General features: G+C 45.1%; 4 protein-coding genes across 4 annotated transcripts; 2 read left to right on the forward strand and 2 right to left on the reverse strand.

Moving 5' to 3' along the window:
- Nucleotides 1-8,754: 8,754 nt before the first annotated feature.
- immp2l (inner mitochondrial membrane peptidase subunit 2) lies at nt 8,755-221,332 on the reverse strand. The gene is made up of 6 exons (XM_056282002.1): nt 221,308-221,332; nt 209,195-209,332; nt 192,606-192,709; nt 45,279-45,344; nt 32,738-32,840; nt 8,755-8,883 (listed from the first exon to the last, which is right to left on the reverse strand). Exons 2-6 carry the CDS (start codon nt 209,327-209,329, stop codon nt 8,755-8,757), a joined length of 537 nt encoding a protein of 178 aa, XP_056137977.1. The 5' UTR covers nt 209,330-209,332; nt 221,308-221,332.
- Nucleotides 57,639-59,744, forward strand: LOC130114192 (leucine-rich repeat neuronal protein 3-like). Its single transcript, XM_056282000.1, has one exon. The coding sequence runs from the start codon at nt 57,639-57,641 to the stop codon at nt 59,742-59,744; it is 2,106 nt and encodes a 701-aa protein (XP_056137975.1).
- Nucleotides 221,333-232,581: 11,249 nt separating the features above from the next.
- znf277 (zinc finger protein 277) lies at nt 232,582-245,743 on the forward strand. Its single transcript, XM_056282347.1, has 12 exons — nt 232,582-232,609; nt 233,075-233,285; nt 239,300-239,388; nt 239,784-239,866; nt 241,441-241,532; nt 242,095-242,205; nt 242,396-242,555; nt 242,951-243,018; nt 244,123-244,219; nt 244,496-244,538; nt 244,637-244,811; nt 245,080-245,743. Exons 1-12 carry the CDS (start codon nt 232,582-232,584, stop codon nt 245,264-245,266), a joined length of 1,344 nt encoding a protein of 447 aa, XP_056138322.1. The 3' UTR covers nt 245,267-245,743.
- Nucleotides 245,416-258,608, reverse strand: LOC130114468 (kinesin-like protein KIFC3). Its single transcript, XM_056282348.1, has 13 exons — nt 258,465-258,608; nt 257,026-257,145; nt 256,868-256,930; nt 256,513-256,644; nt 255,667-255,780; nt 253,538-253,704; nt 252,548-253,208; nt 251,713-251,855; nt 250,932-250,992; nt 249,010-249,218; nt 248,073-248,259; nt 246,209-246,304; nt 245,416-246,042 (listed from the first exon to the last, which is right to left on the reverse strand). Exons 1-13 carry the CDS (start codon nt 258,606-258,608, stop codon nt 245,890-245,892), a joined length of 2,250 nt encoding a protein of 749 aa, XP_056138323.1. The 3' UTR covers nt 245,416-245,889.
- Between the last annotated feature and the right edge of the window lie 29,750 nt (nt 258,609-288,358).

Consider the following 288,358-nt stretch of genomic DNA (forward strand, 5'->3'; position numbering starts at 1 on the left):
TGCACCAAGAACACACTAGGCAGGCTCAATTTCATCCTTAAAGGCATCAAGTATAGCATGAATGGTTTGACCTGGCAACCCGTATCTGTGAATGATTTCGGTCTCAGTTAAATCAATAAGTGATATTCACCTTCGAAATATCTGCTCACGAGCACAGCTGGCATGATGAGGCCTTAACCTGGCTGCAATCACTGCTGCCATGATCACTGGAAAGTCTGGGCATCGGTTACCACCAACTCTCTGAAGATGCCAATAATTTTCAGTCTAACTGTGTGTGGCTATTAATGCTGGTGTTTTCCAATGAGGCTCATTTGCATAGAAAGGGGTCAATTTTGTGCCAAAATGTATGCATATTACCCAACTGAAATACTTTCAATCAGCACCAGAGCACTGAGACACTATTTGCTTGGCAGCACAGTTAGGGGTGCATTTCACCCTTTGCAGGTGCTTTGCGAATTACACGGTTTCTTTTGTCTTTTTTTGTGCAGGTTTAGCAGCCGCAAAAGCCACGCAACCCTGTTATGAATTTGCCATAGTGTTTTGTCAGAGTGACTGTTAATTGGGGTGCTTTAACTGTGCGCGCTCCCTCATGCCGCTCAGCGCTTGGCCGACCAATCGTGTAGCTTCAGTGAGTGACGTTGTTAGTCACCTGATCCAGGGGCCCAATCATGTCAAAGATGACTCAGTCCGTCAATCAGTCAGTCACTCTAATAAAGTTTATTAAGTTTGCCACTTAGTCAATCAGGGACATTAGCGTTTGCAGCGCTGGCTAAAAAAACCCTCTATGTTCGCCATTGCCTTCAACTGAGATTTAGCTGCTGCTAAAAACTGCACTCTGACTCATTCTAAATCTTTATTTTTTACCTGTTTTACTTAAAGCACTTGGAATTGCTTCTGTATACGAAATGAGCTACATAAATAAATTTGCCTTCTTTCAAGGAAGTTTACACTGTTTTTTTATGAACTTGGGTTTAAAAGGAAACTTGTAATTGCTCTCATGATACGGTATTGCTGTTTTTAATCTGTTTTCTGGAAGTCCAGCACAGCTGTTGTATTTTGCTAACTTGCCCTTAATGAGCGCCGAGTCTTAAAGAGCTGCTGTTCTCAGTACCACAATCCCTCCCTTCATCACAGCTGAGGGTTTAGTTCCTTTAATTTTACAGAATTTAAGCGCTACACACCAATTGGTCTCATCATCAACGTGACACAGCAACTCAGCACCGCACTACTAGACAACGCATTAATTGAAAAACTATAGAACACGGAAAGATCTTGATGTCAGCACCGTGTCCGTTTGTATCCATGTAATAAAGCTATTTGACAATGCGCGGAGTCATCTTTACAAAGGCTTATGAGTCACTGTAAAATGGCATCCACCGCACAAGAGCCCGCTGATGGCCTGCTGCCTCTAAGCTACGCGTCTTAATAGGCTCACATGCCGAAGGGGTGATTTCAAGTCGAAGAGATGACCGGCCTGCCCGCTGCTCCAGGCGCGGCAGGTAACCTCGGACCAGGGAAGGTTAATTTCCGGCACTCTCCTGCTTCATAACTATTACAGCTGGGATGAAACGCCTTTTGATCATCACCTGGGCTCCAGGGCTCAGCTATTCACAGGCAAGGTAGAAAGCCAAAGTGCCAGAGTGACCCTGGTTTGTACTCTGATTAGCATAATTGCATTTCAAACTGGAAAAAGACCACAGCGAGAGAGAAGTAATCAAAGAGTCAAATGAGCCATGGAACGCTTAGCATAGGCTCCCAGATTCCATTAGAGATTTCAGAGGGACTGGGCAACAATGGGGCAAACTATCTCAATATGTTTGACCTCCTGACATTGATTGGAGGCGAGATCCCCCTCAAATGATGGGTTTCATTCCCGGGGCTCGTGCAAGGCTTTTGCACCCATCTCCTTGCATAATTGTCATGGTAGGAAGCACTTAAACGGAGGCCTGGCTCTACTGTAGCTTTCTAATGAATCCTCCCGCTACAGAGACACAACATCAGTGATAACTATCAGAGGGTGGAGGAGTGTCCTTGAGGAGAAGAAATGTCATATTGACGTATGGTTGAAATATTGCTCCTATTATCTCTGGATTCACCAGTGACATAATTCCTAAATCATTTCATGCATAAAATCTCCCTCCAAATGATTTAATATTGATTTAATATATGGGCTTGGCGAGATAACACATTCTGCACAGGCGATAAATTGTGCATTACATCCCTCGCCAGCAGGCCTCTAAGTCAAGTGATGGCGAAGGGCGGGGCTTGCATGTGACGTTTGTTTAGACACCTGACTGACATTTCCTCCCTGTCTGTGTCTAAAAAAGGCCATATCTCAACAAGAGGACCATGGTATCCGCAGTCACTCTTTGTTGGCATGGTAACGGAACAGAAACTCAGAGGGGGAGAGATAGGTAGAGAGAGAGAGAGAAAGAGCGAGTGAACAAGAGAGAGCGAGGGCGAGGGAGAGAGAGGGTGAGGGAGAGTGAGCGAGTGAGTGAGAGAGAGAGAGAATAGTCTTTTCAGTTCTTTGTAAATAAAGCGGATGCACAACATAAAGATCCTGCAAATCTCGGGTACAAGATTCATGCAGTGGTTGCTATAAAGGTATCACAACAGTGACTCTCACATTCTACAAACACACCATCATTCAAAAGTACCGACCTTTAGCATGTGATCGCTTTGTACAGAAGGAAACTTGTCTCCTGGTCTATGAAGTTAAAATGTGGGTTTAGTTTTCTGCCGTGTGTGTCGGGTCCATGGGAAGCCAACGTGCACCTGCATTCAGGCCCACTTGTGCTTTTTATTTAAAGGCCTCAGCTCAGCTGTTAGCGTTTCAGAACCAACATCCACATCTGAAGGCGCCATGTGACTACATTTAACACAAGTGCTCCCCCAGTTTGACTCGTGGAAACAATACCGCGCCTCTTGAAACACGAGGATGCTCTCAGCAGAGGTCAGCGGCTCACGTGTTGTCTTCCGAGTGAGTCACTCTCAGGACGACTTCAGAGAATTTCCTCAATGTGGCGTCCAAACGCTAATGTCTCTTCCTGGAACACTGAATATGGACAGGGACACAAATGAGACCGAAGGCAGCGGTCTGCTCCATGACAAGAACAGCAACGCAACAAACAACAGGCGGATCATGAAAAACAGCTTTTACTTAATACAGGCCTCGATTTGGATCAGTACACTTGAAATCTATACAGTTCACATTGCTATATTCCAGGGCACTTACAGCGTTGGGTTTGGAACATGTGTGTGTGCGATACAGGGTGCAGTATCTGGATACTGGACAAGCTTTAGCCAAAACTGTCCCCGAAACAGCAGGATAAACGCTCACTTTGATAAGTTTTATTCACAGATGCTGATACGACAGGTATATATAGACCCTTTTACAGTTGGTAAACAGTGATCACGTGATTTAGTATGCGCACGCATTTCGGCAGCAAATAAACGGCGGCAGTACAGTCGTGCCTACTATGCAGGTCCTTAATAGCGCACATATTAGGGCGTACCGTTACGGAGCGGATAAAAGCACCAAATTTTGCATGAGGCTTCTCTAGGACCAACTAAAGGATTTTAGGGTAGGAGCCCCACAAAAATATTGAAAATACCCATACAGAACACAAAAGTTGTTCTTGTATTCAAAAAAATATTTTTTCTGAGTCATAAAGAGGACATTGATGATAAATTGTTATTTATTGCACACAAAAGAAGTTGAAACTGATTTTTAATTGTCCCCTGATTATTAACCCCCCCCTAATGATGTGTAAAATGGAGTACAAAGACACCTGGTGCCTGTACATCTTCCATATAGCCCTGCACACAATAGGCGGAAATTCAAAAAAAGTGAGAAAAATGCCCTGTTCATCCTGGAGAGTGTTATCTCTTTAATTTTTGTGAGTGAGTGAACCAGGTGTGTGTAGGCCACCAATTAAAATCCCACCTTCAGAAAATACAAAGCATACCCTTCCTGAGAGTTACACCTGTGTCCCAGCTGTAACTTTGAAGAACACCTCTGTTTCTGTGCCAGAGTATAAGGTACATATAGTTACAGGCCTATTGGATAGTGCAAAAGCAGAAGAACACAGGTGGGTCAAACAAGCACTGCCACTTCTAGAGAAGACAGATCTAACTTGTGATGATGCAATCGCATGGGCTGCCTATCATGCTTCTCTGCAACCCTCAATGGAAGACCCCCCAGCAAGAACTGCACTACTCCCTCTTTTCTATGAGAAATCTGCCACACCAGCTATGATTAAGCATGGCATTGATGTTCAGAGACAGGCTGTTGATTATCTCAATCCGGGACAGATCCCTGTCACAGCATTTGACCAGCCTCTGTTTGGTCTGGCAAAGTTAGTACAGAGGAAATGGCCAGACACACATGGTGAAAGAGTTCATGTAGTCATGCTAGGTGGACTTCACACAGAAATGGCCCTCTGGAATACACTGCGTGATCTCCTGGAAGGCTCTGGTTGGACAACAGCACTAACAGAAGCAGATGTGGCATCAAGCGGCATGGCAGCATCATTTCTCAAAGCAGCACATCTAACTCGAGCCAGGCATGCCCACCAGGTCACTGTCTTGACACTGCACAATCTACAGCAGGAGGCTTTCAGGCTTAGTGCAGGCCCCAAAGATGAAGAGTCTCTCCTGGCTTGGAGAAATGAAATGCTGAAGAAGAGTCCTACTTTTATGTTCTGGGATCTGATACTGAAATATGAAACCCTCATCCTCATCTTCATCAGGGCACACAGAGAGAGGAATTTCCTACTGTATATAGAAGTGCTTGAAGCACTGGTCCCTCTATTCTTTGCCTTGGACCATGTGAACTATTCAAGATGGATGTCTGTCCATATCAGGGACATGAAGTCTTTGCCCAGCTCTATAAAGGATGAGTTTGAGAAGAATTCACACTGGGTTATTTCCGAGACATACAACAAGTTCTCTGCAATTCCCTTTGACCAAGCTCATGAACAGGAGAACAAGTATGTGAAAGGTTCAGGGGGTGCAGTGGGCCTTACGGAAAACCCAGATGCCTTCAGACGATGGATGCTCTCCGGCCCAGAGTTGGCAAGATTGCTAAGGGAATTTGAAGATGGATATCTCAAAGAAGATAATGAAGAGAACTTCCAGCACCACGAGCAGGGTCTTGCAACGCAGAAGACCTTTCAGAGACAAGTCAAAAGTCTATCTGAAACCATGAAAAGAATGGGAAATCCTTTCTTGGATGATTTCAAAGATCTTGTGACTCTTGACAGCCGGAACTGCACAGATAAATCCATCGTGAATACAGTACTCATCTTGGAAGAGACAGGAAAGAGACAATATCAGGAGTTTGTCAAGAAGGTGCTTGAAGAACGGACATGCTCCATCCATGATCCAATCAAGAGGAATGCCTTGGCACTCTTCAGGCAACCTCGACGCAAGACAATGGCGAAACATGGGAAAAAGATCAAAGTGCTTCAGAACAACGTGGCACTCTTTGGCCAGCTATATATAGCTATGCAAAGCTGTGAGAGTAACTTGGATGAATTATTCGCACATGAGGTACAGTCCTTCCCTCCGTCCCTCTCAGACTCTGGGAAACTTCATCTGACCGGCACCAAATCTGACCTGCTGCAATGTCTTGAGCACCCATGGCAACCAGAGCCACCCTCAACCTATGACTGCAAAGTCCTTGATGGAGCAGTCATTGTCCACTGCCTGCCCACTGTGAGAGTGACCACATTTGATACCTATGCAGATGAGGTTTTCATCCCTTACTTACAGAAGCAGCTACATAATACCAAGCGGCTGGATGTTGTATGGCACACATACATCCCAGACAGTTTGAAGGAGTCCACCCGCGAAAAGAGAGGACAAGGTGTTCGCAGAAAAGTGTCAGGCCCGACAAAGCTGCCCGGAAATTGGATGGATTTTCTCCGTGATCCAAGCAATAAGAAGGAGCTGTTTGACTTTTTGACATCCAAGATTGAACCTTTCAGCTGGCCACAAACCAAAGCTTTGCATGTCACATCAGGGCAAGCTGTGTCGTCTTTTGGTTCCAGTAGCACAATGAACTCTTGCAATCATGAGGAGGCTGACACTAGGATTGTGGTCCATGTACAACATGCACTGGAGCATGGAGCGAAAACTGTCCTTGTGCGCACTGTGGACACTGATGTCATTGTCATCCTTGCAGGCTTGTTTCATGATTTACTGGTAATTCAACCCCTGACTGACATCTGGGTGGCTTTTGGGATGGGCAAAAAGTACAGATTTTACCACATCAACAGCATGTGCAAAAGCATGGGGGAACCTAAATCCAGAGCTCTGCCTATGTTTCATGTGTATTCCAGCTGTGACACTACATCTGCTTTCAATGGAAAAGGTAAAAAGTCAGCTGGGCGGGCCTGGCAAGCCTATGATGCTGCCACAGAAACATTCATCGACCTAGCAAAGCATCCCTTCCAGCAGCTAAACGTAGATAGCCAGCAGTTCAGTGAGCTTGAAAGATTGACTGTCATCCTGTATGACAAATCCAGTCCTTCGAACTCAATTAACCAAAAAAGAAAAGAACTCTTCTGTGAAGAAAATAGAACAATGGAGAAACTACCTCCTACCCAGAATGCACTCCTCCAGCACGTGAAACGGGCAGTCTACCAAGCAGGCATCTGGACCACCAGTACACAAACCCACCAAGCCATTCCTTCTCCAGAGAGCTACGGATGGACCAAGGAATCGGGATCATGGGTGCCAGTCTGGCTAACAATTCCTGAGGTCTCCAGAGCTTGCAGAGAGCTCATCAGATGCTCATGTAAAGGGGATTGTAGCTCTTGCAAATGCAGCACTGGAAATTTGGACTGCTCACCTCTTTGCAAGTGCAACTGTAACAGATAGACACAATAAACAGTAACTCACTTCTTCTACCCCATTTTTTCACATTAAAATGCATGTTCATTTGTATTCATCATTGCATTAAATGTGTTGTTGATAATACTTAATGTTTGGGGACTTTATTTCTGTAAAAGTTGGCCAACTTTATCATATTTGGAAGTGATTTGATGATTTTATGATGCATATTGTCTGGAAAATACTAGGTGGATTTTCAGATACAATTTGATATTTTAAATTGAGATTTTCCAGGGGCTCCTACCCTAAAATCCAATAACTGACCATAAGGAACCAAAAATGGCGCTTTTATCCGCTCCGTAACGATCATTTCACTAAGCCACTGTACCATAAAGGGTCTATACTACGGTGGTATCAGTAGCGCAGGGAACATGAACACAAGTCCCGAACGGCCGAGTCAGACTGTGGTCCAGTGGTGTGATTTCAATAAGGTGACTGACAGTTGTTGCTCCGACGGTGTTTGAAAGACACACACCATCAGTGAACCATGGTCGGGCCGGGGTATTTGTGGTGGTAGAAACCACTGGCATTTGGGGCTGCTGGTGAAATCAAACACAGTGGAGTTGCACTACTTGATATCAAAAGTGAATTGTATTGAAAGAACTCCAGTTAACCGGAGTTTTGTTTGTTTTGGGGGTAATAAGGACATTTTCTTCTTATTTCTGACAACACAACTAGAGAATTAAGTTCATCTGTAAATAAAGACCGTATCACGTGGCAGTCGGAGTCCACTCGTTTGGTTTACACATTTTCACTTAGTTTATTTTATCTTTTTTTTCTTTGTGTGATTTTTTTCCTTTTTTTTTTCCCCAGTTGTACTTGGCCAATTACCCCATTCTTCTGAACCGCCCCGGTCGCTGCTCCACCCACTCTGCTGATCCAGGGAGGGCTGCAGACTACCACGTGCCTCCTCCGATACATGTGGAGTGGCCAGCCGCTTCTTATCACCTGACAGTGAGGAGTTTCACCAGGGGGACGTAGCGCGTGGGGACGATCACGCTATTCCCCCAGTTCCCCCTCCCCCCTGAACAGATGCTCCGACCGACCAGAGGAGGTGCTAGTGCAGCAACCAGGACACACACCCACATCTGGCTTCCCACCCGCAGACACGGCTGATTGTGTCTGTAGGGACGCCCGACCAAGCCAGAGGTAACACGGGGATTCGAACCCGAGATACCCGTGTTGGTAGGCAACGGAATAGACCGCCACACTACCCGGATGCCCCACAGTTTATTTTATCTGATGTAATGTCTGAATGAAAGAGAGGAAAGAAGGGCAGGAAAGAAGGGCAGAATGGTTAATTAACAGGAAAGGAATTTGTAAAGGGAGTGGAGTTCCTTAAAGGACCAATGTGTTGTGGCATGTTGTGACATCTTCCCAGACAACAGAAACACAGCGTGACACTACTGGGACACTCTGGGCTCAGAACTCTACCAACACATTACTGCCCACGCAACTGAACTGCACACAGTCACAGAGAACCTGTCCTCTGAAAGTAATGCAACTCCCCGCGATATTATTTTAGAGGACGTGACATTATCAGGTAGAGTATGTGTCGTCGTATGTATGCAATTCATCCTTTGCAGACACTACCCGTCAGGGATGTGCCATTTTATGGAAGATGGCATTACCAGAGAGAGAGAGAGAGAGAGAGAGAGAGAGAGAGAGAGAGAGAGAGAGAGAGAGAGAGAGAGAGAGAGAGAGAGAATGTGGCTTGTGATGGTGTATGTGTGTATGTATATATTTGCCTGTGTTTGTTATGCTTGTGTCTTTGAATTCATGTATGTATGTTTGTGCACTGCATGTGTGTTTGAGCCCTGGTAATCTCTCTCTCCCTCTCTCTCTCTCTTTCTCTCAGTCCTCATCTTCCTCTGGGTTGATCAGTGGTCCACGGTTTGGGGGGAGGGACGGTTTGATCCTCTGCCACCGATTGGGTGGCCAGATGATGTGGGAGGCGCGGCCATGGAGCAGCCCGATGGAGACCTGGAGAGGGAGAGCAAGATAATAAAAGGTCAGTTGGGATGACGGGATGATGAGGGATGATGATTTTGCATTGCTGGTGGTTTTGAAATTACCGGCAACTGGAAAAGCAGGGAAACTTTCATTGCATATACCTTCAGAGAAGATAACGCATCTTAGTTTTCATTGTATTACACTCAAGTCCAAAGACTTCTGCATTAGGATCCATCCATCCATTATCTGAACCGCTTATCCTGCTCTTAGGGTCGTGGGGAGGCTAGAGCCTATCCCAGCAGTCAATGGGTGGCAGGCGGGGAGACACCCTGGACAGGCCGCCAGGCCATCACAGGGCCGAGACTTGTGTATTAGGATACTGTAACTAATTAATACTGGCAACCCAATATGTCAAGTCAAGTTTATTTGTATAGCCCAAATTCACAAGGTAATCCCAAGGTCTTTACAGTCAGTACAATATACAACAGTATACCACATGCAACACCCTCTATCCTTGGACCCTAAACCCAAATGGGGAAAAACTCCACAAGAAAAACCAGGAAAAAAATACGGGCGACATCTTAGCAATAGAGGAGGAATCCCTCTTCCTGGATGGACAGACTTGCTATAGGTGTTAAATGCACAAAATACCCCCCCCCAGAAATATAGTGTAACATCATAGATAACACAGAGCAAGGTAATGTAGAATACATACAGTTAATGCATAAAATTTAGCAAATTTAAATGTGCTGGGTAATAAACTTGTAAAGAGAGTGCAAGGAAAATGTAGTGAACTGTGTCCATCTGAGACAACATCAGGAACCCCAAAAGAGCTGGCGGGACCCCCCCCCCTGCACCACAAAACCAGCTGTGTTCAGTGGGGCCCTGCAGAGAATAGACTTCACATACACACAAGAGGTGAGGCAGACTTTGACACAGCGAGAGAGAGAGAGAAAAGATAAGAGAAGTGATGAGAGTGATGCCGAAGTTGTCATAGCTAAAACAAATAGCATGAAAGCAAATTTAAATGAGAACAGCACAAACGATAGCATAAATCTCCAGGAGGGTGGGACTGTGACAAAGGGAAAACAGGACGCATCACAAACAGGCTCCGAAGTCATCAGGTGGTCGAAAGAGAGCGATAAAGGGAGAAAAATTTGGCCTGGACAGCGAGAAAGCAAGAGATAAAGCTAGAGAGAGAAAAAGAGAGGGGGGGGGAGAGCAGACGCATACCATGGGAACACATATGCTCTGGGATACAAACAGAAGGTCAGAATGGTGCGATGCATTCAGAAAGCTTAGGAACATTTTTGTCGGCAGGTCAAAGCTAAGAGATTACTGCTCAGACCTACATTTATACATACATCAAGCCTGAGACCCCCCAAAAAGGTTGTGACAAAGCTCAGAAGGAAGTCAAACTACCAAAGAAATTAGACAACTAGCGGGTGTCCGGGTAGTGTGGCGGTCTATTCCGTTGCCTACCAACATGGGGATCACTGGATCGAATCCTCGTGTTACATCCCGCTTGGTCAGGCGTCTCTACAGACACAATTGGGTATGTGTCCTTGTCACTGCACTAGCACCTCCTCTGGTTGGTCAGGGCGCCTGTTCGGGGGGGGAGGGGGAAAAGCGTGATTCTCCCACATGCTACGTCCCCCTGGAAAAACTCCTCACTGTCAGGTGAAAAGAAGCGGCTGGCGACTCAACATATGTCGGTGGAGGCATGTGGTAGTCTGCAGCCCTCCCTGGATCAGCAGAGGGGGTGGAGCAGCGACTGGGACGGCTCGGAAAATAGGGCAATTGGCCAAGTACAATTGGGGAGAAAAAGGGGGGGTGGGAGAAATAAGATGACTAGTTGAAAGTTAATGAGAACAGGTGGGTTTTCAGGTTAGATTTGAAAGAGTCAACAGAGTCAGATTCTCTGGTGGTCCCCGGGAGACCATTCCAAAGAAAGGGGGCATGGTAAGAGAAGGTTCTGCAGCCTGCAGACTACTTTTTAACTCTAGGGACAGAGAGGAGGCTTGCACTTTGAGAACGGAGGGCCCGAGAAGATCCATAAGGCTGTATAAGATCTGACAAATATGTTAGGGCAAGCCCATTCAGTATTTTATAGGTTAAAAGTAGCACTTTAAAGTCCGATCTAGCATGAACAGGGATCAAGTGAAAGGAGGCTAGAATCAGAAGGACATGATCAGATATTTGGTTTTAGTTAATATTCTAGCAGCACCATTTGGAACAAGCTGAAGTTTTTTAGTGCTAATGGATGGCAGGCCAGAAAAAAGGACCCTGCAACCCAAACCCTAACCCTTCTATAATCTGGATGAAACAAAATCATGGATAAGGATCTCAGCATCAACCCTGGACAGAAAATACCAGATTTTGCCAATGTTTTGTAGGTTGAAAAAGAAGGTCTTGGTAATTTCTCTAATGTAAAATTCAAAAGAGAGGGATTGATCAAAAATAAACCCAGATTTTTGGCTGTGGAACTGTGGGAGATAACGAAGTTGTCAACAGATACCCTTTCTTGGTCATAAAGGTGACTTTGTTTTGCAGGGCCGACAACTAGCAGCTCAGTTTTTTTTTTCAGAATTAAGCAGTAGGAAGTTAGATGACATCCAATTTTTCACTGCAGAGATACACTGTGCTCTATCAGATAAGTAAGACTTAAGCCAAGACAGAGCCGGACCTGAAACACCGAGGTAATTCTCAAGGTGGTCCGACAGTAGACCATGATCAATGGTGTCAAAAGCTGTGCTGAGATCAAGCAGCAGCCGCACTGACGTGGAACTGGAATCCATAGCAAGCAAAAGGTTGTTCACCACTTTTGTGAGTGCAGTTTCAGTGGAATGACGGGCTCTAAATGCAGATTGAAATGGGTCAAAGAGATTGTTGTTGTTGGAAAGGTAGGCTGAAAGTTGATCAGCTATAACTTTCTTAAAAATTTTGGAAGTGAAAGGTTGGAGATTGGTCTATAGTTATTGAGAAGCCCCAGATCAAGATCTGATTTTATTAAGAGAGGTTTAAATATGGCAGTTTTAAAACTAGTAGGGTAGCGTGGTAGTCTATTCTGTTGCCTACCAACACAGGGATCACCGGTTCAAATCCCAGTGTTACCTCTGGCTTGGTCGGGTGTCCCTACAGACACAATTGGCCGTGTCTGCGGGTGGGAAGCTGGATGTGGGTATGTGTCCTGGTCGCTGCACTAGCACCTCCTCTGGTCAGTTGGGGCACCTGTTCGGGGGGGATATAGTGTGATCCTCCCATGCATTATGTCTCCCTGGTGAAACTCCTCACTGTCAAGTGAAAAGAAGTGGCTGGCAACTCCACATGTATCGGAGGACACATGTGATAGTCTGCAGCCTTCCCCGGAACGGCAGAGGGGGTGGAGCAGCGACCGAGATGGCTCAGAAGAGTCGAGTGATTGGCTGGATACAACTGGGGAGAAAAAGGGAGAGAAAAAGCCAAAAAAAAAAAAAAATCAAAAAACAACAACAGTAGGAACACTGCCAGAAGTAAGAGATGAATTTAAAATATGTAGTATCAGAAGACCCAGTAACTGCCAAAGTTCTTTGAAAAGTTTAGCAGGGAGGGGGTCAAGAAGACAAGTTGTAGGTTTGGCTGCCAAAGCCAGCTTGGACAATATTTCCAGTGTGAGTCTCAAAACATGAAAAGTACAGGGACAGTCTGAGAGTCTTTGTAAGAAAGTGGAATCACAGGGTCTGTAGGTAGATTACTTATGTTGTGTTTAATATCATCAATTTTACTGCAGAACAAAAAAAAAATCCAAGAAATCATGGGCAGTAAAAGGGGAGCAGTTAATAGAAGGTTGTCATTGGGTAAGCTTAGCTACAGTGTCAAAGAGAGATCTAGGCTTGTGTTTATTGACAGGTGAGAAAATGTGCTGCTTTAGCTGCCGACAGTGCTTGCTTATAACTTAACAGACAGTTGTGCCAGGCAAGATGAAAGACAAAGTTTGCATTTATGCAATTTCTGCTCAAGTTTCCTACAGGCCAGTTTAAGAGGTGGGGTGGAATGGTGGCCCAGTGGTTAGCACTGTTGCCTCACAGCAGTGTTGTAGTCGAGTCACCAAACCTCGAGTCCGAGTCGAGTCTCGAGTCCCCAGTGTTCAAGTCCGAGTCCCCAAAGAAGAGTCCGAGTCGAGTCCGAGTCAAGTCCCCATTAGCTGAGTCTGAGTCGAGTTCCAAGATGGGCTCCAGTGCTCCACTCTGGCACCGTAAAAAAGCTGACATACAAATAAAAAAGGTCTACGTTAAACAAAAATGACACAACGGTCACCACTTCAAAGGGAGTTTATTTACTTCATGACACAATAGCCAAACAAATGCACTCGTAGGCATGTGCACACACACCAGTGTTGCAGTCGAGTCACTAAACCTCAAGTCCGAGTCGAGTCTCCAGTGTTCGAAACCAAGTCCAAGTCCGAGTCATCAGTGCTCAAGTCCAAGTCGAGTCATGAGTCCTGAAAATAAGGACTCGAGTCCGAGTCTTGGATTCGAGTACTACAACACTGCCTCACAGCAAGAAGGTCCTGGGTGCGAACCCCAGGCCATCCCGGGTCCTTTCTGTGTGGAGTTTGCATGTTCTCTCCGTGTCTGCATGGGTTTTCTCCAGGTGCTCTGGTTTCATCCCGCCATCAAAAAGACATGCATGTTAGGGTTAATGCTCCTGACCAAAGCAACGGAAAGAAGACCTGGAGTTGGTCGCCGGGCACTGCAGCTGCCCACTGCTTTTATACAAGAGGATGGGTTAAATGCAGAGAACAAATTTCATTGTAACTGAACTGTACAATGACAAACTAAAGTGGCTTTCTTGCTAAGAGCACATGTCTTGTCAGTGAACCAGGGTGCTGATTTTCTTTACTGTCTAATTTTGGTAGTTAGAGGTGCCACAGACTCAAGAGGATTAGAAAGCGTTGCATTTAGGTCACTAGTAAAGCAACTGACAGAGCCAGTCAACACAGTGAAGGGAGCCAGGGCCTCAGGCATCCTATAACTAAGTGCCATCAGGGTTGATGGGCTGATATGTCGGGTGCTGAGCACGCTGGTGCCACAGTTGCGAGGACAAGAAAGTGCTGCCTGAAGTTTGATAAGAAAGTGGTCTGACACAGCAGATGTAAGAGGAGAGACGGTCAGATCAGAAACAACGGCGCCACGTGTCAGAATCAGATCAAGAGTGTGAAGGACGGCTTCATGAGCATACTGAACAAGATCAAGAACTGCCGAAAAAGCCTTACTAAGAGGATCAGATATTTTATTTAGAAGGATATTGAAATAACCAAGGGTTAAGGTATTGTCAGCACGAGTAGAAAGGTCTGACAAAAAATTCCATGAAATCATCTAAGAATTGGGAGGACGGCCCGGGTGGCTGGTAGAGAACAACCAGGTAAAATGGCAGGAGTTCACGAACCTGGACCGAGCTGTTCATGGCTGTTGCAGAGGGAGACACGACTAACACCTCAAAAGATTCAAATTTAGTAGCAGATTCTGAGCCAAGATTAAAGGCAGAGTTATAAATTAGGGCAACACCCCCGGCCATGTTTGGTAGCTCAAGCAGCATAAGCACTAGTGTAGTCAGGCAGTGAGTTATCATTAATGGTAAAAAAAACTCATTTGGTTTCAGCCAAGTTTCATGTAAGCCAGGCATATCAAAACTATGCTGCAAGATCAAGTCATTTAGCAGCACTGCTTTGCTAGACAGTGATCTGATATTGATAAAGCCCATTTTCAGGGGTTGTGTACTACTAGGGTTTGCTGGAATAGGCCTTTGATTGGGGTTAGCAGTAGATGAGGTAATTTCAATTGGGGCAAGATGTCTAAGGGTAGCAAAAGGAATTGGGAGGCTTGCATACATGTCGAGGGAGAGATACAGTTGTGGTTTGGTGGGATGTTTTGTGATACACACTGCCACTGCCAGAAGTAGACATCGTAATTTCATTGTTGTGGTTAGCTTTTGGTGTGCAAGAAAACTTGTGCATGACATGGCGGAGGAAGGAGACAGTCTCAGTCTGAAAAACGACACTATCAATTTGATGACCTACACTATCAGAGTTGACCTGGCTCGACACATTGACTGATTTAGTACACTCCAGACCTGCACTAAAATTGTGCCTAACAGGTTCTCTGCCTGCAGCCCGCCATGCTTTTAAGTCCCTAGTGTCAAACCTGCTGTAAGCAACGATCTACATACCTGGATGGAATAGAGGCATCTTCCCCAGTAGGGTAGAGGCCATCTGCTTTCATCAGGCTGGGTTTGCCCCAGAAAGAAGGCCAATTACCTAAAAATACAAAACCCTGCTCTTTACAGAACCGAGCCAGCCAGCGGTTCTGTGGAGCTAGCCTACGATGGATCTCATCAGTACCCCTCGTGGGTAATGGACCAGATTGAATTAATTGATACTGACTCATCTTTCTGGCGAGGTCACAAGTCCTGGCTATGTTTTTCTTTGCCATCTCAGATTGCTTCATCCTACCATCATTGGTGCCGACATGAATAACAATGTTATGTGGTGGCTCATCTGTTATTCCACAATGCCCTCCTTGTGTCTATTAGGCTTGTTTGCATAAGGTCAAACTAAATACAGAGGAAAATGTCAAATGCTTTTAATGATGCCCGTTATCTGGGAAAAAAGGTGCCTGTATTTACAAATGAGCCCCACCAGTGAATTATTCTTCTCATCTTCAAAATAACCATCAGAGGAAAAAAAAAACAGCCTCGGTTAAGTTCAGGTCCCCGGGCTAGCAGAAGAGTGGGAAGACACAGGGGTGGAGGAGTGTGGTTCGACTCCCAATCTCTCCCGCCGCCCGAGGAGAAGCCCGAGTCTTTGGTGCCCTCGCCTTAACTCACATTCTGACGTCTCTGTGGGGATTTAGCAGGTCAAGATCCAGTTCAATGAAATGAGTTAATAAAGGAAGAGAGTTAAGTGGAATTCCAGGACAACGGCTAGCTCTCTGATGGCAAGCGACAAATGAGGACAAGAACATTTTGTACTCATCCACATATCCTCTTCCCTTCTCTCTTCATCATCGGTGCCAGCGATGATGAAAGATTTCCCATAGGAATTCCCACAAGGGAGCTGAGGAGTGTGGTCTGCATGCCAATGATTCCCGGGCTGTGTCCCATGGGATCCAGGCTATGATCCATCCCTCTCTGAATCAGCAGACCGGCTCTGACAGGTGGAGGTCAAAAAGCATAACACACGTGTAGATACAGGTACTTGCACAGGTGCACACTAAACAATCGAACACCATCGATGTATGTACAAAAATATAAAATGTACAAGAGCAAACATGCAATAACACACACTTGCACCAACCCCTGCCTCGACTTGGATGAGCGATGTGGACGCAGCACATATGCTGGGAGTTGGCGCTCACCCTCCAAGCATGGCTGTCTTCATCCAAGCTAGTAAATAAAGCTGTTTGAAGCAGCCTGTCTTACACCCAACCAGCTGACGGCCCAGGATCTCCTGGGCGGCGGGCTGTAGGGTTTAACTGGAGGGTGGTGTGTTCTCGGCTCCTCACACAGTGATCTGTGTTGTCTCATGTCCTTCAGTGGAAGATAATGTTGTGATTTACAGAAAAACTAGCATTCTTCAGAAGTACGATCTTAGCTGGACAAGATGTCAGGTGCTTTCCATCAACAGATGATTTGGAGAACATGCATTAAGGACGCACTTATGATGTGTGTTACGCTCGCACAGAGAACACTGACACATTCCCACAGGCAGGAGAGAGGGAGAAAGAGAGATCCAGATAGGGAGAGTGACTAAGGCATTGCATCTCCTCTCTGAATTCTGCCTGTAGATGGATGACTGGTCGCTTCGTGGCAATAGAAAGCTGGAGAGAGGCTGGTGACTGCCTTCTGTTACAAATGTGTTTTACCCGGCCCTGGTTGAGGCTTATAAATGATGGATTATTCATTGACTCACTCTCAAAAAATCGTGTTGCAGACAGAAAAATATTCCGGGGCGTCCAGGTAGCGTAGCAGTCTATCAACACAGGGATCGCTGGATTGAATCCCCATGTGTTACCTCCGGCTTGGTCGGGCGTCCCTACAGACACAATTGGCTGTGTCTGCAGGTGGGAAGCCGGATGTTGGTATGTGTCCTGGTTGCTTGCACTAGCACCTCCTCTGGTCGGTCGGGGTGCCTATTCAGGGGGGAGGGGGAACGGGGGGGGGGAATAGTGTGATCCTCCTAGGTGCTACGTCTCCCGGAAACTCCTCACTGTCAGGGGAAAAGAAGCGGCTGGCGACTCCACATGTATCAGAGGAGGCATGTGGTAATCTGCAGCTCTCCCTGGATCAGCAGAGGGGCTGGAGCAGCGACCGGGACAGCTCAGAAGAGTGGGGTAATTGGCCGGATATAATTGGGGAGAAAAAGGGAGAACCCCCCCCCCCAAAAAAAAGAAAAGAAAAATATTCCAGCTTCTGATCATCTGATCTTTGTTTAAGCTGTGAATGTTAACAGCAACACGTTCCCTTAGCATGACTGAACAAGCAGGCCAGACTGCCAGGACAGACTGGATCAAGTCAAGTATATTTTTATAGTCAAAATCATAAATAAGTCGCAAAGGGCTTTACGATCAGTGCAATACACAGCACCTCCTACTCTTACACCCTCAACTCAGATGAGGAAAAACTCAGAATAGAAAAAAAAACTTTTCAGGAAAAAAAAGGAGGTGAAGCCCTCAGTAGAGCACCAGAGGCAGGATCTCTCTTCCAGGAAGGACAGATATGCAATCGGTGTCAAATACACAGAGTAGTCGAGAGCAACAGAATTAAAAGGTACAACCATCATACACATGAGACACACAGCGGGTGGACCCTGTCCAGAAATGTGGCAGAGCCACCAGATTCCTAGTCAGACGTAACCTTTTACAACTGGTTTGGCCTTTACAATTTGATCTACTACCATGGAGGAGACCATGGGGGGCAGTAGTGTGTGCAATGAAAAATTGTTATGAAAGGATGATCTTGTTCTTTATGCTACACAGATACTAGATTACTCTGATAGATCTTGTGGTTGCACAGTGGCATAGTGAGTAACATGTTTGCCTTTGAGCAAGAGGACACCGGGTTTCATCTGGCCCTTCTGTGTAGAGTTTGCATGTTTATTCTGTATATGCTTGGGTTTCCTTCCATAGTCCAAACACGTGCATGGAGATCGCCGGTTCGAATCCCTGTGTTACCTCTGGCTTGGTCGGGTGTCCCTACAGACACAATTGGCCGTGTCTGTGGGTGGGAAGCCGGATGTGGGTGTGTGTCCTGGTCGCTGCACTAGTGCCTCCTCTGGTCGGTCGGGGCGCCTGTTCGGGGGGGGGGACAGGAGGGGGAACTGGGGGGAATAGCAGGATCCTCCCACGTGCTGCACCCCCCCCCCCCTCGGTGAAACTCCTCACTGTCAGGTGAAAAGAAGTGGCTGGCGACTCCACATCTATCGGAGGAGGCATGTGGTAGTCTGCAGCCCTTCCCGGATCAGCAGAGGGAGTGGAGCAGTGACCGGGACGGCTCAGGAGAGTGGGGAAATTGGCTGGATACAAGTGGGGAGAAAAAGGGGGGAAATTCCAAAAAAAAAAAAAAAGTTGGGAGCTTTTGGTCAACTTTCAGGTGGACTATAGTGTGGACCATTTCTTGTGTAAAAGCAATTTCAAGAAAGTATGTTTAAAATGACGGGAATGATGGCACAATGTAATGGACTGGTGGTTCATGTCGTGGGTGTTTTGATTGATTTAGAAACAAAACAACTCCAGAAACAGAGCAGGGCAACATCTCAAGCAGCTTATAGCAAAATATAGCAGCCACTTCATCTATTTAAACCTACAACCGATGACAATTAATCCCGTGTTCTGCTTGTCTGTCAAAGTCGTTCTCTTCTGCAACTCATCAGCAACATAAATTCAACAAAAACAGCTTTTTACCCATAATACACTGGGCTCATGTGCTAGTTCCTTCATTTTAGCGCTGATTTTAACCAAAGGGTGTGTCTGGAATTTGACAAAGTCAATGTTGTGAGCTCGGGTAGAGGATTTTAAAAGATAGTTTGTAAAGGCATCCCAAACTGTCAGTAGGTATGAATGCTGTGTGCATGGGTTGGTGTATGGGCCCAGGGATAGGCTGGCAACATGTCCAGGGTTTCTCACACTGAGGTTTTCATGACTGGAGGAAGGCACTGACATTGTAAGGGTTTAATTCCCATACAGGGCTCTAGGTAAAAAAAAAATTTAAAAAAAAAATCTACTAAACCCAAAATATTTAGGAGCCAAATCAAACTTTCAGGAGCCAAAATATAGTGATGTCATATGCTACATTGTTAAATCGCTGCCTCACACTGCCTTTTCTTTCCCCTCTGTACTGTCTGCCTTCCATAGTCTACACCATAGTCTACACCCAAACTCCCCCTGGAGGACCACATGTCGCTCCCTGCTCCAACACAGGAGTTACTATAAGTTTTGTTTGGGTTTAGCATGCAGTTGTGGGCAGAGATCCCCTTGTAGTCCTATTGTTGGAATTCCCTTGTGAGCTGCCATACCTTTACGCCATATATTTATATCTTATATCTAGCACATTAAACTATCACATACTAGAAGATCTATATGAATAACCTGATTTACACACTTCATGCTCATATAAATGTTCTCATGGTTCACAATAAAATATTCAATCTTATTTATTTTACTCGTCCATTATTTCTTTCACTGAAGAATAAGACGTTCCTCAAGAAAACAAGCAAATTGTTTCAATAAAAATATTCATCACATCAGTATGTAAAAATGCAACCCTTTGTGCAACAATCCTAAGCTTTAACTTCAACAATTAAGTGAACTGTAATGATATTATCATCCACTATTATCCTCAACGATCCCTATAATTTAACAATAAAACTTGAACTGTATGAAAAATGAAAATTTTAAATAAGAAAAAAAATTGTCGTAGGAAATATGCTTTAGGTTAAATCTTGGTATAACTTCACTATAATCCTTACCCTACTTTAAGCTTTGAACATCTACCTTATCACTTTTTTTGTTTTTTGGCTGTCCCCCCCCCCCCCCCTTTTCTTCCTAACTGCATCTGGCCGATTACCCCACTCTTCCGAGCCATCCTGGTCGCTGCTCCACCCCCTCTGTCGATCCAGGGAGGGCTGCAGACTACCACATGCCTCCTCCCATACACGTGGAGTCGCCAGCCGCTTCTTTTCACCTGACAGTGAGGATTTCACCGGGGGGAAGTAGAGCGTGGGAGGATCACGCTTTCCCCCCCAGATTCCCCTCACCCTGAACAGGCGTCCCGAGTGACCAGAGGAGGCGCTAGTGTAGCAACCAGGACACATACCCACATCCAGCTCCCCACCCGCAGACATGGCCAATTGTGTCTGTAGGGTCACCCGACCAAGCCGGAGGTAACATGGGGATTTGAACCAGCGACTGCCGTGTTGGTAGGCAATGGAATGAACCGCCACGCCACCCAGATGCCCTACCTTCAGAATCAGAATCAGAAATAGTTTATTTATCCCTGAGGGAAAACTGGGTAAATGGGTACCTTATCACGTTTTCCAATAATTGTGCAGTACTGCTAAAAGGCAACGTGCCTAAGCACCAACCAAGCTGTCATCCAGTCTTTGTTGTTTCCAAACAAGTCTTTTAGCTGTGGAGCGAGGCCACCGAAACAGCCTGCTGCCTTGTACAGTGCCATGGTGCATATGAAATGGTTGTATTTATGATATTTCTAAAGTTAAGAACAATTCAGGGCTCACTGTATGATCCTCAGAACAAAGGAACAGTTGACAGGAGCCGCCGCTTGTTGAGGGAGAAGATAATACACTCACTGGCCACTTTATTAGGTACACCTTGCTAGTACCGGGTTGGACCCCCTTTTGCCTTCAGAACTGCCTTAATCCTTCGTGGCATAGATTCAACAAGGTACTGGAAACATTCCTCAGAGAGTTTGGTCCATATTGACATGATAGCATCATGCAGTTGCTGCAGATTTGTCGGCTGCACATCCATGATGCGAATCTCCCGGTCCACCACATCCCAAAGGTGCTCTATTGGATTGAGATCTGGTGACTGTGGAGGCCATTTGAGTACAGTGAACTCATTGTCATGTTCAAGAAACCAGTCTGAGATGATTCGAGCTTTATGACATGGTGCGTTATCCTGCTGAAAGTAGCCATCAGAAGATGGGAACACTGTGGTCATAAAGGGATGGACATGGTCAGCAACAATACTCAGGTAGGCTGTGGCGTTGACACGATGCTCAATTGGTACTAAGGGGCCCAAAGTGTGCCAAGACAATATCCCCCACACTATTACACCACCACCACCAGCCTGAACCGTTGATACAAGGCAGGATGGATCCATGCTTTCATGTTGTTGACGCCAAATTCTGACCCTACCATCCGAATGTCGCAGCAGAAATCGAGACTCATCAGACCAGGCAACGTTTTTCCAATCTTCTATTGTCCAATTTTGGTGAGCCTGTGCGAATTGTAGCCTCAGTTTCCTGTTCTTAGCTGACAGGAATGGCACCCGGTGTGGTCTTCTGCTGTAGCCCATCTGCCTCAAGGTTCGACGTGTTGTGCATTCAAAGATGCTCTTCTGCATACCTCGGTTGTAATGAGTGGTTATTTGAGTTACTGTTGCCTTTCTATCAGCTCGAACCAGTCAGGCCTTTCTCCTCTGACCTCTGGCATCAACAAGGCATTTTCGCCCACGGAACTGCCGCTCACTGGATATTTTCTCTTTTTCGGACCATTCTCTGTAAACCCTAGAGATGGTTGTGCGTGAAAATCCCAGTAGATCAGCAGTTTCTGAAATACTCAGACCAGCCCGTCTGGCACCAACAACCATGCCACGTTCAAAGTCACTTAAATCACCTTTCTTCCCCATTCTGATGCTCGGTTTGAACTGCAGCAGATCGTCTTGACCATGTCTACATGCCTAAATGCATTGAGTTGCTTCCATGTGATTGGCTGATTAGAAATTTGCGTTAACAAGCAGTTGGACAGGTGTGCCTAATAAAGTGGCCGGTGAGTGTATATGACCTTCTGAATTTTCCGTGGGCAGGGGTTAATCGGGTCAAACGCTTACACAAGTCGCACAGTGTATTCCTGCCATCTAAGATGCAGAAAAAAGAAGTCTTCAACTCTGAGAAGCCGTTCATAGAGTGGACTATGCCACTGGTGAAAGTGAAACGGGCTCTGAAGCTGAAGCAGATGCTCATGAACATCATCCCATCTCAAATCCAGACCCGGGACCGAATAATGACACTGCCTCGTACCTACCTGCATAAATCTCAGAATCTGTCATCAAGTTCATCTATGGACATGGCTATAATCGATACATTTTAGTTTTTCATCTTTTCCGTGACCTAACAAGCCCATTCCCCCTCTTAATTTATATCAGACATCACTTTTCTGAATGCTTAAAGATTTAGGTTTTATGAAAAGGTTTTGTTTTTAATCTGCAATTTGGAAAAAGAATAATACACTGGGGTCATGGATATATTAGTAATGTGCATCTTTCATTCTGGCCTCATAAGGAAAACGCCTCCTGAAATTTCATTCTGTTAAAAACCGGGGCTTACCTTTCTTATGTCACCTCTGTGACATAAGCAAGGCTCAGCTATTTCGGTTTTTATTTTCCAAAGCCATCCAGCATGCCGAATTTCACTACAAGAGGACACTGTTACATAACCTCACATGAACAGGAACAACTTTTGGATCCGTGGAAACATAAAATCAGTTTAAAAATCGGGGTATTTTTCGGTGAAGTTCGGTAAAAACCAAAAACGCTGAACCTTGGACATAAGAAAGCCAACTGAATTTCGAATGGCTGAATTTTTGGGTGTAGTTATACTGCGAAGATGAATAGACAGTGATGCTGTAACATCACTTACTAGCTACTTCTAGAATAAATTACAGGCCATCCCAACCTGACACAATGCGAGCAAGTCATTTTTTAAATTGCTCTCGGTACTTTTAGTCTGTCCTAACTAGTGCCCGCTCCATGTGAGAGCAAACCGGGCAAGAGACACTTCCACTGTTTGAGTGAAGTTTTGCTGATTTGTTCCAGTGGAAATGACAGGGGAAGCAAGGTTAATGCCCACTGTGTAAGGTGACTTGTGCCCGTTTCTGTGAATCTGCGACACTATCAGCTCCTGTCTGGACACTTGGACAAGTGAAACCATCAGACTTCGCTTGCCTGTATTATGATTGGAACTGGTGTTAGCCGCAGCAGCTCATCATCATCATCATCATCATCGGTGGTCACTCAGGGTTGAGTATGACTTTCCTCCTCCTGGGTTCTCAGGTGGGCGTAGAGGCTGATACTGGAGCCGCATAATGAGAGGACACCTGTGCGTGACAGCTCTTTATGTGGAGTGGCTGATGCGCCTGTAGCCACAACACGGTCCTTGACAGGGGGCGGCCAGAGTCCAATGGCACGAAGAACCAAGACAATGGGCAGATGCACAACGACTGTGAGACTGAAGAGGTCACTTCTTAAAGATGGAGAGGGACTCAGCGGCTCGAACGGAGTTTGGTAACTCGTTCCAGCACCGGGGAACTACAGAAGAGAAGAGTCGGGCTAGAGACATAGGGCTCCGTTGTGGTGGAAGTGCCAGGCACCTGTCATTGGCAGAACGTAGTGAGTGGGACTGAGTGTAGACCTGAATGAGGGAGTTCAGGTAGGCGGGGGCCATTTTAGTTGTTGTTTTGTAAGCGAGCATCAAGGTTTTGAATTTGATGTGGGCAGCAACAGGGAGCCAGTGGAGGGATATGAACACCGGGGTGACATGCTGTTTTGGGTTTACATGTACACTACCGTTCAAAAGTTTGGGATCACCCAAACAATTTCGTGTTTTCCATGAAAAGTCACACTTATTCACCACCATATGTTGTGAAATGAATAGAAAATAGTCAAGACATTGACAAGGTTAGAAATAATGATTTGTATTTGAAATAAGATTTTTTTTACATCAAACTTTGCTTTCGTCAAAGAATCCTCCATTTGCAGCAATTACAGCATTGCAGACCTTTGGCATTCTAGCTGTTAATTTGTTGAGGTAATCTGGAGAAATTGCACCCCACGCTTCCAGAAGCAGCTCCCACAAGTTGGATTGGTTGGATGGGCACTTCTTTGAGCAGATTGAGTTTCTGGAGCATCACATTTGTGGGGTCAATTAAACGCTCAAAATGGCCAGAAAAAGAGAACTTTCATCTGAAACTCGACAGTCTATTCTTGTTCTTAGAAATGAAGGCTATTCCATGCGAGAAATTGCTAAGAAATTGAAGATTTCCTACACCGGTGTGTACTACTCCCTTCAGAGGACAGCACAAACAGGCTCTAACAGGTACTATTTAATGAAGATGCCAGTTGGGGACCTGTGAGGCGTCTGTTTCTCAAACTAGAGACTCTAATGTACTTATCTTCTTGCTCAGTTGTGCAACGCGGCCTCCCACTTCTTTTTCTACTCTGGTTAGAGCATGTTTGTGCTGTCCTCTGAAGGGAGTAGTACACACCGGTGTAGGAAATCTTCAATTTCTTAGCAATTTCTTGCATGGAAGCCTTCATTTCTAAGAACAAGAATAGACTGTCGAGTTTCAGATGAAAGTTCTCTTTTTCTGGCCATTTTGAGCGTTTAATTGACCCCACAAATGTGATGCTCCAGAAACTCAATCTGCTCAAAGAAGTGCCCATCCAACCAATCCAACTTGTGGGAGCTGCTTCTGGAAGCGTGGGGTGCAATTTCTCCAGATTACCTCAACAAATTAACAGCTAGAATGCCAAAGGTCTGCAATGCTGTAATTGCTGCAAATGGAGGATTCTTTGACGAAAGCAAAGTTTGATGTAAAAAAAATCTTATTTCAAATACAAATCATTATTTCTAACCTTGTCAATGTCTTGACTCTATTTTCTATTCATTTCACAACATATGGTGGTGAATAAGTGTGACTTTTCATGGAAAACACAAAATTGTTTGGGTGATCCCAAACTTTTGAACGGTAGTGTAGTTTACATGTAGATTGAAAAAAATGCATATTTTATTTGAAAACGTTCTTTTATGGAAGGTTTATTTTTAATTAAGTGCAGGTTTTACGGCTACATTTCAGGGATTGTTGAGAATTACAGTGTATGATATTATCATAGTTGTCATAAAAATGTCCTTGTTGATGCCATACTGGGTTGAACGTTGAGACAGTTCAGGTTATAGTTTGGGATTGTTGCATAAAGGGTTGCATTTTTACACATTGATTTGAAGAATACCTTTATGGAAATAAATTATTTGCTTGTTTTCTTGAGGAATGTCTTATTTTTTTCAAAAGGAAAAAAAAAAGGGTGAAAAGGATGAATAAAAACCCAGCCACTGAGGACTCACAAGCCAGTGCATTCTTAGTGCCGGTCCCAAGCCCGGATAAATGGGGAGGGTTGCATCAGGAAGGGCATCCGGCGTAAAATCTTTGCCAAATCAAATATGCAGATCATAAATAAGATTTCCATAACCGGATCAGTCGAGGTCCAGTTATGGACAGTACCGCCACTGGTACTGTTAACCAGCAGGGTGCCGGTGGAAACTATGCTACTTTTGGGCGAAGGAGAAGGAGAGGAGGAAGGAATATCCAGAGGCAGCTTGAGAGGAGGAAAGGTAGGCGTGTGGGGGTGAGAGTCGGAACTTTGAATGTTAGCACTATGACTTGTAAAGGGAAAGAGCTGGCTGATATGATGGAAAGAAGAAAGGTAGGCATACGGTGTGTGCAAGAGACCAGGTGGAAGGAGAGTAAGGCCAGGAGTATCGGAGGTGGGTTCAAACTCTTCTACCATGGTGTGAATGGGAGGAGAAATGGGGTAGGGGTAATTCCGAAGGAAGAGAATGTCAAGAGTGTGCTGGAGGTGAAGAGAGTGTCAGACAGAGCGATGAGTATGAAGCTGGAAATCAGAGCAAGTTGGGTGTGAGATGGACGAGAAAGAAGAATTCTGGAGTGAGTTGGATGATGTGGTGGAGAGGGTACCCAAGGAGGAGAGAGTGGTGACTGGAGCGGACTTCAACGGACATGTTGGTGAAGGGAACAGAGGTGATGAGGAGGTGATGGGAAGGTATGGTGTCAAGGAGAGAAATGTGGAAGGGCAGATGGTGGTGGATTCTGCGAAAAGGATGGAAATGGCTGTGGTGAATACATATTTCAAGAAGAGGGAGGAACACAGGGTGACGTACAAGATCGGAGGAAAGTGCACACAGGTGGACTATATCGAAGGCGCGATGTAAAAGGGATTGGAGACTGCAAGGTGGTGACAGGGGAGAACGTAGCTAGGCAGCATCGGATGGTCGTCTGTAGGATGACTTTGGAGACCAAGAAGAGGAAGATAGTGAAGACACAGCCGAAGATCAAATGGTGGAAGTTGAAGAAGGAAGACTGTTGTGTGGCGTTCAGGCAGGAGTTAAGACAGGCACTGGGTGGTAGTGAAGAGTTGTCAGATGGCTGGGCAACCACTGCAGAAATAGTGAGGGAGACAGCTAGGAAGGTACTTGGTGTGTCATCAGGACAGAGGAAGGAAGACAAGGAGACTTGGTGGTGGAAGGAGGAAGTACAGCAAATTATACAGAGGAAGAGGTTGGCAAAGAAGTAGTGGGATAGTCAGAGAGATGAAGAAAGTAGACAGGAGTACAAGGAGACGCAGCGTAAAGCAAAGAGAGAGGTGGCAAAGGAAAAGGCATATGGTGAGTTGTATGAGAGGTTAGACACTAAGGAAGGAGAAAAGGACTTGTACCGATTGACCGAGCTGGGAAGGATGTACAGCAGGTTAAGGCGACCAAGGATAGAGATGGAAATGTGCTGATAAGTGAGGAGAGTGTGTTGAGAAGGTGGAAGGAATACTTTGAGGGGCTGATGAATGAAGAATATGAGAGAGAAAGAAGGTTGGATGATGTGGGGATAGTGAATCAGGAAGTACAGTGGATTAGCTAGGAGGGAGTGAGGGCAGCTATGAAGAGGATGAAGAGTGAAAAGGCAGTTGGTCCTGATGACATACCTGTGGAAGCACGGAGATGTTTAGGAGAGATGGCAGTGCGGTTTTTAACTAGATTGTTTAACACAATCTTGGAAAGTGAGAGGATGCCTGAGGAGTGGAGAAGAAGCATACTGGTACCGATTTACAAGAATAAGGGCGATGTGCAGAACTGTAGCAACTACAGAGGTATAAAGTTGATCAGCCACAGCGTGAAGATATGGGAAAGAGTAATAGATGCTAGGTTAAGAGGAGAGGTGATGATCAGCGAGCAGCAGTATGGTTTCATGCCATGAAAGAGCACCACAGATGTGATGTTTGCTTTGAGAATGTTGATGGAGAAGTATAGAGAAGGCCAGAAAGAGTTGCATTGTGTCTTTGTACAAACCCCAATTCCAATGAAATTGGGACATTGTGTAAAACGTGAATAAAAACAGAATACAATGATTTGCAAATCCTTTTCGACCTATATTCAATTGAATACACTACAAAAACAAGATATTTAATGTTCAAACTGATCAACTTTATTGTTTTTTGTAAATATTCATTCATTTTGAATTTGATGCCTGCAACACGTTCCAAAAAAACTGGGACAGGGGCAACAAAAGACTGGGAAAGTTGAGGAATGCTCAAAAAACACCTGTTTGGAACATTCCACAGGTGAACAGGTTAATTGGAAACAAGTGAGTGTCATGATTGGGTATAAAAGGAGCATCCCCGAAAGGTTCAGCCGTTCACAAGCAAGGATGGGGCAAGTTTCACCATTTTGTGAACAACTGTGTGAGCAAATAGTCCAACAGTTTAAGAACAACGTTTCTCAACGTACAATTGCAAAGAATTTAGGGATTTCATCATCTGCAGTCCATAATATCATCAAAAGATTCAGAGAATCCGGAGAAATTTCTGCACGTAAGCAGCAAGGCCGAAAACCAACATCGAATGCCCGTGACCTTCGATCCCTCAGGCGGCACTGCATTAAAAACCAACATCATTCTGTAAAGGATATTACCACGTGGGCTCAGGAACACTTGGGAAAACCATTGTCAGTTAACACAGTTCGTCTCTGCATCTACAAGTGCAAGTTAAAACTCTACCATGCAGAGCGAAAGCCATATATCAACAACACCCAGAAACCCAGCCGGCTTCTCTGGGCCCGAGCTCATCTGAGATGGACTGAAGCAAATCCAAAGGAGTTGAATCAAGTGCAACTGGACTTGGTATATATCCATGAAGACGTTTCGCCTCTCATCCAAGAGGCTTCCTCAGTTCGTGCCTTTCTGACTAGACCAAGCTAGTCTGACTGGCTGGTGATGAGACTCAGTATTTATCCTCTAGGAGTCGTTGTCAGAGCTATTGATATGCATGGCTCTTTGTGATCAGATGTTTACCAACGCCCGTCGCTAACAGAGCCATGGATATGCGTGGCTCTTTTTGTACCAATGTTGAGAACATTCACAGACAGACTGAAGCAAAGTGGAAAAGTGTGCTGTGGTCTGACGAGTCCACATTTCAAGTTGTATTTGGAAATCATGGACGTCGTGTCCTCCGGGCTAAAGAGGAAAAGGACCATCCAGATTGTTATCAGCGCAAAGTTCAAAAGCCAGCATCTGTGATGGTATGGGGGTGTGTTAGTGCCCATGGCATCATGGGTAACTTGCACATCTGTGAAGGCACCATTAATGCTGAAAGGTACATACAGGTTTTGGAGCAACATATGCTGCCATCCAAGCGATGTCTTTTTCAGGGACGTCCCTGCTTATTTCAGCAAGACAATGCCAAGCCACATTCTGCACGTGTTGCAACAGCGTGGCTTCGTAGTAAAAGAGTGCGGGTACTAGACTGGCCTGCCTGCAGTCCAGACCTGTCTCCCATTGAAAATGTGTGGCGCATTATGAAGCGCAAAATACGACAATGGAGACCCCGAACTGTTGAGCAACTGAAGTCGTACATCAAGCAAGAATGGGAAAGAATTTCACCTACAAAGCTTCAACAATTAGTGGCCTCAGTTCCCAAATGCTTATTGAGTGTCGTTAAAAGGAAAGGTGATGTAACACAGTGATGAACATGCCCCTGTTCCAGCTTCTTTGGAATGTGTTGCAAGCATCAAATTCAAAATGAGTGAATATTTGCAAAAAAAACAAAGTTTATCAGTTTGAACATTAAATTTCTTGTCTTTGTAGTGTATTCAACTGAATATAGGCCAAAAAGGATTAGCAAATCATTGTATTCTTTTTTATTTACGTTTTACACAACATCCCAAATTAATTGGAATTGGGGTTTGTAGATTTAGAGAAAGCATACAACAGGGTGCCGAGAGATGAGGTTTAGTATTGTATGAGGAAGTCAGGAGTTGCAGAGAAGTATGTAGGAGTGGTGCAGGACATGTATGACGGAAGTGTGACAGTGGTGAGGTGTGCGGTTGGAATGACAGATGGGTTCAAGGTGGAGGTGGGATTACATCGAGGATCGGCTCTGAGCCCGTTCTTGTTTGCAATGGTGGTGGACAGGTTGACGGACAAGATCAGGCAGGAGTCTCCATGGACGACGATGTTTGCGGATGACATTGTGATCTGTAGCGAGAGTAGGGTGCAGGTTGAGGAGAGCCTGGAGAGTTGGAGGTATGCACTGGAGAGAAGAGGAATGAAAGTCAGTAAGAGCAAGAGGGAATACCTATGCGTGAATGAGAGGGAGGACAGTGGAATGGTGAGGATGCAAGGAGTGGAGGTGACAAAGGCATTTGAGTTTAAATACTTTGGGTCAACTGTCCAAAGTAACGGGAGTGCAGTAGAGAGGTGAAAAAGAGAGTGCAGGCAGGGTGGAGTGGGTGGAGAAGAGTGGCAGGAGTGATTTGTGACAGAAGGGTACCAGCAAGAGTTAAAGGGAAGGTTTACAAGATGGTTGTGAGACCAGCTATGTTATATGGTTTGGAGACAGTGGCACTGATGAAAAGACAAGAGGTGGAGGTGGCAGAGTTGAAGATGCTAAGATTTTCACTGGGAGTGATGGAGAAGGACAGGATTAGGAATGAGTATATTAGAGGGACCGCTCAAGTTGGACGGTTTGGAGACAAAGCAAGAGAGGCAAGATTGAGATGGCTTGGACATGTGTGGAGGAGAGATGCTGGGTATATTGGGAGAAGGATGCTGAATATGGAGCTGCCAGGAAAGAGGAAAAGAGGAAGGCCAAAGAGAAGGTTTATGGATGTGGTGAGGGAGGACATGCAGATGGCTGGTGTGACAGAGGAAGACGCAGAAGACAGGAAGAAATGGAAACGGATGAGCCGCTGTGGCAACCCCTAATGGGAGCAACCAAAAGTAGTAGTAGTAGAAAAGGATGAATAAAAGAAATAAGATTAAATGTTTTAGCCATGAAAACATCTAAATGAGCATCTGAAGTTTTTGAATTAAATTATTCATATAGCTCTTCTTGCTTTCAAATGTTAAATGGGCTAGTGGGAGATGTAAATGAAAAAGATATGGCATGAAGATATGATATAAATATATGACAGCCCATGCGGGGATTTCAACAATAAGAATGGATAGGAATCTCTTTCTATTAAACTCCATGCTATCAGCAAAAAGAAATTATAATGACTTTAGAAAAATTTGATTTATCAAGTTAAACAGCTTTTTTCACCTTGTGTTCTCCTTACTTTTTCAAATTTGCAGCGTTTCCCCATTCCACCTGATCATTATTGGAAGTTATTACATTACTGGCCATACGGCGGCGAGCCATACCAACATGTACCCTGGCTCTGCCAAGTGATGGAAGCTAAGCAGGTGTTGGCTTGGCTATTACTTGGATGGAAGACCTCCCCGGAAAACTGAGTTGCTGCTGGAAGTGGTGTTGGTGGGCCAGTAGGGGGCAGACTTCCCTCTGGTCCTCATAAAAACAACAAATCCCAATTCCCCAGTGCAGTGAGGGGGTCACTTTGCTGTAGGAGATGCTGTCTTTCGGATGAGACATTAAACCGAGGTCCTGATTCACTGTAGTCATTAAAGATCCCGTAGCACTTATCACAAAGAGTAGGGGGTTCCCCGGTGTCCTGGCAAAATTCCCAACCTGGCTCTTTCCATCTGGCCACCTAATCATCCCTCTGTGTAACTGGCTCAATGATTCCTCCCTCTCCACCTCTAGCTGATGTGTGGTGAGCGTTGTGGTGTGAAATGGCTGCCATGCATCACGAAGGTGGGTGCTACACATTGGTGGTGGTTGACGTGAGTTACCTCCTTCAATATGAAGCGCTTTGAGAGTCTAGAAAAGCGCTATATAAACATGTAATGATTATTATCATTACATGTTTGTCCTTTACACATCCATACAGGCCATGTACTCATGGTTGTGGTGTTGGTAAATGGTTTAAATATGTTGCATCTCCACCGGTTTCCTTAGATCCATGACCCGAACCCAAATCCCTGTAACTCTGACAGCCAAACCTTTTTTTTCCCCAATGAAATGACATTAGATTGAGATGCTGAAGCTCCTCGCTTCTGAGTAAAATTATGCGTAAAAAAAAAAAACCTCTGAAAGACAGTCAGAAATCATGATGAGGCTGAGAAAAAGTTTTCTGAGCCTTTCTGAATCCATTTCAGGTGAACGGCCAGGCTGATGCTACAGACGAGAGCTCATATGTAGCACAAGGGAATACGAGGACGTTATATTATCTCTACTCCAGCGAGCAGCATCTCCGAGAATCACCACCACACAATACGCTGGATACTGCTACCCTTTCTATGAGAAAATGAAAAATACATAAATAAATAGGTGAATAAATAATGCGACCTCTCTCTGTATGATGAAGGTGTAATGGGTGAACTGGGCCCCAGTGAAACCATCTCGCCAGCAGCTCAGTAAACATACACGGTATTGAGTTTGCTATCAGTTGAAATCAGTGGCTGAGATGAACTTGACTTGTTTTTAAGGCAAAAAAGCTGATTTTACATTCCAGTCGCACACACAACGCAATAACACACACTCACTCCCTCTTCCTCTAAAGAGCCTCTCCATCCTGCTACTGAAACCTTGAAGGCTAGTGTGTGCACACGCACACGCGAACATGTACATGCAAGCACACACACACCCACCCACACACACACACACACACACACACTAACGCATGCAAGGGCACATGTACACACAAGCACACATGCACATGTGCACATGTACTCACAGGCACGCGCACACAAGCATGCATACACACATGCACGCACGCACACACACACACATGCACATGTACACACAACCAAGTGTAGACACACACACATGCGCACATGTACACACATGCGCATACATGCACACATGTACACACAAGCACACACAAGTACATGCATGCGCACACACACACACACACACACACACACACACACACACACACACACACACACACACGTGCACACAAGCACGCACACACACATGCATGCATGCACGGGCACATGCGCACACACACACACACACACACACACACACACACACACACACACACACACACACACACACACACACACACACACAAGCAGCACTGTTAGAGACTGCACCCTCAGCAGACCGGTGAGGGTTTGGGTGAACCTGGATCAACAGTGAGAGGTGAGCTGCTTTCAGAGGACTGCACTAATAAAACGCTAAACTGCCACAGCAGCTAATGGACAGATGTACGGATGGGCAGAGGATGAAAGGAAAAAGACCTTTACACCTGTAGGCCTCCACCACACTCGCATACACAGTACATAGTACACAGGCCCAGTACTCTGGGTGCTGCAGACCTCACATAGAAACCTATGAAGGTCTCCTACTGTGGATGGGTTGGATGACAAAGAAGATGATTTTGGGTGTGTGTGGCTACATGTACGTGTGATGAAGTTACCTACCGGCCCAAAACTGTTGCTGTCCAGACTGTGGCCATGATGGTCGCCCTCAATCCAAAAGTGGCCATTAGGAACCCGGAGGTAGCGGTTCTTATAACCAAGCGTCCTGAGGACAGGAGGGAGAGATGTTGGATTTAATTGTGGTTTTTATTGCACGCTCTACTGTAAACCGAGCCTGGAAGCAAAATATAACATACGGAGCAAGTTTTGAATAGCGTTCAAACTGAACTGCACTCCATCCATCCATCCATCCATTATCCAAACTGCTTATCCTGCTCTCAGGGTCGCGGGGATGCTGGAGCCTATCCCAGCAGTCATTGGGCAGCAGGTGAGGAGACAACCTTGGACAGGCTGCCAGACCATCACAGGACCCCCCCCCCCCCCACACACACACACCTAGGGCCAATTTAGTACGGCCGAGTCACCTGACCTACATGTCTTTGGACTGTGGGAGGAAACCGGAACACCCGGAGGAAAGACACGGGGAGAACATGCAAACTCCACACAGAGAACGACCCGGGACGACCCCCAAGGTTGGACTACCCCGGGGCTTATCAGACCCAGGACCTTCTTGCTGTGAGGCGACTGCGCTAACCACTGCGCCACCATGAACTGCACTCATTGATAGAAAAACACAAGTTAACTTTTTGGAACAGATGAATGATGGCGTTGTTAACACCGACAGGAACCTGCAGCGGAGAGAAATTGATCCAGGCTGAAAAACAAAACAAAAAAAACAAAAAAAACCCCCTGATGATCTGGAGTCAACCAGGACGCCAGATTGGATATCCCAGATAATTATCAGCTTCATTTCTTTTCATTACTGTTCATCAGACTGCAAATCATCCCAGTGTTTTTCCGTCTACCTCCTCCTTACCTCTGAGACAGACAGGCGATCTGAAGACACCGCGCTCAGTAATGCTGGAGGCTCTCTCGCCTCATACCGGAGGCAAGAGAGCCGCTCTGTTTACTGCAGATCACACATCCTTCTGTAGCCACAGAAGTATCTCCGGCTCGCCACTGTCTATCTCTGCTTCAATCAGCCTGTGGCTGTCATCTTTACGAGGCGAAGGTCCCGTACCCTACATCATCCGTCTGGACTGTTATGGGACAGTTCCAGCCCTGATTTATCATTTAGTGGAGGAACATTGTGAAATATGACTGCAGTGACTTTTTAAATGGGAATTCTTGTGCTCGTCTGGGAGGCCCGCGGACCAGAGAGGAGGGGGAACGGGGCCTTGGATACATAAATATTGATTTGGCTGTGAGAGCTGAATTTATTGACTCGCAAAAAGAAGCTTTGCTTTTTTTGCAGTAAAAAAAAAAGAAGAAGGTGACATCATAAATGACCCCAATCTTCTGCTTCATTTGAGAATGAAAGACTGTAGAATCTTTACACAATGAAAGACGATTGATTTGCTTTTTCTAACGTCCATCTGATCAGGTTAGGTTTGTTGATATATCACACACACACGCACACCGCACACATGCACACACACACACTCTTAAAGCTCTGTTTGTTCTTGCTGCCGTCCCTGTCTTGTGGGACCTCTCCTCTCTGTCTTTTGCTTGTGGAGCACTTTGTAAAGTGCTGTTAGAGATGCAGGCTATGTGGTTCAACCAGTGAGGAGCACGCCTCATGGGCTCAGCTTTTAGCCCGATGGCCAACACCCTGAATTAAAATCCTGAATATCAATCCTCAAGCTCTCTCTTTCCTGTCACGCCCCACTTTCTTGTCAAATTAAGGCAAAAATGGCCCAAAAATAGCCCAGAAAAAGTAAAAAAGAAAGAAAGAAAAGATCTCATCTCACCACCAGCCGCTACTCCAGGGTCGGCTCGCAGTGGCAGCAAGCTAAGTAGGGCACTCCAGACATCCCTCACCCCAGCAACACCCTCCAGCTCTTCCTGGGGGATCCCAAGGCTTTCCCAGGCCAGATTGGACATGTAGTCCCTTCAGCGAATTCTGGGTCTACCCCCAGTTGAATGTGTCCAGAAAACCTCCAAAGGAAGGTGCCCAGGAGGCATCCTAATCAGATGCCTGAACCACCTCAACAGGCTCCTTTCAACGCGAAGGAGCAGTGGCTCTACTCCGAGCTCCCTCCGGATGTCTGAGCTCCTCACCCTATCTCTAAGGCTGAGCCCAGACACCCTACGGAGGAAACTCATATCAGCCGCTTGTATCCATGAGCTCAACCCTTTCGGCCACTACCCAAAGCTCATGATCATAGGTGAGGGTTGGAACGAAGATTGACTGGTAAATTGAGAGCTTTGCCTCCTGGATCAGCTCCTTCTTCACCACAATGGTCCGGTACAACGTCCCCATTACTGCTGATGCTGCACCAATCCGCCTGTCAATCTCCCGCTCCATCCCACCTTCACTCATGAACAAGACCCTGAGATACTTGAACTCCTTCACTTGAGGCAACAACTCATCCCCAACCGGAGGCAGCAATCCACCACTTTCCGGTAGAGAACCATGGCCTCAGACTTGGAGGTGCTGACTCTTATCCCAGCCATTTCACACTCAGCTGCAAACCGCCCTAGTGCGCATCAGAGGTCGCGTTCTGATGAAGCCAACAAAACCACATCATCTGTGAAGAGCAGAGATGCAATTTTGAGGTTCCCAAAACGGACACACTCCTCACCTTGGCTGCGCCTTGAGATCCTGTCTATGAATATCACAGAAAGAAGACAAGGGACCACCTTGGCGGAGTCCGACACCCACCAAAAACGTGTTTGCCTTTATGCCAAGAATATGGACACAGCTCTCACTTTGGTTATACAAGGACCGGATGGCTTGTAGCACCTGCCCCAGTACCCAATACTCCCACAGTGCCCCAAGGTACACGGTCCTACGCCTTCTCCAAGTCCACAAAACACACGTAGACTGGCTGGTCAAACTCCCATGCCTCCCTCAGCACTTCCGCAAGGGTAAAGAGTTGGTCCGGTGTTCCACGGCCAGGACGGAATCCGCATTGTTCCTCCTGGATCCGAGGTTCGACAATCGGTCGGAGCCTCCTTTCCAGCACCCTAGAGTAGACTTTCCCAGGGAGGCCGAGCAGCGTGAGTGCGAAAGAAGAGAAAGATGCTATAAAATTCAAGTTACTGTTATGATTAAAACGATACACACTCAAGTGCGACGTTAGCCGGCTTCACAGCGCACTGCGTTGGGTACACTCCTACCATTATAGCACGCCGCCCCAAAACAAACTGTCCTCTGAGGCTCAATGCTGATATACCAGAACACCGCGGGTGAGTTCAAAGGAAGTTACAGATGGTACAACAATGTCTAAATGCTGCGGCGCTTCCCGGTATCTAGGCCAGTACAGAACAAAGGGTTACAGCACGTCACAGACACGGCGAGCTTGCACACACTGTGCTAAGGCATGTTAAACATTCATGTCACTTTCCTCCTTCTCTCTCTCTCTCTCTCTCTCTCGCTCTCTCACTCTCTCTCTCTCTCTCTCTCTCTCTCTCTCTCTCGCTCTCTCACTCTCTCTCTCTCTCTCTCTCTCTCTCTCACTCTCTCTCTCTCTCTCTCTCGCTCTCTCTCGCACACGCACACTCCCCCGTTTCATCAATGTGGGTTTTAACTGCGGCTGATAAATGTTGCAGTAGAGGTTGAAAGGAGTTTAATGAAGCCGGGCTTCACAGTGCCCGACAGAGACAGAGCACAGAATATAGCAGCGCTCCAACCCCTGACGGTCCTCTCTGTCCTCGTGCAAGGGACAGGTCTTCCTGATCAAGCCAGGGCACACTCGTGGCTCTCTGACCCATGAGTTTGTGCATGTGTTTCTTTGTAAGAGCTTTGTTTTGATCAGTACAGTGTGCAGGTGTTGGGATGTCCAAGGGGGAAGTCGGGTTTCATTCCATCATCCCGCCCCATCCACCCCCATCTGTACTGTTTAGATGTTGTTATATCAGCCACTTTGTGTCTTGTCTAGAAGATGTGTTGGTTTGTTAAAACTCCAGGACTGCTTGTGTTGGATCGAGATGGCAACAACAATTTTTTTTTTTGTTGTTTTTGTTGGATATTTCCTCCCCCTTTTCTCCCAATTGTACTTGGCCAATTACCCCACTCTTCTGAGCCGTCCCGGTCTCTGCTCCACCCCCTCTGCCGATCCGGGGAGGGCTGCAGACTACCACATGCCTCCTCCCATACATGTGGAGTCACCGGCCGCTTCTTTTCACCTTACAGTGAGGAGATTCGCCAGGGGGGACATAATGCGTGGGAGGATCACACCATTCCCCCCAGCTCCCCCCCCCCCAAACAGGCGCCCCAACTGACCAGAGGAGGTGCCAGTGGAGCAACCGGGACACATACCCACATCCGACTTCCGACCCGCAGATACGGCCAAATGTGTCTCTAGGGATGCCCGACCAAGCTGGAGGTAACAAGGGGATTCAAACCGACAATCCCAGTGTTGGTAGATAACGGAATGGACCACTATGCTACCCGGACTCCCCACAACAACACATGTTGATGCGTAAATAAACTTCATGATTCGCTTCCATTTCCTTACCATTACCTCATGGCTGAGTACCTGCCCCCCTGCACAACTTTACCCTTAGCAGTCCCGATTTCCTCTTGTTGGATTTATAAAACTGTTACTGAGGAGATTCACATCCAGTCAGCCTCCGTTTGGAGATGAATCTCTGAAATGGCTGTCCAGATCCCACAGAGAGGGGGGGGGGGGAGAGCGAGAGAGGGGAGGGGTCCTCTCTCCCTGTCTAAGGGAAGAGGCTATAATTGGCTGAGTGGGGCTCTTCCTGTGACAGACAGGCAGACAGTCCTGGGTGGGGGGTGGCGGCGGGGGTGATTTAAGACTGTCTGGCTCCCAAAGGCAAACATGGGGCGACAGTCACCATTTCCAGCCCTGCTACCAGCGAAGCCGTTACAGGCCCGTAAATTATTCATCCCCTACCGAGCCAGCGACCTGTAATTTGCTCGGAGACACCTGTCACAAACAGTAGCCAGGACGAATTACATGACGGCAAAGTGTGATGATACACACAACATGCCTCTGCCGGCCCTGCTCTCCTCTTGCTTCAGCGGAAATGAGATCTGAGTCATCCATTTGTTCACCTGTTGGCATGTGCTGTCTGTCTGAGAGACTTGCACACTTAGTTTACTGCGTATTCGAATGATCCTTTCTCATGCCTGATGTTGCCGCGTGTGATGCTGAGAATCAGCGTAGCCACCACATTAGGAGCGCCTCAGTATCCCGACGGCCCACGTCGAAAAGCAGCCACAGTCCTGATGAGCACTAATCCTCAATCCAATCAGACATTTCCGAGTTATTAATTAACGTGGAATCTTTGTCGAAACCTTCGGGTCCACTGAAGTCGTGGGACTTCAGTCAAACTCATTAACAGGTGGGTTTAATGAAAAGACTGCAAACATCAGTGACCTTGGCAGTGACGGTACTGTCTGTCCTCTAACTAGAAGTAGATAAACACAAGACGTTCTCTGTGAGAGATGAGGCTGGCTATACGTATATATATATATAAAACAATGTCAAACCAAACCACACAAATGTAAATATGACACTGGGAGGACAAGTGTAGATTTCTGTTCTGTCAGACCGAGTGAAAAATATGAAGGTTGAATAACTAAATACACAGCCATGAATATAGACTAGCGGTTAGCTGAGCGACCTGATTAGCATGCAGGATTCACAGACACCAGATCCTGGTCTGTGAAGTAGCAATGCAGCGCTGCTGTGGTTGTCGTCCTGCCGTCTGCTTTTGAAAGAGGACCAGCTGCTTCTATCCTCTAGAGCATTGGTCTCCAGCTCATCAAATCTCTCCTGCTTTGGTCAGGCTGGAACTGGCTTCCACATCAACTTGAAAGGTATACCTAGGGATGATAGATGGCTATGACTCATCTGTGCCGCACATCTCCCCGCCTGTCCTCGCACATGGTACATGCAGGGATTCTCGTGGCGCTTCTGAACTTTTGACCCGGAACATTTAAAGGTACAGAAAATGACGCGGTATTCAGAAGAACTCTCGATAAGACGAAAAGAAAGGATATCCCCCTGAAAACTTCTTGGTGAAAAGCCAGTGTTCAGTCATCACGGCCGGTGAGAGGGATCCCCCGCCAAAAACTGCCTGGTTCTTAATCCAGTCCTTGGGGAGCCCCTGTACTGCTTGTTTTCTGTTCCACCAGGTACTTAATTTCATTCACCCGTTGTGTCCGGTATTCAAGCCATCTAATCAAAACAGGTAAATTTAATTAACTACCTGGTGGAACAGAAAACCGACAGGTCAGGGGGTCCCCGAGGACTGGATTGAGAACCGACGAGGCAGGCTTAGATAATTGGATGGTAGATTGGAGGTCAGGGACAAATAGACCTCAACCTACAACTGGCATGACATCTGCTGTTTTTTTGGGGGGGGATTCCCCCCCCCCTTTCTCCTCAATTGCACCCAGCCAATTACCCCACTTTCCCGAGCCGTGCCGGTCACTGCTCCACCTCCTCTGCCCCGATCCGGGTAGGGCTGCAGACAACTGCATGCTTCCTCCGATACATGTGGAGTCACCAGCTGCTTCTTTTCACCTGACAGTGAGGAGTTTTGCCAGGGGGGCGCAGCACGTGAGGGGATCACGCTATTCCCCCCCAGTTCCCCCTCCTCCTGAACAGGTGCGCCGACCGACCGGAGGAGGCGCTAGTGCAGCGACCAGGACACATACCCACACCCGGCTTCCCACCCGCATACACGGCCAATTGTGTCTGTAGGGATGCCTGACCAAGCCGGAGGTAACACGGGGATTCGAACCAGTGATCCCCACCTTGATAGACAACGGACTACATCGCTGTGCTACCCGGACACCCCATCTGCTGTTTTTGTATTTGTTAAGTTGGTTTACCCATTTTTTGTTTTTCATGTTTTCAGGTAATGCTGCTTATCACCTCCCATTCAGGTCTATAGTGAGTCTTTCAACCGTGCGATACAACTGCCTTCATGCAGGAAACCAATGAATTCTTCAGAAGAAGAAAGAAAATGACTTTTGTACACTTTCTTTGAAACAATGTCTTCACCAGGAGGTCTTGAGGGTATAGCCGAGTCCCCATAGGACCCTTCAGAGCCATCCATCTAAAACCTTCAACTTAGACTGGACAGGAGAGGATCTGCCATCCATCATCAGAACGTCTCCTTTTAGAGGCTGTGCATCTTCACCTCCAGGTCCTTCCAGGCCTTAACACTGAAGGAGAAGACAGCTCACTGTCCTCTTCTCCAAAGGATGACAAAGGATGATCTTATCATTAATCACATGGTCATAACAGTGGTCACCATTAAGGGGAGGAACTGGAGTGATTTGTGAAGATGTCCTTGGTGTCAAAGGCTTGTTAAACCTGATGAGGTTGAAGTTAACGTAGGGCTGGAGGACTCCAGATGAGGGTGAAATTGATAAATCCGTGCTATTTGTTGCTCAATGAGATGTTAGTGATCTTGGAACTGGTACTTATTCTAAGTTTTCTCTGTTGAGTTTAAAAAAAAATCCCTTTCCATTGTTAAAAACAGATCATAATGTGCCACCGACAGTGTACGTGTAAAAGCTAAGCGCCATCTCAAAAGCAAGCTTGCAAAAATAAGTTGTCTTGTAAGAAGTTGTTTAAAAGATTATTTTAATTCTGCTAGCCAAAGCACCTCAGGCAGGTTATTCCAGAGCCCAGAAATGCACCAACACAACTGATGTCGAAGCTGCTTTAAGATTATATTAGCCCGTATGGGACCGCCACCCTTTGAATCTGAGGGTGACTAAATCGATTAAAGCTTTTAAGCACTGACCAAAACCTTTCTTTTTTCAGCCCCACTTAAAGCTTTTAATTTGTTGTTTGTTTTCTCCATCTTCTTAATTTCAGGACAATTTTAGCTGATTTCAGTCTATCTTTATTCATTTATTATAAGCTGTAATTTCTCATGCATTTTATCTTGTATGCCATTTCAAATCTGACTTGAACCTCAGCTTCAAATGTGCTATGTAAAAAGCCTAATTGATTGGCTTTTGTCCAAAGCTCATTCAACTTTAGTTTTGAGTCAAGAATGGTCAGAGGAGGGGCGTCCGGGTAGTGTGGTGGTCTGTTCCATTGCCTACCAACACGGGGATCGCCAGTTCGAATCCCTGTGTTGTCTCCAGATTGGTCGGGTGTCCCTACAGACACAATTGGCCGTGTCTGCGAATGGGAAGCCAGATGTGGGTGTGTGTCCTGGTCACTGCACTAGCGCCTCCTCTGGTCAGTTGGAGCGCCTGTTCGGGGGGGGGGGGCGACTGGGGGGAATAGCGTGATCCTCCCACATGCTACGTGACCCTGGTGAAACTCCTCACTGTCAGGTGAAAAGAAGCGGCTGGTGACTCCATATGTATCGGAGGAGGCATGTGGTAGTCTGCAGCCCTCCCCGGATCGGCAGAGGGGGTGGAGCAGCAACCAGGACGGCTCGGAAGAGTGGGGTAATTGGCCAAATACAATTGGGAGAAAAAGGGGGAACAATCCCAAAAAAAAAAGAAGAATGGCCAGATGGACTTGTCTGATGATCTGAGGCCACACACTGGCTCATAGACGTTTCAGAGGTTTACAGAAAATTGGAAAATCTCAATTCTTCACCCATCAGGTAACTAGTGAGAGTTGCCAGAATTGGTGATTAAATCTTTTTTCAGTTGAAACCCTTGCTGCTGCATTTTAAACAGGCCGGAGGGGTGAAAGAGACTTTTGATTAATGGCAGAGTAAAGAGAGCTATGGTATTGTAAAGGTGATCTGATACCAGCATTATGCCTTTCTTAGAATTAATTTGGTTCAAATCTTAACTTATACCCATTCTCATATAAAAAGGGTAACTATATAACAACACACTATTGCCCTTAACAATTCAAGGGAACCATGGTATCTGAAGCAACAAAAGCAATGGAACAGTATTAGTAGACCCTAACAATCCCAGCGCTTAATTTATATACAGCTTCATATGCAGTAAATAATATGGCACATTAAGTTAACATTCTGCATGAGCCCAAAGCTTCCTGGCACCATGATGTCAGTTAAGGCTTCAGCCTGCCTGAGGCCTCTCATAAGTCAACCAACAGCAGGACACAGACAGGGGACCAATGGTTGGATCAAGTCCATCAGAAAACTATAGATAAGAATGGCACTTTATTTGATGCTTGAGCTCCATCTGTTTGGCTGCCCCATTCTCTATAGAGTATCCTAATGGTAGGAAACCTACAATCTATCAATGCATAGGAGGACTCGGCTGACATAATTATATTTTATTCCACAGAGCAAAATGCACAAAGCTTGGTGCAGCAAACACTTCGGTCATATCAACATCTTTAGTGCATAAATATGCACTCTGGAATAAAACAGACTGACATCTGACACGGAAAAACCTCTCATCTTCATTCGCTTTTACCCGGTTTTCTGACATATTTTATTGTTTTCTTGGTGAGGGTAAGTAAAATAGCCCCCCTCCTTTCCTCCCCAATTGCACCCGGCCAATTACTCCTCTCTTCCGAGCCGTACCGGTCACTGCTCCACCCCCTCTGCCGATCCGGGGAGGGCTGCAGACTACCACATGTCCCCTCCGTTAGATGTGGGGTCGCCAGCCGCTTCTTTTCACCTGACAGCGAGGAGTTTCGCCAAACTACCCAGTGCGCACCGGAGGTTGCGTTCTGATGAAGCCAACAAAACCACATCATCTGTGAAGAGCAGAGATGCAATTATGAGGTTTCCAAAATGGACACACTCCTCACCTTGGCTGGGCTTTGAGATCCTGTCTATGAATATCACAAAAAGAAGACAAGGGACCACCTTGGCGGAGTCCGACACCCACCAAAAATGTGTTTGACTTTATGCCAAGAGTATGGACACAGCTCTCACTTTGGTTATACAAGGACCGGATGGCTTGTAGCAACTGGAATAAAACAGTACCCCATACTCTCGCAGTAAGAGTGCCCTGGGGTACACGGTTGTAAGCCTCCTCTAAGTCTGCAAAACACATGTAGACTGGCTGGTCAAACTCCTCCCTCAGCACTTCTGCAAGGGTAAAGAGTTGGTCCGTTGTTCCATGGCCAGAATGCAATCCGCATTGTTCCTCCTGGATGCGAGGTTCGACAATCGGTCGGCGTCTCCTTTCCAGCACCCTAGAGTAGACTTTCCTCGGGAGGCTGAGTAATGTGATGCCCGAATAATTGGAGCACACCCAAACTAAACACAAAATCACTGTCCAAGGGAACGAACACCAGCCAGGATGACTGTCGGAACTGCCGGTCTTTGTGGGCTTAGCAGTTAGCTTAGCCTGCCCCGCTTCCTGTCCTGTTCACGTCTTTTTAAAAAAAACATTTCCCCCCCCTTTTTCTCCCCAGTGGTACTTGGCTAATTACTCCTCTCTTCCGAGTCGTCCCAGTTGCTGCTCCACCCCCTCTGCCGACCCGGAGAGGGCTGCAGACTACCACATGCCTCCTCCCATACATATGGAGTCATCAGCCGCTTCTTTTCACCTGACAGTGAGTTTCACCAGGGGGACGTCGCGCGTGGAAGGATTGCGCTATTTCTCCAAGTTTCCCCTCCCCCCTGAACAGGTGCCCCGATCAACCAGAGGAGGCGCTAGTGCAGCGACCAGGACACATACCCACATCCGACTTCCCACCAGCAGACATGGCCAATTGTGTCTGTAGGGAAGCCTGACCAAGCCGGAGGTAACACGGGGATTCAAACCGGTGATCCCCGTGTTGGTTGGCAACGGAATAGACCGCTATGCCACCCGGATGCCCTACCTGTTTATATCTAAAAACACAACTAGACAGCCCAGTCCGGCATCAGTAGTGCACGCTCATACTGACGCATCCTAAGATGTGAATGTTGCTAGGCAGTGTATGCTGCTGGATTACATTATTGGCAAGGCTCAGCGTTTTCGGTTTTTAATTTTCAAAGCCATCCAGCATGCCGAATTTCACCACAAGAGGGCACTTCTACATAACCTCACACGAACAGGAACAACTTTTGGATCTGTGGAAACATAAAATCCGGGTGGAAATCAGTTTAGAAATCTGGGTATTTTTCGGTGAAAATCGGTAAAAACCGAAAACGCCGAGCCTTGATTATTGGTAAGGAACGATTTGCGAACTCAAAACTTATTCACTGACGTATTCATTTATTTACTTAACATATGCAAATAACAGAATGTCCTCTGAGAAAAACAAAAGATTAGAAAACGAAATGAACCATTCAGACGAAGGAACAAACTCGAAGAAAGTAGACTATTGGAGATGTTCTTTAATTGAGGCGAGATGTTATCAACTAATTCACACAGTCCAACTCAGCCGAAAAAAAACATCCAATAAACTCACCGTCCCCATACACAGACAGGATCTGTCCAGTCTCTGGATATTCTCATCCATCTGGAAACACACTACTTATGAACTCTATGATGTCGACGCATCGTGGCTGATGCATTAGGACGCATGCAGAATTAAAGAGTGGTTCAGCTGGCAACAAGTAACACCTGTCTACAATCAACCACGCAGCATGTGTGTGTGTGTGTGTGTGTGTGTGTGTGTGTGTGTGTGTGTGTGTGTGTGTGTGTGTTTCAGCAGGGGATGAAGCCCTGGAGAATGCCGACATTGTATGTGATTGGTTTGTGGTGTCTGCTGAAGACCACTTTAAAAGGTTGTACCTGGACTATAATTTACCAGCCTAGTATTTGATAACTAAGTGCCAGGGTCCTCTAAGGACTGTGATATTTAATGTTTTAAGCAACAACCCCCCCCCCCACCCCTTATGTCTACAGGGGTGTATTCCCCCCCCCCCCCACCTGACCTCAGGTGCATTCTACGCTGGCTCAGCTGGTACAAGTCCGGGCGTATGCCCAGCTGGTGCAAGCCAACCCTGGCAAGTTCATGTCAGTTTTGGCCATGAAGAAGTGCCAGGCTTGTGTTATTTATTTATTTACCCCCACCCCCACCCTTTCTCTCCAATTGCATCCAGCCAATTACCCCACTCTTCTAAGCCGTGCTGGTCATTGCTTCACCACCTCTGCCGATCCGCGCAGGGCTGCAGACTACCACATGCCTCCTCCGATACATGTGGAGTCGCCAGCCGCTTCTTTTCACCTGACAGTGAGGAGTTTACCCAAGGGGATGTAGCGTGTGGGAGGATCACGCTATTCCCCCCCGTTCCCCCGCCGAATAGGTGCCCCGACTGACCAGAGGAGACGCTAGTGCAGCGACCAGGAGACATACCCACAGCCAGCTTCCCACCCGCAGACACGGCCAATTGTGTCTGTAGGGATGTCCGACCAAGATGGAGGTAACATGGGGATTCGAACTGGCGATCCCTGTGTTGGTAGGCAACGGAATAGACCGCTACGCTACCCGGACGGCCCAGGCTTGTGTTATGCTTGCAATTTTTGTTAGCCAGAACACCTCTCTTCGTGCGTGCATCTAATAGAGTGCCTGAACAGCGTGAGGCATCCAGTAGATAGGAGAGGGGTGCTCTTTCCACAGTGTATTTTAATTAGTCCATGAGGGAAGGTTCTGGTTCCTACCTGATGAAGTCTCCCTCCAGAGCGATGACTCGCTTGATGATCTTCTGCTTGGGGTTCCTTGGGGACCTGAGGGGGGGGGGCAATAAACATGAGTCCAAAAGGTTAAAGGCTGAGCACTACACAGCCAAATAACATGGAAATGATAGAGATGTGCTAACCCCCCCCCCCCCCAGAAAACAAGCCCACACCTATTTATGTATTCCGCTAGCAGTGTGAGCCTGCGATCGCTCTTTCTTCCATCTCATCTCGCTTCTCTGCAGGTCTCTCTATCCCTTCCACAACCTGATTTCATCATCTGGGATTTTTAACAGGTGCTCAAACACCACAGATACCCCGGCAGTTTGGATGTCCCATCCGCTTTGTGTGATGGAGCTGCGAGGGGAATCGATCTCGGAGCCTCCCACCAGTCTCCATCACCTCACTCAATCATGCGGCAACATCTGAGGGCCACACTGTCAAAACTCATTTCAAGCCAAACCAATACATTATTACCTTAACCGATACATTATTACGTAAACCGCAGCCCATAAGGCTTTGTTCTCCGGCGGGATATTGGTGAAATCCCAATTCACAACAGGTGAGGTTCAGTCAGAACGCACTCCTCCATACAGAATGCTCAACAGACTGGTGAAGAGTGAGTGAGAGAGAGCGAGAGAGCAAGAGAGAGAGCGAGAGAGCAAGAGAGAGAGAGATACTGCAGGGAGAGCAAAAGAGGTTGTTAGGAGAGAAAAATTTAGTCATCTTCATAAGGCTCCTCTCTGTCTCCCTCCCCCCCCCTCTCTCTCTGTCTCCCTCCCTCTCTCTCAGTAGGTGTAGCTCAGAGACCACAGGGGAATAGAAACACTGCAGTAGTTGACATCAACACCCCACAGTCAGAGGCTCCATTTCTCTCCCTCTGTGATAAACCACTTCACAAACCTTGTGCAGCTGCAGTATTCTTTCAATGAAGTCCTGAGTGGGAGAACACCGGCACGGCGTCCTCGATGATAAGAATAATTTACAATATCTGTGATGACACACAACACAGTACACGTGCAACAGCAGTCACTGAAAATAACCCAGGTGCTGCAAAAATGGGGTTATTGCCATCTTTTTCTGGGTGTGTGCATGTGTGTGTGTGTGTGTGTGTGTGTGTGTGTGTGTGTGTGTGTGTGTGTGTGTGTGTGTGTGTGTGTGTGTGCATGTGTGTGTGCATGCATGTGTGTAGGTGTGTGCACGTGCATGTGTGTGCATGAGTATGTGTGCGCGCTTGCATATGTGCGTGTATGTGTGATGTGTGCGCGCATGTGTGCACGTGCATGTGTGTGCATGCATGCATGCGTGTGTGTGTGTGTGTGTGTGTGTGTGTGTGTGTGTGTGCGCACGCATGTGCGTGTGGTGTGTTTTCCAAGGCTGTCTGTCAAATCAATACGTTGACCAGAGAGAGGGCTCTTTGTTTTTACCACTTTGTATGACATATGTCCCATCAGTGTGTGCGACATATGTCCCATCAGTGGGATTGTGGCTAGCATGGTGCCAAACACACAAAACGTGTGGTGCACTAAAAAAGAAAAACCAAAGAAACTTGCCAAGCAGAAGGGCGTAAACAAAAGCAGTGAGAAGGGAGAACGTGCAGCTTGTTGTTGCCTCCAAAACCGTGGGCGAGTCAAACGCAGATGTCAGTCTTCATGAAAACTCACATCCAGTCTTCATCCCTCCTCTTCCTTCATTCACTATGATAAACACACACAGTTCTTTCTTCCTACGCACTTAGCACCCCCCCTCTGCCTTAGCACCCCCCCTCTGCCTTAGCATCCCCCCTCTGCCTCAGCACCCCCCCTCTGCCTTAGCACCCCCCCCACCCCCGTGTGCCTCAGGGATACAGGGGATCATGACTGACTGACAGCCTGCTCAGCCAACCACCCTCCCCAGCAGCTCCAGCGATGCAGCCCTGAAGCTGAACAGAGATTGGTCTGTCTCCAGGGAGCTACACCAGTGTGTGTCCATGCATAGATGGCAGTGTGTGTGTGTGTTGATGTGTGTGTCTGTGTTTGTCTCTTGGTGTGTTAATGTATGCATCTGACCCTACGCGTTAAAAGCATGCCGCTGTGTTTACGTCAGGGTGTGTGTGTGTGTGTGTGTGTGAGTGCATTGATGGGTGTGTATGTTTACGTGCGTGTTTCTATATGTGCAGTGTCACCCGTGTGTTTATGTCCGTGTGTGTATTTAGAGTGTGTTGGTTTGTGTCAGAGTGTGTGTGTGCATGGTTATCAGTGTTGGTGAGCCTGGCAGCAGGATGGACGGAGTGATGGCTGATCTGCTGTCTAACGGCAGAAGGGAGGTATGGAAGGAGGACAGCCTGCTGCTCTGCATGAAACACAACTCCCTCTCTCACACATCCACACACACACAACACAACACAATACTCATTGACTCTCTCCTCTCTCTCTTTCCTCTATCATGCTCTCTCTCTCTCTCTCTCTCTCTCTCTCTCTCTCTCTCTCTCTCTCTCTCTCTCTCTCTCTCTCTCTCTCTCTCTCTCTCTCTCTCTCTCTCTCTCTCTCTCACACACACACACACACACAAACACACACACACAGATCCCTCAGTAACTCAACCCTCTCTCTCTCTCTCTCTCTCTCTCTCTCTCTCTCTCTCTCTCTCTCTCTCTCTCTCTCTCTCTCTCTCTCTCTCTCTCTCTCTCTCTCTCTCTCTCTCTAACTCAGCGGAGGAGGAGGCGGCCCATATTTCCCTCCCTCACACTCGTTGTCGCGGCGGAGGAGAAAGAGGACGCATGTTGGCGGAGATAAAGGGGGAGGAATAGCTGCGGGCTCTTCCCCACATGGTCGCACACCGCCGGAGTACTGACGCTCACGCAGCCACGTCGCCTCCCGCCGCCGTGGCGGTGCCAGCAGGACAACCCGCCGCTGTCGCCGCCGTGGCCGCGGATGTGAGTGAGCCCTCTCCGCACGGTGAGTGTTGCATCTCCGGATGACTCATGTGTATGTGTGTGTGTGTGTGTGTGTGTGTGTGTGTGTTTGTGTGTGTGTGTGTCGGGAGGCACAGACGGACTGCGGTATGGTGTCAGTGGATGAAGGTGGCAGAAGCCACCGCCTGCGGTTACGACAGCCGAGGTGAATGAAGAACAGTGTTGTGTGCTTGCGTCGCAGGTTTTGATGAATATAAGAACGCTGCGGCGCTCTTCCCCGGCAAGACCAGGCACCTCCCCCCCCCCCCCCCCATCCGCGTGCTTCCTTTCTGCTTTTCTATGTTTATTTACTCTTTTGTTTTTTATCTGGCTGGCTGCTTGGTTTGTTTTTCTCAAAACAGAAGATGAATGTGGCGATGTGACGCCGCGCAGACGGGTCGGTGTCACTCCACAGGTTCGGCCGGGGGGGATGGGGGAGACGGGGGGACGGGGGACACAGGGAAGCTGAAAGATAGCAAGCCTGGACGAGATGGAGGGGTTTTCAAATGATATACAAACACAAGTCCTGAGGTGAGGGATGAGTCGTTGACCTCAGTTTAGAGGTTACCAGATGCCATATGTGCCAGATGCCAATCTGCAGCCGTAAGGGACGGGGGGGTGGGGGGCGGGGGGTGTTTGGGGACGTGCAGAGAGAATGGCAGCTGTCGGTAGGAGTGCTGGCCTGCAGGGTGATCTCCTCTAATGGGGAAAAAAAAAAACCCCATTCCCACCACTGCGTGCCTAATTCACCGGAACCGCACACTTTCCTCTTTCTTTTTCCCTCCTCCTGCTTTCTCTCTCTCTCTCTCTCTCTCTCTCTCTCTCTCTCTCTCTCTCTCTCTCTCTCTCTCTCTCTCTCTCTCTCTCTCTCTCTCTCTCTCTCTCTCTCTCTCTCTCTCTCTCCACCCCTCACCCCCCTTCCCCATGCCTACATCACTCCTGCTGTATTTAAGACTTGCTCATAATTAACAGCGGCACAGCCGGGCATTCTTCAAGCGCGCAGACCTAATTCAGCACATTTCCGCCTGGGCTAAACGGGGTCAAGTAAGACGGGTAGGAACTCGGACGCTAATCGCGCTTAACTGCTCGGCTCCTTCCCTCGCACCAAAAAAAAAAAAAAAAAAAGAAAAAAAAAGAAAAAAGAAATGCAGCAGCGTCAGGCTTCTCCCCGAGCCGTAGCTTCTGGAGCAGGGAAAGACGGAGCCCTCTCTGGGGCTCCATTAGGAGCACAGCACCATCCAATTTTCAGCCTTCATTTTCATTAGAGCCTCCCTCAGAGGGAGAGGTGCATCTGCGGCGCTCACGTGGCACATGATTTAAAAGACAACCTGTTCCCGCTATAGGAGACAAATGTGCGAGGACTGTGAAATAAAACACAACCGGCAGCTGGTCAGTTAAACAGGAGATAAGTTTCCGGTCCCCAGGTGACGAGACAGATTGCTCAGCTGGCACAGGACGGTGTGGGGTGTTTTTGTGAAATCATGGGGGTCAAAAGCAGCTCATTACCTTTACCCCATGGACTGTAATTCTCTATCTCACGATCCCTGTCTTTATTTATTCCCCGCCAATTGTACTCGGCCAACTATCCCACTCTTCCGAGCCGTCCTGGTCGCTGCTCCACCCCCTCTGCCAATCCGGGGAGGGCTGCACACTAACACATGCCTCCTCCCATACATGTGGAGTCGCCAGCTGCTTCTTTTCACCTGACAGTGAGGAGTTTCGCCAGGGGGAAGTGGTGCATGGGAGGATCACACTATTCCCCCCAGTTCCCCCTGCCCCCAAACAGGCGCCCTGACCGACCAGAGGAGGCGCTAGTGCAGCGACCAGGACACATACCCACATCTGGCTTCCCACCTGCAGACACGGTCAATTGTGTCTGTAGAGATGCCCGACCAAGCCGGAGGTAACGCGGGGATTCGAACCGACGAGCCCCGTGTTGGTAAGCAATGGAATGGACCACTATGCTAGTCGGACACCCCTCTGTGTCTTTATATTTTTAACATCAGATAAAACAATAAAAACATTTAAAGAAAAAAACCAAACAGAACAAACATGAGGCACGTGAAACTCCGTAGTTCAGTGAAGCTGGACTGCTTACTGAGCAGAACTCATTTCCTTCGCATGGCAGGAAGTGAGCATCTACCTCGGAGAGCTGTACCTGAGGAGGGTGGAGAGGAGGGGACTGAACATCTACCACACCATTTGTCTCCAGTTAATGCAGTACATTAGCTATTTATGGAACCATCTGTCTTAGATGAAAGTGAGTCCCAGTGTAGGAAAAGGAAAAAAAATCACAAGTTGGCCCCATTCAGCACATATATGTGATTGTGCTTTGTACATGTAGTGTCATAAATCATTAGGCAGGGCCATGTTTACCTGTACGCAGTGTGTGTGTGTGTGTGTGTGTGCGTGTGTGGAGAGCATGTGAGGGATGTTGGGGATGAGAGCCAGAGGGAGCTGACAGCTTAACATCGATCCCTAATTAATTGTGGACTTAATGCTTATTCACCGGCGGCGAGCAGCAGATATGAGGGGGGGGGGAAGTGTCTCTCTCCACATCTCAATATGCAAGTGTGAGACACACTCTGGCCCTGCTAATGAATGTAACCACACAGCTAATGCTAATGTGAGCCACACAGCTAGCTTGGCTGAAGCAGCAGCCTGCAGCATCCAGTGGGTGGGTGGCACCTAGCATACTGAGCATGCCTGCCTGTGATAGGAGGTTTCAGCTCTTGACAGGTTTAATGGTGAATCAATGAGACTGGATGGAGAGAGGGAGGAGAGGGGTCACCAATCTAACACCACCTCTTCCCAACCCCCCCCCCCCCCTAAACACACACAGAGCTGTAGATCAGACCCGGGAGGAGAGAGAGAGGGCGGGGGGGGTGGGGAGGCAGAGAGAATGAGAGAAATCAATAATTTCAGTAGAACCACTCCATGTCCATCTTCACCTATCCGGGAAACACACAGGTCACTTCCTGTTAAGACAGGTTCAGCTTACTTTGGAGTGACCAGACTTCTACACAATCCCAAGTGCTTCTACCAACACAATCACAACCGGAGGTGCAAGGAAAAATGGGAACAGACACACCTCTAAAGTGAGAAAAGTTCATGTGTGTGTGTGCGTGTGTGTGTGTGTGTGTATGTGTGTGCATGCATTTGTATTTGTATTTGTATGTGTATGTTTGTGGGTGTACATGTGTATGTGTGCATCTATCAACAGTCAATTAGACCTTGAATTATATTAGGGTGTCTGTCTCAGCAATGGATCCCACGCTACGTACGGGCTTTCTCAGATCGCCCAAAGCCACCTCTCTCTTCTGTCTGTGTCTCCCTCCTCTATCAGTACAGGACAATGCTCTCTCTCACCATGGCTAGGCTTGTATCTTCAGTCTCATCCTTAGCCTAGTTCTGTCAAAGTGGGAAAGTCTTTGGAGGTTGGGTGTAATTTGCAGGATGTGGTCTGTTCCTTGAAAAGTGCCCGTTTGGGAACAAATGGCACCGAACTTGACGTCTGTTCCACAAGACGTTTTTCAGGCGTTAAATCACAAGATCTTTCTTATTCCTTGTGGTATTTTATTAATGCCTAAAGGGAAATTCTCTTTTTTGCCCCTTCTGAACACAGTGAGGTCAGAGGGTGGGCTCAGCTAAAGAATGCCACCCTAGGTTTTTTGGGCGACTTGCTCAAAGACACATCAGGCTAGCTCTCTTAGGGTTTCGAACCTTGGTGCTCTGATAGAGGGGTGGTGTCCTGATTCGCCCTGCTGCCCAGAGTATCAGTATGACCAACCAGCTGACAGCCCTGGTTAAAATGATTAATAACCAGGGATGGCTTGTATAAATGGGCTAACGGGTCTACGCCCTCCCCGTCTCTTACAGTAAAGATGAGAAAATTATTTTTAAAAAAACTGCAGAACAGATTGGTGCTGTTGCTGCTCTAGATTCCACCGAAAGTTAAAACAAACAGTCACAAGAAAAAAACTGGATATATCTAAATGGGCTTATTTCTTACAGCCCAAACACAGTGGCATCAGCTTCCATTCATCGTCGCAGTGAGTGAGTGACAGGCGTCGTGACACGCCCCTTTGATTTGCCGGGCATTCAGCCCGCAGGCCGCTAACTTTTGACCAATCACAGCGGACGTACAGCGTGACGGTACGTACAGTGAGGCGCTACTTGCGTGAGAGCGGGGAGGGGAAGGTTAGTGCGGACCTTAGCATAAACTACTACTACTATAAACTACTACTGCACAAACTACTACTACTATTAGCATAAACCACTGCTACTAAACGACTTTCGGTTAGCATAAACGAGGTGGATTATTTACTTTATCATCCATTTTTTTTCGAAGTCTTTGGAGGAAAAAAATGGAGTGGAGACTGGGGACACATCGTCCAAAACGATGTTCAAATAACACAACTGGACCAACGGCAAAATCGTGGACTGGCTAACAGCAAGTGTAGCTAAGAACTCCCTTTTGTTTCCCGTGCTTGTGTTTTGGAGGAGATGCGGCATGTACTCAAGGAACTGTGGATTTGAAATATTTATCCGACAAAATTGTGAAACTTGTGCGTGTGTTTGAGAGAGAGAGAGAGATCAAGTTTTTCTGCATCAGGCCATTCTTGTGGGTACTTCTCTATAGTGTTGTTGTAGAACACTTGCTATATACCAAAGTATATAGTGTCGTAGCTGTAACTTGGTATCTTGGATGTGATGCTGCTGTTGCTGCAGCATGAACTATTGATGGGAATAATTCATTTGTTTGCCCACCCACCCAATATCCCCACCCTGTTAATCACAGTCAGAAAGGCAAATATAATGGCCTGTGTGTGTAGGGAAGAGTTATAGGCTGACATAAGTTGAATTGTTACTACACGTTTACTCAATATTGTCATACCTCTGCTCCAGAGGAATTGTTTAAGACAAAATTAGCACTCCTCTCTATCTAGCCACCAGAACATAAAAGGAACGGTCAAGTAATTAGGTGGTTAAGAGACATTAGAGTTTTGCTGTATAGTATTTACTGTATTTTCCTTTGGTTCTACAGCGTACAGGAACATAAAGGAATTATCACAGTTCTAATGCAGCTTAGATGCAAAGTAAATACATGAGGACTGACTTCTACAGTGGCATCCAGTGTATACATTACTAATGCAGGAGTAATACACAGATGGAGGACTTGGACACTACACTGTACGGTGTCCTGAACTAATGCTGATAGATACAAGATAAATACATACAGATAAATACGAGAAGGATATCTACAGGGCGTCCGGGTGACGTGGTGGTCTATTCCGTTAACTACCAACACAGAGATCCTGGTTTGAATCCCTGTGTTGCCTCCGGCTTGGTTGGGCGTCCCTACAGACACAATTTGCCGTGTCTGCGCGTGGGAAGCCAGATGTGGGTATGCGTTCTGGTTGCTGCACTAATGCCTCCTCTGGTCAGTAGGGGTGCCTGTTCAGGGGGGAGGGGGAACTGGGGGGAACAGCTTGATCCTCCCATGCACTTCGTCCCCCTGGTGAAACTCCTCACTGTCAGGTGAAAAGAAGCGGCTGGCGACTCCACATGTATCAGAGGACACATGTGGTAGTCTGCAGCCCTCCCCGGATCGGCAGAGGGGGTGGAGCAGCAACCAGGACAGCTCGGAAGAGTGGGGTAATTGGCTGGATACAATTGGGGAGAAAAAGGGGGGAAAAATCCCCCCCCCCCCCTAAAAAAGGATATCCACAGTGGGCACCAATGTACACAGGCCTAAATCAGGATGGTTGAAGGGGAACTTCTACACCTGCTACTGCTGCAACTCTAAAACTGAACTGAGTAATAGGCCCCTGAATTCCTGAAACACAGGAACAATCCTACCAATATTGAGTGATGGGAGAGGCCCATTGCACCTGGTGGGCTGTTTGCAGCTCAGCCATATCAGTAGAGCTCTGGGCCTGCTGAATATAACATGGTGAAATGGGACCATTTTACGAGACGTCTGCCACATTAGGAATGGCAGCGCCGTAAGAGCTGTGGCCTGCAGACTCTGACTGCTGGATGAGAAAATACATAAATATTTCACATTTCAGCTCCTTTAATCCATTTAGAGAATGTCAATATTCAGCACTAAAAAAAAAAAGAAAAAAAAAAGCTTTTGCATGCAGTCTTGCCGGGTGGAAACAAAGCTGTTCTATCTAGATGGACAGCTTTTCGTGCAAGCATGCAGAGGCATTATAGTGCATTTCTAAATACTTATGAAAGTTAAAAAAAATTCTATTTCTTGGTCTTTTAGAAAGTGCTGCATGTGCAGTGTGTGATCAGAGGAGGCAATACTGCAGATGGCTCTAGACTGTTTCTTCAGCACATATCAGTTCTGAGCTGTCGATACTCAGACCTTTTCCAGACAATGAATTATGTGCCAGGATCACACCCCCCTCAGCCTCCAAGGTCAACACATCAGAGTAAAATGCAGGTTGTGTGGTCCAGTGAAGCTCAATGGGAATCAGCATAGCATGAACGCTGCAAAGGTTAGGGATGCGATACTGCATGTGTAGCTCATTGGGTAGAGCACTGATACTTTCAGGGTTAGGGGTTCCCTTCCCACTGGGCCATTTTAGTTTGCTTCGGATGAAATGTCCATTGATAGGGAAATGTTTTGCAAAACGAGGATGTTTTTCCAAAATAAATTTAAGTACACCAATTTTGGAATGAATCCTTAATTTTAAGACGGAAAACCCAGGACAAATGCTAAGATCATGCAGATGGCTTTTAACTATTTCCCAGAATATTTTCCAGGTATCAGCTCAAATAATGACACCTTAACAATCAGGTCTCTAGAGATTTCCTTTAGTTTGTCATTTTGAATCACTTGCTCTGATCATACACTCCTCATATTCATCCACAAAGAAAATAAAATAAAAAAAGATGAACAAATACTGACACATACATGCAGTCGAAGTTTAATAAGCCATTAATAAGCCACAACCGACAAAGGGAATTCTCATGGAAATGTGATTGCGCTATATTGTCAGTTTTCCATGGTCAATTCTTTTATACCATTCAATAACATTCTTTCACGAACAAAAGGATTGTAGGGGCGTCCGGGTAGCGTAGCGGTCTACTCCGTGGCCTACCAACACGGGGATCACCGGTTCGAATCCCCGTGTTACCGCCAGCTTGGTTGGGCAGCCCTACAGATACAATTGGCCATGTCTGCGGGTGGGAAGCCGGATGTGGGTATGTGTCCTGGTCGCTGCACTAGCGCCTCCTCTGGTCGGTCAAGGCACCTGTTCAGGGGGAAGGGGGAACTGGGGGGAATAGCATGATCCTCCCACGCACTACGTCCCCCTGGTGAAACTCCTCACTGTCAGGTGAAAAGAAGCAGCTGGCGACTCCACATGTATCAGAGGAGACGTGGTAGTCTGCGGCCCTCCCCGGATCGGCAGAGGGGTGGAGCAGCGACCAGGAGGGCTCGGAAGAGTCGGGTAATTGGCCAAGTACAATTGGGGAGAAAAATATGGGAAAAAAAACCCTAAAAAGAAAAAAAAAAACAACGGACTGTATTCGTCACACGTAGAGAAGCTCTGCTACCTCTTAGATTTCAATTCTATATAATTGTGCAAAGAGGGAATGAGTGTTAAGTCACTGCAGGCTCTTTCTCTTAAGTAATAAGAAGAAAACAAATGTGTAAGTACTGCAGATGTAAACAGGAAAAAAATAAAGGAGACCTCTAGAGACCTGATTGTTAAACTAAGGAAGAAGGATGTCCACTATTTAATAACCAATTCAACCTTCAAACTATTGTTGTTGCAACATTAGCATATAGCTAGTCTTTATTTTTACCCCAAAAATCTGGAAAAACAAAGAAATTTTTTTTACATAATACTATTTGTTGATACTGTCTTATTTATTGTGGACAGTGCTACTGATTTCTATGAAGGATTTTAATGAGATGCATAGAATAGAAACATAGAGAAGCAATGGATGATGGCAGATGACAGGCAACCATGTCAGGATGATTACACTAAAACACGAAAAAAAAACCCTGCCTAACTACATTGGCTAAGAGAGAAGAATTCTGCAAGGTGACTGCAGATTAATTCATACAGTTTGTGTCACAGAGCAGCTTGGATGTACTCGATGTGAGAACTCATGCAGATGGCTCAATGGAGGACTAACCGGGAGACAGAAAGAGAGAGCATAGGGAACGGTAAAAGTCTTTTAGTAACAGCCCCACCTGTGTGTGCACACTGAGTACCATAAGCAAGCTAATATATGCATGAAGTGCCATAGTGCATCCTCATCAGCGGCCTCCTATTCTAGCCATACCGACAGCTTCATCTACTGGTGTACACTCAGCCATGGCTTCTGCACTCAAGGTCACAAATTAATCAAAACATCAATATGTGCAGCCGACATAGGCAAGCCTGCCATAGACCTGTCACCTGTAGGAACAACCTTGATTCACTTCCTCATGAATAATGCAAAAAAACCAGGAGATACAGCGTGAGACCTGCGGCAAGCTTTGCTTCAGAGACATTTTTGGTGAAACTAGAAAACATGGAGGTTGTATATATCAGCTGAGACAACTGTCAGTAGCTTTGTGTGCGAGATTTAAAGAAGCACATGGAGGTACATTGTTCACGACAGAAAAAAGATTTAGGGGGGGCATAAAACTCTGTTAATTACAAGGCTTCTGGTAAAACAAGATTTCCTGTTTTTCTAGACAACATAGCTTATTTTTGAGTATCAATTTTGAGCCATTTTCTAGGACAGTTTTGTTTTCCTACTGTGTGCAAAGACGAGGTAATTTATCCTCTCTGTCGGAAGCTTTTTGCCCTTCAGGGACACTGAAAGACTTAAAAGAGCAATTATTAGTAACAAACCTGCCAAATAATGCACATAAGGTCAAGTCAATCATAACTTACAATTTGATGGCATGAGGAAAGCAATAAAACCAAATGAGGCTGAAGAGGCTCAATAGGTCTTGATATTCCTAAATGCCAATATGCCTCTGTCTCTCAATAACCCATATTACATTATGCTTTACTCTCTCTTCTCTCCAGATGGAAACTGACACTGGTGACAGCAGTCCAGGCTAATAATGATGGAAGACCAAGTGATTTGTCTCCAGTCGAAGCTCGAACATTCCTCATACATTCCTGCGCTTCACAGAGCTGCTCCCTGAAGGATACATTGACCTTGACATATCTAGCTTGCGTGACAACCTAGCACAGACCAACTTGAAAGGTTGCTCCTCTCGGCCAAGAGCTGGAAGACAACAGGGCCAAAGCTTTGGAGATAAGGCGTCAGCAGAGATCCACTCTGTCTCACTGCAGTAACAAATGAGGTTTTATTTGTAAAGTTAACAGTGCTAACAGCTGACTCCGTGAGGGCCAATTACTGGCTGAAGGGAATAAGGGGCCAAGATGAAGGAGACAGCAGTTGTGGCTTGTTTGTTAACAGAGCTAGTGCTGGCTGCCTTTGTTGTGGCCTCTGAGGGAGCTGCTCATTGCCCTGCATTGTGTCGATGTGAGATACGACCATGGTTCTCACCCAGCTCGATTTATACAGAGGCTGCCACAGTGGACTGTAATGACTTAGCCCTCTCAGCACTACCAGAGCAACTACCTCTAGAGACACAAGTGCTACTGCTACAGACCAACATTATCTTTAATGTGGATAGAGCTTTGGATTACTTGGCCAACATCACTGAGATTGACTTGTCTCAGAATAACATTTCCTCTGTGGGCAATGTTCGTCTGGGGTCCCTTCCCCAGCTGCTGTCTCTGCACCTGGAGGAGAACTTGGTTCAGGAGCTAATTGACAACTGCCTCCCCTCCTTACCTAACCTCCAGGAGTTCTACATCAACCACAATTTGATTTCTTCCATAAGCCCCAAAGCCTTTCAAGGGCTGGCCAGGCTTCTGCGACTGCATCTCAACTCCAACCAACTGACGAGCATCAACAATCGGTGGTTCCAGCACCTCCCAAACCTACAGATCTTGATGCTTGGAGAAAATCCCATCCTCGAGCTATCAGACATGAACTTTAAACCACTGACAAACCTTCGCAGCCTTGTCCTTGCCGGAATGAACTTGACAGAAATCCCTAACAATGCTCTGGTTGGTCTTGAGAACTTGGAGAGCATTTCATTTTTTGACAACCTATTTAATCGAGTCCCTCGAGCAGCACTGAAGCGAGTAGAAAATCTTAAGTTTCTGGATTTGAATAAGAACCCCATTGAAAGGATCCAGAGAGGTGACTTCATGGACATGATCCATCTCAAGGAGCTTGGTATAAACAGCATGCCCGAGCTGGTGTCTATCGACGGCTATGCCCTCAACAACCTCCCAGAGCTGACGAAGATTGAGGCCACCAACAATCCCAGGCTTTCCTACATCCACCCCCGGGCTTTCCACAAGCTGCCCCGGCTGGAGACGCTGATGCTAAACAGCAATGCCCTAAGCGCTCTCCATCGCAGCACTGTGGAGTCCCTGCCCAACCTTCGAGAGGTCAGCATGCACAGCAACCCCATTCGTTGTGACTGCGTCATCCGCTGGATCAACATGAACAGAACCGCTGTTCGCTTTATGGAGCCTGACTCCCTCTTCTGCATGGAACCTCCAGAGTACCAGGGCCAGCATGTCCGACAGGTTCACTTCCGGGAAATGACCGAGATCTGCCTTCCACTGATCTCACCTGGGAGCCTCCCCGAGCATGCACTGGTGGGTAAAGGGAGTTCAGTGGCATTGCACTGCCGGGCGTTCGGAGAGCCCGAGCCAGAGATCTACTGGGTCAAACCCTCAGGTGACAAGGTCCTGCCTGAAAGTGTGTCCGATAAGTACTACATGCACCCAGAGGGAACCTTTGAACTTTATGATACCACGGAGCAAGAGGCTGGCATGTATACCTGTGTTGCCCACAATCTTGTAGGGGCAGACCTCAAGTCTGTGATGGTGACTGTAGATGGCTACTTTCCGCAGCCTTCAAACCAGTCCTTACATGCATATATCAAATCTATCCAGTCTCATTCTGTTACAGTGTATTGGAAAAGCACAGGCAATCTGATGTCCCAGGTCAAATGGTCCACATTCGTGGATGGCAACTATTCCTCCACAGTATTCACAGCCAGGGTTCCTTCTAATATTAAAGAGTATCATGTCAACCAGCTGAAGCCCTCCAGTCAGTACCAGGTTTGTGTGGAGGTCATGGGCATGCAAATGGAACGAAACAGGGACTGCGTCAATGTCACCACAAAAGATCTTGCCCTCCACGTGAAGACATCGGAGAGGTGGGACACTCTCGTGATGGCTGCCTGTGCCGTATTTTTTGTTGTGGTTGCTGTGGCTTGCTCAGTCATTCATACTTCTCGGAACAGCCAAGTCTTTTACAAAAAATTGGTGGTCAACCAAGCCGAAACACTGCTGCGTCCCAGCTGTCAGTCCGCTTCTCCTTCATCTCTCATGGAACTGGGTGTACCAGGGGTCAAGGTGAGGGCAACAGTAATAGACTTACCAGACAACTGCGTGTAAGTGTCCTTGACAGAGGAAGTGAGCATTCTGGATTTAGATAAGGTGAAAGAGTGATGGACAACACTGAATAGTGTAATTTATGTGCCCTCTTTTTATGACATTGGATAGGACAGAAAGGTCCTGAAACTCAGCAGGGGCAGGTGTCAGGGAAGATTCATGCATATTTACGTCAGAGTTTAACAACAGAGGGACCATTTTGTATTTCTAACTTGTGTTATTGCAAAAAAAACGTTCACACATATCTCAATTGTGATCTACATGGCTACTGGTCATTCATGCAGTGCAATCAGAATAAAGCACAGCACACAGACTATACTGTCTCTCTTAGCAACTATGGGTTCAATTTATCCTGATGAACTTGGTATCCACAAGAACCACTTTCTGTGATGCCTAACATTAAAAAGAGTGCTGAGAAATGAAGGAACTTATAGAGTTTACAATGGGTGTATAAAGCTAGTCAAATGTACAATAAAACTGATTATAATGTAAACAATTTTATGAACAAATACATTTTTCATTAAACCTGTGTGGTGTCTTAACTACAATCTTTTTTTTCTGTATAAATTTCAACACTAAAGTACATTTTGAATATCAAAACGGTTACTTTAGAATTCTCCCTATGACAAAACATAAGGCTCAACAGCAAGCAGTTGTTCACAAAATGCAAATTACTGTCAGCCTCATTCATCTACCCCTGCCTAATCCACAAAGCAGTGAGGCTTTGAGATGTGCTGTGGACTTAACAAAATTACTAGGGCTACCCTTGAAAGTAGACAGCGTAACATTGTTAAAAAAAATAAAATGCAATCTTACACTCTGTGATGACTTGAGAGAGTGGGAGATAGTCTGTGTGTGTCTGTGTGTGTGTGTGTGTGTACACACTGTAAGTGTGAGGGCATCGGCAAACCCATTGACTTTGAATTGCATTATATTCCTTTTCATTAAAAATCCAATATGGATTCCTAACACAAACCTCAGCGAGGTGATGAATCGGCGTCACTCGCAGACTGATGGGGGGCATTTATCAGGGGGATTCAGCCATAGATCAAGCCAGTTTCAGCACCGTGGACAGGGCTTTTAGAGAGCGGCCATTTGTCACCGCCACTGGAGCTAAAATATGACCCATTAGACGCAGGTAGTGAATAGGTCAGCAGGAACGTGCTGCTGGAGTCATCTCCTTCCCCGCGTGACCCTGGCTAGACGCAGACTCCATCACAGGAACAGCTCAGCAACTATTCGACTCGTTTGTTAAGTGAGCCAGGGAAGAGGAAAGAGACAAATGGAGCAGAAAACCCAAGACCAAGCTCTCCCAAGTCCTTACCAGGACTGACTTCTGGAAAAAGACTGACGTGATGTAGTCTACTGTATAGAGCCATATCGCGAGGCCTGGATCCACTAGAGTGCCTCAGTACCCAAGTGAGCACAAGGTAATGAAGAGGCCTCAGCAGGTCCTCAAAGAGGGTCTCCGTTCTAGTTTTCTTGCTCACATCTGCTGAAATAAACTCCAGTTCACCCCCCCTCCAAGAGGAGTGCTGTGCAACAACATCCAGTGCTGTTTGCAAAAGTAGATCTCATTATGTTTTTTTCAAACATGGCAAAAATTAAATGCCAATACACATCCAAGGGCAGGAATTGCACACAAATGTACACACAATATTGCTCAATACTGTTTGCGAGTTTCAGGGGAAATCTGCTGTACTGAGATACCTCTACTTCACATCCATAACAAAAGACATATTACATCAACAATCCCCAGTGATTCTTGGACCATGACTCCTTTTTCCCCATCTTTGCTGGATTTTAAAATTTTGGCAAATGCTTAATATGTACTTGCTTTTTAGCAACATGGTTATATGACTGTCACCTACTATACCGCTCTACAACTGAACCTGACTCTTCACTACAACTTATAACACGACTCAACTACATGACTATATTGTTCCACAGCTGTATATGATTTTACACTAAAACTAATATGACTGTCAACTTGACTATAATAATCTTTCACTGAATGTTGTGCTACATTATAGCTAATATCTACACTACCGTTCAAAAGTTTGGGATCACCCAAACAATTTTGTGTTTTCCATGAAAAGTCACACTTATTCACCACCATATGTTGTGAAATGAATAGAAAATAGAGTCAAGACATTGACAAGGTTAGAAATAATGATTTGTATTTGAAATAAGATTTTTTTTACATCAAACTTTGCTTTCGTCAAAGAATCCTCCATTTGCAGCAATTACAGCATTGCAGACCTTTGGCATTCTAGCTGTTAATTTGTTGAGGTAATCTGGAGAAATTGCACCCCACGCTTCCAGAAGCAGCTCCCACAAGTTGGATTGGTTGGATGGGCACTTCTTTGAGCAGATTGAGTTTCTGGAGCATCACATTTGTGGGGTCAATTAAACGCTCAAAATGGCCAGAAAAAGAGAACTTTCATCTGAAACTCGACAGTCTATTCTTGTTCTTAGAAATGAAGGCTATTCCATGCGAGAAATTGCTAAGAAATTGAAGATTTCCTACACCGGTGTGTACTACTCCCTTCAGAGGACAGCACAAACAGGCTCTAACAGGTACTATTTAATGAAGATGCCAGTTGGGGACCTGTGAGGCGTCTGTTTCTCAAACTAGAGACTCTAATGTACTTATCTTCTTGCTCAGTTGTGCAACGCGGCCTCCCACTTCTTTTTCTACTCTGGTTAGAGCCTGTTTGTGCTGTCCTCTGAAGGGAGTAGTACACACCGGTGTAGGAAATCTTCAATTTCTTAGCAATTTCTCGCATGGAATAGCCTTCATTTCTAAGAACAAGAATAGACTGTCGAGTTTCAGATGAAAGTTCTCTTTTTCTGGCCATTTTGAGCGTTTAATTGACCCCACAAATGTGATGCTCCAGAAACTCAATCTGCTCAAAGAAGTGCCCATCCAACCAATCCAACTTGTGGGAGCTGCTTCTGGAAGCGTGGGGTGCAATTTCTCCAGATTACCTCAACAAATTAACAGCTAGAATGCCAAAGGTCTGCAATGCTGTAATTGCTGCAAATGGAGGATTCTTTAACGAAAGCAAAGTTTGATGTAAAAAAAATCTTATTTCAAATAAAAATCATTATTTCTAACCTTGTCAATGTCTTGACTCTATTTTCTATTCATTTCACAACATATGGTGGTGAATAAGTGTGACTTTTCATGGAAAACACGAAATTGTTTGGGTGATCCCAAACTTTTGAACGGTAGTGTATATGACTCATAAGGAAATGTATATTCCATATGAGTCGACTTGATGCAATACTCTCTGACCTTTTGTATAAATTCAATGTCTCCCAGCCGGAAAACTTAAAATATTTTTTTCCCGTAGTTTTCCAGAGCTGGATTGGAACCCTGGATCATTGCGAACACACAACTCCATTCATCACAATGTGAACAAAGCTAATACAGTTTGTAGAGTAGGGTGATGCTCCAACATAGATAGCATGAACCTAACAACAGTTCTCCCGGGAGAAACAGTTCCACTCATCAATGTTATACATGAAGAGTAAGAAACGATTATATAATCTGCCTGAGTTGTGACATCTACGGCCAGACTGGGAAAATTAGCAGCCCAATTTTGGACTCCGCGAATAATTACATATACCTTTTAATAACATCTCATGAGGCAGTGATTGGTTGAGTGAACATCTGCAATTAGGTTGGAACTAGGTTGGTCTAATTGAAATTAACAAATCTAAGCAGCGGGACCGTCGACCATTAAAAGTTATTCAGTAAGATATACTGATGAGAAGCTACACACACACACACACACACACACACACACACACACACACACACACACACACACACACACACACACACACAAGCGTTATTTCCTATTTTTCTGTCATCCCCATTAAGGCGAGGAGTTATGGAGCAGACTTCATAAACTGCTTGGAATATAAGGATTCACGAGTTTTTAATGGGGTCCACGCCTCTCCATCAGCTCTGCGTGTCAATCCAAACGCTCAGCAGTAATGGCAGTATAACCATTTCTAAAGGGAATTCAGACTCCTCCGCTGTTTGGAACAACGGTCTACTCTCATCTTGTGAAGCTGAATTTCCCGCCAGGATGAACCGTGGTTTGTTTAGGGCAGTATTTCCCAACCCAGTGCTCAAGGAACCACTATCCTGCAGATTTTCTTTGCAACTGTGAATAGGGAACCGTTTGTAGTTATTCAACAAATCAGCAACGAATTATGTCAGATGTTGCACACCTTGCATAATTAAATGCTGTGAGATGATTGGTTGAGTAGGTACAAGCAGGGCTACCTATGCAGGGTTACAATGAAAATCTGCAGGATAGGGGTTCCTTGAGGACTGGGTTGGGAAACGCTGGTTTAGGGAATACAAGCTGGCGGTGTAGGGCTGAGAAGATCTAACTCTGGGATTAGGGCGAGTGCTGTGCAGAGACTGTAAAGATGATTACAGGGTAACAAACTGTCAAAAGACCGATAAACAATAAGCAACACAGCAGGGTAAATTTACGGGGACATTATGGACACACCATAGCATTGAAAAGAACACTTGAGAACATAATGAGCTCTGACTGTGTGTTTCGTTGTAGCAGAAGAATATCTGCAGTCCATTCTTATGATCGGTAATTACCGTCCATTTCCTTCTCTGCTACGTCTACGAAAACAAGCTAATGAGGTCTCATGGCATTAACTAAGGCATCTTCTCACTACGTCACCACGTCTAGAACGTTCCGTTTCTCTGTAATGTGCCTCTAGAGCATCAAATAAACTCTGAAACTAAAACCGTTTGTTTTGGATTATTACCTCATTACCAATGTTTGGTATTTAAGCAAGGCCGGCTTTTCGATGCTTGGGGAAACTAAGGGGGTAGCTTTCCTCACGTAGATCCCCATGGGCTTTCAGTAATTATTCTCCCACTCACCAGCCTGTTAAGTTAAAACAACAATGCTGACTTTTAGTGATCTTGGAGCAAGGTTTTTGAGCTCCTGTTACTTCAAGGTAGGAAGATGCAGATGGTGAACGCTCACTTAACCTTTGCTGCTGAGCTGAAGCAGATAGCAGCCATTTACAACATGAGGTCGGGAGCAGAAATCTTGGGATCGATTAAAGACTTCCAGGACATAAGATTTTTTTTCCCCCTCCGAGGTTTATTGTATCACCCTGTTAGTTCTTTAAACGTTTATTTCTCAGGGGGAGAGTAACTGAGGAAACATGCTCTATTTTGGTCCGGCCCTAATTCATCTTCATGTTCACTAGGTTCTAGGGATTTACTGCTGGGTGCAGCCCTGTACAGCCACGGTCTTCTATTATATATTTTTTGCCAGTCAGAGATTTCCAGTACAACCAGTTTTCTATCACTGGTTACTAAGCACTTCTACTGGAGACATTCGTGCTTGCTCAGAGGCACTTTGACACTGCTTCCCGCCTTTCACATGAATTTTCCATACCTCGCCTGTTATTTTCCTAGTTGTTCTATGATTTGTTTTGTTTTTTTTCATTTTTTTGGGGGGGGGGGTTTGCCCCTTTTTCTCCCCAATTGTACTTGGCCAACTACCTCACTCTTCCGAGCCGTCCCAGTCGCTGCTCCACCCCCTCTGCCGATCCGGGGAGGGCTGCAGAATACCAAATGCCTCCTCCAATACATTCCCCAGCTGCTTCTTTTCACCTCACAGTGAGGAGTTTCACCAGGGGGATGTAGCATGTGGGAGGATCACGCTATTCCCCCCAGTTCCCCCTCCCCCCTGAACAGGCGCCCTGACCGACCAGAGGAGGCGCTAGTGCAGTGACCAGGACACATACCCACATCCGGCTTCCCACCTGCAGACAAGGCCAATTGTGTCTGTAGAGACGCCCGACCAAGCCGGAGGCAACACGGGGATTTGAACCGGCGATCCCTGTGTTGGCAGGCAAAGGAATAGACCACCACGCCACCCGGATGTACTAGAAAAATAGTTTTTAATCACTTGCTGTCCCTCACCCACCCAAGGGGATGGGGACCAGTGACCGGCCATGCCCAGAGAGAGAGAGCAGACCAACACTAATAAATGTTAGTCTGAAGATATGGCATACATGGCTGCTGGTAGGTGTGAAATACTCCCAACCAGTATGGAAATAGATAAAAGTAGAAGTTGTTCCAGTAATAGTAATTAATTTTGTAGGTAATACTATCATCACTGAAACACCACCAGGTATGCCATGCAGACATAGCCAATTATGTTTGTAGGGACCCCCGACCAAGCTGGAGGTAACACGGGGCTTCGAACCACTACGCTACCCGGATGCCCAAAAAATGGTCTGACTAATGACAGCAACGTTTGCCTCAAGAAACCCACAAAGAAGAGACAATATGAGCTTGAGGTCCAGTTATATCACAAGCCACTTCTAACGAAACAGTCTGCTAAAAGGCATTTTAGACAACCAGATGACTTAATGTGATTTCCAGACAGTGAAATAAACACAAACTGAGTAGGGTGATTCTTTTGTTGGAAAATAGCTACACGTTCTGTTAATCAAAATCACTTGGATGTCTTAATTTTCTACCAGGCTCCTATTGGTTGCTCATCAGCATGGTGTTGTAGCCACTGTATTTACCGTTGTATCCCAGCTACACAGCGTCATCACAGTCCACATTTTCTGACTCTGCTAGAACTTCATCGGCGCCTACGGCTTCTCTGATCAGCACTCATTCAGCTGTCCTCAACCCTGTCACAATGAACGAAACTCAGTCGACCATCGCTCATGACGAACTGCGTGTCCACGACTTGGAAAACTTGCCTGAGATTGTGCTTAGACAGCAAAACTTTACAGTGTTGGGAGGCCTTAACAGTGCTCTTCAGTGCAGAAAAACTACACGAGGAACCAGCGGATGTACTGGCCTGTGATCCCCATGCTCCAGTTCTTATTCACTGTGTGCTGAGCCAACATGACATCAGAGCATTTATGAAAGCGATCCGGAGGATTTCTCCGAGTGTTTCGATGGCAGCCTTCATGAACTCACTGACAAAGAGGAAATTCTGCTTTAAAAACTGCCCAGAGCCCTATTTGGACGGGATTAGTTTCTCAGTGGGAGGTCAAGTTTTTTTTTGGGTAATACAGATATACCCAGTGATATACAAACACAATCCAGATGGGCCATGGGTTTTTCAGGCAGCACCTTGGTAAAAATTACTGAGCAAATTACCTACTGGTTTTCATTACACTCAGGAGTACTCAAAAACTTTATACAGCCTGAATTGAAATGTCTGTGTTTTAAACATTTTCTCAAGTTTGTTTTGACAGTCATCAGATATCTTAGAGTGTATATCATTATATAATTATATATCGTACATATGTATATCTATTATATATAATTATATATTAATTATAAATTATATTATATACATATATGCTATACTATATTATATAATTATGTGGTGTCTAGAAAAGTACTATATAAATATATATGTTATTATTATTATTATAGGTCTCCCTTTTTTGTGTTTTCGCATTTCATGAACATTATAACTGCTCTGACCGGCAGGCTATTACAGACATTTAAAAATGTATTTCACCGATATGGGTAGACTGAGGACTTTAAAATTCAGTGATTATGATTTTCTAATCAACACTGCCACAATGTCACCACTATCCCATCACCGCTCCACATTGATTTTGGACATGGTCAATAATAAAAAGTAAATATACATGAGATGATAATAGACAATGTTGCCAGGTTTAGTCATTCGTTCACAAGACATCCATCCATCCATCCATCCACCCATCCATTATCCCAACCGCTTATCCTGCTATCAGGGTCGCGGGGATGCTGGAGTCTATCCAAGCAGTCATTGGGCGGCAGACAGGGAGACACCCTGGACAGGCTGCCAGGCCATCACAGAGCCCCCCCCCCCCCAACTCGCCCGACCCCACACACACACACATTCACACCTAGGGACAATTTACTATGGCCAAGTCACCTGACCTACATGTCTTTGGACTGTGGGAGGAAACTGGATCACCCGGAAGAAACCCACGCAGACACGGGGAGAACATGCAAACTCCACACAGCAGAAGGCCTGGGATGACCCCCAAGGTTGGACCACCCTGGGGCTCGAACCCAGGACCTTCTCGCTGTGAGGCGACCGCGCTAACCACTGTACCACTGTGCCACCCAACAAGACATGTAGGTGGAAAAACCTGGAGACAAATGTGTTTTCTGTGCATTTGTGGGCTTCATCACATCATCTGTCTGTAATGAAGGATCATACTTTTGTCAAAAATCTAAGAAACATCATTAAAATGACCCCGTGGCTGTATGACTACTGCAGCATAAAGAGACAGGAACATTATAATTCTACTGAGTTTTTGGACAATATGATCCTCCGTTATAAACAGACGATATGACGACTGGAGTCAGAAAGATCTATGATGTTTTCATGACAACTGAGTGGACAATGGGGTCAGAGGTCATTGAAATGTATGCTGCAATGACAGATCCCTCATCGTTGCATGACATACACATCCAGAGACTAACCACCTCCACCTCCGTCATATCGGGGAGAAACCACAGCGATTGTCATCCTGTCTGAATGGGTAGTTGAAGATGGATGTCCTCATATCTCAGATGCCATTCAAGAAACTAATCCTTTCCGAATTTGCTTTTTAAGTGGCAGATGTTTCAGTTTTTTTGAGCTCTTTATTTTCAAAAAATTTCCCCCCAATTGTACTTGGCCAATTACCCCACTCTTCCGAGCTGTCCCAATCTCTGCCCCACCCCCTCTGCCGATCCGGGAAGGGCTGCTGACTACCACATGCCTCCTCTGATACATGTGGAGTCGCTGGCCACTTCTTTTCACCTGACAGTGAGGAGTTTCGCCAGGGGAGACGTAGTGCGTGGGAGGATCACGCTATTCCCTCCAGTTCCCCTTACCCTCCGAACAGGCGCCCCGGCCGACCAGAGGAGGGGCTAGTGCAGCGGCCAGGACACATACCCACATCCGGCTTTCCACCCACAGACACGGCCAATTGTGTCTGTAGAGATGCCTGACCAAGCTGGGGGTAACATGGGGATTCGAACAGGCGATCCCTGTGTTGGTAGGCAACGGAATAGACCGCCACACCACCCAGATGCCATATTTTAAAATTTTCCGCATGGCTTGTTAGTGTATATCATAATCTATCTTCCTAAGTGTATTTTTACCATGTATTTACTCCTCCGTTAACGAGCAACGTTCTAACCTTCAGCCATAATCTCTCACCTCAAGGCGAGTTCTCACACCAATGTTCCCGCTCACTTAGTTTACATCTCTGCTGATGAGGTCATGCAGATGAACTAGGACACATCATGGACATAATACTTTTCAGTTCAGTAAGTTGATAAGTTGGTTGATGGGGGTTTTCTGCTCCACTTGCTCCTACAAAGCAAGAAGGAAGAAGAGCTCACAATGCAGTGTGGAGCAGGTATTTTCTTTTAGAAGGACTTTAGAAAATCAAGAAAATTGCATGATTTGAGTATTATCAGCACTAGAAGCTCTCTGGAGTTCCCACAATGCCCCGCCCTCATCAACATTCCAAAGATGGAGAATCCAAGCACATCTGAAGACCATGTCAGTAATAGGTGTAGAATCACAGTGGAAAAGAACTTCATTTTCCATATATTCATCAAAGATGATTACGATCTCTTCCGTTTCCATCATGGCTCAGATGCCTCTAATGAACGGAGACCAGAAAAAGCTCAAGAAGGAAAACAGTGAATGGGACAGCATGTGAAATGTCTCGTGTGGTGACTGTAGTGAAAGAGGCCGCATCACATTGGGAAATGTGAATAAATTTGGATCTGAATCATCTACTTGACTTCTCTCTAATTCATTTGGAACCACAGGAATAAATATTTGCACCTGCGTCCAACAAACAAGGAGGCGCAGGAAGGAAGGTTTCAACAACTTGACATTAAAAATAAAATAAAACAACGTTCAGGTAGTGTAGCGGTTTATTACGTTGGCTACCAACACCGGGATCACCGGTTCAAATCCCTGTGTTGCCTCCGGCTTGGTCGGGCGTCCCTACAGACACAATTGGCCGTGTCTGCAGGTGGGAAGCCGGATGTGGGTACGTGTCCTGGTTGCTACAATATCGCCTCCTCTGGTCGGTTGGGGCGCCTGTTCAGGGGGGAGGGGGAACTGGGGGGAATAGCGTGATCCTCCCATGCACTATGCCCCCCTGGCGAAACTCCTCCCTGTCAGCTGAAAAAAAGCGGCTGGCGACACCACATGTATGGGAGGAGGCTTGTGGTAGTCTGTAGCCCTCCCCGGATCAGCGGATAGGGTTAAGCAGCGACCCGGATGGCCTCGGAAGAGTGGGGTAATTGGCCGGGTACAGTTGGGGAGAAAAAATAGGGGAGGGGAGGGGAGGGGGGGTAAGCGAAATCCTGTTTTCTATGATGACAGGATCTTTTAAAAAAAATACAAATTCTACTGCATTTTCTTGTGTAGTATACCTGCTATTACTGCACCAGGCAGGTCTAATCACTACGTGAGAGCCAGTAATGAGTCACGCAGGATGAAAGGTGCGTCATTAATTCTGCAGTTATGGGAGTGGGAGCTGTATCAACAATAAACAAAGAGCAAATCCAGTGTGTGTGAACGCATAGTTCACAACCCCTGCTGATGAGCCGTTTGCCTCGCAGTTAATTCCCTGACTAACCTCTCTATGGCTCCTTTCATCCCCAGGTTCCCCATGGCTGCTGCCAGCAGGACCCGGCTGGGGCGTGGTCTGGCTCCGAGAGAGGGGCTGTGGGTTTCCTTATCCTCCTCCAAAGGCCTCTTCTGTGATTACACATTCTGTAATGAATAATTTACCTTTTCCTAATCACTCGGTAAAGCTGCTTCATTTTGAACGCCGGCTTCCTCGTAGCGCCGTGATTAGAGCTGGGAGCCAAGGTGAGGGAGGCAGATTAGGGGGAAATGAAGAGCAGGCTATCACGAGGGGCTGTCTGTCCTGTGCAGCGTCGCCGCTCCGCTAGTCCTGCTCATTAGTGCTGAGCTGGTGTTGGCCAAATGTCACCGCCGTGCAAAGCTGACGTCTGGCAACCGATCGGAAGCATTTAGCGGGACAAGCGACTTTCCACTTAAGGGTTTAATCTCTTTCTTTACCACAACCCGCATGGCGCTCTTAGGTTTGGGGGGGGGGGGTGAAATCAAACCAGAGACACTACGTGCAACCAAGTGAATGGTACTCTTGCAGAATAATGGCTGCTTTTATGGATGTACTTTGGTCTCAACAACGGCATTCGTTGATGGATGTTTCTGGAACATGCAGGACTGTGTAAACACGCCTCTGAACATGAAAGGCCTCTAAAAGCACTAATCTTTGAAAAATCAGATCAATTTTAGCAGCACGGCTTTTCTCAGAACCGGGCGCTGTGCTCTGTGGGTTCCCAACCACATGACACTTGCTCTCTAGTATCTGGTCTTAAAAGAGAAGTACTCCATGCTGAATAATTTCTCACTTGTCGCCGTGCAACCCCCCCCCCCCACACACACACACATTCCCGCTTCTGTTGTGGGAGCACCATGCAAGAAGAGTGTGTGCACTGTTTCTGTGTACTGTGTGTTTGTAATTATAGGTTAACGCTTACGCTAACTGGGGGCAACGGTGACTCACCGGGAAGGGGCTCAGCGTTTTGCTCGAGGGCACTTTGAGTCGCACAGGAAATCTGCGTTAATAAATGAACGAGTAGTGCTCTCTTATTCCTTGCCAACTACTGCCGGTATGCTCTGGAGCAAGGCACTTAACCAACTACTGCTCAGTGGACAACAGCAGAGGGGGTGTAGTTGTACTCAGTAGCTGCCAGTGGTCTACCGTAGAAGACTGAACTTACTGGACACCGGAGTACGCTCGTGTAGTCCCGTCTTCATAAGTAAAAGATATTACTGACTATTGCACATATTGTAGGAATTAAAACCGGTGACGTTTCAGTTATGGTACAGGATCTCTGCCCCTCCCGCCCCAGACAGGTGGTGGGCTGTCGCTGGACTGAACCGTCTGCTCAATTATGGCCGCTCATCAACATAAACCAAACCGCTACAGCCGCTGGCTGTTCCAGTTTTGATGTTGATCAACGTCATACACCCTTTCTTCCTCCTCCTCCTCCTCCTCTCCTCTCACCCAGCTGGCACTCCAAACCTTCAGAATGGAAAAATTCACCAAATTAGGACAGATCACCGCCAAAAAGCACACACGGCTCAATTGTAATGATGATAATTGGATTTAGTGCCAACCGGGCGTTTTAAGTATCTGAATTGTAAATGAGCACACGTGGGAGTTGCGCCGCAGGACACAATGCAAAGCTGACGTAGTGACGTAGCTGATGTAGTGCTGACGTAGCTGACGCAGTAATGATGTAGTGACGTAGCTGCAACAGCACCAACTGATTGATGCACATGACAAATCTAGTCTCCAGCAAACACAGACTCGGGACACACACTGTTCCTAGAATTTAAGAGCTACTGTACAGAATAAAGTCTTGTTGGGGCCTCCGGGTAGCGTGGCGGTCTATTCTGCTGCCTACCATCATGGGGATCGCCGGTTCGAATCCCCATGTTACCTCCGGCTTGGTCGGGCATCCCTACAGACACAACTGGCCACGTCTCCAGGTGGGAAGCCAGACGTGGGTATGTGTCCTGATCACTACAGTAGCGCCTCCTCTGGTCGGTCGGGGTGCCTGTTCGGGAGGGAGGGGGAACTGGGGGGAATAGCGTGATCCTCCCACGTGCTACGCCCCCTGGTGAAACGCCTCACTTTCAGGTGAGAAGAAGCGGCGGGTGACTCCACATGTACGGGAGGAGGCATGTGATAGTCTGCAGCCCTCCCCGGATCGGCAGAGGGGGTGGAGCAGTGACTAAGATGGCTTGAAAGAGCAGGGTAATCGGCCGGATACAATTGGGGAGAAAAAAAAATAGTTTTGTTACTACAACACAACACCTTCTAGAAGTTGTCTGCAGTACAGCAACTGGGACAGCGTTGGCGTAAACCCTCCTGTGTGTAATCCAGGGCGAAGGGTAGGCAAATTTCCACTCCGGCCAATGTCTACACTGTTTTCTTTGATTAATTACTCCCCGCTCTGGTTTAGCAGCTGCTAATGACTGCAACCATTTAGCTGGAGTAGAGATTTAGTGTAATAAAACCCTGCATGTAGTCAATTTTTACATACTCATGCTGGTTGTATAGTTTTATATTTATACCCTTTATGGTGTTTCCATACCGTTACAGCCGAACTGTACAGCATCTTTCTTCTTAGCGGTGTTCATAAAACTCGGAACGCAGTTGTAATATCCTGAAAATCCCGACATATTCAGTATTAAAATTGACTACCCCATCATTATCAACACACCGCTTATATAATTTTGTTGCATTTAACTTCTGTCAGAAAAATAAAACAGAGCTGATGAAGGCCAGTAGTAACAGAATCTGTGACTTGGTGGTGAGCGCTCATCATCACCATCCTCATCATCAGCATGAAGCCCTGTACTACAATGGTTCTCAATATCAGATCATAATACATCGGATATCAACCAAACTCTCTGGAGGGAAGAACATGGTCCGCAACCCACTTACGTCCTGTAAAACTGCAATGAGTCACCTCATTAACCAGAAAATACAAAACGTGATCCCAGAGTCAATCATTTAACCAGACAGGCAGCCAGCGGGAGTTGAGGTTAACATCCTCAAGTCTCTGCCAGATTGAAATCCCCAGCTACGGGACAACCTGGTGGCTCACCTGGTAGTGTGCGTACCACGTATCAAGGCTGAGTCCTGGGTTCGAATCCAGCCTGGGCTCTTTGCTGTACATCATCCCCTCTCTCTCTCCCCTGCCTTTCCTGTCCCTCTCTACCATCTCAAAAAAAAAAGAAAAAAAAGAAATCTCCAGCCATCCCTCTGCTGCATCTTTACACTCTAAAAGCCAGAAAAAGACTGTCCCTCAATTGTGAGTCACAGAAAGGGTTTCCAGGCAAACATTGCTTGCAAAGGCACACATGGATGCAGACATCCTCACATCTAATTTCCGAGCAGCATGTCAGACTAATGCTGATTGGTCAAGAGGGAAAAGATATTTGGTACGGTGATATCAACTCAAAACCACAACAGTATCAATTCTCTTTTGGCTATTCTTGCTTAACCTAGTTTTGTAATTGCAGCACTGCCCTATAGAGTTCATGAGTGCTGTGTAACACAGCACATCCCCATGCAAACATGCAGACATCCGAAAATAAATCAGGCATGATCAGTTATATATCTCTTGGGATAAATATATATACATGTTAGCTGAGGAACAGTGCAGCCATCCCATTGCCGAGACTTGACTCTGAAGTGAACAGGAAATGCTACTGCAAGCAATGGAGATCATTTCTGCATGAAGAAGTGTTTCTGTGGGGAGTATAATGTCCTTACAGCCTCACTGGGATGCAGCTGAAAGGGGCTTCTGCAGAGATGATGCAGCTGGGGAAAAGTGCCTCTTTGATACGGTTATCACACTAGAGGCAAAATCCATCCTTTATTGATAAAACTGTCCAGGAAACAAAGACTTACACGGTCAAAGTCAAGAAAACGTGTCTGTTTGACTGGCTCTCTGGGAGGGAGACTCTCTGGGTTTAACAGACCTACAACTACCTTGCCAGTTTGGTGTAAAAAGGAACAAGAATTGGACATAATACATGAGAATCTGTATACAGCCCTGTAAACAGCATGCCTCAGGCTGTTTAGAGCGATGAACTTCATTCACTCCTCATTCTACAGACTACCTGAAGTGTCACGGTTCACTTCCTGAAGCCCCAGGGCTAGTGGAGAATGGAGGGAGCGGATGAGCGCTGTATCAGCTATGTGGTAAGCTGGATATACTAGACAGCTGATAAAGTGCTACGAGTAAAGGAATAGAGAGACCTGGGGGTCTCGTGTGCTGTTCTAAACCAGAGGACGCCTCCGTGTTGTGTACGATTTGATTTGACACCTTACATAAGTGCAATCTGAGAGATCAATAGGAGGGTCTGCTCTGCAGAGAAGTCTGCCACTGGTTAAATGCCCAAGGGGATCAATGACATAATGACTGGCATGGATTCATCTGGACTAAGGTGCACTTTTGGGGGCTCAACAATTGTTTCTTTCCCCTATTGACTGTTTAAGAGGACAACACTTGGTGTGGACAGATACTCTCAGAGCCCTCTCTAGACAGACAATGCAAAGAGAAAATTGGTTCATCAATCTTCTTAAAGCTGAGAAGAACCTGGTGAAAAAGCATTCGGCAGACACTGAGGTTGAACATAACAGCTTGCTATGTACTTAGAGTGAGAATTACAGCATGCATCACCCTGCTTCCTCGGAGAACTCTGTGGCTTGCCAAGCCTGGTAAGAGTGCTATTGTCAATAAACATTTAAAGCTATGCTGGAAGGCTTCAGAAAAAAAAAACTAATTATCAAAGGGAGGAAAAGGGATGCTGAAAAGACCATGGAGCTAGAAAACAGCTGATTGGCTCCTGCTCTCATACCATTCCTTCCACACATCTTTCATTTATCATTAATTAATTTGAATTCAAATAGCCTTTTTGTTATGAGATGACAAATTAATTCTCAATAGCTGTGAACAGTCCTTGGGTGAGCTGAGCCCAACAGAGCTCCCAATGTTCCTGGGAGAGAAGACATTTCTGTGTTTTCCAATCCCTGGCGTGTGCCTGGATGCCAAGAGCTGGGCCTTGCCATTTGCTATCATTCAGTTTTCTACAACAGCTGGTGAGTGGCTGAAATCAAACATAAACCATGCTTCACTTCAACAGACAGTAAAAACCCAAAGTCAATCATACCAAACTGTTTCCTGTCATGTTTAATGGTTACAGCAGCACAAGGAGCCAGGCCGAATGGGGGGCTGGTAGCTGTTCTTTCATTTTAATGAGCAGTGGCTCTCACCTGCACAGCCTGGCTAGCTCTATCCGCAGCTTATGTTCCCTGCCATACTTAGTCATGTTGAGTCCACGCAAACATTCATCCTCTCCGTCGTATAGCGTAGACCCAACGCCCCCTTCCTTCTTTTTACACCTACAGCATCACGTGGAGGAGAGGAACTCAACATGAAAGACAGTGAGTCACAGTCAGCTCTTCATGGTTTTCATCTTCTCTTGAAGATGACGAGCATCTTCAGCTCTTCATCCCTGTACCTTTATCCCATGAAAACACACACTGAATCCTCCCCAATAACCCAGTGTACCAGGTCCAACACATACCTATCTCCCTCACGGGCCCCTCCTTGGGACAATCACAGGCTGAAAGATGAAGCAGCCATAACGAAATATGGAGTCAAACTCCGATGGGGGAGAGAGGAGGTGAGCAGGTGAAACATGAGAGGAGGTGTACCAATAAAGGCAGTGAAGGAAATAGAGGGCCTGGGTTCAGAGGTCAGCTCATCCTCACAGGAGAATAAAAACAAGGCATAGATAAATCACGCCTCGCTGGAGGTCTGACACCAGCAACCCCCCCCCCCCCTTCCAGATGGCCACAGCACCTGTTCCTCACACAGACTGCACAGCAAAGCATCATCCTGCCAGCCTCACCTCCAAACCACAAGGGTAACGTCCACAGTCAGCTAAGCTGGACAAGTCTTCATACAGAGTATATTCCTCATTTTAACAGCACAGGCTATGACAACATATTGTACATTCGCGCCACAACCTTGACAATTCAAGAGGGCTCTGAAAATTCTGGCATGTTATGGGTGAGGAGGGAATTGGAAAGGCATGATTCACAGAGAAGCCCTCAGGGTAGCCAGTATGTAGGGGAAAGAGAATGCAGCCAATTATGCCGATAGAATGTGTATATGTAGAATGTGGAGAAAGACATATTGGTAAGAATAACTCCCATGATGTTACCATGTGCTTCATGCATTATGCATGAAAACATGCATCTAATTAAAGCTTAACTTCTTCCCCAAGTCTGACCATAACTTCACCCACTAAAATAATCTTGAAATATACTAAAAAAGTGGGCAATGGGCTGAAAGAGGGGGTGGGGAGGGAGCGTGGATGTGTGAGACAGGAGTACAGAGTCGCCAACACACACTGCTGTGGTCCCTGCGGTACGCCATATTTAACATCAGAGAATTTCGATGTAATATTATTTTAGCAAACATACTGTGTTCTTCGAGATATGAAGGACTTAAGCTGAGAGAGAGAGAGAGAGAGATCTAAACCAGAGACACCAAAATTACAATTTAACCCGTCTAATAGTATACAGTGATCAATGGTGTCAAAGGCTACACTAAGATGTGGTAGTAGAAGCACAGAAGTGAAATCAGAGTCCAAAGTCCTGTACAGTGAAGATCATTCACCACTCTGGTCAGAGCAGTTTCAGTGGAGTGACAGGCCCTGAAAGCCAATTGAAAAGGTTCATATATAGATGGTTTTCTTCTATATGGGTTGAAAGTTGTTGATACACAAGTCTCTCTAGTACTTTGGAAAAGAATGAAAGTTTAGAGACTGGTCGATAGTTATTAAGAGACCCTGGATCGAGGTGTGGTATCATAAGAAGAGGCTTAACCACTGCTGTCTTAAAACTAGGGGTCGAGCAATATGTTTTTTTCAGGGCCGATACCGATATCGATTATCAGTAAGTTAGGGCGGCCGATAACCAATATTTGGGACCAATATTCAGTTGTAGTAAATGTAAAACATTTTGTGCCAAAATTTACAGCAACTAAAACCCCAACACAAGGCTGCCTTTAAATGAACATATGTTTGGTTGAATTTTGTGTAAAACAGAAAATATTTGAAAAAATAAAGTGCATGACATTCAAGGCACTAGATAACAATCGGAGTGGAATTCCTTAATTAAAAATAAATAACTTCCAAAACATCAAAATGGAATTAATCAAACAACATGGACAGCAGGATGTAAACTTTGATCAACTGAATAATTATAATATCAAAATAACTCCACATAAATTGGTTAAAGTCCTCCCAGCAGGCTTTAACTGAACTGAATGGAAAAATATACATTAGTGTCATTATGTTCCCTTTCTCTTATCTTTAAAGTGAGAGTTCGTGTTTTTTGAAGTAGGGTTGCACGAGGTACTTATCAATGACACATTCGGTTATCTGTGCTGTGAAATGAAAGCAAAGTGGTAAGAATTAATGACTCCATAATGCTAACAAGCTTAACAGAGACAAGCAGTATTGCTTATAGGTTGACTGTATCCAGTAATATAGATGACCATGTCAATTACACCACCTCAGTGCTAAAGGGAGCCAGTTTTTTGTTAACATGTAGAGCTGTCAGTTTGGGATTTACAAGAGGAGAAGGCCTGTTTTCTTTATATATGTAATTATTATTTCAGTTAAAATGGAGGCTAGATGGGGGCACAAAAGTGAGTGAAATACTATGAGTTTTTATTTTTAGTTATATAGGTTTTTTTTCCACAAACAAATAATTTCCACTTTCGAATGGCTGTTTTTATGAATTTGGAACATTCATTGACAGCCCTACCAGTTTACCAAAGACTTGGCCTTTGCTCTCTCCCTTTATGAAAGTTTATGACAGTTTTTAAAAGCAACTGTCAATAATGTATTTTGAAGGAATGATGTTGCCAATGCTGAGAAGGTTTAAAGTCTTTTGCAATATTTAGAAATGCATTGAAAAATGTTCAGGGGAGTTCCAGCAATATAAAAGTTGTAGCTTAAGTTTGAAGTTTTATTTTCATAACCATGCTCCTGTGCAGTGAAATTTGACTGCTGCATTTATTGGAGTGTCTAGTAGGTTTTACTCATGATAATGCTGTGCTTATGCTTTTGAACACACACCCTGACCATTCTTGCTTACTGTTTTTCTACAAGTTTCCCCTTTCTCCTCTTTTCACATCTCTCCTCTTCATGTGATTGTTTCAAAACCTTTATTCTGTAAGTAATGAAATAATAAACATTTCAATATGCGATTAAAAAAAATTGTCTGGCCGATAAAAATATGCCGATAACGATACTATGAAAAATGACAAAGCTCTAAGCCGAGAATCGGCCAGACCGATAACCGGTTGATCCCCACTTAAAACAGCTGGGAACAGTGCCAGTAGTAAGTGATAAAATAACAATGTCTAGCATTGTAGATCCCAGGAAAGGCCAGAGGTCTTTAAAAGGTTTCGCTGGTAAAGGGTCAAGTAGAAAAGTAGTTGGTTTAGAAGCTGACACGAGCTTAGTCAAAGTATTGAGAGATAGTCTCAAAAGCTGTAATAACTGGGAATATCAGTGACTCATTGTATAGATATGAATTTGGTAAGACAGGCTCTGCAGGAGCAGCTGGAGTTGAAGAACTACTTTTATTTATGATCTCATCAACCTTATTGCAGAAAAAGTCTAGAAACTCATGGGCCATGAATGGACAGCAGCTAATAGACTTTTAGTAAATTTTAGCTTTAGCTTAGCAATAGCTTTTTAGTAAGTTTAGACACAGTGTCAAAGATAAATCTAGGATGATGTTTATTAATACTGACTAAGCAAGAGACATGCGCTGCTTTTGCAGCAGATAAAACATGCTTGTATTTCAATAAACACTCATGCCAAAACAGGTGAAAAACTTCCAGTTTTGATTTTCACCATTTACGTTCCAGTCTCCTGCAGGCCTGTTTAAGAGCATGTGTCTCATTGTTAAACCAGGGTGTAGGCCTCTTTAGTCGCCTAGCTCTGGTAGTGAGAGATGCAACTGAATTGAGGAGACTAGAGAGGGTCACAATAAAGTCACTAGGGAGATTTTCAACAGTCAGTCACTACAGTGAAAGGAGCCATGATTTCAAAGACTTCAGGCAGCTGCTGGCTAAATGCAGCTGCAGTGGACAGACCAATATGGCGAGTGGCCATTACATCCATGCAGACATTAACTGGACAGGCCAATAATGCTTCAGATTTGATGAGAAAATGATCTGACACAACAGATGTAGTAGTTGGCAAGACAGTCAGATCAGAAATAGCTATCCCTTTAGATAAAACCATATCAGGGGTGTTAACACTGAAATGAGTCTACTCTTGAACAAACTAAGTGAACCCAAAATTATCAACAAGCACCAGAAAGGCTTTACTTCAGCAGCAGCCTTATTCAGATGAATATTGAAATCACCAAGAATTAGGCTCTCATCAGAATGAGTAACAAGACCTGAGACAAATTCTCAAAATTCTTCCAAGAAATAGCGAGTAACAGCCAGGAGGCTGATAGAGTATCACAATTTGGACTCAGCTGAGTCTATTCATGGCTGAGGGAGATGGACCAAGAACAAGAGCCTCAAAAGACTGGAATCTAGATTCAAGTTACTTATATACTTAAATATACTTATATATTAAATACTTATATATTAAGGTAACACACCACCTTGTTTATTTGCCCAAGCTACACGAGAAAATAACAGATGTACTCTGCACAATCTACACCCATCTACAGGCCAACAGCCTGTAGACTTTCAAGGATGAGGATGCGCACATCCTTGATAGGGAGGAACGATGGTTCGAATGGGGAGTCAAAGAGGCCATCTATGTTAAGAGGGAACGACCATCCCTGAACCGAGGGGGGGGGGGGGGGGCTAAGAGTACATCTGTCACCATCTTACAATGCTGTGGTTGCAAACGTTCCCAAATCCTCTGTGAATAGAACACATGACCTTTGAAACGCTAGTTAATGGTCACACCCATATTTGCATATGAAACTGGTCGTTGGTTTCGGTCATTATACATCTATCGCCATTTTACAATGCTGTGATGGCAATATTCTCTGGTCCTCTGTGAATAGTACATATTGCCTTTGAAGCACGAATTGACGGTCACACCTTGAGGCAAATTTGTAATTTGCTATACAAATAAAATTGACTTGACCCATATTTACATATGAAACTGGCCGTTGGTTTCAGTCGTTATGCATCTGTATTGTACTGTACTGTCTATAAGGGGTGGGGATAACTGCAGTCAGTTTAGACTGAAGATGTCAGTTGAGTGATGAAACCTATCTGTCAATAAACGTATCCAGATGAACTGCTTCATTCTTCTTTGACATCCCCAGTTGGGGGAATGCCATCCGCTTTCAGCAGGTAAGGGCAGCCCCAGAAAGAAGGCCAGTTTTCAACAAAGCCGAATCCCTGCTCATTACAGTAACGAAGCAGCCGGTGGTTCATTGAGGTGAATCTACTGTACATCTTATCATTACCCCTCATAGGTTAGGGACCAGAGACAATTAATTGATGTCGACACATCTTTCTGGCAAACTCAGCATTCTGACTCGGCTGGCTTTTGTGATCTCTGATTACTTCATCATCGCATTACTGGTGCCGACATGAATAACAATGTTGCCGAAAGTAGGGGTGCTGTGTGTTTGGGTTCCCTGATTCTCCCTCCGTGACGCCTGCATTTTAAGATTATCCTCTATATCGGAGACTCTGGCCCCGGGTAAACAGCGAGAAAGAAAACTAGCGAATCTAGTGATAAGTGAACTAAGCACAGAAAATAGCAAAATCAGAAGGACAAACGAAGAGGTTAGAGCAGAATATAGAAGAGAAGAGAGAGTAAGAGAATAAACAGCAATTATCAATCTCACAAAGCCCAATATCACAAAGGCGAAAGCCGGAAGCCAGAGGTCTGGACACACAGTAGCCTTCATTCATTTTATAGCATGCAAACCGTGATGGTTAAACACATTTGAAGTCTTTTAATAAGGGGTTTGATATTTTGATAGCCTGATCTCTGTCATTTCATGACAGAGTTGGTCACTTTCATGTGATGGCTAGCCGAGGAGGCTGCATATCCACAGACTAACAGGCAAAGCGTTTTTATTAGGTAGATTTTTAGCTTGAGTACTGCATATTAAAATCATTCCCCCCCCCCCATATTTCCCATTCAATCTGTTTGGGCGCTGCACAAAAGTCTTATAATGGCAGGAAAAACACTGGTTTTTCTGTTCTTGTGCATGCATAGAGAAGGGGAGATACGTACGCCTGGTGGAGATCGACTGAGTACACTCCTCTAGTTATGATTATTGTCCAGGGTACTTGAGTAAAGACTGCATGAGGAAATATCAAGGAACCAGGAGCCAGTTGTTGCTTTGGACAGTAACTGACATGTGACAGAGACATGAAATCAATGTTTTTCATGTTATCATGAAATGACTGATTTGCTGAGCCTTTAATGTCCTTGACATCCTTCTCAGTGGTGTGCAGTCAACACGATGCAGAACACTGCAGATGGTGTGGCTGTCTCTTTGTAGCTGAACCCAAAATGCTGCTTTCATCCTTGGCTTGTGAGTGGCTTGCGCAAGTTGTATGTGTGTGTGTATGTGTGTGTGCTTGTGAGGAGGGTTGGCAATGTGCCCTGATTTTGATCTCGGTCATTATCTCCAAGGGCATTTAACTGCCCTTAAGGTGCTCATTTAGGAACATCAGATAACCATGACAATTAACTCTGCTGATCAATAGCCCCTGGCATCACGGGGGCAGCAAGCAGCCCAGGACTGCACACAACTCAAACCCTCCATTTTCCAGCACTGGTCTGCAAACGTGTACAGTAACACAGCTGCATGCCAAATCAAACTTAGTTTTGATGTTCGCCAACTAAGTTTGCATACGAGGAATTTGACTCGGAGAGAAGCTTACATGGCAAACACAAAGGACAAAATAACACATTGTGAAAGTAGGGAGGCAAAGAGTACCTTCCAATGCCAAGTGTGAAAGGGACTAGAGGGGTACAAAGAACAAGAAGTACCTCTGAAAAAGGTGCAAGATAAGCAAACAAACTACAAATTCTGATAACTACAAATTCACTGACTAAAAAAAGGTCTGTAGAGTATTTAATGTGTTGTGAATGTATTTAATAAATAAATCATGAGGAATTCAATGTTGTAATCACACTACTGTTGGAAACATTGGTGACAATTTAGCATCAACATGTGAGACCAGCGTCCGGGTAGCCTAGCGGTCTATTCTGTTGCCTACCAACACGGGAATCACCAGATCGAATCCCCGTGTTACCTCCGGCTTGGTTGGGCATCCCTACAGACACAATTGGCCGTGTCTCCATTCAGGGGGGAGGGGGAACTGGGGGGAATAGCATGATCCTCCCACGCGCTACATCCCCCTGGTGAAACTCCTCACTGTCAGGTGAAAAGAAGCAGCTGGCGACTCCACATGTATCGGAGGAGGCATGTGGTAGTCTGCAGCCCTCCCCGGATTGGCAGAGGAGGTGGAGCGGCAACCGGGACGGCTAGGAAGAGTGGGGTAATTGGCCAGATACAATTGGGGAGAAAAAGGGGGAGGAAAAAAACAAACATGGGAGACCAGGTGCTCAGTGCTGCCCAATTAAGATAATGATAAGAGAACTAAACCAGACTTGTGATGGAAACAGTAGCCCAAGGTAGCTGAGTTTAACCATTTTGTAAAATATGGTAGGACAAAGAGGATGAATGCCCCACTCTCAAACACCTACAGCCTGGGGCCACTTTAGCAAGGTGGTGAAGACTCCAATTGTTCTGTTGGAGCTACTCACTATAGGACCTTAGTTAAACTGTACAGTTCCCTGAAACTATGATTATAACAGGCAGTAGGGATGCACTAATACTGATACTGGTATCAGATATTGGGCCGATACCAGGCTAAAACTGAGTATTGTCATCAGAGATTCAGCCCAAGACTAAAATCTGATACCAAGACAACAGCCACGAGCGACATGTCATAAATAAAAGAAAAATTGTTTTATTTACTGCATTTTTGGCACATGGAAGCCTGTAACCATTTAATGGTGGGATAAAATGGATTTTATCTCAATTATTTTGCCCTTTGGCGAAAAGATAAAAATCTAAGTCTGCACTGTTCGGTAAAAGTAATTGATCAATTTGGCACTCGTATAGGCCAATACAATACAATACAATACAATACAATACAATACAATACAATACAATACAATACAATACAATACAATACGAGATTTGTACTTGGAATGTGTCTTGGCAGTGAAAAAGTGCTACGGTGCAACAGCATCAGCAAACAGTAGAGGACTATGGTTGAGCTAAGCGGGCATGATGTTGGTGAAAAGAAGCATCATAAACCTTAACAGTGGTCTGATGGTAAAAAAAACCCACCAACTTTGACGTTGCGGGTGGAATAACACCTTGTTAGCTGCAACAGCGGGGTGTATATTTATCATTCCCTTTAAGGAAAAGCAGCTAGGTAATAGCTTCTTCTTGATAAACACCATTTCTTTTTAATCACACTGAAACAAAAGAGATCAAACTGAACACAGGTTGTGATTCCAGGGAAGCTTGTAGCCACCTCTCCTCCAGACAGCAGTGGAAAAACATCGATAAATTAATTTCCTTTCATGTCGTGTCACAAGTAAGAAAACTCTTTGGCCCATACAAACAGCTTTCTCTCTGTTCCTCTGATGGATGACAGCTTTATTTATTCAGAAAGGCTTTTACAGGCCAGCCCATACACAAAACATGGCAGGGCTGAAAACTCATAAGCGATAAAAAGGTTCTGCCTGTCAAGTAAGTGTTGGCCCGCTGGATACTCCTGTTCAGCTGACATTCAGATGTGTTCATGTCCTATACTCAGTTTGTAGAACTGTAACTGCCAATGGGTATCCTGACGAAAACAATCTACCAACAGTGTTTGAACCCACCATCTATTTCTGTAACGTTCCTAGCCTCCAAAGACAATACTGAATTTATTAGCAGACAGACTAATTGGCCCAAGTAATTAAATAGGTTCAAATCACCAAAACTTAGGTTGTTTATCTGGAAACATATTACTGATATTAATAGCAATAATCATTACATTTATATAGCGCTTTTCTAGACACCCAAAGCGCTTCACATTGAAGGGGGTAACTCACTTCAACCACCACCAATGTGTAGCACCACCTGGGGGATGCATGGCGCCATTTTGTGCCAGAACATTCACCACACATCAGCTTGAGGTGGAGAGGGAGGAATCATTGAGCCAATTACAATTAGTTAGGTGGCCAGATGGAGAGTTCCAGGTTGTGAATTTTGCCAGGACACTGGGAAACCCCCTACTCTTTGTGATAAATGTCATGGGATCTTTAATGACCACAGTGAGTCAGGACCTCAGTTAACATCTCATCCGAAGGACGGCATCTCCTACAGCACAGTGTCCCCGTCACTGCACTGGGGCATTGGGATTTGATATTTGTTGTTTTTATTAGGACCAGAGGGAAGACTTCCCCCTACTGGCCCACCAACATCACTTCTGGCAGCGACTCAGTTTTCCCAGGAGGTCTCCCATCCAAGTACTAGCCAAGCCCATACCAGCTCAGCTTCCATCATTTGACAGAGCCAGGGTACATATTGGTATGGCTGCCGGCATATTAAGTGACAGGATGGTCTTATGGTTAATGAGACCTTGCCTCCTATGCAGCGTATCTTTTCTAGGCATGCTATATTTGTTGGCTGCCCAAAGTAGAACTTGGCCCCCTCAGGAAATTAACACAGTATCTTAAAGGCTAAGGGCTGCTGTATGCTGCAAATAAAATATTATTGAGAACGATATTTCAAAACATCATGAGATAACATCAGAAAGCTCCTTCCAAATGTGAAAGCAGGCAAGGACTGGCCAGGTGTGCATCAGTGTGAAAATGGGCGGGGTTTCAATGGTCTGCAATTATATTTGTTCATTTTCACACAACTAATTCAGCCACTGTATTGGCTGTTCCCCGCTCACCATTAAAGTTTTTGAGGAAAAACTCAGTGTTCACCTTTATCAGCATTTGCTTGACATAATGCTGTGCAATGACAAAGACTTGCGATTTATAATCCTATTTCCTGTTCACAACCCCTGTCCTTTCAGCTCATCTCCCCACCTTTGAGTTTAGCTAGTTCAGAAAAGGTATGAATGACTTGGCTGAAGTGATCTGTCTAACGTGGTTGGAGGATGTGTTGGAAACTTTAAATAAGCACTTGTTTTAAACCTGTCTCTGCCTACTCACTTTTTGGAAAAAAATAAATGGTTGAAGAACAAAGGGAGAGTGACGGTGGTATGGGTTAGACTGAAGGCAAGGCGGCAGTGTTGTAGTTGAGCATTTTATCCTAGCTTCTCAAAAATCCACCCAGAGAGTTTGGCTTCGGGTATTAAGACTAGAACATCTTGCTTCTACAATAGCACTTACCCTGAAGCAATCTGCATCCTAAATGCTTCACTGATCGTATAAGTATAGACTCATTAAGCCCGTACACTTTAATTTGTCACTTTAAGGACATGGGCCATATGACCGCATTAATTGAATTATTGTAATATAGTTGTAACAGTATGTTTTTGTTGACATTCCTTCTATGTATTGTGCGGTTATATATGTGCTGTTGTCACCTTTGAGTGCACTGAAACAAATTCCAGATCAACAGTAAAGTTGATATGGCAATAAAGTACTGAATCTTGAATCTAGTGACGGTGGGTTCCCTTTCTACTTGCCTCATATTTTATTGGTCTGACAAGCTAGACCCTGTATGTGTCGCAGCATCTTTGATGCCCAACTATTAAGCAGGCAATTCAGAGGGGGCAGATCATAATGTAAATTTTCCCCTAGAAGAAAGAAAAAGCATAGATTGAAGTAATTATTTTTTTTGTTGAATTTATCACTAAGGCAATTAATTTTACCACCTTAAAAGGTTATAACCACATGTTTACACGTTCAAAAATGTGCAAAAAGGTTCATTACCACTTAAAAAAAGAAAAAGAAAATCATAATACTGTACCTTTTGTATTAAATTTAGGGGGTACCAGTTGACACCATTCTCAGTTTTGAAAAGCAGGGTAAGCCTCGTTTTCCCAAGCTGAGAGGTTTCTCTAAATTTCTTTTATTTACATCCCAAGTTGCGATGCCAATACACTACCATTTAACCAGATAACACAACTTATATAGTTTCTGGGGATCAGAAAAACTTTTTTCCAGAAGCCAAACAAGGTTTCAGCATGCCAGTTAGGGACGCTTACAAGATGTAAAAGCATAAAAATGGACCACTAACAACAAAACAACGAAGAGCAAAACTAAGGCTAAGTAAAGCAACAGGCTCCATCAGCTGTCAGCTGAGGCTGAAGGTGATCATATCTCCAATTAATACATTTTGTCCCGAGCCAGGAAGGACTCAAATGCAGAATCAGAGACCAAAGACAGGAGTAAGTAAAGAGTAGCAACGTTACTGAAGGAATTAGACAGTTCACAACAGAGTTCATTCCAGTTTTCAAAACCAAAGGTCAATCCAAACAGGCTGAGGTACAGAATCAAGAGACAGAATACAAGGTCACTTACAGGCACAAGTCAAAACCAGGCAGAACAGAGCAGAACAGATGGGTGGGATGTGAAAACTTGCAGGAGCATAATTGATGATCTGACAAACAGAGGTGAGCTAACTGGTATAAATACTCGATAAATACTAATGAGGAAACAGGCAACAGGTGTGTGGCAGAACTGGCGGGCTGACAGGGGATTGTCAGACAAGTGATGCAGAGGTATGCAGGTGAGTGTGGCAGGAGTGGTTCTTGTGCAGAGACACAGAGCCGGGAAGAGAGCTAGGAGGAACTGGAGGCTCCGGCTGAGTACATGACAGTACACCCCCCCCCCACACACACACACACCTCTACAGACACCCCCAGGCATCCTCCTGAGCTGATCAAGGTGAAGATGGTGAAAGTCCCTGATTGAGGGTTGGGTCCAAGATGTCCCTGGCTGGAACCCAACACCTCTCTTCTGGACCACAACTCCCCCAGTCCACCAGGTATTGAATCCCCCAGCCACCACACCGAGACTTGAGGCGCTTCTAGACCATGTAGATTTTGGCACCGTCAAAGAGCCAGGGAGGAGGAGGAGGAAGGTTGGTGGGAGGGGCGAATCTATTGGTGCACACAGGTTTCATGCAGGAGACATGGAAGGTAGGATGGATTCTCCAAAGAGTTGCAGTAGTTGCAGACGGAGGCCAGAGAGATTAACTTTTGACACGGGAAATGTGCCCACAAACCTAGATGCGAGTTTCTTGGAGATAATCTGAAGGGGCAGGTCCCTAGCAGAGAACCAGACTCTCTGTCTAACTCGATACTGAGGGGTAACAGAGCAGCGGCCACTTTCTTCTGCTGGGTTGAGGTTACCAGGAGCTGGGCGCAGGCATGTCACCATGTCCGGTGACAAATATGGACAAATGTCTGGGCAAAGGGCTCTAATATCTCCTCCTCTTGTAAGGGGAACAGGAAAAGTTGATAACCATGGGGGAGAGACCGGTGGAAGTGACTGGAAGGGCATTATGGGCATACTCAACCCAAAGGATTAGTTGACTTCAGGTAGAGGGGTTCTGACTGGTCATGCTGCAGAGGGTGGTTTCCAGGTGCTGGTTGAATCTTTCTGTTTGTCTATTGGTCTGTGGGTGGAGTCCCAATGACAGCTGGACTGTGGCATGTATGACGGTACAGAAAGCCTTCCAGAAGTGAGAGGTAAATTGTGGCCCCTGTTGGAGACCACAGAGGTGGGCAGACCATGAATCCTAAACACATGATTATTCATAATCTGAGCTGTCTCCTTGGTGGGCAGTTTGAGCAAAAGAATTTGGTGTACAGCCTCAGAAAATCGATCTACCAAAGTCAGGACTACAGTGTACCTTTGGAATCAGGGAGTCAGGTAGCGAAGTCTGAGGCAATGTGAGACCAAGGACGTCGAAGAATGGGCAGGGAGTGTAGTAGACGGACTGCGTCCCTTAGGCACAGTTGGTGCAGGGGGCCACAATCTCTTAATACATCCTTGTGCATGCTGGGCCAACAAAACCTCAGACAGAAGCTGGCCATGGTGTGTTGAACCCCAGGGTGGCAGGCAAGTTTGAAAGAGTGAGCCCAATGCAGAACCTGAGAACAGACAGGCACAGGCACGTACAATATTCGTACAGGATCATCATCTGGAGATGGGTGTTGATGGAGGGCCTCTTGAACAGTCTGTTCTATGTCAAGCAGGGTGGTAGCAATGAGGCACTCTCTGGGCAGGATGGTTTCTGGCTTTGTGGGGGCATCCTCTTTGAGAAACTGCCAAGAAAAGGAATCTGGCTTCACATTCCTTGATCCTGTATGGTAAGAGATGGTGAAACTGAACCGTGAGAAAACGAGAGTCCACCTTGCTTGCTTGGAGTTGAGACACTTGGCTGTTTTGACGTATTCCAGATTCTTTTGGTCGGTCCAGACCAGGAATGGTTTCTCCACCCCCTCCAACCAATATCCCCGTTCTTTCAGTGCCAACTTGACAGCTAGCAATTCCCAATTGCCAATGTCATATTTTCTCTGTATGGGAGACAGATGGTGAGGGAAAAATGCACATGGATGAAACTTGTTGTCCTTGGGGGACCTTTGGGAAAGGATGGCCCCCACTCCAATGTCGGAAGTGTCTACCTCAACCACGAACTGGAGCTGAGGATTGGAGGAGACCAGACTAGGAGCAGAAGTGAATGACTTCTTGAGCCTACAGAAAGCCTCTTCAGCAGTCAAAATGAAACAGTGTCTTAGTGAAATTCACATTTGTCTTGACATACAATCTGCTCTCCAACAGCTGCTGAAGAATATGTTGAACATGTTGCATATGTTCCTGGAGGGACCTTGAGAAACTCACGATGTCATCTGTTTAGTGTATATTGTGACAGTAGAATAGGAGAGACCTGAAATAACAGCAAACAGTGATTCTATTCAGTGAAAGTTGTAGAGAGCATAAACCAGAAGTTGGACAGCTGGAGGCTTTGTTTTGCTTTGGGATAAATGCCTCCCCTCTCTTTGCCCTCCACTGAATGCACAAGCTGTGCCAAGCTCAGCCAAAAAAACAAATTAAAAAAACAAAATCACAGAGCTCGAAAAAAGAATCTATACACTCGCCCAAATACAAGAGGACGAAAAACTTATTGACACCGTTTGCTGCTTCCCAAGCTGACGTCCCAGAAACAACTGACGATCAGAACCAGGGAAATGAAACGCGTTGTGGAGCAGATTTTGGACATAATGAGCCCCACACCGATGACTATGAGGATACTATTCCCTGGTCCAGCCCGAATGCGCTTGAGACCGAACCACAACCGAGTTAGATACTGGCTAAACCTGGGAGCTAGACAAAAGACCTGTTCTACCCTGCAATGTCAAACCTTGAGCTCTGGAAAGACGTCCAGGGTAAAAGAAGAATCAGACACAAAAAGCCCAGTTCGACTGTCTCACCAGAGGTTTGGTTGGACAATGGGTATATTGTTTTGGATGAGCTGCTTAACAGTGAGCACAATTGTAATGCCACAGCGAGCATTAGCACCACTATCTCAGAGGCTAATGCTGAGACCCATGCAGCTACAGCCCGTGATACAGCTAAGTCCACGAGGAGCATCTCTCGGTGGCACCTGGAGGTAAACAACAGATCAATAGCTGTTAAAGCTAATGTCACATCATCAAAAAAGACAGCGTCACAGTACAGCACGTACTGGCAGATAATACTCAACACACACACTAAATTGTGTGTTACTAAACATCAGATCTTTGGTAGAAAAACATTTTTAATCAATGATTTTATCATCAAGCACAATCTCAATTTTATTTTTTTAACTGATATTGGTTAGACCAAGACAACAGCACAACTGTTCTTATTGAGTCAACCCCTACCAACTTCAGTTTTGTGAGCAACACCAGAAAGCGTAAGAAAGGAGATGGAGTTACCATTTTGTTTAAGGATTCACTCCATGCAAGATGATATTTTATGGAAATTTTGCTTCTTCTGAATATGTGGCTCTTCAGTTGAAATCCTTTTCTCAAGTTATATTTCTTAATATCTATAGGCCACCTAAATACAATGCAAACTTTTTTGATGAATTAACTGAACTGCTGTCTATAATCTGTATTGACTTTAATTGACTATAATCTGTCTCGTCAATCTGTATTGACTGTGTAGTTATTGCTGGTGATTTAAACATCTCTGTTGACAAACCCCAGGACAGAGGGACTAAAGAACTGCTTTGTGCGCTTGATAACTATGGACTGACTCAGCATGTGATGGAGCCCACACACAAGGAACACACTCTGGACGTAATTATCTCCAAGGGTCTGAACACGTCTAAGATTGTGGTGACTGATGTTTCTCTCTCCGATCATTACTGTGTTTTCTTTGAGAGTACTATCTCATGCAGTTTTGTAATTACCTCTGTTTGAACATTTGTGTGCACAATTATTGAAAGCACCAGTGAAATATTTATTCAGGCTTTCTCTTCCACACCCACTCTCTCTTGGGTCTCAATCAATGAACTTGTAGATGAATTCAAATCTAAAATTACAAATGTTACTGATGCCATTGTACCCACTAAGGCAGCGTTTCTCAAAGTGTTTGCCCCCCCCCTCTCCTGGGGGGTACAGGATGACCGGGGGGGGGGGTGCGTGATCGGGGCTGAATGTAGTGTGGAACTATTGTTTTGACGTTGGAATCTTTTTCACGGTGGAACAATCAACACAACATGCTTTCATGAGACAGAGTCTGTAGGTTCACAGAATGGAGAGATATTTGACAGAGACGAAAAGACAGGCGATGATTCCGAGACAAACAGGGAAAAGTGCTTAGCTGAATATAATCAACCAAAAACCAAGTTAAGAAAATATGACGAAGCCTATCTTGCTCTTGGGTTCACAGTGAATGTGGTGGGAGATGAGGAGAGACCAGTGTGTATTTTATATCTGAAAACTCTGGCAGCTGGTAGTATGAGACCAAACACATTAAGAAAACAGAGACATTACACCCCCGTCACATCAACAAACCACTCGAGTTCTTTCAGAGAAAACTTGGTGCATACCGTCAACAGGTACATTGCTTTGTAAAAGCTGCATCAGTGAACAACAAAGCACTAATGGCATCATACGAAGTTGCATACAGAATTGCCCAGTGCAAGAAACCACACACAATAGAAGAGGAGCTCATACTTCCCGCGTCTTTAGATATGGTGTCAACTATGTTTGATGAGACAAGCGCTGTAAAATTGAAGGCTGTCCCTCTGTCCAATGACACAGTTGCAAGACTTATATGGGACATTTCAAATTACCTTGAAGAACAACTCATTGAAAAACAAAGACAAACGTTTCACCTTACAAGTGCACGAGGCTACTAACAACAATAAAGACTGCTTGTTTATTGCTTATGTTCGTTTTGTCACGTCAGAGTCACTGTGTAAGGACTCGCTGTTTTGCAAGTACATCCCAAGTAGAGCAACAGCTGATGAGCTCTTTAGGATGCTTGACTGTTACCTGACAGAACATGGGCTGAAATGGGAGAACTGTACGGGCGTTTGCACAGATGGTGCACAGACCATGGCAGGGAAAACGAAGGGATAATCAAGATTGTCTCGCCAAATGTGCAATGGATGCATTGTGTCATACACAGAGAAGCGCTAGCATCAAGACAGATTAGCCCTGACCTAAACAAGGTTTTGACCAATGTTGTTAGTGTGGGCAATTTCATCAAAACAAGACCCCTGAGAGCACGGCTCTTCTCTGCACTTTGTGAGGAGATGGGAGCTGAACATTCAGCTGCGTTGTTTCACAGTGAGGCTAGGTGGCTCTTGTGAGGCAAAGTGTTGTCGCAAGTCTTTGAGCTCAGAGAGGAAATTCAGGTGTTTCTGGAGGAGGAGCGTATGCATGAAGTTGCAAGTAAGTTTAGCGATGAACAATTTCTGATAAAACTGGCCTATGTCAGCAATATATTTGGAAAGCTGAATGAATTAAATCTTCAGCTTCAAGGCAGAGACATGCACCTTCCTCATCTGGCAGACAAGATCAGTGCATTCACTCCAAAGCTTGAGATGTGGGGCAGGTGACTTGATTAAGGAAATACTGATTTCTTTAAGAATCTGAGTGAATTTGTTGAAACCAGTGATTCTGGAGCCACCATGGTGATTTCATGTCTTAAGGAGCACATCTCTTCCCTGAGAGGATTCTTTGAAAAATACTTCCCAAACAACAGTGCTCAGTATGACTGGTGAAAGATCCATTCAATGCAGCAGCACCTGCTGATTTCAGCTCTGCTGAAGAGGACCAGTTCATTGAGATGACATCTGACTCCACTAATTCAGATTATGGAAAACAATAAAATATGTCACCATAATTATGCTGATGATGCACAGATTTACATAACCATATCATCAGGGGACTATAATCCCATACAAGTGCTGAGTAAGTGCATTGAACAAATCAACGATTGGATGTCTCACAATTTTCAATTAAACAAAGATAAAACTAAAGTAATTGTCTTTGGAGCCAAGGAAGAATTATTAAAAATCAGCACTCAGCTCCAACTGGCAATGATAAAAACCACAAACCAAGCCAGAAATCTTGGTGTAGTCATGGACTCAGACCTGACTTTCAATAGCCACATTAAGATAATTACAAAGTCAGCCTACAATCACCTGAAGAATATATCAAGAATTAAAGGATTTATGTCTCAGCAGATTTGAAAAAAAAAACCAAAACTTGTCCTCGCATTTATCATCCGTCTACTCTACTGTAATGGCGTCTTTACAGGTCTCTAAAACAAACACAAAAAAAAACACAAAAAAATCACTCAAACGGCTGCAGCTGATTTAGAACATTGCTGCTTAAGTCCTTATTATGACCAAAAAAGTGGATCACATCATTTCAGTTCTGAAGTCTTCACATTGGCTTCCTGTCCGTCAAAGAACTGATTTTAAAATACTCCTCCTGGATTATAAAGCACTGAATGGTTAAGTTCCAAAATACATTTCTGATCTTCCATCCAGATCTCTCAGATCGTGTGGGACAGATCCGCTTTCTGTCCACAAAGTCAAAACTAAACACAGAGGGGCAGCTTTCAGTTTTTATGCACCACATATCTGGCACAAACTCCCAGAAAACTGCAGGTCTGCTGCAAGTCTCAGTTCTTTTCAATCAAGGCTGAAGACACTCATAGTCATTAAGATGATGTTGCAGATGGTAGCCTCGGTTCTGCGCTCTCTTTTACTTTTTCTGTTTTTGTTTATTTGTTTAGTCTCCAATGTCCACTCATTGATCACATACAGCAGGGAAGAACGTTAAGCCTTCCAACTGTCCACTGGACAAACTGAACAGATTTTTTTTTACCGACTTTAACTGAACTTTTAACCAAAGTCTTGCTGAGATCTTGACTGGTAGAGCACTGTGCCAACAGACTACACTGTAGATGCCAAATGGGCAAGTGAGCTGGAGCACTAGCTAAACTGCAACAGTGGGGATTTAGAACCATGCTCCCGTCAATCCACCTGGTGAATGTCCACTCCCTGACCAACAAGATGGATGAACTCCTATTCATAAACTGAAAAAATTCGGACTTTTCCAGATCTGCCACCCTGTGTTTCACTGAAACCTGGCTTAGTGAGCATATATAATGGACAGTAGACTTCAGTTGCCGCAGATCCAACTCCTACGGGTGGACCGCAAAATGAGGCTATTGAGAAAAATACCAAGTGGCGGCATATGCTTCTACATAAATGAAGGTTGGTAAACAGATGTCACAGTGTTGAAGAAATCATGCAGCCCTCACTTAGAGACCTTTATCATTGACTGGAAGCCATTCTATTCACTGCGGGAATTTTCATCATTTATTCTGGTTGGTGTCTATATCCCACCCCAGGCGTGTGTTAAAGAGGCGTTAAAAACACCTGGCTGATCAAATTACAAACATGTAGCGCAAATATCCAGACTTCCTATGCATTATCCTTAGGGATTTTAACAGAGCAAACCTCAGCCATGAACTGCCAAAATACAGACAGCATGTTAAATGTCCCACCAGGGAGAAAAACACTGGATCATTGCAACACAATATTAAAGAACGCCTATCACGCTGTCCCCCGTGCAGCCCTGGGCCTCTCTGATCACTGTCTGATTCATCTTATCTCAACCCACAGGCAGAAACTAAAATCTGCTAAGACTGTGGTTAAAACTGTGAGGAACTGGACCAATGAGTAAAAACTGGAGCTCGAGATCTGCCTTGACTGCACTGACTGGAATTTTTTTTAGGCTGCATCTACAGACCTTGATGATCTTACTGACATTGACATCTTACATCAGCTTTTGTGAGGACATTTGTGTACCCACCTAAACTTTCTGTACTTTCAACAACAATAAGCCCTGGTTCACAGCAAAACTCAGGCAGCGTTGTCAGGCCAAAGAGGAAGCCTACAGGACTGGAGATGGGATCCGGTACAACAAAGCTAGAAATACACTCACAAAGAAGATCAAAGAGGCAAAAAGGTGCTACTCTGAAAAGTTGAAAAACGTGTTTTCTGCCAATGACCCAGCATCACTCTGGAGTGGTTTGAAAGACATTACCAACTACAGGAGACCATCCCCCCACACTGCAGGGAACCATCACCTGGCTGATGATCTAAATGGGTTTTACTGCAGTTTTGTAAAGCAAACTTTCACACCCCTCACCCTCTCTGACCACAACACACAACCAATTGTACTCCCTGCCTGCCAATCCCCCCCCCCACTGACCCCCCCCCCCACACACACATACACACTCAGGATTTATGATGAGGATGTGCGTCACCTCCTCCAAAGATGGAAGACCAGGAAGGTACTGGGCCCGGATGGCGTATCATCTTCCTGTCCAAAAGTCTGTGCTGACCAGCTGGCCCCCATTTTCACATTGATTTTCAACAGATCACTAGAGCTGTGTGAAGTCCCCTCCTGCTTTAAGAGCTCCACTATCATCCCGGTCCCCAGGATACCCTGTATCACATGATTAAGTGACTATGGGTCCACTGCCCTAATGTCTGTGGTCATGAAATCCTTTGAGAGACAGGTGTTGGCCCACCTGAAGGAAATCACAGGCCCCCTGCTTAACTCCCTGCAGTTTGCCTACTGAGCAAACAGATCAGTGGAGGATGCAGTCAACATGGGATTGCACTACATCGTCCAACACTTCGACTCCCCAGGGACATACGCAAGGGTCCTGTTTGTGGACTTCAGCTCAACATTCAACGCCATCATCCCAGATATGCTCCACTCCAAACTCACCTAGCTCACTGTACCAGCCCCCATCTGCCAGTGGATTAAAAACTTCCTGACAGACAGGAGGCAGCTGGTGAGACTGGGGGAAAATTACATCCATACAATTTTCAGTCTAAATTACTTTCACCCCCTTTGGAGATGTTTCAGCGGTCCTTCAGGAATGGTCTTCTCCCCACATACATGAGGGGTGCCCTAATCACATTACTTCCCAAACCAGGAAAACTAAACACAACATATGAAAATATGCACCCAGTTAGCCTCTTACATTACATTACACTAATTTAGCCAACGCTTTTATCCAAAGCGACTTACAGTAAGTGCATTTAACGTAAGAAATCAGGAGAACTACTAGTCATCAGCAGTCATAAGTGCATCTAAACAAGCATCTAAGAGCAAAACCAGTGCTAAAGTAAAAATGCAAGAAAGAGATTTTTTTTTTAATGAGTGAATACAATAAGTGCTAAGAACAAGTAACAGGGTAGTAGTTCTTAAAGAGGTGAGTTTTCAACCTGCGCTGCCCGCTGTCCTGACATCAGTAGGGAGTTCATTCCACCACTGTGGGGCCAGGACAGAAAAGAGCCGTGACCGGGTTGATCGGCAGCAGGGGCCTCTGAGCGATGGGGCAACCAGGCGTCCCGATGCAGCAGAGCGAAGTGGTCGGGCGGGGGTGTAGGGCTTGACCATGGCCTGGAGATAGGAAGGAGCTGTTCCTTTCACTGCCCTGTAGGCTAGCACCAGAGTCTTAAACTGGATGCAAGCAGCTACTGGGAGCCAGTGTAGGGACATGAGAAGGGGAGTTGTGTGGGAGAACTTAGGGCAGTTGAACACCAGACGAGCTGCAGCTTTCTGAACAAGCTCCAGAGGTCTGATGGCCGACGCCGGGGCACCAGCAAGGAGGGAGTTGCCATAGTCCAGCCGGGAGATGACCAGAGCCTGGATGAGCACCTGTGCCATCTCGTCACTGAGGAATGGGTGAAACCTCCTGATGTTATAGAGGAAAAATCTGCAGGAGTGAGCAACCGATTCAACATTTTCAGCAAACGACAGTTGGTTGTCTAGGATCACACCCAGATTCCTCACAGTCCGATTTGGCATCACCACGGTGTTGTCAATGGTGATGGCCAGGTATCGGTGCGGGCAACTTTTCCCCAGGAGGAACATCAGCTCTGTCTTGTCCAGATTGAGCTTCAGGTGGTGGGTTGCCATCCACTCCAAGATGTCAGTCAAGCACGCAGCAATGCGTGTCTCTACTTGTGTGTCAGAGGGAGGAAAGAACAAGATCAGCTGGGTGTCATCGGCATAACAATGGTAAAAGAAGTCATGCAAGCGAATAACAGAACCCAGGGATGTCATGTACAGGGAGAAAAGGAGAGGACCCAGAACCGAACCCTGTGGAACGCCTGTAGTCAGTCTGCGAGGCTCCGACACAGATTCCCTCTATGTCAACTGGTAAGAGCGACCCATCAGGTAGGTTGCAAACATTGAGAGTGTAGAGCCTGTGACACCCAGCCCCTCGAGGGTAGAGATGAGGATCTGGTGGTTCACTGTGTCGAATGCAGCTGACAGGTCCAGGAGTATCAGGACAGAGGAGAGAGAGTTTGCTCTCGCAGAGTGCAGTGATTCTGTCACTGCAAGGAGGGCTGTCTCTGTCGAGTGACCCACCCTGAACCCAGACTGGTTGGGGTCCAGGAGGTTGTTCTGGTGGAGGTAGAAAGAAATTTGGTTAAAGACAGCACATTCGAAAGTTCTGGATAGAAAGGGTAGAAGGGAAACTGGTCTGTAGTTTTTGACGTCAGAGGGGTTAAGTGATGGTTTATTGAGAAGGGGGGTGACTGTAGCAGTCTTGAAGGCAGGTGGAAAGCATCCTGCCTGGAGGGAGGTATTGATAAGGTGGGTTAGCTACGGAAGGAGTTCAGGTGCTATAGACTGAAGAAGAGGGGAGGGGACCGGGTTAAGGGAGCATGTGGTGGGGCGACTGGATGTGATGAGGTTTAGAACCTCGTCGGGGGAGAGGGGAACGAGTTGGGATAGGGTGGGACGTGGAGTGGTGAGGGAGGGTGCAGAGGGTGGGATAGTGCTAGCAGCACTAATCGGGTGGTGAGAAAAGGAGGATCTGATGTCGTTTACCTTCTTGTCAAAGAAGTTAGCGAAGTCATCAGGGAGAAGGGAGGAAGTAGGAGGAGGAGGTGGGGGTTGAAGAAGTGTAGAGGTTTCAAAGAGTTTCTTAGGATTAGAGGCAGAGGATAGGATTTTAGAGCGATAGAAGGCAGCCTTAGCAGCAGAAAGGGAGGAGGAGAAAGTGGAAAGAAGAGACTGGAAGTTGAGTGGGTCCTCTGGGAGTTTGCCTTTTCTCCATTTGCGCTCTGCCACTCTCAGCCTCCGTCTGTCAGTATGTACTGAGTCGGTCAGCCAAGGGGCAGGTGGATTTGGGCGTGGAGGCCTGGAGGTGAGGGGACAGAGATTGTCCAGAGAAGAGCAGAGGGTAGAGAGAAGAAGATCACTAGCAGTGTCAGGGGGTAGGAGAGAGAAAGATTCAGATGTAGGGAGGATAGAGGTAACAGAAGAAGAAAGCTCAGTGGAGGAGAGAGAGCGGAGGTGTCTACGGGTAGAAACCATGTGGGTAGGGGAAGGGGCTGAGAGGGGTGAAGAGAGGGAGAGAGAGTAGGACATGAAATAGTGGTCAGAGAGCTGGAGGGGAGTAACAGAGAGATTCGAAATAGGACAGTGTCTAGTAAAGATAAGGTCTATCTGGTTGCCGGCCTTGTGGGTAGGAGGAGAAGGTGAGAGGTCAAGGTCAAAGGAGGAGAGGAAAGAGAGAAGAGGATCTAGCTTGTTAGTGTGGATGTTGAAGTCACCGAGAGGATAAGTGCAGAGTCATCAACAGGGAAGTGCGAGACAAGTGTGTCAAGCTCCTCCAGAAACTCACCAAGGGGGCCTGGTGGGCGGTACACAACCATGATGGTGAGTTTGACTGGATAAGACACAGTAACAGCATGAAATTCAAAAGAGGGCGGAGAAAATTGTGGAATGGAAACAAGAGAGTATTTCCATTTCAGGGAGATTAGCAGGCCAGTACCACCACCCCGCCTCCCAGCTCTGGGAGTGTGAGAAAAAGAGTACACATCACACAGAGCTGTGGGTGTGGTAGTGTTTTCTGGCATGATCCAGGTCTCAGTTAGAGCAAGAAAGTTGAGGGAGAGCAAGGATGCATAGCCTGAGATAAACTCAGCTTTCGGCACCGCAGACTGGCAATTCCAGAGCCCTCCCATCACCACTTGCTCAACGTGAGTGGAAAGAGTGGGATAGATGAGATTAGAAGGGTCACAGCGCCTAGGAGTGACCTAACATCTATGCCGGCCCCGGGAAGAGGAAAGGACAGGAATGCAAAGGAAACACAGTCTATACTAGGTACACAAAATACAAATGACTGACCAGATCTAAAAAGAGCAGTCCGTGCTTGACGAAGCCTTGGCTTGAAAAAGTCACGCTTGCCTTTGTTCACTCTAGCCTTCATTCAACCTAGACCTGTTTACCCTCGGCTTGTTTGCCTGACACTTGGAAGCTGATGCTTCCAAGTAGCAGCAGTGATTTAAAGAACACCGATTGCTAATTGTCTGCCATGTGTGCAGGCCACACCCTGGCCACTTAACACCCAATTGGCCAAAGAGGTACACTGAAAATAGGCCTATTGCCCAGAAACTGGTCACTTATGTAAAACTCTATCAAACCTTACACAATACTATTAAAACTGCAAACAGCAAGTTATCAAGGAATATATTTATAAGCTAAAAGGATAGCTAAGTCAAAACAGCTAGGCAACAAGAAATATTTAAGGACACACTAGGTGAAAAATAGCTATGGCTAGAATAAGTAAATAAGACAAGTGAGTAAATAAAATAAGACAGCTATAGCTAGAATAAGATCCCACTAGGAACCAGCAGCAGATGTATAGACAAAAGGACTAATACTCAAGCAGCTGGAATAAGACTAGCAGCAACTTGTTAAGCAAGAAAGATGATACTTACTCTATTCTAGATGAACCAGCAATTCAGAATCACTCCAGAAGTTAAGATGCACACTCTTAAATTCAGATACAAAAATACTTTGCAAAATTCTTGCAAGGAGATTAGATGGCGTGCTTCCTTGGGTGGTGGGAGAGGACCAAAATGGATTTATTCAAGGTATACATGGCTTTCACAATGTCAGCCAAGTGCTCAATATTTTATAGAGTCAGAGAGGGGTGACAGACACGGCCTTCCTCTCACTTGATGTAGAGAAGGCCTTTGACTGTGCTTATCACCATTTCTATTTATTCTTGCAATAGAATCATTTGCTATAGTGGTGAGGATGCATAGTGACATTTATGGAATCCTAGGTCATTTAAGACATAGAATAGCACTCTTTGCCAATGATGTAATTTTGCTCTTAAAAAATCTAAGCACTCCTAGATCTTATTAAAACATTTGGAAAAATGTCTATCTTTATTCTATCTACCATATGACTGAAGAGGCCTTAAATGCCAAAACATCCAGTGGGATTACTGGGCAGCTCAGCTGTGGTCAATCACGTTTTTTACAAGGTTAAATCATTTAAAATCATCTGTAATGTTACTTAATGACTTAGAGAGAAAAAATAGCCATGTTTATGCTTCTATTTTCAACCCAATGAATAATTCACATATCTGGGTATAAAATTTGTTCCTGAGGTGAATAAGATCACTCAGACAATTTATGACCCAATTCTGGAAGCTACTACCTCATCAGTAGAATTTTGGACATCTTTACCTATCTCAATGATTGGCAGGGTAAATATTCCAAAAATGAACACGCTCCCTAAATTTCTCTCTTTGTTCCAGAATATCCTCCTGCCACCTCCCTTATCTTTATTAGAATTAAGAAATTACTTCCCAACCTTATTTGGCTAAATAAATGCTCCAGACTATGTCTATCTTTATTATATCTACCATATGACTGAAGAGGCCTTAAATGCCCAAGCATCCAGTGGGATTACTGGGCAGCTCAGCTGCGGTCAATCATGTTTTATTTTTCATTTGAAAACCTTCCTGCTTGGATGGATTTAGAATCTTGCTCTATTACTCCAAGCTTGCCAATGCGCTTATATTTGTATTCAGCATGTCACAAATACTTGAGAAAAAATACAGACAATCCTAATGTATTGAACATGATTAACATTTGGTTTGACGCTTGTAAATATTTGAATATAAAACTCCTCCTGGTCACGCTTCAGCCCTATTTGGGGTAATGTTAACTTTAAACGAGGGAGATGTGACTCAGGATTTTGGTTATGGGCTGCAAAGGGGTTAAAGACAGTGCAAGATATGTACAGTGGAGACAAAGTACTTATGTCCTTCGCAGAAATATCAACTAAATATGACATTCCAAAGAATCACTTTCAAATATCTTCAAATTAGGAACTTTATATCCTTATCTCAAAACCATTCCTCATTAGAGACAGCAATTATAGGACATTGCTATGATAAAATTTTAATTTAATCTTTCTATGGCTTGTTTGAATCTGGGTCTGATGAATCCTCAGAATCAAAACTTAGATCATTGAAGGAAGATATAGATGATGAAATATCTTTAGAAGACATGTACGAAGGCTCAGAAGCAGAAACTCAACAGTAGCTTGAAACTTAAACAGTATAAATGGCTGATGTGTACATACTTAACTCCTGTTAAATTGCACAAAGTTAATGATAATATTCCTGATACCTGTATCAAGTGCGATGAGGCAAGAGGGACACTGTATATGGGAATGTGTTAAAGTAAAATCCTTTTGGATACATGTTATGATTGTTCAAATTTTATATCAAAGAAATTATCATTGGATCCTAAGCTTTTTATTCTGGGTATATATATATATATATAAAAAATCCAGTGAGTCAAGTAAATTCTTTATGAGACAGTACAAGCCTGTTTCATGCCATAAGCAATTATCAGCTGTCAATAAAGCTACACGGGAAAGAACATACCGCTTACTGCCTCGTCATGCACATCATGTGCACAATGTCCAATTGGGAAGGGAGAGGTGTGACGTTCAAAAACATGTGATCGCTAACGGTCCAGTGGGGGCGGGGGTGGTGGTGGTATTTGTCTCTTGGCATGATTTATTGATTACAAAATAGGTGCTTATATCTATGTCTGCAAATGCTAGCCAATTCATTCCTGTTATTCAATGTGGACATTTTTGGTTTTCAAATGATAAAATATTTTTCAGTTAGACAGAGGTTGCACATTTCACTCTTGGTTGAATATGCTTTGTTTTTTGAGAGGATGTTCCAGGCGGTTGAATAATTAATGTTTCAGTCCGCCAATGACCAAATATAACGACTTAAAGATGTTACATTCTTTAAACGGTTGTTTCTAAAGCTACACACGTGTGCATTAAACCTCTTTTTGAATGTTCCCTCTGTTAGACCGACGTTATTTTGCCATTGTCATCTCTCGTCACCGTAGCTTGGTAGATAACTCCTTTCGTCTGGCATTTTCCCTCAAGGGGGCGTGAGTCGTTCACATGGCAGTTGCAGTTGGGGGAGTCCATTGTGAAGGTGCCATTGATTTGTTGATGATTCTTGTTTTGTGCGATGATATTATTTGTTGAATGTTAGGCATGCAGCTGTAACTAATTTTGATGGTGTTCCTATTGAATATCTTCCTCACTTGATGGTCCGGGGTAAAGCACTTATCCAAAAGTTAAAAAAACTGCTTACCGATGTTTGTGGCCATGGTATCACTGTAGGGTGGGTTGTACAAGGTGACGTTTCGTTTTCTGCTACGTTTGCTGATTTACTGGCAGTCAGTATTTAATGGTGGGTTGTACTTGAGCTTAAAATTGTAGCCGCTCTTTTGTAATGCATCTTGGTATGGGGGAGTAGCTTCATTGAAGATGGACTCATTAGATGATAATTTTGAGAGTCTTCTGTTAATGCTTTCTGGGATGTTCGTCAAGATGGAGGGTGGGTGGTTGCCTTCTCTTTTGGTCAATGTAACATTGACCATTTGGTGGTCAATGTTACATTGACCAAAGGCGGATGTTAGCAGGTTTTTGGCCAGTGTGAAAGGGGTACAGGTGACGCCAGTGCAGCGACCAGGACACATACCCACATCCGGCTTCTCACACGCACATATGGCCAATTGTGTCTGTAGGGACGCCTGACCAAGCCGGAGGTAATACGGGGATTGGAACCGGCAATGCCCATGTTGGTAGGAAACGGAATAGACTGCCACGCCACCCGGATGCCCGAGATCGGCATCTTAACCGTTATTGTTCATAAATCATCATCAGCCCCAGAATATTGCATAGTATGGCTAAATTATCAGAATAAATAATCACATACCAACCAAAAACAATAAGGACAACTATAGTTTGTAAAAGTTAAAATTTTAAATGTGGTCTATTCCATTGCCTACCAACACAGGGATCGCCGGTTCGAATCCCCGTGTTACCTCCGGCTTGGTCAGACGTCCCTACAGACAATTGGCTGTGTCTGCAGGTGGGAAGCCGGATCTGGGTATGTGTCCTGGTCGCTGTATTAGCGCCTCCTCTGGTCAATCGGGGCAGAGGGGGAAATATGACCTTCCCACACGCTCATCCCCCTGGTGAAACTCCTCACTGCCAGGGGAAAAGAAGCGGCTGGCGACTGGAGGAGGAGGAGACATGTGGTAGTCTGAAGCCCTACCCGGAGCAGGGGGGGAGCAGCGACCAGGACGGCTTGGAAGAGTTGGCTGGGTACAACTGCCGAGGGGGGGGGATGCAGAATAATATTTAAAAAGGGGGGCCGGAGGGTGTGCTCCAATTATCAGGGTGTAGAGCCGAAGTAACGGAGAAGACCGTAGGTTCACACTTTAGCCGTGTAGGCAACTTTCTTTAATCCACGGTAAATCAGCGAGACAAACAAAACCCCAGCTCGACTGAGCGGAGGTGGCAAGAATAACCAGAAAACTGGCTGGACAACCATAACTTAACCCTGCGTTAACCTGCCAGGGCAACCATGACTTAACCCTTAGTTCCTGGGTTGAATTCTGTCCCCAATACGTGTCCACCACATGAGCCCCCCCAGAATTCACCCTAGTAATCGAAGTCAGGCAGGCGCGGGTGGACGACAGGCCGTCCGCGGCGGCTCCGGATAACAGGGGCCGGAGTGTCTCTGGGAGGCATTGACACGGGCCTGTGGAGGTCGGCCTGAGGAGCAGACGAGGCAGCTCGGGCCTCCACGGGGGGAGGAGGCGGAGCCGGGGGACGACCGCGACGAGGAGGTTGGGCTAACTCCAACGGCTGCGTCAAGTCCAGGTGTGCGGGTTTCACTCGGTCCACTGAAACATGCTCGGCCGTGCCCCCAAAATCCACCACCAGGTGCTTAGTTCCCCGTTCCAGGACGCGGAAGGGGCCGTCATAAGGGGGTTGCAGAGGGGGGCGGTGTGCGTCGTGACGGATGAACACGTAGTCCGCTGACTGCAGACCTGGGGGCACCTGGGACACCGGAGCGCCGTGTTGGGCGGTAGGGACGGGTGTGAAAGCTCTGACCCCGTCCAGCAAGGAGGCTCGTTGGTCCACAGCTGACCAGGGACGCGTTGCATTGGGCATGAAATCGCCTGGGACTCGCAGCGGCGTGCCGTACACCAGCTCCGCAGAGGAGGCTTGTAGGTCTTCCTTCGGGGCGGTCCGCAGGCCCAGCATGACCCATGGCAGCTTGTCAACCCAGTTGCAGTCCTTGAGAGTAGCCCGAAGCGCAGCCTTCATGGACCGGTGGAAGCGCTCACATAGGCCGTTCGCCTGAGGGTGGTAGGCGGTAGTGCGATGAAGCTTGACGCCCAGAGCCTCACCCACAGCATTCCATAGCTCTGAGGTAAACTGTGGCCCACGGTCAGATGAAAGGTCGGAAGGCGTACCGAAACGTGAGACCCACGACCCAATAAAAGCCCGGGCCACATCAGCAGACGTCGTGGATGCCAGGGGAACAGCTTCAGGCCAGCGCGTAGTCCTGTCCACCACAGTGAAGAGGTAGGTGAACCCATGGGAGGGGGGTAGGGGACCAACCAGGTCGACGTGGACATGGTCAAATCGTCTCTCCGGCACTGCGAAGCGTTCCAGGGGCGCCTTAATGTGGCGGTGTATCTTAGCCCGCTGACAGGCAACACACGAGTCGGCCCACGCTTTCACGTCTCTCTTAAGTCCCTCCCACACAAACTTAGCAGAGGTCAGGCGCACGGATGGCTTACCGCCTGGATGAGAGAGGCCGTGCACAGCTTCAAATACGGGGCGTCTCCAGCTGTGCGGGACGATGGGCCTGGGCTGTCCTGTGGAGACGTCACACAGGAGGGTGACACCGGTGTCGCTGAAAGGAACGTCCTGCAGGCGGAGCCCCGTGTCGGAGGCCCGGAGACGGAGGATGCTCGGGTCCGTGGCCTGGTCAGCAGCCATCTGTGCATAGTCAAGGCCTAGGTGGACCGCTCCAATCACTGCCCTAGACAGGCAGTCAGCTACCTGGTTAGACTTACCAGCGACGTGCTGGATGTCGGTAGTGAATTCCGAAATGTAGGAGAGTTGTCGCTGCTGGCGAGCGGACCATGGCTCGGCCGTCTTGGACATGGCAAACGTGAGGGGCTTGTGGTCCACGTACGCAGTAAACTCGCGGCCCTCTAGCAGGAAACGGAAATGCCGGACGGCGAGCCAGAGACCGAGGAGTTCCCTGTCAAAAGTACTATACTTGCGCTCTCGGGGTGTAAGCTGGCGACTGAAAAAGGCCAAAGGCTGCCAAGCCCCCCCCACCCACTGTTCGTGAACCGCACCAACAGCATAGTCCGATGCATCCGTGGTTATGGAAATAGGCGCTGTAGGTGAAGGATGCGCTAGCAGGGTAGCCTGGGAGAGCGCAGCTTTAGTCTCGGTGAACGCACGGTCCCGCTCTGCTGTCCAGTCGACCGCCTGGTTGGGGGACATGCCTTTCAGCGCCTCGTACAGTGGCCGGATGATAAAGGCGGCTCGAGGAATGAAGCGGTGGTAGAATGTCACCATCCCGATGAACTCCCTGAGCGCACGAGCTGTTTGGGGGCGCGGAAAGGCCGCCACCGCTTCCACCTTTGAGGGCAGGGGGACTGCCCCGTCCCCAGTGATGCGGTGCCCGAGGAAATCCATGGCTGTCAGCCCGAACCGGCACTTCGCCGGGTTGACAATCAGCCCATGCTGGCTGAGGCGTGTGAAGAGGGCATGAAGATGGGACAGGTGTTCTTCCTCGGAGGCGCTGGCGATGAGTATGTCGTCCAAATAGACGAAGATGAAAGGAAGGCCACGGAGCACTGAATCCATCAGCCGCTGAAAGGACTGGGCCGCGTTTTTGAGTCCAAATGGCATTCGTAGGAATTCAAATAGGCCGAATGGGGTTGTCACCGCTGTCTTGGGGATGTCTGAGGGGTGCACGGGAACTTGATGATAACCACGGACCAGGTCGACTTTTGAGAAGACGCATTTGCCAGACAGGTTTGCAGAAAAGTCCTGGATATGCGGGACAGGATAGCGGTCGGGCGTGGTGGCGTCATTTAGTCGGCGGTAGTCCCCGCATGGGCGCCAACCTCCATCAGGCTTAGCGACGATGTGGAGTGGGGACGCCCACGGGCTGTCAGAGCGGCGGATGATCCCCATGCGTTCCAGGTGCTCGAACTCAGACTTGGCAATGGCGAGTTTGGCGGGGTCGAGACGCCTGGCTCTGGCGTAGACCGGGGGCCCCTTCGTAGCAATGTGATGCTCCACCCCATGCTTAGCGGTGGGTGCAGAGAAGGTAGGCTGGGTGAGGTCAGGGAACTCAGCGAGGAGGCGGGTGAACTTGTCTGCCTCTGAGAGAGAGTTGGCTAGACCTGCATAGGCCGCTTCCCTCCGCGTACATGCGAAGGAGGAGAAGGTTAAGGCATCGACCAGACGGCTGTTCTGAATGTCCACTAGTAAACCGTAAGCGCACAAAAAATCAGCTCCGAGGAGGGGAAGCGTTACATTGGCCATGACGAACTCCCACGTGAAACGTTGTCCACCAAAACACAGTTCTACAGACCGCACGCCGTAGGTGTGGATAGGGCTGCCGTCAGCCGTCGCCAACTGGGGGCCCCGCTCCCCGCCCATGATGTCGACGTCAGTAGCAGGGAGCACGCTTCTCTGTGCGCCCGTGTCACAAAGAAATCGCCGACCGGAGATGGTGTCGAGGATGAAGAGTAGCCTGCTCGTATCGCCAACACTCATGGCCACTACTGAGTGTTGGCCCTCTCGTTTCCCGTCGGCCTGTAGTTGCAGGGGGAACGGCACCGTTTAGCTTTCGCACCAAATCGAGCGTGGTACATACAGAGTCCAGAGGGCTTGTAGCGGTCTGATGCTGTGGCGCCACCGTCGGGCCACGCCCGCGATGTCGGCGGGGGGCCAGTGAAGGTAGGAGCCAGCACCCCGGCATGGGAGGAACGTTGTGTAGCGACGAAGAATCGGTCAGCCTCCTTTGCCAGCTCACGGGGATCAGTGATGGTGGAGTTAGCGAGCGCAGTCTGGACGTGGGGCGGCATGTTGCGCAGAAACAGCTCCATAAACAGGAAACATGGCTTTTCTTGACCCAGTAGGTTTAACATCCTGCTCATTAGCTCCGATGGTTTGCCATCTCCCAAGCCCTGAATTGCGAAGAGGCGACGTGCTCTCTCCGTTGCAGACAGTTCAAAAGTGTCAAGGAGGAGATGTTTAAGTGCGGCGTATTTACCATCGGCCGGTGGGTTGGTTATGAAACCGCTAATCCTGGAAGCCGTAGCGCACCCCAGCGCTGCCAATACGTAGTAGTACCTGGTCTCGTCTGCTGTTATGTCTCTGAGCGCGAACTGTGCCTCAGCCTGCGCGAACCATGTAGCCGCGGAAGACTCCCAAAACTCCGGCAGTTTAATTGCAACGGCGTTCGTAGCCATAATGTGTGTGGTTTCAGAAAACTTATCCGAAAACCGACGTCGGGGTCACCAGTGTAGAGCCGAAGTAACGGAGAAGACCGTAGGTTCACACTTTAGCCGTGTAGGCAACTTTCTTTAATCCACGGTAAATCAGCGAGACAAACAAAACCCCAGCTCGACTGAGCGGAGGTGGCAAGAATAACCAGAAAACTGGCTGGACAACCATAACTTAACCCTGCGTTAACCTGCCAGGGCAACCATGACTTAACCCTTAGTTCCTGGGTTGAATTCTGTCCCCAATACGTGTCCACCACAAGGGCATCAAATTGCTCAGCCTCCCTGGGAAAGTCTCCTCTAGGGTACTGGAAAGGAGGCTCCAACCAATTGCCGAACCTCGGACCCAGGAGGAACAATGCGGATTCCATCCTGGCCGTGGAACAACGGACCAAGTCTTTACCCTTGTGGAAGCGCTGAGGGGGCATGGGAGTTTGACCAGCCAGTCTACATGTGTTTTGTGGACTCAGAGAAGGCTTACAACCGTGTACCCCGGGGCAGTTGCTACAAGCCATCCGGTCCTTGTATAACCAAAGTGAGAGCTGTGTCCGCATTCTCGGCACAAAGTCAAAACACATTTTTGGTGGGTGTTGGACTCCATCAAGGTTGTCCCTTGTCTCCGATTCTGTTTGTGATATTCATGGACAGGATCTCAAGGTGCAGCCAAGGTGAGGAGTGTGTCCGTTTTGGGAACCTCAGAATTGCATCTCTGCCCTTTGCAGATGGTGTGCTTTTAATGGCTTTATCAGAACGCAACTTCCAGCACGCACTGGGGCGGTTTGCGGCCGAGTGTGAAATGGCCAGGATGAGAGTCAGCACCTCCAAGTATGAGGCCATGGTTCTCTACCGGAAAATGGTGGATTGCTCCCTCCTGGTTGGGATGAGTTGTTGCCTCAAGTGAAAGAGTTCAAGTATCTCGGGGTCTTGTTCACAAGTGAGGGTAGGATGGAGCAGGAGACTGAAAGGTGGATTGGTGCAGCATCAGCAGTAATGCGGACGTTGTACCTGACCGTTGTGAAGAGGGAGCTGAGCCGGAAGGCAAAGCTCTCAATTTACCAGTCAATCTTTGTTCCAACCCTCACCTATGGTCATGAGCTTTGGCTAGTGACCGAAAGGGTGCAATCACGGATACAAGCGGCTGAAAATAGTTTCCTCTGTAGGGTGTCTGGGCTCAGCCTAAGAGATAGGGTGAAGAGCTTGGACATTCGGAGGGCGCTCGGAGTAGAGCTGCAGCTCCTTCACGCCGGAGGGAGCCAGTTGAGGTGGTTCGGGCATCTGATTAGGATGCCGCCTAGGCTCCTTCCTTTGGAGGGTTTCCGGGCATGGCCAACTAGGAGGAGACCCCGGGATAGACCTAGAACTTGCTGGAGGGACTACATGTCAAATCTGGCCTGGGAATCCCCCAGGAGGAGCTGGAGGGCGTTGCTGGGGATAGGGACGTATGGAGCTCCATACTTAGCTTACTGCCACCGCAACCTGACCCTGGGGAAGCGGCTGAAGATGAATGCATTTGTGGAACACGCTGCCATTTTTTAAATCATCTCATTTTCAGAGAGCAGTTGCCTGCAAGTCAAGCCAAGTGTGTTCCCCACTCGTTTTCGGGTGTCTCAGTTTGAAATCCCCCAACATTCAGAAAGTTCCTACCTCCTCTGCATGCGAGACGCAAATTCAGCAAACCCAAAGAGCGCTACTAACTTCCAAAATACAGCAGGACTTCGATATTTTTTACATTCACGTCTTTCACCTTAGGTTTGACTATGACATTTTCTTTGCTTCCAAGGACAGCCATTCCATTGGCTAACTTCTGGAGGTTGTGCCGTTTTTATCAATATGAAATAATTTCAGTTAACTTGTTCTTTCAGTACAAAGCATGAATCTAATGTAGATGCAAAGCAGTTGGCAGTGTTCATATATTTTAACAAACAACCATCAGGGAGGTTTATCACCCAATGGTTTCATTCATAAACAGTTTTATATATATCACATTTCACGCACCAATGCTTTTTAATCCTGTCATTACCATGAATTCTTCATTACTGAAATACAAAGAACTTCAGTAAAGTCAGTGTGTATTGCTTAAAAAAAATTGTCCAGGGTGGTGCAGACAGGCCAGTTTGGCTCCCATCCGGACATTCCCCACTCCTTAGCTCGACCTTCCCGGCCAATGATGATATAGGCCACTCGGGAACGATCAGAAGGGAAGGTGGAAGACTGCTATTCAAAACACCAGAGAACATGGTGACGGCAAGGAACGACAAGAACTTGGATCACCGCTGTAGTGAACTGCGAGATAGGCGGGGCTCCCAGATCGGAGGCTGCACAGGCAGAGAGGGAGAGAGTGCCAGTGCAATGGGTGAGGCAGTTATCTGAAATCGCTGCATCTGCGTGGACAGGTTGTCGACAGTTTGCAGATGCCATGTGATGGTGGCCATATCCAGCTGGTGTGCATTCAGCGTAGATTCTTGCTTGTCCACAAAAACAGTGACACTGAAATTTTGCTGGGTCCATTTCTGGCCAGATCGTACCGTCATAGGACAGGAATGACTGAAATGCAGAATCCAAGACCGAAGGCAAGAGTAAGAGCAGCAGCTTTACTGAAGGGATTAGGCAGTTCACAACAGAGTTCATTCCAAATGTTCAAAACCAAAAGGTTAGTCCAAACAGACTGAGGTACAGAATCTACTAATACCAATTTTGGCTGCTCCTGTTAGGGGTCGCCACAGCGGATCATCCGTTTCTATCTCTTCCTGTCATCTGCATCTTCCTCTGTCATGCCAGCCATGTGCATGTCCTCCCTCACCACATCCATAAACCTCCTCTCTAGCCTTCCTCTTCCCTGGCAGCTCCATATTCAGCATCCTTCTCCCAATATACCCACCCAGCATCTCTCCTCCACACATGTCCAAACCATCTCAATCTTGCCTCTCTTGCTTTGTCTAAAACCGTCCAACCCTAGCTGTCCCTCTAATATACTCATTACTAATCCCGTCCTTCTTTGTCACTCCCAATGAAAATCTTAACATCGTCAACTGCCACCTCCAGCTCTGCCTCCTGTCTTTTCATCAGTGCCACCATCTCCAAACCATACAACATAGCTGGTCTCACAGCCATCTTCTAGACCTTCCCTTGAACCCTTCTGTCACAACTCACTCCTGACACTCTTCTCCATCCTGCCTGCACTCTCTTCCACATTCTCCACAACTTCATCCGACTCACTCCAGAATTCTTCTCTCTCTTCCATTTCAAACCCAACTTGTGGGCATATGCACGGATAACATTCATCAAAACCTTCGATTTCCAGCTTCGTACTCCTCACTCTGTCTCACACTCTTCACCTCCAACACACTCTTGACATACCCATTCGCACCGTGGGAGAAGAGTTTGAACTCAACTCCGATGCTCCTGGCCTTAATCGCTTTCCACACACAGTATACCTACCTTTCTTCTCTCGATCACATCTCCCAGCTGTATCCCTTTTACCAGTCATAGCGCCAAAACTCAAAGTTTCAACTCTCACTTCCACACTCTTACCCTTCCTCCTCCCCAACTGCCTCTGGACACGCCTTCCCCCTCTTCTTCTTTGCCCAATAGTAGCATAGTTTCTACCAGCATTCTGCTTACCAACAGTACTGGTGGCGTCATTGGTAACCCAGGCCTCAACCAATCTGGTATGGAAATCTGATTTATCACCCGCATATTTGATTTGGCAAAGATTTTATGCTGGATGCCCTTCCTAACACAACCCTCCCCATTTAGCCGGGCTTGGGACTGGCACTAAGGATGCACTAGCTTGTGCATCCTTAATGGCTGGGTTCGGCAAATGTACAGAATCAAGAGGCAGAATACAAGGTCACTTACAGGCACAAGTCAAAACCAGGCAGAACAGACCAGTACAAATGGATGGACTGCGAAAACTAGCAGGAGCACAACTGACGATCTGGCAAACAACAGAGGTGATCTAACTGGTATAAATACTTGCAAGAATTATGAGGAAACAGGCAACAGGTATGTGGCAGGACTGGCGGGTTGACAGGTGATTGGCAGACAAGTGGTGTAGAGGCGTGCAGGTGGGTGTGGCAGGAGGTTCATGTGCAGAGACACAGAGAGCCGGGGAGAGCACTAGTAGGAACTGGAGGCTCCGGTTGAGTCCATGATAACTTTTCTTGTACTGCTGCGTACATTTAGTAATTGCCCATCACTTATTAGATATTGAAAAGGCAATTTCAAATTCAGAGCATTAGTCTGTTATTTTTGGAAATGGTTTTAAGATTTTGCTGATAGAAGTAAACAACGTGAAGTTAACATGTGGTATACGTGTTGCATGTACAATTTTTGACCTGTAAAATTGTCTTGTCTGAGACTGTACAGTAATGTATGTTGCTGGTGAAAGTGTCTGTGGTTGAAAAAAAAATCCCTTCTGGAAAGAATAAAGTACTATTTTAGTGAAGATGGTGTCGGGTTTCTTCTCATATTGCAGACCTTTGATCCCAACTACTTAATGAGCCAACTGGGCATGAGCCCTCCTCCTAGACATGCAGTTAAGGGTGATTGGCCCTTAGCTGTTATGGCTTCTAGACTTTATAATGACATGCCAAGAGCAGCTGCGAATAACCAAATGTCTTTATTTAAATCACTCGACATTCCAATTTATCAGACTTTTATTTTAAATGTTTCTTTGATGATTGATTTTATTACATTTTTTTTCTTCAAATAATTAATTTGATCCCTTTTAAAATAACACTATTCTCGCTGACAACACTGGTATGTTTTACCCAAATTGCTCTTTAGTATACTCTTGATTTACGTTGCTAGAAAGCACCTTATATATATTGATTAAAAAGAAAGACAGAATATAAATAGTTATCGCTATTATTATTACAATTATTGATGTTACTGTGCTCAAAAGGGAATTTGGCAGCGTTGTACACATATTTGTGAAAAGAAAAAGGACCGGATCATGCTAATAAAGTCAGCTTGCTCTAAAATCTGTGGAAGTCTCACAGGAGGTTCATTAAGTGAACTGCAACCCAGTCTGAGACCTGGTTCAAAGCCACAAATGCTGACGCCAAGCAAATTCTGTTCCTCGAGCAAAATGTTTTTTTGTTTATTTATCTTTGTTCATTTGTTGCAAAAGCTGAGGTATTGAAATAAACACGGTGAGCCCTGAACTATAAGACAATAATTTCCTTGACGTTTACACAACAGAGAGATAGCTACCAAAGCGGTCCTTTTTACAGTAAAACACAATAAAGGAATGAAGTAAAGAAATTAAGTGCTCCAAATGAGCATAGGTTTGATGGAGAGGTAGTTTTTATGATGGAACCCTCTCCGTCTAATTTAGCAAAACCTCATCCCGAAAACATTTAGTGAGTGATTCTGCCGCTTATTCGGAGTCAGGGAACAAAATGCTCAGAACCGTGTTGTTTTTGTTCGGATTAATTTCTTCTAATTCTTCTACCGTGACCAAACATGGAAGATGGATTCAAAGTCTCAACTGCCAATCAGGCAGCAAAAATTACATCAAATGGCCAGATAGTGGCACTATAATGACCAATATACCTTTTGGACTGTAACTTCTAAATCGTAAATTGTAAAAACAAAATTATTTTTCCCCCGGATTCCTTAGTTCAAGACACATCTAGCTGATTAGCCCTGGTCCATTTCTGTCTGCACAGATTTTCCACTAAACAAATGGTATGAACCATCTAGGGTCCGACCTCCACAAAACTATTTCACAGACAACTGATGGGCTTAATGGTTTGGCTGTTATCAATTAATTAACTTTAAATGATGGGCAGCCTGACACAAAATTGTCCAGTTGATCACTAATTGACGATTCAGCTCATCAACCCAAGATTTGAAATACAAGTGGAGGAGTATACAAAGAGCACACTCTAAAAAGGGCATTGAGTTCTACCAATAGAACTCAATACCCCAGAAATTCAAAAAGGTTACATCATAATTGACTGTATGGATTTTGATATTTTGTTTAGATGCTCTGGGGTCACATCCAAACTGACTAATTAAATTAGCCAAAGACTGATGAAAGTGGGTGTGGTTTATAATAAAATAAATACAATTTTCATATTTTCATAAATTACACTCGACATCAGTGGAGGGAAGTGGAGGGACAATTAATAACAGAATCAGTTACCCTAAATCGAACTTTAGGATTGTGGTCATTTCTAGATATCAAATCAGAGAAGTACGCTGATCTCGCTTCCGTAACTGCCTTCTGGTAAATTAACATTTGGTTTTTAAGGGTGCTATGTGCTAATTCGGACTTGTTGAACTTCTAATGTCGTTCTGATTTTCTAGAGTCTTCTAAGGGCATGAGTGTGATCATTCAGCCAGGAGGGGTTATGTGATTTTTGTTTCCTAGTTTTAAACGGTGCAATTTGGTCGAGGATGGATAGGCACTGATCATTGAATGAATTTAACAGTGCATCTGGATTGAGGGGGTATAGAGGGATTAAAGGATGATGAATTAAAAGCATCACAGAATTAAACTGCAGAGCCAGCGTTGAGAATGTGAGAGCGTGTTTTAGGATAGTGACTAGGAATAGCGAGCTGTAGTGGAGTTTTGAAAATGACAGCTTTATGGTCAGTTACAAACATATCCACCAATTTAAGACCCTTGAGAGAGAAACCGGATTGGGTGACCCCCCTTGACATTTTGAATGAGGTTAAAAGAGTATAAGATCCCAAAAATATTAAGTCAGGGAATGGGAAGGACAAAACACATGAATATAAAAATCACCAAAAATAAGCATCCTGTCATATTTTGACATGACAATAGATAGTGTTATTTCCGAATTTTCTGACCTAACGGAATTAGGGGCCTAGAAATTAAGACGCAGAGAAAGGGGGAGGGCCAGTTATTAAAAACAAAACCTCAAAGGAGATAAAATTACCAAAAGTAACAGGATAGCACTTAAGACCTAACTTACAAAAAACAGCTAGGCCACCCCCTCTACAGCCACCCCCTCTACCAGAGGGCCTGGGAATATGAAAATATGCAATATCAGGGGGCCTTGCCTCAATCAGGGGAACAGTGTCCCCTGGGACAGCCAAGTCTTACTAATTATAAAAAGTTCAGGTTATTAGAAACAATCAAATCATTAACGACAAAGGACTTATTACCAAGAGATCTCACATTCAAGAGGCCAAAATTTTTTGGTGTCAAAGCAGAGTTACAATCAACGGGAGTACATCAAGGACTGAGGACATGTTAGCCGGATTTAGGAGCTTCTCAAAGTGTTCTTTCCAAAGCCTGACAATATCCCCAGTCCGGGTCAGCAGTTCCCCTCCCCGGCTAAACACAGCCTGAGTCAAGCCCTGCTTCCCCTTCCTGAGTCATCAGATGGTCTGCCAGAACTTCCTTGAGGCCAACCGAAAGTCCTCCTCCATAGCCTCACTGAACTCCTCCCACACCTGAGTTTTTACTTCTGTGACTACCGCAGCCACAGCCCTTCTGGCGTCCTGGTATCTGTATGCTGCTTCAAGAGACCCCTGGGCCAACCAAGCCCGAAAGGCCTCCTTCTTCAGCCTGACAGCTTCCCTCACCACTGCTGTCCACCAGTGGGTTCTTAGGATGCCACCTGGACAGGCACCAATGACCTTATGACCACAGCTCCTACCTGCGCATCTGTAGTAGAGACTCTGAACATGGCCCACTCAGACTCCATGTCCCCAGCCTCCCTCGGGATACACGAGAACTTCTTCTGGAGGTGGGAGTTGAAGACCTCACAAACAGTGGCCTCTGCCAGACATTCCCAGTTCACTCTCACTACACATTTGGGTTTGCCAGGGTTGTCCGGCAGCCTTCCCTGTCATCTGATCCAACTCACCACCAGCTGGTGATCAGTTGACAGCTCTGCTCCTCTCTTCAACCGAGTGTCCAAAACATATGGCTGCAGATCTGATGATACGACCACAAAGTCTATCATTCATCTTCGGCCTAAGGTGTTCTGGTACAAAGTACACTTGTGAACTACTTTATGTTCGAACATGATGTTTGTTATGGCCAATCCATGACCTGCACAAAAGTCCAATAACAAGGCACCGCTTGGGTTCCGCTCGGGGAGGCCATTCCCCCCAATCACACCCCTCCAGGTTTCTCCATTGTTGCCCATGTGAGTGTTGAAGTCCCCCAGCAGAACTATAGAGTCCCCAGGTGGAACCCTAGCCATGACACCACCCAGAGACTCAAATATGGCCAGATACTGCAAACTGCTATTTGGTGCATACATACATACAACAGCCAGAGCCTTCCTCCCAGCGACTTGCAGTCATATGGAGGTGACCCTCTCATTCCCCAGGGAGAACTCCCACACGGCAGCACTCAACCGGGGACTTGTTAGTATCCCCACACCTACCCGGCCCTTGTCATCTTGGCCAACGCTGGAAAAGTAAAGAGTCCAGCCCGTCTCCAGGGATTTGGTATTAGAGCCCATGCTGTGTGTGGAGGTGAGCCCAACTTTTTCTAGTTGGTACTGCTCCACCTCCCGCACCAGCTCAGGCTCCTTCCCTGCCAGAGAGATGACATTCCACATCCCAAGGACCAGTCTGCAAAGCCGGAAGTTGGCACGCCCCGGTCCCCGGCTTTGTCTGCCACCTGGCCTGCATTGCACCCTACCCCAATGCTTATCCCTGTGGGTGGTGGGTCCACAAGATGGTGGCTCCATGTTGTTTTTTCAGGCAAGGCCCAGCCATCAGTAGCTCGCCTGCAAGCTCCCTTCCCAAGTCTGGCTCCAGGAGGGGATTTTAAGAGTTCAGTGACTAAGAAGAAAAAAAAACTGACCTGGAGTTCATTATTTGATGTTTGTATTTTACTCTAATCTAATTGACAGGATCCAGTGTGTTCAGTATGTCCAGGATCCATTGTCATCCAATGATTTAAATTACCTATTATTTTCAAAACAGGTGCTATTATTTCATAATCATAATCTTTTGGCAACAGTGTCACTCTTTAAATGGTGGGGATCTCATTTTGGAAGCCAACTCTTCAATCATACTGACATGACCCTCTTTTCAAGGCTGATCTGCGAGCTGCACTACAGTGTCGCTATGGAAACAGGCATCTTATCAAACGAGTGAGACAAGCCAATGACAGTTAACGTTCAAAACAAATATGAGAAGGAGAGAAATTGAAGAAAATGGGTAACATTACATTAAGACTTTTTGCATGAGCCCAGAGCCCAATCCAGTAGCAAAACAAGGAATACCTAGATTATGTATCGAAACAGCTAAATAGGTGAAATGTAAACATCCACTCCTACTCACATGGATCCAATACCTGCTTCTCTTTATGTGCTGTGTGGATCTCAATAAGATGGTGAACAGAATCTCCATGAGACTTCGGGAATTTGTCATTCAAACCCCTTGATTTCACAGGCCGCCTTCTGTGGAAATATCTGCAGTGTGCCAAGGACATCTGTGATGTCCTGATCAAAGAGTTTGGTGCCGCTTCTGACCTCATAGATAATCAAAGTCCGTCAGGATTTGACACTGTTAAGCCCACATTCACTGTCTGAACATCAGAGTCAGTTCTGATGTCAACCACTATCTTTGTTTCTTTTTTTTCCTTTTAGACAGAGAGCAGCTCTATTCTGAAGTGTTAGAACGTGACTGACAAATGAAGCAGGGAGAATAGTGACATTGTGCGTCAAGCTTAAACTAAATGTCAATGAATGACTGTGAGCTATCAGCAGGCTCATCTCTAAACTGTGTCCTCCCCCGACACAATTTGCAGGGGTCAGCTGACCACTCGTAGCCTAGATCAATAACAGTGTCAGGTTAATGGCCGCTTATTGATGACCAGCCCCAATCAATCTCCGGCAGCCAAGACACTGATTGATTTATCGGCCATAAATGAATGATGAATACCCTCAAAGCTCAACAGAGCCCCTGTTCTCTCGTTGAAGATTAATTCATGTGAAGCTGGAAGGTGGATGACAGGTCGAGAGGTGGAGCGAGACAACAAGGCACACCTGCACCTAATTAACCATTATGCTATACCAGTGTATGATTTAGGAGATTTTTTGGGGGGGGGGGATTTCCCCCCCTTTTCCCCCAATCGTATCCGGCCAATTACCCCATTCTTCCGAGCTGTCCCGATCTCTTTTCACCTGACAGTGAGGAGATTCGCCAGGGTGACATAGCGTGTGGGAGGATCACGATAGTCCCCCCAGTTCCCCCTCCCCCCCCCCGAATAGGCACCCCGACTGACCAGAGGAGGCGCTAATGCAGTGACCAGGACACATACCAACATCCGGCTTCCCACCCGCAGACACAGCCAATTGTGTGTGTAGGTACGCCCGACCAAGCCGGAGGTAACGCGGGGATTCGAACTAGTAATCCCCGTGTTGGTAGGAAACGGAATGGACCGCCACGCCATAGGAGACGTTGTTATGGGAGTCGGTGAACTTGAGCATCAGCAAAGCCCAATCCAGCATCATCACAGTTTGGCCAAGTTTGATTTAACTTATTTCTGAAAAAAAGGAGCCTTCAACTGCTGAGGCTGTGCCCTCAGCCCTAAAGGAGAGAACTTTTGATGTCAGTACTGGTGGGACGTAGCCTACTTATTTTTTAAATTATATTGGTGCTGTGAAAATAAATCCCAAACCCAAACAAAACTGGGTTTCATAAGACTCATTTCAGTTTCCATAACAACCAGAACATTGAGAAAGATGCATATGTTCATGTTGCGAATCTAAGCACAGATTTTTCTGGCAATCCCCCCCCCCCAGCAACTTTTACGTTGCTTTTTTAGCAAACAATTCTATAACCACACCTCCACCAAGTGCGCCCCCAGTCTTGCTCTTCCACTGTTGCCCCCATTCAACTGCCCAGTACAACCACAGGAATCTACTTTCAGCCACAAAGTCATCCATATTTTTTGTATTTGCTATTCCCAGGATTTACCGAAACACAGGGAATTCGAACCAGAAGCCAACCTCTCTAACCTGCAGACCCTCTGATACGTAACCACGTCAGGGAGGGCGAGAGGTGGAGGACTGGGAGCCGTAGCTCTGGCAGGAACAGCAGCGGTTTTCCGCAGCAGAGAAGATTTCTCTTTAGGTTTAATTACTGCCACATGGTCCACCATTTACGCATTAGCCCTGCTCCAAGCTGGCTCCCTTCAGTGCACTGGATCTCAAAACTCCCTACGAAACCACACTGCATATGCACCGAACCACATGGGTACACACCAAGACATGTGCACACACACACACAAACACACGGGCACTGGCAAACACACACACTTAGCTTGCCCAAGTTTTCATAATTTTTTGCATCCACCTGTACTTTGGCAGCTAGAACTAACGATGCTGGTAATTACAATGCAAACATATTCAAAAACCACACAAGTACAAAAACCTGCATCTGCCCACACACACAGGTAACACACACACACACACAGCAGTTCCTCTCCGTTGTTACCGTGATGATGCCCCAAGTCATTATTTTAATGAACCTGAGGGCCAGCGCTTCGCCTCATGCTACAACCACACTTACATGACCAAACCCTTCGCCCCGCCTCCGTACGGCGGCCTAGGCTGAAGCTGCAGCTTGACCACAGCCCCTGATATATGACAGTTCCACCCTTCAATTACATATTCCCAGAATTCCTTGCTGACTAAATCTAATTCCTCTCTGGCAGGAAATTAAAGAGTTTGAGCTTGTCCCCGGAGAAAAGAAGACGGAGTTATGAAACCCATAAAGATGGTTTTGACGAGGACCATAAAACAGACATAATCTAATTGAGCGTCGATGGGGGAGGAGATTAAGAGCAATATCTGGAGGCCCGTTTCAACCTTGGGCCATCCAGCTCGAATGCTTTGACTTTGGCTGGATTTCCATCGGCATGGCGATGGTTTCAGCAGCAGCCCCAGACCCACGGCAGACAGGGATGAATCACTCCGCCGGCAGTGCAGGGAGCGGGAGAACGTACTGAGGGCGATAGCTAGCACCGTGTCCTCGCACACATCACCTTTAATTCAATTTGCGAATCCCCCTTCATATCCGTCCTCATTTTCGCCAACTCTAAACGCCCCTTTTCATATTTCTTGGTTAATTTTTTCCCTGATTGGAATTTTGGATTCTGTTTAAAATGAGATGTTCAACTCACAGGTAGCTGAGGTCATACCATATCCCTCGTAAAATCTAATGATACCGGCAGCTCTCTGTTTGCACAGCAATTTGCCTTGCAAATTTTTAAGGAATTAATCAAACTTTTCCTGTGAAACAAAAAAAAAAGGTGATGTGTCAAGCTGAGAATGAAGAGAAATTCTCCTCGTATCAGCACCAACGGCACAAACTCCCAGTCCTTGGTGACTAGACGCCGCTCTGATCTTCATGGCCGTATACACAGCACGGCACCATTGTCCTCCCTGTCTGTGTGCTCGGCTGCAGGGGCGTGAGCGCGGTGAGAGCTGTGCACACTCCCAAGGCCCGCCGTGGAACTACAGACAAAATGATAATAATCCAGCACAGGAGGTGTGCGGATGTGGCCCCGCACAATAGGCCTAGCCTTGGACACCGCCGTCACCCTGGCAACCGCTCCACTCAAGAGAACCCGCACACACGAGCGCAAGCAGAGAGAAGCGAACACACACAGGAACACGCATATGCTAACAAACAGGCACAGAAATGCACACATCAGCCAACACACACATGCAAACACACACACACACGCAGAAGTTTGGCATGGCTTGGCATGTTTTTCTGCGGCGTGTTGGGGAATCCGCTACACATCTCTGCTGACCGGTGTGACATGGCGCTCTAATCTCCACACCGCACTGGTCTATTAGATCTTTTTACCGACCACCACGTGCCACGAGCAGAGCGTGTGTGTGTGCGTGTGTGTGTGTGTGTGTGTACCGTGTCACAGATGTGACGGGGCGCGAGCACCATTAACAGTTGAATGAACAGTGATGGATGGGTGCTGCACAGTTCACCACATGGGCGCCGAGGGTCTGAACCTGCACGTTTCTGCTCCGCGTGTCAATAAGAGCGCACTCCTCGGACGAGAGGGGAAACCAAACAAGCGTGGCGAATCTCTGCCCAATTAGAACGGAATAATTAGCTTCCGCAGACACGGAGGATCGCAAACTGTTCCCTGCGTCCACAAACGGGTAATGAGAGCAAATGTGTGACTGGGCTGTTAGAACTGAGATTTATATCCAACAATTAGAGGATTTGTGATGCGGGTTAAGTCCAAATAAAAATGGGTCCTGCACAACTGGGCTGGATGCTGAGAGGTTGCCATGACAGCACAAGATAAATGGGAGGTATTATTGATGCACTATAAAGCCTTAAACCACAATAAATATAAGCATGAATTATGGGCCTTAAATGAGTGCAGGGATTTAACGAGGGTTATTGTACCAAGGCAAACAGCCCTCCCAGACAACCCCAGCAAAGCAGCTGGGCTGCTCGCCCCTGATTCTGTAATGAATATGTAAATGTCAACCAGTATCTGTGTTTAGTGTCAATCTCAAGTCACCTGCCCGTTGTTGAAGGTAATAACCAGTCAAGTATACTGCAAACAAACAACGGGAATATTCAACTGGGCCACCGTCGTAGCCCTGACAGTGACTATCCTATCTCTTTATAACTCTTTTTTGGACTTTTTTTTCATCCCCTTTTCTCCCCAATTGTATCTGACCAACTACCCCACTCTTTCGAGCCGTCCAGGTCGCTGCTCCACCCCCTCTGCCGATCCGGGGGAGGGCTGCAGACTACCACATGCCTCCTCCCATACATGTGGAGTCGCCAGCCGCTTCTTTTCACCTGACAGTGAGGAGTTTCGCCAGGGGGACGTAGCGCGTGGGAGGATCACGCTATTTCCCCCCAGTTCCTGTTGATTGATATTACATATAATCCGAATGTATTTGTATCACTATGTATGTAACCAAGGTATTATTTGTATCACTATGTATGTAACCAAGGTATTATTTGTATTACTCTGTATGTAACCAATGTGTGCAACCAGAACAGAGGGTGAAGAAAGACACATTTATGTCGATAAAATATATTGCATGCCTCGCACGGAATGGGTGGGGTTCCCCTCCTAACTGAGGCTTTGGGAGAGATACCGTCTCTGGTACAAGGAGGGCCCCCACTTAAGAGTTGTAGGTCCAGACAGGATGAGTACTCCCTAAATCTCAACCATGAAAGGGAGCATTGACCAAACATAGTGGACAGGAAAATCAAGGTCATGTGTGATGAATGAACAAAGAAGGTTTAGCATATAAAGAAACTGACACACAAAGAAAGTCAGACACACACGACGGATTGGCAGTGTGTCTCCAGATCTGTACTCAATAAATTTATTTTAATCTCCTAAGACGTGGTTGCTGTTTTCTTCACATCAACGGACCCGGGGACGAGGAACACGAAGGTGTTTCCCCTACATTCCTCCTCCCCCCTGGACAGACGCCCCGACCGACCAGAGGAGGCGCTAGTGCAGCGACCAGGACACATACCCACATCTGACTTCCCACCCTCGGACACGGCCAATTGTGTCAGTAGGGGCGCTCGACCAAGCCAGAGGTAACATGGGGATTCGAACAGGCGATCGCTGTGTTGGTTAGACCGCTACGCTATCTGGACGCCCCCCCCCCCCCATCTCTTTATAAATCTATCCACTGTTCCACACCAAAGGTAGATAAACAGAGGAGGACTCAGGCAAGCAGCCTGGAAGAGCAGCTCTTCAAATGGCAGCAGAATACCCGCTCGCTCTTCAAAATGTTGTGTACCTTCTAATTGTAGAGTTACACACACAGCAGCTGGAGCACGGCGGCCGGCCGTTCGTACAACACTGTTCCTAGCACGCGCTCACACAGGGCCCCGCTTCCGCTTTGACATTTTAAATCAATTTGAGAAATGGCACTATGCGGGACAAAACAGAACACGCGCTCGCAAGAGAAGAACCACACAGGGGCTTGACGGGCGGCTTTTGTTCCAGACCATTCATGGAGGACCTCGGTCCCACGTCCGCTTCCTCCGCCCAGGCGAAAAGAAGGGCAATTAACTGACTGCACGACACGTCAAATAGCCCCGTGAAGTGACGAGGTGAGCTCGCGGCACATTCTCTACAAATTCATGCATATTATTAACGCGTTTTCCAGACATGACGCAACGGCTGAGAGTCACGTGTCTCGCCACCGCGTTCAGATCGGCGCGCTTCCTCTCTGCGGTCAACACCGCCCTCATTGACACGCGCGCGATGTCATGTTGACTCGCGGAAGTAACACTCGTGACATCTTTCCTGTCACTCATAACGGTCTTTGTGTGTGTGTGTGTGTGTGTGTGTAAGAGCGCTTCACGCCGACACTACAGTCAAATCTGATGTTTTATGCAGGAGGTCACGTGTGCTGTACTCGTTCCCGTCGCGGGCTCTCTGTCAGCTCGTGTCAGCCGCGGGTAACGTTCCCTCTAAGGAGCCCAGTAACACGTTTAAAGGCATCCCCAAAAAAACGTTAAACAAGAAAGGATTTTTTTCTTTATAAAGTTTAACACATCACACAACCCCGAGTGCGGGACTCATTACCATAGAAACCAGCCCCTGGATGCGAGAGAAATAAAGCTAAAATGGTCGAATGAAAGAACGGCTCGCTGCGTTTCCCGCCAGATCACGTTAAGTGAACACACGCCTCATTCCAGGGACAGAGTAATGGGTGAAATAAGGAGGATTAAGGCCGCTCTAAAGGTAAAAATCTGCTGCTCACTCCAGTAAATATTTACCGTCGGTTTACTGGTGGCACGTCGAGCCTTCTCAGAGGGCGGAGAGCCTCGTCCCATCGTCCAGGAAAGGCTATGTGACCCTTCTCTCAGTGGACAGTAATGGCAGGGCGAGCAATTTCAATATACCAGGTTATTCCTTTTGCAAGATGCTTAGTAAAATAGTTCATAAACCTGGCGAGTTCCGACTTTATTTATTTATTTATGGATTTTGGGATTTTTCTCCCCAATTGTATCCTGCCAATTAACCCACTCCTCCGAGACGTCCCGATCTCTGCTCCACCCCCTCTGCTGATCCGGGGAGGGCTGCAGACTACCACATGCCTCCTCCTATACATGTGGAGTCGCCAGCCGCTTCTTTTCACCTGACAGTGAGGAGTTTCGTCAGTCGGACGTAGCGCGTGGGCGGATCACGCTACCCCCCCCAGTCCCTCCCTCCCTAAACAGGTGCCCCGACTGACCAGAGGACGCACTAGTGCAGCGACCAGGACTCATACCCACATCCGGCTTCCCACCCACAAACACGTCCAGTTGTGTCTGTAGGGACGCCCGATCAAGCCGGAGGTAACGCGGGGATTCAAGCCGACGATCCCCGTGTTGGCAGGCAACGGAATAGACCGCCACGCCACCCAGACGCCCATAGTTCTGCCTTTATTAACAATACAATTGATTAGTGACCATGCAGGTCGCAGCAACAAAGTCGATCTCAAGTACAGGAAATGACAGCCGGAGGAGGCACAGAGGATTTCTCAAGCCGCACATTTCCTGCTACGGAGGCTGCAAATGTGATTCGAACAAGCTCTGAATTGATACAGGCCCCCGTCGCAGGGAGCTGATGGAGTGGTGAAATACACAAAACTTAATAGCCATCATTAAACATGTCTTTTATGTAGTCAGGACGAGCAAAACGTTTGCCAGTTGATCCAGCAGCAGGAGAGCTGATAAGGTTCAGCTGGAGTAGTGTAGCTTAGGACTGCAGCCCAGAAGGTACATCGAACCTGTGACTGCCTGCCTGACATCAGTAACGGGTCTGTAGACCACGGCTGTGCCCTACTGTGCCGTGGTCAAAATAACAAACTCAAACTTCATCACCATATGTGCAAACTGCACACACACACACACACACACACACACACACACACACACACACACACACACACACACACACACACACACACACACACACACCTCACACACAGTATAAAAGTAATGGAGAACTGTGAAGAGACAATACCATGGCGGCAAGAGTGGGATACGGGATTTATAACTTGGCTGTCAAGCAATCAGACCCGCCTGTCTTACAAAAGCCCATCACTAACAGCAGACAAGAATAAGTGGGATGTGGTAGAACTAACTCACAGTGGGAGTTGAAGAATGGTGAAGTACGTATGGATGGGCTTGTTTCCACCCCAGTTCATGGGGAGAGATTAACTGATATTGTTCCCCGGAGGATGTGGGGGGAAAAAGGAGACGCAGAGAACAACTCAACACCTCAACAGCACAGCAATTTAATACCTGAGGAGCATATATATTGGACTGTTCACTATATTGTAGGAGTTGCAAAATACCACTGACAGGATGACATACAGTACATCAATGGCATGTGCGCGCAATTGATAGGAGTGTGTGCGCGTGCGTGTGAGTGAGTGTGTGTGTGTGTGCACGTGTGTGTCATTACTAGCTGTTACTTGGTCAAAATTTGTCAAATTTACTTCAAACTGTGATTTCACGCTAGACATTTCTATTTTTTTAAGATATAATTCTATTCATTGCTGTAGTAAATAATGCAGTATTTTTAAAGTGGTACAGTGTGAAGTTCAAAGGCATCAGTCAAAATTACATGCAGTGTATCCCAGTGTAACTCAGAAATGGTTACTTAGGGTATCCGGGTAGTGTAGCAGTCCATTCCATTGCCTACCAACACAGGGTTTGCCGGTTCGAATCCCCATATTACCTCCGGCTTGGTTGGGTGTCCCTACAGACACAATTGGCCGTGTCTGCGGGTGGGAAGCCGGATATGGGTATGTGTCCTGGTCGCTGCACTAGCGCCTCCTCTGGTCGGTCGGGGTGCCTGTTCAGGGTGGGAAGCGTTAACTGAGGGGGGGGGAAGCGTGAACTGGGGGGGGGAAGCGTGAACTGGGGGGGGGGGTAGCGTGATCCTCCCAAGCACTACGTCCCCCTGGCAAAACTCCTCACTGTCAGGTGAAAAGAAGCGGCTGGCGACTCCACATGTATTGGAGGAGGCATGTGGTAGTCTGCAGCCCTCCCTGGATCAGCAGAGGGGGTGGAGCAGCGACCGGGACAAGTGGGGTAATTGGCCGGATACAATTGGGGAGAAAAAGGGGGGGGGGAATCCAAAAAAAGAAGAAAAGAAATGCTTACTTAATCACTATTAATGACAGATGGGAAGTTCTACACGTGCTTTCATTTGGTACTCAGACATCTGACCTTGAAAGGTCAAACTCAGCAACATCAGTGATGGGATTTCTCATGCTGGGCACCACTTGTTTTTTTTCTTTTCGTGCTGGAATACCCATGCCCCTTTAAACATCTTTGTAATTAATGACTAAAAGCCTTCTGCAACATGGCATCAACTTCTGGTATGCAGATTTTTTTTAATAATTTAGCATTATAAACATTAGCTTGACATTCCTATCACCTGCTGGTATCTAAGATTTATAAAGCATCCACAAAGATAATGGTATCAGCCAATGGTATCTAACGCTCATAAATTTGCAGTTCCAGCACTAATTAGTTTCAGTACCCTCACCCTCTGAGCCAAGTAATCACTCTTTCGGCGTTTTGTGTCATGGCCTGGTATAAACACTCCAACATGGCTGACGGGATGTGTTATCTGCACGCAGGCTCGGATTTACTGGCTTTAATGAGGGAGAGACCCTGGCGGTAAATTAAGGGATAATTATATCATAGGACATGATAACTGAGTAATGCACAATCAGAGGACAGCACATCCTAGTCACAGCCTGGTCCTCCTTTGAAGTTAGAATTTCGGAAGATGGTTTTCTTTAGAAGGTCAACCTGATTTCCAGCATCTCCGTCCTGGCTCACAGAAAAGGAGACTTAACAAGGCCATAGAAAGGACAGGGGATGGACGGGCTATTAACTATGGGTGCCGTACAGATTTTATTTTTATCAATAGTGATTTTCTTTTTTTTTCTTTTCCCCTCTTTTTCTCCCCAGTTCTATCTGGCCAATTACCCCAGTCTTCTGAGCCATTCCAGTCGCTGCTCCACCCCCTCTGCCGATCCAGGGAGGGCTGTAGACCACCACATGTCTCCTCCGATACATATGGAGTCACCAGCCGCTTCTTTTCACCTGACAGTGAGGAGTTTTGCCTGTGCGTGAATGAGAGGGAGGACAGTGGAATGGTGAGGATGCAAGGAGTGGAGGTGACGAAGGCGTATGAGTTTAAATACTTGGGGTCAACTGTCGAAAGTAACGGGGAGTGCAGGAGAGAGGTGAAGAAGAGAGTGCAGGCATGGTGGAGTTGGTGGAGAAGAGTGTCAGGAGTAATTTGCGACAAAAGGGCACCAGCAAGAGTTAAAGGAAAGGTTTACAAGATGGTTGTGAGACCAGCTATGTTATATGGTTTGGAGACAGTGGCACTGATGAAAAGACAGGAGGCGGAGCTGGAGGTGGCAGAGTTGAAGATGCTAAGATTTTCACTGGGAGTGATGAAGAAGGACAGGATTAGGCATGATTATAGATTCAAAAAAAGGACTGGTTGTTAAAATCCCTAGTGTTTGCACTACAACAGTTTCGGTGGGAAATAAACTGGCGATGGCTGCCAAGGTGACATTGCCACCACCAGGACACATCATCAGTTGTGTACCTCAGCATCACAGGGTGTTTCGGCCTTTTATCACAAGACACCCTCTGCTTAGGCAGGCCCACCACAGGTTGATCGGTCCTGAGTGTGTGTCCTGTGGTTAGTTGTTCACACTGGCAGCCCAGATGGCATCTCTCCTTTTGATCCAGATCCAGTGGCTAGTCCTCTCAGCGGTGTCGGCTAGCTCTTTGATGGCTCTCCTGTGGGCCTGCCCCGATTCCTAGTTCTCTCAGTTTTGCTGTGGAGCTGGCAACAAAGCCCCTACAACCCACCTCCAACCCACCTCTGAAATTAGGCATGCTATTCCCCCGAGCCCCCCCCCCCCAAACAGGCACCCCGACTGACCAGAGGAGGCGTTAGTGTAGCAGCCAGGACACATACCCACATCCAGCTTGCCACCCACAGACACGGCCAATTGTGTCTGTAGGGACGCCTGAACAAGCCGGAAGTAACACAGGGATTCGAACCGGAGCTCCCCGTGTTGGTAGGAAACGGAATAGACCACTACACTACCCACACACCCCGAGTACTGTATTGTATTGTATTGTATTTATTTATTTACACTGCCCGGACACCCCAAGTGTTTTATTTATGTTTATTTATTTATTTGCCCCTTTTTCTCCACAATTGACCTTTCGCAAAGTCCCGCCCCCCTTAGTTACTGTTGCTATGCCCGTCAAGCATTTCAGAACTATCCAGGAAGTAGCCGGAAAACACCAAAACATGAAGGAAGAAATCAGCGCATTGTGTGGGTAAAAGTAACAGTAATAATACGTTAGCTGTATTAGCTATCAATAATAGCTAGTAGCAAGCTTAGCTTGGAGCAGACAGGTATTTTTGTTGGTTTTGGATGGATTAAGCTGGCCATGGGGTCTGCTATACTGCCAAACCTATTGCCGACATTGCGCTTCTTGCGTTCTGGGTTTCGGGAAGGGAAAGAAAATTACACCCCCTCCAAACTTTTCAGATATCTAGTATCTGATTTGCAGATCCCATAGGCACACCGTTTCAGCATTTTGCTGTGTGTTTGAAAGCTTGACGGACCGTTGCTTAGGTAGGATTGGACAAGCACCATTCTGGGGCGGTACTTAGCGAAAGGTCAGTTGTATCTGACCAATTACCCCACTCTTCCGAGCCATCCCGGTCACTGCTCCACCCCCTCTGCTGATCCGGTGAGGGCTGAAGACTACCATATACCTCCTCCGATTCATGTGGAGTCACCAGCCGCTTCTTTTCACCTGACAGTGAGGAGTTTCGTCAGGGGGACGTAACACGTGGGGGGATCATGCTATTCCCTCCAGCCCCCCCCCCCAGACCAGGCACCCCGACCGACCACAGGAGGCGCTAGTGCAGCAGCCAGGACACACACACATCCGGCTTCCCCCCACAGACACTGCCAATTGTGTCTGTAGGGATGCCTGACCAAGGTAACACAGGGATTCGAACCGGCGATCCCTGTGCTGGTAGGCAACAGAATAGACTGCTACACTACCTGGATGCCCTCGACAATGATTTTCAGGATAAAATAGTAAAAAAGTTAATAAAAAGCTGGAAATATGTTGGATTTTTACATTTAAACTTCAAAATTTACTCTGATATATAAGTACTTTCGATGAGGAAGTGGACTGAAAGTGATTCGATTCTATGAAGAGAAGAAGATGGCTTCTAAGTGCTGGATAGAAAATAATTCCCTTGAATTACATGAAGAGAGGTGTGATTCCCAAAGAGATTAATCTTAAATTCGAGAGCTGGTGTCCATGCTGAGATGACTCCAGCGGTTCTGACGCACCGTTCCCGCATCTCCCGCAATCAAATGTCGCCTGCTCCTTCCAGCAGTGGCACTATCTCTGGGGAGGAATACTGCGTCTCCTCCTCCCCCGACTCTCCTTCAGCTCTCCTGTCCTCAAATATCAAAACAGAGCATTTATCCCAGCGTGTGTCTGGCCGGGCGGCTGAAATAATGACATAAAATAGCGTGAGCCGTGCTTCAAATGGAGAGCGTGCCTAAAATGGCTGTACAGTAATGCACTTAATGCTCCGTCATCTCCTCATTAGCTCACCAATTAGATGGTCTAATTTCACACTGTCATCTGCAGACGGTTTGCTGTTAACGGAGAGACTTGAGACAGGCTCCTCGCCAGCCTGTCGAGCGGAGTGGATTTGATGGAGGACAGGTCAGACGAGGGTTTCATTACGTGAAGACGGCTTTCAAATCACTTAACGTCCTTCTGACTAGATAGAGGGGAAAAAAAGCTGTCTGGTCCTCGTACAGGCTAATGTACTCTCACAGTACTCACATACTGATGATACACATGGCACAGAGACAACAGCACCCCCAACAAGCTAACAAGAGTACCACAGTGCATACTGTGCAGACATACATGGCAGAAAGACACAAAGACCTCAGAAAGTCTAAAATAGCCCCAACATATATACTGAAAAACAGCTTAGTGCTACATAGAGTAAAAAAGATCTGGACCGCTTTTTCACAGAGGACATTGAAAAGAGCAACACAGTACATAATAATAATACACATGGTTGCTGCTCTAATGGCCGAGCAGAATAAACCGCCGTTCTTGCAATCCGCTCGTCATGTGGCTGGGAGGTTCATGTCCCAGACTCGCCGTAACCGGTCACGGCCAGAGCGTCCACGGGGTAAGGCATTCATTAGGCCACCCTTACCCGAGGGATAGTGGGTGTAGATAGGTGTAGTGTTTGGGGATTCCTCATTCTCCAGCGACCCCTCTGGCCCAATCCGGGCGCCTGCAGCCAAGCAACCAAAAGCATTCTCCCTACGTCTCCTTCGCGGCCTGAAGGTGATGCAATCCATGTGAGGCTTCAGCGTGTAAAATAGCGAGAGCAGCCGACACGAGTTTGAAGGAAGCTGGTGTTACGACTGTCCTTCCTGTGGAAACGTGAGCCAGGGGAGTTATTCGACAAGAGTTCCGGCCATATGTCATTGGGTTAATCGGGTGGGATAAGGGGAAAAACTAAAAATAAATTTATAAAAAAAAAAATACACATGGTACAGAGACATCATCGGCAGTCACTCGGGGTCGAGTATGACTGTACTTCCTCTGGGTCCCTCCGGGTCATCAGGTGGGTGTAATAATAATAATTACATTTATATAGCACTTTTGTAGACACCCAAAGCACTTCACATTGAAGGGGATAACTCACTTCAACCACCACCAATGTGTAGCACCACCTGAGTGATGCACGGCAGCCATTTTGCGTCAGAACACTCACCACACATCAGCTTGAGGTGGAGCCAATTACACAGGGGGATGATTAGGTGGCCAGATGGAGAGAGCCAGGTTGGGAATTTTGCCAGGACACCAGGGAACCCCCCTACTCTTTGTGATAGGTGCCATGGGCTCTTTAATGACCACAGTGAGTCAGGACCTCGGTTTAACGTCTCATCTGAAGGACGGCATCTCCTACAGCACAGCATCCCTGTCACTGCACTGGGGCACTGGGATTTGTTATTTGTTGTTTTTATTCGGACCAGAGGAAAGACTGCCCCCTACTGGCCCACCAACACCACTTCCGGCAGCAACTCGGTGTGGAGGCTGATTCTGGAGCCGCATAATGGGAGGACACCTGTGCGTGACAGCTTTTTACGTGGAGAGGCTGATGCGCCTGCAGCCATATTGGGCTATACAAATAAAATTGACTTGACTTGACCACACGGTCCTTGGCAGGGGGTGGGCAGAGTCCAATGGCATGGAGAACCAAGATGATTGGGGACCACTCTCTGTTGCAGCCTTCGTCCCCCTTCACTGCCGTTGTGACCTGGAGACATCTTCCGACAGTTCCACCATTGAGGTCTTTGTTGGAACCCGCTTCGTCTGGAACCTCTCCCTTGGGTGATCCTACCAGGAGCCAAGCTCTGAATGGCATAGCTCTTGGTATCACTGGTACATGCAAGCCTCTCCACCACAGCAAGGTGGCGATCCAGGAGAAGGACAAATAGACAACAGGATCCTCAACAAACTAACATAGTACTACAATACAAACACCGTACACACACACAGTACAGGGACAGAGACAACAAAAAGTCTAATACAGTACCAATATACAGCAAGACCTTGTAATACAGTTTCATGGACCAGTGCAAGACCAAAATCAGCAGCTCACACTCTCATTACAAATATAATTCAACATTTAATTACTCTACCCAACTACAAACCTCCATGTTTAAACCTCCTATGGTGTTCAGAACTCACAACTTGCCCCCTCAGCTGAAACTCACCAAACACAATCTAATGAGCTTTCATACCTGATGGTACCATCACACACACACACACACACACACACACACACACACACACACACACACACACACACACACACACACACACACACACGCCACAGCACGAATCACAAATATGCTGTTCCATCCTGCTAAGAAATAGAGAGATTAAGGAACCAACAGAGAGAGGAGGAAGAGAGAAGAGAGCCAGGAGTGAGGGAGACAAAGAGAGAAAGAGGGATACAGAGTGGGAGGGAGTGAATTAAAGCCTCGGGCTGCTCTGTTTGTCCTCCACCTGCCCCCATCCCTCATCTCCGGCGCAGGACCTGCCGACACACCTCACAGTCATTAACAAAGCAGCTTTTAAACAGGGAAAGATGGATTCAGGCTCAGTCACACACTGGCGGAAACACACTGTCCTCCCCCTCTTCCTCCCTCTTCCTCCCCACCTCCGTCACATGCATCTCCCCCACACTCTCTCTCTCTCTCTCTCTCTCTCTCTCTCTCTCTCTCTCTCTCTCTCTCTCTCTCTCTCTCTCTCTCTCTCTCTCTCTCTCTCTCTCTCTCTCTCTCTCTCTCTCTCTCTCTCTCTCTCTCTCTCTCACACACACACACACAACTTTCACACAGCACAAAATGTGAACGCAGCCTAATGCTCACACATGGCAAAATACACACAGTATACGCACAGTACAACACACCAATATAGCATAACACACATACACACACACAGTATAAAACACATAGATGGAGTACACCACGCATAAATGCATCTACACACAGCACAACACACAAGGAGAGCAATACACAAATAAACAAAGGCACACACAAAAACCACAACACACTGCCCACCAGTTAGTGGGAGCTGAAGATGTGGGGGGACGGAGGAAGATGAAGAGATCAGCTACAGGTACACAACAGAGGGGTGGGTGAGACAAAGATCCAAGATAGACAGACAGAATGAAAGAGAGACAACACAGAGTAACTGGCAGAGAGACACTGACAAAGAGAGAGAGACAGAGAGAGATAGAGAGAGAGAGAGAGAGAGAGAGAGAGAGAGAGAGAGAGAGAGAGAGAGAGAGAGAGAGAGAGAGAGAGAGAGAGAGAGAGAGAGAGAGAGAGAGAGAGAGAGAGAGAGAGAGAGAGAGACTGACAGAGAGAGACAGACAGAGAGACTGATGGACAAAGTGGGAGAACAAGAGACAGATGAGGAAGTGGAGAAACAAACTAAAAGCAACAGAGAGGCTGCATTACAGAGGAGCATTCAAGGAACGCTGTGAGACAAACTTGTGTAGTTTGTGTTTCGGTTTGCTAGGCAGAACCCGACCTCGGTTCTGACCTCATTTGTTGTGCGCTCTACCTGCCCAGGACAGGACATTTAGAAGAGACACCTGGCTCCAAGACAACAAACTACCCTTACATCTGGCTAAAGCCCAGACAAAACGTTAGGGCACTACAACAAAGGCAGAAAGGTTAAAGGTTAGCTGTGATGTGAGCTGAATGTAGGAAACTGGGGACCTTCAGGTGATGACATGGTGTTGTGACCTGGAGTCGGTCAGTTTGGATCCCCAGACTGACTGAGAAAATCTCATGCAAAGAAGAAAATGAGAAACAATTTCCGTTCAGCAGCGACCACCGCAGTGTGCTTTATCAAGGCATCCATCCATCTATCCATTATCCAAGCTACTGAACCCAACCTGGGGTCGTGGGATGCTGGAGCCTATCCTAGCAGTCATTGGGTGGCAGGCGGGGAGACACCCTGACAAGCTGCCAGTCCATCACAGGGCCGACATATTCACACCTAGGGACAATTTAGTACAGCCAATTCACCTGACCTACATGTCTTTGGACTGTGGGCGGAAACCGGAGCACCCGGAGGAAACCCGCGCAGACATGGGGAGAACATGCAAACTCCACACAGAGGACGACCTGGGATGACCCCCAAGGTTGGATTACCCCGGGGCTCGAACCCAGGACCTTCTTGCTGTGAGGCGACCGCACTAACCTCTGTGACATGATGCCGTTTATCAAGGCATTTAATCCCTAAATGGTCCAGTGGAGATGCTGACTGCCCAATAGTAAAACTACAACTACTACTACAACTACTACTTTCGGCTGCTCCCATTAGGGATTGCCACAGCGAATCATCCGTTTCCATCTCTTCCTGTCCTCTGCGTCTTCCTCTGTCACACCAGCCACCTGCATGTCCTCCCTCACCACATCCATAAACCTCCTCTTTGGCCTTCCTCTTTTCTTCTTCCCTGGCAGCTCCATATTCAGCATCCTTCTCCCAATATACCCAGCATCTCTCCTCCACACATGTCCAATCCATCTCAATCTTGTCTCTCTTGCTTTGTCTCCAAACCGTCCAACCTGAGCTGTCCCTCTAATATACTCGTTCCTAATCCGGTCCTTCTTCATCACTCCCAAATAAAATCTTAGCATCTTCATCTCTGCCACCTCCAGCTCCGCCTCCTGTCTTTTCATCAGTGCCACTGTCTCCAAACCATATAACATAGCTGGTCTCACAACCATCCTGTAAACCTTCCCTTTAAATCTTGCTGGTACCCTTCTGTTACAAATCACTCCTTACACTCTTCTCCACCCACTCCACCCTGCCTGCACTCTCTTCTTCACCTCTCTTCCACACTCCCGATTACTTTAGACAGTTGACCCCAAGTATTTAAATTCATACACCGTCGTCACCTCCACTCTTTGCATCCTCACCATTCCACTGTCCTCCCTCTCGTTCACGCATATGTATTCCGTCTTGCTCCTACTGACTTTCATTCCTCTTCTCTCCAGTGCATACCTCCACCTCTCCAGGCTCTCCTCCACCTGCCTCCTACTCTCGCTGCAGAGCACAATGTCATCCGCAAACACCATAGTCCGCGGAGTACCCAATAGTAAAACACCGAGGTTAAACTGTGCAGCTCCCAACTAACTCTTACATAGTCAGATGTAAGTCTAGTGGCAGAACAGCTTCATAATAAATGTTACACAGCAGGACATGAGTCAGAGAAGCTGCATGTTAAACGCTGTCTGTGCTGCCACAAATTACCTGTCCTTGCCATTATCAATAATGATTATATATTCGTATATATATATATTTATATATAAATAACTATATATAAAAAGCAGACAAATGTGGATGAAAGATTTTCAATACATCGTGTAAATGATATCGCAAAGTGCACAAAATTGATCTATACATGAGATAAAAAACAGTTTTTTTGTGTCCAGTTTTCATTTGCTACACTGTTACTTTAAAAATACTGTACTATACCACAGAAATCAAATAAATACTATAATTATACTATAATGTATTATAAACATACTATATTGTACTAAATATATCACTTTATATTTCTCTATTAGAGCCATGCTACTCTACACCATTACTACACCATTACTACACTAAAAGGCAACATAAGCAGAGTACTGTGTTTGTATGTGTGTGTGTGCGTGTGTGTGCATAGCCAGCTTAGGGTATGCTATTTTTTTCCCCCAAATGCGGGCCTTTTTTGTACTTTTTGCCATATATCAAATAAACGAGTAATGATTCCTTTAATTCTTTTCCAGCACTTAAAATAGCGTATTTTGGATATTAAGCACATTTTACCTACTATGGTAATTACTGAAGTCAAGCGCATCCATGGGGCTGCTTTTCCTAATGATGCGGCGAGATGGTTATCAAACTTTAAAGCCCAAGGCACTGCCTGTGTGAACTGATGCGATCTTGGATTTGATCAGTCACCTTTCAATGTGATGTCACAACTGGCTGGATTTCAAAATGACTTGTATGGCTCATTGCATGTGCTGTAACACCAGGTCTTTAATTTAGTGCAAAGATCACCAAGCATTAAACCATAGGCTTTAGAGCATCACACGGTAGCAACTATGAGCTTATTATGTTGTTGGCAGTTGAAATGTTTGTTGAACAACCCAGCTGATTGCTGCTTGCTAAATCAATGGCGTGTCTGTGTGTGTGTGTGTGGTAAACTGTGTGGGGCAAGTCAGCAAAATATCAGAAAATATCAGACAAGCTCACTTCTATTGTCACAAGACAAATAATAGATAAGGACTCAAATTAAGGTGACCCTCACAGAACAGAGGAAATGGATGTTCATATATTATTATCCATATCATTATCAATATTATTATCATCATTATTATTGATAATAACAATAATAGTAGTAATGGGCGTCCAGGTGGCTTGGCGGTCTATTCCGTTGCCTACCAACATGGGGATCGCCGGTTCGAATCCCCATGTTACCTCCGGCTTGGTTGGGCGTCCCTACAGACACAATTGGCTGTGTCAGCGGGTGGGAAGCCGGATGTGGGCATGTGTCCTGGCCGCTGCACTAGCGCTTCCTCTAGTCGGTCGGGGAGCCTGTTTGGGGGGAGGGGGAACTGGGAGGAATAGCGTGATCCTCCAAGGCGCTACGTCCCCCTGGCGAAACTCCTCACTGTCAGGTGAAAAGAAGCGGCTGGCGACTCCACATGTATCGGAGGAGGCATGTGGTAGTCTGCAGCCCTCCCCGGATCGGCAGAGGGGGTGGAGCAGAGACCGGGACAGCTCGGGAGAGTGGGGTAATTGGCCGGAAACAACTGGGGAGAAAAGGGGGGGGGGCTTAAGTTTTTTTTTATAATAATCGTAGTAGTAGCAGTAGCAGTAGTAGCAGTAGCAGTAGGAGTGATAGTGATGGTAGTAGCATCGATGGTAGTAGCAGTAGTATTACTGTAGTTTTTCCATAGAAGTGTACACTAAGTATCCTACAGGCCTTTGAATGTTGGCTACTACTGTCGAAGTGAAGGCTACACCAATATGAGGTACAGCCGCATTGTTCATGCAACTGGTCACCTGGTTATGATCAAAAAACCTACAATGCATCTCCCTGGCTTCCTTCTTCCCCTTCCATCATGCTCATTTAAAATAGTGACAGGCAGCAGAGGGAAAGACTTCGGTGCAATTTATAAAAGTGACTTATCTCTCTGACTGGGTCTTGATTCCCACAGGCCAGGCACTCTACATAATCAAAACGATGTGGGTGGGGGCCAGACCGACCACACTGCTCGGCTGCCTCAAAGATGGATGACCCCACATGACCACAGCCAGAGACAGGATGAGTTGTCTTCACCTCAGCTAACATATGGCTCACAGAAGTTTAAGCCCAATGCAACAGCCATACACATTTTCATCCCTTTTACATTTTAGACATTAAGATCATCTTATCCAGAGTCACTTAAGGTGAGTAACTGAAGGGGGGGATTCAGTGTCTTGCTAAGGGCACATGGCTATTTAATGGAGACTTAAAAGCTGTGTTTCCATCAAGCTGTTTTTATGCAAATTTTGAGGTGATGGCATCATGTGGGAGCAAATATCAGCTTGACTATGCACAAACTTGTGCTGAGCTTGTACAATAGCAACCTAAGCGAGAAGAAGGAATAAATACAAGGTATGTATAGGATGGCGGGTCATGTTTTGTAGTTAGACAACTGTTCAGATGACAGTATCTTTATGCAAATGCTAGAGTGCAGTCAGTATAGTGCCAGGCATATCTCCCCTTCTCCGGTGACAACCACCCCTTTTTTCGCCTACCACGAGAAAGGAAAATATGGAGGCACTGCCTGCGTATTTTCCCTTCTCTGGTGCTCAGATTTAGGTGAAAAACCAGTTAGCACTCAATTAGCAAGCAGAATTAGCAGTGGACAGGTACACGCACACAGGGGCAGAAAAACCAGTGATTTTCCTGCCATTGTCAGACTTTTGCACATGGACCAAGTCAACTGAATGGGAAAAAAAGTTTTTAATATGCAGCACTCAAGCTAAAATATCTGCTTAAAAATGTTTTGCCTGTCAGTCTGTGGATGCACAGCCTCCTAGGTGGACCCTCACACAAATGCAACCAAGTCCAATATGAACTTGCACTTTCCAAAAGGAAAAGGTTTGCTTATGTGACCATTTTGGTCTCACCCTAACCTTTTCTTTATTTTCATAGTATAATAGTGCTGAGGAAACCATTGACACTCGCGCATGTTTGATGCACATCTACGGTTGACTCAGATCGGGCAGGGACAAGAATATGCAACACTTCCTGTTTTGACTGCAACCTAGAGGAAGTTAGTCCTTTATTATGCATTTTTTGGGTTATCAAAATTCTTTTCATAAATTTTGATCATGTCGCTGCCTGATCTGAGCCAACCGGAGATGAGAGTCACGCATGCGCGAGCGTGAATGATTTGTCCATCTACATTATATTATGAAAATAAAGACAGAAGTTTAAAAAACATGCTATTAATAATAATAAGTTTCAAAATATGCTCATAAATTATGAGCACTCAACAGTTCTGTCCTTTGGATAGAATTTGCTTGTAAAAAATAACACTTGGGGGCAGCACGGTGGCGCGGTGGTTAGTGCGGTCGCCTCACAGCAAGGAGGTCTTGGGTTCGAGCCCCGGGGTAGTTCAACTTTGGGGGTCGTCCCAGGTCATCCTCTGTGTGGAGTTTGCCAGTTCTCCCCGTGTCTGCGTGGGTTTCCTCCGGATGCTCCGGTTTCCTCCCACAGTCCAAAGACATGTAGGTCAGGTGAATCGACCATACTAAATTGTCCCTAGGTGTGAATGTGTGTGTGTGTGGGTCCTGTGATGGACTGGCGGCCTGTCCAGGGTGTCTCCCCGCCTGCCGCCCAATGACTGCTGCGATAGGCTCCAGCATTCCCGCGACCCTGAGCGCAGGATAAGCAGTTTGGATAATGGATGGAAAACAGAAGTTATTACTGGTTCCTCCACTGTTCCTCCAGTTCTCCTGTGCTGAGATCATTAGTGAATGATTTCCTGACTTGCAAAATACGATCGACTTCTCGTTTCCTTCCATGAATAATACCCGAATACATAATGTTTTGAAACAGTCACTACCCGATCTAAGTCTACCATGCGCAAATATGTGCATGTGAGACTCACATCTACAGCTGACTCATCGGGCAGCAACAGCGAGCAACATTGGTCGAGCGACCTAGAGAGTGAATGAAGAGCAGCGGTAGTGAGAACAAACCTTTTTCAAGTTTTAATCACTGCAGCCATGAGTGGTTCTTGATCATACAGTCACAATTGCCTGAACAATATTAGTCGGATAGGTCCAGAAGTATGCAAGATTAGTTGCGGACACAGATAAGATAGATGTAATCGAACTATGTTGAGTAGTAATTGCTAAGCAATATATGAGTAAAATAGGGGCTATATACTTTTTATATCTCTAGTTATCATAATGTGCTGTTAAGTATAATCGACATTAAACACTGTATGGGATAAATTCACATATCACATTGTATCAAACACAAGTATTTCGTGTCACAGGGATATGAATAGTTATTATTTGTTAAACCTGGATATTGGGTGAATACTGGATGTGATGCTGTCTTTACTATGGTTATTTTACTCAGCAGAATGTTCAATATTCAACTTATACTCAAGTGTAACAGATAATTACCATGTATCCCTGTGACACAAAGGAAGAAAATACTTTGTTTCATACAATGTGATTTGTCTATTCATACCATACAGTGTTTGATGTAGATTATATTTAACAGCCCATTATAATGACAATAAAGCACACAAGTGATATGGAAGTATTTTACTCAGCAATTAGCATGCGCCATAGCTCAGTTACATCCATCTTACTTGGTTATTTCCGTGACGTGAACGGTAAGGAATTTAAAGTGCTACCCTAATTTGCCGTGAATACTATTGAATCTGTTCCAATATGTCCAAAAACTGCAGTCATGAAGGAAGAGTCCCTGCTAATTCTGTACATTTTATTCACAAGAGAATATGGTGCAAACTGAGTCTGGCACTACAACAGACATCAATCATTCAAGTGAGCTAGCTTGTGTTACTAGCTGCATATTGAAAACTAGCCTAGCATACCAGAGGCTAGCAAGTGGAACAAGCTTTAGAGAGTATGGAGGGTCCAAACTGGGCAGAACAATGAAAGGTGGAACAAAACAAATATATTCTACCCATTATCTGAACTGCTTATCCTGCTCTCAGGGTCGCAGGGATGCTGGAGCCTATCCCAGCAGTCACTGGGCGGCAGGCTGGGAGACACCCTGAACAGGCTGCCAGACTATCACATAGGGCCGACACACACACACATGCCCATACTCATTCACACCTAGGGACAAGTTAGTATGGCTGATTCACCTGACTTACAAGTCTTTGGACTGTGGGAGGAAACCGGAGCCCCTCGGAGGAAACCCACGCAGACACGGGGAGAACATGCAAACTCCACACAGAGGACGACCTGGGACCACCACGAAGGTTGGACTGCCCCGGGGCTCGAACCTAGGTTCTTCTTGCTGTGAGGCGACCGCGCTAACCACTACGCCACCCAAAACAATTCTCACCGATACATTTTTTTTTTTACATAAAGATGTTGTGAATTTACCCGTTTCAAGGGCATCGATCTGTGTCCGTTTGATGGAGATTGTGACTGTATAACATCAGAAAAAAATTCAACACCTCATGGTTTGATTTTATACTAATATAAACCCCAAATCTCCTCTGACCACTGGAAACATTGTATCTTTTATCATAATGGGCCCTTTAATATTGAAAAAAAGCATTTACATTTGCTCGAGGTGAAAATGTTGACGTGTAGATAGGAAATTGTGCGATAAAGAGCAATGGAAGCAAAATATAAAGAAAAAAAAGATTATGTTGGGCATGAACTCGTGGCGCTTCTGTCATCACCCTGGAAACATAAATAATTTGCATATTTATTATTTCTACATCGGCGGCACGGACACACAGTGGTTAGCACGACTGCCTCCAGGGGTTAAAGTGGGATTTGGTAAGTGGGGGATCTCTGTATTAGAGCGGTGGGCAAAAGTGCGGGAGTGATAGTCGGCCTCAATACTGTGTCTCAAATCAGGAAATTAACCCTACGAGCACATGCACACACACACACACTACATGCTCAATAAATCACTGGCTACATGTTCAATTTAAAAATTGACGTTAGTTGCTTGAATGAAAACCACAGCAGAGCTAGACAAAACTATTGGAAATACTATTGGAAATACACTGAAGATACTCACTCTTTATGCCCCCCAATCCAAGATAATAGTGCAGGTAGCAGGTTGACGCTCTCTCGAGTCTTGTCTGCTTGGTGCGGTGAACTGACCCTGTCCCATGAGTGTGAAGCCAGTCTCTTTTGATGTCAAGTCTGGTGAAGCCACACAGCAGGCAGGTGCGGGTCACGTGAGGACGCGATATCATTCAAACTTTTAGAAAAAGTAAAGTAGTATAAAAATAGAAGAACGACTTTATTTGCGATTTATTTTGTAATGCTTGTGAATTGGCTGCATCATGTTTTTTGTTTTAAATTTTACTGTGACAAAAAGGTTGAAATTACTCCTGTCTACAGAGTGCCGGATCTCAGCTCCGGTTGACTTGGGGGAGGAGGGGAAGTGCCGGTGTAGGGATCCGGGTAGCTCCGGCCCACTTTAATCACTGACTGCCTCACAGCAAGAAGGTCCTGGGTTCGAGCCCTGGGGTAGTCCAACCTTGGTGGATCACCCCGGGTCCTCCTCTGTGTGGAGTTTGCATGTTCTCCCCGTGTCTGCGTGGGTTTCCTTCGGGAGCTCCGGTTTCCTCCCACACTCCAAAGTCAGGTGAATTGGCCGTACTAAATTGTCCCTAGGTATGAATGTGTGTGTGTGTGTGTGTGTGTGTGTGTGTGTGTGTGTGTGTGTGTGTGTGTGTGTGTGTGTGTGTGTGTGTGTGTGTGTGTGTGTGTGTGTGTGGCCCTGTGATGGCCTGGCGGCCTGTCCAGGGTGTCTCCCCGCCTGCCGCCCAATGACTGCTGGAATAGGCTCCAGCACCCCCGCGACACTGAGAGCAGGATAAGCGGTTCAGATAATGGGTGGGTATTTACTACATGTCTACGCATGCCTACTGGCTGTTGTAATGGGCCTTTCAGCTACAAGACTGTTTCTAACCTTACAGCCTGCACACGGTAACTGAATCTGTTAGTCCACACTGGACTCTTCGTGAAGCGACAGACACACTGCTCTTTTAAAGTAAACTATCTGAAGCCTCATCAGTCACCAACACCCAGGAGAAGAATGCTCTGTAGCTAACCTCCATCCTTTTGGGAGAAAAATATTTCAAAATAAAATCTACAATGAGCTGTTGTGTTGTTTTTTTTGGTTTTTTTGTGTGTGTGGAGATTTCATTTTGGGATGTGACTCAGACAACCAATGCTTACATCTAATGACAACTAGGTACATTTACATTTCTCATTTACGCAATGCTTTTATCCAAATCAACTTGTAAAAGAGTTAGCGATTAGCAATGCTAGCAATGTCTGCCGTCAGACAGTCTTGAGTCTGTCGAGTCCTTTAAATCCAAACTTAAAACTAATCTTTTCGCCTTAACCTACAATTAGTTGCCTTCAAGTTGAGTGCCTCACGACCTGTACTGCATGGCGGGTCGGTTTCTGTCTCAATGAATTTACCAAGCACTGCTCTGCTAACGAGATTATAGATTATTGACTATTATAAACTGTCCTTTTCTCTCACATGTCTTTTCTCTCTCTCTGAATGACGTCTTCTCCTGTCTCTTCTCCCTTGTATGTGAATAGTGTGATGTGTGTCTCCCTCACGTGCACGTGTAGTCTGTCCTCCACCCAGGTCTCCATGGTGACGGTGGTCGCCACCTGGACACCGCTTGGCATCCTCCTCATCACTTTTTTTATATATCTTATAAATCCATATAATTTTGTTATCCTGTTCCAATGTTGTATCCCTCACTTGCTCCGATGTGTGACTAATGTTTTTTCTTGTCTCTTCTCCCGTGTGTGTGTGTGTGTGTGTGTGTGTGTGTGTGTGTGTGTGTGTGTGTGTGTGTGTGTGTGTGTGTGTGTGTGTGTGTGTGTGTGTGTGTGTGTGTGTGTGAATGGTGTGATGTGAGTCTCCCCTGTGTGCACGTGCAGTCTGTCCTCCTGTCAGGTCTATACATGGTGATGGTGGTCACATAGCTCAAGGTCCTGGGCTGTTCCGGTGGCATCTGGACACTGCTTGGCATCCTCCTCATCATACTCTTCATATATTTTATATTTCCATTATAATTGTGTTATCCTCTTTCAATGTTGTATTCTGTAAATTGTGGAAACACAACATCCACTGCCCGTCTGTCCGTCTAGGGAGAGAGAGATCCCTCCTCCTCCCTCCCTCTGCTCTCCCTGAGGTTTCTTCCTATTTATTCTCCCTGTTAAAGGGTTGTTTTTTTTTAGGGAGTTGTTCCTTATCCGATGCGAGGGCCCAAGGACAGGATGTTGTATTGCTGAAGAGAAAAGTCTTGACCCAGAGCTCAGCCCTGTTGAAGTGGGCAGTGACAGTACCACTCTGCTCACATTTTACAACCACTACAATGGTAGCATGCCAACCTCTCAACTCCAAAGCGGTGCACACAGCAGTACACAAGCAGGGCAGAATATATGCTAATTGCCTCATTCAGCTAAACTCTAGCTAAGTATCGGCGAAGGAAGATGTACGACACAGAGGAGGGTAGTTACACTGCCAACAGCACATTCTCATAACCATTTCCTCCCCAGAGACGCCATCCCTCGCCACTCAACTGCACGATGGTGGTCATGCAAATTCTGAGAGATCTTCTTCTGTTTAGTAGCAGTCGCAGTAGTAGAAAGAAGGAAAGCAGTTTTATTTTTGCCATGGTACAGGTTACAACGAAATTTGTTCTTTGCATTTAACCCATCCTACTGTATAGGAGCAGTGGGCAGCTGCAGCACCTGGGGACCAACTCGAGTTCTTCTTTCCACTGCCTTGCTCAGGGGCACAGACAGGAGTATTAACCCTAACATGAATGCCTTTTTGATGATGGGAGGAAATCAGTGCACCCGGAGGAAACCCACACAGACACGGGGAGAAGATGCAAACTCCACACACAAAGGACCTGAGACAGCCTGGGGTTCGAACCCATGCTGTGAGGCAACTGTGCTAACCACTGGGTCACCGTATTGCCGGCGGCCATACCAATATGTACCCTAGCTCTGCCAAATGACGGAAGCTAAACAGGTATGGGCTTGGCTAGTACTCGGATGGGAGACCTTCCGGGAAAACCAAGTTGCTACTGCCTGCCGGAAGTGGTGTTGGTGGGCCAGTAGGGGGTAGTCTTCCCTCTGGTCCTAATAAAAACAACAAATATCAAAACCCAATGCCCCGGTGCAGTGACAGGGACACTGTGATGTAGGAGATGCCGTCCTTCAGATTGAGACGTTAAACGGAGGTCCTGACTCACTGTGGCCATTAAAGATCCCATGGCACTTATCACAAAGGGTTCTCTGGTGTCCTGGCAAAATTTTCCCAACCTGGCTCTCTCCATCTGACCACCTAATCATCCCCCTGTGTAACTGGCTCAATGATTTCTCCCTCTCCACCTCAAGATGATGTGTGGTGAGCGTTCTGGTGCAAAACGGCTGCCGTGCATCACCCAGGTGGGTGCTACACATTGGTGGTGGATGAAGTGAGTTACTTCCTTCAATGTGAAGCACGTTGGGTGTCTAGAAAAACGCTATATAAATGTAATAATAATAATAACAATAATAACAATAATTATTATTATTATCATTATTATTATATTACTGGTAGTTTGTCAGTGGAAGTGACTAAGTGTACTACAGGCCTTGGCATGTTGGCTACTACCGTGGAAGTGAAGGGTACATCAATATGAGGTACAGCAGTGTTATTCATTCCTTCAGTTAACCAAGTCAGCCAGCTCAGCCTCATACCTGAAGGCCTCTGGGGGCCGCCTGGTTGTCTGGCTAGGCTCAAACACAAAACGAAAAAACAAACAACAGCTAAATTATAGAGCAAAACACAACTAAAGGCAGAAAGGAGAAAGAAATAAAAGTCAGATGCTCAGCTTCCAACAGAGACGGCTCAACAGCACTCTGCGGCTGCAACTTCCTCCATCAAGATTCAAAGACACCCTGCTGGCCAGCCCAGATGAGCTCTCTGTCAGAGCCCAAGTGAGAGCAGCAGAAATCAGTCGCCCGGGAATTCAAACATGCTTAAACATGAGCTTGTGTCCTGCTGGAGCAGAACGCCATAAAGCGCTGCTTACAGGGTGGTGTTTTTGCTCCCTGCACCACCACATCTCTATGACTACCGATCCGAGGAGCATTTATCATTGTGTTCGCCGCAAAAAGAGAAGCGAGGGGACTAGACATCATGCATCTTTTAATGGATTCCCATGTCTGTGTTGCCTCTCTAGTGGTTTCCGATTACCGGGAGTATGACTTGATTACTAATGAGTTACACGGCGCGCAGAAACCTCTCTTACAGTTACCGGGGCACAGTAACTGTGAACGCTGCTCAATCTCAACCCACCCACACAACTCCCCAACAGTAGCGACACTGATGTGAATCCCACTCAGTACTGCTGCTAATGAGGCCAACATGGATGCCATGAGTACAGCGGGTCTACAGCTGGTACCAGGCCATGAGCTACGCCTGTCACTGCAAGCGTGTGCAGACCGCAGACAGGCATATACACACACAGTGGGTTGCTGTACTTGACAAAGCTAGTAGGCAACCACATAATGACCTGCCAGCGGGCTCTGCGTCTGGGGAATATGACACAGACGACAATAAAAACAAACCAGCCAGTCCTCCTTGCCTTACTGGGGCCAGCGTTTCAACGTTGCACTCCGCCGCCTGCGTTTCCATGTCGCCCGTTTGAAAGACCCATTACTGTTAACGGAGAGGGGAGTTCATAAACGGTGTGCTAAAAAAAAAAGGTTTTCCAGGTAGGATCCGCGGCGCACCTTCGGCCCGCAAACAGCAGTCTCTTCAGCTGAGAACCCTCTTAATCCACTACCAAGTCATTACCTCCTGCTAACCGAGCCTGAAATTACACCAAGCGGGTGTGGGGGGGGGGGCAGAGAGGAGGGGGAGGCAGAGCAAAGTGAGACTTCTTTATTCCAGAACTGACAAAAGGTCACATCATCTAGCAGAGCACCCCATCCCCATGGACTGATGCCACCGAGAGCCCCAGCTCTCTCCAGGAAACTCGGGGGGCTGTCCCGGCGCATCTTGGTCGGGCTTCTTTTAAAGGCCAGCGCTATCGATCTACAACCGCATTCTTTCAACAGCCTTCACAGTGACGGCGTCCGACTCAGTGGCTGAGTTTGATGCTGGTACTTCCCATTGATTTGGGAAGGATTTCAAAAGATTTAATTACTGAACTAACACATAAACTGTCCCGTGTCAATAGTCCCGTGTCAATAGCCCCGTCGTGTTAAAGTAATGGCCGCCGTGGGTACGAGAGGCAATGGCTGCCTTCACCACTGGATAAACGTCAAGGTTGTTTTTTTCCTGTCTTCATGAATTAACTTTATCCAGAGAGCTGACAAAAAGTTAAATTTGGGTTATTGAATTAAACATGCAATCTGTCTGTTTCAGGAAAGGTCTTAATGTGATGACGGTAGCCCGGGTGTTGATTTTTGATGAAGAAATTAAGTTGAATTACATATTTTGTGGACATCATTCTGTGTTCCATTATTTCAAAAATTAAAAGAAAAATCTGCAGACAGTATATTTACATCATCACAGTACACTATCATAGGAACCAGGATAACCTCCTGCCTTGCTCATTGGCTGCAGTTAGTCAAAACTACAGCCAGGAATCTCCGCTGCAAGTCGCCTTTTTAAAACGCCATCCAAGGCAAACAACCTACTGCGCATATGATACTTTTTTCCTTTTTTACCCCATTTTTCTCCCCAACTGCACTTTGCCAATTACCCCACTCTTCCGAGCCGTCCCGGTCTCTGCTACACCCCCTCTGCCGATCTGGGGAGGGCTGCAGACTACCAAGTCTCCTCCGATACATGTGGAGTCGCCAGCTGCTTCTTTTCACCTGACAGTGAGGAGTTTCGCCAGGGGGACGTAACGTGTGGGAGGATCACGCTATTCCCCCCAGTCCCCCCCCAATAGGCGCCCTGACCGAGGAGGTAGCACAGCGACCAGGACACATACCCACGTCCGGCTTCCCACCCGCAAACACGGCCAATAGTGTCTGTAGGGACGCTCAACTAAGCCGGAGGTAACACGGGGATTCAAACTGGTGATCTACGTGTTGGTAGGCAACGGAGTAGATGCCACCCGGACACCTTCTCATATGACACTTTTTACTTTCTTCCCTTATTCATTCAAAATTTAGCATGTCCAATTCCTCAACCCAATGGCCTCCCCAGTTGCAGCAGATGGGGAGGGCACAGACTTCCACATGGTGCCAGCTGACCACTTCCTTTCTCTTGCTAGCTGCAGGTTCATTTGGGGGAAGTTAACGTGTTCACACTATTTCCCCCTCGATCCTCCCACAGTTGTACAGGCGTCCCACTACCTCTAGGAGTTACTGAATGCAATGGAAGGACAGAAAACCCCTTTCCGGCACCCTACCCAGGAGTGCTGCCAATTGTGCTCCCATGACAGCCAGCCAAGCCAGAGGCAACATCGCAATTCATGCATGTACCAAATCTGCATGTGAGGACCACAGAACAGGTGTTTGGTTTTGTTTGAATTATGGCTTGCAACTGTGGCACAGATACTAAGGTGAAAGGTTGAGTGCTAGAACTGAAATGGAAAGGCCTCTTAAACCAGGCAATCTATTAACGGACTCATTACATAAATTGAAAACGGGAAAAGGCAGGTGCTGACGGCTCTTAACGGCGACTATTCTCCTCTTCTCCAGCTTAAAACGATGCCTTTTAGGGAGCAGCCACTTAATTCTATTTGCATGAGCACTGTAAATACTGCATCGTGTGGGCTGGCTGTGCCTCTCATCATGTGTTCTGTCTTCCTGTCTGTCTGTCGACTTGACAGCTGTGGAGCGCCAAACAGCAGCACCAAGGAAGGAGGTGCCGGCACCTCCCCTGCAGAACTTGACGGCAGCATACGATCACCTGCAGGTGAGTGTAGGGTGGCCGACTTGCCAGTCAACCCTCCCTGGGGGAAATCACACCAATTGGCATTTGGACAATTAATTCAGTGACCTATGGTTATATTGAGATTCATTTGCTCTGTGCTTGCTGTGCTGGAACTAGAAATGAAGGCTCCTGTCTTCTCCGTTCATTCATACACAATTCATTTTGGATAATTATTACCAAACCAAAAAAAGAAGAAAAAAGAGAGTAAAAGGGCTTTGAAATCGTTAAATCTTCCACCTGGAATGTGATAATTAAGAACAAACATTTGATCAGGTTCTAAATGAGTTCCTGTGACTGACTGATGCAAATGTGTCCACAGCACCTGAGACTAAAAGCTTCGTAAGCACGCTCCATTAACGAAATGCCTCGACCCTTTTCCGTGCGGTTGCATTGCATTCTGGGCCAAATGTAAATACTGTCATAGACTAAACACACAAAAATGAACGTTAGCCAAAAAAAAAAAAATCATTTAAACTCCCTCCTCCACAGCACTTATCTCTTTCAACCAGTCATGCCGCAACCATCAATACTCATTCTCCCCCCCCCCCCATTCACTTCTCCATTATCCATGATCTTTCTGATGCCCTTTCATTTCCCTATCCTTGAGACTATTTCATCAGTCCCTGTCAGCACACTATCATTTAACACTCTATGGTCACTGAATTTTTTTTTTCTCCCTATGAGTGTTTACTATTGTCTGAGCGTTGTGGTTCTGGCCCTTGACTTCAACTATCTGCCCCCCCCCTTTTTCTCCCCAACTGTATCCGGCCAATTACCCCACTCTTCCGAGCCGTCCCAGTCGCTGCTCCACCCCTTCTGCCGATCGGGGGAGGGCTGCAGACTACCGCATGTCTCTTCCAATACATGTGGAGTCACCAGCCGCTTCTTTTCACCTGACAGTGAGGAGTTTCATCAGGGGGACGTAGCTAGTGGTAGGATCACGCTATTCCCCCCAGCCCCCCCCCCCGAACAGGTGCCACGACTGACCAGAGGAGGCGCTAGTGCAGTGACCAGGACACATACCCACATCCGGCTTCCCACCTGCAGACACGGCCAATTGTCTTTGTAGGGATAGCCGACCAACCCGGAGGTAACACAGGGATTCGAACCGGCGATCCCCGTGTTGGTGGGCAACGGAATAGACCGCCACGCCACCCGGACTACTACCTGTGTTTATGATGGTGAGTGACATGGGACAAAAGGATCTGCTAAGTTGCTGGATGCTAAAATGAATATGAAAATGTGGTTTTGATTTAACAACAGCATCAATGAATGTTCTTCCCACAACTTCTGCTTCAGCAGTCGACTGTCACACATCATTTCTACAGTACGGCTGCAGCATGTATGTCAGCTCTACAACAGCGACTGAGTCACACAAGGTCTCAAGCAGGTAAACAAGCCGCGTATTGACAGGAAAGCTGAGTAGAGAACGCATTTTTTTATTAAGTAGCAAAATCCTTGAGAGAAAAATAAATTAATCCTGACTATCTCTGGGAGCACAAGGCTTCCTGTCAAAACAACTGCTAAAAACTTTTTTTTTTTGCACCATAGACAGTTTTATCCTCTAAATTCAGAATAAGGATCTGTACAGGTTTCAGTTTTTTTTTTTTTTTTGGTGCAGTGGAAAATATCCTAAAGCTAATCACCATTGTGTCAAAACACTGTTTGCAACTAGATCACTGATGCGCTTCTTAGATCTGACTGGTTGACGCGCCGGCGCCTCCATCAAGCTCTCAGCACGTGCACACAGCCGACACGCCTTCATTACCGCTGACAAAGCCCAGACACAACACAGGAGACAACTAGCTTATGACTGAGGTCTGTCGGGGAGACCAGAGACATCGAGACACAAAACTATTTATTATATGTCGGCACTTCAAACACACACGTGCACAACACACACACACAAAGTCAGCAACGCAGGATGAGAGCTAGAGAAGTGTGGGAACGGGGGAAAGGGAAGAGGAGAACAAAGACTGATGGGAAATCTATAAAAGCGTAGATTAGTTTTGTCCCGGTGTTTGGCAGTGGAGAAGGTGAGACCTCTACGCTGTCATAGCAACACAGTCCGCAAAGCCAAGCAGAGACAGAGGCCACTGGTCACTCACTCTTCTCGGCCCGAGGATGAGCCGAGACCGTGATAAGTCCAACTCTGACACGAGTGATTTGCATAGTCCATAGTCTGTGTGCAGAGGGCTGTCTGTGCACACACTACTGTTAATGTCGAGCCAACCATTAGCATGCGGAGAGATATATTCTGTCTATATGTACAGCAATATGTTCTGTCTACATGTAGAGTGATCTATATCAGGGATAGGCAACCTGGTCCAGAAAGGTCCGGTGTGGGTGCAGGTCTTTGTTCCAACCAAGCAGTTACACACCTGATTCTATTAGCCAACCAATAGTCTTCTCTAAGGACCTTGATCTGTAGACTCAGGTGTGTAACTCCTTGGTTGGAACAAAGACCTGCACCCACACCGGACCTTTCTGGACCAGGTTGCCTATCCCTGATCTAGTATATGATTTACTGTCTATATGTATAGTGATTTGTAGTCTTCTACAGTGTGCTGTCAACTCATAGAGACATGTATAGTCTATTGTCTATATGTTGTCATAAGTACATTGTGCTCTGTTTACAATCCGTGTGGTCTACTGTCTACAGGTGGACTGTGACAGTGTACCGTCTACATGCAGACTGAGATGTCGCATTTTTTTCCCTGTCTGATTTATGCCTTGCAGTATGTATTTGAGTTCCCATTATCTGTGAAATACCGCTCTTGAGATATATTCCTATACATTTATCTTCTTTAGGGATTACTGTGATTCAGACTGAAAAGCCTTTAGATAAAAAAATAAATAAAAAAAACCCTCCAGCACAGTACTCGTGCGGATCCCTTGATTTTATTTTATTTTTCTTGTTATCCATTTGCTGCGGCAGACTGGGGGCTCTTTGATCAGCATAAGGTTGTGTCACAGAGTTTGTGAGGAGGAAAGCACAGGCGCACGTCCTGTTTACTTTCTTTTCCGTTGTAAGACAGAAGTTCACCGATATAAACCACCTTTTAAATCATCGTCTCCTAACTTAAACCTCTGCCTGCCTCTCCTCCATCAAGCCCTCCCCTCCATCTGAGGGGACGGCTGCCGAGAAGCCTCAAGTCTCCCCGTAAAAGATGGAAGACAAAGTTCCAAACACGTTTGGACTTGAAACGCATAGAATGGTTGTGTGCCATGGATGTGAAGTGGTAATCACTGACACCTCTAAACAAGAGGGTTCTGGACACTGGCGTAAATATAGGTGGTGCAGCCAGTGCAGTGGCACCAGGGCCCGTTGCTAGGGGGGGGGGCCCGTCAATATTTCTGCATGCATTATCCTAGTCCAATGTTACGTGTCTGTTTTGAGCATGTGATGATAGCTTGTTTAGCGCGCACAATATCATTTACCTATCTAGCCTACCTAAGTAACGTTAGAAAAATAAAATCAAGCAAGCAAGCATGAGTTACACACATAAAAGTGGATGTAAAAAGAGGAAGGAGAGCAAGGAAAAAAAGGAAAGAACAGCAAAACTCCAGAAATTGGATGGATTTTTCTTAAAGAGCAGTAATTATGTGTAAACTTTGTCTGTTACTGTTACGTTCCCCGTTAAAGGTCCAGGGGATGAGGGGAAGTAACAAAGAAAATAAAAGTATCCCGGGGGGGATAAGAAAGGTGGGAGGCGGAACCAGGTGTAAAAACAGATTTATTAATGAAAAGACCCTTTAGTCAAACTATAAGATAAACAGGCAACTAAAGATGCTGGCCCTTAACTAACCAGGCTTTAACAAAGACTCAGATCAAACCAAAACAAGGACACTAATTAGCTTCACCCTCCTTCTCAAGGAGTAAATACACAAGAGCTTGCTCTCTGGTTGGCAACAGTGGCCCACTGGCCATCCCTCTCCACACACTGCTACCAACAATGGCCCACTGGCACTGTTGGGTGTCCCTCTCCAAGTTATATACCCAGCTGATGAGGAATTGGGGTCACCTGGGCTCAATCAGCAGCTCCACAGGAGGCGGGGCATCACTTGGAGAGGGAAAATTACAGACACACGGCACTAGGGCCGTAACAGTTACTTTGATATTCCTATTTTATTTGTTATATTTTATGCTGTGAAGCACTCTGTGATTGTATATCTGTGAAAGGTGCTATACAAATAAATTACTAAAATTACTTACTAAACCCACCTATGGTGGTGGTGGTGTGTGTGTGTGTGTGTGAACGAGTGAGAGAGAGACGGGGGGGGGTCTACGAGGGTTGCTTGCACCAGGGCCCATAATAAATATGTTACGCCAGTGGTTCTGGATTTGATCAGACCCCTTTTCTGTAGACTGTGCACATTCTCAACGGGCTCATGTGGGTTTCCTCAATATCAGAATTAGAAACAGAAACACTTTGTTATTTCATTTCATGAAGTTGCGCACATGAAATGAAATGAAACCTTGTTTCCCCCAGTCCACAGCAGTGCAACACAAAGACAAAAACACATATCCAAAAAACTACAAGAACTACAAGAACACATATATCCAAACTAACACATATATCTAAACTAAACAAAAAAAATCCCTTTCCTGGAGAATGAATGCCAGCCAGGATGACTATCGGAACTGCTGGTCAGCAGGGGCTAGCAGTTAGCTTAGCCTGCCCTGCTTCCGCGTCCTGCCAGACTGCCCTCGGTGTTTCCTCTCGGGCGCAGCTCCAGTCAGGGCGGTGGTCCTTGGGCCAGACATCCTCGACACACCTCCCTGTACTTCACACGGACACTAAAAACACAGTCAAGGCTAGGCAAGGCTAGGCGCCGCCAGACCGCCCTCGGTGTTATCGGAACTGCCGGTCTGCATAGGCTAGCAGTTAGCTCAGCCTGCCCCGCTTCCGCATCCTGTCAGACCGACCTTGGCGTCACCTCTTCAGGCACAGCTCTGGTTAGGCTTATAAATCAACAGTATCATAACATTTAAAGTAACGTTTGGATACTAAACACACAGCGAATATTTTCCTCGCATTAACATAACATACATATAACAACATTGCAACTCACTGAATGAGTGGGACCCCTGGGCTTGTGTCCCTGCAGCAAGATGGTCCAATCGAGGGGTGATGGGAGACAGACACCTGAAGGGTGTGTCTTATGTCCAGTCTATTCCGCAGTTTTGTTTTCATCGCGTTCATTGCAGAAAACCCCGCTTCACAGAGATATGATGTTGGAAATGGAAGCAAAGTTCTCACAGAAACGGGCATTTCTTTGATCCTGTTGATGATCGTGTCTTTGTTTGGTAACCCATTAAATAGGACCTCCGAACTACTGAGGGAAGCCTCCTTTATATACTCTCCATCGGAGAATGGCTTCCCGTGTTAAGCAATGCACTGTAGGACTTCATAGCTGCCCTCTGTAGCTTGGTTTTGGGCGGCACATCGGGTTGTAAACCCGCTGCTTTGCTTCTTGTACTGACCGGGCCGCTGGCCTCTAGGTTGATTCAGCTTTATCAGCCTTGTCTTTGAAGCTTTTCTCGTGCAGTGGCGCCCCCAAGGGGTGGCCAGGGGTGGCCATGGCCACCCTGATACTATCCCTGGCCCCCCCGCTGGCCCCCCCAGCCACGAGTTGCATATGCAGAATATGCTTCTGAGTATGCATAATATGCTTCTATCTGATATCTTAATTTTTCATTTCTGGACATACACAATGTAACAAGGAATCATCTAACCTGTTACAATATGTACAGATACATGACACATTGAAACTCAAAATGTTAACTGTACCGTATAAGTCTATTCAGTAACATTAACTATGAAAAATAAGAAGCCAAAGTTTTTCAGTGTGCAATCCTTAACTTGACAGTTTTCAGCTAGCCTATACAGAATACTGCAACAGCATGATAGACTTCCTGAAAGGCAGTCACGGCTTTTGGTTTTGGTGGGCCACCCCAAGATTTGCAGTGGCCCCATTTGGCCACCCCTATGAAAAATTTCTGGAGGCGCCACTGTTCTCGTGCCTTCAAAATGACGTTTTACACTTGAAGTTGGACATTTTGGCAGCAGAGAGCGCACACAGCTCAGTCTTTTTGTGAAATAAACCCGAATTTGTTTGTCCATGAGGGCAAACAACCTACTTCTGCTCCTGCCATCGTCGGTTGTTCTTGCTACGCTGTTGCCACAGCTGTAATGCCGCGCTCGTGGGCAGATGGGGGGGGGGGGGTGATAGAGCACATCATTGTGTGCGCCCTCTTGCTGTCAAAGACAGTGGTGTGTTTTGAGACTAATTCTTTCAGTATCATTCAAAATCAAATTGTTCGTTTAGTTCGCCGTTACGCTATATTTTATATGACAATTTTTTTAATCAAAAAGTATATTCAAAATATCTATTGAATTGCTCCGCGTGTTCATGTTAATGGCCTCGTGTGCCACGGTGAGCACGGGTGCCATAGGCTGCCGAACCCTGGGGAAAAGACTGAAATTAGAGACTGGCTCTGGCAACAACAGCCTATAAGATTAAAGCTTTGGAACATAAACAGAACGGGTTGATGAATTGACATGCAGTAAATTTATCAACAATTAATTCTACTGGAACACGCAAGGAAAAGAAGCATTTAATGACAATGGCCAAGACAAAGGCTGGTGCAGCCGCCTTTCATCTTTATGCACGGTATACAATCTTTGCGGCGGCCGTCTCTCAAGCATGTTTTCCCCAATGAACGACGTCTTGACTTTTGTTGAGTTTGAAGCAGAGTGACAGCTCTACAAACTACTAGAAAGGAATTGTTCATGTTCTGCATTTGTTTATTTACTTATACTTTGACGACAAGCACTTTAACTTTGACTAGACTGATATTACTCTGCCGGTTGGTCTCGCTCTCTTCTTCAGCACTCTTGTTCTTCGACTTCTTTTTTGAGCCAACGTGTTTCTGCAAGATTACGAGTATCTGTCTGCAGCTTGCGAGACTACAATTTACGCCCACTTCATGTCACTCCTACTTCAAGTTACACCCACTTCTTTCTTAAAGGGAAAGGCCAAGATTCCTCGAAATTTGAGATGAGGCTCAAAGAATTGGGCTAAGGCTAGAATCAGGCTGAATCTATCAGCGTGAATACGATCAAGACAGCACACAAGATGGTAAATGGACTGCGATTATATAGCGATTTTCTAGTCTACTGACCACTCAAAGTGCTTTACAGTGTATGCCTCACATTAACCCATTCACATACACACATTCATACACTGGTGGTGGAGGCGCCTACCTGTGCATCAGGAGCACTTAGGGGTTTAGCGTCTTGCTCAAGGACACTTCGACATGCTCTCTGGAGGAGCCGGGGATCAAACCAGTAGTCTTCCGATTACTAGATGACCCACTCTACCTCATGAGCTATGCTGCCCCACGTGCCCCATGCCGCAAGACCAATCGTTGAGACTAAGTCTGAATGGCTTGAATCGGCACAGACTGCTTTAGTCGCCAAATGTAGAGCCGCCTTAATTCTTACCTTAAAAACAATTGTAATAGATTTGAAAAGATAAGGATTTCTGAATTTGGCGACTGACAAGTGTGTTTAACCATTCAAAGGCTATTGCTTTAGAGTGAAACTGGAATAAAATGATGAAATGTTGAGAGGCCTACACTCATCAGCAAATACCACCAGCGTTCTTAGGTTTACCAGCCTCACCTGCATTTTCAGAAAACCAGCGCAGAGCAGCAATGAAATGCCTCCAAAATGAAAGACAGAAGTTCTTTGATGGATGGGTAGCAGGAGGCCCGGAGGACAGTGTTCTAACAATACCCCGAGGGTGTCAAACAGCCTTGGCATATTTAGCAGTGCAACAGGTCAATTTAACGGAGAAGTTTAAAAGCTGCCTATTCAAAGGCAAAAACTGTATGCAACCTAAAGTAAAGAATTCCTGAAATTCATAACTTATTTTGACTCGATGGGAGGTAAAACGAGGTTCTCAGGTATGATAATATCTGATTAACATATTCCTAGAGTAGGCAATGTCATATCAGCCTCCAGAGATTTCATAGGAATAGCTGCCTCTTTAAAGATAGTAGGGCACTTGCTAGCCCTGTCTGTCTGTTATTCAAATGTGGGCCCTTAGAATTATCTGTTTCAGAAGCCTGTAATCTGTGATGTGTCAGACTGGGTGGTCTGTGCTTCAGCCACGTGACAGACAAAGTACCATCTGCAGATAAGTAGAGAAGGCATAAATGACTGATAGAGCAGCTTCCATCCGTTGCCTTGGCAACATACTGACATTGCAACAGGGAGCTGTGATAGGCAGCTGAGCAGGACTGTGTAAGGCATCTAAGAGGTGACTGACAGAACTAGAGCAGAACACAGTGAGAGGAAGTGGCAGTTTGCATCTAGTGCAAGAGAGAGTTGCATGGAAAAGAAAGGAGGCTTAGAGACGATGAGTGTGGGAGCGGATTCAACATGACATGCCCTGATCTCCTTCTCGTGGATCACTTCTGTTTACATGGCCTTTTCAGAGTGAGACAAAATATCTAATACGGGAGGTCTTAAAACCACGGGTTAGCCCAGTCAAACAATTTTAGAACAGTGTAGGCAGGATTTAAACACCCTGTTATCAGAGGTCTTCATTCGGCGAATTGCAGGATAATCTCTCCATTGATCCTTGGGTCCTTGTGTTATCACAGGGCTGCCCTTGGCATGCCTTTGTCATTTATCACCTTTAAAGCAGGCTCTAGAGGGAGGAGCATGGCGCAGACACCCAGCCCCGGGGCTACAGCTCATATTTCATGGTTTAAGCAGCGCATCGTCCCTTGCTCCCTGCTGTCCAGCTAAGATGACAGATAACGGCAGAACCCCCCACCCCACCCATCCCATCCCAGCAGCACTGTGGTCTGTTCATGGCACAATCCAACGAGTCCCACTCCCTGAGGGCAAATGAAGGGAGTTTGCGGTGTGCCTGGTCAAAGCGATGGGGTCTCCTAAATATTCATCTTTATTGACTGGAATATCTAAAGAAGCATAGTCCACTTCAAGAGGTGATCAGTACCGATAACCCCCAAAAAAATTCTGTCTGGCTGAACGCAGGGAAAAATGTCTTCTGTATTTATCAGGGATGTAATGTTACACACATTTGTCCCGAACCATGATGGTTCGGTGCATGCAGCTGTACGGAGAATACGCAGCAGCCCATGTGTGAGGATTGATGAGTGTAATGCAGAACCTGATTTCATAAGCTTAGTTCCATCCAGAAACCTTAAGCTGTAAGCTGTTAGCAAGTTAGCAACATGCCATGCTAAACTTAGCTCAAGCTGATTGGTGTCTGACTGAGTCAGTCACAATATCCATCCAACCATCCATCCATCCATCAATTATCCAAACCACTTATCCTGCTCTCAGTCACACTATGGCAAATGTAAACGACACAGGAGCTAGAAGACCCACCTGCTCCTTTCAAATCAGCTGTGTGGGAAAATGTCAGGTTCCCAGTGAACTACGACAGTAATGGAGAGGGAGTGGTGGATCGGTAGAGACGGTGTGTCGGCGTTGTCCGACAGTTGCAGAGTATGTGTGAGGAAACACATTGAATATGCTAATGCATACTTGTTGTACTGTACTTGCACTGAAACGTGATGTCCAAACCGTGATGTGAACCGAAGCGTGATTTCTGTGTACTGTTATAGCCGTATAGTACGTATATATGGAGCTACGTCATGCCCAGAGCTCAAAACACATGTGGCTGAGAAACAAGAGGTCTATTGAGGGTGCGGCAAGCAGAAATTTCCTATTCGGAGACGCATGACTGCCACAGATCAAATCTCTAGTCGATTTCCCCCCAAGCACAGGTGAAATGAGAAGCGGGTTAAGTCAGCCTGAAGGTGGGTGAGCTGCAGTGTCAGACTGCAACGGAGGCTGAACAAATGCTTATTGGCCCTCGCTGAGCGCTGAGCTGTCACCTACTGAGGCCCAGACACAAGTCGCTCGCCTGCGGCACTTGGTTTGCCCTCCCCCAACGCAGAGGTCTGCACAAAGTCATCACAGATACACAACAGGAGAGAAGACGGCGGAGGGAGAGGGCATGTGAGAAAGCAATGAAGGAGAGATAGAGGATAGAGGAAGAGAGAGGTATAGTGAGAGATTATTGGAAGGGGAGATGGGGCGAAAGAGAGTGAGTGAGAAAAAGAGGGAGATGGAGAGATAGGGAGAAAAAGAGGGAGAGATGGGGGGGCTGTTATTCAATCGTTCCTGCCCTGCCCTGGACCCCCATTCCCCCAAGACCCTACAGCAGATATGGCAGCATTAAGAGAGAAACAGAGAGACGGAGAAAAAGACAGACAGACAGTGAAAGACAAACACCTAAATCCAGGAGATTCATAGCAGAGGTAGACATAGAAACAAACAAAGACAGAGAGAGAGAGAGAGAGAGAGAGAGAGAGAGAGAGAGAGAGAGAGAGAGAGAGAGAGAGAGAGAGAGAGAGAAGACAGAAAGTACACCAAACTGAGATATTATTGTAACTTGTATAAGATGTACTTGTTTATAGTCAAGTCTGATTGCTCTCTCACATCACACACACACACACACACACACACACACACACAAGTGCACACGTACACACCTTATGAATATGTATGTGCATTATAAAATGAGAGAGAATTCCATGAATTGCTATTACTGTTGTAATCACTATTACTATGTTATTATTATCATATCTATGACTGCATTGTTTAATAATTACTTTGGCCAATAAATACAAAAACATGTTGTATTTCATGCCAGCAAAGCAAGATTGAATTGAATTTGAATTTAACTGATGTTAAGAGGAACATACAGAGAGACAAAGAAACCTAGACAGAGAGAGAAAGAAAGAGAGGAAGGAAGGCAGACGGTGGGGAAAAAAACAGACGGAGGGAGAGAGAGATAGTGACAGACAGACGGAAAGACAGCGTGACAGCCAGACAGACAAATGAGAGACGCTGCACACTATATCTGTTCTCTTAAAACAGCCAATCTCAGTCAGCTCCGGGAGAGTCATCCGTCTTACTCAGAGGTTTAACAATCCTCATGTCTGGATATGAGATGAGCAGTCCCACTGCCGCAAACAACCTCCTCACACTCGCCCAATAAAACACAAAACTCACATCCCAAGACATACAAAGCAGACGTGTCAACAGCACGCACCGAAATCACTTATCTAACTCTTTTCCCTGGAAAACCTGTCTTATAGTATGCCGAGTTAGGGTCAAATATCACGAAACACATTTTGTGTTGGGGTGAAGAATCCATCCCTCAGAGGAGACTGAGTGTTTGGGAACACTCAGTCTCCTCTGAGGACAAGAACATGTAAAGTCAAGCAAAACATGCGGCAGGGGGCGTCCGGGTAGCGTAGCGGGCTATCCGTTGCCTACCAACATGGGGATCACCGGTTTGAATCCCCGTGTTACCTCCGGCTTGGTCGGGTGTCCCTACAGACACAATTGGCCGTGACTGCGGGTGGGAAGCCGGATATGGGTATGTGTCCGGGTCGTTGCACTAGCGCCTCCTCTGGTCGGTTGGGGCACCTGTTCTGGGGGGGAATAGTATGATCCTCCCACGCGCAACGTCCCCCTGGTGAAACTCCTCACTGTCAGGTGAAAAGAAGCAGCTGGCGACTCCACATGTATCAGAGGAGGCATGTGGTAGTCTGCAGCCCTTCCTGGATCGGCAGAGGGGGTGCAGCAGCGACCGGAACATCTCAGAGAGCGGAGTGATTGGCCAGGTACAATTTGGAGGGGGAAAAAAAAGGGGGGACGTGTGGTAAGGATTTCCTCTCAGTCCAAGGTAGGTACAATACAAGCTACGTGGATTTCAACTGATATATACAGGAGGTCCAGATGTTTGCAAATGTGTTTTGTACTATGTGCTACCTCTCTATTTCAATTTTCTTGGCTTGTCGAATCAGACATGGAGTTTTCACTAACTCTGCTGAACTAGAGATGTCAGAACTCAATAGAAATTACAAACAGTGCCCTTATTATATTCAGTTATCAGCTTCGTAAACTAGAATCACAATACAGGTAGTCCCCGGGTTACGAACTCCCGACTTTTGAACTCCCGTACTTAGGAACTGACCTCCGTAAAGCCTATTATTTAAACAAAAATCGAGTTACAGACAATGGTTCGTACTCAAGAACGGACGGACTACTTTGCATGACGCTCAAATCACTGCGCGTTTTAGGCGGTTCGTTGGCCCGAGAACAACACCACGCCGTCGTCACCATTTTAAGTCGGGTCGTGTAAACGGTGTTGTGTGCGTTGTGTTTTGATGTAAAATGTTCGTGTGTTTACCCTCGTAGTCATGGTTTCAAAGCGTAAATCTGACGCAAGTGATGGTGATGCATCGGAGAAAAGGAAAACAATCACGATTGAAACGAAAGTGGAAATAATGAAGCGTTCAGAGAGAGGTGAAGTCTTATCCGGTGAGGCGGGCAGGCGGGCCCCGAGCGGGTTCTGGGTTCTGGCATCAAACGGCCAGCCTCCGCCGGTTGCGACCCGCTCCCGGGACAGTGGCAAGTGGGGAGTTTGAAATGTTTCTTTAAAGTTTTTTATACCTAAACACACATTCTCTCTCCCAATTATAAACACTGTACTGTAGTTACATTTATTATTGTTACTGCATCATTATATTTATTGTGTTTCAGGTCAAATCTATACTACATACTAAGACAAACATTTGACTAATTGACGCTAGATGTGAACTGTACATAACTGTTCCGACTTACATACAAATTCGGTTTTACAAACAGACTCAAAAACGGAACTCGTTCATAACCCGGGGACTTCCTGTACTCTATTAAGTGGTGAGTGACAGAGACGCATCAGCCCACATCACACTAATAATCCTTCCATTTACCGAGACAATGTGCTAGTATGCAAACAGAATGAAGAGTAAACATAAGTGTTTTTAATAAATAATTTATGATATAAAAATGGAGGCTGTACCATATCCATCCTACATGAAACCATTGGGGGGGGGGGGATTGGATTGCTGACCTTTTCCCTGAAGCTCAATGAAATCACCTGCCCAAGGGCTCATACGGAGGTTGGATAGAGAGAGAGAGAGAGAGAGAGAGAGAGAGAGAGAGAGAGAGAGAGAGAGAGAGAGAGAGAGAGAGAGAAACAGTGATAGACAGATTTTAGCCATTCCACACCACAACCTCTCACTTCTGTCTTCACACACACACACACACACACACTCACGCACACACACACACTCTCTCTCTCGCTCTCTCTTTCGCGCACGGTTCGTTTGTTGACAGTAACTGGCTGCCTCTTTATCTGCAGCTGTTGAGTCACTACACAGGCTGGTCATTGCCACCGCAGCAGCCCTCAAGCCAATCAGCAGAACTGTGCTAAAACACTAGTGACAGGAAACAATACACAAAGCCTGCTGGGAACAGATGTGTGACCAGTGGCTTATTCAAGCCACTAAATTAAACACTTATCAACAGCTGGGAAACCCATAGTACACAGGCCTTTATCTGTTTGAATCTCTGTTAGCCTCTGACACATCTTCTGGTATCAGCCAGTCCTACTACAGACAAATAAACAATTAGAGGTGAGGAGAAAAAAATCGACACAGCATAGTATCATGATATTTCAGATGGCATTATTATATTGATACACACACATCAAATATTAATATTTTATTATTTATTATCTATTTATTTTAGTGCATTCTTAATGCTGGTCCCAAGCCCGGATAAATGGGGAGGGTTGTGTCAGGTAGGGCATCTGGTGTAAAACGTTTGCCAAATAAAAGAGATGGATCATAAATCAGATTTCCATACCAGAGCCGATCGGTTGAGGCTCATGTTATCAACAACCGCCACAAGTGTTGTTGGCTCACAGGGTGCTGGTGGAAGCTATGCTACTGTTGGGCAAAGTAGAGGGGGAAGGCATGTCCAGAGGCAGCAGGAGAGGAGGAAGGGTAGGAGCATGGAGGTGAGAGTTGGAACTTTGAATGTTTGCACTATGACTGGTAAAGGGAGAGAGGTGGCTGATGTAATGGAGAAAAGGAAGGTAGATGTACTCTGTGTGCAAGAAACCAGGTGGAAGGGGAGTAATGCCAGGAGCATTGGAGGTGGGTTCAAACTGTTCTACCATGATGCGGATGGGAGGAGAAATGGGGTAGGGGTAATCCTGAAGGAAGAGTATGACAAGAGTGTGTTGGAGGTGAAAAGAGTTTCAGACAGAGTGATGAGTATGAAGCTGGAAATTGAAGGTGTGATGATGAATGTTGTCAGCATATATACTGTGCAAGCTGGGTGTGAGATGGAAGAGAAAGATGAATTCTGGAGTGAGTTAGTTGACGTGGTGGAGAGGGTACCCAAGGAGGAGAGAATGGTGACTGGAGCAGATTTCAAAGGGCATGTTGGTGAAGGGAATGAAGTTTATTGGTAGGTATGGTATCAAGGAGAGGAATGTGGAAGGATAGATGGTGGTGGATTTTGTGAAAAGGATGGAAATGGCTATGGTGAATATGTATTTCAAGAAGAGGGAGGAAAACAGTGTGACCTATAAGACTGGAGAAAAGTGCACACAGGATGAATATATCTTATGCAGAAGGTGCAATCTGAAAGAGATTGGAGACTGCAGGGTGGTGACAGGGGAGAACATAACTAGGCAGCATTAGATGGTGGTCTGTAGGATAACTTTGGCGATCAAGAAGAGGACGAGTGAAGGCAGAGCCAAGGATCAAATGATGGAAGTTGAAGAAGGAAGGCTGTTGTGTGGAGTTCAGGGAGGAGTTAAGACAGGCACTGGGTGGTAGTGAAGAGTTGCAGGATGGCTGGGCAACCACTGCAGAAATAGTGAGGGAGACAACTTGGAAGGTACTTGGTGTGTCATCTGGACAGAGGAAGGAAGACAAGGAGACTTGGTGGTGGAACGAGGAAGTATAGAAATGTATACCGAGGAAGAGACTGGCACAGAAGAAGTGGGATAGTCAGAGAGATGAAGAAAGTAGAGAAGAGTACAAGGAGATGCGGCATAAAGCAAAGCGAGCGGTGGTGAAGGCAAAGGAAATGGTGAGTTGTATGAGAGGTTAGACACTAAGGAAAGATTAAAAGGACTTGCACTGATTGGCTAGACTGAGGTAGTGAATTGGAAATGATGTACAGGTTAGAGATGGACATGTGCTGACAAACACAGAGAGATGATCCACTGTGGTGACCCCTAACAGGAGTAGCCAACAGACCAAGAAGATTTATTATTCACTTTACTATTATTTTATTTTCAATTTAACTAGAGGATGCAGTCAACATGGGATTGCACTACATCTTCCAACACATCGACTCCCCAGGGACATACGCAAGGGTCCTCTTTGTGGACTTCAATTCAGCGTTCAATACCATCATCCCAGATATCCTTCACTCCAAACTCACCTGGCTCACTGTACCAGCCTCCATCTGCCAGTGGATTAAAACTTCCTGATAGACAGGAAGCAGCTGGTGAGGCTGGGGAAAAATCACATCCAGCACCTGGACAATCAGCACTGGCGCCCCCCAGGGATGTGTGCTCTCCCCTCTGCTCTACTCCTTCTAAACAAATGACTGCCCCTCAGATGACCTGTCTGTTAAACTCTCGAAGATTGCGGACGACACAACCATCATTGGCCTTATTCGGGATGGTGACGAGTCTGCATATAATGAGAGATTGATCAGCTGGCCCTCTGGTGTGGCCATAACAACCTGGAGCTGAACACGCTCAAAACAGTGGAGAGATGACAGTGGACTTCAGAAGGAGCCCCCCCAACACTGTCCCCCTTCACCATACTCAACAGCACGGTGTCTGCGGTGAAAACCTACAGATTTCTGGGTTCCACAATTGCCCAGGACCTAAGGTGGGCATCCAACATAGACACAATCATCAAAAAGGCCCAGCAGAGGATGTACTTTCTCTGCCAGCTCAAGAAGTTCAACCTGCCTCAGGAACTGCTGATTCAGTTCTACACTGCAATAATCCAGTCTGTCCTCTGCACATCCATCACTGTCTGGTTTGGATCAGCCACCAGACAGGATAGGGATGGACTACAACAGACAGTTAAGTCTGCAGAGAAAATCACTGGTGCCAACCTGCCCTCCATTCAGGACTTATACACCTCCGACTCAGGAAACAAGCAAGCAACATCACTGCAGACCCATCACACCCTGGTCACCATCTGTTCCAACTCTTCCCCTCTGGTAGGTGTTACAGAGCACTGTGGCCCAAAACAACCAGATATAAAAGAGTTTCTTTCCACGGGCTGTCATTCAAATGAATGCTTGTCACTCATTTTGTATATACTGTACTGTACATTGTATTTATACTGGTACGCTCTGTCATGTCCATCTACCTCAGGCATGTATGTAAGTAATCTGCTATCATCTATTTCAGCATCTCTGATATATTCTCTGTACCACTGCACTTTATCACCTCTTACTTTATCACCTTGTTTATATATCTGAAGATGGTTGTGTTGTAGTGTCTGTGAATGTTCTCATTCATCCAGGTCATGGTTATCCAAAAGAGTGGAATCAAGTGCAACTGGACTTGGTTTTGTTGTAGTGTTGTTATTCTATGTTAAGTACACTGAGAGAGCCATGAAATCAGAGTCAAATTCCATGTATGTGCAAACCTACATGGCCAATAAATATGATTCTGATTAACAGTAATTTACTTTCAAATTACTCAGTTGCTTAAGGGGTTGCATAACTTTTTTGTACAAGTTGCATTGCTCATAAATACCCATAACAGTACAGTAGTCCACACATGTTTGCATTCAGTTAAGTTGGACTATAAAGACTGTAATACAAACAGTTCAGTTTGTCAGGTACATGTAACATCTATGACAGGTTTTTATGACAGTGCTGATCAGTCTGTCTGCTTGACAATCCCATTGTGTTACAATAAAAATTATTGAAGTGAGATAAACAGGCTGAACACTTGATCTTATTATATAAAACAGATGCTGAAAAAGTTTACCTCTGGGCACATAATTTGCAGTTGAAAAAGGGTTATAAATCGCAATATATCACAATATATGTATTGCAATATTCATCCACCCATCCATTATCCAAACAGCTTATCCTGCTCTCATGGTCACGGGGATGCTGGAGCCTATCCATATATCCAGCATATCGTGAAATGTTTAAAATAGCAAGACTATCATATCAGGACTTAAGTATCGTGATAATATTGTATCGTGGGGCCTCTGGTGATCCCCACCCCTATAAACAACAGTGCATGGCAACAAACTTGTAGGTCATTTTCACATTTCTGCCTGTCTTTTCTATGTGAATACAAATGTGGATCCACATGGTAGATGGGAAGCAGTGGCTTTAGAAAATGCTTTGCATCTGCTTCCCTTAACCAGGGCAAAGGACTCTATTTGACATTTTGAGAAAAGTTCGACTTAATTTATCAGAGGAGCTCACATGTCAGTCTTTTTTTTGTTTTTGTTTAGATGATCCATCAGAAAAAGACAATATTAGGGTTTCTTGCTAACCAAGCAGCTGACAGTTATGGCAACAACTATTACACAACTCATGGTCTGCTGTGCTGAGAAGAGACTCATGAATGCCCAAAATGAATATGGAGAAGGCACTGATAAAACATTCCAAACAAACTCGAATCATTAAGAGTTAGTATGGGAGGGCAGTTGCTTCACTGTGGGAGTTCCTGGCAAAAATTTAAGTGTTGTACTTAATTATTGTTTGCTGATGGTGGCAGTTACTTCAGGTCACCGTGGACACAACCCACTTGTTGCAATCAACACAGAATACAGTAAAAAAAAAAAAAAAACACTAAAAAAGTATACTGTGTACACCCAGCCAAGTAATCCATATGGGTCACGAGTTAAGAAAGTCTGAGTCTTTTAAGCATATTAAACCGCCTTGCCTACTTGGCATTAAGGCACACTCCCATCATCCCCCTCAATATGTCAGGTGACTAACCTGCAGGGGATGCCCATGCACCCTTGGAGGAAGGGGGGCTGAAGCACCAGATTAGGAAATATGAGAGAGCAAACCAATCTATAAACCAGATTATATGGCGTTTAGAGGATTGGAAGAATTCTACGACGACACGAAAAATCTTCTCCAAGCATGGCCTCTCACACAGCCAAATAGACGGAAGGACAAATGAGAGAGAGAGCTAGAGAGAGAGAGAGCTGACATTCATTCAAATTAGATGTCAGGATCGACCCTGCTGTAGTGTGGGAGAAAAGCAGGACAATCAGTGTTGTCTGTTTCCTCTGGCATAAGTCTACATTCATTAATTCACACACACACAACCACTGCCAGGGGAAATCATCGCCGGTCTTCTCTCAAATGTTTTCTCTCCACATTTTTACCCCAAATCCACTTGTCAGTGTGCACAGCATGGCATGTGTGGTTAAAAAAGTATAGGATACCAAATCTAAAAGGTAAAGTTTGTGTGGTGCAGTGTGCCTGTTCTAATGTGTGCGCTGCGGTGCAAGTGGTGCTCCTCATAGGTGTGGATATGGTGTACGTGATGTGGTGTGCATGCTGGATTGCACTGTGGTTCTGACCAGTATGATGGCACATTATTTTCCCTCAAGTTTTATTTCAGCTGTAGAGTTTCACTCCTATCTACTTAACTTGATGTTGTGTGTGTGTGTGTGTGTGTGTGTGTGCGTGCATGCGTGCATGTGTGTGCTGCACTGTGGCAGGCTGCAGTCCAGGACATCACATGTTAAGGACCTGGTCAAGGTCATGGTAAATTTATTTGTAAAGCATATGAAAAACGAGCTGTTCCAACAAGAGTGCTAAATGTTGTATTTGCATTAATTGATGTGTGTAATTTGGTACAGTATTCTGTGATGCTTTTAATTCATCATCCTTTAATCCTTCTACTATATCCCCTCTCAATCCAGATGCACTGTTAAATTCATTCACTTATCAGTGCCTATCCATCCTCGACCAAATTGCACCATTTAAAACTAGGAAACAAAAATCAAACGATGTCCCCTGGCTGAACCATCACACTCGTGCCCTTAGAAGACTCTGTAGAAAATCAGAATGACAATGGAAGGTCAACAAATCTGACTTAGCACATAACACCCTTAAAAACCATATGTTAATTTACCAGAAGGCAGTTAAGGATGCAAGATCAATGTACTTCTCTGAACTGATATCAAAAAATGACCACAATCTTAAAGTTCTCTTTAGGGTAATTGATTCTGTTATTAATGGTCCCGCCGCTTCTTTTTTTGAACCTGACATTGAGTTGTCTGAAAAATGTCTCACTCATTTTGTAAATAAGGTGGAGAATATCAGGTCCCAAATCCAACCTGGCCCTTCCATTCGTTCCATTTCCCATGTTAATTTTGCTTCTTCTACCCAGTTCCAACCGATTACAAGTTCAGTGTTAGAGAGTAGTTTCCATTATGAACTCCTCCTCCTGCATCATAGATATCATTCCCACTAAGCTGCTCAAGGAGGTATTTTCAACTGTTAGCCCCGTTAGTCTACACATTCTTAATAATTCTCAGGTCTCTGGTTCTTTTCCAGATAGTTTTAAGCATGCTCACGCATTGCTAAAGAAACCTTATTTAGATCCCCTGTCCTTAAGTAAGTACAGACCAATCTCCAAATTGTCCTTTTTAATCTCAAGTTTCTGGAGAGAGTAATTTCATCTCAATTGATTTCTTTTATGAACATTAATAGTGTTTTTAACAGTTTCCAGTCTGGTTTTAGAGCAGTTCATAGTACCGAGACAGCTCTAGTTATGGTTACTAATGACCTATTGCTGACCGCAGACAGAGGTGACTGCTCGATTTTAGTTCTTTTAGACTCAAGTGCTGCCTTTGACACAGTCAATCATAGCATCCTCTTGCATTGCTTAGAGACTTGGGTTGGCATCAACGGCTCGGTTCTTTGTTTATTACGCTCTTACCTCTCCGACAGAACTTTTTCTGTTGTTCTGGGTAACTCTACTTCCTGGATGGCTCAGATGAATTGTGGTGTCCTTCAAGGCTCAGTTTTTGGTCCCCTTCTGTTTTCTATATACGTGCTGCCCCTTGGCCAGGTCATTCAAAATCACAACGTGTTTTACCATTTTTATACTGAAGACACTCAATTATACATGCCACTAAAACCCACAGATTTTAGTGCCCTAGCAAATCTCACAACTTGCCTCTTTGACATTAAATCCTGGATGTCCGAAAATGTTCTTAAATTTAATGATGAGAAGTCTAAGGTTATTCTGTTCGGTCCCCCAAATTCCATCAACCCTTTTGGTATTAATCTTGGTGGTCTGTCAGGTAGTCTTAAGCAGGCTGCTAGGAATCTTGGGGTAATATTTGATGCTAACCTCGGTTTTGATAATCAAATCAAATGTGTTGTTCAGTCATGCTTTCTCCAGCATAAAGTAATCCCCAAAATTAGGTAATTTTATCAATTGCTGATCTGCAAAAAGTTATATATGCTTTTATTACATTACATTACAGTCATTTAGCTGATGCTTTTATCCAAAGCGACTTACAATAAGTGCATTTTACATAGGAAATCAGGAGAACTACTTGTCATCAGCGGTCATAAGTGCATCTAAACAAGCATCTAAGAGCAAAACTAGTGCTAAAGTAAAAGTGCAAGAAAGAGATTTTTTATTTTTTTTAATGAGTGAATACAATAAGTGCTAAGAACAAGTAACTGGGTAGTAGTTCTTAAAGAGGTGAGTTTTCAACCCGCGCTGAAAGATGGGCAGCGACTCCGCTGTCCTGACATCAGTGGGGAGTTCATTCCACCACTGTGGGGCCAGGACAGAAAAGAGCCATGACCGGGTCGATCGGCAGCAGGGGCCTCTGAGCGACGGGGCAACCAGGCGTCCCAAGGCAGCAGAGCGAAATGGTTGGGCAGGGGTGTAGGGGTTGACCATGGCCTGGAGATAGGAAGGAGCTGTTCCTTTCACTGCCCTGTAGGCTAGCACCAGAGTCTTAAACTGGATGCGAGCAGCTACTGGGAGCCAGTGTAGGGACATGAGAAGGGGAGTTGTGTGGGAGAACTTAGGGCAGTTGAACACCAGACGAGCTGCAGCTTTCTGAACAAGCTCCAGAGGTCTGATGGCCGACGCCGGGGCGCCAGCAAGGAGGGAGTTGCCGTAGTCCAGCCGGGAGATGACCAGAGCCTGGAAGAGCACCTGTGCCATCTCGTCGGTGAGGACTGAGGAATGGGCGAATCCTCCTGATGTTATAGAGGAAAAATCTGCAGGAGCAAGCAACCGATGCAACCTTTGCAGCAAACAACAGTTGGTCATCCAGGATCACACCCAGATTCCTCAAAGTCCGAGTTGGCGTCACCATGGCGTTGTCAATGGTGATGGCCAGGTCTCGGTGCAGGCAACCTTTCCCCAGGAGGAACATCAGCTCTGTCTTGTCCAGATTGAGCTTCAGGTGGTGTGTTGCCATCCACTCCGAGATGTCAGTCAAGCACGCAGCAATGCATGTCTCTACTTGTGTGTCAGAAGGAGGAAAGGACAAGATCAGCTGGGTGTCATCAGCATAACAATGGTAAGAGAAGTCATGTGAGTGAATAACTCAGGGATGTCGTGTACAGGGAGAAAAGGAGAGAACCCAGAACCAAACCCTGTGGAATGCCTGTAGACAGTCTGCGAGGCTCCGACACAGATCCCTTCTATGTCACCTGGTAGGAGCGACCTATCAGGTAGGATGCAAACATTGAGAGTGCAGAGCCTGTGATACCCAGCCCCTCGAGCGTAGGGAGGAGGATCTGGTGGTTCACTGTGTCGAACGCAGCTGACAGGTCCAGGAGTATCAGGACAGAGGAGAGAGAGTTTGCTCTCGCAGAGTGCAGTGATTCTGTCACTGCAAGGAGGGCCGTCTCTGTTGAGTGACCCACCCTGAACCCAGACTAGTTGGGTTCCAGGAGGTTGTTCTGGTGGAGGTACAAAGAAAGTTGGTTAAAGACAGCACGTTCGAAAGTTTTGGATAGAAAGGGTAGAAGGGAAACTGGTCTGTAGTTTCTGACGTCAGAGGGGTTAAGTGATGGTTTCTTGAGAAGGGGGGTGACTCTAGCAGTCTTGAAGGCAGATGGAAAGCATCCTGCCTGGAGAGAGGTGTTGATGAGGTGGGTTAGATAGGGAAGGAGTTCAGGTGCTATAGACTGAAGAAGAGGGGAGGGGACCGGGTTAAGGGAGCATGTGGTGGGGCGACTGGATGTGATGAGGTTTAGAACCTCGTTGGGGGAGAGGGGAGCAAAGTGGGATAGTGCAAGCAGCACTAACCGGGTGGTGAGAAAAGGAGGATCTGATGTTGTTTACCTTCTTGTCAAAGACGTTAGCGAAGTCATCAGGGAGAAGGGAGGAAGTAGGAGGAGGAGGTGGGGGTTGAAGAAGTGTAGAGAAGGTTTCAAAGAGTTTCTTAGGATTAGAGGCACAGGATAGGATTTTAGAGCAACAGAAGGCAGCCTTAGCAGCAGAAAGGGAGGAGGAGAAAGTGGAAAAAAGAGATTGGAAGTTGAGAAGGTCCTCTGGGAGTTTGCCTTTTCTCCATTTGCGCTCTGCCACTGACAGGCTCCATCTGTCAGTACGTACTGAGTCGGTCAGCCAAGGGGCAGGTGGAGTTGGGCGTGCAGGCCTGGAGGTGAGGGGGCAGAGATTGTCCAGAGAAGAGGAGAGGGTAGAGAGAAGAAGATCAGTAGCAGTGTCAGGGGGTAGGAGAGAGAAAGATTCAGGTGTAGGGAGGATAGAGGTAACCGAGGAAGAAAATCAGTGGCGGAGAGAGAGCGGAGGTGTCTACGGGTGGAAACCATGTGGGTAGGGGAAGGGGCTGAGGGGGGTGAAGAGAGGGAGAGAGAGTAGGACATGGAATAGTAGTCAGAGAGCTGGAGGGGAGTAACAGAGAGATTGGAAATAGGACAGTGTCTGGTAAAGATAATGTCCAGCTGGTTGCAAGCCTTGTGGGTAGGAGGAGAGGGTGAGAGGTGAATGTCAAAGGAGGAGAGGAAAGAGAGAAGAGGATCTAGCTTGTCAGTGTGGATTTCGAAGTCACCGAAAAGGATAAGTGCAGAGTCATCAACAGGGAAGTGCGAGACAAGTGTGTCAAGCTCCTCCAGAAACTCACCAAGGGGGCCTGGTGGGCGGTACACAACCACGATGGTGAGTTTGACTGGATAAGAGACAGTAACAGCATGAAATTCAAAAGAGGGCGGAGAAAATTGTGGAATGGAAACAAGAGAGTATTTCCATTTCAGGGAGATCAGCAGGCCAGTACCACCACCCCGCCTCCCAGCTCTAGGAGTGTGAGAAAAAGAGTACATATCAGACAGAGCTGCGGGTGTGGTAGTGTTTTCTGGCATGATCCAGGTCTCAGTTAGAGCAAGAAAGTTGAGGTAGAGCAAGGATGCATAGCCTGAGATAAACTCAGCTTTCAGCACCGCAGACTAGTAATTCCAGAGCCCTCCCGTCACCACTTGCTCAATGTGAGTGGAGAGAGTGGGATAGATGAGATTAGTAGGGTCACAGCGCCAAGGAGTGACCCAATGCCTATGCCAGCCCCGGGAAGAGGAAGGGACAGTAATGTGAAGGAAACACGTAGTCTATACTAGGTACACAAAATACAGATGACTGACCGGATCTAAAAAGAGCAGTCCGTGCTTGACGAATTCTTGGCTTGAAAAAGTCGCACTTGCCTTTGTTCACTCTAGCCTTCATTCAACCTAGACCTTTTTGCCCTTGGCTTGTTTGCCCTCGGCTTGGAAGATGATTGCTAATTATCTGCCAGGAGTGCAGGCCACACCCTGGCCACTTAACACCCAATTGGCCAAAGAGGTACACTGAAAATAGGCTTATTGCCCAGAAACTGGTCACTTATGTAAAACTCTATCAAACCTCACACAATATTATTAAAACTGCAAACAGCAAGTTACCAAGGAATATATTGATAAGCTAAAAGGATAGCTAAGTCAAAACAGCTAGGCAACAAGAACTATTTAAGGACACACTAGGTGAAAAATAGCTATGGCTAGAATAAGTAAATAAGACAAGTAAGTAAATAAAATAAGACAGCTACAGCTAGAATAAGATCCCACTAGGAACCAGCAGCAGATGTATAGAGAAAAGGACTAATACTCAAGCAGCTGGAATAAGACCAATACGCCCATTTCACGCTGCGGCCATCTTGGATTTTTAAAAAACCAAGTGGTGGGAATTTAGCCACGCCCCCTTCTTACTCAATCGGAAATCAATGCAGCCGGGGCCAGCAGCAAACATGGTTTGGACTACCAACCTCGAGCACCTACCGTCATTTACCACAATATGAAAACTAAGCTGGATCTTTTCTTTTTTGAGTACTTTCTGCCTCTCCTGTGCCAGTGAGGAGAGACACACACACACAGGGCTGTATTCAAAAAAGCTGTTTAATCACAATAAAATAAAAAATAAGATACATTTCATTTTTATACTGTACATTCAATATCTATACATTAGATTGTCCCATCTACAATATTTTCATTCTTTGTCCTTTAACTTTAACAAAACTGTTGGTTCATTTTAAACTAAAATATGTTCGGTCAACTGTCATTCTGTTGTAGCAATAAACTGGAACTCGCTACCAACTCAAATCATCAATTGCTTACTAAACTAAGATAGTGATTGCTCATCTCAAGGTGTGGGCTAAAAAATGGGACTGTACTGAAATGAAGTTAAATATGTTTCAATCTAGCTAAGGTTTGTGTGCACTATTTTCTTGTCAGCTGATTTTAACAAAGGTTTAAAACAGTGGTCCCTGAAAATTTGTTAGGAGAGCACACACAGTCCACAGTTGGTTGACTGTTCCACTTAGTGAAAGGGGTATGACTCCATCAAAAATGTGGTACTCCTTTATGCGTCTTATTGACCTTTTGACGTGTATTCTCAAGCCAGCAATACTCTGTGTGTCTGTGAGCTCATCACAGCTAAACTGTCCACTTGGGCCTAAAAAACCAGGGATGACAAGTTTTACATCTATTTCATCGAGCAGGTCTTTGATAAGGAAGCCCTTATCGGCCATGACCTCATCACCTGACTCTAAGAGGTCCAGAACACCTGACCTCTTAGTTATCTCCTTATCAGAAATACATCCTGTGTATAGATTACTTACCAGGCTAACTGACCCTGAGGGAGTGATCCCAATTAGGGATTTCAGTGTAGTGTTACTTTTATAATGGGAGTATGTCATGGTGTTCAAAACCTTCGAACTAGCTGTCTCGATGCGGATCTCTGTGCAGTCTAGTATCACTCTTGTGTTTGGGTAGAATTCCCTGAATACTGGTGGCATTAGCTCGTCTACTGCTGCTCTGCTAGGCCATATCGGGAGGGTCCCTAACATAAAGAGCAAATAGTTGGCCCACGTCGTACAGTTTCTGCTGACTGTGGCCGGCGACACATTGAATCGTACAGATAAATCCAGAGCAAAAAAGCCTTGCCTCACATGGCACAAGAACAGGAAAAACTGATCAATCAGCGATAAATGCTCTGCATGGAAGCCAGACACAGAAATGTGTTCTAGGTTATGGCTGTTCCTTTGCATTTGAGTCCATCACACCATGGACTCTGCAGTAGGCTGTAAAGCTAGGAAGAGTGCTCTGAGGGTGTGGCAATCCTTAAAACCAGTGTAAAACCTGATCAGATTGGGCGCACACTGGAAGTGTTCTAGACCAAAACGCTCACTTTTCAGCTTTTTATTTTCGTCCTCCAGGAAAGCGATGCGTTTCTTTACTGCGTCAAGCTAGTCTTCCACAGAAAGGGGCTTCACGTCGTAGTCATGATCAGGTAGAGTCGCCCAAACCTCACTGGACACATGAGGATATGTCATACATGTGGGAAGCAATATAAATCCACACATTTTCCTGTTATCGAGATGATGTGTCAGAACAGAGCTATCCACTATTGAAAGATTAGTGAATATATAGTATATATATATATATATATATATATATATATATATACACACAGATTTATCTCTTTCCCTTCTTTGATAGGAGTTGCAGAATGGTACACAGCAGTACGACATGTTGCTTCCAGCAGTGTTTTCAATGAAGTAAGAAGGGGGCGTGGTTAAGTTCCCACCGCTTGGTTTTTTTTTAATCCAAGATAGCCGCGGCGTGAAATGGGCATATAGCAACTTGTTAAGCAAGAAAGATGATACTTACTCTGTTCTAGATGAACCAGCAATTCAGAATCACTCCAAAAGTTGAAATGCACACTGGATTGAAACTGAATCAGGCCAGACTTATAAATCCCTGTGATGTTCTGGCCACACCCTGGCCACTAACTAAGTCAAAACAGCTAGGCAACAAGAAATATTTAAGGGCACACTAGGTGAAAAACAGCTATAGCTAGAATAAGTAAATAAGACAAGTAAGTAAATAGAATAAGACAGCTACAGCTACAATAAGATCCCACTAGGAACCAGCAGCAGATTTTATCTATTCTCGCTTGACTATATTGCAACGCACTTTACTTGGGGCTCCATCCATCATCTGCCACTGCTTGGCTCATTACCGGGACAAACAGGCATGACCGTATCACTCCTGTGCTTGCCTCCCTAAACTGGCTCCCAGTTATATTTCTTATTGATTTTAAAATTACTTTGCTCACTTTTAAGGCCTTGAATGGTCTTGCTCCTACATATATTTGTAATTTATTGACCTGGTATACACCCCCTCGACCATTGAGATCCACAGATAGAGCCCTGCTGGTTATTCCTAGGTCTCGGTTTGTCACAAATGGTGATTGGGTTTTTGCTGTTTGAGCCTCCACACTATGGACCTACTACTACTGTCTTCCTATTGAACGAAGACAAACCAAGTCTCTAGTTTCTTTTAAATCTCATCTTAAAACTTTTCTTTTTATAAAAGCTTTTACAAATGTTTGATGTTCATAATGTTTTTATTTTTATTTATTTGGTCTTGTTCTTATTTTTGCCTTGTCTGCTTTTATTTCTTTGTATTGTAAAATTATTTATATAGCTCTTTTCTAAAACAAAGTTATCATTATTATTATTACAGTATGTGGTGTGTGTGTGTGTGTGTGGGTGTGTGTGTAGCGTAACTACACATCACACAGATAGATCATCATCCCGTCTACATCATATTGGGGAGGTTAGAGTTTCTGTCCTGTATGGAGATGAGATTAAATCTTCTTCCTGTGATTAACAGTGATGATGACCTGGAAAGGTCGTTAAGTGGTCCATGTGACTCTGAATTGACATTAACTGGGTCTGGTTAATGTCAATTTGGCACCTTTATGTGAGGTGAATAGGAGGCCACTTGTGTGTGAGTTTGCCCTTGTGCACACACAAGTAGAACGTCAGATTAAAGCACATAATTAATGTTCCTGGAATTATCCAAACTTGTATGCCTGGGTTCGCCACAGGTGTAATGTGTGTCTCAAGGTAAGGTTTGCTATGAAGCAAACATACTCTTAAATGTCCTATGATCTGAAGGACAGAAGGGTGGGTAAAATCTCACCTGGAGGGTTTCCCTTGAAGGAACATGCTGAGACAGCAGGTTGTTGTAAATTACATACCATACAACTCATTCATACTACCAGCTGGGCTGAAATACCTTCTGAAATATTGGTCTTCACTCCCCATCAAATAAATCAATGCCTTGATGGACAGCGTTAATATCATGTTAATACTGATTTTGTGGAAATTACCCACATAGCCTTTTTTTGTGAAGAATGGTACAGCATAGTATCACATAGACCTCCTTAACATGAGCTACACTGTGCAGCTGGTAACTATCTGTTAGTGGCACAGTGTTTGGCCTCAGTTAGGGATCCACTTCAAGCACATACAGGTTTTGACTTCCATGCTGATTATAGCTAACCCCCTTTCCCCTCTTCTCTCGTAGACTCAATATTCAAATCACAGTTAAAAAGGGATGGTAAAGCGTAAAAGATTTGTTTAAAAATAAATACCATTGTTTCCTTTTAATTCCCTAAGAAAGCATGAGGTTTGCGACAGTCAAATATTTTTAGATATTTGCAAATTTGCAATTTTGTTATGAGTTTCCCTTGTTGTTTAGTGCTACCACACAACAATTGGGCTGATATGTATCTAAACTTGGACCTATTATCGAAAGGAAGTGTATCTCATTTATGTGAAATTATTCACGATATTGAAGAGGGGTTTCAGATGGCTAACGCTCTTTAAGTGGAAGGCACCTGGCTCTCCACCACATACAGGAGGTGTGGAGGAAGTAATGGTGCAACTAAAATGAGAGAAATTAAAATATTCCAAGTTTGAATTCTACTCCATTATTGAAGTAAAGGCATCCACGTTCCTAATTCAGTAGAGATGGTTCATAAAATATAATGTTTTGTTATGACTTTTTTTTGTTTGTTGCCTTTTTCCCCTCATGCGTATTTCGTATTTATTAATTGAGTTTATGGTCTATGTATATTTGGAACTAAACACAACATTGTCTCTTGGATGTGTCCTATTCTGAAAATCAACGAAAATACTTGAGTAATAAGAAATACGAGCACTGTCAAACAAGGATGATCTGAGTAGATGAGGGATTAGAGCCTGAAGACAGCTGTGAAATACCGTCCATTTAAAGGTAAATCTTAAAATAGGCTAAATGAAGCCCCATCCTGCCTAGCCTATCGGTCTACTTACTGTACAACAGGGGATTATTTACTAGATAATTACTAATCGCAGGGCAATAAATCTAAAAGCTAAGAAGATATGAATACTTCATTTCCTGCTCTGATGAACAGGAATCTATAAATAAATAAATATCTGTTGAGCGATGAGATTCCACAGCTCACTCTATTAATTTCCTAATTCACACTATTATCAACATATTGAATGAAGCGCTTTGCAACAGCCTGACAGCTGACAGACTGTTAGGCTGTCTAAAATGATATTACACATGTGCCCAGATGTGTGTGACTCATCATATAAGTGGGCGTGTCAAGTTCAGATCTACAGCCTTTAACAAACAGATTTGTTGTGACATTTGTATAAAGAAAAACCAAGGAGAAAAAAATATCACAGCTATCCATCCATCCATCTGTTATCCAAACCGCTGACCCTGCTCTCAGGGTTGCGGGGATGCTGGAGCCTATCCCAGCAGTCACTGGGCAGCAGGTGGGGAGACACCTTGGACAGGCCGCCAGGCCATCACAGGGCCGACACACACACACACACACACACACACACACACACACACACACACACACACACACACACACACACACACACACATTCACACCTGGAGACAATTTAGTACGGCCGATTCACCTGACCTACATGTCTTTGGACTGTGGGAGGAAACTGGAGCATCTGGAGGAAACCCATGCAGACACAGAGAGAACATGCAAACTCCACACAGAGGATGACCCGGGATGATCACCAAGGTTGGACTACCCCGGGGCTCGAACCCAGGACCTTCTTGCTGTGCGGCGACTGCCCTAACCACTGGGCCACCATGCCGCCCCCAAGTGTTAGCTTTAACAAGCAAATTCTATCCAAAGGACAGAACTGTTAAGTGCTCATGACTTAGAGCAAGTAAGATCTAAAACATCAAATATTTTTCGTGGTGACATAATGCAAATAACGCCACGATTTTGTTCCTTGTGATCAAGAAATAGCTAACAGCAGCGGCCAATCCGCTATTTGGCACTGGCTGTGTGAATTGGGTGTAATCCTTGGGAATGAGTCTGCTCTAGTTAAATGAGAGCTTAAAGAAATTACGGTAACACTCTCTATGAAACTTGCATCTATAACGCCCTATAAGCATTTATAACGCCCTATAAGCCTGTATTGCATCTATAAAGCCCATACTTTCCTATAATGTGTATTACAATGACTAACGGCTATGGCTGAAGACTGTGAAATAGCACTGAAGTCTCATTATGCATCTCTACAAAACTTCAGCATAACAAGTTGGCTATGATGCATTATGACATTTGACAGATAAACAGTCTAATGATGACATATTTATAATGCATAAATCCGTTTTACATAGTGTAACATAAAGGTGGTTATGAGGTGTTGTGAGGGCGTATACATGGTTATAATGAATCTTACAATGACATAGCTACACTTATAGGGCATTATAGATGCTTATAGGGCATTATAGATGCAAGGTTCATAGAAAGTTTTACCGAAATTACTTTCAAAATCACAACTAGAAAGGCTAAAATGAGACGGGGACGGAGCCTATATTCTAAGTGCTGTTTGTATAGTATGTCTATGCGTTGTGTGCATTTGTGTAGGTTTGCGTGTGTGTGTGTGAGTGGGGGATACAGAGAGAAAAAAAGCAGTCCGTACTGTATATGTAAGCTGTGTCTGTGATTATCCATACACTGTTTGCATGTATGGGTGTTTGTCAGGTCAAGGCAAATTTTATTGACCGGTCCCCAGAATTTGCACATGCAGTTTGACTCAGAGCAAGCTCAAACGAAAACACGGGTGTAATACAGGCCTCCAAAACCCGAATGACTACAGACGCATGGGAAAGAGCAGCAGTGCTGATTGGCTGAGCAGGGAAGGCTATCGGCTTGTGCGATACCACAGGAAACGAGATGGTCGTGAGGACACAGGAGCTGGCTTGAGTCACGCGTGGAGTTGAGATACACAATACAAAGACTTGAGGTCTTCTGAAACACAACAGGTGAGAGAGTGCTCTATTCAAGTGAGAATCTTTTTGATATCAAATCCTCACGTCTTTTTCCTCTGTGAAGCCGGAAAAAAAAACCCTGCCACGATTTGAAAAACAACAAACAAGAAACATTTAACATGCAGAACAGCACCATCCTCAGATTATTATGAGGAACTCCAGTGAAGCAGACATTTCTCTGCTTCACTAATGTATGCAAATTTACGGTTGAATTAATGGAGAACTCCATAAGCCTTTGATTGGATATGTATGGATTACGACACATTTCTAACACCTCCCATGAAGCGGATCTTGGTGTAGTCTGATGGCTCCGGCTCATGAAGATGACTGACACACATCTGATCATCCAGAGCATGACATCGGCCTTCCACCACAACATACGGTCCCTTGTTCCTCTAACACCACTTTGCTGCTCGCTATAATCGCCGGTGTGCATCGGGGAGGGAGAGATTTATTTTGAACAAGAATAGTACCCGGATTTCCTGATTAGTGTAGATTATAAAAGTCATTAAACATTTTTCTTCTATTGTGTCAAATACAAATGTCTGTGGCAAAGATCATCATGTTAAAGTCACATCTTTTGGATCAGAATCAGAATACTTTATTCATCCCTGAGGGGGAATTGGATAATAAAATAAAAGCTAATTTAACTGTACATATGCTGGCTTTATATGCTAAATGATAATGGATATAGTTTTCCACACACACACCTAAGGACAATTTAGTACGGCCGAATCACCTGACCTACATGTCTTTGGACTGTGGGGGGAAACCAGAGCACCCGGAGGAAACCCACGCAGACACGGGGAGAACATGCAAACTCCACACAGAGGACGACCCCCAAGGTTGGAGTACCCCAGGGCTCAAACCCAGGACCTTCTCGCTGTGAGGGGACCGTGCTAACCACTGTGCTACCGTGCCCAAAACGTTATATAGTAACTCTAATTGTTCTATTAAACTCAGAAATGGTACTTCTGCAAGGTTTGACCTCAAGCGAGATCTTAAACAAGGTTGTCCAATCTCACCTTATTTATTTCTTTTAGCTACTGAAATCCTTGCTGATCACATCACTATGAATAATTTAAAAGGAATTTCTGCTGCAGGAAGAGAGATCTTAATTAGCAGCTAGCAGATGACACTACTATTTTTCTAAAAGACAGCAATCAAATATATATATATATATATATATATATATATATATATATATATATATATATATATATATATATATATATATATATAAATCAAATCAAAATCAAATCAATTTTATTTGTATAGCCCAATATCACAAATTACAAATTTGCCTCAGTGGGCTTAACAGCAGCACAAACAGTAAACAGTCCCCCAAACCCACCTGGGGATTTTTGGAGGGTATATACCCTCCAAAAACTGTTTACTGTTTAGGTCAATAACCACTGATGACACATACACAACACAGGATGAAAGGTAACACAACAAAGAACAAACCAAAAGGTGCATTAATACTGATGGATTCATGCCCAATGTTGCTCTTGTTTACTTTCCTTGATTTTCATTTGACTCCAGATTTCTCCAGCCATTTCTATACGATTTGGTTTCGTTAACAATGTCCTTTAGGGAACACACAGGCAATCACCTTTGTGTGCATCAGATTGGATGCATCGCAAGAACTTACAAATGCGTTGACATTTAAGCATACATACAACTATACTAAGAATTTTGAATATCTAGAATATCAAGTATACTTGATATTTCTAGATATTGCTACTATTTTCTACTAGGAAAATAATAATATATATGTTTGTACAGCAAGCATTATCAATATGCTGTATAAGTGTGTGTGATATATATATATATATATAATAGATAGATAGATAGATAGATAGATAGATAGATAGATAGATAGATAGATAGATAGATAGATAGATAGATAGATAGATAGATATACGTATTTGATGTATGTCCTTGTGTGTGTGCTATGTATATAAACATAAATCTGCTGCATTTGTGTGTGTGTGCGTGTGTGTGTGTGTGTGTGTGTGTGTGTGTGTGTACGTACGTCCATGTAAGCTGTATGCGCTGGTGGCTGAGAGGACACTGCCTGCTGTTAACACAGACCATTATCCTGTCATCCCACTCACACCACTGACAGATAATGACACCATTACAGCCACCAACCCGGAGGTCAACCAAGCCCTCTCTCCTCAAGCACACCCTCTTAACCTCCGCCGTCTTTCCATCCATCATCACTTACACAACCAATCCTTCCCTCCCCCCTCGTTTCTCTCTCTGAATCAACCCCCCACAAACACACACCTATCTACGATACCTACAACTCATTCACACATAAGCTGGGTCTCCCACCAGGTCATTTTCAGTGAATTAAGATCTATCAAAGTAAACAAGCCGAATAAAAATGTCATGTTTGGAAGAAAAACCTCCTTGGTGTCACATGTTTTTGCACTTGCTCAACAAATGATGCAGAGCCATATGAATACGTTTTATAATATTGCTTGCTATGCACTGAATGGTGTATATTATGTGTGCTTACCATGCACCTGTGCAGAAAACTACTTGGCTGAACGCCACCACCTATAATGAATACTGGTGATACGCTCACGGTGTCTGACTTGACATGGAAAGGGAAGCGGGAGGAAGTACACTTTTTGACCGCACTACACAAGCTACCCCAGCTCTCACCTTTGTTGAGTTAAAATAAATACGGTCTTTTATTGCGAAAGAAAAACGACTTGAATGAATTCGTTATCGGACTGCACATCAGAGTCTGCTCCTCAGGTTACGGTGGCTCGAGCACAAGCTGCTGCTATAAATGAGGCTTTTTCTTTTGTCTTTAGAGGCATTCTTCCAGAAATTGGTGGAAATACACACACACACACACACACACACACACACACACACACACACACACACACACACACACACACACACACACACACACACACACACACACACACACACACACACACACACCTGTGTGTCTTGAATGTTCACGTTTCGCAGCCGTATGAAATTTCCCTTCTAATCTACTTGACAGGTGGATAGGATAATGAATGTGTTTAATGTCCAAGGGGAAATCAGAAGACAGTAATACACAGACAGTCACAAATACACACAACCGCCTACTCACTACATCCAGTCTTAGATGATTACCCTTCCCTGTTGCTCATTGTGCAGTTCTTCTAATCTCCGTGATGATTTTTGTTGTCACCTGTGTGTCAGTAAGCCTTTTTTTTTAGTACTTTCTAGAATTCATAAAAGCTTCTCTGTCACTCTGTACGGTAATGTAATGTACTGTACTGTACCGCACTGCAATGTAATGTATTGTAATGTAATATAATGTACTGTACTGTACTATAATGCATGGTGATGTAATGTATTGCACTGTACTGTAATGTACTGTACTGTAATGCAATGTATTGTACTGTAATGTAATTTACTGTACTGTGATGTAATGTAATGTATTGTACTGTAATGTAATGCACTGTCCTGTATTGTACTATACTGTAATGCATGGTGATGTAATGTATTGTACTGTACTGTACTGTACTGTAATGCACTGTAATGCACTGTACTGTAATGCACTGTAATGTAACGTATTGTACTGTAATGTAATGTACTGTCCTGTAATGTACTATACCATAATGCACTGTGATGTCATGTATTGTACTGTAATGTAATGTACTGTACTGCATTTCCTATTTTCCACAGTTTGTATTATTTGTGAGACTCATTTGTAAAGACAAGGATACAGAACTTCTTCCTCAACCCCTCCAATTTCTAGAGAGTCCTGGTCCTTCCTCCACTTTACCCCTAACAAAATGTGAGCTTCTGCAACTGAGGAAGAAAAAAAAAAGAACTCATACCTATTAAGTGAAGAAAATACATTTATATGTGCCAAGTGGCGATGGCTTTTTTTCTGAAACACTGTAATCTTTAACAATAACAGTGTGTGTTCAATGTCCTAAATGGGAATAGAGCCCCGAACCTTGCCAGAGTTGGTGTCATGCTCTATCTAATGAGCCCCCCCCCTTTTTTCTCCCCAATTGTATCTGGCCAATTACCCCACTCTTCCGAGCCATCCCGGTCGCTGCTCCACCTCCTCTGCTGATCCGGGGAGAACTGCAGACTACCACATGTCTCCTCCGACACATGTGGAGTCGCCACAGGCGCCCCGACCAACCAGAGGAGGCGCTAGTACAGCGTCCAGGACACGTACCCAAATCCGGCTTCCCACCCGCAGACCCGGCCAATTGTGTCTGCAGGGACGCCCTGCCAAGCCGGAGCTAACACGGGCATTCAAATTGGCGATCACCATGTTGGTAGGCAACAGAATAGACCACTACACTAGAGCCCTAGAGTTTCCCTTTTCACGAAACCCTTAACCCTGAACACGTTAACGCCTTGCTCAACCCACTGAGATGTAGGATTATTGTTGGTGAAGTTGTGAGTCAACTGGATTCTATCTAATCAGAAAGCAAATAAACTCGGCTCTAAAAAAAACCCCTGCTCTGCTCTTCCTATACGAGTCTTGTTTCAAAGAAAAGGCGACGCGACGTCAACAGCGCCGCGGATGCAGATGTAAAGCTTATAAAAGCTTTCCACGGCTGCAGAGTTGTCAACGAATATTCATATTTTGGTGGAACTTCTCAAGATAGACATCCCCTCCTGAGCCAAGATGGCGTCCCTAAAACCCCCGCCACAAACGACGACAAACCAATCCAGGAGGAGAGTCTATTCGTGTCTCATGATGCCAATTTGTTACCTAGGTGAAGCACTGCCTACCGTCCCCGGGAAAATGATGTTTCGCAGAAATCTGTTCTGAGGTTGCTCTGATGCAAATGGTCCTGTACACGGCAGAACATAAAATCAATCAGGTTTGTAATGGTCTGCCGTGAAAGCAAGAAAAATATCCATGGCAGCAAAGAGCTCTACACGCTCACTCAGAAACACAGTGAATCATTTCCCTCCGCCAGAAAACGAGGACTACTCTGTAAATAAGATATTACCCCACGGACTGAAATATTCCCTTGGACAATTTGCTTTTAAAATGAGTGCCAATTATAAGCAGGAGTCAGTCTCCCCTGCAGTGAAGCTGGATCACATTTGAAATTTAAATCAAGAGTGAGATTTTCGCCAGATGATAGGCCAAGCTTTTTTTGGGAGGGTTTAAACATAATCCCTCGTGATCAGGGCGGCCGATACTGCTCCATTTCACACGTATGTCTTAACCATCCACGGCTTTAAGAAAAATCTAGATTTTTAGTTTTTTGGGCAAACCCTTCCAAGGACAACCAGACCAAAATCCACTGAGTAAAATGAAGCTGGGAATTCCATAGGAATGGCAAGGACAATCTAAATAATCAGGTTCCCCTCAATAGAACGTCTTGGGGCCAAAGTCACAGAACATCTCTGATACCACCACATCGATTATTTCTATGTACTGTCCTTACGACTACTGTACAACACTGCAGCTCCAAATTATTTATTTATTTGTTTGTTTGTTTGTTTGTTTATTTTGGAATTTTCGCCCTTTTTCTCCCCAATTGTATCTGGCCAATTACCCCACTCTTCCAAGCCGTCCCGGTCGCTGCTCCACCCCCTCTGCTGATCCGGGGAGGGCTGCAGACTACCACATGCCTCCCCCGATACATGTGGAGTTGCCAGCCGCTTCTTTTCACCTGACAGTGAGGAGTTTCACCAGGGGGGCGTAGCACGTGGGAGGATCACGCTATTCCCCCAGTTCCCCCTCCCCCCCTGAACAGACATCCCAATCGTCCAGAGGAGGCGCTAGTGCAGCAACCAGGACACATACCTACAACCAGCTTCCCACCTGCCGACACAGTGTCCGTAGGGATTCCCGACCAAGCCGGAGACAACACGGGAATTTGAACCGGCGATCCCGGTGTTGGTAGGCAACGGAATAGACCACTACGCTATCTGGATGCCCCCAGCTCCAGATTATTAACCAGTACACAAAGTAGACATTTTTTTATTCTCACTTAACAAATTTAGGGTAAAATCACCATTCAGCACCAACTGAACAGTCAGTTATCAGACAGGCGCAGAAAATAGTGTGTGACCCCTGTCAAATCCTTTGCTCTGAATTTCAGCTCCTACCCTCTGGCAAAAGATCAGGGTCTCTCTGTATGGACTAATCCACCATAGACATTCATTGCTGCCTATGCTAAATAAGGTTCTTAACACAAATAGGTAACAGGAGTTGTTGGCTTCAGGGGTTGAACGGTATGGCTTCACTGCAACCACATATTAAATGAGCGAATAATGAAGCTGCGATAATGTGAATGTGTAGATGTAATGTGCGATCACCCGTTGATGCTTTCGTGATGTTGCTTGTGAAATGTCTATGGAACAGCAGTACTGAGAGTACAGGACAAGTTTGCCAGATAGCCTCTTAAAGTGACTCAAAATCAGCAGCATCACACCAGAACCAAAACATGGTCCTTGCAGGTGTTGCCATCTTGGGGTTAAATATGGAAGTGGGAGTTGTCCCCTGCTGTCTTAGCTCCCCACCACCGTCACACACTTAGTGACTGACGACCATCAACGGAGAACATTTGGGTCTAAGGTTGAATCAAGAACACTATAGACATGGTACATATGGGTATTATGTGGTACTGATACTGTAACACAGTCATTTCATGTTCAGTTTTCAGTTGAAGTCCAGTTTAGGTCCACCATGGGATCCATGGGGTTGAAAACCTCTCCATAGTGAGAAAAGTATGTTTCCATTAGCAGCTCATCAAAAAAACAGTAGCAGCCTAACATAGATGGGCCTGGAAATCTTTAAAGAGGATTCAGCTGAAGACCACTACCAGGAGAGGCAGAGACAGAGACATTTTGGAAAGGTTTTACACTGTCATCAACACAAAAAGGGAGACTAAGGGGTGAGGCAGAGGTGTAAGAATGGTGAGACTGGGGTGAGGCAGGGACTCTCCACAGTACAAGCAGATCAATAGGCTTTGCCACTCATATTCCAGAGCCCGGCAAAGTAGACGACAAGGGACAAAGCTGGCATGAAAGAGAGAGAGAGAGGCAGCAAGATAGATAGCGGGGGGGGGGGGGGGGACTTTGCCAAAGGTGAGTGGAGGATTGAGTGGAGGAGGTGAGAAGAGATGTGGATGAGGGCTGATTAGCTGGAGAGCTTGGAGGGGATGGATGGCACATGGCGCACAGCTGGAGGCTGGCAGAAAGTCTCTAATCACACCGGGCTTGTCAATGACTCACACAGGTCAGCCGGCTAAATCTGGACAAGAATTACAAGAACACACGGGTTCGGCTCGGCTGTGGAAGATTGCTCTGCACTGTGAATATTCGAAAAGATCGGAAGTTGATGAAAAGCTTTAAAAGGGCTTAAAAGTGCTTTTCCCCCCTCTAAATGTTTGAGAGGATTTACTGAAGAAATAAAGTGAGATCTATTTCTTTAATAAATATTCTTGGGAGTCCAGGTGGTGTGGCGGTCTATTCCGTTGCCTACCAACAAGGGGGATCGCCAGATCGAATCCCCGTGTTACCTCCGGCTTGGTCGGGTGTCCCTAGAGACACAATTGGCCGTGTCTGTGGGTGGGAAGCCGGATGTGAGTATGTGTCCTGGTCGCTGCACTAGCGCCTCCTCTGGTCAGTTGGGGTGCCTGTTCCGGGGGGGGGGGCTGGGGGGAATAGCGTGATCCTCCCACACACTACGGCCCTCTGGTGAAACTCCTCACTGTCAGGTGAAAAGAAGCAGCTGGTGGTAGTCTGCAGCCCTCCCGACCAAGCAGGAGGTAACACTGGGATTTGAACCGGCGGTCCCCGTGTTGGTAGGCAATAAAATAGCCTGCTACGCTACCCGGATGCCCACAGAGGAACTTTACCAACAGACAGTACAACATCATGAGCTAAACGTCTAGTTCAACCATGTTTTTTTTCTGTTTGTTAGTGGAAAAGCTGCTGATCCAACAGTGCTGGTGACTGTTTCACTGTACTGGGATTTACAGCAGTTACTAACTGATATCTACTGTATTACTTACTGATATCTACTGTATTACTTACTGATATCTACTGCATTACTTACTGATATCTACTGCATTACTTACTGATATCTACTGCCTTACTAACTGATATCTACTGCATTACTAACTGATATCTACTTCATTACTTACTGATATCTACTGCATTACTAACTGATATCTACTGCCTTACTAACTGATATCTACTGCATTACTAACTGATATCTACTGTATTACTTACTGATATCTACTGCATTACTAACTGATATCTACTTCATTACTTACTGATATCTACTGCATTACTTACTGATATCTACTGCCTTACTAACTGATATCTACTGTATTACTTACTGATATCTACTGTATTGCTAACTGATATCTACTGCATTGCTAATTGATATCTACTGTATTACTAACTGATATCTACTGCATTACTTACTGATATCTACTGCATTACTAACTGATATCTACTGTATTGCTAACTGATATCTACTGCATTGCTAATTGATATCTACTGTATTACTTACTGATATCTACTGTATTGCTAACTGATATCTACTGCATTGCTAATTGATATCTACTGTATTACTTACTGATATCTACTGCATTACTAACTGATATCTACTGCCTTACTAACTGATATCTACTGTATTGCTTACTGATATCTACTGTATCACAACATCCATCTATCCATTATCTGAACCACTTGTCCTGCTCTCAGGGTCGCGGGGATGCTGGAGCCTATACCAGCAGTCATTGGGCAGCAGGCGGGGAGACACTCTGGACAGGCCATCACCCCCCCCCCACACACACACACACATCTTTGGACTGTGGGAGGAATCCGGAGCCCCCGGAGAAACCCACGCAGACACGGGGAGAACATGCAAACTTCACACAGAGGACGACCTGGGACGACCCACCAAGGTTGGACTACCCTTGGGCTCGAACCCAGGACCTTCTTGCTGCGAGACGACTGCGCTAACCACTGTGCCACCATGCCGCCTGTATCCCAACAGATGCCAGTCAAACACAAATGACCAAGCTCAGGATTTTAGCCTGAAATACCTTTTCCCATATTTCTTAGTGTTAAATGCCAAGTAAAACCGTTGGCTGTTATAATGGCTATTATAAACGTTACGCCATGTGTACAAAATGTAACCAAAGCTGCATTTTGCTACTTGAGAAACGCTGCCGAAGTTGGGGCGTTCCTCTTCCCCAGAGACACTGAGAACCTCATGAATGCATTCATCACTAGCAGACTGGACTACAGTAATGCCTTGTTCTCTAGCCATCCCAAAAAGGCAATTCAGCAAGTACACCTCGTACAGAATGCTGCAGCAAGAGTTTTAACTGGTATCCAGCCAGGGTCAATACCCCCCCCCCTTTTACCTTTACAGGGGTCAGTAACCTGCTCTGAAACCACGGAACAGCACACTAGCAAACAGACATGCACATACCTACCTTAACGTATGTGGCCCATTTACCCGAACCGGAGTTTGTACTCACCCCCCCCCCCACCCTTTCTCCCCAACCAATTTTTTTTTTTTGGCCAATTACCCCACTCTTCCCAGCTGTCCCTGTTGCTGCTCCGCTCCCTCTACCGATCCGGGGAGGGCTGCAAACTACCACATGCCTCCTCCCATACATGTGGAGTCGCCAGCCGCTTCTTTTCACCTGACAGTGAGGAGTTTTGCCAGGGGGACATAGCGCGTGGGAAGATCACACCAGCCCCCTCCCCCCAGTTCACACAGGCACCCCAACCAACCAGAGTAGGCGCTAGTGCAAGCGACCAGGACGCATACCCACATCCGGCTTTCTACCCGCAGACATGGCCAACTGTGTCTGTAGGGACTCCCAACCAAGCTGGAGGTAACACGGGGATTCGAACCGGCGACCCCCGGTTGTAAGGTGCATTGCATTATTTTTCTTTTTAATGATTATTTTTTTGGCATTTTTGCCTTTTGTGAAGTGGCAGACAGGAAACAAGAAGAGAGAGAGAGAGAGAGAGAGAGAGAGAGATATGGATACGACATGCAACAAAGGCTGGAATTGAACCGGGGACGTTGCGGTAATGTGGCATGTGCTGTAACCATTCGGCTACCGGGGCATCCCTTAATGTAAATTTTTCTTTGTAGGAAATATGCTATATGAATAAAGTTTTATTGGTTGATTAACCTTTCAAATTTCCCATATAACTCCAGGCCCCGACACATAGAAGCAGTTGACGGATGACTCTTGTCCTGATAGGATGTGACAGTGAAGGAAAGAGAGGTCTAAGAGGTTGGCTGCTGAATGTATTGTGCAATGCCGGGAGGATTATCTGCACATGCATGCCCGTGAGGAGCAGGTGGTGGGTTTCTGTTTTTACGAGGAGCCTCTGACATACATATGTGTCTCCATTAGGGAAGCAGGGGAGGAAGTGGTGAAGTCCTAATGAGTAGCTGACAGTTCATGTTCACAGCAAATTACAATCGTCCCCCCAAAAAGGCCTCCTTTACAAGCTGTCCTTCCTGAAGGTCAGTGTGTATAACAGACTTCTGCTGGTGTCTGTAGTCCACGCTGCTGCTAATTCAGATGGCGAAAACAACTCGGGGGATGCAGCAGCGGGTCGAACCAGCAGCACGCAAAGGTTACCTCTTTTATTTTGATGGATGAGGCTTGTTGAAGTGTGGGGTGGAAAAAAAGATCCCCACCACCACCACTATCATCCCATACCCACTGCACAAAGTCAAAACATTTTCAAATATTCAGTGTTGTCTACCCAACAACTAAGATCAAAACATAAATGTCAACAAAGCTGTACTCCACTATAAACGGCTGAACGTTTCTACACTATAGCTACCAAATGACTATAGCTAACACATGAGTATAGCTAACATATGACTTTCAACTAGACCATGTCACACATTGGGTGAAAATTATTCTATATTACAGTGAATATTATATCATGACTTTCTACTACACAGTATTTAGTGCTGGACAATAAAATGCTGCTTTCTCAAATAAATCTTCCTCCATTTTGAAATAAACAGTAGTTGACAGGAGTCATTCATTTTCATTTGAATTTGGTGGAGTTCTTTTCATATTTAACAGCAAGCATATGACCGATAATGGATTACCTAATCAAGTAGACATTATTCTACCTAAGCTAAGCTACCTATGAGCCTGAGTAAGGTAGTGTTTGATTGGCCTGCACAAAACTTCCCCAGAACGTACTGCCAAAGGGCCACCTGTGCAGCTCTCCCACCATTTCAAGCTTTGAGATGATTTTCAGCCCAGGAGACACAAGCAACCATGTTCCCATCAAAATGTTAATTGGACTGTAAGCCAACTTTAAAAAAGTCAAAAAACTTCATTATTTGTGTGTCAGTGTTTTAAACAAATCAAGCAAACTGTGCACATAGAACTAATTGTCAAAAAGACAAGAGAAAAACAGAAAAGAATTGACAAAATCTAGTTTGATTCCCTTATTATCACATAATTTCCTTATCCACGAGTGGGTAAGGAAATTATGTGATTTAAAAAAAAAACTTTTGTGTGATATTTGAGTTATTTAAAACCTCAAAATTTGCTCCAAGAGCAACTTAAAAACTTTACCCATTTTTGTGAGTTTACTACTATGTAAAGGTGAAAAATCATCTAGGGCTTGGCTGATGTAGGGACCAAGTGATGTAAGCGTAACCGGATAAACACAGCTGCAGACAATAACATTAATGATGGGTCCATTTGATTTAGGTGTGACAATGGACAAGCATTGACAATAGTTAGTAGTTTTGTCGATGTTTGCTCATTTGCATACCTAGATCAAACTGACCCATTATTAACTCCATTATCTTCAAATGTGTTTATCCTGCTATGCTTACATCACTTGGTCCCAATATCAGCCCACTACTTATAAATTATTTTTCACCTTAAGATAGCAGCAAACTCACAAAACGGGTATAAGGTTGACATCAAAATAACAGAGAACAACATCATGGCAGGTAAATCATAAGCAATGTCCAAGTGATAGTACTTTCTACATAGTTAAAATACATAGTGTATACTGCATACTATTGGGGCATGCTATTGATTCACTGAATGCAGTATGCATTGCATACTGCACACATTAGACCTGACATACTCGCATCCTTTGTAGCACCAGAAGAAGAATGTTGTTGCTTTCTAATTAGAGGAACTTTGTCCCTTTCACTTCGTCCGTTTCAGTTCAGCCCGAGCACTTTATTAATGCTATAAACATATTGTAGCGAATTTGGGGGGCAACCACAGGAACTGTCGCTGCCGGGACGCGAACCCGTGCCTCCCGCACCGCGGGAGACATCGCTGACCAGTCGTTTGCAGTGTGGGAGCCATGGGTTCACATCCCGGATGCGGCATCCCGAGCTGCCCCCTGAATTCGCTACATAGGTGTCAGAAGTGGGATGGTGAGACAGTAAGGCCATCAGAAGCGTATGTGCCCAGAGGCGTGGAGGAGCTGATATGCTTAAACGCGGGGACGCGCTTCCCGAAGGAGGGGGGCAGTGTAACGTGCATGAATAAGTAGACACGTTGGCCCTTGGCTAGCAGGTCGGACCCTTTAAGCCCAATTTATGCTCCAAATGTCGGCTAGCCGACATAAGAAAATGTGTCGTGTACACGACAGCTCCCATGACATCAAAATTGCCGAGAGACATGTCTGCTAGCCGACAGTTGCAGTATAAATTGGGCCTTAGTCGAGCGGTCAGCGATGTCTCCCGCAGTGCGGGAGATACGGGTTCACGTCTCAGCTGCGGCAGTTCCTGTGGTTGCCCCCCAAATCCACTACAATATTTTACATTTACTACTGTAACCTATTTTTCTGGACTTGCCTGTTAGTGATTTTAAGTTCCTGTTATAAGCTGTTGCCAGAGTATATGCCTTGAGCTCTTATTTTGAAGGCTGAAGAGAGGGCGGAAGTGCTGTACGTAGTGTTGTTGCTGTGGAGTTCTGTTGGGGAAGAGTCCAAATAAAGTGGTCCTAGTGTGAAAGCGGAACCTCCGTATTTCCACATGTTGCTCCTCAATTATCTCAGAAGACAGCAGCAAGATGAGTGAAGTCTTCGTGCACACACCGCGCCGGGTTTCCGACACGACGAAGCTCAGCCGTTGCTAGATGAGGCTAACTGAGAAGCTAACTGACTCTCCGAACCTTTCTTGTCGGTAATTTAAACGTCTTTCTTTTGCGGGACGTTGGCACAAGCATCCCACCGCTGCCACCAATGTAACCGAGGGTTTGTAGATGTCGCCTATACTGTATGAAACTATAAAATAACAAATACGGAGGTTCCACTTCCACACGAGGACCACTTTATTTGGATTCTTCCCCCAACAGAACGCGACAGCAACAACACTGCGTACAGCACTTCCGCTCTCTCTTCAGCCTTCAAAATAAGAGCTCGAGGCATATACTGTGGCAACAGCTTATAACAGGAACTTAAAATCACTAACAGGCAAGTCCAGAAAAATAGGTTACACTACATTTGAATTTGAAGATGCAGGCTGCCGCTCCTCCCACTTCACTGTCTACAAAATTGATTTGTAAAATGTTCCACTGGCCGGTTGTTTCCATGGAAACTACAACGGTGAAAAGAATTATGGGATGGTTTTGATTGTTTGCTGATCATAAACTACATACGTAATATTTTCATCCATGCACAATTCATGCAAACACCTTTCATATAATAAATACAATTTGCATACTAATATCACACATGCTAAAATCTGTATGCGACGTCTGTAGTATGAACAACTGGGACACAGCTATAGTCTGTTGACAGGCTTTCCTCCTCACAACTTTAACAGCTGTCACTTGAGGGACTGTTTTGAATTGTATTGTTTACAATCCAAGTGGTTGGGCATGTTTATTTCATAAAACCCAACAGCACTTTATACTCACTAGCAATGTTTATTTCCCATTTGTAAACAGAACTAAAATGATTAACTGCTGTTGACATCACAGTTAAATGATCTTTTTTTTCCACTAAAGAAAAGCCACTTTATTTTTGTCATTGTATGGTTGTTTGGTTACAATGAAATGTATCTTCTGCATTTAACCCGTCCTATTGTATAGGAGCAGTGGGCAGCTGCAGCACCCATCTGTGCCCCTGAGCAAGGCGTGGCAAGACGAACTGGAGTTGGTCCCTGGGTGCTGCCTGGCGGCTGCTCACTGCTCCTAGCTACACAGCTAAGATGGGTTAAATGCAGAGTGAAATTTCCCCACGGGGATCAATAAAGTATCTCAAAATCAACCCCCCCCCACCCCACCCCCCCCAAAAAAAATTACAGTTACTCACACTATGGAGACGATGTCACCACGTTGCACCTGGTAGTTCCTCACACTCCAGCGGTTCAGAAGCACCACATCACACTCTGACACACCCTCAGGGTTCAGGACAGGCTACACACACACACACACACACACACACACACACACACACACACACACACACACACACACACACACACACACACACACACACACACACACACACACACACACACACACACACACACACACACACAGAGGAATGAGTTGTGATGAGTCCAACAGCATAAGGAGAAGTGGGGCAGCACTAACCAGACTTGGTCTAAACATAGCTGAGGTCAGCCGAAAGTCACCCACCATATGGTCTCGCTGAGAACATTTCAAAAAGGGTTTTATTGAAAACTAACACGTATCTTCTGGAACCTGGACACACGCGGGTGTAAATCTAATACACACTCTGGTTAACACTATTACTCCAAAGCAGCGGTCGGGAACCTATGGCTCGCGAGCCATATATGGCTCTTCCGGTGACGGCATATGGCTCCCAGACAATTTTGAGTTGAAAATTATTTTTTTTTCAAAAAAATCAGTTTGGAACTGATTTTAAAATACTTGTGATATTTCTTAATAATACTGTGTCATTTTAAAGTAAACAGAAATTAGTTTTGAAGATAAATTTCACGGGTCACGGGTCACCCGTGGGTCGGGTCGGGAACCAATGGCTCGCGAGCATGTCCGGGTCATTGTAAAGGTGAAGAAATCAATTTTATCAGATAGCCAACTAGTTTATCCGCTTCAACCCTTGTAACGGAAAGATGGCGAAAAGAAAAAAAGAAGATGATTACCGTGCATTCCAGGCTGCGTGGACAGAGGAATTTGCATTTGTGGAGAGAGCAGGATCTGCGGTATGTCTAATATGCAATGATAAAATTGCATCGATGAAACGGTCAAATATAAAGCGGCACTTCGATACGCACCATGCTTCATTTGCATCGAAATATCCAGCGGGGGACAGCAGGAAAAGGGCATGCGAGGAGCTACAGCGGAGAGTGCAGACGAGTCAGCAGCAACCACGTGTGTGGACCAAGCAAGGTGACGGGAATTCCGCTAGCTTTGCGGGGGCTTTGGCAATAGTAAGGAATGGAAAGTCATTCACAGATGGAGAGTATGCCAAAACATTCATGCTTGATGTGGCCAATGAACTGTTTGATGACTTCCCAAATAAAGACAAGATAATCAAACGAATAAAAGACATGCCCGTCAGCAAGAACTGTGCACGATCGTAGCATCATGATGGCAAATCAAGTCGAGGAAACACAAATTAAGGACATAAACGCCGGGACATACTTTTCTCTCGCGTTAGATGAGTCAACAGATGTTAGCCATCTATCTCAGTGCAGTATCATTGCCAGGTATGCTGCAGGTGACACACTGCGTGAGGAAAGCTTGGCTGTTTTGCCAATGAAAGGGACAACAAGAGGAGAGGATTTATTCATGTCTTTCATGGAGTTTGCTAAAGAAAAAAAACTACCGATGGATAAACTTATTTCTGTCTGTACTGATGGTGCACTCTGTATGTTGGGGAAGAACAAAGGATTTGTAGCGCTTCTCCGTGAACATGAAAAGAGAGCCATCCTAAGTTTTCATTGCATCCTGCACCAGGAGGCGCTTTGCGCTCAGACGTGTGGCCAGGAGCTTGGTGAGGTGATGTCGCTGGTCATTCGAGTGGTCAACTTTATTGTTGCCCGAGCTTTAAATGATCGCCAGTTTAAAGCTCTGTTAGAAGAAGTTGGGAATCATTATCCCGGTCTGCTTTTACACAGCAACGTGCGTTGGTTGTCAAGGGGGAAGGTGCTCAGCCGTTTTGCAGCTTGCCTGAGTGAAATCCGGACTTTTCTTGAAATGAAAGGCGTCAAGCATCCTGAGCTAGACAACACTGACTGGCTCCTGCAGTTTCACTATCTCGTGGACATAACTGGCCATCTGAACCAGCTCAATGTGAAAATGCAAGGTATTGGAAATACAATCTCATCCCTTCAACAAGCAGTGTTTGCATTTGAAAGCAAGCTGGAAGTCTTTCTCAGGGACATTGAAACAGGTCGTCTTCTGCACTTTGAAAGACTGCAACAATTTAGAGATGCATGCTTAGCAAGTGACTCCACTCAACATCTGGATCTCCAGCAGCTAGCTGGCTTTACGTTCAATCTCCTGCAGTCATTCAAAGCACGTTTTGGAGAATTTCGTGCGCGCACTGGTCTTTTCAAGTTCAACACTCATCCACATGAGTGTGCAGTGGACAAAATCGACCTGACATGCATCCCCGGGGTCTCTATCGGAGACTTTGAGCTGGAAGTTGCTGACCTGAAGGCATCAGACATGTGGATGAGTAAGTTCAAGTCACTTAATGGAGAGTTGGAAAGTCTTGCGCGACAGCGAGCAGAGCTGGCGAGGGAACACAAGTTGACAGAAATTAAAAATCTTCAACCTGAAGACCAGCTGATTCTTAAAACTTGGAACGAGCTTCCTGTGACATACCACACAATGCAGCGTGTGAGTATTGCCGTATTGACCATGTTTGGCTCTACATATGCATGTGAACAGTCTTTCTCGCATATGAGGAACATTAAGACCAACCTACGCTCACGTTTAACTGATGGAAGCCTCAACGCCTGCATGAAGCTCAACCTCACCACGTATGAACCAGACTACAAGGCCATCAGCAAAACCATGCAGCACCAGAAGTCGCATTAAAAGTAAGACATTTAATTTATTATACGTTAAAAATACTATATGGCTCTCAATGAAATATATTTAGAAATATTTGGCTTTTATGGCTCTCCCAGTCAAAAAGGTTCCCGACCCCTGCTCCAAAGGAACAAATCCTGCTTTCAGTCATAACGATGATCTCATTAAATTGTTGGTTGTCCATCGTCCTTGGAAAAGCCTCTTATTCATTCCTACAACCAGACCAATGTTTACAGGATTGTCCCTGGCATAAGACAGACACAGCAACTTTTTAGGCTATATGGAGACAATACTAGACTGCTGATGGGGAAACGTGGATTGAGTCCACAGTGACCAGGGGCCTGTTTCAGAAAGCTGTTTTTTTTCCCAATTGTACCCGTCCAATTACCCCACTCTTCTGAGCCGTCCCGGTCGCCGCTCCACCCCCTCTGCCGACCCGGGGTACCAGACCACCACATGCCCCCTCCGATACATGTGGAGTCGCCAGCCGCTTCTTTTCACCTGACAGTGAGGCGTTTCGCCAGGGGGATGTAGCACGCGGGAAGATCGCGCTATTCCCCACAGTTCCCCCTCCCCTCCGAACAGGCTGACCAGGGGCGGCGCTAGTGCGGCGACACATATCCGCATCCGGCTTCCCACCCGCAGACACGGCCAGTTGCGTATGTAGCCGGAAGTAACGCGGGGATTCGAACCGGAGATCCCCGTGTTGGCAGGCAAACGGAATAGACCGCGACGCGGACGCCCACTCAGAAAGCTGGTTGAACAAACTCTGAGTTGAAATCTGGCCTCTGGACTGACTAACTCTTAGCTGTCGAACTTAAGAGTTTCCGGTTTCACAACAGCTGACCTGAGTTAGTTCAATCAACTCTGAGCACGTTCACTCCGAGTTACGCGCGTGCGTGACGACTATAAAAAGCCATCATCAATGGAGCGCCGATAGTACGATTCACCACGGCAGCCGGCGAGGGGTACAAAGGTCATCCGACTTCACCCCACTGGAGTTAGAAATAGCGATGAATGCGTATCCAGAATACGAGTACACGTTTAAGAAAAACAACACAAAACAAAACAACACAAAGCAAAACAACACAGGAGCAGCGGCAAAAGAAAGTGAGCTGGCGTAGCAGAAAACTGCTGACCGAGTCAACGTGTGAGTATTAATTGAACAAAAGTAAAGTTTTATCTCGAGTGTTCAACTTATTCAACATTTACACTTTATATCTGAGTTTATGTGCGCGTGTTTAATATTTATGCTGGTGCAACTCAACAGGCACAAAACGTACTTGGCAACAACTGAAAATCCATCCATCCATCCATTATCCAAACCGCTGACCCTGCTCTCAGGGTCGCAGGGATGCTGGAGCCTATCCCAGCAATCATTGGGCGGCAGGTGGCGAGACACCCTGGACAGGCTGCCAGTCCATCACAGGGCCGACACACACACACACACACACACACACACACACACACACACACACACACCTAGGGACAAGTTAGACTAAATTGTTGTAAAATACTAAATTATTTAGTACAACCAATTCACCTGACCTACATGTCTTGGGACTGTGGGAGGAAACCGGAGCACACCCACGCAGACACGGGGAGAACATGCAAACTCCACACAGGATGACCCGGGACGACCCTCAAGGTTTGACTAGCCCAGGGCTCGAACCCAGGACCCTGCTTTGAGGTGACCACTGCACCACCGTGCCGCCCAACAACTGAAAGTGAAATCAGAATCAGAATACTGTATTCATCCTCGAGGGGAAATTGGGTATATAAATAATATAAAAATAAATATAGAAATATTAAAATATTAGTTCAAACAGGCAAGGTAGAATTTCATTACAAGCAACTGTGGTGTTGTTTAGCCCACCGTACCTAACAGCATTCAGTGGCTACATTCAATATCTGATATGTATTTAAGTAGTTAGTGAAAATTTCTAAGCAAAAAAAAAAAAGTACATTTTTCAGCCATCCCATATTGTCTATTTGAAAACAACACCTAAATGTCTTTATACACACAAGTCTCCAAATTTGTTCGTACTGGATGTGATCAAATCTGACCTCCACTGTAAGCAATAGAAAAAAGGCTCAGGCCTGAAAAATGGGTGGGGTCCACCACCACTCTTCCCTCTCATGCATCAGCAGAGTGGTCAGGATTGTTATCAGGATTGTTCACTGGTTGAGAAGGACTCTAACTGTGGCACTGTTGTGGAGAATCACACATAATAATAATGACAATAATAATAACAATAATAATAATAATTACATTTATATAGTGCTTTTCAAGGCACCCAAAGCGGTTCTCATGCCACAATAATGTCACATGCCCTTGCTGAGGTGACCCTGAGCCTAAAAAGGCACTGGAACTGGGCCTTGAACATCCCAATGGTCATCTCTACCCTGGCTTGCCAAGTTATAATGTTGCTGTGGGCCGGGCTCAGGATCAGGGTAAGGGGGTCAGCAAATAGGGCTGGCAGGGGTACCCTCTGTCACCGAGCAGGTAACCATTGAACTCTTCTACGATAATATGAGGATACAGTTTAAATTTAAGTTTCAATAGAAGAAAAAAAAGATATTGATTATAATAGGATATAGCTATACACGCATAAACTCAAAATCGAGTGCTCAGTGTACACTCACGAAAAATTCGCGAGCTATGCACGGACCTAGACAACTTTGCTTCCACGTTGCTGGTGATGTGGGCTGCATCACATTTGACCTCCACAGTGCAGAACAGTAATTGGCTGCAGTAGCTTTACTGTGAAGTAGCTTTCATTTGGAATGCTAACGGCTACTAACTGCACTTAAATGCTGTGGAAAAGACTTCCTATTCGCATACTCTCCTTCATTTACTGAAGGAGCTGTGATAGGAATATGAGTGCGCAGCCAATCACACCTGGAAACCCTTAAATATATCAAATTAATTGATTAGTGCTTCAAGTATCAAAGCTTCAAATGAAATAAATAAATTATTGCTTGGACTGATGCCTGCAAGTCTGTGGAATTCTTCTTTGATGAGCTTTGTGGGTCTGTGACTTGAAACAAACGTTTCAGTGCAAGCGTCATATTTCTGACAGCCTGACAGATGGTTGCCTTGGAAATAAGCTAAGTGTCACTGATGTTATATTTAAAGAAACTCCCATTGGCAAAAAAAAAAAGGAAGTGCAACACAAAGAATTTGTTCTAAACTGAGAGTGTGTCCACGATGTGTCATATGAACGACATGAGGGCTGAGAATATTGTTCAGATAAATGATCGATTGTGCAGGAAAACGGTAACGGTCAAACAGGTAATCATCAGGAAATGAGAAAACATCCAAGCAGTGTCTGATTACCCTCTCCCGACGGAGATTTCTGCTGAAGTTTTGTGCTTCAATATCAACCGGCTCTTCAAGAAAAGGGCACGCCATATCTGACACTTCCTTCAGTCTGCAGGCTTCAGCTAAAGAGAAGGAACTCAGGGTTAGTTGAAGAAACCTGCCAGCAAGCAGGTTAGCTTCAGAGTATGTTGCCATAGTAACTGAGTCAGAGTTAAGCTGAACTGGCTCTGTGAAACCATCCAGCCATCCATCCATTATCTAAACCACGTATCTTGCCCTCAGGGTCGCGGGGATGCTGCAGCCTATCCCAGCAGTCTTTGGGCAGCAGGCGAGGAGACACCCTGCACAGGCCACCAGGCCATCACACAGGGCTGACACACACACACACACACACACACACACACACACACACACACACACACACACACACACACACACATTCATACCTAGGGATGATTTAGTAATGCCGTTCACCTGACCTACATGTCTTTAGATGGCGCAGTGGTTAGCGCGGTCGCCTCACTGCAAGAAGATCCTGGGTTTGAGCCCTGGGGTAGTCCAACCTGGGGGGTTGTCCCGGGTCATCCTCTGTGTGGAGTTTGCATGTTCTCCCTGTGTATGTGTGGCTTTGTGAAACCAAAAACCCAGAATTTCATTCAACTCTGAGTCAACTATAATTCTGAGTTTTCACTAAACCCTCTTTCTGAAATAGGGTAACTGCTGCCATCATCAACAAACGTTAACTAAGTACAACCCTTAAAGTGGTAGTAAACTTTTCTTTTCTTCTTCTTTTTTTTTTTTTTTACAATTTTTTGAACTGAAAACATGTTGGGCAGAGGATGTTAGAACTGACTGTCCTCATGAAGAATTTCCACACAAAGTGAGAAGCATCACATGGTGGCTTTGAGGGAGAAAATCTAGTTTTTCTTACAACCAGGGCAAGGCTTTTTCTTACAACCCCCTCCAAAATGTCTACTTAATATAGGCCATCAAAGACACAGAGACCCATGTGACATTAGGCGACACATGTTGGGTTCGGCGGGTTAGATAAATAAAATATGAGGCGAGACATGCCAGCACAAGTCAACTAAGCTCTCTGGGTAGATGGTGAAAGCTGTGGTGTTCAAAATGTGAGTAGGCAGAGACAGGCTAAAACCAAATACTTATTCTTTAAAGGTCAGGCTTTTGTAGTAATAATAACAAAGCTGGAGTAGACTCAAAGCTTGGTGTTACTACTGTGTACTAATGACTATTTAAAATGTAGCAATAATATTGAAGGTACAAGTAAACCAAATAATACTATCCCAATACTAATATTTTCCCAGTCATCCTGATTCATTATCAACATTTTTATTTCTCCTCGCCCTCATTGGTAATAAGAGAGCCCTTTTGCTGTAAACTAGCTTTTTCTTTTATTTTTAGCTAGGTTTATAGTAAAATGGCAGTAAATTTTGTCTTCATTTGTTTGTGTCTTCATTTGATGGCTGGGACAGCTGGTGCTGGATCGGCTGGGAGAGCTTGGTCTGCAGCATCCTGTGGGCCCAGGGACCACGGCCCTGCCTGGAGCCGCCCTGAAGAGGAAACACCGAGGGCGGTCTGTCAGGATGCGGAAGTGGGGAAGGATAAGCTAACTGCTAGCACATGTAGACTGGCAGTTCCGATAGCACCAAAGGCAGTCTGGTGGTGGCCTCCCTCGCCTGGCGTTGACTGTGTTTTTGGTGTCGTCGTGTGGAGTATGGGGAGGTGTGTTGAGGGTGTCTGGCTGGGAGAGCTGGTGTTGGATTGGCTGGGGGAGCCTGGTTTGCTGTGTCCGGTGGGCCCAAGGACCACAGCCCTGTCTGGAGCTGCACCCGAAGAGGAAACACAGAGGGCGGTCTGACAGGATGCGGAAGCGGGGCAGGATAAGTTAACTGCTAGCCCATGCTGACCAGCCGTTCCAACAGTCATCCTGGCTAGCGTTTGTTCCCTCGGATAGGGATTTTTTTTTTGTGCTTAGTCTGGATATATGTGTTTAGTTTGGATATATGTGTTCTTAGTTTGGATATGTGTGCTAGTCTGGATATATGTGTTTAGTTTGGATATATGTGTTCTAGTTTGGATATATGTGTTCTAGTCTGGATATATGTGTTCTAGTCTGGATATATGTGTTCTAGTTTGGATATACACTACCGTTCAAAAGTTTGGGATCACCCAAACAATTTTGTGTTTTCCATGAAAAGTCACACTTATTCACCACCATATGTTGTGAAATGAATAGAAAATAGAGTCAAGACATTGACAAGGTTAGAAATAATGATTTGTATTTGAAATAAGATTTTTTTTACATCAAACTTTGCTTTCGTCAAAGAATCCTCCATTTGCAGCAATTACAGCATTGCAGACCTTTGGCATTCTAGCTGTTAATTTGTTGAGGTAATCTGGAGAAATTGCACCCCACGCTTCCAGAAGCAGCTCCCACAAGTTGGATTGGTTGGATGGGCACTTCTTTGAGCAGATTGAGTTTCTGGAGCATCACATTTGTGGGGTCAATTAAACGCTCAAAATGGCCAGAAAAAGAGAACTTTCATCTGAAACTCGACAGTCTATTCTTGTTCTTAGAAATGAAGGCTATTCCATGCGAGAAATTGCTAAGAAATTGAAGATTTCCTACACCGGTGTGTACTACTCCCTTCAGAGGACAGCACAAACAGGCTCTAACAGGTACTATTTAATGAAGATGCCAGTTGGGGACCTGTGAGGCGTCTGTTTCTCAAACTAGAGACTCTAATGTACTTATCTTCTTGCTCAGTTGTGCAACGCGGCCTCCCACTTCTTTTTCTACTCTGGTTAGAGCCTGTTTTTGCTGTCCTCTGAAGGGAGTAGTACACACCGGTGTAGGAAATCTTCAATTTCTTAGCAATTTCTCGCATGGAATAGCCTTCATTTCTAAGAACAAGAATAGACTGTCGAGTTTCAGATGAAAGTTCTCTTTTTCTGGCCATTTTGAGCATTTAATTGACCCCACAAATGTGATGCTCCAGAAACTCAATCTGCTCAAAGAAGTGCCCATCCAACCAATCCAACTTGTGGGAGCTGCTTTTGGAAGCGTGGGGTGCAATTTCTCCAGATTACCTCAACAAATTAACAGCTAGAATGCCAAAGGTCTGCAATGCTGTAATTGCTGCAAATGGAGGATTCTTTGACGAAAGCAAAGTTTGATGTAAAAAAAATCTTATTTCAAATACAAATCATTATTTCTAACCTTGTCAATGTCTTGACTCTATTTTCTATTCATTTCACAACATATGGTGGTGAATAAGTGTGACTTTTCATGGAAAACACAAAATTGTTTGGGTGATCCCAAACTTTTGAACGGTAGTGTATGTGTTCTAGTCTGGACATATGTGTTCTAGTTTGGATATGTGCTCTTAGTTTGCATATATGTGTTCTTGTCGTTTATGGATGTGTTTATGTCTTTGTGTTGCACTGCTGTGGGCTGGGGGAAATATTTCATTTCACTTCATGTACGCAAGTACATGACGTGAAATGACAGTGTTTCTGATTCCTGATAAAATTACTTTCTTAGAGTGGAAATATTTCAAATACAATGATTTTACAGACAAGAGAAGAGGAAAGGATGAGTTGTCCAAGTAGTTCGCTTTCCCAGATCGTTTACATGGAGCCAGGAGAGGTGAAAAACTTCCTCCTCGTTTAAAAGTTTACAGTTCGATGGGGTGCAGAATGCAGGTGTTATAAAAGGAAAAGTATACAAGAAGAGAGGCAATAAATGACTGCACTCAGAGAGTTATGATAATTCACATTACTCTGAATGTCTGACACTACAACCCTAGATTTAGAGCCATGGTCCACCTATAGGCAACACAGGAAGGGTCTTGTGTAGCCTAAATAAGTCGGGAGTGTTAGTGCCGTACTTCCCCAAATAATCTCCATAATTATTGAGGTTATAAGTGGGCTCCTCCAATCAAAAATGTCTTCAGACATACGAGTCATTTTCAAAGACATGGTTTAGTGTCCAGAGAAATTCCAGTAGGTTAACACCTCTCCTGCCCACACCGCCAATCATCCATCTATCCATTATCTATCCATCTTCCCATCATCCCACCACGATTCCACCTATCCATGATTCTATCTACCCATTTATTATTTCTTTTATGAAGCCATCCATCCATCCCCCTCTCCCCTAATGTTTCTGTTTTTGCTTCCCTGTTCCAACAAAATGGCAATGTTCCTTTTATAAAAACACGTAAAAGAAACTTGCTTGGTGAGGACAGCTTGACAGTCCGAAACATCTCCATCCTGTAACAGTGCCGACCATATATTAACTATTTCACCCTCTGTTTGTTAAACACAGCACAAGTCTACAGGAGGTGGTGTCCGGGGATACATCTCTACCACACAACTGCCTGTAAAGCCCCCCGAATCATTATTCTCACAAGTTAGCCCGTGTCACTTTATTGAATGAGCAGCGTGTGACAGGGCCCACTCAAACCAGCGGGCAACACGGCACGAGCCGAATGTTTCATTAAATAGGATGGTGCACAGGCCATTTCATGCTTACTGGAGTAAATGACAGAATACCGCTTATCTGCCTGCCTAAAGTAAATCTCCCTGAGAGCGCTGTCAGCCAAGGAATTTATCAGTTAGAGCCCGATACTTTATCACCTTCTCTCCGCTCATATTTCACCATATTACATAGCGGATTGTTTCAGAAACACCCAGCACACTGGCAGCGGGGGCCACAGATTTATAGGGGAAACTAACAGGGTGACAGGACAGTTTGGTAACAGGGCTGTCTGTATAGTAATTTAGATTTACAATGATGACGCGTGGGGTTGTGTTTAGGATAATTGGACAAATTAAGAGTCAGGCAAGTGAGCTAACAGAGCCTCGGTGTAAACCCCTCCGCTGATACTTTCAGAATCAGAATCAGGTTTATTGGCCATGTGGGTTTGCACATACATGGAGTTTGACTCCAGTCGCATGGCTCTCTCAGTGTACTAGAATAGCAACACTACAACACAACAATCTTCAGATATATACACAAGGACTGACTTATAGAGGTGAAATAAGAGGTGATAAAGTGCAGTGATGCAGAGAATATATCAGAGATGCTGAAATAGATGTTAGCAGGTTACTTACATGCCTGAGGTAGATGGACATGACAGAGTGTACCTGTATACATACAATGTACAGTACAGTATATACAAAATGGTTGGATTTGTTGACAGTGTTAAACGTTCATTTGAATGACACCCCGCAGAAAGAAACTGAATTGCATCTTCTGAATTGCTTTATTCCAGGGGCTATTCCCCCTTATACACTGTGTAAATGTTACAATTGTACACTTTGTAATCACTTTATATAATAACAGTAAATATATAAGCACATTCATATATTTTCATTAAGTACTGGCACACTAGTATTCAATGCTAACTTTCCCATCGGTCTAGTCTTGACTTGGGTAGTCTGTGTTGTGGCTTAAGACTGTTTGTAGATGAAAGTTAATGAGTAACGTGAGACAGGCCACAGTTTCTGTGCTGTTCTGTCCGACTCTATATCAGGTTCATATATGGAATCAGCCCATCCGATTCACCTGACCTACATGTCTTTGGACTGTGGGAGGAAACCGGAGCACCCAGAGGAAACCCATGCAGACACGGGGAGAACATGCAAACTCCACACAGAGGATGACCTGGGACGACCCCCAAGGTTGGATTACCCCGGGGCTTGAACCCAGGACCTTCTTGCTGTGAGACGACCGCGCTAAGCACTGTGCCACCGTGCCGCCTGGAATCGGCTTATATGTTTACATATTTAATCAGTGATTTATTCGTTTTATCTGTGTCTCTGCTATCTTCCCATAGCTTGTTGCTCCTCCTTTCAGAATTAACTTGGAGTTGGCTTATCACTAATATTTGAATTAAAGCGATGCAGTTGTAGGTGGATTTATGTGACTTGAGTTCATCAGAGCTGAGGACCAGGACTATCCTTTTACACAGCCATATTTATTTACTAGCTTCCCAAAATACCGTTCCCTTAACAACTAATCCAGACACTGCAGAAGAGGCTGAGGAACAACTGACACATCACAAAAAGAAGATATAACCTCATCTGAGGGTATGTCAGACTTTGGGTGTGCTTGTTCCCTCTTGATTTAATCTGTATTTAATGTTGTTGGTTGCTGTGTTAAGGACTTTGAGATGCTCAGATCTTTTGACACTTTTTTTCAAATGTGTCTCTCACCATTTTCCAAGTGGTGGATCTCTTTAGGAGTCAAACTGTTATGCTCATTGCTTAAGTTGAAAAAATAAAAATAAAAATCACAGCCAGCTAGAGACATTACTTCTCCCAAGGATAATGGTAGACATCTTATGTTATTATCATGTCATCTAGTGTAAGTTGGTAAACACCATTGTCCAGCCAATTCCACTGGATGATCCCTGGCCAAGGCTGGGAGCTAGAGCCAAGACCCTGCCCTCCTTGACACCCTCTATCCCAGAATCATGGACCCTTACCAGGATTAAAAAAACAGCGCAGAGGGTGTTCTCCCTGTATTTCTCCACTCCACCCTGTCCAGCTTAGAAATCAACACCAGGTTTTAGATGAACTGGCGAAGCCTCCATCTCCCATTCCACGTTATCCACACATACCATCTCTGCTCGCTCTTAGGCCAATATGTACCAACACTGGGACATATTGGGCATTTATTGGACATAAAACAATTAGAAAATTCCTTCCATCCAATATCCGAACCGCTTATCCTGCTCTCAGGGTTGCGGGATGCTGGAGCCTATCCCAGCAGTCATTGGGCAGCAGGTGGGGAGACACCCTGGACAGGCCACCAGACCATCACAGGGCTCACACACAAACAGTCACACCTAGGGGCGATTTAGTACGGCTGATTGAGGCGACCGCGCTAACAACTGCGCCACTGTGCCGCCCTTGCTGTATTAGTAATTATATTCATATAATTTATATGATATTATTATTTATATTATTAGTAATTATAATTACTAATTACTAACATCACTAGTAAAGACTGCATAGTCAAGGACACGAGAGGAAAGAGGGCAAAAACAAAGGGTTTCCGGTGCCATAGTCCTGGACATAGCGGACAAAAGTCTGGAATATTCTATAAACCACTCAGTTATTGACTATGTATCATCATTCACATTGGAAAAAAACATCCCCAAACAGCGAATCTGAATTGTTAAAAGATGACTTCATCTGTCTTTTTACCATCCTGATCTGAGTCCAAAATTCAAGGGTTTTTCATTTCTAGTCTAATCCCCATATTCATTTGTGGTACAGGATGCTTTAGCAGTCTATTAAGTCTACATATCTGGCTCTCATCTGAAAATAAACAAATAAAAAAATAATCAAAAATAATAATAACTGCTGGGTAGGCTCCAGCATCCCCCCAACCCTGAGAGCAGGATACGCAGTTTGGATAATGGACGGATAAATGGATAAATAATAAGAAAATAATAAAACAAAATAATGAAAACTAATAACAAAATGATAAAAAATAATAAAAAAAATCTGTATGTGGTGTTCAAAACATGCACTTTATAGATCATTTAAATCTTTTTTTCAGAGCGTGGGCATCGTTTTGATTCAGGTGGGCTCCACCCAAGCAGATCTGACAAACAAATGTGTTGGTGATTCCATTGTACATTGTTTACCATCTGCCTATTCTCTTGTCCAGCACCCAGTCTCAACATGGTGCTCACCCCCCCCCACACACACACACACACACACACGCGGGTACATAGCTGTCCAGCAGCGCCCGATGCCCTCAAGGTCTTAGCCCGTATCATATTGATTCAACTTTTAGTAGTAACTTGTGTAGGTTGTGCAGCAAAACTCATCTCAGCCTGCACTGCCTGTAACACTCCGGTAATTGTTAATCATGGGTCTTTTGTACCTCATGCCGCCACTGCTGGGGTCCCAGTTTGTGCCATGCAAGTACAAGTGTAGGCAGAAATTACCTTTGATTTTTGTATTCAACGCTACATTTCCGCAGAATATATTCTTTAAAATAGCCATCAATCAATCAATCAATCAATCAAGATGCATTTTATATCCTAACAGTGAGATCACTTTCAAATAAGTCTTCTATTCTCAATGACTGCATTACCTCAAGAAAGTTTCATTTTGCTAACTGAGACCTGGTTAAAGGAAACAGAGCACAACCAGCTATCTGTATTGTGTCACCACAACATATTTACACCATATCTATGCTACATATGTATATAATCCAATGAGTCAAGTAAATTCTTTATGAGACAGTACAAGCGATCATCTTGGATTATTTTGCTCCTTATTTGTTGAGCACTTTCCCTACCATTGAGTGTTTCTTTGAACAAAGTATTATATATATATATATATATATATATATATATATATATATATATATATATATATATGCATACACTACCGTTCAAAAGTTTGGGATCACCCAAACAATTTTGTGTTTTCCATGAAAAGTCACACTTATTCACCACCATATGTTGTGAAATGAATAGAAAATAGAGTCAAGACATTGACAAGGTTAGAAATAATGATTTGTATTTGAAATAAGATTTTTTTTACATCAAACTTTGCTTTCGTCAAAGAATCCTCCATTTGCAGCAATTACAGCATTGCAGACCTTTGGCATTCTAGCTGTTAATTTGTTGAGGTAATCTGGAGAAATTGCACCCCACGCTTCCAGAAGCAGCTCCCACAAGTTGGATTGGTTGGATGGGCACTTCTTGCGTACCATACGGTCAAGCTGCTCCCACAACAGCTCAATGGGGTTCAGATCTGGTGACTGCGCTGGCCACTCCATTACCGATAGAATACCAGCTGCCTGCTTCTGCTCTAAATAGTTCTTGCACAATTTGGAGGTGTGTTTAGGGTCATTGTCCTGTTGTAGGATGAAATTGGCTCCAATCAAGCGCTGTCCACTGGGTATGGCATGGCGTTGCAAAATGGAGTGATAGCCTTCCTTATTCAGAATCCCTTTTACTCTGTACAAATCTCTCACCTTACCAGCACCAAAGCAACCCCAGACCATCACATTACCTCCACCATGCTTAACAGATGGCGTCAGGCATTCTTCCAGCATCTTTTCATTTGTTCTGCGTCTCACAAACCTTCTTCTTTGTGATCCAAACACCTCAAACTTGGATTCATCCGTCCACAACACTTTTTTCCAGTCTTCCTCTGTCCAATGTCTGTGTTCTTTTGCCCATCTTAATCTTTTTCTTTTATTGGTCAGTCTCAGATATGGCTTTTTCTTTGCCACTCTGCCCTGAAGCCCAGAATCCCGCAGCCGCCTCTTCACTGTAGATGTTGACACTGGTGTTTTGCGGGTACTATTTAATGAAGATGCCAGTTGGGGACCTGTGAGGCGTCTGTTTCTCAAACTAGAGACTCTAATGTACTTATCTTCTTGCTCAGTTGTGCAACGCGGCCTCCCACTTCTTTTTCTACTCTGGTTAGAGCCTGTTTGTGCTGTCCTCTGAAGGGAGTAGTACACACCGGTGTAGGAAATCTTCAATTTCTTAGCAATTTCTCGCATGGAATAGCCTTCATTTCTAAGAACAAGAATAGACTGTCGAGTTTCAGATGAAAGTTCTCTTTTTCTGGCCATTTTGAGCGTTTAATTGACCCCACAAATGTGATGCTCCAGAAACTCAATCTGCTCAAAGGAAGGTCAGTTTTGTAGCTTCTGTAACGAGCTAAACTGTTTTCAGATGTGTGAACATGATTGCACAAGGGTTTTCTAATCATCAATTAGCCTTCTGAGCCAATGAGCAAACACATTGTACCATTAGAACACTGGAGTGATAGTTGCTTGAAATGGGCCTCTATACACCTATGTAGATATTGCACCAAAAACCAGACATTTGCAGCTAGAATAGTTATTTACCACATTAGCAATGTATAGAGTGTATTTCTTTAAAGTTAAGACTAGTTTAAAGTTATCTTCATTGAACAGTACAGTGCTTTTCCTTCAAAAATATGGACATTTCAATGTGATCCCAAACTTTTGAACGGTAGTGTATATACGGCACACACACACACACACACACACACACACACACACACACACACACACACACACACTATATAGGCTCACAAATAGAGAGCTTTTTATTGAAAAACTGTTTTCCATTTTCTACTTTCTCTCCAGGGCTCTTCTTTTCTTACTTGTCACTTCTCTATCATCCGCTGTCATTCTGTCTTCCTCTCTATCACCTCTCTAATCATTTTACATCTCTCTGTCACATTTTTATCATCCATGATCATTCTCTCTCTCATCGCTTTTCTGTCATCCATTATCATTATATTTTTCTTGGTGCCAGTTCTCTGTCATTCATGATCCTTACAGGATCGCAGGATATTTATTCCATCTTGAGCCTGAGTGCTGTGGCGCTCACCCCCTCAGTTTGCCTATAAAGTCTGGCAAGTGACTCTGGATAAGAGTGACAATTGTATGCTGATAAAATAAGGTCTCCTCTGTGTGTGACTGCAGAATGAGATGTACACTGTCTCACCTGCATGGAGGCTCCTTCAACTCGTGCCACATAGGCAAAGCGGTCCAGGCATGTGACAGTGATGGGCACCGCCACGAAGAAGCCGCTAACAAACGCTCGCAGATAACGTCTCCCGGCCCCCGCCTGATGGGCCATCACCTGGACACACGGGGAGAGATATCAAGTGCCATCAGACTTGCAGCCTCACTAACCACAATCCATAGAGCAGCGTTTCCCAACCCAGTCCTCAAGGACCCCCTATCCTGCAGATTTTCATTGTAACCCTGCATAGGTAGCCCTGCTTGTACTTACTCAACCAATCATCTCACAGCACTTAATTATGCAAGGTGTGCAACATCTGACATCATTCATTGCTGATTGGTTGAATAACTACAAACAGGTACCTATTCAGGGATGCAAAGAAAACCTGCAGGATGGGGGTTCCTTGAGGACTGGGTTGGGAAACACTGCTGTAGAGAGCTTTTCTCAAGACGCATTCCCCAAGTAAGTATGAAATGATGGCGAGGTCTGACGAAAACGCACCAGTCATGCACCAGCGGGTTTAGCTAGCTACCAAGTTACATTTCCAAAGCCCTAATATTTGTATAGTCATTATAGATTTAATAAATTAATTCATAGCGTCATTGTTGATTGTCATCAGCTCACTTCAAAACAGTCAAAACATGGAGCGTTTAGATGATGGGACAGCTAAAAGTGCAAACACTGGTTAGTAGGTTCTAGCAGGTTCTTTCTAGCACATAGCAGATGACTTCCTGCTCTCAGTGACAAACAGCATGTCACTCCTACAGAGTGGAACCTCTAGGTTTTATTGATATTGTTTTATGACCACCGGATGATAAGTTGTTTCCTACATACGGGCCTGTTCTTTAATAGATAGACCTGCCAACCAGAGGACGGAAATGACCCACAGCCCAGCTAAATTGCACAAACTCACCCCCACCCCCCCACCCCCCATAAACACACACATACACAAAATCTTCCTCAAACAAATGAACTTTTTTTTTTGGCCCCGGTATATTTTACGTCCTATTACACATGGCCTTCCACCGGGCATTGTAAGACATCAGTTTCCATGTGCTGGAGGGAGCTGACTCTGGTGCTGGAGTACAAAATCCATTCTAGCGTAACAATCCATCCTGACATAAACAGATTGCTGCTCCACCCCCATCGGTGCACGAGTGTGGGCTCTGATCAGGCGGTTCGCTTAGAAAAAGGCTTTTCAACTTCAAATTGCACAGACATAAGCATTAAAAAAATGTAGGTAGGCGTAAGCATTATTCATAACATGGGTTTTACTTATCTAAAGCAGCATACACCCGTTTTTTTGCCTGCTTTCCATTTAAGTCTAAATAATAAATAAATTCTACTCGGGGCATATGTGACCGAGCTCGGCGTTTTTCGTCCATTGGTTGCCGCAGCATCCCCACAGCTGGCCTTTTAAATGAATCTGTATGGAAATGAAGTTACTGGGGGAAAAAATGGCATCATAAGCAGATTTCTTTTGAATCTCCTGTTAAGATGTTCTGTGGGCTGGTATAAAAAACACTGACATTATTACGGATTACTTTGCCCTAACCTCAGTAATTAACAGTCCCGAGAACTCAATCTGAGAAACAATCTGAGAACTCAGATTGTTAATTTGATTTCATGTTGTGAAAGCCAGCCTACACACCTGACTGGAACCTTTTGGTACTACAGCACAGTGTCTCACATCTTATATTCATTGTACTCTGAAATAACTTGAACATGGTGCAACTACTGGGGGGAAATCTAAAGATTTCTGGGCTGGCTAACCGCCCAATGTTTCCAGAACCCAACAACGCATTTGGACTCCAGCCCCCATCACCCTGAATTGGATTAAGTGGGTATGAACAAATGAATAGATAATTTAAAAAAATGTGGTCCCACCTATGTCTCAATAGTCTCAATGATCATGTCCAATCATATTAAGTAAATATAGAGGGGGTAAATGTCTTCCTACCAGTCAACTATGTTCTTAAACAGTCTGAACTCCAGTCTGCTCCAGCTTAATTTTTCCATAATGAGTTACTTTATGTTCTAACTCAAACAAAATACTCCACCGGCTCATTAGCACACTTTCAATCAGATGGGAATAAACTGACAAAGTGAATGGTTAGAATGAGTCGCACACTGGGGTGTCTGGGTGGCGCAGTGTCTATTCCATTGCCTACCAACACGGGGAACATCGGTTCGAATCCCCGTGTTACCTTCGGCTTGGTCGGGCGTCCCTACAGACACAACTGGCCTTGTCTGCGGGTGGGAAGTTGGATGTGGGTATGTATCCTGGCTGCTGCCCTGGTGCCTCCTCTGGTCGGTTGGGACACCTGTTTGGGAGGGAGGGGGAACTGGGGGGAATAGCGTGATCCTCCCATACACTGCGTCCCCCTGGTGAAACTCCTCACTGTCAGGTGACAAGAAGCAGCTTGCAACTCCAAATGTATTGGAGGAGGCATGTGGTGGCTTGCAGCCCTCCCCGGATCAGCAAAGTGGGTGGAGCAGCGACCAGGACAGCTTGGAAGAGTGGGGTAATTGGCCGGATACAATTGGGGCGAATAGGGGAGAAAAAAAATCCCAAAAAAAAAAAAAAGAATGAGGAGATTGGTTCCACAATTGTGGAAGAATCCTCACTGAAATTGTTGGTGGGTCTAAAATGCAAAGTTGATGTTAAATTCCTGAATTCAAGGACAACCCTGGTGGTTAAACAAAACCATGTGGGCTCAGTTGGAAGCCTCCTCTGTTCGAACCTGGAGCTGGACCAGCTCCTCTCATTGCCCTACAGTATGCAGTATGTGCCTGTCTCTCTCCATTGGCAAACTATATTTTTTCCCTTCATTATAATGAAGGACTTTCCTTCAGACTGGAAGGCACCAGGTTCTGAGTACCTCTCTACATAGGTGCTTCGTTAAGTTGAGCCTTATTGAGTTATCCGTCACTTGATAATTACTCCCTGGAAGACTCATCCTCCCTCACCCTGTGAGGCGATCGCCCTTCTATATGCTAACTACTCTTGTTTATGCAAAGAACACTGGTCTATGTCCCAGGCCAAACCCGACTGTACTTAATGTAAATTAATTTACATTGTTTTCACATCGCTGTGGGAATCAGTGTGTCTATCATGCTATTGTGAACGAAATTGATACAATCCTGTGAATTTAAATTACATCCTATATGTAGATTGCTATTCACTGTATAAAAAGAGTTCCTCCTTTACATTCGGGTTGCCAGTCCATCAGAACTATGGTAGGCTGCTCGTCACCCCTGCCCGCAATTTCAAGATGAAATGGAATGGAAATGTTCACTCTGCAGGTGCCGACTTTGAGAATTTATTTTGCTGTAGGAAAATTTCTTCCATACCACTTAACTGTCAAATGTCTTGATGCATGCTCAATATTCCAGCTAAGAAAATCAAAGAAGGTTGAATCAGTTCATTTGTATATGTTTATCTATCTATCTATTTATTTATTTATTCATTTTGATATACTATATTTATCCCTGTGGGGAAAGTCCTCTCTGTATTTAACCCATCCTAGTTGTGTAGTTAGGAGCAGAGGGCAGCAGCCATGCAGCAACCGGGGACCAAGTCCAGTTTTTCTTTCCATTGCCTTGCTCAGGGGCACAGACAGGAGTATTAACCCTAACATGCATGCCTTTTTGATGGTGGGAGGAAAGCAGAGCACCCGGAGAAAACCCATGCAGACACGGGGAGGACATGCAAACTCCACACAGAGGACTACCTGGGATGACCCCCCAAGGCTGGACAACTCCGGGGTTCAAACCCAGGACCTTCTTGCTGTGAGGCGACAGCACTACCACTGCGCCATCGTGCCGCAGAACATTTATAAAGGTTGTATCCACATGAACTGATTCAATCTTTTTTGATTAACTGTCAAACGTAGGCTAAAACAGCCACAATAAAAAGAAATAACAAAAGCGAAGTCCCAATTCACAAGGTGTTGGTTCTATATAGTTTCAGACATGAGTCTGACCCATGGAGGAGGATGGTCCTGAGTATCAGCCATGCACTGCCTGACTTCATGTGGTATACGGTTTACAGCAGGGTTCTCTACTGGGACAGACGTTTTTATCAGGGCCGCAGAGAAGACATTAATTGAGTTGACACAGTGACAAACAGCTTAATGCAGCACATCTCTCCCCCATCCTCTGTATTCAAGCCAACACCCGATATGCAAAAGCAAGCTCTGTAACAATCTGTGGCATTAGACCAGACAGGTTATCATAAACAAACACTCATGGGGTGTTATTGGACTGCGGCGGCCAGAGAATGAGCGCTGCATGTTTTACAACATCGCCATAAAAGAGTGGACTAAACTCCCAAGGCAGTCACACAGTCAGCTCACATGTTCACACAGCTAGCCAAGCAACAGATTGAACTAGACCCACACCATGTGGACAAACATGTTAACATCTATCCTTAGACAGGGACATAGCCATCGATTAACACGGGTTTGGCTTACGACACCTGAAACCTGTTAATGGAGATTTGGCCCAAATACAAAACATTCAGTGCATCAGCTCCCATTTATTTAGATGAGGCTGAGAACAGGGGCGTGGATATTAAAGCAGACAGCACACTGTCAGCCTCTAGTTGCTGACTATCAAGAGCAAGCATTTTGTTTGCCCCCCCCCCCCAATCGCTGAGAAATGGATGTCTGGGTCTCTGGCCTGCACTCCATTTCAGCCAGTGACTAATATTGGTGTTCCAAAGCCATTCCAGACCAATAAATCCACAGGGGGGTTGCTTCACTGAGGCGACGGGGACACTGATTACGGCCAACCGCTGCGAGGGTTCCCTAAACTCCCTCCAGTCCTGCCACCGCAGCAGTGCTGAGCTTTGCTGGAAAGCACTCCAAGCCAAAGAGGGTCTGACGGAAGCACAAGGGAAGCGTGGCACTAAGAACAACTACTGAAAAGGGCGGGGTGATAGAGACCTCAACTCCTTGCCCGGTGGCAGAAAATGGCAATTGAGTCCATTAAAAGAAGCTAGAAGAAACTAGACAAATAAAAAACTTAAAAACTTGACATCTAGGTAGATGAATGTCTTGATGCATGCTCAATAATCCAGGTAAGAACATCAAAGGAGGTTGAATCGGTTCATTTGGATACAACGTTAATTGACAGAAGCCTTTCATCACTCATCTAAGTGACCTCTTTAGTCTGATGAGGTCACTCAGATGAGTGATGAAACGTTTCTGTCAATTAACGTTGTATCCAGATGAACCGAGCCAACCTCCTTTGAACTAGGTAGATGAAGTAATGCAAACAGAATCTAGTTGCATGAGGCTGATCTGATTCTGCCAAGGTTTAAAGTAGACGGACATGCTCAGATGATTAAATATATAATACCGGTTTGCCTACTGAGGTGACTCACATTCAAAATCACACACACACTACATACACCGCTGACGTCCCTGCCAATCAAATTCCATCAACTGTGCAGCACTGAAAGCAGGGCTCTTCCACTGTTCTGCTGGTTTGGCAGACTGATCCACCTGTTGTACTGTAGTAACGACAATTTCCAACGTTCTCCGAGTGCTTGTTGCTGTGTTTAACAACTGCCAGTGTGAAAATCAAACAAAGGGAAGTGTGAAATGTTCTTTCAAACAGGTAAAGAGATCTAATGATATCATATAATGACGATGTGAAATGGCTGAAGCTTCCTTTATCTTCATAGCTTAGACAACTCTGACAAACTATGAAACAAAAAAACGACAAACCTATGTTAAAGTCTGGAACATTTACAGGACAACCCTCCATTTTAGCAAGATGACAACCGAATAATTTATTGAGATGAAACAGCCCATTTAAGTAGGTGACAGTCTGGCAGACCAAGGGCCTCATGTGTCAATCGTTACTATGGGTAAATTTGTGCGTACACACCCATGGAATTTTTTTAGCCCTCTAGCTTGTCTGACAGTCAGCAGCAAACCATGATGGTTATTTGTAATTCCTTCCTCCTAACATCTGTTGTCTACCTCTTGCAACGAGCACTCACCCAGGCCTGCAAAGACATCAGTGTTAGCCAATTGGTGTCTAAATTCAGGGGTTAACCAGGTCCTACACTTGTCTCTGAGACAAACTTGAGGGCTAAAAACAATCCCGTGGGTGTGTACGCACAAATTTGCCCATGGTAACGATTGGTACATGAGGCCCCAGATGTTTGAAGGCGTCCTGATGTGTTGTCCTAACCACAGTCATCGGGAGTGCTTTCACAATGAAAAGGACTTCCAATGTCAACGTCACACCTTCTCAGCATCAAACCCGGAGTTATTACTGAGAGCGAGTGTGCGCACACCATTATCTACCCACGCCAAGACAAATCACCGCCACTCATTATCTAACCAGACCAGTCACATGGTCTTCACTGCTGGATGGGCCTGCAGAGTGAAGGAGCAAATACCACAACAGAAAGACCTGTCCTTCAGACAAACAACTCTGCCTTGACTCTTATGTCTCTGCCCGGCGCAGTACTACAGCGCTAATTAGGGACTCTCGTTACCAGTGTGAGCTTATTTTTTTTCATTGAAGAGCCAGAGCCTGCAGAGACACTCAGCCCTGGATTGATATTTCCTGATGAGTGCCTAATTAAAGACGAGAGCTTGTCTGCAGACGGAGAGGTGGCAGCTCACTAGCTCCGTCCGTGGCCGTGCTTCAGGAGGATCCGAACGGCTCTAAATCTAATTTCTGTGCGTCACCACAGAGGCCTGCGCTCTAACGGGCCTTTTAGACCGTGCGACATTCGGTCCAAGTTTGCACGAGGTAGTTAAATGAAATAAGCTGTACGGAGAGTAATCCCTTTACTTTAATCACTGGATATTTATTCATCTCCAGACCTCCGAGCCTCATGGTGTGATGCCGGGTGTGACCATGCTCGCTCAGCCAAAACTAAGGTGATTATTGAACCGCTGTCAGTTTTGACTGTAAGCTCAGAGGATCCAGGCCTACTGCCCAGGCCCACAAATGGGATTTATCTGTCATGCAGAACATCAGGCTGGGGTCTCTGAGTCACATTACAGCAAATCCCTGCATCCGCTCACCTTGGACACTTAATGGGCAGTTTGTGCTGGGGTTTAGGTTATCATTAGGATGGGCAGCTTCCCTGGAGAAATAGATAGAAGCCATTTGACTGTAGAGATTTATGGACACACACACACACACACACACACACACACACACACACACACACACACACACACATACCTACTTTATCCTCACTAGAAAACATCACTGTGCCATGGCAACAGTAAACAAGTGGAAAGTTGGATTTGTGTTTCATCAGCTGTCTTTGACACAAGCGTGACAACACAAACTGAATAACAACACTGAAACCAAGTTAAAATCAATACTCCTCGTACATCCACCCATGTGGAAATTGTACTATTCCGATTTTGATATTTTGTAAATAAATAAATAAATAAAAATTCAATCTTATTTCATCTGGAGTGTAAAAATCACATCACTTCCCTACAGATGAATGCAGCTTCCGCCCTGCAGATGATGTTAGGCAGCAGATTACCACAAAGAGATTCTGTAGTGCATCTCTCTCTCTCTCTCCCTCCCTCCTCCCCCTCTCGCGCCCTCCCTCTCTCTCTCCCTTCCCTCTCCCCCCTCTCCCTCTCCCCCTCTCGCTCCCTCCCCCTCTCTCTCCCTCTCTCTCTCCCTTCCCTCTCTCTCTCTCTTTCTCCCTTCCCTTTCCCTCTCCCCCCCTCTCCTTCCCTCCCTCTCGCTCCCTCTCCCCCTATCCCTCCCTCTCTCTCCCTCTCTACCCCCCCCTCTCTCTCCCTTCCCTCTCTCCCCTCCCTCTCTCTATCCCTCTCTCTCTCTCCCTCCCTCTATCTCTCCCGCCCTCTCTCCCTCCCTCGCTCTCTTCCTCCCTCTCGCCCCCCCCCCATTCTCATGCAGATCTAGCATCTATGCAGATACTACAGCTAAAATGTGAGACTAATGTGATGTTGTGAATGAGCATGTAGGAAGCTAGGTTAATGAGGTGCTTTGCATCAAAAAATCTGCGGTGGAGTTGAATTAGTTGATGCCACCCCCCCCCCTCTCCCAACACCAACCTAGTAACGGCAAATTTTGAGTAACCCCAGGACAAGGACTTGGCTGACTTAGTACTGGGCAGCTCACAATGGTAAAAGCCGTTGCTGACATTCGAGGTCTTTATTCTGGAGAGACCTAGCTGCAGCTGTGTAAAGTACATAACTCTTCCTTTACAGATGGTAAAGCGCATCAGCCCGGTTGAAAAAACTCGGGCGCCTCCTGGACCAAGCTCATCCCTTGACAACGAACAATTAAAAGCCACTCTGTTTGCAAACTGGACCATCGTGTGCAATTTCTACAGTCAACAGTTTTCCACTTGTTTCTTGACTCCAATTGTATTCTCCAAAACGAGAAAGACCCACAGCATGGCATCCCCAACAGTTAGTCTGATCTTAGTACACAAAAGGCCGATTTCAGTTTCAACAAAGACTCAGAATGAGGAGTTCCCATTAGATGTGTGCTTCAGTAAATGTTACGTCCAATGATCCCAACAGCTTCATCTCTCGTACTTTACCCACAGACATCAGACAAACATCAAATGCCGAATGTCACAAAACCACCAAGGGTTAACTGGACCTCTTGATTTCAGAAGATTAAGGACAACCTTGGTGCTCTGGCTTCATATTGTATTTTAAACCCTCTGAAGCCAGCCTTCGCTTTGTTAAACAGGTTGTTCAATCGTGTTTCATCCACTGAAGGACTCTTCTGGACCGCTTCACCGGCCGGCGCTCCACACACAGCTAGTTATTTTGGGCTTTCTACGGAGCACAGAGCGGTGGAAAGGTGCATTAGTTTTAATCCAGAAGGCTCTGAAAGATAATATTTTGACAAAGCTGTGGATTTGTAGAGTCCATTACAGTCAACGGTTCGCAGGGAAATTAAATCAGATGCACCTTATTCTAGCGTGCCACCTGCTGTTCCCAGACCAGGGGCCGGGCTTACGTCTGCTCAACTCATGTTTCCTGACTGCTGCACATCCTCCGCCATACACGGCAGTGATGGACGACACAGACATTTCTCACAATATCGCGATACGCCACAATATCTGCTTACACAGACAAAGATACCAACTTAAAGAATCCCAATGAGGGTCATCAAATGAGGTAATGTTGAGCGTAATACCAAACCAAAATTAGTTTTCAAATAATACGCCATCAAATATTTCAAACCTCATTGTGTGTCAAATTTATTGACTCATTAATTTAGACAACAAAAAATACATATCATGACAAACATCCAGATTTCTTCCCAATACACCATTGAAATATGATAAACTATAATGTTTAGTTATTGTCCAGTCCTAGTACACAGTTAGAAAACTACCCCATTTTTTGGATATAAAACCAGCACAACCCAAACAATTTCACATCAGCCATTTGCAAATTTGTCAGCACTGCTGCAACAGAATGATTCTTTGTATTTATTGGTATATTGTAGACAGTTCAAATTCAGTTTTCTGTAATAGAGTAGCATCATATCTGCTATACCTTCCTTTGGCAGCTGTTGCACTTACAGAAAACGTAATTCCAATTCTGATTGTTCAATTTACGGTCAGATAGAGCCAAGCGATGGAGAGAAAATCTGTAGATTGCTCTCATCTATAAATTTTCATCCACTCAAAAGTAGGTAACAACTTTAATTTAATGTATGGACTCAAGTTTTTTTTTTCCTAAAGCAACAACTCATAAAATGGTATTGAGTCCTTCTTCAGGGCTCTTTCAGAGGATCCCATGCAAAAATAAAGGATATTTCAATTATTTCTTATCATTCACTCATTCAGTAGCCAATAACTCAGTGGGAGAATATGTATAATAAATGACATTTCAAAGATCTGACTTTACCTTTGAGCCTCTCAGTCTAAGTTAGACGCAAGAAGTCTAGATCTAACAAGCAGGAATCATTACAAGATGTGGCACCTCGGGCAGGGAAAATGATGTGGCTCTATTATGGGAACTTGAACTGAAAATGTTTGGGAGCCTGTGATAGGGGCCCTCTGTTCAAATGCCATGGTGTCATCATGTGTCAACCTGAAAAGCAGAAACTGCCCTCTCTGACACAGGTAGCAGTGGAGGGAGAAAGTGAGGATTAGATTAAAGTAATTGGATGCAGCCAAACGCCCTCATTCTATTTTGATTTATCAAATGACTGATTAATAAGACTACATAGTTGCATCTTAAGCGCGAGATTCTCCTAATGCAGTGGAGGGTCAAAGCCCTCTTTGCTGGCACATAATATAAGATGAGCAGTAAGCCCATAGATGCTGCCCAGACTGCTATGCTATACTACATAGCCAAATGTATGTGGACAACCGAACATCACACTCATACGTGAATGTCTCATTCCAAATCATGGACATGAATATGGAATTGGTCCTCCCTGTGGTGCTATAACAGCCTTCACACTTCTGGGAAGGCTTTCCACTAGATTTTGGACCATGGCTGTGAGGATTCGCTCCCATTCAGCCACAAGAGCATTGGTGGGGTCGGGCACTGATGTTGGGGAGAAGCCCTGGCTCACAGTCAACGCCCCAATTCATCCCAAAGATGTTGGAATGGGTTGGGGTCAGGGCTCTGTGCAGGTCAGTCGAAGTCTCCCACACCAAACTCAGCAAACCACATCTTCATGTACCTCCTTGTGCACGGGACATTGTCATGCTGAAACAGGAAAGGGCCCTCCCCAAACTGTTGCCACAAAGTTGGAAGCTCACAATTCTCTAGAATGTCATTGCATGCTGTAGCATTAAGATTTCCCTTCAGTGGAACTAAGGGGCCTAACCCTACCATGAAAAACAGCCCCAGAACATTACTCCTCCTCCACCAAACTGTACGGTCAGCACTATGCATGAGGTCAGGTAGCTTTCTCCTGGCATCCACCAAACCTGCCAGATAGTGAAGCGTGATTCATTACTCCAGAGAGCAGGTTTCCACTGCTCCTGAGTCCAATGGCAGTGTGCTTTACACCACTCCAGCCGATGCTTGGCATTGCGCATTGTGGTCACGGCTGCTCAGACATGGAAACCTGTTCCCTGTTTCATGAAGCTACCAACGAACAGTTCTTGTGCTGATGTTGCTTCCGGCGGTTAGTTTGTAACTTGGTAATGAGGGCTGAACATAGGGCAGACTGTGTTACATGCTATGCTTCAGCACTCGGCGGTCCCATTCTATGGTCTTGTGTGGCTTACCACTTGTTACTCCAAGACGTTTCCACCTCACAATACCAGATATACAGTTGAACTGGGGCAGACCTAGCAGGGCTGAAATTTGATGAACTAACTTGTTGGAAAGGTGGCATCCTGTGACAGAGACAAGCTGAAAGCCACTGAGTTCTTAAGTACAACCCAGTCTACTGCCAATGTGTGTCTGTGGAGACTGCATGGCTGTGTGCTTGATTTTATGCAGCTATCAGCAACGGATGTGGCTGAAATAGCCATATAGCGTAACAGAGGATGGTTTCTCTTCCTAGTAAAAGGAACGTGTCAGCGAGCTTGTCAGTCCACAACAAATCCCACACACGTGCAGACAAGAGGCTGGACTCGTGCAGAGCTAATATAGTATATCATTTTTATGTAGGCTTTTACTTAAAGCACCCCACTTTAAAAGAAGCTCTCGGGACACATTATAAACGCAGGACACAAATCAGCTGTCATGCTCCAGACATAAAAGTTTCAGTCACCAAACCCAACAGTTCTGTGCTTATATCGGCCAGATGAACAAGACAAAACATCCCTTTCTGCCGTGTCCTGTACAGAGGGACAAGATCACCATCCACCACCTTTAACGTAAATCCTGCCGGGAGAGTGACAGTGATGGGAGTGGGGTTATGTAAAGTAAGCTAGCGGTTAGCCGTTCTGGCTATATCGGGTCCAGATGAACTGGTTCAACCCTCTTGCAGCCATGTGCACACACTGCCACCCCTAAAAAAAACCGCTACACTCGCATGCAGCTGCGTGTCTGACACCAGACGGAAATCACCACCTTTCTGTTGAGATTCGACATTCCTACTTAAACGCAGGAGGCAGAAGCTTGAACACCTACCAACAATGTGACTTCCGCGCTCCCGTCCCGGTCACCACGTTAGTCCGCCGCTCAAAGTGGCCCCCCGGGTCCTAAAGCGAGTGTGCTTCCATCAAGAAAGCGGCGCCGATTGTGTTATTTCATTATTTTCGTTTCTACATTTTCACTCTTTTTCACCGTCCTATCTGGGGATCCTGCTACCCAGTTGAGCTGGATGTCTGTTTTCACCGTCTGGATTTTTGGTTAGATATTTTCATCGCAAATGTCACCCAAAAATAAAACCCGTTGGGTGCCTTTTATTTAGTGGCCACCGGTACAATTTCAGGGTCTTCGTCTTGTAGTTTTCCCTTTTCTCTTTCTAGTGCGGAGGGACGCACACATGCAGCTAAACCTCACAACACCCTAGTGACGCCCAACACTGCAGCTGTCAGCATCTGCATGCCAACAAATGTCATTTTCGATACTTTCTGTCATTGGCGTATTTAGGACGATAACTTATAATAATAATTAATAATAATAACAATAATAATAATAATAATAGCACTTTTCTAAACTTATAACGAATATTCAAAACACAACTGCTTGCTTGATTGATTGATTGATTGATTGATTGATTGATTGATTGATTGATTGATTGATTGATTGATTGATTGATTGATTGATTGGTTGGTTGGTTGGTTGGTTGATTGGTTGATTGACTGGTTGATGATAGATAGATAGATAGATAGATAGATAGATAGATAGATAGATAGATAGATAGATAGATAGATAGATAGATAGATAGATAGATAGATAGATAGATAGATAGATAGATAGGACTCCTCTAGGAAAAGGTGATGGCATATCATAATAATATCAGCAAAATGTGGGAGAATAAGCAGAGGCAGGTGTGATGTAGACATGTTTGCTGTGGCCTTCCAGCGGATAGTAGACCAAGCTGAGGTGGTCAAACACATTCCAGTAGCACCAAGTATCAGATTTTAAACAAGATATTATCCAGGACTTTAGCTCTAATAAAATAAAAATACACTGGGGGTTTTTTTTCATATGCATTTAAACAAACTTTGAGGTTTAGTAGTTTAAGTTTTTCTTCCACTTTGAATGTGCCATCACGGCACGAGGTTAGTCGAGGGGTTTGTGGGAATTCTAGCCGGGCTGCTCTCATTTAAGTAAGATCCATTCCGGAGTTTAATAAAGCAGTTTGAAGAAAGTAGGCTTCTATTGCTTTTTTATCGCTTTTGACAAGAAATGTCCTCGCATGTCTCAAGGCTTATGAAGAGAAATTCACGCGCTGGCTAAAATATCTCATCATTCAGATGCTCAGAGCTATAGAAATACAAAAGGAGCAAATTATTTCTAACACAGCTCTTTCAGCCTGTCTCCTCCAACCATTTCAGAAAGGAAATTGAGCCTCCAAGCAAGGGTCTATAGAAATGGGTCCCCTGTCAATAAGAACTTTTTCACAGTGGAGGGAAAATGGGCTCTAATGAAACCATTAAGCCAAGTATGTGAAAGTAAATGTGCAAGGCTAAAGCGAAAGCAGGTAACTTTCCCCACTACCGACAGATCAGTTATCTGTAGTTATTATTGTCGCTATGTTAAAAGTAAGAAATCGGTAAAGGGCAGAAGCAGTGGCAGCTGAGGCAGCAGAGGAATAAAACTTGGAGATGGATGGTGGAGAGGAGATTTGGGATCAAGCTGTGGGATTCGGTTGGAGCGGCTTGGCTCTTTTACTCTGCTCGAGGGTGGACACTAATCCATCGTATGGCTGTAAATTGCAAGGCAAACAGGAGAATTAGCTTGTCCCAATTTCACAAACAGCCCGGCGGATATGCAAAAGTAAACAAGGCGATGCAAGAGGCAAAGCACTTTGCCGCTGGCAGCTGAAACTTTCCCTCTAATAATGGCAAAGGTCATGTGATGGGAGTCGCCTCGGGCAAAAACCAAACCAATGGTGTCATTTATACGCCCTGTAAATGTGTTTTTTCAGTCATTTGAAGCTTCGATATTGATATTAGGCAGGGTGAGCAAATTGAAGGACATTATGATTGGTTTGTGCCTCGAGGTTTCTCTTTGAAAGTCCCTTTACTTCCAGAGGACAACGATGGATTTGATACGCTCTAATTTCGTACTAAACCCATTTACATTTTACACTATATTCATTTACATTTTAGCCATTTAGCTGACGCTCTTATCCGGAGCAAATGACTGGATGAATAGTTTCAGTGTCTAGTTCAAGGACACTTGATGCGGTGGGGGGTTGAGCCCATGACTTTTCCGTTATTAGACAGCCCCTCTAATTATTAAGTCACCGTGTCCCATCACACAGCAGCATGACTGAACTACCACACTCAGTTATAGATGAGAAATCTGTGGCAGCATGTGTCAGGATCATGACTGAAATCAAGACCTATGGAATGATATCAGCTCATCACTGACACGTTTGTGCACATTTACACTACCGTTCAAAAGTTTGGGATCACCCAAACAATTTTGTGTTTTCCATGAAAAGTCACACTTATTCACCACCATATGTTGTGAAATGAATAGAAAATAGAGTCAAGACATTGACAAGGTTAGAAATGATTTGTATTTGAAATAAGATTTTTTTACATCAAACTTTGCTTTCGTCAAAGAATCCTCCATTTGCAGCAATTACAGCATTGCAGACCTTTGGCATTCTAGCTGTTAATTTGTTGAGGTAATCTGGAGAAATTGCACCCCACGCTTCCAGAAGCAGCTCCCACAAGTTGGATTGGTTGGATGGGCACTTCTTTGAGCAGATTGAGTTTCTGGAGCATCACATTTGTGGGGTCAATTAAACGCTCAAAATGGCCAGAAAAAGAGAACTTTCATCTGAAACTCGACAGTCTATTCTTGTTTTTAGAAATGAAGGCTATTCCATGCGAGAAATTGCTAAGAAATTGAAGATTTCCTACACCGGTGTGTACTACTCCCTTCAGAGGACAGCACAAACAGGCTCTAACCAGAGTAGAAAAAGAAGTGGGAGGCCGCGTTGCACAACTGAGCAAGAAGATAAGTACATTAGAGTCTCTAGTTTGAGAAACAGACGCCTCACAGGTCCCCAACTGGCATCTTCATTAAATAGTACCTGTTAGAGCCTGTTTGTGCTGTCCTCTGAAGGGAGTAGTACACACCGGTGTAGGAAATCTTCAATTTCTTAGCAATTTCTCGCATGGAATAGCCTTCATTTCTAAGAACAAGAATAGACTGTCGAGTTTCAGATGAAAGTTCTCTTTTTCTGGCCATTTTGAGCGTTTAATTGACCCCACAAATGTGATGCTCCAGAAACTCAATCTGCTCAAAGAAGTGCCCATCCAACCAATCCAACTTGTGGGAGCTGCTTCTGGAAGCGTGGGGTGCAATTTCTCCAGATTACCTCAACAAATTAACAGCTAGAATGCCAAAGGTCTGCAATGCTGTAATTGCTGCAAATGGAGGATTCTTTGACGAAAGCAAAGTTTGATGTAAAAAAAATCTTATTTCAAATACAAATCATTATTTCTAACCTTGTCAATGTCTTGACTCTATTTTCTATTCATTTCACAACATATGGTGGTGAATAAGTGTGACTTTTCATGGAAAACACGAAATTGTTTGGGTGATCCCAAACTTTTGAACGGTAGTGTATGTGTAGTGGATTAGGAGCTCGCTCATGAACACATTGTGGTTTGAGTGTTCTGAAGGATTCACAACTGACTGCAACCCATCAATCCATCCATCATTCAAGCCACTCATCCCAACCGGGGTCGCGGGGATGCTGGAGCCTAACCCAGCAGTCATTGGGCGGCAGGCGGGGAGGCACCCTGGACAGGCCGCTAATCAATCACAGGGCCGACACACACAAATATACACACATTCACACCTAGGGACAATTTAGCATGGTTGATTCAACTGACCTACATGTCTTTGGACTGTGGGAGGAAACCAGAGCATCCGGAGAAAACCCACGCAGACATGGGCAGAACATGCAAAGTCCACACGGAGGATGACCCAGGATGACCCCCAAGGTTGGACTACCCCGGGGTTCGAACCCGGGACCTTCTTGCCGTGAGGTGACTGCGCTAACCACTGCGCCACCGTGCCACTCCTGATTGCAACCATATTCACATAATATACCTGACAGGCAAAGTGAAGTCACCAAATAATACTTAACAGACTTCATGCATTCATTATTTGTGCCGAGTTGTCCCTCCGTGAACATAGAAGTTGCTGCTGAGTCTTCCTGCCTTCAAAACAATATCCAACTCACGCCCCATTTGCAACAACATGACGTCTCTTTCTATTTAAAGATGAAGACTTTTATAAAAATCCACTTGAATGAGCTCTGAGGAAGAGTACTGCTAATGAGCGTCACAAGTATATGAGTGTACATCTTGAGTTTTTCTGCCAAAGTGTCAATTACGAGCCATGGAAGATGCATCTTGCACGCTGAAATAACAGTCAGTCTGGATAGGAGTGTGGGCTGAATACCTGGTATGGAGGTGAACCTCTGTGTATGGCAGTCACAGACACAGCAGCGCCCGAGAAACGACAAAACGAGACTGTAATGAGACCAAGGTGAGAGGAAACCATCAGGCAAATGCCGATGAATAAACCAAACACTCAAATCCCAATCAAGACCCGACTGCATTCACCTTTGGAGAATTTGTGATCCCCTAAATATTCAACGAAACACCTTTCACAGAATAGAGTAACACCCCGGGGTGTGTTCTGGTCGACGGTATCATGGTTCAGCAATAGATAAATAAAAAATAATAAAAATGAAGTCACAAACAGCCGATGGACAGCTCTCTGCAACGAGGAGAACAACAGATATTGCTCAGTGACTGGAAGACAAATCAGATTACAACAAACCCTTTTTACACCAAGAACAAAACCTGTGTTAGAATCTGAAAACACACACACACACACACACACACACACACACACACACACACACACAGAGTATGAAAAAGGGAGGCAGACACGTACCAAGTCAAGCTTTAAAGAAGGCAGTGCTTTATTGATGATAAAGAGACTGGTTTCTCCTTCAGGGCTTAATTAAAACTGGAATGTAGACGGCATTATCAGACCACGAGCCCGCCGTCCTGCCCGCCGGCCTGCCACAATCTGTGCAGCCTCTCTCTGCTGACTAACCACATGCCGGCGCTGACACGCTGACACAATATCGCTGATGACAGCAGATTAGCATCTACGTTATGATAAACGTACATTTATTTGACCCATAAATAGAATACCGAATTCATGTGCATGAACTGATATGCATAGTCAGCGGTCTACGCACAGGGTTACGTATTTAGTCTGCCACCTGTCTGCGTGCAGGCCGATATGTACAGTCTGCTATCTACGTGTGAAGTGATATGTTTGGTCCGCTGTCTACATGTTGAGTGATATCAATAGCTTGCTATCCATTTGTGATTTAACTATATTTAGTTAAACCACAATATGTCTATAGTCTTGGGTCTATGTTATTTATTATAATTAATTAATAATACCATATATAATTATATAGCTATATAATCATAATGCATTATATTATTTATTATGTTATCTATTATCTATATATTATAGTCTTGGGCCTGTCTAATTATGTCTACAGTCTTGGGTGACAGGCATGGGTGCAAATCCATGAATACCGGGATGGCGTCCAGTCTTTACCTGTGCCCCCCGTCCATTGGGTTAGTGGTTGTGTCAGGAAGGGCATCTGACGTAACATTTTGCCAAATCAGTATGCGGATTGACAAAAGCACTCCAGACCGGCGGAGGCCCGGGTTAGCAACGGCCACCATTGGTGTTGTGCCCTCACAGGGTACCGGTGGAAACTATAAAATCTGCTGTGGCGACCCCTGAGAAACAAGGAACAAGCTGAAAGCAGAAGAGGAGTCTACTGTCTGTAGTCTACTATTGAGTAATATTAAACACTACGGTCTATATGTAGAATAAATCAGGAATCAGGGGCAATTTGTTGTAATTTCTATCATGTACTTGCATACACAAAAGAAACGAACTTTCGTTTCACCCAGCCCACAGCAGTGCAACACAAAAGATAAAAACACATATCCAAAATTTACAAAAATGACACCACCAAAGACATACAATATACATAGAGAGAACAAAGGGGGGGGGGGCACAAACAGTTAACAACACAGTCCACTCAGTGCAACACAGCCCAAAAAATTCCACTGTCCAGAGAACGAACGCCAGCCAGGATGACTGCCGGTCTGCATGGACTAGCAGTTAGCTTAGCCTGCCCTGCTTCTGCATCCTGTCAGACCGCCCTCAGTGTTTCCTCTTCAGGCTTAGCTCCAGGCAAGGCCGTGGTCCTTGGGCCCACCAGACGCAGCAGACCAGGCTCCCTCAGCCGATCCAGTGCTTGCTCTCCCAGCCAGACACCTTCGACACACCTCCCCGCACTCTACACGACGACACAAACGCAGATGCAGACAAAAACACGACACTCATAGGCTACTGTTGACATGGAGAGTGATGTGTGTAGTCAGATGTCCCTATGAACTCTATGTGGTGCCCTGTTGTTGATTATGATCGTGACGGTTATGCTGTTTGAAACTGTGGGGTTATGAATGGCTCTGAACCTATAATGCTCCCATATCCTGTAATACTCACACGAGGGCAGAGAGAGACTCCATCTTCCAGGGAAATGGTGGGGGCAGCTGCACACTCAGAGAGAGGAGCCCTTTTGGCTACTGGCTGACAGTGACCCATGTGGGAGGCTCTGCCCACATAATATCTTTTAAGTTTCACCGACTTTAAATAGGAGAAATAGGTGCTGAGGTTGCAGTTGCTATGCAACAATTCAGCTCTGCCAGCATCCAGGTGGAATCGAACAGAGCGGAGAAGTCAGACAGAGGTGGTTATGATACACCATTAAGCGGCGCTGGGCTTTTTTTGAAGGTCGGTGGGACCCCTGGACAGGCGGGCTCGCTTCACCAACCAAATGGGACTAAATGGAGGGGAAAAAGAAAGACAGCAAATGATAAACAAGGGACAAATGAACACAATCACGCTCTAAGAGGGAAGTTTGAAGTAGATGCAGTTTGACTGGCAGCAACTGGTTTATGTACCAGAATACCACGGTGCAACTGGTGCAGCCACACCAAAGCTCCCTAGATGGAAATAAACAGCACATACATACCGTGTTTGTTGGAGATTTTTCCACTGGATGTTTTACCTGAGCAGCATTTCAAATGTCTTCTTGTTTCCTTTGAAAGATTGCCATTGCTATCACGACTGCTCTGTTTATTTGGGGGGTGTCCTTTCGTGCCATGACTCAAAGCAGCTCCCCAGCTCATCAGTGTTTCACTGGTCAGAGTAGAGAATTGATCCGACTCATGGGAGGATGATAGTCTTGAATCGAAAACACACCACACTGTACCCTCCTTAAATCGTTCACCAGCATCATCCCGTCCCTCTCTGCGGGGTTTAATTAGAGCTGCTGGACTCCGTGTGAATAATGTACCACCTGAGTACACCTGAGTGGGCTGCTCAAACACGGGAGGTGAGTTAGGATGGAGGAGGATGAGGGTGGGCAGGCCAGCGAGGAACTGAAGGTGTAATAATATAATAATAATGGGTTACATTTATATAGTGCTTTATCTAGACAGCTAAAGTGCTTCACGTTGAAGGGGGGAAACTCACCTCAAATACCACCAACGTGTAGCACCCACCTGGGTGATGCAAGGCAGCCATTTTGCACCAGAACATTCACTACACATCAGCTTGAGGTGGGGAGGGAGGAATCAATGAGCCAATTACATGGGGGGATGATTAGGTGGCCAGGTGGAGAGAGCTAGGATGGGGATTTTGCCAGGACACCAGGGAACCCCCTACTTTTTGTGGTAAGTGCCATGGGATCTTGAATGACCATGATGAGTCAGGACCTCGGTTTAATGTCTCATCCGAAGGACGGCATCTCCTACAGCACAGTGTCCCCCTCACTGCACTGAGGCATTGGGATTTTTAGATAGAATTTAACAAAATACACTTTATTTGTCATTTGTACACAAAAACAATGAAATGCACCCTCTGCATTTAACCCATCCTATTATATAGGGGCAGTGGGCAGCTGCAGTGCCCAGGGACCAACTCCAGTTCTTCTTTCCATTGCCTTGCTCAGGGGCACAGGCAGAAGTATTAACCCTAACACGCATGTCTTTTTGATGGTGGGAGGAAACCCACGCAGACACCGGGAGAACATGCAAACTCCACACAGAAAGGACCTGGGACGGCCTGGGGTTCGAACCCAGGACCTTCTTGCTGTGAGGCAACAGTGCTAACCACTGGGCCACCGTGCCGTTGTTGTTTATAAGGACCATAGGGAAGACTGCCCCCTACTGGCCCACCACCAACACCACTTCCAGCAGCAACTCAGTTTCCCTGGGAGGTCTCCCATTCAAGTACTAGCCAAGCCCATACCTGCTTAGCTTTTGTCACCCAGCAGAACCAGGGTACATGTTAGCATGGCTGCTGGTAAGGGTAGAGTAGGTACAGTGGAGGAATTGATGGAGGGATGGGAAATAGGAAGATGGAACCGCAAAAAGAGCTCAGCTTGTGTGGAATAATTAATTAATGTTTTTCCAATGATCCGCTTTGTCAATGACAGTCGCTCTACGACAACCAGTTGCCTACATGTAATAGATGTGATGGATTCATACTTACTGTGTTAGCTGCACTGACATACAAACATCAAAAAAACAAAATTCACAACTTGACATGACAGTGAGTGGTGCAAAACACTATAAATTGTACCCTCTTGACATAGTGGTAGATCCCTTCAGAACAGGTTGGCGTTGTCTTGATGTGAACTCACCAAGGTGAGGTGAGTGTTGTACAAGGATGCTGGGTCACTCCAAACAGCTCATTCAGTCTCATCCAACAGATATTCATCTGGAGTGAGATCTGGTGACTGGACAAGCCACCGTGTTAAGCTGAATTCATCGTCGTTCTGTCGAACCATTCCTTTGCAATCTGAACCGTATTGGCATGGGCCCTTACCCTGCCAAAGACATCCATCTGTGGACGGACACGCGGCTGTCATGAAGAGATCCATCTGATTGGCAGTGATACTCAGATGTCCTCTGGCATTCCAACATTGCTCTGTATTTATCAAAGTGAGCCATGAAAACATACCCCATACCACCACACAACCACAAGCCTGCACTGTTGACATGTGGCATGATACAGGCATGTCATGTGACTGTCTCCCCACCCGAGTCATCCTCTCGGCCAGTGCACCTTTCCAGATACATGCAGGACAGGGTTGAGCAAGACAAAACCAGCAGCACTGCAATTTTTGACACACTAAAACCACCATGCCAGGCAGCTGCTATCATATACGCACTTCAAATGCACTGCAACCTTTTCTTCCCTGCCCATTCACTCTCGCGTAAGCCAACCACATCTCTGTTGTATTAAGTCAGATATTTAGATATCTGGGTTGTTGTCATTGAGATCTGTTAATTCTTAGTACATGACATTAGGATGTGTTTTTCCTTTTATTTTTTCCTTTTCTCGTGTGTTTTTGATGTATTTTCCCCCTCTTATTGTTCCCAGTAGGTGAGTTTGTACTGTGCAGCACAACTTGCATTGAACGTGAACTATACAGGTCAGTGGGAACTGAGTTTGTGATGTATAGTAGCTGAATTAACTTTTGAGTAGGTGAGAAGGGGTAGGGAAAAGAAGTGTATACTTCCTCCGACTCCTTTTCCAACATGTAACAAATAATCTGATGTATACGGAGATTTGCTCACTGAGTTTGATGTGTGGATTTGTTGATCACTTCAGATTACTGGCAATGGCTTATCTGTATGTCATATCCTGCTTATTTACATGTTCCAAATCATCCAGTCATTCATTCATTCATTCATTCATTCATTCATTCATTCATTCATTCATTCATTCATTCATTCATTCATTCATTCATTCAAGTCTAGCAATCCTCTGTCACATTTCGTCAGCTACACTGACTATTTCTTCTTTCTTGTGCCTATGAATGACCATTAAAACTCGCACCTTATTCCTACTGCACTTTAACTCAGGAAGTAGATCTCTAGTCACTCCCGGCGGGGAAGTGACTGTTTTCATTCTTTCTTTTTTTTTATATACGTTGTATTTTCTTTTTATAGTGCCTGTCTTTAATTATATTACTCTTTGTAATTACTAGTACTTTGTACTCTTTTATGATATTTCATATATAACAATGTTCGGGGTACAAATACGTTTCTTGATGGTGATGTGACCAGGATTACACCATCTGTTGTTAACAAGAATAACAACTCCTCCACCCTTGCTCTTACCGCCTCATGGGCAATCCCTGTCGGCCCCAACAGTCTGCAAGCTGTGGATGGAAAGGTTGTGGTCGGGGATGTTCTGGTGCAGCCATGTTTCAGTGAGGCACGTGAGGCCACACTCACCAAACTCTCTCGGGTTCCTGACTAGCGCCGTTAGCTCGTCCATCTTATTAACCAGGGATCTCACGTTGCCCATGATGACAGAAATAAGAATTGTTCTTATTCCCAGTTTCCATCCATCCATCCATTATCTGAACCACTTATCCTGCTCTTGGGGTGCTGGAGCCTATCCCAGCAGGCATTGGGCGGCAGGCGGGGAGACACCCTGGACTGCTAGGCTGCTAGGCCATCACAGGGCTATATACATACATACATATACATACATATAAATGTATATATATATATATATATATATATAAAATTGCTTGCTTGCTGAAGTGGATGTGACCGGCAAAACATTTGAAGATGAGGAGTTTTACCCGGGTTCACGTGGCAAGTGCAGATTTGTCTCGTTTTTACATACTGTCTTCTGTCAAACTGGGGCGGCATGGCTCAGGAGGTAGAGCAGGTCGTCTAGTAATCGGAAGGTCGCTGGTTTGACCCCCGGCTCCTGGGGAGAGCGTGTCGAAGTGTCCTTGAGCAAGACACTGAACCCTTAAACACTCCTGATGAGCAGGTTGGTCCCTTGCATGGCGGCCTCCAGCATCAGTGTGCGACTGGGTGAATGTCAGGCACACACTATAAAGCGCTCTGAGTGGTCGGCAGACCAGAAAAGCGCTATATAAAACGCAGTCCATTTACCGTCCAAATGTTGGACACCCACGCCGAGTTGAGAGGAGGCGACATGAGCGACCTCTTTGCGCCACCCAGTGGTCAATTTTAATTTTTTTCTAAATCGCTCGAGCCGTTTGCGGCGGCGTTTGATTGGCTGGTTATCAGCTGTTCTGTCCACGTGATATCAAAGATGGCCGCCTGCGGTGGGAACACACACGGTAAGCGGTGGTTTCAAACCACAAAACAGCTCATTTCAGCACTGATCTTCATTTAAGGCTGTTAATATAAAACTGGTGTTATTTGTTAGTCTGATAAACAACGGACCGCCGCCAAAGTCGTCAGTCGCTGTGTGGTTTACATCAGTTTCGTTGCTCCACAGCTAGCCCGTTAGCCACACTAATAACTTTAACTGAATTCGTCAATTTATTGTTCAATAAAACGCACGGCAGTTCACCAAATGGCTGCATCCAAGATTTTTTAGTTTTCAAATAAATGCACAGTGTCCCCCCCCCCCCCCGTCAAACCAGCTGTGTACTGCCGCTCTAGTTCCACATTCTACTACATTCTACATGCTCTATGCTGAGTCTGTTCAGCCTGTCCATCAGTGAATTGCACCCCCAACTCCCTAGAATTGATGTAATCTACGTGCTGAGAGAAAGATCCTAACTTGTACATGTCTCCAGATGGAGAGGACAGCATTTTGGAGCCCCTGTGTTTTCCAGAGGAACCTCCCGTCCGCCCACCCGGATCATGGTCACCGTGTGGGGAGGTGGTCGTCTGTGTGCTGTGCTCGGATTCTGCCCCCCTGTCAGACAAAGATCGCCTTCTCAAACACCTACTTCTGGAGCACAAGCTGGTCATCTCCGATGTGAAACTCATAGCAGATTTCCGAAGGTACCAAAGCCCCACTTGTCAGTTTCCGTAGCTCTTGTGGAAAATATCTCACTTGCAAATCATGCATCCAAGCCTTCGTTTACACCTGTCGTTATGGGGGGGGGGGCAACTTTGCATATCTTTGCATATCTTTGCATCTTATAGTCTGTTGACAAGAGGGACGTTCTAATGTTTAATGCTTCTCATAGGCAATTTATTAATAAAGTTAACGTTTAGTTATATAAATTCTTTATTGTCTTTCGTGAGGAAATGTATTGCCACAGCCTGTACATTAAAAATACCTCCAGATATGTTTATATATATTCATATAGCCATACACTCACAAATAGGTGCAATGTTACAACTATATGCTACAAAAATGGGTACACTGATGCAAACAAAAGCTGTGTCTAGAATCATTCCCTCACTCACTCATTTACAATACCCTACATAATGAAAGACCCAAAGCTTACTGTATAAGGAGTAATAAATGGAGATTTTGGACACTACTGAATTATCATTTTGCGTCTTCTACTTGTCCTGCCACGTGGCATTTGACAGTGAAGAGTGCAGTAGCAGAGCAGAGAAGAAGTAAACCATTGCAATGTTATTTTGAGCATAAAACGGTGAACATGATTTGGACACTATAGTTACATTGTGGTATTTTTTGATTAACCTAAATAGGGGTTAAATTTTACAGCTAGAATTCAGATATTTGAACAAAACGGGGGAAGATGAGTATAGTGTGCTGTACAGCAAATAAGAAGCTATTTTCCACACAGCTTAAGACTTTTTAAACTGCTATGGCTGAAGGGGCGAAACTTCTGCCAAAGCAGACCTTTTTTTTTCCAGATTATGGACCTTTACTTATTATGGTGTTAAAGTGAAGAATAGGTTCAGGGGGTGCTCGGGGTCATTTGCTACAGTAAGTGCTTTGCGTGTGATGGCTTTGCTGTTGACATGTTGAGGTTGGAAAGGCCAATGATTTTGGAGGCAGCGTGTGTGATTCACATGAACTTGTTCGTGTTCTTGTTGGCAGCAGTTGACATGGTGAAGAAATAGGTGGAGCAGTAGAGTAGTATCAGAATCGTATTTTTTGCCAAGTACAAGAACACACAAGGAATTTGTCTTTGTATGTTGATACAAGAGGGAAAGATTAACAGTAAATAGTACCGATAAAAGTTAAAAATAATGATGAAATATTTATGCAAGATAAAATAAAAATAGAAGGTGCACTCACCACCAGTTCAGAGTTGAAACCTGAGAGACCACATGGCAGCCCCAAATGCCTGGCACTGGGTGGCAGGAGCTGTAATTACAAAAAGTTAAATGAGAATTTCAAGAAGTTATTTACAGAATAAGAGTTATTTACAGGGTAGTGCAGGTTTAAGCAAGGTGTCCGTATACAGAACGCATAGGGAAGATAGAAGGGGGGTGGGGGGTGAGAGGGCGGCAGTGTCAGGATCTGTGGATGTCTGGGTGCTTGTTAGAAAGGCCTACTGCTGTAGAGAAGAAGCTGTTCTTGTGGTTCGAGGCTCTGGTTTTTATAGACCTTAGCCTTTTGCCGGGGGGAGTGTTTTGAAGAGACCATGGCCTGGGTGGGAAGGGTCAGCCATGATCTTTTTGTTTGCCTCAGTGTCCTGGAGGCGTACAGGTCATAGAGGGACAGCAGGTTGCAGCCAATCGCCCTCTCAGCAGAGCGAATGATACGTTGCAGTCTGCCCTTGTCCTTAGCAGTGGCAGCAGTGTACCAGATAGTGATGGAGGAGGTGAGGATGGACTCGATGCAGTGTAAAAGTGCACCATCATTGGCTTTGACAGAAAGTTGAATCAGTTCATCTGGACACAGCGTTCATTGAGAGAAACGTTTCTTTACTCATCTAAGTGACCTCTTCAGTCTCAACTGACTGCAGGTATCCCCACCCCTTATAAACAATACAGTTGCATAACGACTGAAACCAGCGATCAGTTTCATATGCAAATAGGCGTGACCATTAACTAGAGTTTCAATGGCCATGTGTACTATTAACAGAGGATTTGGGAATGTTTGCAATCACAGCATTGTAAGATGGCAACAGATGTACTCTTAGCCCCCCCCCGGTTCAGAGATGATCGAAAGAGTGGCCACTGGCCTGTAGATGGTGTAGACTGCGGAGTCCTGGCCTGACACGTTAGCTCTTCTGTGTTGTGCCATCCTCTTGGCCAGCGTCTGTTTGGTTTCCCCAACGTACAAGTCACGGTAATCCTCCTGGCACGTAACAAGGTACCCTATATTGCTCTGTTTGTGCTGGGGAACCCGATCCTTGGGGTGAACCAACTTCTGGTGCAGCGTGTTTTGGGGTTTGAAAGCAACTGAGACAAAGTGTTTGGAAATTACGTGTCTCAACTAGTCACTCCCGCCATATACGGACTCACCACTGGTTTAAGCTTAGGCAGCTGTTGTCCTTCTCTCTTCGATCGGCTGGTGCACTATTTGGGCATCTTCCTGGCTTTGACAAACACCCAGGTAGGATAACCACAATTAACCAGGGCCTTTTTAATGTGGGGTGTACTGATCAGTATGAGTTGGTTTACGGTAAACATCAATAATCAAATGTCCCCCATCAACAATTGCAATTTCACAGTCTAAGAAGGCTAATCTGTCATTTTTCACATCCTCCCCAGTGAACTTGATGCGGTTGTCCACAGAGTTAATGTGGTCAGTGAAATGTGGTACATCCTGGGCATCCAGGTAGCGTAGTGGTCTATTCCATTCCCTACCAGCATGGGGATCGCTAGTTCAAATCCCTGTGTTACTTCTGGCTTGGTCAGTTGTCCCTAGAGACACAATTGGCTGTGTCTGCGGGTAGGAAGCCAGATGTGGGTATGTGTCCTGGTTGCTGCACTAGCGCCTTCTCTGGTCAGTCGGTGGTGCCTATTCGGGGGGGAGAACTGGGGGGAATAGCGTGATCCTCTCACGCGCTACGTCCCCTTGGCGAAACGCCTCACTTTCAGGTGAAAAGAAGCAGCTGGTGACTCCACATGTATCAGAGGAGGCATGTGGTAGTCTGCAGCCCTCCCTGAATTGGCAGAGGGGGTGGAGCAGTGACCGGGACAGCTTGGAAGACTGGGGTAATCTGCCGGATACAATTGGGGAGAAAAAGGGGGGGAAAGTCAAAAAATAAAAAAGTGATACGTCCTGAGATTAATTTTAACCAAGGTGTTATCCACAAATCTGAACTAATTGCTAGTTGGTGTCCTGGATAGGACATCAGAGCCCTCTTTTCCACTTCCTACATAAACAAGTTGGCCACTACAGGTGAAACTGGGGAACCCATAGCACACCCATGCTTCTGCCTATAGTACTGTCCCCTGTATGTGAAGTAAATGGACTGAAGACACAGCTTCAGGAGCAGACACACTTGGTCAGTGTTAAGGGTGGTCCTATTGCTAAGGGTGGGGTCATTTTGTAAATTCATATGTACTACCTCCACTGCTTCATCAACAGGAATACACGTGAAGAGAGATGTAACCTCATAAGAGACCATTGTTTCATTCCCCTGATGTCCCTCACCTTATCCACAAAATCCATAGTGTTCTGAATGGGATGTTCATTACTGCCAACCAACAGGTTAAGAATAGATGCCAGAAACTTAGAGATGTTAGAGGTCACTGGGTTAATCATACAAACAATAGGCTGTAATGGCACATCCTGTTTATGTAGTATCTTAGGTAAACCATACAGACTAGGTGTAGCTTCCCCTGGGTATAATCTATGGTACAAAATTCTGTCAATAGCGTTGTCCTGTTCTAACAGCTTCAGACAATCTATCACCTTTTTCTTGTAACCGCTGCCTGGATCTGGTTTGAGGGGCTCATAAGTATTCATGTCACTAAGTAACGCCATAACTTTCCCATGATAGTCTGTCTGGTTTCATACAACGGTGCATCTATCTGCCTTTGTCTGCTTGAACGATGAGGATTTTATTGTCCTTAATGAGAGTCATGAGTGCTTTCCTCTTGCCTCTGCTGATGTTGGACGGTGGCAGCTTCGCATTGCTCAGGCAGGCTGAAACTTTCATCTGCAGTTGCTCTGCTTCCGGGTCCGTGATGCTTTTACGGATCGCTGATTCTGTGGCTGTGTTCAGTTCCACTAGTGGGATTTGCCTCGGAGTGACAGCAAAATTCAACCCCCTAGCAAGGATGTCTTTCTCCACCTGGGTGAGTTGTCTGTCATACAGATTCTTCACCCACTTGTCCACATCTCCGGCATGTGTCTGGCATGTGTCTCTGTCTGCTGTTGAGGGCACTGTCCGTTGTCTGCCGATGTCTCTGGCATGCAGCACATAGGTCGAACTTCTTTTGCTGCTTGATTTTTGACTGCATGTTGTGCTAGACGAGCCTTCGCCGTGAACTCAATCACACATTGGAAAGTGGTCTCATCTAGACACAATGTGAGTCTCTGTTGGATCTGCTCTTCTTTGGCTTTCAAAGTGTTGATGATGAAATTAATTTGTCTCACCCATTCATTCAACAGCTGGCTCTGTGCCTCCTGGAGAATCTTGTTAGCTCGGTGGCCCTTGACCGAAGATTTCATTTGCAGGCTCTTAGGTGTAATCTCGCTCTGTCTGCACCTGAGGCTGAATCTCAGGTGGTTCCTGTAGTGTGCCATTTTACGCACCGTTTGCTCGTACTCACGTACAAGTTTAAGGCAATCCTTGCCAAAATGAGTCAAAATATTTTTATGCATGCTCAATAATCCAGGTAAGGAAATAACAGAAAGTTGAATCAGTTCATCTGGACACAGCGTTTATTGAGAGAAACGTTTCATCACTCATTTAAGTGACCTCTTCAGTCTCAACTGACTGCAGGTGTCCCTGCCCTTATATGGCATGACGACCAAAAACAGTGGCAACAATGCTCTAGTGAATGGTCACAGCAATTTGCATATGAAACTGATCGTTGATTTCAGTCATTATGTCACTGTATTGCCACTATTTCCATGATGCACAAAACATAAGATGAAGAAAAGTCTCTATTCTTCAAGATGAGGCTTGTCTAGTTTGTTGCACAGTGATCGCACATTAAAAAGAAATATTCCCGGCAATGGAGTGCGTGGTCCGCATCTGCAGAAACGCAACGGCATGCTGGCACATTTCCCTCTCCTCTGACGTCCCACTGCGTGAATAAGTGTGAACGCACCTTTGACGAAAATGTGCAATAATTCCGCAGATGGGATGAAAAAGCTGGGAAATAAATCTACAGAAGTAGTTTCCTTGATGTTCATCAGCTCTTCTCTGGTGAAAGAGCTGGAGAAAGAGGAGAATGCACACCAACACACTGAGGCTGGTGTCTGCGGCGCCATCTTGAATGTTGAATGAGTTGAATTATGCTTTTGTAGAGTAGCAACAGTCAGTCAGTCAGTGAAGTTGCATTTTATATAGGGCTTTTCTAGCTGCAACAGCCACTCAAAGTGCTTTACATTTCTGGTCAAACCTAACAGAAGGTATGGGGCAACAGAAAGTGCCTTGAATTTCGGGTGACAGAATCTTTGCTCACAGGGTTTACAGTTGTCAGTGATGTATTGATTGAAAATGAGTTAATTGTTCAAAATGAGCCCAAGATATTTGAAGCATTACCATCTCAGCAGGTGACTCATCTAAAGATCTGTGGTTTTTATGGGGCCAGTTTGTAAACCTCTCTGTAGGTCATTGCGTACAGACACAGATGTGAAAGATCAGTCAGTCGACATTACTCTGTAACCTTACTGGGTTCTCCCTCTTTGTCACTGATTCTGTTTGTGATAGAAGTAAAACATACTGTACAAAATGAAAGACAGCACACAATCAAACCAAGTAAACGAATTACAATGAAACACTTTATGATCAAAACCAAATTCTGGTAATTTTGTAAAGTCATCTTGTCCTTAGCTGATAAAATATTGCTTTCACAGACTGGATCCTCTAGATTAGGATTTTTTCCCCCCTTCCACCATGACCGTAGGACTGTTTAGATATTGACAGCTTCCACTCATATATGTTGTGTGCTCCCATCAGGTACATGCAGTACTGGAAAGGGAGATTCCTAGAACAGCCCATTACAGATTTCTGCAGCGTGATAAAAACAAACTCAAATGGCCCTGTTGGTGAGTGGGACTTTAGAAACATTAATATTCACTGTACTGCTTCTCTGTAAAGTAAAATAATTGCAGGGATAAGAATAAATTGCTTGTTTAAATTGTGACACTGATTGGTAGGCAGATACCTCCTGCCTTGCTCACCTTTTGGTCGCTTAGACAGTACAGGCTTTCAGGAACAAGTCCAGTTATGATACCTCAACTAATGCCAGCTTTTAAAATAAATGGTTTTCTACAAGAATATGTCACCACTAGAAAATGTGTTGTTCAAAATTATGGATATTTTCAGGGCACCCTCATTAAAAAGGCCTTGATGAAATATTTCAAACATTGTTAGAAAATTGTCATTCCTGTAACAAGGCCATTTGAGAGTTCTCTCTAACCAGGTTTTGTTACGTTTGCAGAGAAACAGGAACACTACTTTCTCCTCTGTGATGTCCTCCCAGAAGACAGAGCCCTCAGAGAGCAGCTCCAGCAGAAAAGACTGGTGAGCCTGTCATCACTGATGCAGTGAATTTATGATGCCACTTATAATAAATTCCACTTGTGTCTTTTGTCATCTGACCACCTCAGTAAAGCTTAAAGAATTAAATGAATTGTACTGTAACCCAGCGAGGCCTCTGCTGGACCAGCCATGAACAGAATGCAACCAAGGCATCTGAAGACGTGGACAGGCTGATCTTTTTAGATAAAAACATGTAAATTTACTGGATTTACTTTGTTTTCCTGTCCTTGTGGTTTTACGCAGCTTGAGCTTTACTCACACTCACAAGTTTTGGTATACACTAAGCCCGAGGTAGCAACTTCAGAAAGGTTATGTAGTCAGTTTAATGGGTTCATTAGAAATCCTTCAAATACTAAATATTCAGAACATTATACTGTTTTTTTCCTCATGTAAAATTATTTTAAAGCAGTATTCTCACTCCCGATGCCAGACTGGCAGGCGCCATTGGTGTCATAACACCACTGGCCAAGGTTAAAATAAGGCTTTTAAGACCAAAGCCAAACCCAAGATCCATGAAAATCGGGAAATAGTGTAAAATCAGGGGTAACACAAGCCATTTTCACACCAAAACCTGGCATTTTCCTGGATTTCAAATCCTGGGATTTTTGATCAGGCCCCCTTCACATTTCCTAGTTTTTTCCTGGAAAAATCCCTTGACACACACCAAGCAAATCCCTGCATTTTAGTTAAGGCAGACCTTGTTAATTCAGACCTGGCTAAGAAAGCAGTTGGTGCTGAAATCCACTGAACAAATTGTCGAGTTTGGAGTGAAATGCACTTGATAACAATACCACAATTTTGCCATTCTTCCCCACATCTTTGTTACTTTGCTCTCTTTCGAACTGGCTTTATTTCCTAGTTGCTACTGTGTTGTTTATTGATGAGGAGGCCACGCTCTTGTTGGCTGTACTCTGCAAATGTTTTTTTTTTTCAAAACAGCTTGTAAAAAGCTTGGTTTCTTGTTATGAATTTAGGATTTGGATTTAGATGGAGATGTTTCTTATTTTTTTTTAATTTAAAATGTTTTACATTACACATCCCACTCCTTTCACAAACAAACCAAGGAAAACAGCAAAGGAGAATAAAAACAGCAAGGACAATGTGGTTTTTTTTTTCACAACATGGGACCTTAAATGTGTCAAACCCAACATGTGGAATATGTGATTGCTGGAATTCTGTGAGACCTGTTCGTATGAGCACCATTTCAGGAGGAGGCTGTGCCAGTACCTACAAAGATTGCTGCACAATACTCATGACTGATTTTTCTACAGTTCTGACCTGTGAACTCTTTCAAACTAAAGCAGACCCAGTAAAACCGTTCAGTGTGAAATGGGTAAAAGATGATCTGTGAGCTATGTATGGAATGATTGCTAAAGATATCACTTTTATTAGTTTTTCTTTATATATTTTTTTTTTAACTGAGTGTACAGCAGAGTTTTGGACCACCAACAAAACTTTTAGCCCCTACAGTGCTCGGGTAACAGCCAAGTGTCTCCTAGTCTTCTAGTGGATCCTAGTCTTGTCTGGTTTTAAGATAATAGTTGGTCTGTCTACAGGAGGAGATCCTGGAGCAGCAGCAGAGAGAGAGGGATGACACCAGCTTCCGGCGAGTCTGTATGTTCTGCAGCGATGAGTTCACCGGAAACAGGTGCGTTACCACCTATGCCGCAGACAGTTCAGCGGGGTAGGAAGTATTCTTAATTACACAGTGGCTTGAACGCCCCATGCTTGGCACACCACCCTGCTGCCCCTGAATCTCTCCATAGTGCTCAATAAAGTGTCACGTTATGTCATTTAATAGGGTTATTATAAGGTCTTAGCCAAGTTTTAAAATGCCTTGAACCATGTTGTCTAAACTCCATGCCTCAAAGGGTCCAAAATATAACTAAATATAGCATTTTAAATCTTTGTTTAACACATCTTAAACATGTAATTTCATGTTGTGTTGTGTTTTTGGTGTAAAATGTTCCTAGTCATAAAGGCTTTGATTCTGATGGGTCATCTTTATTAAACTTTCAGAACTTATGTTATATCTCATTCTATCTGACATTATCTGCTTAGGGCCCCATAAAGCCTCTGGTCCGGCTCTAGCCCGGTTGGAACGAAAACCTGCATACTCTCAGCCCTCTATGGCACATGGTTGAGTACCACTGTTAGGGCTTGGTCCTGAGTTGTTACTACCAATGTAAGCTTTCACTAACTGTTTACAGGTCATCACTGCTCAACCACATGGCGAGGGAGCACTCCTTCAGCGTGGGGCTGCCTGACAACATAGTATATTCCACAGAGTTCCTGGACACTTTACAAAGTAAACTTGACAAGTAAGTATTGTGTTGGTCAGTATGTGCTGTGGTAATGTATTAATCTATCAGAGGTATTGTTGTCTCTGTACCATATGTCAACATGACCCATGGCACTACTATATTGGTACCAGTCTGTACTGTGGTACGATATTAGTCTATAAGAGGTCCTCTTTTAAGCCCTGACCCTAACCCTGACACACTCATTCAGGATGACTTGTTATATCCGTCCTGTCAGTTTGCAGTGCCTATACTGTGAGAAAACCTTCAGAGACAAAACAACGCTCAAAGACCACATGAGGAAGAAAGCTCATCGCCGAATAAACGCCAGCAACCATGAATATGACCGCTTCTACATCATCAACTATCTGGTAAGGTATTTGTATAATGCTGCCAGCACATCCACTAAACTCAGTGCTGTTTAGGCTGATGAGGCCCCTTTTGTTGAAGTCTGCCTTGTAATTGGGTTAGCTGTTGAGAGGTCTGTGAGAGTGAGCATGTCATTGGTTGGGATGGACGCCTAACATCATAGATGATTGGCTGAGTTAGACCCAACCGTAAACAAAGCACTGCTCTGCCATGATGGTTATCCTAAACTTCAGGATTTCTACAATTAAAATGTAGCTCTTTAATTCATTATGATTAATTATTTATTGGAATTTTCAATTTTAACAAAGATAAAAGTTCTGGAGGAAAAAAAAGAACCCTCCACTCAGTATTATTTAAACATATCCTTCTTAATTGGGCTGATGTTTTTTTCTGTTAGGAGCTGGGGAAGACCTGGGCGGAAGTTCAGTCCGAGGATGACCGTGAGATGGTGGATGATGAAGAGGAGTAAGATCTGAGAATGTCATTGTCCTGCTTCAGCCCAGATTGTGTGACAGAGACCACACTATATTTTAACCTGGGGTCCTCAGTTCCATCTATCTCAGGCAAAGACAACCATGTGTCATTGATTGCCAAGGATATGCAGATTTTCCAGGTGATGGGTCTGTCCTCTTTGGCTGGAAGTGCGGTAATCACCCGGTGTAGTGACTGGCTGGAAGGAAAACCTGCATACTCTTGGCTCTCCATGGCACATGGTTGTCTATGCCTGCTCTATGACCTAACCAGAGACTTGAATTGAAATTTACCTTGTAGATTAAGCTTGTGTTTCTAAAGCTAGTCTGTTCAGGGACATCACAGAAGTGTAAAAAAAAAACAAAACATGGAAGGATCTGGCAAGAGGTTTTCATGTGTATAGCCTAAAGCAGTGTGTATGTCCGACGATGGCATGATTACTTTAAAATATGTTTTAATTTTTCGTTTATTTTGACCCTACAACATTATTATATTCATACAACAAACTGCGATTAATCAAATGGTAAAATGAGGCAGCTGGTCCCTCAAGCAAGTCGGTCATGAAGATGAAAAAATTTAACGTTAAACTAAACACTTAGTAACAATCACACAAGCTGACTGTTAGAAACGTCATTGATCTTGACAGCAACAACTGGCGTCATCAAAGTAACGTATGATGTCGCGTAGTGCGGTCCCCTGCCTTTGAGCCCTTGTACTGCCGTGGACTCACACATTTATACATTGTCAAGGCTCAGCGTTTTCAGTTTTTATTTTTCAGAGCCATCCAGCATGCCCAATTTTGCCACAAGAGGACACTGTTACATAACCTCACATGAACAGGAACAACTTTTGGATGCACGGAAACATAAAATCTGGGTGAAAATCGGTTTAAACCGATCTGCTCCTTTTAAAAAATCTGAGTATTTTTCGGTTAAAATCGGTAAAAACCGAAAACGCTGAGCCTTGTACATTGTTCACATGCAGGTGACACCACTTAGGGGGTTCAGTGCTTAGGGCTTAGGGTGGACATTGGAATTTGGCCACTTTATAAACCTAAAAGAAATACGCCCGGTGATGCTTTGTCTGATCTCTGTGCAGTGATTGGTCGGACTGGCAGTCCCACCCGATGTGCGCTGTGTGTTTATTCTGTGAGCAGCAGTCAGAGACTATGGACAAGATGTACATGCACATGAAGGTACAGATTCTGGGAGTGCTGTTTGTGTTTGGATGTCCTCTTGCAGAGAAATGTGTTTCATTTCTTTTTCATTAGAGGATTCCAGTAGACCTCCAATTTGCCCCCATCCCCAAAAAAAGAAAAAAAATCATTTGGAAAATGTTGTATGGAATTGCAGCGTGTGATTTGGACACATAATGTCTTTTAAGCCCTTGTCGACTAGAGAAAAAAATGTCGACGGTCTTACAAAAAAACTAGGCTCTGTGATGTTGATAACTTTTTTGCTTGCTTTTTCAGGAGGCTCATGGCTTTGATCTGCACACATTGAAAACCGATCTCAGTGAGTGTTCCACAGGGACAAATCATCACCAAAGCCAAGTCTTTTCCTTGTGTTCCCCAACCCAGTAACACAGCTACACACCCGTGTTCTCCCTCCAGATCTCAAGTTCTACCAGCAAGTCAAACTGGTCAACTACATCCGACGGGAGCTCCACCAGTGCCGCTGCTACGGCTGCCGAGAGAAGTTCAGCTGTAAAGATGACGTCCTATGTCACATCGCGGCTTCTGGTCATGTGATGAAACTACCAGAGATGTCAGCTTGGGATCAACCTCAGTAAGACCCAGGCCTTAACACTACCTCCTGAATGCAAAAAAAAAATTTACTTGCAGGAAGTTCCCGCTGTTGCAGCTAATGAAGACCTTTTTGTAGCTCTGTACTCGTTTGTCAAAGGTTGACATAATTTAAAAACTTGTAGCCCCTCCCTCTTTTCACCCATTGGGAATAAATCCAAAGAGAGGCTTGAGAACATGTAATTCTCTGGCTTGATCCTCTGAAATGATCATGTGGAAACACTAACTCCTTAAACTCACCTTGCCCACAGGTACTACTTCCCTACTTACGAGAATGATGCCCTCCTCTGTGCCTTGTCGGACAGTGACAGTGAAACAGACGAGACTGACCACAGAGGAGACATCCCCGTTATTGCGGAGGATATCTCCAACCTCCAGGCCTTAAAGCAGACCAGTGTTCTCAATCAACTTCTGAAAAACAGGGGACCCTACAACTAGAAGGTTGGAACAGTTAACCACAGGATGGATAGATGATATAGATGGATGGATGAGTGGATTTCTACAAGGACAGGGTAATCCTCCCCTGAGTTGCATATTGCTTATTCTCGACAGATTCGTCCACCTTTGTGCATGAGGGCTTTTTTGCAGCAGCAGCAGCAGCAGCAGACTCCATTTTAGATACATTATTTTTAACATAATACAATTTTGAGTGATTTAAAATGTTCAGAAAATTATGATGGAGGTGTTGGACATGCTGAGATGTTGGTAAAATAAGAAATTATCTGAGACAGCCAGGTGGTAGCATAGTCCTGGGACACAGAAAAGAGTTTGATTAATTTTGCTGCCCTCGTCTGCACCAACAGAAGCCTTTTTAGGAAACTGAAGCTGGCTGCAGCCTTCACTGGATGTTATTACTCTAGACAAATAATAAAGAGGACTGAATGTAACATTTGTGCTTAAATTGGACATTGTGCAATTTATTTTACAGTGTGTATGCAAAACCACAATTTAAGAAACTAGTTGCTTTTTTTCTGTTGTCATTTAAATTCGAAAGACCCACATTTTTTGATACGTAGTCCATCACACAGACTCTACGAGGTTTTGCTGTACTGAAATCATCTTCATGTTCTGTCGGTCTTCATGTTCTTTGCTGGTACAATGTTCTGAGGGGCTTTGCCCAACGCTACCTGCTGGATGGTGGAGCCGAACTGCAGTGTGCTGAGCGTCTCCACGATGTTCCTGACATCTGGACTCACATTCACAAACACACAGCACTGAGGGAGAAGGCCAGCCACACAATTTGGTTACGCAAAGTCATGGTTGATGTCATTTATCTATCCATTTTGGGCTTATTAGAAACTTCAGAATGTGCAAATAAAACAACCTGAGGGAAACGCTGTTACAGAAGAGAATCTTCCTCAGGGTTGGGTGAGACTTTACCTTTGCATCTCCGCTAAGGCAGGGCTGGAGGAGGTGGGTGAGTTTAGAGTTCCTGAACGGTATGTGGAGTGCATTGCTCCGCAGAGCGCTGAAGACCTGTAGGAGGAAAGATGAAGACAGTCATAGAATTTTGCTGCTAGGTACTCATTCGGTGCTGGGCAGACAAACAGTGTAAATTACTTTCCCCATCCTTCTATGATGAAATTCATTATGTGACAGACGTACACCGGTCAGCCAAAGCATTAAAACCACTGACATGTAAGTGAATAACATTGATTATCTCATTACAATGGCACCTGTCAAGGGGTGGGATATATTAGGCAGCAAGTGAACAGTTGGTTCATGAAGTTGGTGTGTTGAAAGCAGGAAAAATGGGACAAGCATAAGGATCTGAGCAACTTTGACAAGGGTCAAATTGTGATGGCCAGAAGACTGGGTCAGAGCATCTCCAAAACGGCAGGTCTGTGGGGTGTTCCTGGTATGCAGGGGTCAGTAGCTACCAATAGTGGTCCAAGGAAGGACAACCGGTGAACCGGCGACAGCGTCATGGGTGCCCAAGGCTCACTGATGTGCATGGGGAGTGAAGGCTAGCCCATCTGGTAGCTCAGATTGCTGAAAAAAGTGAATGCTAGCTATGATAGACAGGTGTCAGAACACACAGGGCATCGCAGCTTGTTGCGTATGGGGCTGCGTAGCACCTACAATGGGCACGTGAGTGTCAGAACTGGAACATGGAGCAATGGAAGAAGGTGGCCTGGTCTGATAAATCACGTTTTCTTTAACATCATGTGGATGGCCGGGTACATATGCATTGTTTACCTGGGGAAGAGTTGGCACCAGGATGCACTATAGGGAGAAGGCAAGGTGGCAGAAGCAGTGTAATGCTCTGGGCAACATTCTGCTGGCAGTGTCCACACACACGTTTGGACACTGCTTGGCATCCTCATCATATTCTTCATATATTTTATAATTCCATTATAATTCTGTTTATCCTCTTTCAGTGTTGTATTGTGTAAATTGCGTAAACACAACATCCATTGCACGCTGTCTGTCTTGGGAGAGAGATCCCTCCTCAGTTGCTCTCCCTGAGGTTTCTTCCTGATTTTTCTCCCTGTTAAAGGTGTTTTTTTTTTTTTTTGGGAATTGTTCCTTATCCAATGTGAGGGTCTAAGGACAGGATGTTGTGTTGCTATAAAACCCACTGAGGCAAATTTGTAATTTGTGATATTGGGCTATACAAATAAAATTGACTTGACTTGCTGGGAAACTTTGGGCCCTGGCATTCATGTGGATGTTACTTTGGCACGAACCACCTACCTACACATCATTTCACACTGCAAAAATCGTTCAGGAATGGTTTGAGGAACATCACATAGTAGAGTTCAAGGTGTTGCCTTGGCCTCCAAATTCTCCAGATCTCAATCCAATTGAGAATCTGTGGGATGTGCTGGAAAAACAAGTCCTAATCCATGGAGACCCCACCTCAGTTTACAGGATTTATAGGATCTGCTGCTAACATCTTGGTGCCAGATACCAGAGGACACCTTCAGAGGTCTTGTGGAGTCCATGCCTAGATGGGTCAGAGCTGTTTTGGTGGCACAAGGGGGACCTACACAATATTAGGCAGGTGGTTTTAATGTTTTAGCTGATCGGTGTATGTATACAGATGCTGTTATATTTTACCCCCAAGTAATTTCTCTAACTAGAATCCCCTCTCATGTCATTATTAATAAGAAAAACAAAGAAGTTCAAATACATTTTCCATCTAAGTATGTTTTGATGCAAGTTAGAATGACAAACATCAGCACAGTGCTGATCTCAATCACAATTTCAAGCTCATCTAGTTGGTATGATGGCAGCCCACCTGCCCCAGAGCTGTGAGGGATTTATTGATGGCGGCAGCCTCGACCAGCCTTTGACCTTTGGCCTCTGTCTTGGAGATGCGTTCAGATCCAGCAAGGTCACACAGGGTTAAGGTGCCCCGAGATGTCACACCAGACACACTGTCTGTCCCCTCCACAACCAGCGTCAACACCAGATGAGAGCGTGAACTGCAGGGGAAAGATTTTACATTTACTGCCATCTGAACAGCCTCAACAGAACCCATGTGTCCCTGGGGGTGTTCATGCCCGAGCCGTCCCGGTCGCTGCTCCACCCCCTCTGTCGATCCCGGGGAGGGCTGCAGACTACTACATGTCTCCTCCGATACATGTGGAGTCGCCAGCTGCTTCTTTTCACCTGACAATGAGGAGTTTCACCAGGGGGACATAGCACGTGGGAGGATCACACTGTTACAATTGTGGCCTGATTTTGTGTGGATAGTTTTATTTTTAACGGCATATTTTGTCAACCTGCATTTATATGTCAGTACTACTGAGAAAATTTCCCCTACAAAATATTTCACGGTGTTACATGACCAAATCCTTTTATGTAGGGTTTTGCAGGAACACTGCAAATGAAATGAAACCATCAGTGCCCTTTCAAATAATTTTTTTGTTACTGTTATTACTTACTGTTATTAGTGTTATTACTGTTATTGCATTTGTGGGGATGCATTAACCGGGCAACCGAATGTTGACATTAATAATGAAACATGAACCCTTTCGGTCTTTTTGAAGACAGGAATGAATAAGTGACCACTATACGTTTAACCACTGAACTTGACAGGAAATTGAATTCCTGGAAGTTCAAACGAGTTCATAATCAATAGGAGAGGTTTCTAAGACGCAGTACCTGGGAGGATTTTATCAAGCTGAAACCAGGACTTGTTAGTCACGAGAAAGAGACTCAACTTGCATTACCTCTCTATGTTCATTTTGGTTGATGCAATCTTTCTGTTCTTTTCACCCGTCTCCATGACGTTTAAAATGTCCTCCTCTGTCTGCACCTGTATCTGGGTCAGCCCTGGAACCGAGACTGACTTCCCCTGGACCCGGATCTCCAGTGTAGTCCCAGAGGTTTTGCTCAGCAGGTCATTCAGGCTGTCGTTATAGATCTCTAGCATGGATATCTGAAAGCAACAACAACAACAAAAATTGCTTTGTTGTTTGAAAACAAAAATTGAATGAGATGATCTTTAAAAGACAAAAGATGAGATAGAAAGGGTAATTTGTAAAGGTTTTGGTCTTGGGTTGACAAGTTACTTTTACACCGCCCTGGTTCTAAGATATATTGACTTATGGATGGATGGATTGTTTCCCATTATGAAGATATATTGTTTTGACAATGAATATCTGTTGTTTCAGAAATGAAAATATTCCATGTAATATTCTATTTTGGATGTTCAAAGTTTAATAACTTTGTGGGGGGGGGTGCAGACCTGCCGCTCACTGAATGCTACTAAAAATGGCATATATTTGCATTAAAATGAGTTTAAGATCAATTGCACGAAAAAAAGGTTATAAGAGCTACCAAAAACGGCCATGACCGGTCAAAATGACCGCGCGTCATCGTGCGCGTCATGTCACTTTTGATGACGTGTTCGGTCGCATCATTTCCTTCGCGAAGTTCGTTGTTCTGTGCTAGAAACACTCTAGCGTTCTCCAGTGCAGTCAAAGAGTCTAAACTGGATTTTTGATTATTTCCAACTGATTTTTGATTATTTCCAACATGTCTGGTTACAGACGCCGTTACAGACGTACCATGACTACCACCGACGCGTTGCAGCATTTACAGGCGTTGGACAGCGGCCATTTTCAATTGTTTGAAAAATAGCATTAAAAGTTGTTAAAATGTTAATTTTGGTGTCAGTTTCATAACAGACATATTAACATATGTAATGCATTAATATCTCAATTGGGTATTTATTTTGACAGAATATTGGGTTTAAAAACCGAGGGCGGTCATTTTGACGGCCCACTGTTCTAGAAGTTTTTAAGTTCCGGTCATTGTTTGGGACTGTTTCAAAGGTTATTTTCGTCTTACATTTCACGTTTTATAGGCCTTGTTACGTTTGTTAGATTAGCAATATGTGTTTTTCAGGTAATATTTTCAATTTTTCAATTTTGCTATTCAAGTTCGACCATGTCTCTTTGAAGTTTAAATTGTTTAAAAATAGTATTGTAATTGTTAATTTTGGTGTCAGTCGTTTCCTAACAGACATACTAACATATTGTAGCGAATTCGGGGGACAACGCAACCACAGGAACTGCCGCGGCCGGGAAGCGAACCCGTATCGCCCGCACCGCAGGAGACATCGCTAACCGCTCGACTAAAGAGTCGGACCCGCAAGCCAGCGGCCAGCGTGTATTTTTATCCGTACACGTTACAATATGCAATGCATTAATATCTCAACTTGGTATTTATTTTGACAGACTATAGAGTTTAAAACCCGGCCGTCATTTTGACCGCCCATGGTCGTTTTAGGTAGGAGTGAAATCGCGGTCGTTCCGGCGGGAAGAGTGAGAAATGTGGTGGTGATTTGGTAAAACAGCTGCTTGCAAGATATACAGCTACGAGGGAATATATTACTAGTTGTGTCTATCCTATCCCATCTGTGCGCCGTAAATTAGGTCATCAGATTTCACGGCGAATCCGTCCTGGAGTCGAACATTTGGAAACGTTGTGCAACAACATCCAGTGTTCTTGGTGATGTCTCATGTGCTCATGTTTGTCATACGGAGGTATCGGAAGTAAAGTGAGGATGATGGAAAAACTCCTCACAGCAGCTTCGACGTGTTAATGTCTAAGTCAGCAGGCTGCCAGACCTTCATCCCATATTTACCTTCAGAGTATAAGATACCTTCTCCTTTTCCGCACAAATGCGCAAAAGTTCTCGCACGGACCTGGAGACAGACAAAAACACACACACACACACACACACACACACACACACACACACACACACACACACAGAGTTGTTGCCAACATACAACACTTGTGTGTCTGAGATTACATGCAACCCTATACTAAGAAGAGGCTAATCTTGCAGCTGTTCACACCAGAAACAAAGAGAACCTAATCTTCCCTGCGTAATGTGACCCTGTGCGTCTTAGTTCTGATCTGCTGGAATAACTAATAACATATTGATGCCCTGTCATCAAGTAGCACAGCTCCATGATCATGTCACCTTCCCCACAGCAGCTTGAGCTTCTTCTTTTTTTGACATCCACAGTGTGGAATAACTTACTTCAGTGTAGAATCATAATTTAATAATTAATGTTTCTCATTACTCTGGTCCAGGACACTCTACACTAATGGCTGTGATGTCATCGACGTTTAAAATCTGGGGACGGTCACCAGCTAATGAATGCGGGGACTGATTTTACCTACGGGATAATTGAGTTTTTATTCCCATATAGAATCTGAAGCAGGAAATATCTCCTTATAATTATTTTTTAAATCCCCTAAAATGATTTTCCAGTTTCCTCTGCTGTCTCTGACAAATGCCTTTGTCAACGTGATCTCATCCAACACCTGATAACTCGTGACATCACAGGTTTGAGCAGTATTCCTTTCCAGTTATTCACGCTGTTGTAGTCACAGCTCCAGTGAACCTATCTCACCTGATATTGACCCCAGGCTTGTCTTTGGTGCCCATCATGGTGTAAGTCTTTCCAGAGCCTGTCTGCCCATAAGCGAGAATACAGACATTGTACCCATCCACGCAGGAGCTTATGACAGGCAAGGTTCCTTCAAACACTTCCTCCTGCACAGAGAAATGAAGGTGAATGATGCAACATTGACATTTTGGTTCAGAAAAATAAAAAGAAGAAATTAATGAAGAAGAAGAAAATGAAACCAAGGAAGAAAAAGGAGAAGTAAAGCTGTTATATGAATAAGTGTTGCCACTGGTTTGGTCAGGCATCCCTACAGACACAATTGGCTGTGTCTGTGGGTGGCAAGCCGGATGTGGTTATGTGTCCTGGTCGCTGTACCAGCGTTTCCTCCAGTCGGCCGTGGCGCCTGTTCAGGGGTATATGGGGGAACTAGGGGGAATAGCGTGATCCTCCCACGTACTACGTCCCCCTGGTGAAACTCCTTACTGTCGGGTGAAAAGAAGTGGCTGGCAACTCCACATGTATCGGAGGAGGCATGTGGTAATCTGCAGCCCTCCCCGGATCGGCAGAGGGGGTGCAGCAGTGACCAGAACATCTCGGAGAGCGGGATGATTGGCAAGGTACAATAGGGGAGAAAAAAGTATAAGAGTAATAATAATATAAAAGTGATAAAGCCTTTTTTCAACCAAGTTGCAAAATGCTGTGGAATACAAGGAACTAAACAAACATTAACAATCCTATCAGCTAAAATAAGGCTCCAATTGTGTTAAGGACTACACCTCATTCAATACTGCAAACATGCAAAAAGAAAGGGGGGTTGGGGCAAACTGTGTTGATGTACCTGTGAGGTGCTGGGAGGATAGACCTTATCAAACTGAAACTTCTTCCTGGTTCCTTTCTGGACCACCACCACCTCCCTATCTGAGGTCATCTCCACACAGGTGCTAGGGGGTGAGTTCCCCCTGCAGCGACAGAACACCCTGATGTTCCCCTGGAGCTCCAGCAGCTTGTTGTAGAGGTTCTTCCTCTCCAGGGCCTCTTTTCTGTATAGAGTGCGTAGCTCTTCCACGACCCCAGCCGCCTCCTGCTCTATTTGGGTCATTGTTGCCACAGCTTCCCTCAGCTGCTCCAGTTGATTTTGCATGTCAGTCAGCACCTGCCGCACCGTGGACCGAAGCTGCTTGTTGGAGATGTTGAGCCCACGTGTCAGCTTGCTGACCTGCCGGAGCTGGGCCAGGTCCACTGTGGGTTTTGGCACAGACTTGGCAGGTGGAACGGTAGGCGTCCGGCGGGTCAAGAGGGCTCGGATCTTCTCATGGGCCTCCTGCTGGTCTGCCTCCAGCTCTGCCACCTTCTGGTTAAGGTGCTGGACCATGTCGGACAGGTAGCGGGCCTCCCGAGCCAGATAACTGTTCCTCTGGAGATGGTTCTCAATCTCCTTCTCTTCAGTTCGGAGCTTCTGTCTCAGGTCCTCTATGATCCGGTCCTTTTCCAGATGAGCCCTGCAGGGGCCATTTGTGAGCAGACAACAAAGGAAGAAAGAATATGCAATCCAGACAAAGAGAAATAGGAGGAAGTATGTCAGCCCCACTGGGCTCTAGGAAAGGCTGTGCTTCGTTAATAAAGTCCATCTCTTGTTCCATCCTCAATCAATATTCCCAATTCATCTTGTATATTGCTGGATTAAAACAGCTATAAAAAGCTTATTTGGTTCCAGATGAACTGATCATACCACATAGGTATGGGAAGACACACATAGAACAATATTATGAGGGCCAAAGGCTGCTTGGGGAGTGAGGGCTTCAAGCTCTTGTCTACTGCTCTCCCATACCTGAAGGAGTTGAGGTCCGTGTAGCTCTGGTCTCCTGTGGAGGAGGACTGGAGCAGAATATCTCCAAATATGCTGAGGTAAACAGAGATAACCTCATCAGGATCATAGTTGGACTGTCTAAGGGCCGCAGTGATCTCCTTCTGGTCCACTAAGCCTGGTAGGGAAGCCTAGAGCACACGAGGAAGAACAGAAGCACAACTAATACGGCCCCGTCCTCCTGTTTTATTGATTATCATCTCTGGTCTCTGTAAAGCATCTTGTCATGAACCTGTTTGTTAAAAAAAACGTTTTTAATATGTGGGCAACTTGACTCTGCTTGTTACTTCCCTTATCCATGATGATTTATTCTCTGTCCCTGACACTTCTCTGTCATCCGTGATCAGTCCTTGTTTTCAGCTTTGCCTTTCATGCAACACAACACCACCAGAGGATCAGGAAACTCCTCCACCACACCGTCCCCTCACCACTCATCCTTCGGGCCCATAACTTTGCCAGTCGACAGACCACGGGCAAATAAGGTTGACAAATCACTCTCACCCACCATTGTCACAAACACTTGAGTAACCCAGGCCTGTGTTCTTAGTCTCTTCCTGTATATTCAGTACATAAATAAGTATCAGAGTTCCTTCCATATCTCTATCTACCTCAAATATTCAGATGACACTGCCATCCTCACACTCCTCACATAACAACAACTCATTCTCAGTGTTCCTACAATCCACAACTCACTTCACCACAGTTCCTACAGTCCACAAATCACTGTGACAGTAGTGTTTTCTACCTCAACATCTCTCAAGATAGAGAAAACACTCATCCACTTATCCACCCAACACACCTGACCACACCCACATCCCAGTCAGCGTAGATGTAGAGACAGTGGGGGTGGCAAAAGGCCATGAGGTACCACTGGGGCAACGCCGGGGACAATAACCAACGTTTCAGTCAACACACCACAGACACCCATAAACACTGTCAACAGAGACTGTCTTCCATACACATAAGACTCTGTCCATCCAATCCTGCCTTGTCCTCCCTTTTTTTTTAAATTTCCCCCTTTTTTTCTCCCCCGTTGTATCATCCCGGTCGCTGCTCCACCCCCTCTGCCGATCCAGGGAGGGCTGCAAACTACCACATGCCTCCTCCGATACATGTGGAGTCACCAGCCGCGTCTTTTCACCTGACAGTGAGGAGTTTCACCAGAGGGACGTAGCACGTGGGAGGATCACGCTATTCCCCCCAGTTCCCCCTCCCCCCCGAACAGGCGCCCTGACCAACCAGAGGAGGCGCTAGAGCAGCGACCAGGACACATGCCCACATCCAGCTTCCCAACCGCAGACACGGACAATTGTATCTGTAGGGATGGGACGCCTGACCAAGCCAGAGGTAACACGAGAATTCAAACCGGCGATCCCTGTGTTGGTAGGTAACGGAATAGGCCGCCACGCCACCCGGATGCCCTCCTTTTCCTCCTTTAAAATGAAACGTCATTGAACAGGTGCTTCTGTATGGCATACTCTGTTCACCATCCCCAACAAGAACAAATTCCTCAAAATCACACACAGCCTCACAAAGATCTCCATCCCCCCCAGACACACACACAACCATAACCAGACCTCACTCACTATAGCCCCTTATGGCTAAACACACAGGTATCAAAAGGCATGCGTTAGTGTAGCAGAGGTTTTGTATCTTCTGCTAAAGGAGCTTTAAACATACTTCTCATTATACCAAATGACTGCTTGTGGCAAAGTGCTTTTCTCAATAATGCAGGTGTTTCTAGATGTTTCTGAGTGCTTGTGTAATCCATTGTAAACTTCTGAATTGACTACCAAGTGGGTGTTTCCACGTGCATTCTTTTTGAAGTGTGTACTAGTTGTGTTTCTCTATCTGTAGTGTTTTTGAGTATCCTGCACAGGCCATGAAAAAGAATTTCTTCCATCAGGACAATAATATATTTATTTATCTCTCTCCATGTCACTTCTCTATCATCCATGATCACTCTGTGGTCAAAGAAATATTTATTCCATCTCTTTCCAAGGCTCTTTGGCTCTGAACTTTGACCCCTGTCTTCCAGGACAGCGGTGAGGTAGATGTGCAGGGAGGGGTGCCTATGCTGGGTGCTCAATTACCATGACGTGTTTGACTCTTGGTTTGACAAAATCGATGTTCATCTCCCACTGAAGAGGCAGCAGCAGCCACAGGCCTGACTGAGGGTCAAAGTACCTGCAGACGTTCACTCTCTCCTGGGGAGCATAGCACAACAGGAGAACATCACATGTGTTGGAGTCGTATGCAGCCCCCCCCTTTCCCCCCCAAATATATCCGGCCAATCACCCCACTCTTCCGAGCCATCCCAGTCACTGCTCCACCCCCTCTGCCGATCCAGGGAGGGCTGCAAACTACCACATGCCTCCTCCCAAAAATGTGGAGTCACCAGCCGCTTCTTTTCACCTGACAGTGAGGAGTTTGACCAGGGGGACGTAGTGCATGGGGGGATTACACTATTCCCCCCAGTTCCCCCTACCCCCGAACAGGCGCCTCGACCGAGCAGAGGAGGCGCTAGTGCAGCAACCGGGACACATACCCACATCTGGCTTCCCACCCGCAGACAAGGCCAATTGTTTCTGTAGGGATGCCCAACCAAGTCGCAGGCAACACGGGGATTTGAACTAGTGATTCCTGTGTCAGTAGGTAACAGAATAGACCGCTACACCATCCGGACGCTCTGGGATGCAGATTTTATGTCATTTAAAGGTAGTTCATTAATACTTAAAGTGATGGGGGCAGAGGTGTGCATTCATCAGGTGTTTTAGGCCTTGACTGTCACCACAAGTATGAACTCTATTTATAATGTTGTATTCACAAGCTCACAAAACTGCATTCACACAGACAGGTCACATGGACAGACAAACAGAGAATTATATATTAAAACACAAAAAAAGATTTATTAACATGTTAGTAGCAGTCTCAGTTACCTCAAACATGTATGTCATGAAAGTTCCTCTCCCCTGGATGTAGATGCTACTAACTCGGTCATCATCTCTGACTGCTGGCTGGTTGACCACCTGTTGACTGCTAGCAGAAACCTGAAGCTGAGTGGACGACGCCTGTGGAGCAACATAACAAAACTTCAACAGTTGTCATCACACGTTCATGCATATGTCATAGTGTACATTGAATATAATTATAAGTTGTATATTAATTTTTGTATTACTATATAACTGTATATTGCTGTTGCTCTTTGTGCTGCATGTCCAGTGTCTTTCCACCTACATGTCTGAGGTTGAGCAGATGTGCCCATGACCTTGTCTGGAGACACAGTAATATTACCTCGTTGGTGTTGGTAATGAATCGTCCCTGACTGTACCAGTCGTTTGGGAAAGTCTGCAGGTCCTTTTAAACAGGTTAAGATGCAGGAGTTAGAGGCTGAATGTAGGAAATGCCAAGCAGTTATGCTGCCGTGGTTGTGATTACTAAGAGGGGCCTACCTGAGACTCGTCGACATAAACTCTGTTTCCATGCTGGCTGAAGCAGCTGTACAGGGTCCCGTTGTTGTGGAGAAAACTCTCAAACGCCAGTGGCACCTCTTCGCTCTCAGGCAAAGGTTCCTGGCAGGCAGACAAAGGTTCCTATGTTTGACTGTCTAGGTTTCAAATCAAGTATTTCAAACCATTATCTTTTATCATGGCGCTACTCACAGCCACGTTTGGTGCAACGACAGTGTCTGTTTCTTCTTGTCTGTCATCGTCCTTCTTTTCTGAGATGTTGTCATCAGTTGACCGGATCTCAACTACATGGCTGTCCTGTGAAGCTGGCTCGTGTGAAACCAACTTAGTATCCGTGGTTAATAAAACGTGACAGGGTGGAATGTATTCGTGAGAATGAGCTCACACCTAAATTCATTATCACAATATGCAACACACCAAGCCAAAAGTCTGGGTGTCGTCATCGACCCAGAGCTAAGCATCCAACCACATGTAAAACCTGTAAGTAAAACGCCATTTTATCATCTAAGAATATCTCAGAAGTTAAGGCTTTTCTCTCTCCACCTGATACTTGGGAGATTGGTGCATGCATTTGTTAAAAGTAGACTGACAGCTGTCAGTATTGCCCGAGGAAATCATAGGACAGCTACGACTGCTGCAGCACAGACAGGGACAGGACCAGAGGAAATATGTCACATCACTGCTATTCTGAAATCCCTTTATTGGCTCCCAATTAGTACTGCAGATTTTAAGATTATTTTAATGTACTCGCTCCTGTCTACATATACGGTTATGCTGCATAAATATGCCCGTGGCAGGGCAACCAGATTCAGAGACACCTGACTAAGACTCACGGTAAAACAGATTTCTGTGTACATGGTCCTAAAATGTGGAATAGTCGTCCATTTGCAATGAGAACAGCCACTTCAACAGCCCTTTCAACGTGTGCTTTAAACGTGTCTTTTTAAATCGTGTTTTCACCTCGGTTATTCCCTCTACCGCTTTTTAAAAAAAAATCAACTTTTATGTAATCTCCTGTTGATCAGTTATGGGTTCTGTTCTAATTAAATCAATTCTATTTTTGATTCATGTCATTCTGTTTTATTGTTCTTTTGTTCCTTCATCATTCTATTTTGCTGAGGATCAAATTTCTATTTATTCTGTCTGTTGTCTTCTTTCGTCAGTTCCTTTTCTTCTATAATTCTTCTCTTTTTCCTCTTTTACCTTCTTTTTATCGGTTGCGCTTTAACTCAGACTAAATTGAATTGCTTTCTATTATGTGCTGTAAATATCGACCAATTCAACTTTACATAGCACTTTTTTTATTTCAGTGTTTTCCCATAGTGGCAGAATTACAAATTCTACACACTCATTTCAATACGTAGCCTAGCTTCTTCTCTTCTTTTGTTGTTGTCCCAAATGAAAAAATGAAAGCAGTTTACCTCCTGTGTTTCGGAGCTGGCTCCTGCCGGGGATGTGGGGCGGAGGTTGGTGAATTCATCTTCGGCAGGTGCAGCACTCTCTGCCCGGGCCGGGTCACTGTCGGCCAAACGGGTCGCATCGTTGACGGAGGCGCCGCTACCCATCCTGAGAATTTTTATTCTATTTATTTACACCATTCTGCTAGGACTACTAAACTGACCAAACTCTCACTAACTGTCGAGAGAGGCTGGACATCACGGAGAAAGGTGAACCCAGAGCTCAGTGAAACTAGAGATCCCAGGGATCGAGGCTATTGGCGAGAGCTTGGTTTACCCGCAGATGGCGACCGAGAGCAGGAGACAGACAGTGGAATGAAAGCGTGGCTGTGGAATGAACGGGAGTCGTGATAAAAAAAATTCTGCAAAATCAGCTCTTCAGAAGTTAATAATTTCTTCATTAGAAAATCTATAGCTTTCATAGAAGCTGTTAAAAAGATGTTTGTCTGTCCATTTCATTTATTATATACCTGAACCGTTTGGTTACAAGCAGTTTATTTTCTCCAGATATGCAAAATGCCTTATGAATATTCGTATGGTCTGCTTTACGGAGGGAGCTTGGAGTAGAGCCGCCCGCTCCTTCGCATCGAAAGGAGCCAGTTGAGATGGTTCGGGCATCTGATTAGGATGCCTCCTGGGCGCTTACCTTTGGAGGTTTACAGGGCACAGCCAACTGGGAGGAGACCCCGGGGTACACCCAGAACTCGTTAGGGGGACTACATGACGAATCTGGCCTGGGAACGCCTTGGGATTCCCCAGGAGGAGTTGGAGGGCGTTGCTGGGGAGAGGGACGTCTGGAGTGCCCTACTTAGCTTGCTGCCACTGCGACCCGACCCTGGAAAAGCAGCTGATGAATGAATGAATGAATGAATGCTTTACGTCACAGTATTGATTTGATTTATGGCAGATAATAATAATAATAATGATAATACATTTTATCTGTGGGCGCCTTTCAGAGCACCCAAGGACACCTTACAGAACACAGTGGAAAAAAACAAGCAGCACTGTATCAGACAGCATAAAATCAAAACAAAGCAGGGTAGACAACAAAAAGTTAATACATCTTGATGGTCAGTAAGTTAGCCAAACTAGAGACCCTCCGCGCTTTGCTAGATAAAGGCCCCTCTGGCATGCCTAACCATTGTAAATCCCTTCCCATACAGCAGCTGACACTGAGTCGGATCCACCCACAATCCCCCAGATCCGCAGAGGAATCGCATCCGCCCCCAGACCGCCCCCCTTTCGATTCCGGCAGGTCTTTGTATAGCAATCACATCCGCCCCCAGACCGCCCGCCCCTCTGGCCAGAGTGTGGCCTCTTTACGAAAGTCGGAACCCATTTTTAATTTAGGCCTTGTGGATCTAAAACGAGTCAAGAGTCAGCACCTGAATTCCCTATTACTATTTCGCGCATAATTTTTTTTTAGAAACATGTTTCAGTGGAATGTTTGATAAGAGAAACGACGTTTACGATCCTTAAATATGTCGCCATACATTTTTGTACCGTACCGGCGTCATGGCGTCACAACGTCAAAGGTGCAAACTCCATTCAACGGCAGACAGGAAGTCCGGGGAAGAGCTCACAACTGCTGGTGAGCGCAACGTTAAAGTTGTTTGTTTAACAAATATAACTGTATAACATTTCACAAAAATCTATTTTAATGTGGTTATGTTTGACGTGTCAACTCTGACGATTCAGCCAGTTAAACTGGCTGTAGAATAATGTAAGCTAACGTTAGACTACGGTAACGTTAGCGGAGCATGAGCCTGTGCAGTGGTGGTAAGTAACGAAGTAAAATACTTCGTTACTTTACTTAAGTGTTTTTTCGGGGATCTGTACTTACATGAGCATGTTTTATTTGTGTCTACTTTCACTCTTACTCCACTACAATTTTAAAATCAACGTTTACATCCTACACCGATACATTTCCCCATGCCCCCGCCAAGTATTTGTTACACTGGCGTTCCAAACCAATGAAAAACTTTTGTTTTCTTTTGAAAAAAGACCACGCAAGCTCTTTGCCAGCACACTAATTCCGCTTGCCCAGTCACCACGCCATTGCTACCGTGGAGGATGACAGCAGCAGCAACTGAAGAAAATGCAGCTCACGCTGCAAGCAATGACCCGGACGCGAATATTTTTTTCCTTGGATGAATCTGGGAAGTTCACCTGTTGGCCAGGTCAGCCTGTCAGTCAGCATGCCAGGAGTCTCGCCCTCAGGCGCTAGGATTGGCCAGTTTGCCAGTCAAACACGCGAAAGTGAAGCGAAATGAAGAACAAAATGTGTGGTATTGTCCAGGAAAACATCACTGACTAGCCACTGCTGATGGTCAGATTAATTCACAGTAGACGTTATTGGTAAGTAGATTAAGTAAGGGATAATACCTGACGAGATGTCCATAATCAGAAATTAATGGCCTCTTCGTCATCCACTAATTCCTGATAATGGACACCTCCACCCATCCAGCCATTATCCAAGCCACTTATGCCAATCGGGGTCACAGGACGCTGGGGATTGCTGGGATAGGCTCAAGCCATCCTTAAGGTTTTCCAAGCCACTTGTTGATGCCATTCAACTGGGTCTGAAGAACTGCTTCAGCGAAATCTTGGAAGATCCAGAACTGATTGCAGCCACCATCTTGCTGCCAAAATTCAAGACGTTGTGGACCAAAGATGAATCCATCCTCAAAAAGGGTAAGGCAAAGCCTGTTTCTTTTGAACATATATTTTGTATTTAGTTTCAAAGACCTGTATAATGATGTCTACTGAGCAGTGACAGCAATTCATGCATTAAATCTCACATTAAACAGGAGGTTCACAGATCCATCCATTCCATCCATTATACAAACCACTTAACCTGCTTTCAGGGTCGCTGGGTTGCTGGAGCCTATCCCAGTAGTCATTGGGCGGCAGGCGGGGAGATAAACTGAACAAGCCGCCAGGCCATCACAGTACACACACACACACACACACACACACACACACACACACACACACACACACACACACACACACACACACACACACACACACACACACACACACACCTAGGGACAATTTAGTACAGTCGATTCACCTGATATAATGATTTATTTTGTACTATATGATCAGTTCATTGCTTGACCACTTCAATACCATTTCTAATGGCCAGAATTGGCTGGGCTCGTACCCCACTCCATTCCTCTTATTGAAGGTTAGGGAGGGTAAGACAACGATTAAAAAATTAACTCAACCTATGTAGTAGATTAACACACACAATAATGTAAATAAAAAAGGAATAATATACAGTTTGCGTTGCATGCATCCCTGAGGTTGGAAGGTTTATGTCTTAATTATCTGTGTAGAATGATATCATGGCTACTTGCCAAATGATAACTACAGTTAAGATTAGAACTATGGAAAAATATGTACTTTAGCCATTATTGACTAATGTTTTGAATGCAATTGTGTTCAATTTCTGCATGTGTATGGGACATGCATTGTTTTTCAGGACTGGACTATGTCCCGACATGGAGCCCCTGCATCCCCTCAGTAACTTGCATATCACCTCTTCTGATGATGATGACTTTTTCTCATCCATCAAGTTGAATGCACAAGAAAGCTCCAAAGAACTTGAGGAATATTTAGCATGCTCTGCTGACCACACTAGTCTGCTGAAGACCTTTCCCTCCATCTGCAAGGTGTACATCAAGTTAAACACACCCCTTCCTGCCTCAGCAGCATGTGAGAGGCTGTTTAGTATCGCAGGATTTCTATTTAGCTCCAGGAGAGCCAAGATAGACTCGAGCAATTTTGAAAATCAGCTTCTGCTGAAGCTGAGCAGAAGTTTTTGCAGCTTTAAATGTAAATAAACTAATGAGCTGGTCAGTCGGATTCTGTGTAGCCCAATAGTATCTTTTGAAGATATTTCAAGTTAAAGGGATGGTTCACCCACACTGAACAATTTTTAAATAGTTGCCGTACCTTGCATCTTTCATGCAGCTAATGTTGTGGAATATGGCGACTGCGAGTTCAACCCCTATATTGTGTTAAGGTGCTTCATTGTCCCTTATGATTGCAAATCTAACAAATGCTTATTTACAGCATTCTAATCTTATCACTTATTCGCAGTGTTCTGATCTGCGGGATTGAACTACTGTAGGATTTTAATTAAATCAGGGGATGGGGCCTGGACTGTAGATCTGTATGTTTGTTGTCATTCATATTCAATTAAAGCATTTCATATCACTGCCACAACATTCGGGCTGCTTAATTATGGCTATTTACAGTTAATTTGATTAATTTTACTTTTTACTTTTGGTACTTAAATACATTTTAAATTGGGTACTTTTGTACTTCTACTCAAGTGGTGTTTGAATGGGGGACTTTCTACTTTTACTGGGGTCATTTTTTAAGTAGGCATTGATACTTTTACTCGAGTATAGCTTCTGAGTACTTTTACCACCACTGAGCCTGTGATAGCTAACTAGCTAACTTTGAGTGGTTGAGAGAAAAAAGTGAGAGGTGGTTTGCTAGCAGTTGCGCACCATTTTGCTAGCTATCGTTGTATTGCTTTTGAAAGTGAATAAGCGGTTAAGATAATGGATGGATGGATGGAAATACGTATTGGCAAAGAAGGATTTCTATTAAAGATGAAGATCTGGGTTGGTTAGCCTAACGTTAATTGCAAGCAGGTGTGAGTAACATAAGTTAACCTAGCCATGGGCATGCATGCACACCTTTTTGTCGGCTAATACTGCTGGATTAACATTAAAGTTTGCTGTTTACGTTAGATTAAACATTCATTCATTCTGAGTAAAGGGTGTGAATACTTATGTACATGCAATATTTCAGTTTTTTATTTTTAATAAATTTGCAAAAAATTCTACAAAACCTTTTTCACTCTGTCATTATGGGGTATTGTGTGTAGATTGATGAGAAAAAAAAGGAATTTAATCCAGTTTGGAATAAGGCTGTAACATAACAAAATGTGGGGAAAGTGAAGGGGTGTGAATACTTTCCGGATGCACTGTATATAAAAAAAAAATTTCTGGGACTTAGAAATGTTTTGGCATTATGCAAAATATATGCATTTTTGCAAAAATGCACTTATGATCCTAATTTTTTTTTTGGAGGTGGTAGGTATTGTTCCAGAGAGGACCAGAAAAATAGCAGAAAAATAAAATAATTATGCATAATTATGCAAAATATGCATTTTCTAAAAATGGCTAAAAACCACTTTTCTCGGCATTTCAGATGATTCTGAGCATTTGGGGGAGGGAGTTGGAGTGGGGGGGGGGTTAGGGGCAGGGGGGAAGGCGGTTAGCTGGCAGGATGAAGAGGAGGGAGATTTTGACGGGTGGATAACCAAACCGCTACATTGTAGCGGGGTTCTTCTAGTATTCCAATAAACTAATGTTAACATAAATACATTTTAAAAAATTTCCGTAGTCTGGTGCTGTAGCATGTCAGTAAATGTTTCATGATAGCAGTTGTAAAGTATTCTGCTTCTACTCAAACTAATTACTAGCTACTAATATTTTCAACATCACATTTTATTATAAATCTGGCGAGTAAACACATTTTTGAGGTAAACATTTCAACTTTTCAATGATTAAGACATGTACTTTGAATGTCAATAAGGTGCCAGTGTGCATAAAAAAAGCATCAAAATAAGCTTGTTTATCAAATAAATATTACGGGGGAGGATGTAGGGTAATGTTATGCAGCAAACAGCTCCCCTGGGGGCACTGATTGATGTATACTTGCCCTGTGTAACATGCCTCAGTTGCGTTATGGGCACAGCCGGTGAATACATGTTACTAAGCGACACAGCCCGACTCTGTCTGTTATTTATATGCACCTACACTTGCAACATGGTGTCAGAAGCTGTATTGGAACCCAACGTGAGTCTTACGTTGCCCGTTGCTTGAACAGCGTGCGTTTATTTTTTTACTAAGCGTAGCTAGAAGTTTTAGTTAGCCTACTAGCATTAGCATCGAGCCAAGACGATGGCTTCCAATATTCCGCCGCCGGAGCCCATGAAGATGACTGGGGATCTTCACAGCAACTGGGCTAGCTTTCGATCAGAGTTTGAGGATTATTTGCTTGCGACCGGGATCGACAAGGCAGAGAAGCCGGTGCAGGCAGCGACACTCCGGAGGCTAATGGGGAAGGAATGCCTCCATGTTTACGTGCACAACCTGGGACTCACAGCGGAAGAGCAGAAAGACGCCGGAGCGATACTCGACAAACTGGGGGAATACTTCACACCTACCAAAAACGTCATCTTTGAGAGGTATGTTTTTGGCAACCTTAAACAAGAGGAAGGAGAACCTGTGGATGCTTTTGTCAAGAGACTGAGAGAAAAGGCTGCCACATGTGAATATGGAGCTATAAGAGACAAGCTTATAAGGGACAGGCTTGTTCTTGGAACAACTGATGAGGGCGCCAGACGACGCATGCTAAGAGAAAAGGAGCTTAAGTTGGAGGGAGCTATTGACATTTGCCGTGCAGCGGAGGTGTTGGACAATAAGTTAAAATCCATGTCACTTAGCAGCTCTGTGCCTGGGGAGAGCATCAATGTAGCACATGGACAGCGACCAGGACGGAGACCTACCAGCAGGCCATCCGGGCCCACCAACACATCTGCACAGCCACAGAGAGGCACAGGTGAATGCAAGTACTGTGGCACACCGCACAGACGGGGGCGAGACCTGTGCCCCGCATTTGGAAAGTCATGTCGCTTGTGTGGCACTGCTAATCACTTTGCCAAAGTATGCATGAAAAGAGGCCAGCAAGCACGTCAGTTGAACGCTGTGGATGACCCGCCGCTAGGGGACCTGGAGGACAGCGACCGCGATGAGAGGGATGCGTACACGGCTGAGAGCATGGGGGCTGTGAACACTCACAGGAAAAAGTGGTTTGTAAACCTGCCACTGCACAGAGGGGTCCAGAGGTGCCAGCTTGACTCTGGAGCCACCTGCAACGTGATGAGCTTGAAAGACAAGATGAGACTGGCGCCTAGAGTGCCTCTTCAGAAAAGTCTCACCAGGCTGAGACTCTACAACAGTGAGTGGATGAGCTCAATGGGCGTGTACAGCACACAGTGTGTCATCAGGGGCAAGACACACAGACTGGACTTTGAGGTCGTGCGCACCAGCCAGAAGCCCTTGCTTTCAGGGGAGACATGCGAGAGACTTGGCTTGATACGCTTCACCATTCCCGAAGAGCTGAATAAAGTGGAGCACTGCAAGACAGGTGAGCTAACCAAAGGCTGTCTCATTAACACTTACAATGACGTGTTCACCAGCCCAGTCGAGTCACTGCCGGGTGATGTTCACTTCGAGTTGGATAGCACTGTGGCCCCTGTCCAGTGCGCACCAAGAAATGTCCCGGTGGCCCTCAAGGCAGCTGTTAAGGCGCAGCTGGACCAATATGAAAAGGATGGACACTTAACCACAGTCACTCAGCCCACAGACTGGATTAGCAATCTGGTCATAGTGAAGAAACCGGACAAATTGAGGCTTTGCATTGACCCCAAGCCACTTAACCGAGCCCTGAAAAGGTCCCATTACCTCATGCCCACTTTAGATGATGTGCTGTACAAGCTGCCTAAGGCACGTATCTTCACCCTGGTGGATGCGCGCGACGCATTCTTGCAGTGTCGCCTTGATGAGGAGAGCAGCCTGATGACAACGTTCTGGACGCCGTGGGGTAGAAAGCGATGGCTGAAGCTCCCTTTTGGCGTGTCAGTCGCACCAGAGCTGTACCAGAGGAAACAACATGAGCTGCTGGCCGGTTTGAAAGGAATTGAGCCCATAGCCGATGACATCCTCATAGTCGGCTGTGGGGACACGGAGGAGGAGGCCATTCACAACCACGACGCAAACCTCATTGCTCTGATGGACAGATGCAGGGAAGTGAAGCTGAGGCTGAGCATAAAAAAGCTACAGTTTCGTGTGAGGGAGGTCCGCTTCCACGGCCACATACTGTCGGCGGAGGGCCTCAAAGTTGATCCCGAGAAGGTCAGGGCAGTCCTGGACATGCCAAACCCCACGGATGCAAAAGGCGTTCAGCGGTGTGTCGGCTTCGTTAACTATTTATCGAGGTTCATGCCCCGCTTGTCAGAGGTGTGTGAACCGCTGAGAAGGTTGCTGGACAAAGGTGTGCTGTGGCACTGGTTGCCCAAACATGATGCTGCTATGAAGGAAATCAAGACGCTGGTCACGGCGGTGCCAGTACTACGTTACTATGATGTCAGCAAGCCAGTCACCATACAGAGCGACTCCAGTCAGACCGGTTTGGGCTGCTGGCTGCTTCAGGGGGGACAGCCGGTCGCGTTCGCCTCCCGCACGCTGAACCAGACGGAGCAAAACTACGCACAGATTGAGAAGGAGTGCCTGAGCATCGTATTCGCTTGTCAACGCTTCCACTACTACCTATATGGGAGGGGTGATGTGACTGCAGAGACCGACCACCGCCCGCTGGTGTCAATCTTCACTAAGCCCCTTCTCAGTGCACCAAAGCGTCTTCAAAGCATGCTCCTCACACTTCAGAACTACTGCCTCACGGTGATGTACAAGCCAGGCCCTGAAATGTACGTCAGTGACACGCTCAGCAGAACCACCACCCCGCCACAGAGAACGGACACTCAGTACAGACGTGAAATGGTCTGCAGCATGCAGCAGGTGCAGTACGACACGGCAGCCATTCAGCAAGCAGACTATCTAAACGTCACCAACCAATGCCTCGCACAGATTCGAAAACACACAGAGGAGGATGTGTGTCTTCAAACACTCAAGTCGGTCGTGCTGGAGGGATGGCCAGAACACAAAGAAGAGAGCCCCATAGCCATCAGAGAATACTGGGCCATCAGAGATGAAATAAGCGCCCAGGACGGTGTGCTTTTTAGGAGCCAGCGTGTCATCATTCCAAAAGCTATGCGTCCTGAGATGCTGAAACGGATGCACTACAACCACGTGGGTGGTGAGGCTTGTTATAGACAGGCCCGGATTACTCTCTACTGGCCAAATATGCAGGGGGAAATCAAAGACTATGTGCGGCAGTGCTCAGTGTGTAACGAGTATGCACACGAGCAACAAAAAGAGACTATGATGTCACACCCGCTCCCCACACGTCCCTGGCAGCTGGTGAGCATGGACTTGTTCAGCTACGCAAGGCAGGACTTCCTGCTCATGGTGGATCACTATTCAGACTTCTGGGAGATTGATCTACTCCCAGACCTGTCGGCAGAAATTACCATCCAAAGGTGCAAGGCGCAGTTTGCACAGTACGGTATCCCTGACCGGGTCATTTCCGACTGTGGAGGTCAGTTTGATTGTGGAGAGTTTCGGGCGTTTGCGAGGGAGTGGGGCTTCGAACATGTCATCTCCTCCCCGAGACACCCAAAAGCTAACGGCAAAGCAGAGGCTGCAGGGAAGATTGTGAAAGGCCTATGCAGAAAAGCAGACCGGGCCGACGAAGACCCCTGGAAGGCTTTTCTACACTGGAGAAACACGCCCACTGAGGGCATGCGCTGCAGCCCAGCACAACGGCTGATGTCACGGAGGCTGAGAACTCTTCTCCCTGTGGCCGACCAGCTGCTAGCACCTCAGATCATCACTGGGGTCACAGACAAGCTGAGGGTGAAACATCAGGCAGCGAAGCTGACATATGACAGAACTGCGAGGGATCTGCCAGAGCTAAACGTCGGCCAGCCTGTCAGGATGAAACCAATCCCGGGTGACAGGACAGGCCGATGGAGGAGAGGAGTATGCCTGCAGCAGGTGGGACCGCGGTCCTATCTCGTCAACGTGGAGGGAACCACGTACTATCGCAACAGGGTTGATCTCCGACCAGCAGAGGTTGCCCCTCCACAGCCGTCAGCCCACATAGAACGGCCACCGGTGCAGCCTGTGGGCGCGTGTGCAGCTGAAGGGGGCCATGTGGGCGGGGGCAGCATGGAGGAAGTCGTCAGCAGCCCTGTAACGTCTCCAAGGTTGTCAGCCCCGAGGTCGCCGCCATCTCCCCCACAGGCTGTGACCACACCATGCCGTGAGTTACAGGGCCGGGCCTTCTCCCGGAGCGGGAGGCAGATTAAGCCTCCAGAAAGACTTGACCTCTAGGTCATACACTGTACTGAGATTGACACACACACTGGACTGTGGACATAATTTTTTTTTTAAAAAAAACGAAACAAAAACTGTGATGTTCACTTCTAATGTTCTTATTCAGTGGTCTTGTGGATGTTCTGATGCTACCATTTTGTCGTTATTGTTCTGCAAAGGTTTTGGTTGATATTGACTTGCTGTTCCTTCTTGATGCACTATTTCCGTTGCACTATTTAATATTGGGATATGAGCACTAATGTTCTAATGGCTAATACTATCCATTATATTATTTGGTATTGCATTCTACGAAAGGAAGGGAGATGTTGTAGGGTAATGTTATGCAGCCAACAGCTCCCCCTGGGGGCATTGATTGATGTATACTTGCCCTGTGTAACATGCCTCAGTTGCGTTATGGGCACAGCCGGTGAATACATGTTACTAAGCGACACAGCCCGACTCTGTCTGTTATTTATATGCACCTACACCTGCAACAGAGGATCCCCCCGGACCCCCTTACAGAAGTTCGGGCTAAGCCCCGAATGTCCTCAAATCCTGGAAATGCCCCTGATAAACACTGTGAAGAATGAAGGCTTCAGGGAAATGGCCAACACACTGGACAAAAGATATGTGATCCCCTCACGCAATTATTTTTCCAAAGGGGCATTACCTGCACTGTATGCAAAACGTCGAGGGGAAATAGAGAGGGAAGTCACAGCTGTCGAGTACTTTGCGACTACTACTGACCTATGGTCAAGCAGAACAATGGAGCTGTACTTGAGCCTGACAATTCATTACATTGGCAGTGATTTTAAAATGAATAGTTGATGCTTGCAAATGTAATTTTTCCTATAAGACCACACAGGAGAATCAGTTGCCCAGGGACTGAGGGAAGCGATGGCCTCTTGGAGCTTGCAGGAGGACAGACTTGTCTGCATTTCAACAGACAACGGCTCAAGCATTGTGAAGGCAGCTTCTCTGAATAAATGGACGAAGCTCCAGTGCTTTGGCCTCAGGCTCCATCTAGTAATGGGTGACTAGCAGGATATATTTTTAAAAGAAAAAAAAGTGCATTTAATTAATTGAAATATTTTGTATGATCTGTGGAGATTAATTGTATGTAATCTCTGCTGATGGTGTTAATGTGTGAGTGAATACTTTGTTAATAACAGTAGTAATATATCAATAATATGATGGGGATTGTTTATCAAATGTGTATCGAAGCAGATAAGGTTTTATTCTGTGCTTTAATTTTACATACAAATCTCTCATGTTCTTTTTAGAGAATGCAATGACAGATCCTCGGATTAACCATGCAGTGGGCCTTTGCAAAAAGCTGGTGAACAGTTTCTCCTCCAATTAGAGGTGTAAAAGGAGCTAGCAGAGGCACAAAGGGAGGTGACGCTTCCAGAGCATGCACTGAAGACGGAGTGCCTCACAAGGTGGGGATGGAGGCAGGCCATGATAGAAAGAGTCCTGGAGAAACAGATGGCCATTGCTCATGTCTTGTCCACTGACAGAAAGGCCTGACACCTCATCCCCACATGGCAGGACACTGATGTCCTGGAGGCCATCAACAAATCCCTCCGTACTCTGACTGAGTTTACTCATGTGCTTTCCAGTGAAAAGTATGTCAGTGTTTCCTTTGTAAAGCCAGTTCTCCTCCTTTTCAGCGCCTCTATCCTGAAAGTGAAAGATGATGATCCAGATCTAACATGCACCATCAACACCAAAATCCTGTGCTACCTGGATAAAAAATACAAGGATCCTCTGACACAAGAACTGCTTGACATGGCCTCTGCTCTTGATCCACAGTTCAAGCTGAGATACATCAGTGAGGACATTGTTGCACTAATCCAAGCCAGACTGACTTCTGAGATGGCGAGGACCGCGCCTGCAGTCATGGTAATAGTAATTATTGTGATTACATACAGATACAGAATTTATTATAAATTAATGAAATGAAGTGGATTGAAATGTGCTATGAAATCAAGTGCTGTAATGTGCTGTTTTCTACTTTGTGGATATGGATGTTAAATATGTTTAATAGATTGAATTTGGTATTCATATTTTATTTACCATACTGTTTTCAAGGAGATGGGCCCAACTGATCCCCACATTGCGACTGCTGAGGCTGCACCCACTTCAAAGAAAAAGAAGACCTTTTGGTGCTTCTTCAAGACCGCTGAGGACACCACACCAAGACCCCACCAGGAACAACAAGCTATAGCCTCTGAGCTACAGTCTTACCTACAATTAGGCAACCTTGACAGTGGGGTGGACCCGTTGGACTGGTGGAGGGCACACCAGAGACTCTACCCATGACTCTCAAAACTGGCAAAAAAAAAAACTACGGGTGCATTCCGACCACAAGTTCCTCTTCAGAGAGGGTCTTTAGCACTGTAGTGACCTGCCTTCGCCCATCTCTCAAGCCAGAAAATGTTGACAGGCTGATCTTTCTTGCCAAAAACCTGTAAACACTATATTATTGCCTTTTCTGCATAGGCCTGAATTGTCTTCATTTGGTTGCATTATGTGATAGCATATTTATTTTTAGTTAGCCTATATTTTGGGTACAATTATTTATATTTTGATTAAGAGAAGCACTGAATTCAGGCGAATAAGAACATTGTCTTACTGTAATGCAAAGATTTGTTAATAAGCAGGAATGTAGCACAACATGGAAGTGAAAGCAGTACTGTTTATTTAAATTTGAAAGTTCATTAAAAATATTTTGTCCCTAAAATCAGCGAATAGTCATGATAAATAATTGTGATTATCATTTTGGCCATAATCGGTCAACCCTACTCTTGTCTATCCCACTTCTTTGCCAACCTCTTCCTCTGTATTTTTTGCTGTACTTCCTCATTCCAGCACCAAGTCTCCTTGTCTTCCGTCCTCTGTCCAGATGACACACCAAGTACCTTCCTAACTGTCTCCCTCACTATTTCTGCAGTGGTTGTCCAGCCATCCAGCAACTCTTCACTACCACCCAGTGCCTGTCTCAACTCCTCCCTGAACTCCACACAACAGTCTTCCTTCTTCAACTTCCACCACAGTATGTTAGGATTTTGTACAGACGGGGCTCCACCTATGGCAGGGCGGCGAGCAGGCCTACGTACAGTAATCGTGGAACTGGCCCCCTCTGTAGTATTGAATCATTGCATGATTCATCGTGAGCAACTGGCATCTAAGGAACTGAGTGTTCCCATCGCGGTTGCAGCCATGGTCAACTACATCAAACCACATCCACTGCATGCACATCCATTTGCAAAACTATGTGGCGATGTGGGCTCTGAACATGACAGTTTGCTCTTTCACACACAAGTATGGTGGTTGTCAAGAGGTAGGGTGTTTGAGCGATTTCTCAAGGTGAGAAATGAACTGTTGGTGTTTTTCATGGATGTAAAAAAAAACAGATTTTGTCGACTTCCTGTGTGACCAGCAAAAAAAAGTGACTCCTTGCATATGTAACGGACATCTTTGGAGAACTTAATGAGCTGAACGTAAGCATGCAGGGGAAAAACAAGAATATCATGCAGATGAATGACCATATTGATGGATTCAGGAGGAAACTCACTTTTTGGAGAGAAGCCTTTCTAAGGCAAACTTCACCCCTTTTCCCCAGCTGAGCAAGTTTCTAACAGACAACAGCATCGATGACCAGTGCTCCAGAAAGATGATGTGCGAGCACCTGAAAAGCCTAGAAGAGCACTTTTCCACTTACTTGGATATGTCAAGAGCACTTTTCCACAGACTTGGATATGTCAAAGTTTGACTGGGTGAGGGACCCATTCCCCTGTGATGCAGGCTCAGTGGATCTACCTGCCACCGTTGCTGAAGAGCTGATTGAACTGACATGTGATAGAACACAACAGGGACTGCATTTGTGGGTGGCGATGAAGGAATTTTGGTTTGGAGCAAGGGAAGAGTACCCAAAGATCGCACAGTGCGCTTTAAAACTGTTGGTTCCTTTTGGAAGCACTTATTTGTGTGAAGCCAGATTTCGTGCTTTTGCGTGGATGAAGTTACAGTACCATTCACGACTGGATGTAACTGCAGAGATGAGATGCGCGCTGTCTACTACACCACTAAATTTTGAAAGGCTGCAGCGAGATATGCAAGCTCAACCGTCCCATTAAATAGGTGAGAGACACCAATTATGGGTCCTGTGGGGAGGGGGGGAGCTGAGCAGTCTGAGTATGTATGTATGATTGTATGTGTGATTTTCATATGGTTTTTTCCATTGGCTTTTGTATTGTTTGTTTTGTCTTGTGTTGGGGGAAAAATTAGACGACTAATAAAAAAATTGATCACAAAAAAGAGACACCAATCACAATACATAAAATACATAATACATATACAAAATAGTCATGGGTAGATCCTAAATGTGGTCTAAAATGAACATTTTCTTGCAACAAATAAATTCTAGCGTAATTTTAGAATGTCTGGGGTGACTAGAGTTTTGTGACTTCCAAGTGGGGTCACGAGCCACGGAAGTTTGGGAAACCCCGGTGTAAGGACATGATGTTGTGCTGCTGTAAAGCCCACTGACTGAAGCAAATTAGTGATATTGGACTCTACAAATAAAATTGACTTGACAGCGGATTAAAAACACACGCGCTTGATGACGCAAATGAAATATAAGTAAAATGTAAAATTTAACAATAGAGGCCTAAAACAAACTTGTGTACGTTTCTATTTTGTATTTGTTCACGTTAATATGATAAAAAGGTTTTATTCAGATTTTCTCTCCCGGGGACTTTGACTGACAGCAGCGTTCCATTTGGTGTGGAACCCGACCCATTATGACGTCGTACTGACTCGATGACTTTACATTCCTTCGGAATTTTACTTCATTCCGACTTTCACCTTCATTGCAAACGCACGAATACGGAGTACAGAGCATCGTTCGAGCCTTGTTGGGGAAACAAACCCTGATAAATATCAACCGAGAGAGTTTATTTGCAGTTTTCCTTTCAAAAGTCGCACGTGGGATTTGTCAGGTCACAGGAAGCCTTTCGTTTGGCGACATGAACAACGAAGAGGAGCAGAAGTAAGCGTTCAACTGTTGAGGCCATTTGGTAACGTGGCCCTTTAACGACCAAGACGGCCATTATGGCTGTTTTGGATTTTCAAAGTTTAACAACTTTGTAAAACATTTAAAAAATATAGACCTTTAGATCGATCGCACATAAAAAATTTAAAAAAAGTTACGAGATCTACCTAAAACGACCATCATCGTGTCACTACATGTTTTGGTCGCATCATTTCCTACGCGAAGTTCATTGCTCTCTCCTAGAAAAGAAGAACAAAAAAACTAGGGTTCTTCAGTGCAGAGTCTAAATTTGATTATTGATTATTGCCAACATGTCTGGTTGCAGAGTCGCCGTTTCAGACGGACCGTGACTACAACCGACGCGTTGCAGTATTTACAGGCGTTGGACAGCGACCATTTTAAATTGCTTGAAAAATAGTTATAAAAGTTGTTAAAATGCTAATCTTAGTGTCAGTTAGTTTCATAACAGACATACTAACATGTGTAATACATTAGTATCTCAATTTGGGTATTTATCTTGACAGAATATAGAGTTTAAAAACCAAGGCGGTCAAAATGACTGCCCACGGTCGTGCTAGTAGTTTTTAATTTCCAGTCGTTGTTTGGGACTGTTCTAATATTTATTTCCAGTTCTTTTTTTTTATCTGTTACGATTTTGTGGACCTCCTTACTTTTGTTAGATTAGCAATATGTGTTTTCTGTTTTGTTTTCCAGGTAATATTTTCACTTTTTCAGTTTTGCTATTCGAGTTCGACCATGTCTCTCTGACGTGTAAAATGTTTGAAAATAATATTACAGTTGTTAAAATTTTAATTTTGGTGTCAGTTTCACAACAGACATACTAATATATATATAATGCATTAATATCTCAATTGGGTATTTATCTTGACAGAATATAGAGTTTAAAAACCGGTGGTCATTTTGACCACCCATGGTCATTTTAGGTAGGAGTGAAATCCTGGTGGTTTTAGTGTTAAATGTGAAGCCAACCTTTCTGTTTCCTTCCAAAGAAGGTGGAGGGAGAGGGAGGAGAAACTCCTATATGACAAGATCGGATGGTCACAACAAAGGGTTGGTATACTACATTCTCACTCTTTTTCTCTGTCCATCATTCTCTCACACCAAGTCTCTTCTTCTTTTCACACTTATCTCATGCACCTACTCGCATTCATGCTCTTTCTCATGATAATGATAGTATATTTCATTTGTAATGCACATTTCATTACAAATCTCAAACTGTTACAGAGTGCCCCAGGTGCCTAAAATATAAAAAACAAAATAAAAACAAAACTCCTTCACTCAACATTTCTTCCTGTTTCATCCAATTGGGGACCTTAACAAAATCCCTTTGGGCAACATAATAATGCTTATATGGAGCATCATTTACATTTAAACCTTGACCTGGGTTCAAACCAGGTCATTGTTACAACCAAATGGACATGTTAAGAGTGAGACCCTTCAAAGCTGATCAAAGGATATATTTCTCTTTAAAACAAAAACAAACACACACGTGCACACGCAAACACATACATACATGCAAACACTACGAAATATTCTCTGTCTGTCTCTTTTTTTATACATAGAAGGAAAAGCGTACATACTTCGTCCCCGTACTGGACTCAGACAATCTGCAGTGTTTCTCGGACCATCAGAAGTCCAGGATTATATTGCCAAAAATAGACCAGTGCCAGTTGAAAACTTATCCCCATGAAAAGCCTGTGGTCAGTGTCACTGATTTTCACTTCACCTGAAGTTATGTGTCTGTCTTCCTGACTGTTGTGGTAGTTGTAGCAGCAGTAGCACATCAACATCATAATGATTGTGATTGTTATCTGTAAATTTCTCAATATTTTGGAATGAGCAGCAGCACAGAGAGTCGAAGGCACCTTGCCCAAAAGAGGAGAGGACAGACTTCAAGCCAAGCTTGGGTAAACAGCCACAGCAGAAACATCGCTTCTTTAAGGGACTCAGATTGCCCATGTCCCCTGCAGGTAAATTCTCATTTCCTATTTAGTATCTTTGTAACACACATTTCACCAGAAAGGTCGGAGGAAGCTAGTAAGCCTCAACCTCCAGCCGATCTAGGAAAGGGTTGTTCATGCGTTGTAGAGATCTATGTGGGGGTCACACGTCCCACTGCTGGTCCAAAAGATTTCTGGATTCTGTGGGGGGGACAGCACAAAACTAGAAGTTGTTGGGATAAGAGTTAGGAGTATATTGCTTTCATAGTCTTAAAGTGAGGAGAGAAGCTGGAAGGAAAGGATCCAATGAAATAACCTCAGAGGTAACTTAAAATTAATAACTGCCTTTGAACAGACTGCATCTTTTATATTACAGACATTACATGGTGATTAAGGGCTTTGATGTATCGCATTTATTAAGAGAAGCATGTTATATGTTACTTGTATTGTCAGGGACACTGTAGCTTTGACCTTTCCTTCCTCAGTGTGTAAATACACTGAGAAGCGAGTGGCTCTTTCAGTTTTCCTTTCTGTCCTCGCAGAGGCGTTGAGGGCCTTTGGTCATCACTTGACAGAGTTTGAGCGCGAGGAGATATTGGATTACTCAGAGATTTGGTACCTCGGTCTGCAGTCCCCTAAGATCAACGGTTCAAAGAGCTCCCCGCAGAACAATGGCTATGATGACTCACAGACGTACTATCTGCAGGTAACTGTTCAACTGTGATGTAGAAAGGGGGTATATCTTGGAAACGGGGCATCATGGGGATCAGGGAGGTCATCCTTCGAATGGAAAGTGTTGGGGCCTCCATGATAATGAGCACTATTCCTGTTGAAGGGTCCCTCATCAAGGCACTGAATCCTACAACACGGAGTATGCTGGTTTTATATCCGTTATTTGACCATCCTTCTTCCCAGTTGGTCTAATCACAAAAATACAAAATTTAGCTGGTAGTTCGTCTATTCTTCCCATAACGTTGGCAGGCATAATGGTCACTTGTTGTCTAGATCAGTAATTGAAATCTCTTTCCTTGTTGCATATTTGTCTTTTGCTTTTGGTTTTAGCACTCATTCAAAGGACCAACCTTTTGTCCACAGGTCCTCCATGACCACATTGCCTACCGTTTTGAGGTGTTGGACGTTTTGGGTCAAGGTATCTATGGGCAGGTACTAAAATGCTGGGACCACAAGGAAGAGGAGTTTGTGGCTATTAAGCTGCTGAGAAGCAAAAACTGGTAAAAAAAAAAGTTTTTTTCACCAATTCTTTCACATGCATATACAACCAATATAGAAAATGCAAATTTTAAGACACATTTATCGCATGCATTTTACATGTATGCAGAATTCTGGCTAACACATTATGCCCTCAGCAGACCTTGTATGGGAAAAAGCTCATGCATCTGTGGAACTGCATGCACAACAGCATATATATTCATACAGAGACACCATATACATTATAAATATTCTCGTCAATATCCCTGTGGAAATGAATAGGTCCAGACATGCTGCAGTGTCCCATAGTTAGTTTATCTAAGATATCCCTGAACTTGTATTTGTATCCCATGTCACATGTGCATTAGCAAACGTTAATTATTATTTCATCTATTTACATAATATTTTTAATTTACCCTAGTGTTCCCATTGGTTGTCCTAATGCATGTTGGTATAATTGTCCAATTCTGATTTGGGCCGGTTCTAAGTTCAAACTAATGAGATACAATTAAGATGTTATGATTCACATAATGTAGCAGTCACCTTTATTGCCAGAGATCTCATGTTGTTCCCGGTGCTCCTTTGCCGTCCAGCTTTTATCAGTATGGGAAGAAAGAGGTCAAGATCCTAGAAGTCCTCCGAAAGACGGACAAAATGAACGTCTACAACGTCGTCCATATGAAGGATCATTTCTGCTTCCGGAAACATTTGTGCATCACCATTGAACTGCTAGGGTGAGCTAAAAAAAAAGATTGTTTAATTTCTAATGAGTCCTAATTTCGGGGACTACCCAGCCACACGTCATTTATGTGTGACAAATGTTGCTCACCGGTATACATGAGGCATACTGTCCACTGTTTACCCCAACTGCCCCACAAAACTGAATTTCCTTTGGGATAATTAATGGTATTTAAACCTGTTTGCGATCTGACTTGTTTTTCCCAAGAATAACCCTGGAAGAGAAGAAAAGGGCCAACAAGAGCCTCAGCATGTCAGAGGTGAGGAAGTATGCCACCTCCCTCCTGAAGTGTCTCTCGCTGCTGAAGAAAGAGAAGATCATGCACTGTGATCTCAAGCCGGTACGGCTCATGATTGCATGTCAACAGCGGGAATATCACTCTTTGGTTTAACATAGCCCGGGCGGTGCTAGTTAACAGAGTATGATTTATTTTAGCACGGCACCAACACTTGTTCAACCATATTTCTGTCCAACTTTTAAGCAAACATTTAAAAAGTTGATTAAAATTCAGATCAGGTGCATTGTGAACAATTTTAACAATCCTTGCGTACAGAAATATGACATCAAAATATTTGAGAAAAAGAAAAAGCTGAATAAGAATGACTTGCAGAAAAAAATGGTCTTGCTCATATGTGTGTATGTATCTCTTTCAGGATAACATTGTTCTGTCAGATGAAAACCCAGACAGCCTCAAAGTGATTGACTTTGGTTTAAGCTGCTATGAGAAAGATGCAAAAGGTGCGTGTCCATTTCTTTTTATTGTCTTGTAAATCATGTTGTAAAGGTTAATATGAAACATAGTTGGAAGCACTGGTTTCTTATGGCAGGTACATGGACATGCACTACACAAAGCATATATACAGTACACAAAATACATAAAATGAGATTACTAGTCCTGAAGGAGACTTACTATGGAATTGCAACACAAAACAGCTCTCTCTTTCTCTCTCTCTCTCTCTCTCTCTCTCTCTCTCTCTCTCTCTCTCTCTCTCTCTCTCTCTCTCTCTCTCAACTCTTTTCTCTCTCTCAGGCAATGCCCACATCCAGACTCTTGCCTATCGCTCTCCAGAGGTGATCCTGGGCCATGTCTGTGGCGTTGCCATTGATATGTGGAGTCTAGGCTGCATCATTTTTGAACTCTGCACTGGACAAATGCTTTTCCAGGGTTGGAACAAGGCAGAGCAACTGTCCCTCATGATAGAGGTAACAAGACGAGTGGAATATATACACAATAATACTAACTGTGGTTCCTTCACCATTTAATGAGTTGAGATTTAAGTTCATATATATATTCATTCTCCAAATTTTTTTTTAAAAAAAAATCAGATTTTCTGTTCGTGTTAAATAGGATAGATTAAAGCAAGTGAAACAACATTCACATAGCATGCACTACACATAGCAGGAGAGGGATGAGTGCAGTACGTGTGAATTGTATGTATACATATGACAATTCTGTTGGTTTTGATGCGTCAGTCACTATTGGTTTCATATGTTTTGCCAGGCACTGGGTATGCCGCCACAATATTTTTTTGCATCAGCACCATATAAGAACAAGTTCTTTGGTGAGCAGTTTGATTCCTTGATCTACTTTGTGATAAAACTGGGAAGATTTCTTGCCATCCGGTTGTCAGTGTGTTGACATTGTTATGTGTGTATCAGACTCCAACGGCATGCTGATACAGAACAGTGAAAAGGAAATTCAGCAGCCCAGAAGGAACGATCTAGCCAGCATGTTGAGGACCAAGGACCCGCATCTCCTGGACTTCATTAAGCGCTGCTTGGAGTACGTCAGCTCCCTCACAAACACTGGAGATAGAAATTGGAAAGTCTGTGTGCAAACCATATATTTTTAGATTGTGGGTTAACTTATCATTAGTATCTTTTTTGCACTTTTGTACACCCTTCTTATGAAAGCATTTGGATTATTACACTCTAAGTAGTTTCCATTCACCTGACAGTAATTACGTCAGGCCTTTAATAACTTTGTAGTGCAAATGGATATCAAGAAATTCAATGAACACAGTCTGAGTGTCTGTAGTTTGTTTCTAAGGGTGTTATGACTGCAAAGCTTATCTAATTATCGGTTTAAGATCATTTACGATTCTTTTCAAAATATGTTATCCGCTAGATGGGACCCGAAAAAAAGGATGATGCCAGATGAGGCCATGCAGCATCCTTGGATCTTGCAGCACAAGGAGAGCAGCGGATCTCAGTTCAGCCTCAAAAGACGAGGCACAACAACAGATGGTAAGAGGAGACATCTGAAAAGAAAAGCTAATTTCTAAAACTTTATATATTACTTTTGAAAAAAAAAGAAAACATTGCCTGAAGTTCAACATCAATCAAATCATCAATGAATAAAGATCTGGTCTGTAAGGAAATCGTCAGTTTGTCAACAAGGAACTTGTGATATCCACTATTCCCACTATTCTATTCCAAATAGTGGCCCTCTCTTTGTGGAACAAGAAACTTCATTTACAAAAACTTTCTGATTGTTGTCGGTAATTGCAGTGCCAGATTATCATTAAACATCGCAAATATATTAAGTTCCTGACCCAGGTCACTTGTTTTGTGGTTCTTCTCAAAGCCTTTTCAAAGTGTGTTTTTATTAACTCGATTTTCTCACACAGTGGCCAGAAACTCTTGTGATGGCATGGAAGTCAACCTGCTCGGTCGAAGACAACTGTCTCCTGTACGTTTGCCCCAATTGGAGTCCACCAAAAGAGCCCAAGTTTTGCAAAAGGCCAACAGGGCAGAGAATGTGAACTCCATCGTTTTGAGGCCCCCCACAACTAATGGGAATCAGGTCATCAGAATACAGCTCCCCCAGATTCCTCAGGCGGAGGAAGCCTCACTCAGGAGCTTCAGATCATCCAGGTCAATGAGTGGGAGACCAAACAGAATGGCTGTTGATGTCAAAATGCATTGGAATTTGTTTTTGTAGGTCTTATATGGCCATGCAGTGACATTAGAGGCATTTTAATTTTTAAAAGAGTGCCTTGGATTCTTCATGTGATTTTTTTTTTTAAATCAAAACTCAATTTGGCCCTGAGAACACCACAATCAGCCCACAAACAAGTGCTGCACGGGAAGGCATACTGTATGGCATATTGGTGGAGGTGATGAATGTTGATGACTGTCCATTTTGGAAACAAAGCCAGAAAGAAGAAAAAGAAGTGATTACTCCATGGTTTACTTGTGGAGACAGAAAGCTAGACGTGGGGAGTAACGATACTCAGAGATTAGTTTTAGAAACCATTTTTGAAAATAGTCTCACCAAAAAGTGCCCTGTAGAAGATACGCCAGAAGAGATTTGAAGTGTGGAGATAGAAAACAGTACACAGATATCCACGATTGACTGTTGAAACCAAAAAGTCATCTCTTCAAGAGGATCTCATGTTTGCCTTGTGTCGTACCGTCCTTCTGTCACCTAGGTCTCTACGTTCTTCACCATCCTGCTCTGTTTGCATCTGGTTAAGGTCATGGCCCAACTATATTGTCCTCTTCTGATGTGTATATCAATTTACATTGCAGTAAAAATAAATATGATACATATTTCATCCAAATTCTACTTTTTCTTTGTGGTTCTCATTGCTTTACCGAAATCGCTTCTCTATTGTACATATACATTCAACACTTTCAACTATAATGACCAGGGTAACTTCATCTTGCACTTCTTACTACTGGCTGCCATTCATGGAAGTTGAAGATTATTGTCCTGCTGCATTCATCTCTCAGTAAAGTCTTGAGCCCCCATGTCTTTGTAACCGATGAAGCCTTCTCCTTGAAAGTGACCAAGTGAAACTGATGCAATCATATTCAGGTGAGCTTGCATCATCAAATACATAACTACAGTTCCTGTTCTCACTGTCCCAATCATGTGGAACCACGGAGAACCAATCATTGATTAAGAGGTGCCTGATGTCACGCAGGGTGTAAAATAAGATTATGTAATGTTAACCTGAAGAACCTCTGATCTAGTATTGATGGCCAACAAGTTAAATTTCAGTACTGACCAGGTGACTTTTTCTGGAAACAAAGCAAGAGAGGCAAGGTTAAGATGGCTTGGACATGTGTGTAGGAGAGATGCTGTGTATATTAGGAGAAGGATGCTGAATATGGAGCTGCCAGGGGAGAGGAAAAGAGAAAGGCCAAAGAGGAGGTTTATGGATGTGGTGGGGGAGGACATGCAAATGGCATTTGTGACAGAGGAAGATGCAGATGACAGGAAGAAATGGAAACGGATGATCTGCTGTGACGACCCCTAACGGGAGCAGCCAAAAGTAGTAGTGGTAGCAGTAGTAGTAGTAGTAGTAGTAGTAGCAACAAATGATTCTTGTGTTGTATGCAGAGGTGGGAAGTAACGAAGTACAAATACTTCGTTACTGTACTTAAGTAGATTTTTTCAGGTATCTGTACTTCACGTCAATATTTATTTTTCTGACAACTTTTTACTTTTACTTCCTACATTTTAACACGAATTTCTGTACTTTCTTCGCCTTATATTTTCAAAACAGGCTCTTTACTTTAGTTTTAATGCATTCGGGGGGAATTATCGTTTATTAACACGGGCGTAAGTTTGCATAGGGACCATAGGGACATGTCACAACCAAAGTTTGGGAAAGGCAGCGTTGTCCCTACCAATATTTTGATATATTTTAATATAACGATTTTTTTACATAATGCATTGAATATAATAAAAAATATAAGATAATAAAAAAAATAAAATAATAAAAAACCCAACCACTGAGGATGCACAAGCCAGTGCATCCTTAGTGCCGGTCCCAAGCCTGGACAAATGGGGAGGGTTGTGTCAGGGAGGGCATCCGGTGTAAAATCTTTGCCAAATCAAATATGGGGATCATAAATAAGATTTCAATACCGGATTGGTCGATGCCTGGGTTATCAACGACCGGGTACTTTTAACCAGCAGGGTGCCGGTGGAAACTATGCTACTGTTGGATGAAGGAGAAGGCATGTCCAGAGGCAGCTAGAGAGGAGGAAGGGTAGGCATGTGGAGGTGAGAGTTGGAACTTTGAATGTTGGCACTATGACGGGTAAAGGGAGAGAGCTGGCTGACATGATGGAAAGAAGAAAGGTAGGCATACTGTGTGTGCAAGAGACCAGGTGGAAGGGGAGTAAGGCCAGGAGTATCGGAGGTGGGTTCAAACTCTTCTACCATGGTGCGAATGGGAGGAGAAATGGGGTAGGGGTAATTCTGAAGGAAGAGTATGTCAAGAGCGTGCTGGAGGTGAAGAGAGTGTCAGACAGAGTGATGAGTATGAAGCTGGAAATTGAAGGTGTATTGCTGAATGTTATCAGTGCATATGCCCCGCAAGTTGGGTGTGAGATGGATGAAAAAGAATAATTCTGGAGTGAGTTGGATGACATGGTGGAGAAGGTACCAAAGGAGGAGAGAGTGGTGATTGGAGCGGACTTCAATGGACATGTTGGTGAAGAGAACAGAGGTGATGAGGAGGTGATGGGAAGGTATGGAGTCAAGGAGAGAAATGTGGAAGGACAGATGGTGGTCGATTTTGCGAAAAGGATGGAAATGGCTGTGGTGAATACATATTTCAAGAATAGGGAGGAACACAGGGTGACGTACAAGAGTGGAGGGAAGTGCACACAGGTGGACTATATCTTATGTAGAAGGCGCGATCTAAAAGGGATTGGAGACTGCAAGATGGTGACAGGGGAGAACGTAGCTAGGCAGCATTGGATGGTGGTCTGCAGGATGACTTTGGAGACCAAGAAGAGGAAGCAAGATCAAATGGTGGAAGTTGAAGAAGGAAGACTGTTGTGTGGAGTTCAGGCAGGAGTTAAGACAGGCACAGGGTGGTAGTGAAGAGTTGCCAGATGGCTGGGCAACCACTGCAGAAATAATGAGAGAGACAGCTAGGAAGGTACTTGGTGTGTCATCAGGACAGAAGAAGGAAGACAAGGAGACTTGGTGGTGGAATGAGGAAGTACAGCAAAGTATACAGAGGAAAAGGTTGGCAAAGAAGAAGTGGGATAGTCAGAGAGATGAAGAAAGCAGACAGGAGTACAAGGAGATGCAGCGTAAAGCAAAGAGAGAGGTGGCAAAGAAAGAAAAAGGCGTATGGTCAGTTGTATGACAGGTTAGACACTAAGGGCGTGGAAAAGGTCTTGTACCGATTGGCTAGACAGAGGGACCGAGATGCAAAGGATGTGCAACAAGTTAGGGCGATCAAGGATAGAAATGGAAATGTGCTGACAAGTGAGGAGAGTGTGCTAAGAAGGTGGAAGGAGTACTAGTTGGGCTGATGAATGAAGAAAATGAGAGAGAGAGAAGGTTGGATGATGTAGGGATAGTGGATCAAGAAATTCAGTGGATTAACAAGGAGGAAGTGAGGGCAGCTATGAAGAGGATGAAGAGTGGAAAGGCAGTTGGTCCTGATGACATACCTGTGGAGGCATGGAGATGTTTAGGAGAGATGGCAGTGGAGTTTTTAACTAGATTGTTTAACACAATCTTGGAAAGTGAGAGGATGCCTGAGGAGTGGAGAAGAAGCATACTGGTACCGATTTTCAAGAACAAGGGTGATGTGCAGAACTGTAGCAACCTCAGAGGTATAAAGTTGATCAGCCACAGCATGAAGATTTGGGAAAGAGTAATAGAAGCTAGATTAAGAGAACAGGTGATGATCAGCGAGTAGCAGTATGGTTTCATGCCACGAAACAGCACCACAGATGCGATGTTTGCTTCGAGAATGTTGATTGAGAAGTATAGAGAAGGCCAGAAAGAGTTGCATTGTGTCTTTGTAGATTTAGAGAACGCATACGACAGGGTGCCGAGAGAGGAGGTGCGGTATTGTATGAGGAAGTCAGGAGTTGATGAGAAGTATGTAGGAGTGGTGAAGGATATGTATGAGGGAAGTGTGACAATGATGAGGTGTGCGGTTGGAATAACAGACGGGTTCAAGGTGGAGGTGGGATTACATCAAGGATCGGCTCTGAGCCCTTTCTTGTTTGCAATAGTGATGGACAGGTTGACGGACAAGATCAGGCAGGAGTCTCCATGGACGATGATGTTTGCGGATGACATTGTGATCTGTAGCGAGAGTAGGGTGCAGGTTGAGGAGAGCCTGGAGAGGTGGAGGTATGCACTGGAGAGAAGAGGAATGAAAGTCAGTAGGAGCAAGACAGAATACCTATGCGTGAATGAGAGGGAGGACGGTGGGAATGGTCAGGATGCAAGGAGTGGAGGTGACGATGGCATTTGAGTTTAAATACTTGGGGTCAACTGTCCAAAGTAACGGGGAGTGCAGTAGAGAGGTGAAGAAGAGAGCACAGGCAGGGTGGAGTGGGTGGAGAAGAGTGCCAGGAGTGATTTGCGACAGAAGGGTACCAGCAAGAGTTAAAGGGAAGGTTTACAAGATGGTTGTGAGCCCAGCTATGTTATATGGTTTGGAGACAGTGGCACTGACGAAAAGACAGGAGGTGGAGCTGGAGGTGGCAGAGTTGAAGATGTTAAGATTTTCACTGGGAGTAACGAAGAGGGACAGGATTAGGAATGATTATATCTAGATTATGCACTGTCTTTGTCTTGTAATTGCCGCTTTTTTCAGTGCTTGATTTACACACCTTGGAAAAATGATTGTTCTTACCACATTTGTGGCACAGTGCACCATAAACTGCGCATTGACGGGGCTCATGTTTATTTCCACACTTGTGGCAGAGAGTTGTTGCTACATGCCTCTTGCTGCTCGTTTTGTTCTTGTTCCAGCTGCCCGTGCGCGTTTGCCCTGTTGCTTTCTTCAGTGCCTCCACTGAGGCGTCTTGGACAACATGTGACGTCTGCATCGCTTGTATTTGTGACTTAGCGAGCTCGGCTGATCTACATATCTCTACGGCCCTGCGCAAAGTAAGCTCATTATCACGTAACAGTCTTTCTTTCAAACGGGCATCATTTATGCTGAACACTAATTTATCCCTTATCATGTCGTCTTCATGTCTGCCAAACTCACAGTCTTTGCTCTTCTGGCGCAGCTCTGTGATGAATCTGTCCACCGATATTCCTGCTGACATCGTGTGCGACCAGAATTGATGGCGTTGGAACACGACGTTCTTCCGAGGGCTGCAGTAGTCCTTGAAGGCTTTCAGAACGTCCTCCATCGATTCGTCGTCTCCTTCTGGGATGACGGTGAGTGTGTTATACACTTCCAGCGCCTCCTCGCCGATGGTGTGAAGCAGAATGGCTATTTTAACCGTCTCTTCCTTATCCAACGCACCTGAAGCGGTCATGTACAGCTGGAAACGCTGTTCCCATCTTCTCCAGTTTTCTGCGACATTCCCGGTAAGTATCAGCGGTGGTGGCGGCTTGAACTGTTCCATATTTGTGCTCAGGCTAGCACGTGTTAGCTAGCTGCCTCAGCTACCAGCGAACTCGTTGAAGTACCGCCCTCGAATTATACCGTAACTCCGTCTTCTGACACCATGTTGTGACTTCTCTTATGCACACTATTGTAGTGTTACTATTCGTGGGTTACTAACTTAATCACTAATATATATAAGTACACGGAGACGAGGATGCGGCACAAGTCTGATCTTTACTGACGGAGACATCACACACTACTAGGCTCGACCAGTGTATTACAGAACTCAGTAGTGGTGACAGTCCAACACAATCGAGCACCGAGTGCTCGATCCAATACACCACATACTAAACTTTAATGGTGATATTTCTGTCCGTTTTGAGTTAACTACTCAGCACAAGAAGACAGAAGAAGTTGTTAGCTGCTGACTTAGTGGCTAGTGCTTTTGCATGGACTCTGCTAACAAGCTAGCGACCAGCGACCTCGACTAGTAAAGCCTGTGTGAAACTGCGAAACGGACGACGAACAAAGACCCCGACGGAGCCGGATAGCGTTGCCGAGTGGTGGACTTTGCCGAGATCGTCAGCATCGTGAATCTTCTTGCCATATCTCCTCCTGCTGCCGCTGCCTTGGACCTTGTGTATTGGAGGCTACATTCCATTGAGTAAAGGTACCGTTCTTTTGTTTTTTTTGCCTGCGTGGGGAAGCAGCCATTTTGTTTTTGCCTGCGTGGGGAAGCAGCCATTTTGTTTTTGCCTGCGAGGTGAAGCAGCCATTTTGTTTAAGGCTACAACGTTCACAAGCTACACTCAGGCCTGCGTCATTTGAACTGGGTATTTGAAATTGGGCTAGGTTATTGTCGGCTATTTTTTTTTTCTTGGGCCCTTATGTTTTCAGTATGTCTGTGCATGCATTTGACTGGGAGATCTCAATAGATATTTGAAAGCGAAGCATTTACATACTGAATGATATTTTCTAAGTAAATATTTTAAACTTCTTATAACACAGTGGTGTTGAATGACTACTTTTGATATTTTAAGTTAATTAAGAAAAAGAGTATTGCATATAGCCTACTAAGTAGTAATTACACACATACAAGTTATACGCTGATATGTTTATTAGTGAAACCCCACTTATTTGATTAGATGTTTTAAAGAACACAGGATAGCCACCTCTCACTATAGCCAAACCCGCTAGAGAGGCGCTACAAGGGGATAGACCTATCATAAAGTGATCTACTTCTCTGGCTAATATTCACGGTGCCTTGATGGAAGTCATGGGCGTTTGAATTCATAAAACGATCTTTTCACCAAGGACTATTTTCGGGCTAGACTTTGCAAATCAATCTGTGCCTTCAACTAAATTAAAATACAGTGATTATGTAACTTTGACTAAAAATAAAGGTGACATGGTGAAATGGCTGAGCCTGTACTTTTTACTTTTATACATTGGGTACATTTCAGAGCTTGTACTTTTAACTTTCAACTTGAGTAAAGAAGTTGAGTCAGTAATTCTACTTTTACCAGTCTATTTTTACACAAGTATCTGTACTTCTACTTGAGTAAAGAATGTGTGTACTTTTGCCACCTCTGGTTGTATGTGTATGTCCCCGAAGTGTCTATTTGCCATTGATGTTTAGGGTTGATGGGGATAAAGTACCATGTCTTTCACACATAGCACATTGCATATTCTTAACAGGGTCACATGTTACTGCTTAACAGCAAGTGTACAACTATCACCCCGCACGTACAAGGCGTGTTGTGGAAATATCTTTTGGCATAGTGGCTGGAAGGTGGGGAGTCTTTGGAAAGGCCACGGAGTGTTCCACTGTCAAGCCTCAACACATCACAAAGGCATTTGGGGCCATCCATAGTTTCCACGGGGTAAATCAACAAGATTGTAGTAAAGTGCTTTTTCCTAAAAGGTGAGATGCTACACTATGATATTAGGGAACAAGGTTTCTACTAGTAAAAGTTACATCAGTAACATTTCGTTTCCAACATATGTGACCCGGCTGCCTTGGTTTAGGGTTTGAAATGTGGCTATATGATTATCTGAGGAAATACTGCAGTGTTTTAGCTGTGCATTAGTGCTGTAGATTCCTTTTTGTGGGGTACTTGGGATTTAGTAGCCCCCCATGGGGTACTTGGGATTTAGTAGCCCCCCATCTATTTTTTATTTTATATACTTACCTTCATTGACCACTCACTAATAGTAAAGAGGAGAATTGTCTGCTGTGTTGTTGTGATAGCCGGTTCTCGCCACAGGAGGGCACTGCAGGTTAATTGCTTCTAGCCTGTGTGACGTAGTGCTGGCTCTCGCCGTGCACTCTGGGACATAGAGTCGTCAGATGAGTGTTGCCGTTCGTATAGTGAGCCATGCTCTGAAAACGTGTCCTCTGTAATGTCTATTTGACAGGTAAGCAGACTAGTTAGACATATGGAATTAGGATGGTGATTAAAT

The sequence above is a fragment of the Lampris incognitus genome, chromosome 6 (genome assembly GCF_029633865.1).
Source record: "Lampris incognitus isolate fLamInc1 chromosome 6, fLamInc1.hap2, whole genome shotgun sequence".
In the NCBI taxonomy this organism is placed as follows: Eukaryota; Metazoa; Chordata; class Actinopteri; order Lampriformes; family Lampridae; genus Lampris; species Lampris incognitus.

Bases quoted from the DNA above. Each gene is read 5' to 3' on its own strand.
- znf277 (XM_056282347.1), top strand. From the start codon at position 232,582: ATGGCCGCCTGCGGTGGGAACACACACG. The intron at 239,389-239,783 runs GTGAGTGGGACT...TTACGTTTGCAG, and splicing joins AAACTCAAATGGCCCTGTTG to AGAAACAGGAACACTACTTT. The intron at 244,220-244,495 runs GTACAGATTCTG...TTGCTTTTTCAG, and splicing joins AGATGTACATGCACATGAAG to GAGGCTCATGGCTTTGATCT.
- LOC130114468 (XM_056282348.1), bottom strand. From the start codon at position 258,608: ATGGGTAGCGGCGCCTCCGTCAACGATGCGACCCGTTTGGCCGACAGT. The intron at 253,209-253,537 runs GTATGGGAGAGC...TGGCCCCTGCAG, and splicing joins ACGGACCTCAACTCCTTCAG to GGCTCATCTGGAAAAGGACC. The intron at 248,260-249,009 runs GTAATGCAAGTT...TTTCCCCTGCAG, and splicing joins ACCAAAATGAACATAGAGAG to TTCACGCTCTCATCTGGTGT.
- immp2l (XM_056282002.1), bottom strand. From the start codon at position 209,329: ATGGCCCATCAGGCGGGGGCCGGGAGACGTTATCTGCGAGCGTTTGTT. The intron at 192,710-209,194 runs GTGAGACAGTGT...GTGTGTGTGTAG, and splicing joins TTGAAGGAGCCTCCATGCAG to CCTGTCCTGAACCCTGAGGG. The intron at 45,345-192,605 runs GTGAGTAACTGT...CCCCCCCCTCAG, and splicing joins GGTGACATCGTCTCCATAGT to GTCCCCAAGGAACCCCAAGC.
- LOC130114192 (XM_056282000.1), top strand. From the start codon at position 57,639: ATGAAGGAGACAGCAGTTGTGGCTTGTTTGTTAACAGAGCTAGTGCTG.